This window comes from Urocitellus parryii, chromosome 9 (genome assembly GCF_045843805.1).
Source record: "Urocitellus parryii isolate mUroPar1 chromosome 9, mUroPar1.hap1, whole genome shotgun sequence".
Taxonomy (NCBI): Eukaryota; Metazoa; Chordata; class Mammalia; order Rodentia; family Sciuridae; genus Urocitellus; species Urocitellus parryii.
Window position 1 is genome coordinate 142,602,273 of NC_135539.1, and position 220,456 is coordinate 142,822,728.

The following is a 220,456-nucleotide window of genomic DNA, read 5'->3' on the forward strand; positions in this document are numbered from 1 at the left end:
TAGGTTCCTCAAAAATCTAAAATTTATCATATGATCCAGCTATACCACTCCTTGGTATTTATCCAAAAGAATTAAAGTCAGCATATTTTAAAGACACATGCATACCTATGTTTATTGCAGCACAATTCACAATAGTCAAATTATGATAGCCCTGAGTGCACATTAACAGAGAATGGGTAAAGAAAATGTGGTACATAACATACAATAGACATTTATTCAGTGATAAAAGAGGACAAAATCTATCACATGCAGGAAAATGGATGGAACTGGAAACCATAATTTGGAGCAAAATAAGTCACCTGGAGAGAGAAGTACTGTATGTTTTCTCTCATATGTGGAAGTGAGGGAACAGAGAAACAGAGAAAAGAAGGGACTCTATGAAATGAGACCAGTAGGGTAGAGGAAGGGGATAAGGCTGAGGGAGGTATTAGGGTGTGAAGATCAATTTTTTTGTGTGTGTGCACAAATATGCCACAATGAAACCCACCATTCTGTATAATGAACACACACACATACACACACACACTCTCACACATTAGCCCCTTCACCCTTAGTATTTTTGTAAGCCTCTTTTGTAGCCTCCAAAATTACCATAAAAATGATTGAAACCTCTTCACTCTGTCTCCCAGGTATTATTTTTATGTAAGGTTTAGAAATTTTTTTCTGTAAAGAACAAACCATCAAGGGTCTACAAGTCCTACTGCATCTACTCTACTGTTGTTCAAAACCAGCTTAGGCAATAGCAGATGAATGGGTATGGGGTGACATTTGACTCATGGATTTAGTTTGTCTGCAGTAGTGCACCCAAATGAAACATTTTCTTACAGAATGATGAATAATATAAGAAGAATAATTTTGGGCCTCAAAGACAGGTAGAAAATCTTTTTGAGTCTTTTAGCATAAACATTGTGTTTGCCTGGATATTACCCTGTACTCTAAACATACCTACACGGTTCGCTTTCGTACCCTGAGATATTTATTAAGAAATGATAATCTGAAGTCCAGAACATAAAATATCTTTGTAGATATATGATATGTAAAGAGGAAGTGACATTACCTTGTATTATAAGAACCCAACTCCCAAATAAAAATGACTCTTGGACAATAAGCATGCCTCCAACATATGGAATATTAAAGGACAATAAGTTCTCCCTGGCAGTGATTGCAGCAATTGAAAGTTACATTTTCGTATCTAGTATAGGGATGAAATCGTCCAATATTTTTCTTTGCAGCAAGTAATGTGGTTGGTGAAGACTGAGAAAATAGATTATCAGATGAGTTTTCTGTACAGGTGACTGGATCCAAAATGCGTAGAACCTAAGGAAAACGAGAGGTAATATTAGACGTATGTAGTATGAACTATAAAAGCCTTTCATTTCACTGATGTATGACTACTTATGAAGTTCCAGTTCACTAATATGGAATTCTTATAAAAATCACATCTGAAGGATGAATTTGAGAACTTATCCCCCAGCAACCATACATTTAACAAAAATTCCTAGTTATTATTAATTACACTGTTACATGTTTTTTAAGAATGATAAAATTAATGCTCTTTTATGAATACTGACAGAAAAAAACAGAAAATGAGCTTACATCAATTCTACCTTGTGATGTCAATTTTTATCTTTAAGTAAATGGTGTTCACTATATCTTCTTTAATCTTTCATTCAACTACTTAAAATCAAGATTTTGCTTTTCATTCTTTTATCAAATGCTATTTTGCAGTATGATTAGTTTTTATTTGTAAAATAAATGGCTTTTCATTTCTCTTTTTCCAACTTACATGCAATAGTTTGTGTTAACAATCATGTTTTCATTTCTTGGGTTCCATAATACTATCACTCTCCCTATTCTTCACTCTGACTTTTCCTATTTAGTCTCCTTTACTGATAATCAAAGCAGGAACTTTTGGATTGAAAATATTTCTCTAACATGTTTATAAGGATAAAGATAACACGTCTGGCTCACAGCTCTTCTATCTCTTGTTCATATTCTCCCAATAATCGTCACATGATGAGTATGAGTTATGTTTCAAAGTAGGTAGGCAATGCAATTGGAAGGAAATTGTGAAAGCAACCAAAGAAAAGTCCTTCTCTCTGGAGGGCTTATTCAAGGGAGCTTACAAGAATTGCTGAAGAGGCCCATTTCCCTGCTCTGATGTTGTCCAGAAGATTGTTTTATCCTTCTAAGTTACCACCACACCCACACCAGCGCTACTTTAAGAATATCCCAGCATCACTTAAAAGCCATCATTCTATTTTAGGACCTCTATTTTTCAAATAAACTGTGCTTTTCCAATTTAGTTTTCGAGATCTTTCCATTTTACGCAACCTAGTTAAATATAAGATAACATGCAAAGAAGAGAGGCTTAAAGTTACTTATAAATTTGGAGGAGAAAATAAAGTTTCCAAATACCCTATATATGTTGTTACATTATGGATCTTTAGAGAGAAACAAAATGCTTAAGAAATTCAACAGGAGACTGAGACATCAGAATGGATAGAAATGCTTCTGGATGTTAGGCTAAAAGTGACAAGGATTGATTTTTAAGCATTGTCCCTTTCAAAGATCATGCTATACATGGTGTGGAAGATGGGAAAAGGAGGTGGCATTAGGGCAGACAAGGGAAAAAGACAGAAAGGTAAATCAGTGCAATTATCTGATTAAAAAATAAAGGCAACTGGCCCCTCTCCACTATGGAGGGATGTGCCTTTATTTGTCAGCTCTGACAAATAAACTCTCGTGTGTATCTCTAGGGGTGGGGGGAATGGCAACTTGAGGTAATGGGGCTGAAAGGTTCAAGAAATCCTAAGGAAGAAGTGTTATCAGTTTTGTTAAATGGGAAAATGTGATGGGATAAAAGACTAAGAGAACAAGGGAATCTTGATCAAGCCCTGAGAATTCCCAATATTCTGAAATAGAATGGTCAGATAAAAGAAAACATAGGAAATTGTAGCATAGGAAAAAAACAAGGGAAGAAAGTACTTTAAAAAAGAGGGAATGGTCCATTACTCCAAAAGTTCCTGGTAGCAACCAAGTATGCATTGACATAATTTCCCAAAAAATAGTAGAAAAGAGGAAACAATGTTTTTGATAAAGGTGATAAGTATAGTTCTAGGCACTGATTCATTCAGTAAATAGTTGAGTCCCTACTATGTACAACAGATTCCACACCTTGAGGAAACAAAGACATATTCCCTACCCCTTAAGCAGCTCATGGTTTGGGATAAGGAAGGAGAATCAAACAAATATAAGCTAATGAAGAGCTAGTGCAATGGAAGCCTGCAGAATGCACATCTAGACTTGCCGGTGAGACTTAGAGAAAACTGACTCATCCAGGTGGTGCAGAGGCTGGACAACAGGTCAGGTGCTGGGAAGCAGTCTAGGGAGATGGGAACACAAGGGTAAGTATGTGGAATGAGAAATGGTCAACACTGCTAGAATGTGAAGTGCAGAGTGGTAGGGGAACCTGTGAAATGATCTGTGAGAAGGAGGGATAAAAAAAGATTACAAAAATTCTTCTCTACTATATGAAAAATTTAGATTCAATAATGAGGCAGATAGGGAGCTGTATGATTATTGTATTGGCATTTAAAAAACAACCCTCTGGGAAAGTAGCTCAAGATGGCCTGGAGGCAGGTTTAAAAAAAAAAAAAGCCAGGGATACTGACACAGTCGAGGGTGTAAGTCAGGAGCTGGAACTTGGGAGCAGGGCAGGTGTAGGGGTGTGTGTCTGTGTGTGTCTGTGTGTGTGTGTGTGTGTGTGTAAATCAGAAGGAACTAAGAAGATGGTAAAATTAACAGGAGCCTGAAGGAAAAAAATAAAAATCACGGCTACCATTAGTTGAGAGATTACTGTATGTCAGAAACTGTTATGGCCTTTAAATGCATTGTTTTATGGAATCCTGAAAATACCATATACAATAGGAACAGTCACTAAGATATGGAATATAGGAAAGAGGTTATTTTTCTTCTTTTTAGGGGGGTATACAAATGCAAAAGCTAGGAGAAAAGAGGTTGTTCCGTTTTTAACTGTCTGTATAATGAGCAGAAATGTGCAGATGTAGAGAACGTCTATAAAGAAGAGCTCAGAAAGAGTAATGTCACAGAAGTCAAGAGAGATTGAAGGAAAAAAAATGCTTGATTGGATAAAATATGATCACAAAATAAGCATTCATGACCTGTGTAAGAGTACTTTTTAAGTACAGTGAGGCTGGGAGTCTTCAACACTTTGAAGTGGATGGCTTGCAAGGACAAACAGGCTGTGAAGGGAGGTGATGAGGCCATACCCAGGGCCTACTGAGAGAGACTTGTCTTTTAGATGGATGACACCTGGGCATATTCTTAACTGAAAAGGAAAGAGTCAACAGAGAGAGAAGGGATAACTGTTCATGGATCTGATGTGCCTAGAGAGCGACTATGCTTGGGGCAGAGGGGGAATACCTTTCCCTCGGAAAGAAATGAGTATAATGCTGGTCATCATACATGTAGGCTTCCAGACATCAACTGGGACTCTGGGGCAGTTTTCTGCCCATACTCTCTCCTTCTTCTGTGAATCAGGAACCAAAGTCATCTGGTGAATGTGAGGTAGTGGTCTGATGGGTACTGAAACAAAGAAGGCAAACAGCCAAACTGACAAAAGACTGGGTTCTGAGTATACCTGGGGAGGACAAGGGAACAAGGCCCTTGAAAATGAAGTCTAGGGAAGCCAGAGAAGGAAGAGAAGTTGGGGCTGTGAGCCGATAAGATGAAAAAAATGTAGCTATCAAGAGAATAAAAATAATGATGTGATCAAGAAACAGGTAGTAAAAATGGAAGAATCAGAGTTAGAAAGAAATTGGAGTCACAGATCAGAGAGAAAGATGTTAAAGATTTTAATAATGGAAGAATTCTAGTGAATAACAAGATCTAACATGGGGACCTGGAGTTGGGTACTAAAGTTGTAAGGTAAACTTTGCTGTCACCCAGAACTGTAAGATCATAGTATTTGATAGGTCACCTGCATGGGTGCTGAATTCATCCAGAACTGTAGGTACTTGGTCTACATTATTTGAATCTGTATTATTCAGCACTTTCCCAGCTTTTATGTGGGAATTACATAATTTCTTAGATCAGAAGTAACCTACTTAACTCACTAATGATTACTAAATTAAAAAACTGGACCCTCTTTCAAAACAATTACATTTTTTTTTCTCCTCAAAATACAGCAGTTATGGTAGGGAAAATTAAAGCTCAGAGGAGAAAATTGTCTCCATGATCACAAGCTCATTAGTATGAAAATCAGGCTTAGATCCCGTACTTCCCAACTCCCAATGCCAAGTACTCCCATTATAACATGTTGCTTTTCAGTAAGGGTATAGGTAAAATTCCAGAGATCATAATAGAAATTCCACAGATCATGAAACTATTTTACCTTTTCAGCCATTTTTTCAGCTGGGGAGCTGCAGAATTCAACTGTTGATGGTATCTTTTTCTGACTGCCAATGCCAACATTCCCCAGAAGATGAGAATTTAATGCTTTTGCTAAATTGTGATTTGTTAATGCAAGTTCTGCTGTGCTCTGAGGTTGTGCACTGGGGGAGTAAGTCTGCTCTCTTCCCCACTGTAAGGAGACCAAGAGCTCCTCCAAAAATCTGCATAAGATACACATGAACTCTGAACATTAGTGAGAAGACAATATATAAAAATCCATAATAATAAATAAGTGAGAAACATATTTCTGAAATCATACATTGTCTTTCTCCTGTATCTTTCTCTCTCCAAGTTCAATAAACCAGGAAGTCTGGTCAAATAAATTAACAACAAAAAGCATCTGTCAATCTGAAAATCACTCAAAAAATAGTACATTTTTAGTTATTATACTTTAGTACAGGAGCTACTGATTTGTGCATCTATGGGTTTTCTTTTTTGGTGAGTTTACACTGATTTTGAATGCTAAACCAACCTACAATACCTGAGCTTAACCCTAGTTTGTCATAATGTACAAATCTTTTTCTATACTATTGCATTTGATTCACTAAATCTCTGTTAAGGATTTTTACATCTATGTTCCTTAGAGGTATTGGTCTATAGTCTATAGTTTTTTTTGTTATGTCTTTGGTTTTCGTATTAAGATAATGGTAGTCTCATAAAATGAGTTAGAAATTTTTCCTTTTTCCTTTACACTTGAAAGAATTTGTGTAAACTTTCTTTCTTAGATGTTTACTAGTATTTACTAGTGAATCCAATTAGACCCAGAATTTCCCTTATTTCCTTACTAGATGGTTTTTAACTACAAATGCATACCTAGTAGATTAGGACTATTTAGGTAATATATTTTTTCTTTTCTTTTTTTTTTTTTGCAGTTCTGGGGATCAATATATATATGTTTTAGAGTTACCTTTAATAGTCTATTTCATCTACATTACTGAATTTATTGACATAGAGTTGTAATCATCGTCTTTTATGATTTTTTTTTTCATGTCTATATAACCTGCAGGGTCATTCCTAACATTTAATGTGAATCTTCTCTTTTTACCATAATTAAACTTGCTAGAGGTTTCTTAAGTTTTTCTTTTTTTGAATATTTATTCTTGAAGTTTTATGTGGACACAATATCTTTATTTTACATTTACGTGGTGCTGAGGATGGAATCCAGTGCCTCGTGCATGCTAGGCAAGCATTCTACCACTGAGCCACAACCTCAGCGCCCATAAGTTTATCTTTTCAAAGAACTAACATTTGGCTTTTAAATGCACTTTAGCTTTCATCCTTATTGTATTCTTTCTTCTGCTTACTTTGGGTTTAATTTTTTGAGGGAGATGAGACCTTTCTTCTTTTCCAAAATAAGCATTTAAGGCTATGCATTTTCCTCTAAACACTACATTAGCTGCCTCCCACGAATTTTGATATTTTGATATAGTAGGCTTTGTCCTTTTAATCACACATACAATTTACTCTTTGACACTTACTGATTCTGTTAATAATTCAATTATATATAGTGGCAAGGAGCTTATTTTTAAGTTAGGCTTTGTTGTTTTTTTTTTAAAGACTACCAACTTGAGTAGTTCTGGATATGGATTTGAAAACAAACTCTAATCCTATAGAAAGTCTTCAAAAAGATTACCTTCCATTGGAAAGACAGGTATATTCCTTGACTTCTAACAAGAGTTATATTAAACTACAAAACTACCATCCAAATCAGCTTTTAATTCCATATGTTTTTTTCTATTACTGGTATAAATAATCATTTCCCTAATTAAGAACAGGTGAAGAAGCATGTCTATATTTTCGGTCTCCTACCTCCCAAGACATCTGTTTTAAAATGCTACTTAAAGTATATGTTCAGTAAGTTATCAAATGTAAACACATTAAAAAAAAAAAAAACCTTTCATGGCAACAAAAACTTCAGGAGAAACTAGAAGAGTTCAGTATGTAAACAAGCTTCGTACTTCTTGGTAGCTATCATTTCTTGACGAAACTGCTCCCGTTCACTCAGGAGATCTTGTATAGCACTTTGTGCATCACGATTGTGACGCTGTAAAACTGCTCTGGAGCTGGTTAACTCATCTGCCATTACCCTGGAACAGATTAAAATTTCACATTCAAATTCTCTGATAATAAAACTGTAAAGAAAAATTAACATACTGCTTTGTAACTGGCATTTTCAAAAACAAAAAACAATTTAACATAGTCAAGCTGTCTTGTTTTAAAATTTTCACTAAAAAAATTTAAAAATGTTTATGAGCTTAGAGCTCATTAAAGGGATTCAGTCAAAATATTTGTAAAATGACAAAGGAAACACTTAATTTTTCTATACAATAACTTTTGAATTTACCCCAATCTTATTCCAGATTAATCATATTTGAAAAATAAATAAAACATTTTTAAATACAGAAAAATTTAAAGAGGAAGAAATGAGCTTTTTTTTTAATTACTCAATTATAATTTGCCCTTAGAAAAATACAGAAAAATAAAAAGGTTTCTATAAGATGAAAACTAAGTCTTTCCTCTGGCCTAGCATGACCATCCTTCTTTTATATGTAACATAAAAGTTTCTTACACATTTTTACCAAAAATCATGTATACTTCAACATAAAAGTATGTGTTAAAAATAAACAGTTTAAAAAATGGGATTATTTAATACAAAGTTACCATACCTTGCTTTTTTAACTTACTAATTTTGGAGCTTTTTCCACATGAGCACATGTAACACTATCTTATTCCCAGTTTTCTATTTTTGCGGCACTGGGGATCGAAACCAGGGCTTTGCACATGCACTGAGCTATAACCCTAGCCTTTTTTAAAGTTTTACTTTTGAGACTTGAGTTTCGCTAAGTTGTCCAGGCTGGCCTCAACTTGTGATCCTACTGCCATAGCCTCCTGAGTGGTTTGATTATTGGCCCAACTCATTTCCTCCAGTTTTGAAGAACCAACTTCATGTTTTCTAGTGATTGTAAATACTACATTTTATTTGACCAACTCTACTGATGAAACTGAAGCAAATTTTAAAGTATAGTTTCAGCTGAAAATTTAACACTAAAATTTAAAGTTTCAGACCATACTTATTACTGAATTCCTTAAAAGGAAAACAATTTTGACATTAATAGGTTAAATCAATAAAATATCAATAATTTTTATTGTCTTTAGAATGTGATCATAGGTGTTGATCAGGATGTTAAGAAAGTTACATACTGCAATAATCTGTATGACATATGCATGATTTGCCTCTTAAACTGTTTAATAAGAACTATGTTTCAATTTAAGTCAATACTAATAAAATCATTTCTTCAAATAGCATACTATACTAGCACAACTAGAAAACAAATAAATGAAGAACTTTAAGAGAACAATCAAGTACTAGAAAGTATGAGAGATGTTAGTATGTGAAAAAATATGTGGTTCTTAAAGTATAACGTGGAAACCTTTGGGTGTTCTGTGAAAATTTTCTAGATGATTCATTAAATCAGTAATTGTTAAACATATAAAGTCCTTTTCTAAGCATTAGAAATACAGAGATGAATAACATCAGATCTTGTCCCCAGTAACTCAAAGTTGACAGGGATAAACAAAGAGTCAATAGATATATAGCAGAGTTTCCCAAACAGTCTAGATACCTAGATTCGGACCTGGTTTATTACCTGTTAGACAGTAGCCTCATGAAGTATGCCATAAAAATGTTGTAATTTTTTTTTTACTTATGATGGAAAGAAAAAGGTTGGGAAGCTCTCTTATATAGACAAAAGAACTATGAGAACAGGACATGGGCAGTGTCCTCTTAGGCAGTGGGAACAATATTAGAGTTCTCCAGATAGAAGGTGGAAAAAAAATGTAGTTTTGTCTTTTTAGTTTTAATATTTACCAGATATCTGAATTTACAGGTTTGTTTTGATCTTAAACCCTGCAAGAGAAGCAATTTCCAGACTGAGGAAGGATCCTTCTATTATTTTCCCATTCAGGGAGATTGTGTGAAAGCCACATATTAAATGATGTATGAAGTACCATCTCAGAAATTTTTGTACTATAATCTACTTTCTTGTATTATGGTTTGAAAACCTGATAACAAAAACTAGTAAATGAAATACTATTTAGAATAGAAAATACCTGCTTGCGAGAAATTTACTACGCCACACATCACATTGTATGGACATACGTTCTAACTGTTCGGAGAGTTGAGCTGTGTTTCGACCTAGGGCTTCATTTTCTAAAATAAGCTGATTCTTTTCACGGGCTAGACGTTCAAAGTGATACTGAAGATCATCCCCCACAGAAGCCACCAACAACTTTTTTAACTCACGATTTACCTAGAAGAACATAACAAATACAATAAGCTCAAAGAAATGTCAGATTTTTTTTTTTTGAGAGAGAGAGAGAGAGAGAGAGAGAGAGAATTTTTTAATATTTATTTTTCAGGTTTTGGTGGACACAACATCTTTGATTTTTATGTGGTACTGAGGATCAAACCCAGCGACCCGTGCATGCCAGGCGAACGTGCTACCGCTTGAGCCACATCCCCAGCCCACAGACTTTTTAATATAACAAAATTAAAACAAATAAACAACCTATGTTTAAAATGTTTTAAAAAATTGATATTATATATTAACATGCATAATGTATACAGCATTATCTCTATCTTTACATGTAGATAATGTGGTTATAAACTGAGCCTCTATAATAAAGTACAACTCAGCATGAAAATAAACTGCTTCCAGTCAACATAAAGGAAATGCAATCAGAAAATTAAACTAATACATTTTGCCCCAAAATGTGAGAGTATATTTTATGTGGATTTTACTTCAACATTTATAAGTTTATCTTTTTGTGTCTTAAAACTTTTAAGAGTTTAAGAAAAAGGAAGTAATATAGGATGTCAATAAGCATAATCTTTACATTGCTATTGAAAAAAGCAAAACAATTAAAACAAATGTCCAATAGGTATTGGTGCAGCCATTGAAGAACACTATTACCAATAATAATTAGAACGTTGTGACAAGGAAAATAATGACTGAAAAAATGTGGGTTACAAGACAAAATAAATTCAATATGTGTAGTTTTGAAGCCATATCTCGATAGTGTAGTTTATGGGTGGTACCATTTTCATTGTTTTTCTCTCTAGTGTAAAAAATGTTTATTATTTACCAGATATCTGAGTTCAGTTTTGATGTGGTCTTAAACACTGCAGGAGTGATTCTGAAGGAGAGGTTCCTTATATCAACCATTTCTCTACTTCAGGAGACTGTAGGACCATCAATAAGAGAAAGAGCTGTATATTCAATAATATATGAATTACTCTGACAAACTTTGTCAGATATCTTAATACTAAGAACTAATAAGAATGTACTACTTTTATACTTAGAAATTGGTTAAAGACATATTTAAAATATATTATTACCAGGTGTGGTAGTGCATGCCTGTAATCCCAGCGACTCAGGAGACTGAGGCAGGAGAACTACAAGTTCCAGGTCTGCCTCAGAAATTCAGCATGGCCCCTAAGCAACTTAGTGACACCCTTTCTTAAAATAAAAAATGAAAAAGGGCTGGGAGTGTGGCTCAGTGGGGATATGACTCAGTCCCCTCCCCCAAAATTTATAATATATAGTTTGTGTTTATATAGTAAATATATTATTAAATATATTATGTGTGTTTAAATTACACTTACACGTTTATGTGTATTATTAAATACATTAATATAGTTGGACAAGAATCATTATGGTGTCAAAAGACTAGTATCTGGCAAAAAAGACACAGTCCAATAGAGAAACAAGGGAGAGTTAAGGCAATTTTACTAAGATGTAAAGATCACAGCAACACCATCAAGCACTATAGATTGATTTGGTCACTCTTTGGTTTGGCACTTTATAACTGTAACCTACCTTTACAAACTACTTTTATAAGCACCTCACATATCCATCTTTGACTAGGCTTAGTATAAGTTCCCAATAACAACTCTCTAGAAGCCCTCAGAAAGTATGAGAAATATAAGAGGAAAAATTTTAAAGAAATGATAACCTATGATAAATGACATTTCCACGAAGAAACGTAGTTTCCTATCCAGGCTTAGAAGGTCCAGGTGTAAAAAGTTGCCCCCCATTCAAGTGATTCAGGCCAATCTTACCTCTGTTTGTACTCGGAGCTGGTTTGAAAGACCTTCTTTGTCTTGTAGTAACCTTCTTTCAGAGTTCTTGAGCTTTTCCAATACAGTCTTCACCTCCGAGAGTTCCTTTCTAGGTTCTATAACTCCTTCAGGCTGACCATGAAATTCTCCTCTATGATATCCTAGAGATTTAACCTTTCCATTTTTGTTGGGGATATCATGAGTTATAGCAGTTTTGGGAACACGTATTCTTATAGCTTCTACCTCCACTGCCTTTTCAGAAAGAATCTTTCCCAGCTGAAGAACTCCTGGGTTCTCTGAAGGAGCTGCTTTCTTGCGTGGACTCTGAAGGATATGATGCTTTATGGACTGGACTCCAGAGGTGGTTTCAATAGATGTAGGTGGCTCTTCTGTTTCCATTCCATCTCCTGCTCCTCGGATTGGGGTTGAAGTAAGGGTGACTAAGAAAGGAGAAACAAAACTCGAATTACTAGAAAGAAATGCTAAGGAAATGCCAAGACTGCTTTTTTTTTACATTCAAACTTACTGGCACTACAAAAAAAATTTTTTTTAAAAAGGAAAACATTCAGAGTAAAAAGTAATTTTCCAAACAACCATTTGTCAAGGAACAGAGTTTTCCAGGCTCAAACTGTCTAAGTGCATCTCTCAGAAGAAGATGCAAGACAACTGGAATCACAACATTTGATTTGGACTTCTTCTTAACATGATCCTAGGTCAATATTTTTTTTTTTTTTTGGTGCTGGGGATCTAGATAAATAATTTAATTCTCCATTAATCTCTACATCCTGATATGCAAAATGGAAATTAAGAAAGATATTATAAGGTGTAGTAAGAAAGAACGTAATAAGATCAAGTGCTTGGCACATGGTAGACGATAATTTTAGTTAAATATAAAATAAGTATCAGCTTTACATGTACACATTTACAAACCATTTATGTACCTCAAAACAAATTCAAGTTTTTTTGTGACCTCCTGGCAAAGAATGCTTTTGCACAAGGGTAAAGAAAAACATGTTAAACTGGAGAACTGATTAGGCAAAGCCTGAGTCATATTTTTAAACCTAAGGGTTTAAGTGTTGCTTACAGAAGTTGAAACATTGTACTGTCAGATTAAACTTCTATAGAACTCACTTTCACCATACCATATTCAAATTATTTTACTGGTGTTCTGTTTCTTCCAGTGGCTGTCAACTTATTTTTAGGTATACTATATTCCCCATGAAGTACTTGTACACAATACTCAATACACACATGAGTAATAACAAATTTATGACGAAAAAGATATGAATGAGAATGTGGAAAGGGTAGAGGACAAGCACACAGGTCAGCAACGATGATCATAATAATGAACTCTGATGATTATAGGTAGCGAACATGGTGCTGAGTGCCTTATAGAGTTCAGACATTCTGAGGCAGTGCTGACCACTTCATTGGGAAGAAGTACTATCTAATTTAGGAGAAAGGATATTCACGTAAAAAGACAAAATGAGTATTGGAAATATAGATCATTGGTAGTGCCTGTGCTTAACATCCATGAGGCCCTGGATTAATTCCTTATTACCACAAAAAGGAAATAAAAAAGATAAAATGTATTAAAGGGTAGGGGCTAAGTGAAAGAGTGCTTGCCTAGCATGTGTGAGGCCCTGGGTTCAATACTCAGCACCACATAAAAATAAACAAATAAATAAAATAAAGGTATTGTGTCCAACTACAACTAAAAAATAAATATTTTTAAAAAATGTATTACAGGGTAATGTATAGTGAGATGCAATAAAGGTATATTTTGATAGAAATTTTATTTCTACAAAAACATTAAAGTCAATCATGAATTACTGATTGCTCTTTAGTGACTTCATTACTGTTTAGCCAAATCTCATATTCGTGTGTGTATAAATTATGTAAATAACATATAGTAATGTTATATATTCAATATATAAATAATAACTAATATAAATAATGTAATCTCCTAAGACAAAGACCTGAAACAGAATTCTTAGTAAGAAAAAAAATCACAAGTATGTCCTTAGTTTTGATTATTACTAAATAAAATATCTTACTATATCAAATATAAATCACACTTCACTGTAACCATACTCATTGAGTTTGGTAAGAGCAATAATAAGGTCTTACTAAAATTAAACATCTTTGGAGTTTCTGATGTCCAAAGCCACATTGAGAGAGAGATAATTTGTGAACATTCCAAACTGAAGCAGACTGTCCTGTCACCCTCTTTCTTAGAATTACGGCCCTGAAATGGAGTTCTCTGGCCAAAGCACCATAAAAAAGGTAAGCATTCTTGGGGCAATGTTAAGAAAGTTCAAAAGTTACCTGCCAAGGTGTTTTAAGCAAAGGAAATATCTAACCAGAAAAACTTCCTGAGGTTTCTTTGTTAGGTCTACTTTTACTGAACTCAGTTTTCTTCCTCTTCCAAACTTCACTACACAGATACAAAAACTACTAAACAGAACAGATTATCTTCACACACAATCACACATCTTTGGTTCCTATTACTATTTTTAAAATATACATTACTAAAGATATTAACAAGAATAAATTTACCTATGTTATCATCACTATAAAATACTTATTATTTCAAACTACTTTGGTATTTTTATAATCATAATAAATCGTAATCATAATAAATTTTATAAGTTTAACATTATTTTTCTGTTTTGCTATAATCTTCATATTTTTCATTTTATGGCTATAATATAGGGCTTCATGTTTATATTAGAATTCACTTATTATATTGTTGGATATTTGCTTTTATCAATTTTTCACTATAATAAATAGTGTTATTATATAATGGTTTAGTGAACATTTTCATGCCTCAACCTCTCGACTTCTGGATTCTTTCTTCTTTCTTGAGACAACCTATCACTATATTATGAGGGTTAGCCCTGAACTTCTGAGTTCAACCAATTCTCCTGCCTGACCCTACCACACGGCTAGGATTATAGGAATGCACCACCATAACTGACTTGTACTTATTTCTTTCAAATAAATTACCAATAATGGGTCTGGTGAAGATCTGTATTGCCAAACTGTCTTCCAAAATCAATCTATAATCTATTAGTCTATTCCTTATGTTCTTATTTAGTTTTACTTTTTTGACATGCTCAATCCTATGATTTAATACAATTCTTAAAAGTAAATAAGAACACATGTGAAGTGTTTAGAATGGTGTTTGGTACAATAAGCACTCATTAAATATTAGGGCCTACTGTGATCATCATTATTCTTCTTTAAATAAATTCCTGACAAACTTTGGGGTCTTAGGAATTTCATGTTACATTAGAGGGGAGGGAGAAAGAAATCTGGGATGGACTTAATGTGCTCTATTCATAAAATATGTACACAAGAATAAAATAGTGCCAATTCAATATGAAATTTAAAACATGCTGCAGCTTATTAGCACTCACTAGAATATCCACTGAACTACTTTAAAAATAAAAAACTATTCTCATGTTCTTAAAATCTGGTTTTGTCTTAACTTTACTTAATGTGAATTTTATTTTATTAATAAGACATTCTGGCATTCGAGAACTTAGAATCAACTATTTATTAAGGATTAATAAAAACAATAAGAAAAAGATTACGAGAGCCATGGCACTCAGGCCCACTGAGGATGAAGATATGACAAGCAGGTGTGATACTTTGACCACAGGTGAATAGGATTTCTATGCAAGTCAGAACAGTTTTTTTTTGGCGGTACCAGGGATTGAACTCAGGGGCACACAACCAGTGAGCCACATCCCCAACCCTATTTTGTATTTTATTTAGAGACAGGGTTTCACTGAGTTGCTTAGCATCTCATTTTTGCTGAGTCTGGCTTTGAACTCATGATCCTTCTGCCTCAGCCTCCCAAGCCGAAGGGATCACAGGTGTGTGCCACTGCGCCTGGCTAAATTTATTCTTAACTTTATTTGAATTGTTCTACTCACTCAAGGTTTATGAATATCAAGGTTGTGCTACATTATCACATGGCAGCTCTGTCTCACAACTGATTCTAGCTAACATGCAAGGGCAAGCTGGCAATGAGAGCCAGGGCTTGACATTTTCTCATCTGGTAGCTTACAGTTCATAATTCTATTTTCCCTGTGACATACACAGATACCTTTATTACATATGTACTGGTACAATCTAAGGCACATTCATGAGCAATTACCTTCTCTCAAGACCCTATGGTACCACCTCCATAATTATGAGTGATGTTTGAGTAAAGCAAAACACCATCCCTTACTTTTCTGCACTCTTTGAGGGGAATCAACAAGACAGACCACCACTATGGTACTCACCAACACTACCTCCACCTGTGAACACTTACCATCGAACTAAATCATATCTAAAGTTCATGCCTCACTCTTATTGCCTCACTCTTTTTGGTGAAATATAAGGACATAAGAAATAAGGTTGCTAGTCTAACATTCTAGAGTAGAGGTTGGCAATATTTTTTGTAAAGGGCCAGAGAATAAATATTTCAGGCTTTGTGAATTAGGAAGTAAAAGCAAGGATTCTAGTTAGGTATGTAACACAAAAGAGAAAAAGCAATGATTACTGATGAAATTCAAACTATAATGATTATGGAATAGAGTTGGTACTATAGATTTAATTATGAAAACAGCATAATTAAATTTTACTTAGGATAACATCTGATTTATGTGGAACTCAAAGTTACTGTTCCCTATCAGTCTGATCACAACCATTTTCAAGGAGGCCCAAGAGCCACATTTGCCAATCCTTGCTCCAGAATATTTAGACAAAAAGTATGATTTTACAATTTGTCATTGAACAAATACTGTCATTTATTCATAACATTGTGAATCTACAGAGAAAGATAGTCAATCAATCAAGAAAAAAAAAAACACAACAAACAAATAAACAAACAAAAAAAGTCAGCAGGGAGAGAAGGAACACCAGACTGCATCAAAATTTAAGTCCCCTCTGCCATCAGACCCTGAGTCAGAATAATGTAAAAGTCCCCATTGCTATGTATTGTTTAAACTTGGATAAATCACTCAACTACACCCTCTTCCCATCCCCTGGAGCTTTCAGAAAAGGGAAATACTACAGTATTTTAGGATAATTTGTTTCTCTTGCAGACTAAACTATTGAAAGCTTCTTAGGGTAGAAATGTTTCCTATTTTTTATATCACTAGCTATAGAAATGGTGCTTGGCACGGAGACAATGAGTAAGTGCTAATGAAGCTTATCAATCTTTTACACACATCTGGAAGATTTCAGGTGTATGTTCAATAACTAATTCCTTTAAAAAGTGCTTATGTTTTTCCTTTACGCTGAACCATTAATTCCTAACTCAGTTACAGTCTGACAGAGTTTTCCTTTAGAAAAGCTCTAGCAGCAATGATGTATCACTCTAATGATGTCAGTATTGCTCATATGTCTTCCGAGAGGAAGTTCTAGTATGATACCAAACAACAAATGATCAAGAACATAACCATGTTTCTCACCTGAGGCAGGTACAGGATATGCAGACAACTGACAAGGTCAAACCTAAGTACCTAAGTCTTCTCAGGCCATGCAATACAAGTAACTTTTGTTCACTGTTAGCATTATATTAAGTAGGAATAGCACTAGTAGTTGGATTGTCTTCCTTATTAGATAATTAAGATCAAATGAAATAAAGTATATGAAAGTGCTGTTTTATAACTCTAATCCTCATTACAAATAACAATAAAAATAACAGTTTCAGAGGCACTCCAATAACAAGCTTTTAATCACTAATCATAATTTTTGCTAAATGCCATGCTAGTTGTTTTCACATTAGTTATCATTTTAATTGCTTTTATTTCCTATTTATTCCCAGTTTATTACTTTGATTAGTCTTTGATTTACTTATTCTAATACTTTTAAGCTGTTTTAGTGACTTGTGAAAAGAACAGTTGTTGCATCTAGCTATATTAAATTCAATTAAGTACTTATTAGTGTGACCTTTCTTTGTTGTTTCCTGAACATATCTGAATCCTTTTTTTCTTTTATTTTCTTAAATTGTTTTCAGTTGTCAATGTACCTTTATTTTATTTATATGTGGTGCTGAGAATCAAACCCAGTGCCTCACACATGCTAGGCAAGTGCTGAACCACTAAGCTACTACATCCCTTTTTAAAGACTGAAATAAATAGAGTTTGCTACTGGAAATATGCTTCCTGAAAAGTTTGCTTCTAGAAAACTACTTCCTATCTCTTATTAAAGGCTCTGGCAGGAAGAACTTGACTCTATTCCCAAAATGAGCTGGGTCAGGAGTTTACTTTGGGCCATGTCAAGATTGTTGTCTATATCTAACAAAAAAATAATTGTTGTCTATAAAATTCTAAATCTCAAGAGGAGAGATCTGAGCTACTGATAAATTTGGAAGTTGTTCTTACAGATAATTAATCATAGAAGCTCTGAGAGTAGAAGAGAAAGAGAGCTGAAAAACACTGATATTTAAAACATAAACCAGAGAGGAGTCTGAAAAATAGAGAAGATACTGCTACAGCAGCAATATCCAAAATAATTTTGGCAATGATAGAAATATCACTAGTTACCAGCCACATTTGGTTACTAAGTACTTGGAGGCTGTGATGGTTTAGATATAAGCTATCTCCCAAATGCTCATGTGTGAGACAATGCAAGAAAGTTTAGTAGTGAAATGATTGAGACTTTTAACCTAATCAGAGAAATCCCTTGATAGGAATTGAGTAGTAACTTTAAACAGGTAGCACGTGGCTGGAGGAGGTAGGTCATTGGGGGTGTGCCTTTGGGGTATATATTTCTGTCCCTGGAGAATACAGCTATCTCTTTCTTTCTTTTTCTCTGCTTCCTGGTTCCATGTTATAACCTGTTTTCCTCTGCCACACCTTCCACCATGATGTGCTTTCTCACCTCTAGGCGACAGCAATGGGGTCAGCTATCTACGAACTGAGACCTCAATTGTTCTGGTCACGTCTTTTGGTACAGCAGGAAAAAAAAAAAAAAAAAAGCTGACTAAAACAGTTGTAGCTAATATGACTGAGAACTAAATGTTGATTTTTTTAAAATATTAATTTAAATTCAAATAGTCACATGTGGTTACTGTGTTGGGCAGTAAAGAGCAGACTGACAACACTGTGGTAGCTTGGAAGTCATGGAAAGAAAGAATTTCAAAAGGTAGGGAATGGGGCCGAGTTTGTGGCTCAGTGGCAGTGCGCTTGCCTTGCACATGTGAGGCACTGGGTTTGATCCTCAGCACCACATAAAAATAAATAAGCAAAATAAAAATATTAAAAAAGGTAGGGAATGATTAAGAATATTACAAGCAAAGCAAGACTACAAGCTGACTAATGAACACGGCAAGTGCTATAGGTAGAACTGTATCCCCCAAATACTTATGCTGAAGTCCTAACCTCAGTACCTCAGAATGAGGCCTTATTTGGAAAAAGGATCATGCAAATATAGTTAAGATGAAATCATACAGGAGTAGGGTGGGTCACTTATCCAATATGACTGCTGCCCTTATAAAAGGGGAAAGTTGGATACAGAAAAATGCACACGGAGAGAACACCACATAAACAGAGGATGGAAAAGCCAAGGAGCACCAAAGAGTGTCAGCAAACCCCAAGGAGAGGAACCCAGATCTTTTCCTAATGCCTACTCAGAGTGTAGCCTTGCTGGTATACTTTATTTTTGTTTATTTAAATCCTGATCTTCTAGTGGATAGGTAATACATTGTTCAAGTCAGTTTTGTTACACTAAACTTTTAAAAGTAAGTAATCATCCAACAAATACCACCTAATGATGTTAAGGTTTATCTGAAGTACTGAAATATAAAAGTTGAATTAATAATTAAACATGAAGAGATCTGAAACAGAAATGATTCCCAAGGAATCTATGAGATTTACTCAACTGGCTGAAACATTCCTTCATATCATAAATTTCACGTCTTAAAAACAGGTATCATCAAAGTAAGGACACTTACCTTTAGTTTCTAAACTTTTAAGAGTAGTCATATTTTTTTCTTTAATGAAAATGTATTTCAAGACTTCCACTGGGAAAAAAACCTAAAAACGTATACACAGAAGAGAGTTAATATCATATAAACACAGTTGATAAGTGCCTGTAGTTAAAAATGTGTATTTTAATTACTTCTGCTTTTAGAACTCATGCACTTAGGGAAATATTCTTCACATTCCCTTCTCACAGGTGATAAAAAAATTCGGCATAGTTTACTTGTAGATGCCGTTTTACCATCCTCACCAGTACAGTCTAAACTGCCAGAGGTGTGTCTTGAATTTTGGAAACGCTTAAGTTACTGCAAGAGCTTTTACACCACTGATAGGACAACAGGAATTTTAAAATACTTATTCCCCTAGGAGACACAAAGCGCATCCGTTTACACGTTTAAGAAGCAACGAAAGTACTACTCAAGATAATTCAGTTTGCCCCTTTTTGGTAAGACAGTCAAAATGGTGCAGTTCCTAAGGGCAAAGATGCACACCGCGCCTCCAGCCACGTCCGCACAGGCCCCGGGACTACCCTGGGCTCGCGGGGCCCTCAACGCGGCAGACTGCAGGCTCGATGACAGCCGGCGTGGCCACGCCAGGTCACCGGCGGGACTCGACGCCAAGCAGCGCGGAGGCCCCTGACCGGCTTCCCAACTGGGCGGGCTCGTTCTCGCCGGCCGCCTCTGGACGCAGGAGACCCGCAACCGCAGGCCGGCCCGGGAGGTCGACCCCCGTTCCTCCCGCGACCGAGAACCCCGCGCCCTCCCATAGTTACCTAAGCAGGCTCAGGAACTTGCCCCGAGACCCTTCTTTCCCGACTCCGGGCGGCCCCACGTCACAGGCCGTGGGCTCCGCGTCACCGGCTCGCTCGACCGGCTCCCCTCCCACCTGACGCGACCCGGGCCTTCCGTACTCCGGGGCGCCCCGCCCGCCACTTCCGGTTACTCAGGGTTTCGTTTCCGGAAGGCTTTTCCAAAGAGAAAGACAATACTCTGTGGTGCGCTTAAATTCGAGAGACATTGAAAATACAGTGTAACACCTCTGTAAGCGAGAAGTGCACAGGAGCATATTTAAAAGTAAACCATGGCAATATATGGAGCCTAGCCGCTTACTAGCTTGAACTTCCGGGTCACCTGTCAATCGAACGGAAGTGCGGACGGAGGAAAGAAGAAGGCGCGTTCGTTGCCCTGGCGACACCTGAAGGGGCAGGCCCACCCGCTGCTTGGGCGGAACTGAGGTCTCGGTGCTTCTAGCGCGGGGCCCGGATGGGCGGGGCTCTGTCGCCGGAGTAACCGGTTGGCGGCCTCGGTGATGCTGTGTTCCTGTCGCCACGGCCGGTTTTCGTCCTGAGATCCTGTAGCCATGGTGAGTGCAGGGAAGCCAGAAGGATGGCTCCAGGGTCGCGTTTGGCAGCGTCCCCAGCCGGCCCGGCACCTTCGCCCCGCGGGCTGTGCCCCGAATCCGACCGCGGCCTTACGCAGGGTCTCGACTACTGCTGCGCGCAGTGAAGGGCGAGGGGAGGCGCTCCCAGCAGGGCGCCGGTGCCAGGGCTTTCCGCACCCGGTGAGCTGCGTGACTCTGACGGCCCCTAGATGCAGCTTGCGCTCCCGTGTGGCGTGGCTCTCAGGCCAGGAAGGCCCCCCCAATGGGTGCACGTGCCCGTCACTCTCCTGGTCAGCCCACCACCTTCTAGGTGTGTCTAGGAATCATTTGGAAAGCTCCTGAGAATGAACAGGAATGGGGTTCCTGTGTGCATTTAAAATATATATATTCTAATTTGTTACACATAACAGAATGCATTTCAATTCATTGTTCACAATTACAGCACAACTTGTTATTTCTCTGGTTGTACACAAAGTAGAGTCGCACCAAAAGTGCAGTCGAATATGTACCTATGGTAATGATGTCCATCTCATTCTACCATCTTTCCTGCCACCTTTGGTTTTCTGGATTGGCTTTCTTTGCTTAGCATGATATTCTCCAACTCCATCCATTTTCCTGCAAATGCCATAATTTTTATTCTGTTTTGTATACACCACAGTTTCTAAATCCATTCATCTATTAAAGGGCATCTAAGTTGCTTCCATAGTTTAGCTGTGAATTGAGCTGCTATGAACATTGATGTGGCTGTGTTACTATAGTATGCTGTTTTGAAGTCTTTAGGGTATAAATTGAGGAGTGGGATAACTGGGTCAAATGGTGGTTCCATTCCCAGTTTTCTGAGGAATCTCCACACTGCTTTCCAGATTGGTTACACCAATTTGCAATTCTACCAGCAATCTAAGAGTGTGCCTTTTTCCTCAAATCTTTGTCAACACTTATTGTTGCTTGTATTCTTGTTAACTGCCATTCCGACTAGGGTGAGATGAAATCTTAGAGTAGTTTTCATTTGCATTTCTCTAATTACTGGAGATGTTGAACATTTTTTTCATATATTTGTTCATCGATTGTATTTCTTCTGAGAAGTGTCTGTTCGGCTGCTTGGCCCATTTATTAATTTTTTTTTTTAGTGTTAAGTTTTTTGAGTTCTTTATATATCCTGGAGATAATGCTGTGACATACATGAGGCAAAAATTTGCTCCCAAAATGTGGACTCTCTCTTCACCTCTTTATTTCTTTTACCAAGAAGAAGCTTTTTAGTTTGAATCCATCCCATTTATTGTTTCTTGATTTTATTTCTTGTGCTTTAGGAGTCTTGTTAAGGAAGTTGGGGCCTAATCCGATATGATGAGGATTTAGGATCTACTGTTTCTTGTATTAGGCATAGGGTTTCTGGTCTAATACCTGGGTTCTTGATCCACTTTGAGTTGAGTTTTGTGCAGGTAAGAGATAGGATGTTTAGTTTCATTTTGCTGCATATGGATTTCCAGTTCTCCCAGCACTATTTGTTGAAGAGGCTGTCTTTTCTCCAAGGCATGTTTTTGGTGCCTTTGCCTAGTATGAGATAACTGTATTCATATAAGTTTGTCTCTGTGTCTTCTGTTCTATACCATTGTTCTACATGTCTGCTTTGGTGCCAATACCATGCTTTGCAGTATAGTTTAAGGTGTGGTGTTGTGATGCTTCCTGCTTCACTTTTCTTGCTAAGGATTCTTTTGGCTATTCTGGGTCTCTTATTTTTCCAAATGAATTTCATGATTGTTTTTTCTGCTTCTACAAGGAATGATGTTGGAATTTTAATTGGAATCACATTGACTCTGTTCAGCGCTTTGGGTAATATGGGCATTTTGACAATAATGATTCTGCCTATCTAAGAGCATGGGAGATCTTTCCAACTTCTAAGGTCTTCTTCAATTTCTTTCTTTAATGTTCTGTAGTTTTCATTGTAAAAGTCTTTCACTTCTTTTGATAGATTGATTCCCAAGTGTTTTTTTTTTTTTTTTTGAGGCTACTGTGAATGGGGTAGTTTTCCTAATTTCTCTTTCAGAAGATTCATCATTGGTATATAGAAATGCATTTGATTTTATGTCCTGCTACTTTGCTGAATTCATTTATTAATTCTAGAAGTTTTGTGGTGAGGTTTTTTTTTGGATCCTCCAAATGTGGAATCATGTCATCAGCAAATAGTTTGAGTTTTTCTTGTACCGTTTGTATCCTATTAATTTGTCTAATTGTTCTGGCTAGAGTTTCAAAGACTGTATTGAATAAAAGTGGTAAAAGAGGGCATCCCTGTCTTGTTCCTATTTTTGGAGGGAATGCTTCCAATTTTTCTCCATTTAGGATGATGTTGGCCTTGGGTTTAGCATAGATTGCTTTTACAATGTTGAGGTATGTTCCTACTATCCTTTGTTTTTCTAGTGTTTTGAACATAAAAGAGTGCTGTATTTTGTCAGATGCTTTCTCTGAATCAATTGTTATAATCATATGATTCTTATCTTTAAATCTACTGATGTGATGGATTATGTTTATTGATTTCTGTACATTGAACCAACCTTGCATCCCTGGAATGAACCCCACTTGATCATGGTGCACTATTTTTCAAATATGTTTTACTGGGTTCTGACCAATGACCTGCCCTGAAATCAATCTGTGGTGGATAGCCGTATTAAAAAGAAGAGGTAAGTGAGAATGGTGTCACTCAGTGCAATCCCATTAAATTGGGAGGCAGGAAGATTGCAAGTATGAGGCCAGCCGGGGCAGCTTAGGGAGACTTGTCTCAAAATAAAATAAAATAATAAAGACTGGTGATATAGCTCAGTGGTATGGTACCCATGAGGTCAACTCCAGTAATGTGAAAACAAGAAAAACAAAAACCAAAGCAAAACAAAATCTGACATAAAATAGAAATAGCATATTTATTGACATGTAGTATGGGTAACTTTCATGAACTTTTTTTTATTTCACACACACACACACACACACACACAGAGTGTGTCTATTGGGTTATGATGTAAAAGATATTTCTTACTGTGAATCATGATCCATGAAATTCAAGATAAAGTCTACTTTATCTTGAATAATATATGTTTTAAAAGGCAAAATATTTGAAATATCAAGGCACACAGGTTCATCTTATTCTTGTTTTTACCAAGTGATGGTGCTCTTATTGTGTCATAGGAAAAACTTTGAATTTAATGAAAGCCTAAAATTGGTTAGAGTAAAATTTTCAAGTTTCTTTCTGCATCCAGATCTCTCTTCTGTATCATTTGCAATCAGTCCTTTCTGAGAAAGAGTGGGCCTTTTGAGAAGAGGAGACAGCTGTCCTTCTCTGTGTGCAGCCTTGCCACTGGCATCTGTAGCAAGGCTCATAGTTTTCCTGTGAGCTGCTGATGATGGAGGTTTCTTGCTCTGCTGGTTTCTTGTGGCTTCTGGCCACTGTAATTTAATTAAATGATCAGCTTCAACCTGCTTCTGGTTTGTTATAGATGTGGCTTCCAGCATCAGATTTAGGCTCTGGTCACAAATTCTAGGACCACCTTTGTCTTGTGAAACAGGCAACTATAGTATGCCTTTCATATATATTAGATAATATAAAGAATATCTAGTGTTAGAATCACTAGTATTAGAGTCCTCAATTTTTTTATGCTTAAAGATAGTAAAGAAAGCAATTCTTTTTTTTTATTTTATTTTTATTTATTTTTATTTTTATTTTTTTAATTTTTATTGGTTGTTCACAACATTACAAAGCTCTAAAGAAAGCAATTCTAAGACCCATTTGACTAACAAGAAATGTTATGTAGTTTCTAAAATATAGCATTTATTTGGATACTGTTATTTCACATGAACTGTTAATATAGAAGGACTTTAAATATTATCAGCCATATTCCATAAAAGTTAGTCTAAACCTTTGAAGTACAAAAGCTGTTTTAACAGACCTTCCAAAGGCAGTTTCATGATTATTAAATAAAGAATAGGATTTTATTCCATGAATGTGTTTTCAGTTTCTAATGTTATTTATAAAATTTCTTCTAAATAGCTTTCTGTTTTTGTCTTCAGCATCTCTTTCGTGTCCATTCAGAATTCTTTTGATACTTGAACTATTAATTTGGAAGAATTGCAGTTCTAAAGTTCCAAATTTATTGAAACTGAATTAGAAAGCATACAGCTTAAATTACAAATTTAAAACTTAAAAAATTAATTTTCTGCATGTATTTTATTAAGAGTAAAGTCCTAAGTCTATTGTATTCTTTAATAAAACCAGTAGTCTTCATAAAACTGAATAGCATATGATCAATATAACGCCCTAATAAGCTCTTTATTTTTTTCTTTCCTTTTTCTACATGGTCATCATGTTTTCTGTGGGGATTCTCACCTAGTACTTTTCTTGATGGTGCTTTAGCATATGCCTTTTTGTTTCTCATTCTTTTCTTATTCACCAATTAATCCTAAGTTTAAAAGGATATGGAGTGTTTTTCATTCTAGGTATTGGTAGCTATACATTGATTAGTAAGACAGTACACAGTGGCCCATATTTCATGGAGTTTATAGTGAAAAACAGATACTGGAAAATAAATTATAAAGCGTAAGTTGGGTTGCAAAAGAAAAATTACATGAGGAGGTGGAAATAGAGTGATCTGACCTAACATGGGGGTGGTCAGGGAAAGCCTCCTTGATGATATAACATTTCATATTCCTTTTTTCATTAGTTAAGGAGAAAAACCAATGTATGTGAATAAATAAATGAAGGAGGCCCCTTCATATAGTATAAGGCCCCTTCATATAGTGATAAGCATTCTGAGGAAAATTAAACCAAATAGTGCCACAGTGGCTGGTGCCAAGAACAAGTAGCTTTGCTGATGTAGTCAGAGGCAATTTTTAAGCTGAGATGTCAATGATAACAAAGGAGCTTGCTGGGTATGCTGGTGTGTGCCTGTAATACCAACTGTTCTGCTCAGGCAGGAGGACCCCAAGTTCGAAGCCAGTCTGGGCATCTTAGTGAGAGACCCTGCCCCAAAATAAAAGTGGAAAAAAAATAAAATAAAAAAGGCTGGGGGTATAACACAGTTGTAGAACCCTTAAAAAATAAAAGAGTTTGCCAGGTGAGAATGTAAAACATTCCATCACAAGCAGAGGCAGTGGTGAGTACAGAGGTACACTGCAAAAGCCAGAAGAAGAGAGCACTGCAGTGGAGATCTGAGGGGTTCAGCCAGAATACTAAGGTTTATGAGACTTGGGGAGGATTTTGACTTTTATTCTAAGTGTAGTATTCTCATACATTTTCCCATCTCAAATTTTTTATTTTCCTTGGATCTGCCTTTAAATTGTAGTCAAATTAGTTTGGCCTAACAGTGTCATTTTTTTTCTATCTATAACATTTGTGATTTTATAAACTTTGGAACATATTTTTCTGTCTTTGAATATCAAAGACTCCCAAATTCTCCCTTTTCAATTGCTGTTTCATAATATAATTGCCCTTTCTGACCTTTTCTCTTTTCATAAGATAGGTTGTGGTGAACCTGCATATTCCAGGTGGGTGTACATCCAAGTTTCTACATGGTCATCATGTTTTCTGTGGGGATTCTCACCTAGTACCTTTTTTGATGGTGCTTTAGCATATGATTATTATTCTCTAGAAATATCTCCAGCCCTTGAAATGAACTCTGTATTCACTTTTCTGCACAAACCATCTAAACTACTTAATTTCCAAAAGCCATTGATATTTTAAGGTTTTCTGTTAATTAGATATGAAAAACAGTAGCTATTAAAATGTACTGCTCAATTCATGCCTATTTTCTGGTACAAGACACTTTGCCTAATTAAGTTGCTGTTGTTATCTCTGATGACTCATCTTGTGTGTTGTGCCTTCATATTTCTTCATTCTTTAAAATGTGTCTCCATGTGTGTGTGTGGAATGGCTCTAGGGCTGTCCAATATAGCTAAATTTATGCCTTGTTTTCCATCACTCCAACATCTGCAAGTTAAGTATATATGCTGTATGTTTTATGTGTTTTATACATATATATATAATTAAATAAATTTATTATATTGTAGAAATATAGGAAGATATTTTGCCACTTTTGTAGATTTGGAAATATAAAAGTGAAAAAAATCTCTTCTATAATATCACAACCAAACACAATCACTATTAATAGTTTGGTGAAATATCTCAGTCACATGTACATATACATGTGTATTTTCCACTTACTATATCTTGTACATTTTTCCAGATTTATTTTAAGAAGTACATTTTATTCTTTCATTTACTCTGATTTTAACCAATCCATTTATTGATTAGTTCTGTTAATACCATAAATAGCACTTTTTATACATGTCCATAGTCATTTTCTTAGTATAAATTAGAAAGATAATACCTGGGTGAAGGTCCATGTGCCTTTCTACGGATTTGATACATATTGACAAATTACTAACAGATGTTTTTACCAGATTTTGCTGTGCTAACATTGTGCTATGGTGCTACCTTCTGCTAAACTCTAAACTGGTATTTCTATATGTTGTATACATATATATAACAATAGATTTGACCTTTAAATAAAAATGCCACTCACTTTTCAGAATATTGAGAATATGTTAAATTATTATATGCTGCATTGATGAAAGACATTGTAAATACTTACCTATAGTATTTCTCTCATAAATTGTTAAAATTAAAAGTTTATTGTGTATATATACCGAAGCAGCTAAAGCTGCCTTTCTTTAAACATTACTCATAGGTAACATGTAATCCCCTCTTGTCTGCCTATTTGAAGAAGCAGCCTGTTGAGGCACGAAGGACCTTGTATAGAGCTAGTAATCTAAATTTTCATTCTTTATTCTAGTTCTGCTGCAGTATTTGTGAGCTGTGCATTGTATGATCTTCACATTCATTTTCTCCTCCATAAAATCAAATAATACTTTTTAGGGTATTCTGTGAGTATCAAATAAGGTAATGCATATGAAAATAATTTATAAACTACACTGTACTATACATATAAAATGTTATTTACATATGAACTAGATTTCTACATAATGAGAAGTTAGTTGAGGAAAATGGAAGGACATTAAAATCCAAAACAAGTCTCAGAAATAAATATCTGAGGTTAGTAGTAGTATTAATAAGTTTTGTGGCTATAGAAAAATTAACTTTTATATATTAAATTCCCTTTTTCTCAATTTTTCTTATAGATTTATTTTTCTAATGGAAGCAATACAAGGCCAGAGAAAAGGTAGGGTAGGAGGAAAGATGGCCAGTTTTCAGTATCTCTCATACAACTTTTGGGTAATAGGGCAGCTAAACATGCCTGGTTTGTACTTAGTGGATATTAACATTTAAGACCCATGAATTTTTACTCAACTTAAATGGATTAGTTGGAAACTTTCACTTTTATTGCAGTTAGTCTTGAGATTTTGTTATTCAGTTATTTAATTGTGAAAGTACAGTAAGGCCATTCAGACCCAGTCTGTTTCTTCTTACTAAGGTTCAGGAATATGGCTGTGGAAAAACTAAAAATTTCTCCACCTAGGGGCAAGTACAGTTCTATCATTTATGTCAGTCATCTTGATTTTAAAGTAACATTGAATTTTATTGCACATAACCAAAATTTTAAAAAGCGAATATTTGTATTTCTTAGACATATAATATTTTTTTGTAATTAAAAAATTTAAGTTTTATATTCAAAGGGAGAATGGCTTCTATAATAACATGACCACTTTTTTTTCCTAGCATTTCCGCTTTCAAACTAGGAATGGCCTTTTGACTTTTTTCTTATCTTCCAGTTCCCTTCACACATAGATCAAGGCATACACAGGAACACCAAGTTAAATTTGAAGTGTTAAGCAAGGACAGAATATAGTGGAAGCTGTCCTCTGGCTCTCAAGAGGAAGGACTCCGCAGTGTGTGGAAGAGAGGGCTCTTTCAGAGGAGGTTTTGCTCCTGCTCTCCTGTATAATCCTAGGTTGGCTCTTGGAGACTCTCAGTAATGCTTTGCTTCAAAGACTACCTAAATTCTTATGAATACAAACAAAAAATCTGTAACCTGGAAAGAGGTTTAAATCAAAAGAGAATTTTGGAGAATGTACAAGGAGCTTGATGAAGTGAATCCAAGTTAAAAAAGTAAAAGTTCCTTTTACACACAACATATTAAACTTTTTTTAAAGTCACAAGGAATATACTCATAAAATAATTTGATAGGATTTAAAAATCATTGTTTTTAGTAATTTAAAATGCTTTTATGTAATTTACTAGAAATTTCATAAAAATTACCTGTCAGAAAGCAAGTGAAGAGAATTCAGCAAATGTCCCTCATCTGTGAGAACTGTTTGAAACCTGATTAATTTCATCAGTGGCTAAAAAGCAAAGCTTTAAACTTACTTGAGGCTGACTGGAGGAAATGATCAAGAAAGATTTTTCAAGAAAGGTTTTCTCTATACAAAGGATTATAGAGAAATGAAATTGTTGACCTGCTATATGCCATCTTTTCATTAAAACTTTTAAGCTACTGTAATGGAGGTCATATGTTAAAACCAAAAAAAACCTTACTAGCTTATAAATCAGAACAAGAAAGCTATTTTTCTTAGTATTACCTATCAAATGCTGAGTGTGTAATAATTTATTACACATGTTCTCTTCATGTCAGGAAACAATCTCGGTTTTTAAAAACAACTAGGTTATACTGCTAGCCCTGGATTTGAGCTTCTTTAGCCTAGAATTTGCATTCTTTCTGGTCTACCACAGTCCAGGTCAAGATGCTTGAAAGTTTTAAATTTCTTAGGAGTAGTTCTCTTCTGCATTTATGTAGATATAGAATTAAAGAGCTTTAACTTTCTTGTTGAAAATATCGATGAAAACATCGAGGATATGAATGATATAAAACTTTTAAAAAGGCATAATTTATATTGTGGTACTTGGCTTATTTAATATATAAGTATAGGGTTAGAATGGTTGTAAAATGGGTGTGTACCAGGATATGTTGACATCCATATTGAACGTTAGGTGGCGCTCCTCCATCACTGGACACATTGTTTAGGATAAGATATCCTGTATGGATTTTATTAGTTGCATATTAATTGTAATCATATCGATGTGACATTCAGATGTCATTCATCTAGATATCACAGAAGTGCACAGTACCACAGATTATTTCTCATAAAATCAAAGACTCGCTTTTTCCTCTCATATTGGAAAATTGTAGTTTAAATGATAAAAAGATTGGCCTTTGGAATTAAGCTTGAAAATGGTATATTTGGAATCTTTTACTGTACCACAATATCCTTTAACTAATTAAAAGACTCGAACAGTAGGTTATAAAACAAAAATACTGAGTCACATGTGATAATATAGGCAAACATACTGCAAAAAGAAGAAATGACTACCTAATACGATTTCTTCAGAGGATGCTGACTTCTAACATTTGCTGATGTAGACATGGCTTTGACCACTGTTACAGAGGTACATTCATGCTTGTAGCCTCTTGAATCTGCATCAGTTGACTATATACACAATATGTTCTCTAAGGGAAAATATTCAAAAAGTTTTCATTTCTTTTTTCATGAGGCTAATGGATCTGCAAATTGTAGCTAGTGCTAAATAATAATAATTTGTTATGCATGCAAATTCACATGTATATTTAGCATCTACAGCATTTGGTATATGAAATAGGGAAAAAATGGAACCAGTCTGATTTATATAGAAGTTCCCTTCTCTCTCTCTGCATCTAGGGCCATTACAAACTATATATACAGCATTTAAAAAAATATCTTATTTAGTAGTTTAAAATGCTCTTATGTAATTCACTTGGTGTCAGAAAGCAGGTGAAGAGAATTCACCAAATGTTTCTCATTACAAAGGCTGTTTGAAACCTGATTAGTAGCTAAAAAGCAAAGCTTTGTACAACTAGGTGTGAGCATAGGCTTACTTATTCCATGTTTTTCTAACCAATGGAAATAAAATGTTCTGAGGAAGGCACATTTTCTGTTTGAACAAAAGTAGAGCAGCTAAAAAGCAGCCTTCTCAAATTTCTTAGCAATGACACTGGTTCGCCTTGCAATTGGCTCTTTTCCTAGATGAAAAAAGGAATATGAGAGAACATTTCAGGGTCCATCTACAACAAAGTAGGCTTAGAGCCTCCATAGTGGAGGCCACACCCTCTGTGTCTGCCCTTCTTACTCCACCTTCAGGTCATACTGGCCTGTTGTTTCTTGGTTTCTTGAACTCACCAAACCCCATCTCCTCCCCCATCAAAATTTTTATGCAATTTTTCTGCCAGGGATATTTTTCACCTAGGTTTCTACGTGACTGGTTTTCTCTGACATCTCATGGAGATGGCCTTAATTATCCATTCTCATTGAAGGAGGACTCCCTAGCTCTCTGTACGTAATTATCAACATGTTTATTTATCATATTGTCTTTATAATCCTTATTATTCTGGGATTATGTTGTTTTTTACATTCTTTGAGGAGACAGAAAATTAGTAAGTAAGCTTAATGTCATCAGGGCCTCATCAGTTTTGATTATCCTAAGAGTCTGTTGTCGTGTGTGGCAAAAAGAAGGCATGAATTAATGAATAAATTTGCCTTTAAGGCATGGCCGCTTTTTCATTTGATAACTGGTGGATTAATTCTGCTTTTAAAATTTACTCATTTAACAAATATTCAATGACATCTACTATGTCATATACATATACCTAGTCCCTTCAGATGTATCCTTAAACAATACATTCTACTGGTAGAGATATGTAATAAAAACATTATAACATACATGATATTTGAAGGGTTAAATGCTATAGGGAAAAAATGCCAATAAATGTTGGCAGTGCTGCTAGCTGTGGTGAGGATAATTTAAAGGAAGGTAACCAGGGTCAGTCTTTAAAATGATAGTGAAATGTGCACACACCAACAGCTTCCCCCAATTGCTTCTTTTCCAGCGAGCACACAAGCATAGGATTTATTAAAGAATAAGAACAGAACTCTCATGGGCAAGAAATACTGATAACAAACTTTGCTCCCTCGGAGTGCATGCGGCTGGAGGTTTATATAACTCTTGGGTCACTGCTCTTGGTCCAAACTTACACCAGTTAGGGCTTGGAAGATGTACTAATGCCATTGGTCCAAACTCTTATTAATTAGCATTAACATACTAACCCTGTCGGTCAACTCTTGGAGTCCCAACTTCCATGCAGTCTACCCCACTTCCAATTTCTCCACGCAGGTCAGGAGGCAGTAGTTTGGGTCCTTGGATGCTCTAGGCTCTCAGGTTTTGGGCTGCAGCACCTCATGGAGCGGGCTTCTGTGGCGGGCGATTGTCCAGTGCTCAGCTGGCTGCTGAGGGGTGACAGGTCGACAGTCCTTGGCTCCCTGCACCTCAGGCCCGCTGCACAGTGCTTGCTGTTGGAGCTCCAGCCCACCCGGCCATCCACAGGGAACAGTTGGCTTGCTGCGCCCCTTGGCAGTCAGGAAGCTGTGTCCAAAGAATTCCATCTTCTTTGGTTAGTTTCCTGATTTATGCACATACTGTGGAAATATTTATTTCTTTTGGCATTTTTTCACTCTTTAGGTAAAATTCAGCAGGAAGTAAGTTGAAGGTGCATGTGTTAAGTGTCAGTTGGTGAAACACATGAGTCTGTGTTGTCTATTGCAGCATCACCTCTTTTCTGTAAAGAAATGACAGTGCAATCTAAGATTCTGTCTTGAAATGGCCTTTTTAAAAAGAAATTAATATCTTGGGAATATGTGGAATTCTCATGGGAGAAGACATTTTCCTTAAACTCTCTATATTTTTAAGGCTAAAAATGACTGCAAGTTTGAGGATTCCCCCCACCCCCACCCCCACCCCTGTGCTGGGGTAGAACCCAGGCTTTGACTTAATTTTGATTTAGTTCTTAAAGGATTTAAATGAAATAAGATAGAATAATTAGCTAAGCTTAATAATTCTTCTTCCTTTTCCTCCTTTGTCTTTATTACTGAGAAATGCTAAGCTGGAGTTGGCAAATGAGATTCTCCACTTGAAAGGTGTTTTACTTGAGCTCCCCTTCTGTTTCCTTTTACAAGGTAGAATTAGGAGGAAGGAATAACCTTCTGAGAACAATCTACCCAGGCTCAGAACTGGTTCTGGTCGCACTAAGATAAAGTTAATATTTGACACATTTCAATGTAGGAAAATACCTGGGGTCTTTGATAAAAAGCCCTAGAAGAAGACCCCTTGTAGAGGACAAACAAACAGGTTATTGCTTAAAATATAGCCTGTGGTAATGGGAAAGTATAAACCTTTTGGTAGTTGGTATTTTCTATTGTACTTATCATGGTGGCATCTAAGTAAAGTAATAGGAATTGCTATGCTTAGTTGCCTACTATGTCTGGTAATACATTTTTAATGATTTACTATGTTCTCGGAATGCTCAAGACAAAATGAAGTTTGTTCTTTGGAAACCACTTTTCACTACCCTTACTGGAAGCAGCTGGCTTGAGGCAGCAAGTTCTCAGATGCTGCCAGTTTCTGTTACAGCTGTATGTCATCCAGGGCGATTGTAAGTACATGGAGACTTGGACTAAATTTTAGAAACCTGTTGAACTATTACCTTTGTCGTCTACACAGTTTACTTCAGAATGTCTATGAAGTCCCTCGGAAGCAGATAATTGTCTTACAATTGGTCAAGACCAGTAACTGACTCTTAAACATACAACTTTGGAAAAATCAGATTTCTAATTAGTTCAAGAATTTTCCCATGATACAGTATATAAGTCTTAGTATGATTCATGCAAAGGAGCATGTATGTATGAGCAAAAATGTTTTGTTGCCTACTGTGAAGTAATCTTTCCTAAAATAGAGCATTATAAAATGCAGTGTACTTTATCAGTGCATTGTTAGAGTTGCAAGTTTGGCACGTGCGGCCTGATTTTTGTTGTTGTCATCACTTTTTAAGATCTTATTTGCTTTCATAGAAGATTTAGTTAAAAGGACTTGGTTGCCATTTCTGGAGATCTAGTAAACAGTGCTGTATGTAGGCTACGTACTTCTACTGCCCTGAAAGGCCTCTTTTCACTACTTTTGAGCAGAGTCATTAAGAACATGAGATCTGGGATCAAACTGACTGGATTCACCTGTTTTTTAAGCTGGGTACTCTTGAGCAAGTTTCACTCTGATAACAAACTTTGCTCCCTCAGAGTGCATGCGGCTGGGGTTTTATATAGCTCTTGGGTCACTGCTCTTGGTCCAAATTTACACCAGTTAGGGCTTGGAAGATGTACTAATGCCATTGGTCCAAACTCATGTTAATTAGCATTAACATACTAACCCTGTCACATTTAGGGATTTAACCTAGGGGCACTTTACCATTGAGCCACATTCCCAGCCCTTTTTTATTTTTTTATTTTGAGAGGCTCTCACTAAGTTGCTTAGGGTCTTGATAAATTGTTGAAGCTGGCCTCAGACTTGTGATCCTCCTGCCTCAGCCTCCTGAGTTGCTGGGATTACAGGTGTTTGCCATCATGCCTGGCTTTGGACAAGTTTTTAACTTACCTGAACCTTCATCATTATAACATCTCCCCCCATAATGTGGTTTAGATAACATACATAAGTGTTCACAACAGGGTTTAGCACATAGCAGGTGCCCAATACAAAGTACTAGTTCTTGACCATTACCATTACTTTTCTTGTGATATTGGATTGTAATGAGTTGTTTACATGTTTGAGCTTTATGTTACTGACCTGTTAAAGTTGGGGATTGTTTCTAGAATTCACAGACTCTACCCAGAACTAGGCACAAGAAAAGCAGTTAACTACTTTTGGAATGAGTGAGTGCATGAGTGGAGAACCTGATCAGATGTGGTCTGTGTTTGAACTACAGAAGGTAAAGCTGACATTGAGCTCTTATGGTGAGCACAAATGGGCAGACTTAGTTTTTGGACTATTTTAGTCTCATATTCCTATCAGAAAATAAATAGAATATCTTTTTATTTCTTCTACCTCCATAAATATGTGCTTAGTTATAATTTGTATACAACTATATTTATATACTGCATACATTGTAAACCATATATAATAAAAGCAATCTAGTGGGCTAAGATGAAAAAATAGTAATATAAATACTGATATTTTCTTCCTGACCCTTGGGGGGGGGGTCCACTACTTCAGAGACTTGGTATATAAAAAGGTCTTTTAGTCAGACTTGGGTTTAAGTCCTGGTTCTGGCAACTGATGTGGGTACTTAACCTGCTTATACTTCAGTTTCTTATTTTGGAAAATAATAAACTATTGAGGTTATTACAAGTTATGCTTTTGGGACATAATAAAGGTAACTGTTAGATGTTACACTACAACTACTACTAATAGAGTTACTATTATTATTATTATGTCTTTTGAAAATATTTTCTTTTGGGAATTTTTCATGAAGTTACTAATTTTTGTCAATTTTAATATTTTTTTAATATTTTTTATATTTCTAAATCATCACTTTTGTACTTTCAACTCAAATTTTTTGTCTCAGAGCCCCCAATATTACTATAAAATTGTTAGAAAATTTGCCTTCACACAGGGCCAAACATAAGAAGCTGTGACTTCAAAATCTATACAGTATAACTGTAATATCATCATTTTTGGAAAGAGCCTCTATTGTCGTATTCACTTTGGCTTGAAACCTTTAATGAATCTTTAATGAATCTCTCTCCTACCCATATCTTTTTTCTGTCATTGGATAATTACTGCTTACTTAAAAAGCCTCTTTTTTGACTGAATTTAAACAGCTAGTCTCCTCCTTTTAGATTTCTCCATCCATCTGTCCACTCATAATATTGGACAACATTTATTGAACACCTAGTTTGCCAGATATTTTTCTAGACCTTAGGGGTATTTTCTCTGCCCATAAGAACTATGTCCATGTTAAGATGAATATTATTTAAGTATTAGCTTCATGATCAGTTTCTTTCCTTAGAATGTTCACTGATTCAGGGATTCACCATTTCCATTGTTTTTAAAATTTAAACCTGTCTTTTTATCAAGCATGCTGTGTTTTTACTTAGCTCCATCCTCTTGGGTTTTCAGTAACACCCATGCTTATTTCCAGTTTGCTTTCCTGTGGCTTTCTTCATGATGATTGTATAGATTCCTCTGCTTCAAACGCCCACACAGCCCATCTCTATGTTTATGTTGTATTTTTGTTGTTGTTTCTTACATATTGGTCTTCATTTGTCCATTTGGAATGTGTGCAAAGCCCCTCAAGATCAGGATTGTTATTTTTACCTGTGTATATGGCTCTCTTCTCTCCCAAGACCCAGGGTCAAGTCTAGGAGGCTGCTTATTCTAGCCCTTATCAATTCTGTCTGTACAGCCTGCTAAAGATCCTCCCAAGTAAAGGGGAGCCACACTATCAGCGAATTTTAAAGGCTTCTTTGTTATATTATTGAAACAGGAAATCCAATGTTGAAATTTTAGTAATAATCGGAAAGGAGAAGTAGGCTACTGTCCTTGTGGCACAAAGCTCCTCTTCTCTCCCTGATCCCTGGTGTTCGTAGAGGTTGGGGGAAGGTACCCCAGTTGCTGTACTAGACAAATGGCCTAGTAGGAGCTTGGGAAGTATTATTTTGCTTGTTCATTGATTAAATGTATGCTTGTTTGAATAAAAATAATATGATTTGGCTGATACACATCAAAACAACTTGAAACATATTAGTGACAAGCAAGTGAGTAACATCCTAAATTAGTAGATGTGCAAGATAAAGCTTTTAAGAAGTGTAAGCGTAGTGGTAAGATACAGAAATAATAAAACCTGAAAACTTAAAAATCTTTTAGCAACAGATAAATAGGCATGTAAAAAACTTGTGTTAGGTGTTGTGTAAGTAATTTTCAGCTGCAGTTAGTTCTTAGATGAGTCTGAGATTAAAGTGTTGAACAGATGTTGACTGAGTGCCAAGTTGGGGAAGGTACTTTGGGAGATATAAATATGAATGGCTTTTATTTTGTGTTCTGAGAAACTACAGTTGTAAAAGGTAAGCTATGTATATGAACAACTATAAATATGCTTCCAAAGGTTCCGGTCAATGCAGGGAGGTTTCAGAGCATTGAAAAAAAAAATGTCTTTAATTTGTGAGGCTCCTGAGCAATTTTCTCGAGCAGCTAAAGTTTGAACTGTGTTTTGACAAAAAGATATATAAGGATTTTAAGGGAACTGAGAGTTTAGAAGAACTACAGGGAGAGGATATATGGTATGTCATTGATCCAGGTCTGGAACATTAAGACTTTATTTCAGCATGTTCAAAACTGAGACATGATACTTTTTTGGTATGTTACTAGGAAAACTAAAGAGCCAGTTATTTACTATCATTTTAGAGTCTTTGCCTGCACTCATTTTAACTCTTCATACAGAAAGAGCCATCCAGTTCTTCCTAGGATGTGTCAGTAGATAAGAACTAGTTCCTTTTTTTTTTCTTTCCCTTCTCAAGTAGCAGTATGTATTCTAAGGGTTTTCTTTTGAGATTGTTTTCTTTTAAATGGTAGTCTTATATAAAAAATGGGTATCAACATACATCTTCACAATGGAAAGCAGAGAATATCCTTGTTACTAATGACACCAGGGCAACTACTGTACTACTACTACTGCTACTAGTACTTCTCTCCCCTGCATTTGTTCTCTAATAACACCCACCATTTATTGAGCAGGCTCTCCATATGCTGAGCACAATATTAAATAGCGTACTCATTTAACTCTAATGATAGGCCTGTAGAGTAGTGAGGTCTAGAAAGGTTAAGTAATTTGTCAGAGGTCAGACAGCTACCTTGGACCACACGAGCCTGAGTGGAACTACAGCATGGGCATTTGACTTCTGCATGATATTGACGCCAGTCCAGTTAGAAGGTTCACTATATCCTGAGTGAGTGGTTTTTATTTTGGTAAATCTTAGACATTTTCTTCTTCTCCTTTTCTTCGTTTTTCTTAGCTTTTGCTCAATAAATAAAGGATTCAACTAAGGATATTTTAGTTTGTATCAAAATTAAACACTTCAGAACTTGGAAGAGTAAGAGAGTAAAGTAGAGCATTGGACTAAGATGAACTATATAAATGTTCTTACAGTTGTTTAGACCTTAAATGTTTCTTTGTGTTAAGTAATAAAAGTACATGGAGCTTATTTGCTGCTATCTAGTAATGAGGAATACTGGGTATTTTAAAAATCCAACGAAGATTTGAACTTGTATTAGTTTGTAGAAGATGGCTGAATTGTGACATGCCATGGGAAATGAGAGATGCTGCAGAGATTCATTCTCAATACTTGGGCAAATGGGAAAATATAAGGAGAAAGCTTGCAGCAATTTTTGTGTTTTATAAAAAATAATCTACTATGGACTTCATTGCTTGATGAAGAAAATCAAAACTTCTAAGTAGCATTGAGTTATGACTCATGGGTTCAAATAATATATGAAAATGAATATTCAAATGATGTACATTTGAACTAATATTGTTGGCTAGAGTATAACTGCTAATCTCAGTGAAATGTCATCTTGGTTCTGTAATTGGACCATGTTTTAGGTAAGTAATTTCAGTAAAAGGGTTTTTTTTTGCTCCAATTTTCTATGAGAATCTTAACTCTGTTCCACATAGTTCCCACCTAGTAGCACCATAGGCTATTTCCTTGTATGTTTACAAGAGAAGTAGTGTCTTCGTCTGGGCTCATAAACAATGGAAGTTCATTTCTCGTGGTTCTGGAGGCTGCAAAATCCATGATCTAGTGTCTGGTGAAGGCCCATTCCCTTCTTCTTGCTTTGAGATTAGAAAAGGAATAGGATTTTCAGTGTTTCCTGCTCTCCCCTAGGCTTATTACTACCAAGAAAAAAGAAATTACTTGGAAATATTTCTTGACTAAAAGTTTACTTTACTTCTGATCCATTAAATGGAGATTCAGATAATTTATTTGAAAAGAATTCCATGCTTTATTTTGATATCAGAGAAGCCTTGATCTGAAATAACTTCTTATCTGTACATATTGATTCTTTTTAAAAATAAAATGTAAATCATTTTTGCTTTGCCTCTGGAATTGGCAGGTTCTTCCGATTCTACTCTTATTAACATTCCTATAATCCTTAGGTTCCTGCATGGTTGTAGAAATCTAACCACATAATTATTTATGAAAGTTAGAGTAGCTAAATGATATTATATTAGCTCCTTTGGACAAATAAGTGCCTAATAAGTGTAATGTCTAAATAGACTTTTAAAATTAATGTGAATGCTTTGTTATTATTTTGATATATTTGAATAATTATGTTATTATAACATCTTTGCTTTCTGACAGAAGCCAAAGCTCAGCATTTAATTTCTTAACATCTGTACTTTGCGACAGTAATTTTGTGTTGATTAATGTAGATATTAGAATTCTAAAAATAATGGTATTACAAAATTTAAGAAAAAAATTGTTACTCAGTTTTTTAGTAAAAACAGATCTATTACTGTATGAGCTCTCTAAAAGGCAGGAATTTGAATTTACTCTCATTCCTTTAAAACAATTTACTTATTACAGATTAACTATATTCATATCAAAATATATGCATATATATGCTACATATATGTGTATATATGTAAAAATATATATAAAGTAAATATATTCAGCAGTTTTGCTTTCATAAATATAATTTTAGTTACATTTCTCTTTTGTGGCCTATCACAAAAGGCCTATCATTCCCTTTTCCTTTGTATTGATTTTTTTTTTTGCAAAGATCTTTAAAAACTACCTAGACTAGCTGTAGCAGAGGCTGTGGCATTATGAATCAAGGTTGCTCTTCTTGGGTGTCAGAACAGGGTCAGTGATGGAGGTGTGTGTGTACAGTGCAGCTTGAGAGTCCTAGGGGTACTTCAAAGACAGCATCACTACTGTGGGAGACTTGGGCAATGAAAACCCTAAGTGCTTCATGTACCCCAAGTCATTTAGTTCCCACAGCTACCCTACAAGGAAAGTACAAGTACATCTCCTCTGCAGATGGAGAAACAGATTTGGAGAGGTTAACTGCTGTGTCTAACATCACAAATCCCAAGGGTCTGTCTGACTCTAGAACTGTGATCTTCAACATTCTGAAGTAGTCTCCACCTGACCAGAGAAAACTGTTTATATCTTCCCAATTCTGTAAACGCATTTCAGGGCCGTGCCACTTGCTGCCAATAAATGATGGCACACTCTTTGTGGTCAGCAATACTGGCTGGCAGTGCCAGCAGTTTCAAGTGGTAGTTTTTGATTACCTTATCATCATCAGGAGTGGAATGGTTTATGATCAGTAACATTGAAATGTGTAAGGCCAAAGTACAATTATAGTTGGTGGCACAGCTTAGCAAATTTGCTTTTGAACTGAAAGATTGGATTGGTGTTTGTTCTTTTTTGTGGTGCTGGGGATTGAACCAGGGCCTTATGCATGAGAGGCAAGCACTCTACGGACTGAGCTTTATCCTCTGCCCCTGTTCTTTCTTTTTTTAAAAGTACATGCACATAGGAAAGACTATTAGTTTATTTTGATTCATTATAGAGCCGAGTCTTCCCTTCAAAAAGTGGCAAGGAGAGGCATAGTGGGATTCAGTTCTTCCAAAGCTTGGTTGTCCTTCAAATACTGTTTCACCTGAGATTCCAGCATAGTTGAAGTTTCTTCAAAATTACCTATTTTATCTTACAACTTGTGTGACTTTACATTCTTTTCAATAATATATATGTGTATGTAATAATGTAAAAATGTTTATATTACGTACATTAAGTAATTCTGGTGTTCTAGGAAGCTTTTCTTTTCTCTTTCTCACTGTCTACAAATATAGTCAATTCAAGACTTTTGGATATATTAATTTATATGGTGTAGTTTAAGTGGTTAAAAAAGTGAAGATAATTTTAAAAATAGGTTGCTTTGGAGAAAGTTAAAAGATTTAGCCATTATCACTCATTTAGTTCTTTTTTTTTTTTATTGGTCGTTCATAACATTACATAGTTCTTAATACATCATTTAGTTCTTATCATTATTATATTATTATGTCAGCTTTCCAGCAATATCTCTATTAAATAGGATAATGAACAGTTGGAGGAATATCTATTAAAATCTTGTCAAAGAGGGCAGTATCAAAATTGGGGTAGAGCAGTCATTCAAAATGAACTTAGCTAAGTTATCGTTGACTCTAGGTATAAACGCTTATAAATTTCACTGGTGTACTCATACGTGATAGGAAATTTTAGTTACATTTTTAAAATAAAAAGACTATAATTTAATATAAAGGTAGGAAATAACATGGGTTTTAGTTAGTAATAGTGTATCAATTCTATTCATTAATTGTGACAAATGTACTTTACAAGTGTATGATGTTTGTAATAGGGAAAACTGGGTGTGGCACATACTGTAACTCTTTGTTCTGATCAGTAACATTGAACACACTGTAAGTCTAAAATTGTTCTAAAATAAAAGCCTATTTTTAAAAACTGAGAAATGCTATAAACATAGGAAAATTGAAGGGTAGTATCCACATTTATTGCGTTCACTTACTTTGTGATCTAGGCACTAGGAATTCCATGGTAAGCAGAGGTGGACATGACTCCTTGTGCTTATGCACCTTACATTTTCATTGGAGAGGTAATTTTAAGCTACAGGCAAGGATACAGACCTAAACAAATGAAAATTCTTGACATGGTGACAGAGACTGAATTCAATATTACTATTATAGCTCAAAACAGTGAACTTGGCTCAGCTTAGTGAGTCAATATAGGTGTTTCTGAGGAAAGATGTTTGAATTGAGTCTGGAGGATAAAATAGAAACTAGGCAAAAGTAAAGGAGGAGGAAGAGATTCTAGGCAAAACCCATTAAGTAAGAAGAATTTGATCTATTTTAGGAATTTAAAGGTGGCCTTTAAGCTGGAACCCTGTAAGAGAGGGGAGGAGAAGCTTTCTAGTGGAGTTGTGTGGGTCTTTTAAATATAGAATCATGGTGTTGGCAAATAATGATAGCTTAAACTCTTCTTTTCCTATTCATATCACTTTAATTTTTTTTAATGTCTAAAAATTTGTTCTGGCTATAATTTCAAGGACTATGTTAAATAGAAGTGGTGAAAAAGGGCATCCCTGTCTTATTCCAGTTTTTAGAGGGAATTCCTTCAGTTTTTCTCCATTTAGAATGATGTGGCATTTCTAGTGTTTTGAGCATGAATGGATACTGAATTTTGTCAAATTCTTTTCCTGCATCTACTGTGATATCATGTGATGCTTGTCTTAAAGTCTATTAATGGACTGAATTATGTTTATTGATGGTGAACTAAACTTGCATCCCTGGGATGAACTCCAGTTGATCATGGTGCACTATCTTTTTAATGTTTTTGAATTCGGTTTGCCAGTATTTATTAAGAATTTCTTCATCTATGTCCATCATAGATATTGGGCTGAAGTTTTCTTTCCTTAATGTATCTTTGGCTTTGGTATCAGGGTGATACTAGCTTCATAGAATGAGTTTGGAAGGGTGCTTTCCTTTCCATTTCATGGAATAATTTGAGGAAAATTTGTGTAAGTTCTTTTTTGAAGGTCTGTTAGAACTTGGCTGGGAATCTGTCTGCTCCTGGGCTTTTCTTTGTTGATAGGTTTTTGATGGAATCTTCAGTTTCATTGCTTGAAATTGATCTATTTAAATTTTCTATGTCCTCCTGATTGAATTTGAGTAGGTCATATGTTTCTACAAATGTGTTGATGTCTTCAAGATTTTCTACTAGAGTATAAATTTTCAAAATAGTTTCTGATTATCATCTGTATTTTAATAGTATCTGCCATGATATTTCCTTTTACATTATGAATTTTAGTAATTTGAGTTATCTGCCTTTCTCTTCACTAGCTTGGCTAAGGGTTTATCAACTTTATTTTTTCAAAGAACCAACTTTTGTTTCATGAATATTTTTTGTTTGTTTCAATTTCATTGATTTCAGTTCTGATTTTAATTAATGCCTATCTTCTACTTTGGGTTTTGATTTGTTGTTCTTTTTCTAGGGCTTTGAGATGCAATGTCAGGTCATTTATTTGTTGACTTTTTATTCTTTTAATGAATGAGTTCAATGCACTGAACTTTCCTCTTAGTACTGCCTTCATAGTGTCCCATAGATTTTGATATGTTGCATCTCTATTCTCATTTACCTCTAAGTATTTTTTTAAAATTTCATTCCTGATTTCTTCTTTATTCACTGGTTACTCAATAGCATATTACTTAAGTCTCCAGATATTAGAGTAGCTTCTATTTTTTATTTTATGTTGATTTCTATTTTCATTCCATTATGATTTGGTAGAATTCAAGGTATTATGTTTGCTTTTTCTATTTGCTAAGAGTTGCTTTGTGGCATAAGATATGGTCTTAGAGAAGGATCTGTGTGCTATTGAGAACAAAGTGTTTTCAGTATATATGTCTGTTAAGTCTAAATTATTGAATTTTTTAGTTTTATACTTTCTTTCTTTAGTTTTTGTTTGCAGAGTCTATCTAATGGTGAGAGAGGTGTATTAAAGTCACCCAGTATTATCGAGTTGTGGTCTATTTGATTCTAGAATTTGAGAAAGGATTGTTTGATGTACGTAATTGCTCCATTGTTTGGGACAGAAATATTTATGATTGTTGTGTTTTGTTGATATAATTCCCAAAGACAGCGTGAAATGTCCTTTGTTCCTTCTGATTAACTTTGGTTTGAAGTCCAGTTTATTTGATATGAGGATAGAAACCCCTGCTTGTTTATGAGATTTATGTAACTGATATTTTCCCCCCATTCTTTTACTTTTAATCTGTGGATGTCTTAGCCTATGAGTTGTGTCTCTTGGAGACAGCATATTGTTGGGTCTTGTTTTTTTAATCCAGTCTGCCATTCTATATCTTTTGATTGATAAGTTTGGGCCATTTATAGTCAATATTATTACTGATAAACAACTTTTATTCCCTCTCATTTTATTTCTGATTTTTAATTTGAATTAGTTTCTCCTTTGCTTGACTATTCTTCTAGTATATTTCCTCCCTTTGCTGGTTTTCACTTTTATTTTTCATTTCTTCATGAAATATTTTATTGAGTATGCTTTGTAGTGCAGACTTTTTGGTTGTGAGTTCTTTTAAATTTTGTTTATCATGGAAGGTTTTTATTTCATCAATTCTGAAGCTTAATTTTGCTGGGTACAGTATTCTTGGCTGGCACCCATTTTTCTTCAGAGTTTGTTATATATTATTCTAAAGACTCCTAGCTTAGAGGGTCTGGGTTGAAAATCTGCTGTGATCTGGATTTGTTTCCCTCTAAATATGACCTGTAGTTTTTCTCTGGCAGCCTTAAAATTCTCTCCTTATTCTATACATTAGGCATTTTCATAATAATATGTATCTTGGTGTGGGTTTGTTGGAATTTTATTTATTTGGGGTCCAGCAAACCTTCTGTATCTGATTTTCCATTTCATTCTTTATGCTTGGGAGATATTCTGCTATTATTTCATTGAAAAGATTGTACATTCCTTTGGTTTATATCTCTGAGCTTTCATCTATTCCAATAACCTTAAAATTGGTCTTTACATGTTATCTTATATTTCTTGTTCTGTTCATGGTCTCTAAACATCTTTTCTCTATAGTCAACTTTATTTTCAAAATTATATATTTTGTCTTCATTACCTAAAACTCTGTCTTCAAAGTAGTCTAGGCTGTGGGTTATGCTTTCCATTGAATTTTTAATTTGGTTTATTAATTACTTCATTTTGAGAATTTTTTATTTTTTATCTTTATCTCTTTATTGAAGAGATCTTCCACTTCCTGTATTTTCTATCTGATTTGACTCCTTACACTGTCCTTTACCGTGAAGATTAGCTTAACTATATACATTCTAAACTCCTTCTCTGACATTTCCTGCACCATGGTATTGATGGATTCTCTTATTGAAGTATCTTGGTTTTGTTTGGGTAATTTGTTCCCTTGTTTTGTCATGTTCTTTATGTGTCTACCCATCTAATAGTGTGGATCTGAGGCAGTAGAGTTTCTAACATGTGGTTTTATACAGTATCTGAAGGTTTTCAGTACTTCACCATTTGGGGGAAACAAATAATAACAACCAATGCAAGCAATAAACAGTATTAAACCAAATAGCTCCTGCTATGACATCTACAATATTAAATGTCACAATAAACAGAAATGATATGATCAGTTATTGCCTACGTAAAAAAGAGTAAGTTTGCAAAAGTGTTTATAGTTTTGAATGGTGGACAGGGAGAGAACAGAAGTGATGTAGGATGTGATGATTATGGGAGAGGAGAGAAGACAGAAGTAAATAAATAATTAAAGGAAGAGTGAAAGAGAACAGTAGAGATATCCATGCACCATTAAGGTTATAATTAAACAGAAAAAAAGAAAGGAAAATAAAATTTAAAAAATCTCAATGAAAAGTTAAAGAATTGTTTCCAGTGGAGTTCAGTAGATTCTCAGCTTCCCTTTTCAGCAGTGGGCCATTTTTAAAAATCTTGTTGAGTAAGTCTGGTTATAGATGAAGGAATTGGCTACTTTTTCAATATAATATCAAAGCTTTTTCTTTGTAGAGAGGTGGTGTTGTGAAAGTCTAGGTCCAAACTCCAAAAGTCATTCTCAAGAGCTTAAAAGTTTTGAAAGCTCCTGGAAATAGTTATTGTCTATCTTTTCTTTTGGTGTTTATTTATCCGATTTATTTGACTCCTCTTTAGAGTTGCAAGTTCTCCCTGCACCACACAATTAGAATTCAAAGGATTTTAGAATACCACTGCTCTCTACTTTTTTCTTTTATGATAAAAAATAATTGTTTATATTGTTTTGCCTGATGTTATGACAAAATTAGAACAATTAATGCCCACAATGAAAAGAGTTTCAAAGGGGCCACTTCTTGGCAACTTGGTCTTTTGGGAGAGTGACTAATATGGTTCATCTTTGGTTTAGGCCCTTAAATCAATACTCTCTTTAATAGTGACTTTTACATAATTTTCTACATGTAGTGCTATTTAATGGGACAAAGCCTGGGTTTTGTTAAAATCTGTAGCACTAAGGTTTGAATTTTGTTGTGTAACCTTAATCCATTATTCAAATTTTCTGAATTGACTATTCATGTCTGTAAAATTGGGATATTATCTATATTATCAGTTTGAGAACAAAATCATATAATGATATAATGAACCTGGCACTTACTAGGTGCTCCAAAAATTGTTAAATTATTATTGTTATTGTCAAGATCAAGGTTATCATTTATTTCTTAAAATTTGAATGACTTTCCTATTACTGATTCATTAAATATTCTGAAAAGTACTTTCCAGTGTGAGGAGTAAGAGGAAGGAAAGATATTATAACAGAAGAGAGGATAAAAAGTATCAGGGAACATTCCTGATTTGTTGTTGTTTTTGGGAACTGCTTGTTCACTGATGTGCATTGGAGTTTAATGATGGGAGAACAGGTTAACAACTGATCTAGAAGATACTTTCTTTGCTTTCATAAGTTGAAGAACATTGTCAATGCCTCACATCCTCTATATTCTTATTGACATGTATTCAAATTATACTTATTTTATATCCTTATAAGACATTATTGTTATTTAGTGTAATCATTTATTTATATTTACCCACATAGTTATTTTCCCATATTCTTAATTTCTTCAACTCTTGTAATCAACTGGTGACATTTTCTTTCTTCCTTTAGAACCTCTTTTAGAGGGGGGCTGGGGTTGTGGCTCAGTGGTAGAGTGCTTGTCTAGCACGTGTGAGGCACTGGGTTCGATTCTCAGCACCACATATAAATAAATAAATAAAGGTTCATCAACAACTAAAAACATCTTTAAAAAAATAGAACCTCTTTTAGACTTTCTTTTAATGTAGGTACATTGGTTATGGATTTTCTTAGATTCTGTTTTATCTAGAAATGACTTTTTATTTCATCTTTAGTTTTTGAAGGATATTTTTGCTAGTTACAGAATGATATATTGGCAGTTATTTTTAGAATTTCCACTTAGAAAATGGATTCTGGCTTCTTAGTGAAATTCTCCATTCTGACATGTGTTTTCTACACCTGTCATTGTTATTCTAAAGCCTTTGTTGGATAGATATAGGTATTCACAGGACTCTTTCTATTGCCTGTTCTTTTTTTTTTTTTTTTTCCTTTTCCCTCTTGGTCTTATTTGGGGGTGTGTCTGGTCTGGTAGTTTATCACTGGAGGCTGGTCTTTAGGAATGAAAGGTTGTGAAGTTTTTGAGACACAGGGGTGTGGGATGGGGAAATAGTACCTCAGTGTGGTCAGGGGATAAGCATTGAGTGAACACAAAATTCTTTTTCAGACTTTGTAAGGGTTAGTTTACCTCTAGTTTACCCATGCTCCTAAGGGGTGAGTTTCTTGGAGGCACAACAAACTGTTAGAGTGTTTACCAGGGGTCTTCTCTTTGGTTAGTTTAAACTCTTTATTTAGTTTAAACTCTTTAACTTTTCTTTCCTCATCACTGTGAGATTACAAAAAGCTCTGCTGGCTTGAGTTTACTATTCCATGCTCCCTTTTTCTCCAGAGTCTTTGCTCTTAAATCTCGGCTGCTTTGAAAGGCCCACATGTGGGTTTAGTGTCCTTATCCCCGTGAAATTGCTAGATGTTCTGCCGGCTCCTCTACCTCCTGGCAGGAGCCCTCTGCCAGCTTCTTAGAGTCCTCAGGGTTAAAGCAACACAAAGATGGGCTCCCTGAAGTGAGCTTCCTGACTCCTGGATCTTGGTGCCTCCTACCTTGGCTGCCTTGGAAACTCTCCAGCATCTTCAGTACCCACTTTTCTAGTTGTTCTCAGAAAGTAGCATTGGTTTGCTATAAAGATGCTTCGTTCCTTAATTTATTTTCTTTGTATTAAAACCTTTTCTGGATAGTGTGTTGTGCAAAATTCTGCCACCTAACTCAGAAAAAACCCTCTGTGGACTGCACAGCAGGGAGTTCCTTGAGACTTCCTTGCTGTTCTTCAGTCAGATTTGTGTTGTGATCCCTCAGATCCCCCAGGCTTCCCTGTCCCTCTCACAGTGATCAACAAGTTTGGTGGCAAGGCTACTTGGGGAGATGGAATGACCAAGTTTTCATTTGCTATATTGGTTTTTCAAATGCATCATCATTTTTTCCATTTTATAATTTTATTTATTTTAGAGAGAGATTTAAATTGTGTTTGAGTAAATATTTTACTATGGATTTTAAAAAATAAACAACAAATATTTAAAGTTTTAATTAAAAGGAAAGTGCAATGATAAAATATAGTGAAACCTAAACTGAAACAACCTGAATTGTTAGAATAAATATGAAAAACTCCATGAAGAAAAACTTTTGCAAATGTGATAATGTGTCATAAATTAAAAAAAAATAATTAAAAAATGTGATAATGTGTCTTGGGCTGAGGTTGTGGCTCAATGGTACAGCACTTGTCTAGCATGCGTGAGGCACTGGGTTTGATCCCCAGCACTACATAAAAATAAACAAATAAAGGTATTGTGTCCATCTACAACATATATATATATATGTGTGTGTGTGTGTGTGTGTGTGTATACACATATACACAACATGTATATATCCATCTACTATATATATATATATATATATATATATATATATATATATGTAAATGTGATAATGTGTCTTATTTTACATTTGTTTTGATTAATAAGCATTGGATATTGTGGTTTTTTTGGATAATTGTGGAAAAAATAAAAGTGTCTTAAAAACTGCTCATTTGCATTATAGTTTATGAATCTAATAGAAAAAATAAGAACCCAGCTAGATCATCAAATGGCAAATCCAAAATTAGCAACAAAACTCTTCAATTCCCTTCTTTCTTTTTTTTTTTGTGCTGCATTTTATTTTTTTAATTTGTTTTAATTAGTTACACATGACAGTACAATGATCTTGACATATCATACATTTGAATCAGATGGGGTATAATTTCTCATTTTTCTGAGTGTACAGGTTGCAAAATCATATTGGTCATACAGTCACGTATCCCTTCTTTCTTATGCAGCTACTTGCTTATTATAATGAAAGACCTTTGGAGCTGGACTATTTTTACTAACATACACAGTGGGAAATCCTTCATAATAGTCAGGGAAAAGGGGCCAGTCTCTGACTTGCTTTAAAATTTTATTCTCTGTATTAATCTTCAGATTGTACCTCTTAGACCTCCAACTGTAGGAAGCTTAAGTGACCAAAGGTACCAATGGTTATGCTCTGAAGTGCACTGCTGCTTCTGAGCTTTGGATCTGTCCCTGGGGCTGCTCCCAGCCAGTGACACAGAGGAGCAAGGATACTAGAACTGCCCCCTCCCTGGGACTTGGAACACTCCTCTAACAGATAGCTGACTGGAGCACTCCCAGGTGAACTTGCTGAAACCCTCCTAGACTGCACAGCAGGGAGTTCCTTGAGACTTCCTTGCTGTTGTCCAGTCAGATTTGTGTTGTGATCTGTCAGGTCCCCCAGGCTTTCTGTCCCTCTCACAGGAATTTCCTTTAATAAAATGCATGTTCAGCCTGTCTTGGCTTCTGTTTCTCAGAGGTTCTGGACTAACACATTCTCTTATATTTCTATAAAAAGATACTGTTGTAAAATTATCAAGGAGAGAAACAATGTTTACTATGATTTTAATTACAACAGTATTCTAGTATTCCTAAATTCTTAAGTTTAGGAAAGTTAAAACATCCTGTAATTGAATCTCTCGATTTTTTTCTCATATTAGTTTACTGTTAATTTGTATAAGCTTGCTTTCAGAAGGACTTGAATTGTTACAGTAGTTGGATTAGGAACTCATGCTCTAAAAAATGTTAATTTACTTAGGGTGATTGGATGGTTGGTCATGAAGCCTATTGAAAGTTCATAATTCATCTTTAAAATATCTAAGGTATCCAGTGAGAAATTAGCAGGAAATATTTCTGAGGGCATGATATTTTGTTAGGAAGGAGAATAGTTCAGTATGATAGTAGCAGATTGGTTTGTTGCAAATATTTGGAAATTCTCACTTTCATTTTATATGACAAGTGCTTATGTTTTATGTTACAGTGCTAAAATTCTTTTGTTTTTCTTTCCAGAATCATAGTGAGAGATACGTTTTCATTGCAGAGTGGTATGATCCAAATGCTTCACTTCTTCGTCGTTATGAGCTTTTGTTTTACCCAGGGGATGGATCTGTTGAAATGGTAAATGAACCTTTCTTTACTTGAATGTAGGCAAAGCAGGTGAACGTGAGACAGGAAGAGGAATAGAGTTACCTTTTATATAGTTGCTTTAAAAAAATATACTTCTGTGTGTATAAATTCTTTTTTTATTCATTATAATACTGATACAAGAAGATAACTTTGTGCCTGTATTTTGTTTGTGTGTGTTGCTGGGAATCAACCTCAGGGCCTCATGCATGCTAGGCAATACTCCCCCATTCCGTGCTTTTACATATATTTTTTTCTTTTTAAAAAAAATTGTTTAGATGGAAAGTTTGGGTTGCACTCAAGTCCAGGGAGAGAACACCAGGACTTCTGTTTTTTGTTTTTTGTTTTTTTTGATCTGTCACATTTACCAAGGCATCCAAGTCAGAAAAGCCACTAGGCAGTAGTAATATGATTCTGGAGGGAGGAAAGATCTGAGATAGATCTGATTGTTAAGAATTTAATGCTTTACAAGTGGATCAGATCACCCAGAGGTGATGAAAGGAGAAGAAGAGTGGGACAGACAGAGGGCAGATACTGATCAAGGTAAGTTATACATAGGAGCTCATCATCATGAATCCCGTTCTTCTGTACAGTTATCATGCAGAGATGGTGCAGCCTATAATCCCAGCAACTCCAGAGTCTGTGCCAGGAGAATCTCAGATTCAAGGCAACTTAGTGAGATCCTGTCTCAAAATAAATAAAAAATAACAAGTGGCTCTGTGGGAGCCAGCGTGTTCCATGCCTATATTTTTCATATAAAAAATTGGAATATTTTTATCAGAAAACTTAAGTAGAATTATTCATGTTTTGGATTAAGCAATAACTGATAAGTATAGATAAAGGTATCATGGTCACAAATATCATCACTAAAAGTTGTAATCTCTGCAAAAAGTCAAATTGAAGAGGATCGAGGGCCCTTTTTTACCATTTCATTGTCCCTTTAAGAAGTAGGTCTATTTGGTATTAAGAATGTATATGCAAGAAAATAGAAATTTGGGCATGTTGGGCTTCCATGGGATTTCATAGGACTAATTTGTTGAAATAATTTGGCCATAAACAAATCTTTGTTTAAGAATGATATATGTGTAATAAGACACTTTTATGTTATTACTAGGTTGGATTAGGAAGTACAGAATTTATAATATACAAAATTGGGATTTGGGTTGGGTATGGTGGTGCATGTCTGTAATCCCAGTGACTTGGGAGCCTGAGGCAGGAGGATTGCGAGTTCAAAGTTAGCCTTACCAAAAGCGAGGTGCTAAGAAACTCAGTGAGACCCCATCTCTAAATAGAAAATAGGGCTGAGGATGTGGGTCAGAGGTCAAGTACCCCTGAGTTCAATCCCCAGAACCCTCCACCTCAAAAAAAATTGTGATTTATGTTTGCAGCAAAAAATAACCTTTTTAAAAAACATTTTTTAAATACCTTCATTTTATTTATTTTTTATTTATTTTCATGTGGTACTAAGTATTGAACCTAGCGCCTCGCATGTGCCAGGCGAGCGCTCTACCACTGAGCTACAACCCCAGCCCCCAAGAACCTATCTTTTAATATTCTAGAAGTAAGAATTATTTCTACCTCATGATAAGGTTAACATTCTTTATTGATAATTATAATTTTGTTGTATTATTGTTTTTGGTTCTAGCATGATGTGAAGAATCATCGTACGTTTTTAAAGCGGACCAAATATGATGACCTGCGCTTAGAAGATTTATTTATAGGCAACAAAGTAAATATCTTTTCTCGACAACTAGTATTAATTGACTATGGTGATCAATATACAGCTCGTCAACTGGGCAGTAGGAAAGAAAAGTAAGAAAATTATTATATAACCTTCTTTTTCATTCAAAACAGTATGCATGAGGCTTGGTACCATATTTCCTGTTTCTATTGTGTTTTCACAATGTGGAGATTTTTCAGTGAGCCAGTTAAATGTTATGACATTTTTAGAATATTTTGGAGTAGATTCTGTGATTTAGTGTTCAATTAGAATAACAGAGTGATATCCGTAGTCTTAGGCAGTGATTATTTTCTGGGGAAAAAAAGACAAAGTTTTAATATGCCCATCATTTTTCATAACATGCATCTCACTTGGAATTAAGAATATTTTGATATACAAAATCTTGGTTTTAGGAAAAACATGACTTATGGGAGGAAAGAGAAGCATTAAGTGTTAAAAGCTCAATGCGGGGCTGGGGATGTGGCTCAAGCGGTAGCGCACTCACCTGGCATGTGCGGGGCCCTGGGTTTGATCCTCAGCATCACATAAAAATAAAATAAGATGTTGTGTCCACTGAAAACTAAAAAATAAATATTAAAAAATTCTCTCTCTCTCTTTTAAAAAAAAAAAAAAGTTCAATGGGAACTCCAAAGCAAGTAAAGTAGTGGGATTGCAAGGAAGGCTTTGTGGAGGTGTTTGGGCTCCATGATGAAAGATGGATTGAATTTTTACCAGATAGATGAAGTGGGGTGGAGTCCTGGCTAAATGGAGGAGCATAAGCAGGGGTAGAAGGCAAGAAATTGTACATCTTATACTGGGAGAAGCCTGTGGCTCTGCCTGGATAATGTGGTGGTTCAATTTTTGTGAATGTTTATTTTGTAAGATAGCAATCTAAGTTAGGAACAGTAGGTGTGAAGAACAAAGAAGGAATGTGCAAGCCAGGCACGGTGGCACATGTCTGTAATCCCAGTGGCTCAGGAGGCTAAGGCTTGAGGATCAAGAGTTCAAAGCCAGTCTCCGCAAGAGCGAGGCTCTAAGCGACTCAATGAGACCCTGTCTCTACATTAAAAAATACAAAATACAGCTGGGGATGTGGCTCAGTAGTCAAGTGGCCCCGAGTTCAATCCCCAGTACCTCCACCTCTACCCCCAAAAAAGAAGGAATGTGCATGGTTAAAGAAATGGAGTGACAGTGATGGGAGCATGCAGTGGCTGCTAATTGTTATATATGGCACAGTCTTGAATGATTTGCATTCATCTGATTTAGCCCCACGACATCATCTCCACTTGTAGACTGGGAAGTTGATGCTTAGTGATCTTAGGTAGCTTGGTGAAGTTCACAGTAGAAACCAGATTTAAGCCCAAAGTCAGTCTGAATCAGGAATGTCAGGATTCAACCAGAGGAACATGGGTAGGACCTGGAAGATAGTTGCTTTATGCTGTCTTAGTTCATTTTTGTGTCTCCTTTGGCACTTAGCACATCTCCTTACACATTGCAGACACCTGAACTGTGTTAAGTAAATGAATTAATAAAGAACAAGATAAAATTTATCCATTCTTTTTCTATTTCCTTCCTGTTTTTAAATTGTGACCTCCTTTGATCTAGTTGACAAGGAAGTTCTTGTTTAGGTTGTCACTAATGTTGTTTATTCTTGAGCTTTATTCACAGAAATAACATGTCCAATAAATATCTGAGCAATTAAAGAAAGACTTTGAGTGTTGTAAAAAGGAAAAAAAAACAAGAGAGAAAGAAATCATATTCAGGCATTGTGGTACAGGGAAACTAGTTTGCCTTTCTTATTCACAGATGTATCCCTAAGGACTGTTGTGGTGATACCTACAATGCTAAATTATTTATAGGATATATCCCACAAAAATTATGAATAATCACATTATTGAAAATAGCTGCTGTGTCAGGAGGATGTTTCCAGCTGGCGGCCATTCCTGCTTCCTCTCTTCATCACTCCCATAGCATGTTGCTTGTGTGGTCAGCTTCCTGCTACATACCTTAGATAAATCAGCCTGTAAAGAGGAAAGGTTTCAGCTTTTGGCCAATTGGCCTCATGGCTTTAGGCCTGTGGTGGCACAGCACATCGCCGTGAGAGCAATCCGAAAAGAAGGCCATTCTCCTCAGGGTTGGGAAGAAAAGAGAGGAAGAGGAAGGGCCTGCGGTCCTACTATAGTCTTTGAGGACTCGCCTCCACTGACCTCAAGCCCTCCCACTAGGTCTTTCTTAAAGGTTCCCAGTTGTGCCGCAGGTGGGGAATGTTGGCAGACCCTTATCCAAACGATGTACAGAAGCAGCAGTCCAGTGTCCTCCACATGCATCTCTTCAGTCTTCTTTTTGTTTATCAAAGCTATATTTGTCATTCTGATTTTCCTCAGTTTTGGTTTAGAAGACATAGAACAGTTTGGAACTATAGCTAAAAAGCTGGCTTTATAGGAAATAAGAACTTTTGATATTGTGTGTCTTCTGAATATTGGTTTCATTGTTACCATAATGACAGTTTAATTTTCAGCTTCTACTTCTGAGTTGCAACTTTTAGAGACTAGAATTAAATATATTTGAAATGAAGTTTTAATTCTTTGGATATCTTTCTTGGCTTTGAGTTCTATGACTTATATTTTATATTATTTGGAGAGGTTTTTTTTTGCATTTGTGGTGTGACTGTTGGGGTAATTAAAAATAGGGATCAGGGGCTGGGGATGTGGCTCAAGCGGTAGCACGATCACCTGGCATGCGTGCTGCCCGGGTTCGATCCTCAGCACCACATACAAACAAAGATGTTGTACCTGCCGATAACTAAATAATAAATATTAAAAAAAATAGGGATCAATGGTAGAAGTATATGCATGAAAAGCTCCAAAAATCATCAAAGTATTTTTATTATATATTTTACTGATTTAAATTGATTCACCACTTTTTTCTTCTGATTCTTTCCTAACTGCCTGTGGGTAGCAAATACAGCAATCTTTTGGGTGGTTTAAATTAATTTCCAAATCCAAGAGTTTCAAAAATATATTGTTTTATTTCAATGGCATAAAAGTAGGCATGTGGAAAAACATGTATACCTCTCAGGGTCCCAGAGAAACATCTTCTACATAATAATTATAATTGAGTCTAATTTTCAGTTTAGTATAAACATCAAGGAAAAGTTAATGAGCTAACTGCATACCCAGCACCTTTCTTCCTGGAGTAAACCTGTAGAGAGGGGGATGGGTGAAGTTGCTCTCCACGGAGCCCATTAGCTAATTGTGAAGCAATGATCCAAATAATTCAGTATAATTAAATTTAGCTCACAGATTATCCTCAAGTTTTCAGTTCCCTTTGAAGAAATCTGACATTTGATTCACATTTCTATTGTCTTTCATAAACACTTTATCACATGGATAAAGGTTATTAGCCCAATTATTTGAATTCATACCATTATTTTGCTTTTGCTATGATCATAGCAAAAACAAAATAATGGTATGAATTCTTTTGTTCTCATGGAGATGTACTGATATGATTCATTGCCCTGAAATGAAATGTGGGTAAATAGCAAGCTGTATTTAAGATGAGACCATTGCTCTCCAAGGGTTTAAGAGCACTTTTCTTGAAGGCAGGGTGACTGACCCAAATTACCTTTTGAATTTTTTAACACAGCCCAAGAATTCCAAGTATTTGTTTAGCCTAAATATGCCTTATAGATAACACTTTTAAAGTTATTGAAATAGTACTTTATTTTTAAGACTTACATCGTTTAAGAATACTTATGGATGAACATACATTATCTGGTATTGGAATTTGATTCATTTTTTTACATTTTTTATATTTGGAGATTTGCAAATGTCATCAGATATATATTTGAATAAAATTTATGGAAACAATGTCATCAAATCTTGGCTATTTAAACTTTGAACTAGCCTTGGGGTTCAGGTATTTTATATGTAAGCAGGATTATAGTATTGGGATATAATGGTGTATGAAGGAATTAAAAGACATTGAAATGAATAAATGCTAAAAATGGACCTCTTTCCTTCCCTCATCCCAACTGGAGCAGTGAAGTGTAGAATAATGTAGAAAGCATCCCTTTCTCTCCCCTGGCTGCTGTTGCCCTGTGTGCCTCTTGCTTTCACCTCTGCTTTTCTGGCTATTTCTTTGTCAGTCTGACGTCTTCTTAAAAGAGGGTGCTAAAATATAGAGCTGGTATTCCCCAGGTTTCTGTCTGAGGACCTTTTTTCCTCATCTGTGCACCCTTTGAGGGGATTCTGTGTATACCTGCCTGGTTTCTGTTCTTGACTAAAAGGCTCAGGGGTCACTCCGGATAAACTGGGCTAACTGGGATGCACAAAATAACCACACAAGAGGCGGAAATACCTTTTTCTTTGGGGTCGCTGTGACGGTTGGCTCCTCTGACCTTAAGGGTCCTCAGAGAGAGAGAGAGAGAGAGAGAGAGAGAGAGAGAGAGAGAGAGAGAGACACATACACACGCGCGCACACACACACGCACACACATGCATGCATGCATGCACGCACAGGCAGACCCCTTTTATTGAGGAGAAGCTATTCAAATGAGGCAAGGCGTCAGGTTTCAGGGGGCTGAGTCTATCTTCATGATGTCCACTGTCAGCAGGTTGACTGACACCTGGGTAGGCCACACCCAAGGGCACAGTAAGATAAGGGGACACACAAAAGGTGTTTCCATGGAACATTCTATCCCAAACAGGGTAAGGGGTTATATTACAGAGGAACAGGTGAGCATAGCTCCACCCACGGGGCTGTAGCAAGACACACCCATGCATGAGACACCTTCCCTGGAACCCAAGAAGGGTGGGGAAAGCTCTGTCACATTTCTGCGACTGAGCTCCTCAGCATCCAGCCAGGGAGTGTGACTCAGTCACATGCAAGGTTGATCTTCCACATATACCCATGACTTCAACTGTATGTTGCTTTCCAAGATTATATTATCAGCCCAGCTGCAAAACCAAATATTATAAATTTTTTTGTGTCTTTTCATGTGGACTTCACATAGATACTTAAACAAATTCAAAATTGAATTAATTCTCTTTTATTGAGAAACCTCCTTTTGAACCTCCTAAGCTTCATATTCACTTAATCACAGTCTTGGAATAATAGGGATTCCTTGTCCTATTTGTATTTTAACCCAACATCCAGAAGGGAACCGAACTTTACCCATATACTTACCTCCTTTGGAAATCTCTTATTTCTCTTCTTTTCCTCCTTCACATTAAATACCTTGTACCTTAAATCATCTTTTTATCATCTTTTGAACTCTGTTAGTCTCCACTTTTCCCTTCAAATTATTAACTGATTGAGGATAGGTAAATTCAGTACATGAAGTATTTGTAGGTTTCTCTGTTCGTGTTGTTTCTTTTGGTTCTCTCTCTGTTGTTCTTTTCCTGTGTGTGACTGTATGTGTGGTTATCTTTATGATGATGGCTGCTGTTTGTGTGCAGGGGGTGTTGTGTATGTGTGCACTGTCTATATATTAAATAGTGGAGGTACAGAAATAAGAGAATTTTCTCCCTGAGAAGAATTGTCTTGCTTCTGCCTATTTCCTGTAGGCATTAGCAATCTGACCATTATCCAGGTTCAGAAATTAAGTTCTGAAGTGCCTATGTGATGTGAACATGTGCTTTTGGTTTACATTCATATTATAGCTATGGGTCCCAAATTATTTTAGGGAGGATAACCTATTGGATTCCATTCCCCTCTCCTAGTAATGTAGTATAGATTAAAGTTGAAATTTGTCATACAAATACTGGCAAGTCAAAAGCTGCTTTCATTCTCACTTTCCTGGCACCCTATTTTTTTTTTTAAAAATTGCCCTCGTAATTACTTACTAACTAGTTAATTCATCTTTACTTTGAAAAAAATGTTTAAAAAGTATCTTACCCACTGTTTTAAAAAAGGGTTTTTTTTCTAGTTGTAGATGGTTATAGTACTTTTATTTTATTTATTTGTCTTTATGTGGTGCTGAGGATTGAACCCAGGGCCTCACACATGCTAGGCAAGTGCTCTGAGCCACAACCCCAGCCCTTCACTTTTTTGTTTTAGTTTTTCAGTATAGGGATTGCTCTGAGTAACTTTGTCATTGTTGCCAATCCAAAGCCTTAGCTATATTTAAGCAGCATTATAGTATTGGGATATATATAATAGTGTATGAATGAATTAAAAAACATTGAAATTAATAAATGATAAATGAATTTAGTCCATATCACAGGCTGCCTTATGATAGGATGTTTTCCTTTATTCACGAGGGAAGCACACACTTTACGCTCACAAAGAAAACATAAAATAAACCATAAATTTAGACTTCGCTTGCCAGGTCTGGTGGTGCATGCCTATAATCCCAGTGACTCAGGAGACTGAGGCAGGAGGATCACGAGTTCAAAGTCAGCCTCAGCAATTTACCAAGGCCCTAAGAAACTTGGTGAGACCCAGTCTTAAAATGAAAAATAAAAAGGGCTGGGGATGTGGCTCAATAGTTAAGCGCCCCTGGGTTCAATCCCTGTTACCAAAAATAAATAAATAAACAAACAAACAAACAAATAAAATGTAGAAAAGATGCTGGGAGAGGTCCACCCCTGTAATCCTAGGTGAGTTGGTAAAAGTCTGAGGCCTCCTTGGTGGCATCTGAAGAGACCAGCCAAAGGGCAGTAAAGGCTGAAGATAAGGCTAAGGACTTTATTATAAAAGGAGCATCCCAAAGAAGACTGAATTCTCAGTCCCAGCAAGGTTCTGTTGGTTTTAGACTTTTTAATTTTTTTATCTGTGATGCTGTGAATCAAACCAGGGCCTTGCATATGTTAGACAAGTGCTCCACCACTGAGCTACTTCCCCAGGCCAGTTTTAGATTCATGCTGCTTCTTGTTCACAGAAATTGATGACTTTTAAGTGAAAGAACTTTGATTGTGCATAGGGGAGGAAGCGGGGAGAAGAGGCATGGGGGTAGGAAAGATGGTGGAATGAGATGGACATTATTACCCTAGGTACATGTATGACTGCACATGTGGCACAACTACATCGTGTACAACCAGAGAAATGAAAAGTTGTGCTGCAGTTGTGTACAATGAATCAAAATGCATTCTGTTGTATGTATCTAATTAAAATAAACTAATTAAATAATTTTAAAAAATTTAAAAAAGAAATTGATGACTGTTATTATCTTATATTTTAAGAGTTAGGGTTTATGAAATATTCGAGTTTAATGCAATTTTTAGGTTAGGTTGGCTTATAACGGTTAAATAAGGTGAAATAAAAAGCAAAGACTTTATTTTTTTGGTACCAGGGATTGAACCCAGAGGTGCTTTACCACTGAGCCATATCCCCAGCCTTTATGTTATGTTCTTTTTGTTGATAAAAATAGCTTACTATGAAAACTGTTCTCCTGTATGGATTCCTTGAATTAATGCCAATATTGTCAGAACAATGAAGTGGAAGTAGCAGCAATTCTTTATCATGTAGATTGAGTTATTGCAACTGATCAGGTTTTTATCTTATACTTGCAAATGTTATTCTTGCAGATTTGGTGATGGTGCACCTATTTAATAATAGTAACACTATTTATTGTGGGTAAAGAGTACAGACCTAGGAGTCTTTTGAGCTGTGTGTTTTGTCCTGAAGATGAAACTAATCATTTGTGTGACTTTTCCGTATTACCTCTTTAGGCCTAGTTTCCTCATCAGTAAAGTAACATTGAGATTATGTCCATCTCCAAAATTCTGTTAATTCATAGACTTCAGAGAGTACATTGCTCTGTTTTATGCTCTTGGAAGGAAGCATAAAAGTTGGCATGGTGCTTGCTATTTGTATACATCGTTGGGTGAGAGGACATTGGGCTCTTTGTGCATCACTCATTATATGAATAAAGAGTCGGAAGAAGAATTTATAATTATTTTTATGTGGAGCTGAGGATCGAACCCGGGTCCCACCCGTGCTAGGCGAGTGTTCTACCGCTGAGCCACAATCCCAGCCCAGTCTGGGATGATTGTTAAGGAAACTACCACTCCTTGGGTGTTTTTTAAAAAAACCTGAAAAACTGTGTTTATTTTCAAATTTATTCCTTATTTATTTATTTACAGAACATTAGCCCTGATTAAACCAGATGCAGTAACAAAGGCTGGAGAAATAATTGAAATAATAAACAAAGCTGGATTTACTATAACTAAACTTAAAATGATGATGCTTTCCAGGTAATTTTTTTAAATCATTCTCAGTTATATAATGTCTGATTTCATTTGTTAAAAAAACTTACCTATCTTTCCTTCCATTGTCTAAAATTTAAAGAAAACTCTTCACTGAATGACAGAGTAGAATAGTAATTTTATCAGAATGAGAAAAATAAAACAGGTTATCAGATGCATAAATAATCATTTGAACTCTAAACAACTGGGAGTTGTCAGACAGTTCTTATGTAATGCTCTATTGTCTTCCACAGCCCTGTCTGCTTCTGTGACATTAATGGTTGATAGTTACAGTATGTTCTTAATACATAAGAATGACATACTGTATGTAAGTGATAGAAGAGGAAATGAATGTGATTATTATAGGTTTTCAATATTGATAAATTTGGAAGTATTTGTATTTATCTCTTCTAAGTATATATAATGGGTAAATATGTCTGCTTACTACTGGGAAAGCAATCCAATGTATCTAACCAGACATTTTCTAAGTAATTTGATGAAAATAAAACTTATCTACTTAGCTTTATCAAAAAATAAAGTAACTCCAATCCCATGATAAAATGGTGTTTCTCCCTTGGGAATGGCAAGAAAAATATTCACAATGTCCAAGTAAAGAACAGAGAAATGGGACAACTTCTCCAAAGAAACTGAAAAACCACTGGGAAAAAGCGCAGTATCTTTCTATGACATTGGACACTTGTTTTTTTGTTTTTTTAAATTTTCATACCCAGTAGGCAAAACAAAGACAGAAATATTCCAGAGGATGTAGAAGGGAGGTGGGGCATCTCTCGGGGCAGAGTTCCGTTTCCCTGGGGTCATATTCTCATTGGCTGAATGTGACACAGAAGGGGCCTGTGAGTGGCAGTTAGGCAGAGCTGGCTCCAGTATTCTGTAATTCCATCAGTCCTTTTCTTTGGTTTTGGTGCCTTCTTTTTCCTTCAAAAAATCATTGGTTCCTGAATTTCTATTCCGTGGGTCACTTGCATTTTCATCTCTGAAAACAGGGACAACAGGAAACAGTGAACATTCAACCCATCTTCAATAGGTGTGATCCTGGAAATGCTGACAAAGTGCCCTTAGTTTTACCTCAACAGTGACATGTTTAAATTTGAAAGTTTTCTCCTATATGAAATCTCCCTGTTTCCATGTTATGTAGAGGCAGAGGCTTACACTTTAGAGCAGTGTCTATGGCCAGATTGCTTGCAGCTATGGCACTTTCTATGCATGTGACTCTGAACATTCTACCTCGGTACTTGTTTTTTCATCTGAAGAATGAGGATCATGATAGTATGTATAGCTTAACGTGCTACAAGGGCTACATGCATTTAATGTGTCTACCTCCAGTGTTTTCATAGCATGGTGTCAAATGTCCCATGATAGGGATGCTGCTTGTTTATCACAAAAGCCTTGTAGCACATAAAAAAAAAAAAACAACACTTTAGGAACACCACATAGTATAAATTTGTAGAGTTTTTTTGGAAACTTGAAATTTGTTAATTCCATCTGTGCATTATAAAACTCTTCAGCCTTCGGAATGCCACAAATGTGAGCCCTTCTAATTATTGTCTACACAAATATTTGTTCCTTTGTTGCTGTGTATTCCCTTTTCCCTTAGTCAGATGATCATTATCTGTTATCAGACCCTTTATACTGGTCCTTCTGGAAGCCAAGTTTCATTGTAAACAAACATTCTTGTGTCCACAGTGTCATAATAGAGAGCTTCCAAGTCGCCCTTTCACCTTTCCTTTAGTTGGAATCTGACTCTTCTCCAAGGGCTTCCATTTCCTGTTAGCCCTTTTGTGTAGGCTGTTCACTCTTGAATATTCCTGTGTCATAGGGTCATGATGTAGCATCAATACTTTATCTCCCTCTGAAAATCTCCACGCTTTCACAGAACAGCTCCTTCTTGGAAGGCCATGCCATACATTGTCCTCATTTACATTCTTCAGGTCACAAACCCCACATTTATTCAGTATTTGGACATTTGGCTTGTAATCTTTGTCTCTGTTGGTAGGGATGACTTCAAGATTTCTGTGAGTGATCATCAAGGTGGTTGGATTTCCCCATCTCAATGACTGCCACCATCTTTTCAGTGACCTACTTCCATGGCTACATCTTTTTCTTAAAGCATGTCCTGTGCATATCCTTTTCTCTGTACTTTCCCTGGGTAGTCCCATCCATGTTCATGTCCATGTCCATGTCCATGTCCATGTCCATATAATCACCTGCTACTTATTTATAGGTGAAATGCAGGTATATCTCTAGCTCTGACTTTTCTCTATTACCATCAATCTGAAAATGATCCTGGATTCAACCTGATTACCCCCCATTTCTCACATCTACCTGATATTTAAGTCTTCTTACTTCTGATTTCTATACATCTTTGAGAGCCTTTCCTTCCTTACAATTCCCATTGCAGCTTAGCATAGGATCCTGTTCAACTTGTAAAAGCATTTAAATATGTTACTGGCCAATTTGCCTACTTCTAAAGTTAATGTTCTTTAATGACTCTTGATAGGTTACTCCTTACCCAAGATTGCTTCCTTCTACTCTGGATATTGCCAATAGAGTGAGGCTTATCAGTAGAATGGAAATCTGAGCACATCTCCATCCTCTTAAACCTACAGTGGTTTCCCATTGTCTGCTGGAGAAAACAGACTAGCTCTTTGGGGGAGTACATAACACCCTTATTCATCTGACTTAACCTATTTTAGTAGGCTCACCTCTTGCCACTTCTTAGGTTTCAATTACTTCAATATGCCTTGGCTCTTACCTTAGTGCCGTGATATCACTTAGCAGTGCGTTTATCAGAATAGATAATATGGTTAAGTGACACATGACAGTATGCCTTTTTCTTTCTTTATTTTTTATGACAAGGGTATCAAGGATAGGAAGGGAATTACAAAGTTACAGTGCTATTCTTTTTTTAAAAAAATTTTATTGGTTTTTGTTATATATATATATGACAATAGAGTATAGTTGACATATTATACATATATGGAGTGTAACTTCCCATTCTTGTAGTTAATTGCACATGACGTAGAGTTTCACCAGTCATGTATTATATATGAACATAGGAAAGTTCTGTCTGATTCACTCAATTGTCTTTCTTATTCCCATCCCTTATCCCTTGCCTTCATTCCCCTTTGTCTAATCCAATGGACTTCTATTCTTACCTACTCTCGCTGCCCCCTACTTATTGTGTGTTAGAATCCACATATCCTACAGAATATTGGACCTTTAGTTTTTTGAAATTGGCTTATTTCACTTAGCATGATAGTCTCCAGTTCCATCCATTTACCAGTATAATATCATTCTTTGTGGCTGAGTAGTTCCATTGTGTATATATACCATATTTTCTTTATCCATTCCTCTGTTGAAGGGCACCTAGGTTGATTCCATAGCTTAGCTACAGTGAATTGAGCTGCTATAAACATTTATGTTGCTGCATCACTGTAGTATGCTGATTTTAAGTCCTTCGGGTATATACAAATGAGTGGGAAAACTGGGTCAAATGGTGGTTCCATTCCAAGATTTCTGAGGAATCTCCATACTGCTTTCCAGAGTGGTTGTACAAATTTGCAGTCCCACCAGCAATGTATGAGTGTGCCTTTTCCCGTACATCCTTGCCAACATTTATTGTTACTTGTACTCTTAATAATCACCATGGAATCACAGTGTAGCTTTAATTTGCTTTTCTCTAATTGCTAGAGTTGTTAAATAATTTTTCATATATTTGTTGGTCATTCGTATTTCTTCTTCTGTAAAGTGCCTGGTCAGTTCCTTTGCCCATTCATCAATTGGGTTATTTGCTTTTTTTGGTGTGAAGCAGCAGGCAGATCAGAAGAACTAACAAAGGGTTGGGTGGTGAAGATGCTAAACCCTTTCTGTCATTTTATGATGAAAAAGCTTTCTGGTGCCCTCTTGAATTATTGCCTCTCATCTGTTATTCACTATAACAGATGAAGTGATGTGGTCTCTATTGAAAAGTAACACATCAAAAAATACCTCATTGGCCTATTACAAAATGAATTTGCACATATATGTTATGTCAGTTCTACACACACATACTCAAATACTCCCTCTGGCTGTGGAGACATTATAAAAATATACTACACAAGTACAGAGAATAACAATACATGAGGAGGGGGAAAAAACTCACATGTTTCCAGAGCCCACTACATGCCCACTACATGACTAAATTATTTATTCCACAACAATATATTGTACTAGATATGACCACCTTCATTTTACATATGAGAAGAACAAGTTTAGCATGGTGAGGTCAAAGAACAATTAGGGAAAGATAGGAAGATCTGAACCCAAGTCTCTGATTGCTTATGCTCTTTCTACCACTAACTGAAAACAACAGCAAAAATCTAGACAGTAAAGAGTTCATAAAAATGTGACATGCATATATCATACAGCTGCTTAAAATGGGATAAAATTGATATCTGAAAAACTCACACAAGAAGTAAATCAGAAGAAGCAGTAGAAGAGTACTAAAATGGTGAATTCCAAACCTTTCAACACACACACAAGCTTAACTACCACCAGGGAAAAGAACAACCACTATCTTTACTATAAGTGAAAAGGACTCCCTTGAGTCTTTTTCTCTTCCAGCATCTAAAACTGAAGCCAGAATGAGAGTGTGTGAATTTCCTCCTTATTCTTATCTAATTCCTCCCTTGTACAGCTTAGAAGGAGATAGATATTAGCAAGTGCATCACCATCTATAAGAGTTTTATATTGGTTTTATGAAGAAACTCACCATTATTTCACAAGGATTTGTAAATTAATTTTTATTGGTTCTTCTTAATCTTCTTTAAAAATCCTGTCACATCAAAGGCACCATAAACATACATCAGAGAAAAGATAGCCTCTTCAACAAATGGTGCCAGGAAAAGTAGAAATTTATATGGAGCAGAATAAAATTTAACCCCTCTCTCTTACTCTGCCCCAAACTCAACTCAAAGTGGATCAAGGACCTTGGCATCAACCAGAGACCCTGTGTCTACTAGAAGAAAAAGTGGGCCCAACTCTCTATCATGTCAGCTTAGAAACCGACTTCTGCAACAAGACTCCTAAAGTAAAGAAGTAAAATAAAAAATCAATAACTGCGATGATATCAAACTAAAAAGCTTCTTCACAGCCTTCAGATTGTATGCTGGTTAGGATGCCAGTCTATCAGCTTGCCTTAATAGTGTGATGGGGTCCCTAACTTAGCTGAGGAACCTGGACAAGTTGTCTTTGATTTCAGCTTCATCCCAACCTGAGTAGTACCTCTTGTATTCATTTTAATTTTACATCTTAACATAGAAATGCCTCATGCTTGCAAAATATTTAAAAGGAGGGGAATTTAACAGACTGTTTGGTAAAACATCATTAATTAATTCACACACTGAGATATATATATTTAGAGGTTTTCATCTTTTTTAAAGATAAGCTAAAATAATAGTTTTCTTACATAATTCTCAACTGTTGTCATTTTGATTATTTTATAGGAAAGAAGCAACTGATTTTCATGTAGACCACCAGTCAAGGCCGTTTTATAAGTAGGTATTTAATTTGAGACTAGTGGTTCATAATGGAGAATATCTTGGAAAACTAAAGTTATACATGTATGGGTATGGGAGAGTTCTACTAGGGATTGAACCCAGGGGTGCTCTGCCACTTGAGTTATGTTCCCCAACTCTTTTGCTTATTTTTATTTATTTATTTATTTACTTATTTATTTTTAAATAGATGGACACAATACCTGTATTTTGCTTATTTATTTATTCATTTTTATGTGATGCTGAGGCTTAAACCCAGTGCCTCACATGTGCTAGGCAAGCACTCAACCACTGAGCTACACCCCTAGCACTTATTTTTTTATTTTGAGACAGGATCTCATTTAGTTGCTCAATCTGGCCTTGAACTTGCAATCTTCCTGCCTCACTCAGCCTCCCTAGTTGCTCGAATTACAGGCATATACCTCTGTACCTGGCAAGAATCATATTTTATAATTTAAAATTTTGTTTCATGAGAATAAGCTGTCAAAAGGACCAAAATTACATCTTGACAACTGCACAGAGTTCTTTTCTAAGAATTATTTTCTTTTATTAGATAACAATTTTTTGTCTCAGGCCAGGCATAGTGGTACACATCTGTAATCTCAGCTACTTGGGACGTTGAGACTGGAGGATTGCAAGTTCAAGACCAGCCTGGACATCTTAGAGAGACCTTGTCTTAAAATTAAAAAGGACTGGGGATACAGCTTGGTGATATAGTGCTTGCGTAGCATGTGGGAGGACCTGGGTTTAATCCCAGTACCATAAAAAAAGAATTCTATGTGTTCATCATTAAATAGCTGAAACTTTAATCTGAAGGAGATGATTTAAGTTACGAGAAGCATAGCTTTCTTGAGTGAGTTAAAAATGTAGTAACGATTATATTGATGGATATTTTTGTTGTGCTTTTAAAGTCTCTTACTGTGGTCGTCTTGTATGTATAAAATATTCATAGAACCCTTATTTTTGAACTTAAATAATTTGATATATATTTTATTTCTTGAAAAATGGCAACTAATATATGTTAGAAACAATCTGTATCCTGAACATTTGCTATATAATTAAGTTTAAGTGAAAATGGTACACAATTATTGACATACAAAGGAATGCTTACATTTCTAATAAGGATAAATGTTATTTTACTCAAACTGCTACAACAGACATGCCATTTGGTATCCTACACAGAGTAGTATTTTTAAAGCTTTTTACAAGAAAATTACTGTTACAGATTTTAAAAAATATTTTTATTGGTACATATTAATTATACCAAAGAGTGGATTTCATTGTGGCATATTTGTACATGTATTTAACCTAATTTGATCAATTTCACTCCCTAGTACCACCCTTTGCCCTCTCCTGCTCCTTCCTCCTGACTCTCATGCTGTACCCTATGGTCCCCCTTCTATCTTCATGAGACCCTTTTTTCTTTAAATTCCACATGTGAGAGAGAACATGAGACTCTTATCTTTCTGATTTTAGCTTATTTTACTTAATATAATTCTCTCTGGCTCTGTCCATTTTCCTGCAAATGTCATGATTTCATTCTTTATGGCTGATAAAAACTCCATTGTGTGTGTGTGTGTGTGTGTGTGTATGTGTGTGTGTGTGTGTGTATGTGTATGTGTGTGTGTACATACCACATTTTATTTATCCATTAATCTATCAATAGACACCTAAGATGGTTCCATAATTTGGCAATTGTGATTGCTATAAACATGGCAGTGTATGTATTTCTAAAGTTTCTAACTCTTTTCTTACAGATTATTTTAAATCAAGCCTTATAAAATTTTCCCAAGTCTTGTTTTCTAGCAGATTTGTAGAAATTATTCTTATAGGTTCTTTTATTTCACTTTGTATCAGTGGATTACAAATCCTAGTTTAATGTCTTATATGTAATTAATATGCAGTAAAGTTTATTAAATGAATGAATTAACTAGTTGCCTAGTATTGGGAAATATGTAATTAAAGAATATCAGCAGTAACTAGATGTCATTTCATGAAGCAATATCTTATGATATACTGTTCTCTATGTTATTACATGATAAACTCATATTCTTAGAATTCTGCATTAACAGGACTTTAGATCATCAATATCTTGTGGGAGAAATCTTATAGTATATATTCTGATATGCAGTAGGGTATCATCAAATGCTTATTGAATGGATAAACATGGGTGTGCTACCTCTATTTGGGCTCCTTAGATCTAATGGTTGGTTTGCAGGGGTTTTGGGGGGTAGGTAAGGGCTAGAAAAGTATGTGCTAGTGGGTCCCATGGTCTTCTTAGAGTAGAGGGTGACTATCACTTCATACATGCTATTTCTTATGAATAGTCTTTAAAATGAATTGGAGTGGTGAAGTACTGAGGGAGTTAGACGGGTAACATGGGAGTGTATGTACCTCTAAATTAGACAGGTTACATGGTACGTGAAGGAAGGAATTGTGTAAAACAGTCCTAAGTTAATAGGCACAAGGACTGTTACTCTCTGTTCCTCCCTCACAGTCCTGTTCTCTCTCTGATTTGGATGAGAGAGAAACATGGGCTCACCCTAAAAGCATGCTTCTGTCTGCTTACCGCAGTAGCGAGGATACTTACTCCTTTCACAGTTAACCTTGTCACTGCTGTGTTTGTACATGTGGAAGTGGAAATATAAAATGCGTTACTTTTTTTATTCCCTGGGGGATGGTGATTCATTACTAGATTTTTAATCAAGAACCTCTGTGTATGCTTTAATAATTTAATATAGGAAACTCATAGCTTTTGTATAATAAATATATATTTCTTGAAGACCCATTGACACCCTTTTTCTTTATCACTAAACCAAGTCAATGTTTATTTATAGAGAGTTCTTCATCACTCTTTTTGAATTCTGATAGTTCTGTGTACACACACACACACACACAGAGTCAATGAAATGGTCTTAATCCAATAAAAGTGATTTTTTTTTTTTGCTAACACTAATTGATATGACATTACTACTATATTGATTTTTAGTGAATTGGGCTATTTCAAGACACTTAGTTTATGAAAACCTTATTCTGCTCATATAAAGCTCATTACTCCCAACAATAGTTCTGAGATTGTAATATTCTTGTCTGTGTTGAAATATTCAGATTTCAATATATCTATGTGGTTAAGAGAGAAGTCTTAAGTTGGCAAAAGCAAACCAATCTTTTCCCTGTTTTATAGTGAGATGATCCAGTTTATTACAAGTGGTCCTGTTATTGCTATGGAGCTTTTAAGAGATGATGCAATATGTGAATGGAAAAGACTGCTTGGACCTGCAAACTCTGGGGTGGCTCGTACAGATGCTCCTGGAAGCATTAGAGCCCTTTTTGGAACAGATGGCATAAGAAATGCAGCTCATGGCCCAGATTCTTTTGCTTCTGCTGCCAGAGTAAGGTTTTAAAAAATATTTTAATGGTTAGTTTTGTGAAATGTTTTATATCAAAGTAAAGCATGTCTGCCATTGGTGATTCAGGATGGCTGTATACAGCTGATCTGGTACTGAGAACAGCTTTGACATTGGGTCAAAAGATGTGTCAGTGATGTTTCCTTTGTGAACTGGTGGCCTGGTCATTCTCAAGATGATGCAATTAAGACTTGTGTTTCTTATTCTAAAGACTTAAATTACTGAGGCTCACAGTGTTAGATCTCTTGGATTCATGTAAGAATACTAATTCATGGGAAGTAGATATTCAAAAAGAAGGTAGCATTTGATTCAGCCTTTCTTTGATTAAGACCCAACAGTAGGAATCAAGGACAAATACTGTGGCTGGAAAATGCAGCATGTATGAAGAAATAAGAACCACAGCTCTTAACAACAAATCGAAAACATATATGTGGCCCCAGCAGCTTCCCCTTGACCTTGAGCTCCTGTTAGAAACTGTCTATAATTTTTTTTCTTTTACTGTCATGTTTCATGTTTCATTATTTTCTGTTTCTTAGCTGCCTTTGACCACTCATTGGAAGCAGCCATTCCAGTTTGGCTTTGTCCCCACTATTCCACAGAAACTGCCTTGACTGAGATAACCAGTGTCCTCTTAATTTAAAAATCCAAGGAAAAATTGTGCATCTCTTACCTTAAACATTATCTCTCTGCTATATTTGACACATTTGAGGGTCTCCTTTTGAATACTCACCCTATTTTAATTTTTAGTTATATCTCACTGTTGATGTTTTTCATACCTTGTAGACCATGATCCTTGTCTTGTTAATTGGTTTTTCTTCCTTCACTTTCTTGTCTTTTTAGGTATTAGAATTATTCATGCTTCTTTCCCTGGTTTGTTTTTAATCTAGCTTTAATTTTTAGTCTTCTGGACTATAAAATAAGGCAAGAGTTGCACCTGCATCATGGAGTTCTGAGGATTAATGAACTTACTTAAGCCTTTAGCATAGGGCCTCAAACATAATATTTAATGAGAGATAATAACCTTTGTAATTATTATTAATATTTAACTTTTATGGTGCTCCTCAAATCTATATCTATATATTCTACTGGACATAATGCCATTATGTAGTCAGGTACCACATGACAGTGTTTATGTCAGTGATAAGTCACATATCTAACCGTTGTCCTATAATATTATATTGCTATCTTCGTTGATGTAAATACACTCTGTGATGTTCACACAGGGATGAAGTCACTTAATGAACATTTTTCAGAATGTATTTATCCTGTCATTTAGCAATGTATGACTGTACAAAAACCAAGAGTAGTTTTGATATGCTTGAAATAGCCAGTCAGAAAAGGTAATGTTAAAAGAAGTCACCATTCCTATGGTAAAAACTATGTCATAGCTTTAATAAGTTGAACAAGAGAGATGAGAACAAATCTTTATGGAAAATTATGAATAAAAGACTTGAAGATATATACTGTTCATAGTTGGAAAGAGTCAGTTTCATTGAGATATCAGTTCTCTCCAGGTTGATCCTATAACTTCAGCATGAATTCAGTCAAAATGCTAGCACAGATTTTCATGAAGTTTAGCAAAATGTTTGGAAGAAACAAGGGCCCAAAACAGTTGAGACAATTTTGAAAAGGAAGAAGAAGGTATGGTAATGATAAGGTAGGACTTCATAAAACTGGGGTAGTAGCAGTAAAAACAGTGTAGTACTAGCATGGGAGTAGACAAGAATATTGATGTAACAGTCTAGAATGCTTAAGAAATTACCTACATGTCATGGAAATTTAATATCATTATGAATCAAGGGGCAAGGGTTAGATCTATTAGTTGTAAGTTTTGCTAGATAATTTTATATGGAAAAAATATAAACTAATTGCTTAAGTCACTACATAGGGGTTCTCTTTAAACCTTCAGACTCACATCTAAGTGATCCATTCAAAACTGAACTGACCATAATTCACCAAATTATTTCTTTAGTATTCTGTATATTACTAGCGAAGACATATAGTACTCGTAGTCTTTCTTCTACCTTCTGCATCCTCCAGATTCAATCAATTAAAAAGTCTAATAGGTTTCCTTCTAAACATTTTCTTCTTTTTTAAAAAAATATTTATTTTTTAGTTTTAGGTGGACACAATCTTTTATTTTATTTTTATGTGGTGCTGAGGTTTGAACCCAGTGCCTCATGCATGCTAAACGAGTGTTCTACCACTGAGCCACAACCCCAGCCCCTAAACATTTTCTTGAATTGTCCCCTCTCTCTCCATTCCCTCCATGGCTCTACTGTTTCTGACATGGTTTTCTGTTACAGCCTGGTTTATACTTTTTTCATTCAAATACATCTTCTACATAGATTTCAGAGTAAACTCTCTTAAAATCCTTATGTTTCCATTGTCATGACTGCTGAAAACATTCCAGAGTCCTCCCAGAGTCAAGTTTGAGCTCCTTAGTACGTTTACCATGCCTTTGAGTGATACCTCTCCTTGTCCCTTCTCCAGCCTTGCATCTTGCCTCTCTGTCAGACCCGCTGACAATCTGTAATTCCTGGTACAGCAGAGATACTTAAGAAAGACACACACACACACACACACACACACACACACACACACACACACACACATTCAGTAGAAAATGAGCACTGTCTTTACTTTTTTCTCTCCTTCTTTTATACAGCATTGTTAATTAAAACAAGAGGAAAGAAAAAACATCCTTTTGGCAGCTTAATCCTTACAAACATGGATAAACATTCTCAGGAAAACTTTGTTTATGGTCACAGTGCTCCATATTTCTTATCAATTAACTTGTGGTTAGTTATTCCCAGGCAACACACACACACACACACACACACACACACACACACACATATAAATTTTACACTTGGCAAAACATTCTTTTATCTTCTTAAGACAGCAACAAGGACACAATTCAAAGAGTTCATACTTTCTCACAGAACTCCTTGTTTTGCTAAGTACAGCAAAAAACTATTTGTGTGCATGAGCACACACCTCTCCCTGCGTGTACCCCGGTGTTCTTGCTCAGTTGATATGCTCACTCTGCCACCTTGCCTTGGAATTCCATCTCTCCTTATACCTGAGTAATTTTTACTTGTCCTTTAAAATTCAACTCAGAGTTCTTTAGCATTATGGGTACAAATTCTTCATCCAGATTCATGATTTGCAAATATTTTCTCATGGGGCATGTGATTTACATCTTCCATCTCTTCAACAGTGTCATTGGATAAAAAGCTTTTACTCTTGAAGTTCTGCCCTTCATGAAGTGTACTCTTTCATTGTGGTTTTGTTGTATAACTAGCAAACTGTTGCCTCACCAAGGATCACAGATTTCTCTCCTTTGTTCTGGAACATTTAGTTTCAGGTTTTACATTCAGCTCTGTGGTCCATTTAGAGTTATTTTACATATGCAGTAAGGTATGACCAAAACCTATTGTTCCATATCTGGGTATCTGGTGTTCCAGTGTCATTTGTTGAAGATGGTTCTTCCCCCACTTCACTGCCTTGCACCTTTGTTGACTGTATGTGTAAGGATCTACTTCTGGACTCTCTTCTCTGTTGTTTATCCATTAGTCTCTCTGTTCCAATTTCATACTTATTTTAGCAATCACAATTAAAATTCAGCAATAGATTTGAGTAGGCACTTCATCAAAGAAGATAGATGAGTGGTAAATAAGCACACAAAAAAGAGAGCATCGTTAGACATTAGAGAGATGTTGATTAGAACCACAGACTGACCATAGCAAGAGATAAGGATGAAGAAAAACTAAAAGTTACACTGCTGTTTGTAATTAGAAGACATACAACCACTTTAGAAGAGAGTTTAGGAATTTCCCAGAAAAGTAACCTATATATATACCCTATGACACAACCATTCCACCTTGAAGTGTTTAGTTAAGAGAAATGAAAGAAAATGCCAATGCAAAAAAGGCTTGGGCATGAATATTTATAATAGCTTCATTCTCACACCATACTACCTGTTGCTTTTGTCACCTCATTTTATGGTTGCAGAAACTGAGACTCAGGGAGCTTAATTACCATGCCCACATGAGGACTCAAGCCCAGACACTGGCTCCCGAGCCCCTGTGCTTAGCTACCATTCTCTACCAGGCGTGCTGGAAGCAGGCACCTGATTTTCTTCAAGTGTTATGGACTTTTAGAATGCGACTTAAAAAGTATGGGAAAGAAAATTTGTCATTAACAATCCTTCAGCAAAGTTTTGAAGAGATTACCTACTTATGGCACATTCCTTCCAGCTCATACCTTTGATCATGTGTATAGTTTACACACTAAACATCATCTTACATTGTTTTAATTGCAGCAAGGACACAGTTTTTTTTTTTCCATTTGCTATTATAACATTTTAGATGACTTCATATTTCATTAATGTTTTGAGTTATTTTCTGAGGAAAGATTTGTCATTTAGGAGAGTGGGTAAGAGAAAAATTGAATTTACTAAACTATTTAAAATTACCAAGTACAGGTAAAAAGTTTCAAAAAACTTTTAACTGGAAATCATTTAGCAATATTTTATTGTTATAACTAAGATATTAATGTAGGTTTGTCGAATGTTTTAGTGACGTTACCATGGGATCTTATTAGGGTGAAAATTCGAAGAAGTGCAACTATATATTTTATGATTTGATTAAAAATTATATGCTTAAACTTTATCAAATTGAATCTGAGTTTGTTCAAGTTACATTTTTTTTTCCCTTTTTATGTTAGATAATTTAGGGAAACATAGTGCCTAAGAATGATAGCAAAAACTCTTGTAAGGAGAGGAGTTTTATACAAAATATTTAGCCCCTCAAATCACAAAAGAATATGGACCTTCTTTAGTGACTTTACATTTGTTCTGTGAAGACTTTGAATTGGTCGCCATAACAGTGGCCCACTAAAAATATTCTTGCAAATGTTAGTTGGATTACTAGGTGGGATGGACATAACTAGCTGCACAGGTAAAAAGAGAAAGTACAACATAAAGCCATAAGATAGAATTGTTCACTTTTACAAAGAAGTGAAATACATATGTATACACATACACATATGTGCAAAATCTGTATACTCTTTGTCTTAAATATTTGCTCATCATATGTGAGTATTTGGGAAGCTAACAACCATTTTTAAAAATTGAACAAGAAAATAAATTAGAATTAATTTGAGTTGAAATAATTGGCCAACTTATCAAGTTGTTAAGTAATTTGTTAAACTAAATAAAATAATGTAGCATTGCTTTTCACTTTTGGAACTAGATATGATAGAAAAAGTTCAGGGCTTTGGAGTCATAATGACATGGATTTGAATCTTGACTTTGCCACTTGTTAACTTTTAAGGCCTTGTTACTCAAGATGAGCCTCATTTTTCTTCTTTGTTTTGTGGGGCTATATTTATTTTACTTGGCAAATGCAGAGCTTATAAGTTTCTGAATTTCTTCCATTCCAAAAGTATTTATTGAGGGCTACTAGTGAATAAAGTTAAGTGCCTGCCTTGAGTTTCTCTCACTTCTGATGGGGAGTGTCAGATAATAAACAAGTCAATAGACATAGCATTTGGGGTGGTAAGTGCTTTGATGGAAATAAAGAGAAAGGGAACCGAAAGACTAGGTGGAAAAAGACTATGTTGAGTAAGGATGTGGAGTGCTAGCTAATGCAGGAAATCCTCACAGTCTCTAATTTGAGAGAGATATGAAGGAAATGGAGGAGAAAACCATGAAATTATCTGGGGAAGGGACACTTTAGGAAGAAAGACAACAATAAATGCAAAAGTTTTGAGATGGGAACATATCTGCTGTGTTCGAAGAACTATGCGGGGGCAAGGCTAATGATGCCACGGCAGGAACAAAAGTGGTCAAAATGGCTAGAGGTTAGGTAAGAGGTGCAGATCATATGAGCCTTGTAGGATGTCTAGGACACTAGACTTCACTCTGAATGAGATGGGAGGGCATGGAGACACTGTGTTGAAGAAGGGCAAGATCTGGATTTCATTCTGCTTAGAGTATTAAGAAGAAAGCAGGCAGGGTGGGGATAAGGATGTTGTGGGGAACATTAGGAGCTTACTGGGAGGGCTAGTGGAGGTGGTTCAGTTCTTGATATATGTTAAAGGATTTCCAGATAAGATTGTATAGGTGGGTGAGAAAAGGGGGAGGTGTCAGGGATCAATATTTTTTCTTTTCCTGTATATGTACTTGGGAACAGGGAAAACAGTGTGGCAGAAAAAGAACAGATTGGAGTGAAAGCATGAACTCTGTTTTGGACATTTTGAAGATGAAAGTCTGTTAAATGGTATTTCCAGTTACGAGTGTGGAGTTTAGGGAGGAGGTTGGGTTGGAAGTAGAAATTGGGAGCCAAGAGATGACAGATGGCATTTAAAGTTGTAGGAGTCAATGAGATCACCAGGAGAATGACTGTAGATCGAAGACAGACTGTTCCCTGGAACTCTACCACATGTAGAGATCAAAGAGAATCCATCAAAGGAGACTGAGAGAAGTAACCTTTGAGGTAGGAAGCATTCCAGGATTTGGGAAGGATCAACTGTTGGGTCAAAAGGGTCAGTTCTGAAAATTAACCTGCAGACTTGGTAACATGGATGTGGTGAGAGATTTCCATGAGCAATTTTGGTGAAATAAAAATCTGATTGATTGAGGGTTTAAGAGAGACTGGAGTAAAGCCATCTCTTCTAAGTTTTGTGGTGAAGATAGCAGAGAAGTGGGAGCTTTGGAAAACACACACACTTTCTCTTTTACAGCTCTCCCATGCTTTCTTGTCCCACCAGTTCCACTTTATTCCTCCAGTGATTACCTGCCAGGCCCCTTGAGGTATTTCAGTTCTTATTTGTACCATAGGGTTCTCTGATATTGTGTGATCCAAAGATCTTGTGCAGGACAAAAAGTGGTAATTGATAATGTTATTGATCCAGAAGAGTGGCAGAGGCAGCAATATGATAAAGAGGAACTCAGTGTCTAAGGAACAGAATATTTTTTTATTTTAATGTGTTGTATGTGTTTCTATCAGCTGTGTTTCTAAGCTGTCTCACCACTGGAACAGCTCAAGCCTGTATACTGTTTGAATACGTCCTCTTACTCTTTTTATTAAAAAAAAAAAATCATTAGAATGGCATATCTTGTGATCTTTCAATTTTGAGTTCAGTTTAAAAAGTGAATTTTTTTTTGAGCCATGCATTCTTTTAGTTACTTTGGTGCCTACAAAGATATGCAAATTAGTTCCAGTCTTAAAATTTATAATTTGTAGAGGCAAATCACAACTTTGAGGTAGAACAGATGCCCCAGTCAGGGGCTTCAGGAAAAGCCTCCTAGAAGAAATGGTATTTAAAGTGGCCCTTTCTGTATTACTAGGGTCTTGGAGCTTGATAGGGAATAGTGAAAATAATAGTAACAAAACTTATAGGCAGGAAAGCATCTAAGTAATTAAAAGACCTAATTAATGTACCATCTGTGTGGCTAACTCAGAATCCTGGGTTGTCATTTTAACAAATCTTGTACAAAGCAAATAAGACAGCCTGAATTGGGCTTTAAAACATGGTTCACTTCATTTGACTTATGCTAGAACTATCCTAAATTAGTTTTAACCAACTGTAGTTCTCAGATTCCTGAATGTTAATCTCTATTTCTATAAAGATTTCCTTGTTTTTAATTTTATTTTACATATTTTAATGAAAATTAAAATTAGATCTGTGTCTTATGAACTATGCTTTTGGGAAAATAAGAACTTCACAATTATTACTTGCAATATCCAAAATTTAAGACCTTGTCAGTTATAATCAGAAACAAAATGATCCCTAATCTATGCTTTACTACTTCTTTATATGTTCTTTTGATAATAAGCTTTGAACAGGGTTAAGTTAATCAGTTACTGTTTATAAAACTCACATTTAGAAACTTGGAAACAAAGAATTTATATTATGAAACTTTGAAAGTAATTGCTTAATCTACCCCCACCCAGAAATATCCTGTAAGTTAGAGAGAAGAGGTCCTATGGGTCACAGTCTTTTCTCTGTCTTTAGGAAATGGAGTTATTTTTCCCTTCAAGTGGAGGTTGTGGGCCAGCAAACACTGCAAAGTTTACCAGTTGTACCTGTTGTATCATTAAGCCCCATGCTGTCAGTGAAGGTAAGTGTTCCCTTGAATACAGTAGCTTCAGTATATTTTGGTAATAGAACAGTTTGTTTCACTAATATTTTTCTTCCTGTATTTTACGTGATGAAATTAAAGTATCATTTTAATATTTCAATTTACTTTTTCTTTGAAGGTATGTAAATAGTGATGACAGGTTATAAGGGGAAATCTGTCCAAATCTGTCTTTATCTTTGTACATTTTTAGAAGGTGTTTCTTGAGTTGCTGATCATGGTCCTGCTCACTCCTGTTAATAGGTCTTGATTCCTTGACTTAATTTTCCTTCTGTCTTTCCAATCACTTAACTGTGATTCACAGAATTTACTTAAATAGCACTCCTAATGTTTAATTTAAAACAATGTCTACCATAACTGTATCATAGTCTTCCTAAGACAGGTGGAGAAACTGCCTTCACTTCTCAGTACCTAAAAAAGCTTCTTGAGAAATATGTGTGTCTTTGTTGTGTGTGTGCACCCATGTATATATATGTACATATATGTGTATATGCTGTGAGAATGGAAAGGTTCTTTTCTTTTAATCTCAATTCCTTCATCTGTTTATTTTAATCTGTTGCATGTGTTTCTATCAGCTATCCCAGATTTTTTTTTGGAAGTGAGCTGGGGAATAATTAAAAAAATCATCCTTATTAAATTAGAGTATGTAAATAACATACAGAATTGAATGATTTTTTTCCATTTTGTTTTCTAAGCATCAAAGTGATTTATGTAATTTAAAAAGTGGAAAATAAAAAATAAAGAATATATAAAATTTAACTTTTCTGTCATCTATAGGTGGTCATTATTAGTATTTTAATGCATTTCCTTCAAATCCTTTTCTTCTGTATTGTGTGTGTGTATACAGGGGTACATCGAGACACATGAATGTAATTGTTAATATGGTGGAAATGTAGATCGATAGGCTGTTGCTTTAATTTTTGTGGGCAATTTTTACCTTAAGTCTATGAATATTTTAATTTGTTTATTTAATATGAACAATTAAATATAAATATGGATGTAGTATACTATTTGAATACTTAGGTTGTTCCTACTTTTTTAATATTAAAAATAAAATTTTGTAGAATGTATTTGTACATAAATATTTGCTCTTTCTAATCCTTTCCTCTGGCTAGTTTCCTACAAGTAGAAATGTTGGTTGAAAAGATATAAACCTTAAAATCTTGTTGCATAATTAATAGTTTATTAATTATTTAGGCAATACTTAAATAATTTATAGATTTTGAGGAGTATAATTATATGGAACTAACATCTATGATGGCTAACACATTTATGGAGAACTTACCGCATGTGCCAGGTAGCAGACGGGGTGTGACCTTTTTCATTTTCTTTAATTGTCAGAGCAAATATGTCAAGTTGGTGAATTTATTATTATTTTTCCAAGAAGAACAGTGAGATTCTGTGATGACATTTTCCCTAACTGGAATAGGGAAGCCAGGTTGACAACACTAGCTGCATTTTTTTTTAGGTTTTTTTTTTTTTTTTTAGCATTCGTATTCTTTCCTCTATGATGTAGCATCCCAATATCAGCAAAAGCAAAGTTGATAGCATTTTTTAAAGGAAGTGATAGCAATACAAATGTCTAATAATCCATGAAAAAGTCCTGGAATCTCAAGTTGTACCCATTTTTCGTATCTATGGAGTAGTATGTGTATGTGTATATATTTATATATTAACATACATACGTGCGTATACACATACACATGCAACTTGTTACACTCATTTTTCTTACCTAGGGAGAGGTATGGATATCTGTATGTATTTGTGTATTTACATATATACACGAATATGTTTATTCACACACACAAACCTTATTACACTAATATTTCTTAGATGTGTGTGTGTGTATATATATATATATATATATGCAAATAAGTGTGTATTTCATGTGTGTATATATGTGTGTATATACTTATATACAAACACATTTCTCTAGGTAAGGAAAATTAATGCAACATAAATAAGATCTCAATTTTTATATTCAAATGTGCATTTTATTTGTAAATTATTTCTGAAGAAGTCTGATTTTATTTTTTCCCTTTTTATTTAATTATTTATACATGACAAATGCATTTATGCATTTTGATATATCGTATATAGTGGGATATAATTCTCATTTTTCTGAGAATACATGTTATAGAAACATTGGTCATGCAGTCACATATATACTTAAAGTAATAATGTCTGTTTTGTTCTGTCTTTCCTATCCCCACATTCCCTCCTTTCCTCTCCCTTCACTTCCCTCTATCTAATCTAAGGTATCTATTCTTCTCTAGTGTCCACCCCCCCCTTATTGTGAATTAGTATCTGCATATTAGAGAAAGCATTGGGCCTTTGGTTTTTTGGATTGGCTTATTCACTTTGCATGATATTCTCCAACTCCATCCATTTACTGGCAAATGCCATAATTACATTCTTCTTTAAAGTTGAGTAATATTCCATTGAATATATGTACCACATTTTCTTCATCCATTCATCTATTGAAGGACACCTAGGTTGAATCCATAGTTTAGCTATTGTGAATTGAGCTACTATAAATATTGACGTGGCTGCATGCTGATTTTTAAGTCCTTTGGATATACACTAAGGGGGGGATAGCTGGGTCAAATGGTGATTCCATTCCAGTTTTCTGAGGAATCTCCATACTGCTTTCCATAGTGGTTGCACCAATTTGCAGTCCCATCAGCAATGTATGAGTCTACCTTTTTCTCCACATTCTTGCTAACATTTATTGTTGCCTATATTATTAATGATTGTCATTCTGACAGGAGTGAGATAAAATCTTAGTTTAGTTTTGATTTGCATTTCTGTAATTGCTGGAGATGTTGAACACTTTTTCATATATTTGTTGATTGGTTATATTTCTTCTTTGGTGAAGTGTCCAGTTCCTTAGCCCATTTATTGACTGGGTTGTTGTTTTTTTGGTGTTAAGTTTTTTGGGTTCTTTATATATCCTAGAGATTAATGGTTTATCAGAGGTGCATGTGGTAAAGATTTTCTCCCAATCTGTAGGCTCTCTCCTCACATTACTGATTATTTCTTTTGCTGAGAAGAAGCTTTTTAATTTGAATCCATCCCATTTATTGATCCTTGATTTTATGCTGAGGGCCATTGCCAAGAAGGAATGATGCATCCATATTTCTTTGCCAGCGTACCCCATGTTTAATGGACTTGCCTTGGAAATTTGCTGTGACCTTGCATGTGTGTTTGAGAAAGGTGACCCTGCTCAAAGACCAGGGCGGATCTGGGTTTTGAAATGATCAGGTTTGAGGAAATTTCCCGCTCCTAGAGTTTAAGGCGTTTCCGGTTTAAGACAAGTTTAGGGCGTTCCCGGTCTGAGACAATAGGGTTTTAGGGAAGTTGGAGGTTGAAGATTATTGCTGCTGGGATTAGGGTGTTCCTGCTGCTTGTTCCCGTTGAGTTCTCGTGAGATTCAAATGGGATTTGGAAAAAAGCCTCGTGGAGTAGGAAGGGGGCAGCAGAACGGATTTTCCCCAGAACGTGTTTGTAGAGGGCCAGTGTGAGTTCGGGAATAAAGAATTGCTGTTTGAATCTACAAGGTGTGTGGTGGCTCGTGATTCTGTGCCAAGCCGAGACTTTGCCAATTTTACTTCTTGTACTTTAGGGGTCTTCTTTAGGTCAGATCCTAGGCCTCATTTCCCTCTAAGAATTTTTTATTTTATCCTTGATTTCTTCTACTATCCATTCATCATTCAATAGAGTACTTTTTACTTTATCGTTGATTTCTAATTTCATTCCATTGTGATCTGATAGAATGCAGGTTATTCTCTCTGGTTTTTTTTTTTTGTATTTACTAAGAGTTGCTTTGTGGCTTATGATATGGTCTATATTTTAGAGAAGGAGTCATATGCTGCTGAGAAGAAAGTATATTCACTTATTGATGTATGAAATATTCTATATATGTCTGTTAAGTCTAAATTATTGATTGTATTTTTTAGTTGTATAGTTTCTTTATTTAGTTTTTGTTTGGAAGATCTGTCCCTCAGTGAGAGAGGGTTGTAAAAGCCACTCGGTATTATTGTATTGTGGTCTATTTGATTCTTAAAATTGAGAAGGGTTTGTTTGATGTGTGCAGATGCTCCATTGTATCAGGCATAAATATTTATAGTTGTTATGTCTTGTTGCTGTATGGTTCCCTTAAGTATGAAATGTTCTTCTTTGTCTCTTCTGATCAACTTTGGCTTGAAGCCTGCTTTATCTGAAATGAGGATGGAAACCCCTGCTTGATTAGACAGTCCATGTGAGTGATATGTTTTTCCCATCCTTTCACCTTCAGCCTGTGGATGTCTTTGCCCATGGAGTGAGCCTCTTGATGACAACCTATTGTTGGGCCTTGCTTTTTAATCCCATCTACCAGTATGTCTTTTGATTGATGAGTTTAGGTCATTAACATTCAAGGTTATTATTGAGATATGATTTGTATTCCCTGTCATTTTGACTTATTTATGATTTTCAATTTAACTTATTTCTCCTTTGGTTGAATATTTTTTTAATGTAGATTCTCACTTCTCTGGTTTTCACTTTTTTTTTTCACTTCATCCTCATGGATTATTTTGTTGAGAATGTTTTGTAGTGCAGGATTTCTGGTTGTGAATTCTTTTAATTTTTGTTTATCATGGAAAGTTTTAATTTAATCTTCAAATCTGAAACTTAATTTTTCTGGATATAAAATTCTTAGTTGGCATCCATTTTCTTTCAGAGCTTGAAATATATTATTCCAGTACCTCCTAGCTTTGAGAGTCTGGGTTTAGAAATCCATTGAGATCTGAATTGAATTTCCCCTATAAGAAATTTTAATTTTATATTTTTCTCTTACAGCCTTTCAGATTTTATCTTTATTCTCTGTGTTAGTCATTCTCATTATAATGAGTCTTGGTATGGGTCTGCTATCATTTTGTACATTTGGGGTCCTGTAAGCCTCTTATATTTGATTTTTCCATTCCATTCCTTAGGTTTGGGAAATTTTCTGCTATTATATCATTGAAAAGATCGTGCATTCCTTTGGTTTGCATCTCTGCCCCTTTATCTATTCCAATAACTCTTAAATTTGGTCTTTTCATGTTATCCCACAATTTTTGGATGTTCTGTTCATGGTTTCTTATCATCTTCTCTGCATGGTCAACTCTGTTTTCAAGATTATATATTTGTCTTCATAGTCTGAGGTTCTGTCTTCCAAGTGGCCTACTCTTTGGTGATGCTTTCTATTGAATTTGTAATCTGGTTTATTGATTCCTTCATTTCGAAGATTTCTGCTTGTTTTTTTCCCCACAATCTCTATTCTTTATTGAAGTGATCTTTCACTTCCTGTATTTTTTATTTGATTTCACTCCTTGAACTGTCCTTTAATTAACAGATCAATTTAACTGTACATTCTGAACTCCTTCGTGGACTTCTTTGCTTCTGCTGGTGTTATCAGTGGCTTCTGTTGTTGAAGCCTGTTGGTTTGTTTGGGGCACTTTATTTCATTGTTTTTTCATGTTGTTCGAGTGTTTCCCCATCTAGAAATATGGATCTAAGGCAGCACAGATTCTACCCTGTAGACCTATAGTGCCCCTGAAGGTTTCAAGCACCTTGCCTTTAATGGTGTGAGCCAATATCAACAACACCCAGAAACAATGTATAGCCTTAAACCTAATAGCTTCCACTAAGGCATCTACTGCTTTCTTGCATTAAACCAAAATGATGAGTTCAATAGCTATTTATAGTATAGACAGAAAATTTACTGAAATGATTCACAATTTCAGATGGTGGATGAAAGAACAGAAGTAGCATAGTAGGTGATGTTCGCAAGGGAGGAAGATAGAAGCAAAGATTCACAGGAAAAGTGGAGGAGGAGCTAACAGATTGGCCAGTGGTTGGAAAAAAGTTGGAAAGAGAATCCAAGAAAACAGACAAGTGATAGGAAGAATACAAAGAGAAAAAAATTAAAGATATAAAAATACAACAAAAATGCAAAACACCATTCATATATCATTGTCCTTCATACACTGAGGCATAGAAAACTCCCTGATCTAAATATGGTAGAGATGTTAGTGAATAGAAAAATAAAATAGATCTCTGTGGAAAGTTGAACTGTCTTCTTCAGCATTCAAAAGTTTCTCAGCCCTATCTCTGACATCTCATGGGATCTCCAGGCCCAGATCTGCCCTTGCAGACCCAGTCACTATCCCACCCATCTGGGCTTCAGATACCTCAGGCTCAGCCACATTGCAGTCCCAAGATGTCAGTGCTGCCCCTACTTGCAGAGAGACCACCAGGGATACACTCTCTCAAAGGAGCAACCCCGAGATGCAGCAGCAAGATAGAGCCTCCAGCACTCCATCAGGAAGACCCCAGACGCCCCCACACTGGACCTGCAAGTCCAGTCCAGAGTCCCCAGACAGATGCTGTTGTGGTGTTAAACCTGCTGGCACCCTGGCCCCAGGCCCTGGTCTGCACCCCAAGATGGGTGCGGCCACATGCAACCAAACCTGGAGTCTCCCCACAACAGTCCTCCAGGCGGTGGTGGCACGGTAGTGGCTATGGTTGGTGCAGCAGGTGGCGGGTCAGCGGCAGCTGTACTGAAACAGCTTTTGCAGTGGAGGTTGCAGGAGCAACTGCAGCTCTGGGGGCAGTGTCACCCAGGCGATCTATGCAGGGCAGTGGCGGTATGCATCGGAGCAGCCGTGCCTGTGGTAGCAGCAGCACCCAGAAAGAAGACCTCCAGGCGAACTCAGGGTGGCAGCTACCATATCAGAGGCAGCAGGGATGGTGGAAGCGATGTAGGTGGCAGCCAATTGGAGAAGGCACCTTCGGCTTTCAGCAGCAGCCGTGACCTCAGAGGTAGCCTTGGAGGTAGACAGAGAAAAGACCTCCGGGCATGGCAGTGGCATCTGCAAGATCTCAATTTTTAACATAGTGTACATACATATATGTCTACAACCATAACACACACACTTGACTATGGTGAGACAGTTGCTCATTTAAAGTCCTTACCTTTAAAAAATTCTTATTTGCCTGAAAAAAGTGACTTATATTCAAAAGAAATTAAAATGTCAGAATCTAAAAAAAAATTCTTATCATTGGCATCTTAATATGTTTTATTAAGTTGGATTTTTATCTGATTTAATTTTTTCTAAGGAAAAATGTGATGCATGGCAATAGACTGACATAAAACTAGAATTAAAATAAATGCTAGCTATTTATCTTAATACAGATAAATAAAATTGAAATTAAAATTGAAATGTATAATGAAAGATTATGTAAAATTGAGAAATTTTGTATATCATTTTTATATTTTTGCTTGTTTAAATCATTTTTCATGAGAACTTTCTTTAAAGATTATATGTGTTCCCCCACACCCAGTGCTGGGGATCGAACCTAGAACTTTCCACATGCTAGGCAAGCCCTCTACCACTGAGTTATCCTCCTTCCATTTTTATGTTTGATATCCAACATAAGGTTATATAAAGGAAAAGACATTTTGGCAAAATCTATTCATATGTTAGAATGAACTTTGACATTTTAACTCTTTTGATATTCTAAACTTGAATTTCAGGGACTCTTTTAAAGAAATGTGTAATTAACCAATTTTATTGCTTACTGTAGTAAGGACACAACCCTGATGGAGTCTTAGGAGATTCTGCAAAGGAGAAGGTCCTGGGTAAACACTGCAGTTTTGAGGTCTACCCCTAAGAAGCTTAGGGCTGGCTTTTCAGTGCAGTGATCTGATTGAGAGTGGGCAGAGTTCATGAGATTGTATTTTAGGGTTAGTGATTCAAGGGTCTTAACTATGTCTTTTAAATACGCAGTTGTTTGGTAAATGAGTTGTTTGCTTAGTTGAGGGAAAATTGTGAATAGGGGATTGTTTGAGTAGTCTGTTGTTGGGGTAAATGAATTAGGGGAAGTTCCTGAAGGAAACAATGAAGTTATTTACTTATTTAATCCTTATTTTTCTAGGCAAGAATTTCTTGGCGTAGATAGTCATGTGTATATAGACAGCCTTAATGCTTAGCTCTATTCTTTTTTTTTTAATTTTTTTTATTAGTTGCTCAAAACATTATAATGATCTTGACACATCATACATTTGATTCAAATGGGGTACGTAATCTTATTTTTCCACGTGTACAGATTAGTTATACAGTCACGTTTATACATAGGGCCATACTAGTGTCTATTGTATTCTGCTACCCTTCCTATCCCCCACTCCCCTTCCCTCCCCTCCCCTCCCATCACCTCTTTCTACCCAATCTACTGTGACACGTTTCTCTTTCTTTTTTCTTCCCCCTCACACCATCTTATATGTAATTTTGCGTAACAATGTGGATGCAGTGACTTCACTTCTCACTTCCAAGAGAGTTAGGGAAAAAAGAAAGTTTAGTTTGGGGGATAGATGGTAGGAAAAATAAAGTGTATGGTAGTCAGCTTTCCGTTGCTAAATTGACAAAATAACCTGAGAAAATCAACAGAAAGGAGGACAGATTTATTTTGGCTCATGGTTGCCATCTATATTGTCTTTTGTTTCTATGCCTGCGGTGAGGTAGATCCCTGCACATGGTGGGGAGCTCATGGTGGAGCAAAGCTAGGCTCTTCATGGTGGCCAAGAAACAGGGTGGGGGGACAAAATATACCTTTCAAAGGCATGTCCCCAATGATCTATTTCCTCCAAGTAGGTCCCACCTCCGAAAGTTTCTGTCATCTCTCCAATGTTCATTAACGTAGGAATCCATAAATGGGTTAATCCATTAGTGAGGTCAGAGCTTTCATGATCACATTGCCTCTCAAAGGCCCCAGTGTATTGAGTACCAAGTCTTCAACACATGAACTTTTGGGGTACATTTACAATCCAAACAATAACAGTGCATGTGAGGCATTTGCAGTCTTTTTATGTATGCAGGTTGAAATACATATTGCCATGTTGGGAGTCAGGTTGAAAGGGAAGAAAAATAAGATGAATGTTCTTGTGGTTTTTTTTTTACATTTTTAATTTTAAAAATATGCAACATCTTTATTTTTATGTCCTTATTAATTATGAAGTTAATTCCATCCATAAAATGAAATTTTGCTATTGCTCTCTTATCAGGCTATCTAGGTTTGAATTCTTGTTGTATCATTTCCTGATTTGTTAGATGAGAGCTATAGTATGTTTCAAGAAGTAACTATGACACTGTAGGTAGAACAATACCCTGCTCTTAGGTAAGGCTTTATCAATGTTAGACATTGATACTCTTCTACTACTACTGTTGCTACTAGTTTCATTATCTTTTAATTTTTAAGTGAAATTGAATAGTTCCTTAGTAAGACAACAGTAGTTTAAAATGCTAGCAAAATACAACATCCACAGGGACAAAAATCCTATTATTAAAGAAAAAATACTTTAATATTTTCCCAAGTTAAAGTCTAGGTCTAACTTAAGTTCTGAAGGAGGATTATTGTTTAATTTGGTGAATTTAGTAGCTGTTTTCTGATTGCCTCTTACAATTGGCACTGGGCAGGAGGTGGTAGCCAAATTTGTGAGAGCTGCTTTTGCACACAGAATGGTTATACATTTTAGGCTTTCAAATTATTAGAAGGCTGAAATTTTGTTAGAAATTTTTCTTTCTTCTAACAGATTAATTCATCAAACAACTTTGTTGCATTATTCGTAGCATAGTGACTGAAATGAGTCTGGATGGCTTAAAAGTCTTATCTCAGCCTTTGAGAAACTGTGTAGAACATTCTTATAGGAGTGAATTATATTCTGTATCTCAATGCTGTGTTTTGGTTGTAAAAATTAATTGAATTTTCATGGAGAATACTTTCAAGCAGATTTTTTAAGAGATGGAGAAACTTTGGTGTTGTCTGTATTTAATTAACTATGAAGCAAATCATTTATTAGAATATTATGTAGTTTGTAAATTTTTTGCCACAATTGCCTCTGAAATGCTAATTGAAATAGGACTGGTAGCAGAAAGGTCTTATCTGTCAAGTTTCTCACTTCTTAAAATCAGATTATTCTTACTCAGCCTCTTTTCAAGAGTTTTGATGTGCACCCTAAGGGCAGTTTTGATGCTGTGTGCCGGAGAGCACTAGAAGACACATTCCACCAATGCATCCTCCTAAATTTGGGCTAATTGAGTTGGTTGACTTTTAGTATTAAATTTCCCTCATGTCATTCATGTTCCAGGTAACTGTAAAAGAGGTGTGAATTTTTTTGGTGAGAAGAGATTAAATTTAAGCATTGTAAATCTGTTTCAACAACAACAACAAAAATCATAGAGCTTAGCATGCGTTTTTGAAACATAAAACATTAGGAATAATATCCTATGAACTTCTGAGTTATGGGAGCTTTAAATGAAATTAATGAGTTTTGATTTAGGAGGAATCTCAAGATTCTGCTAATCACTTACTGAAGACTCTCAACTTTCAGAAAGGATAACATTCAGTGGTTCTGAAGAAGTAGATGTGTATTAAGTTTCAAAAACTTCATTTTGAAATATTGAAAGTTTGTTTGCTAATCTGTCTCAACATCTAATAACCTTCAGAGGAAAATGGGTGTCTTGGGATTGTCAGTTGTAATGATTTGGGAGATGGTAGAGGACCCTCAAATCTTGGAAATGGCCTTTTCCAAGTATAGAACAAAAACAGTTTCACTTTTATTACAAATTGCAGCTCATGTTTTTGAAGTGCTAAATACTTCACAAATTTAGAGAATTATTTAATTGTCAAAACAAAGAGAGTAGGTATTACTTGAGACCCATAACAGAGAAGAGGCCTGGGCAGTGAGATGTTAACCTGCGTAAAAGTCACACAGCTTTTGTGGGACAGGGTTGGGATTTGTACCAAAATTATCTTCATTCTATCACATTATATCATTCTGCCCCTGCATGGATTATCCTTTAGAGCTATAATACCATATATCAGGTTTAGTTATTAATCCCTTATAGGTGTGGAATCTAAACAAGGTAACAACCGGAATCCAGAATGACTTAATTCCATAGATGGGGATATTTGCTGTATTCCATTAATTTAAAGATCAATTCAGAAAACAAACTGGTAGGAAATTACATAATAATTAGCATGAAGGGTGATTTTAATTACTAACATCTTACCTAGGTGAAAAATATTCATAGCTTATGGTAAAATTTAGAGAATTACTACTATTCTGGCTGAGTTAAGAGATGAATAATAAGCAAGTTCTTGAGAATTGCAAAGTAGAATACCTCCCTAAAGCTTTCTTAGTTAAGTGGGAATAATACCCCCATACCCCACATCAACCTTGGGCATTGCACCCAGGGACACTTTATCATAGACCTTTCTATTTTATTTTATTTATTTTGAGACAGGGTCTCACTAAGTTTCCAAGGCTGCCCTTGAACTTGCAGTTCTCCTGGCCCAGCTTCCAAAATCATTGGGATTACATACAGGACTGTGCCACTATGCTTGGCAGGAATTAAACTTTTTATTTTGTAAAAGATAATGATTTGACTAAAAGCAGGATTTTTTTTTCCTTCTATTTTCTTTTTTATTTGTGATAGTCTGTTTTTCCTAAGTACAGTCAGCTCTCTATATCTATGGGTTCCATCTCTGTGGAGTCAACCAACTGTAGGTAGAAAATATTTGGAAAAGAATAGCATCTGTGATGGAATGAGATGGGCATCATTACCCTAGGTACATGTGTGACTGCACATATGATGTGACACTACATTGTGTACAACCAGAGAAATGAAAAGTTGTGCTGCAGTTGTGTACAGTGAATAAAAATGCATTCTGCTGTTATATATACCTAATTAGATTTATTTAATTAATTAATTAAAATTAAAATAAATGCACTGAATAAAAAAAGACAAAAAAGAATAGCATCCGTACTGAATAGGTACAGACTTTCCTGTCCGTTCTTCCTGAACAGTATATAGTACAACAACTACGTACACAGTGTTTACTTGTGCTAATTATTATAAATAGTCTAAAGGTGACTTAAAGTGTGGGAAGATGCGTGTGGGTCATATGCAAACGCTGCCATTTCATCCAAAGGATGCTGTTACCCACAGGTGCCCTGGGGTCCGTTCTGCATGGTTCCAAGGGAGACATGTGCGCTTCATGCTTCAGCTCACTGCCCCCTTTCCAGAGCTACCCAGACCCTCAGGCTCCAGTTCTCCTCACTTGGTCCATTCTCAGAACCTTTTCATTCATCCTTTGATGCCCAGAATGTGCATCTTTCTTTCTACTCTCAAAATGTGATTTCCTTAGGAATACTAGCCAGACACCTCCCACCCAGTATGGTAAGCGTCCAGACATCAGAAAATGTGGTCTCTAGGACTATGGGTTTTTTTATGATTTGTTTATGATTTATTGATCTCCTTTATCAACTTAGTACGTGATTAGGTAAGCATATGGCAGAGAAAACCTGCTCAGTTCATGGCAGCCAGGAAGCAGAGAGAGCATGAGAAACCAGATATAAGATATAACCCCCCAGGCATGCCACCAGTGACTTTGCCAATTACCATGCAGTAGTCCATTCAGATAGTCAAATGGACTAATCCACTGATGAGATTTCACCTCTCATCACTGCCTAAAAGCCCTACTCTGAACCTTCTAACATTGGGAACCATGCTTTCAAAGCATGAGCTTTGAGAGACATTTCTAGATCTAAACCATAACACCTTCCCTCCCTCTCTCCCCTCCCCCGACTTCCTTCCTTCCTTCCTTCCTTCCTTCCTTCCTTCCTTCCTTCCTTCCTTCCTTCCTTCCTTCCTTCGGCTGTGGTTTTCAAGCTTTAGTGTGGTACAGAATCACAAAATTATGTTGATGATGCTGGTGTGGGGATTATTCTCATATAATCATTAAGTAATACAATGTATATCCTTAGTTTTCACACTCAGAGTTAATAATGTTATGACTTATAGTATAGAAACTTTTCAGTTGTATGGGTCCACTTACTACCTCTCTATGTAGGCTTATGCTGTACTTTTGATGTGTATTATAAATATGTAGGTTTTGAAATCCACAATTAATGTTGAAGTTTTACTTTAATCAGGCATATAGTTTTTCAAGAAATTAAGAGAAAAAATAATGTATTTTTTTGTACTATCCACATGCTAACCTTTATACCATTATTTTTTCCTGAAGATTCTCTTTTCTTCTCTTTTCCCTAAAGTTGAAATAACTTCCTTTAGCATTTCTTATACTCAGGTTTGCTGGTAACAAATATCTTTGGCTTTCTTTATCTGAAAAGGTCTTTATTTTACTATCATTCTTGGAAGATTTTATAGTGACATAGAATTTCAAGTTGACAGTTTTAAGCTTTTCTTCCTATTAGCACATTTAAAAATTCAACTGTATACTGGTCTGCATTGTTTCTAATAAGAAGTCAGTAGTTGCTGAAATAGTTGTTCCCTATATGTTCTCATCATTGCAACTCTAAACCACCTGCATCCTTCATGCTCTCTCTAACCGTACTGGGATGCAGTCCCATGTCACCAGTTTTCTGTATGGAGTTTATTCAGTCTTTCAGCCATTGGTCAGGTTTCTGCTCTGTAACTGCTTGTATAGCACACCTTGTGTTTCTATCTAAAATTTTAAATTCACTGTTTTTCCTTGACTAATTTGGCTGAATTACTAGTTTTCTTCTTAAAGATGCTAATATTCTCCCAGTCTCTTAGATTTAAGATCTTTCATTTAGTTTTGCGGTGCTGGGGATTGAACTAAGGGCCTTAATTAAGCATGCTAGGCAAGTACTCTACCTCGAAGCTACACCCCAGCACTGGACTCAAAATCCTGAAGTAAATTTTTAACCCTTTTTTCAACTTCACACTCTATGAAGTTCAGTGCTGCTGTTACTTCTTGTTTGAAAAATGGCTTCTATTAACTTCTTTTTGTGTGTGTGTGTATGTGGTGCTGGGGATTGAACCCAGGGCCTTGTGCATGCAAAGGAGGCACTCTACCAATTCAGCTATATCCCCAGCCCTATTCACTTCCTTTTTGACTGCTGCCATCTAAACACTGGAGTCTAAAATAAGAGAAAATATTTTAAAATATGTTGGCTTTTATTATTTTTCCCAGTCAGCGTACTATGAATTCAAAAGTTCCATAGTTTTGATCTGAGGTGTTTTTCAAAAGCTCCTGTGCTGCAGTCTGGCTGGGCACAATTCAGGAGCCACTTGTCAATTTAGAACTACAAATGCCAAACAAAACAGCTCCTCAGGAAATACCTTCAGAGCCCAACTGCCACCACCGGCTTCCCACAAGCCTCTCACCCTCCCCCACTCCTCTTGCTCTTGAGGCCGATTGGCTGGGTCGCATGGGCGGAGCCAAAAAGGTCCCCAATGAACAGCTCCATGGTCTGAAAGGGCGGGGAAACAGCCCAATGAGCCAATCAGTTGGCAGCTAGAAGTTGCTGGGGCCTCTGTGAGCTAATCATCAGCTGGCAGCTGGAAGTTTGCTGGCAGCTGGAAGTTTGCTGGGGCCCCTTCGGCTGTGGCTCTCAACATCTCCCCCTCTCTGTTTAAACAACAAGCATGTGGCTTAGGGACCGTGCCTGCCTTAGGTTGTCCAATAGTACATATGGTCCTTACCCATTATCGGATGAGCTGACCTCAAGGCGTCAGCCTCCTGTCTTAGGTTGGTACCATTGTAATTGGATCTTACCCGTCACTGACTATACAGCCACACCTGTGGATAGGTCTTTGTATCAGCAGGGGGGTGAGGTTCTTTGCCCCACCTCAGTTGGCCCCCAAATTTTAGCTGAACGACCATGACAAGCAGAAGGGAGGAAGATACACCAAGCCAATTGACGGCTCCTTTTGGAAAAATTGTACCACCAATGACATCATCAGCAAAAATACCCCAACACTACCACAAGTTGCTGCACCAACAGATAGTTCACAATGCATACAGGTGAGTTCACAATGCATACAAGTGATTCATAGTCCAGGCAAGTTCTGCAAGCAGTTCAGTGATGGCTCCTTTTGGAAGAATTGTACCACTAATGACACCATCAGCATAAATACCGCAACACTACCACAAGTCGCTGCACCAACAGATAGTTCACAATGCATACAAGTGATACATAGTCCAGGCAAGTTTTGCAAGCAGTTCAGTGATGGCTATTGCAAAAGCTGTAGGTTGGTTTTATTTTTGTCTTCACCGGCATTGGGATGAAGATAGGAATTCTGGCAATAATGGCTAAAGAAAAAATTATATAACATTCCAGAAGGCAATAAAAGAAAACAATTTTCTTCTTTTTTTTTTTTTTTAGAAAACTATTTTCTTAACAATATACCTTGTCTTCAACAGAATTATTAAATATAATGAAAAGGAAAGGTGAAAGTAAACAGATCTGTTAACCTCTTTTTTTGTTCATATATTAAAACAATCCTCAACAGCTGTTTACTCAATTTAAATTAAACCATTTAAATCACGTGGAAAAAAAATATTTGGATCCATTTTTTCATGAGCGCTCATCATATATGATATATGGACATACGTACATTCAAACATATAACACAAAACACAAGTGTGCACACATAATATAATACATACAACACATAACATAATAGTAAAGGCCTTATAACTTTTTACAGGTGAAATCTCCATTGCAATGTTTAAAAACTCTATAGTCAAAAAAATAGAACTGATCAGCAAAACATTAACCTAGGTCTGTATGAGCTCAAAAAACAAAATAGAACTTCATGATATGGGAAAGGGCAATAATAAAATAGATATTGAAAAAAGCATCCTGGTTCTGTCGCAGATGTAAGAATAGCCAAACTGGGCTTTTGGATATCAGTTGTTATGGATTTGAGCCAAATCATCTTCTTTTTGGTCTATAGAAATCGCTTTAGTTAATCTTTCTGGAATCCAAATCGGCTGCTGTTCTCCCTGTGGAAACACATAAACAGACCCCCGACTCCAGACAATTATTGGGTCAGGACCTTTCCATTGTCCTGTTAGAATATCCTTCCAAAGTACCTTGGGCTTATGTACATTTTTTGAACACATATGCCTTTCTGCAGCACTAAGCCCTGATGAATCCAAATTTAAAAAGTTTAGAGTAAAAAGGGTTATTTTAAGTTCATCTTTGGGGAATATATACCCCTTCCCAATTCCTTCTTTTTGCTTTAATAAGTACATTTTAATAGTTTGATGAGCTCTTTCAACTATGCCTTGTCCCTGTGGATTGTATGGGATTCCTGTTATATGAGTAATGCCAAATGTTGAGCAAAATTGTTTAAAAGAGGTAGAAGTATAACCAGGGGCATTATCTGTTTTTAACTGTTTTGGAACGCCCACAGTGGCAAAATTTTGTAAGCAATGAGCTATAACATCTTTAGTTTTTTCTCCGGCATGATGGGAGCCCATCAAAAACCCAGAAGAAGAATCAACTGTAACATGCAAATATTTTAATTTTCTAAACTCTGGCAAGTGTGTGACGTCCATCTGCCAAATATGGTTAGGTATCAATCCTCTAGGATTGACTCCAAGATTAACTTGTGGTAAAAAGGTCACACAATTTTGACATTGTTTTATTATTTGTCTAGCTTGTTCCTTAGTTATTTTAAAACGCTTTTGTAAAGTATTAGCATTGACATGGAACTTTTTATGAAAATTTGTAGCTTCTTCTAGTGTAGAGAAAATATGTATGTCATGTTTAGTTTTATCTGCTAAATCATTGCCCAAACTAAGGGCAACAGGCAATCCTGTATGTGCCCTGATATGTCCTATAAAGAATGGATCTTTTCTGTCCCAGATTAGACTTTGTATAGTGGAAAGCAAAGAGAAAACAGTAGAGGAAGGGGAAATCCTACCAGCATCTTCAAGGGATACTATAGCATTAACTATATACTGACTATTGGAAAATAAATTAAATACAGAATCTTTAAACATCACAGAAGCTTGTAATACTGCATTAAGCTCTACCTTTTGAGCTGATTGTTTGGTTACTAAAAATGTAAAAGTTTGATCAGGGGTAACTACTGCTGCTGTACCATTATTTGACCCATCAGTGAATATATTTGGAGCATTCATGATAGGGGTTTTTCTTGTCATTTTTGGAAAACTACAGGATGCTTAGACCAAAAAGACAACAAAGGATTAGATGGTAAGTGGTTATCAAATGAAACATTAGATTTGCACTTGATTATTGCCCAAGTATTTAACTCATTAGCTAACTCATCAATTTGATTCATAGTATATGGAGTAATAATTTATTGGGAGAAATTCCAAACACTCCCTTTGCTGCTTTTATTCCTTTGAGTATTAATTGTCCTACAGCCTCAGGATACCTAATAAGAATATTTTTAGGAGAATAAGATAAATGTATCCATAATAATGGACCTTCTTGCCAAAATACTCCTGTAGGAATATTTTTTGTTGGTAGTACAATAAATAATAAAGGCAAACTTATATCAATTCTATCCAAATGCATATTTTCCATATATGTTTCAATGATTTTTAATGCCTTTCTTGCTTGAGGCGTTAACATGCTGGGTGAATTTGGATCTGATGGACCTTTTAGGATATCAAATAAAGGTCCCAACTCTCCTGTTGGTATACCTAGATAAGGCCTTATCCAATTTATGTCTCCTAATAACTTTTGAAAGTCATTAAGTGATTTGAGTTGATCTACTCGTATTTGAATTTTTGGTGGACGGACCATGGTTGAGGATAATAGAACTCCTAAATAATTAATTGGAAAATTTAATTGTACTTTATCTATTGCTATCTCTAGATTATAATTTTTTAATAAGTTTGTAAGTGTGGCATAACATTCTAGCAATGTGTTTTTATCTTTGTGTGCTAATAATACATCATCCATATAGTGAAATATTTGTAGTTCAGGATTTTGATTTCTAAGTGGCTGGATTACTTTGTTAACATAAATTTGACACATAGTTGGGCTGTTAGCCATCCCTTGAGGGAGTACTTTCCATTCATATCTCTGATCAGGACCTTCATGATTCAGTGCAGGGATAGTAAATGCAAAACGTGGACTATCCTCAGGATGAATTGGAATTGAAAAAAAACAATCTTTAATATCTATAACTAAAACATACCAGGTTTTTGGTAAAGCAGACAATTGAGGAATCCCCGATTGAGCAGGTCCCATAATAACCATCTCATTATTAATGGCTCTTAAATCTTGCAATAATCTCCATTTACCAGATTTCTTTTTGATGACAAAAATGGGAGTATTATGGGGAGATACAGATTGTATATGTCCTTCTGCTAATTGTTGTTTGACCAGGTCATGGGCTGCTTGTATCTTTTCTTTAGTCAGGGGCCACTGAGGAACCCATACTGGTCTTTCTGATTTCCAAGTAATTTTTATTGTCTCAGTGGCCCTTTCTGAAAATCCAACCCATGTCTGTCCGTTCCTTGATCTATTTGTATTGGTGCTGCTATACCTTGTTCTTGTTTTTCTAATCTTTTTCCTTTCCTAAAAGCTTGTCTAGTCATAATAGTGGGTGCATTTTGGTTGATGTTATTTGTTAATGTCAAACCTAATTGATCTAGGACATCTCGTTCCTATAAATTTATAGGAAGATGATCCAATACATATGGCTGTATAGTTCCTTCACATCCTTCAGGATCCTTCCAATCTAATACCATTGCACTTCTATGGGGATTAGTCGCCACTCCTAGGCTTCAAAGCGTTTGAGTGGCTTGTTGTAATGGCCAATGTTTTGGCCATTCTTGATGAGAGATGATGCTAAGGTCTGCACCTGTATCCAGTAGCCCATTAAATTCATGTCCTTGAATATTTAGTTTTAGCATGGGGCGAGAATCTAAATTTAAAGAAAGCATAGCCCAATCTACACCTGTGGAGCCTAATCCCTTGGAACCTTTTTCTGCAGAACGACTGGAAAATTTATCATGTAGGCTGGGTATTATTAGTAACTGGCTATTCTATCTCCTGGTGAAATTACTGATAAATCCTTTGGAGAACTGGCTATAATTTTTATTTCACCCTCATAACCGGGATCAATTACCCCAGGACTTATCATAAGTCCTTTTAGAGTAGAAGAGCTGTGTCCCAATTGTAAGCCTACTGTTCCTTTGGGAAGAGGTCCTTTTACCCCTGTGGGAATGATTTGAACTCCCATCTCTGGAATTAGTACTGATCTGGCGGAGGCGCAGATGTCCAACCCTGCGCTCCCTCTGGTTTGTCTGATGAGGGATCTGATGGACAATGTGTCCTGGGCACTACCCTGATGGGGTTGCTGGGTTCCTCCAGTGCTCCGTATATTTGTGGTTTGGGGCCCCAGAGCATTGGGCCCCCCTGTCCATTTTTTTGGCAATGGAGCCCGATGCCTTTCTCCACGATATCGTGGATAAACACCTGGTCCTTGTTCGTTTTTTAATAATGGAGTACCCTCTATGGTGGTTTGAGAATGGCATTCATTAGCCCAATGTCTCCCTCTACGGCATTGTGGGCAAATACCCGGTATTCTACTCCTTTGATACCTAGTTTTGTTAAGCCCTCCTCCTATGGGGCAATTCCTTTTAAAATGTCCTGTTTGTTCACAATTGTAGCATGTTCTTGGCCTGGCATCTAAAGCCTGTTTTACTGCAGCTGCCACGATTTGCCCTTGTTCATTAATGTCTCTGGCATCTAAAGCCTGTTTTACTGCAGCTGCCACAACTTGCTCTTGTTCATTAAGGTCTCTACATAATTTAATATATGTGTTTAAATCTTCATGTTTCCATGGTCTAATGACTTCTCTGCACCAACGATTCGCTTGCTCATAAGCCAGTTGTTTTATTAATGGCATTGCTTGTTCTGTATTCCCAAAAACTCTGGTAGCTGTTTGAATAAGCCTATCTACAAATTCAGCGTAAGACTCATTAGCTCCTTGTATTACCTTAGATAATTGACCTTGTAAACGTCTATGTCCTTGTAAAGTCTTCCATGCCCTCACCGCCTCTGCAGCAATTTGTGCGTATTCGCCAGGATCATATGCAATTTGTTGCTGCTGATCCTCCTAAGGTCCCTTGCCTAACAACATATCTAGATTTCTCTGAGGATAACAGCTGCTGCATTTCGCCTAGCCGTCTCCTTGCAAAATTCCTCATTGGCAACCTTCCATAAAGGTATTGACCTCCATTTAGCACAGCTTTACACATATTAGCCCAATCTGCTGGCGTCATGTGCACGTTGTTAATGGATTCGACCAAGCTTACAGTGAAGGGTGCTTGAGGACCGTAGGTTGTTATAGCCTCTTTTAGCTGCTTCACTGTTTTGAAATTTAAAGCACGGTGAATTCGCTGCCCTCCTACCTCAAATACAGGGCATGTTAATATTTGAGATCCTGTCTCAGGATCCCAACTATCAACTGCGTGGGTTGGGGGCCTCCCAGCATATGGAGGTGGCGCTGTTGGTTGGACACTTATGCCCTCTGGTGATAGAAAGGTGTTAGTAGCAGTCTCCTGTAGAGGTGGCGCTGTTGGTTGGACCCTTACGCCCTCTGGTGATAGAAAGGTGTTAGTAGGAGTCCCTGTTGTAACTTTCCCCCTGATGGCTTTTTCTGCTCTAAGCTTTCTTCCTCTATCTGACTAGCTCGAAAGACCTTCTATTTTACTTGAATCTTTTCCTCTTTCTGACTAACTTGAGATACCTTCTCTTTTACTTGAATCAATATGTCTTCTCCTTCCTCTACCTTTGTCTTAACTGAAGGCTTTGAACTAAGCAAACAAGATACCAACGTCCACAATGGCAATGTGCCAACTGGCAGAGTCCCTGGACTTGACTTTTCTATTCTTTTTAAATCTTCACCATGATGGTTCCATTGTGATATATTTAACAACTCCTCCTTAAAAAGCCATGGGATACACTTTTGTGTTGTATCAACGTATGCCCTGACTATTCTTGATTTTACTGAGATGCCTCCTTCCTCTAACAATTTACTTAACACTCTTTCAGTTTGTTTTTTACTAATTTCTGATCCCATATTTCTATTATAATACAACCCAACAAGATAACGCCTAACAAAACTGAGAAAGAGTGAAACAAAATTGGAACAACACAAAATCATTATAATAGCCTCCTGAAATGTCCATCCATCCTTCCTCCCTATCTGTTCCACAGATGTGAGCGGTTTTTCTTCCATCTTACACATCTCCAGGGACAAGCAACTTAAAACAAAAGTGAAGCAAAACAAAAGAAGAATCTTAAAATGGCTACCCATCCTCTCGCCCTGCCCTCAGGGGTGAGCAGTTTACCTTATCACTTACCCTCAGTTGTTCCCCGTACGGGCCACCAAATGTCGCAGTCTGGCTGGGCACAATTCAGGAGCCACTTGTCAAAAGAAACGAACTTTATTTTTAGAACCACACACACCAAACAAAACAGCCCCTCAGGAAATACCTTCAGAGCCCAACTGCCACCACCGGCTTCCCACAAGCCTCTCAACCTCCCCCACTCCTCCTGCTCTGAGGCCGATTGGCTGGGTCACGTGGGCGGAGCCAAAAAAGTCCCCCAATGAGCAGCTCCATGGTCTGAAAGGGCGGGGAAACAGCCCAATGAGCATCACTGCAGAGGAGCCAATCAGTTGGCAGCTAGAAGTTGCTGGGGCCGCTGTGAGGCAATCATCAGCTGGCAGCTGGAAGTTTGCTGGCAGCTGGAAGTTTGCTGGGGCCCCTTCGGCTGTGGCTCTCAACATTCCTGTGTTAATGCAGGAATATCAGATGTAAAATTATTAGATTATGAGCACTATAACCTAATCAGCCAACCCTAGTTTGAATGGACTGAGTGGGTGGTAACTTTAGGCAGGTGGGGCATGGCGGGAGGAGGTGGGTCACTAAGAAGGTGCCCTGGAAGGGTTCACCTTCTGTGGACTCTTTCCTCTCTTTGGTTCCTGGCCACCATGAATGGAGCAGCTTCCCACTGCCATGATGTTCTGCCTCACCTTTGACCCAGAACAGTGGACTCAGCCAACTGTGGATTAAACCTCTGAAACCATGAACTGAAATCACCTTTCCTCTTATAAGTTGTTCTTTCTGGATATTTTGGTCCTGGCAGCAAAAAGCTGACTAACACAAAAGCTTTTACTGTTCCTTATATCCCTTATTCTTTTTTAGTCAGATCAGCTTGCCTGTCACTATTACATTAACAATCTTATAAAAATACTGCTTTATTTTGAATTATACACCTAATATTTTCAGTTACTCCCCATTTCTTTTGGTAATATATCATTTTGGAGAAAAGTCACTCTCATGAATTTTAATGTTGACAAATTAGTCTAATTTTTGATAATGCAAATTAGATATGGCTAAACAGAAAACTAAGCATATAAACTTTTGCACAAATAGATATATAACTAATTTAAAAGTGTATTACAAACTATAAAATGAAGAATGTTTAAGTTAATACCATTATGTAACAAAGGGTATTTATCAACAGTTCAACATGAATACAGTACAGAGGTAGTCATGGGCCTGTTCTCAGTGATGACTCAACTGCTTTTCTGTATTCAGACATCTGAGAACCCTTTGTTTCCACAGCATGCTGTGGTACCATTTGGCCTTCCCTTCCCTTCATTTAAGAAATAGATCCACCTCTGTCTTTTTCTCATCCCTTAGTCTGCTATAATTGAAATGGCACTACTTGGCTACAATAAGGTAGTAACTAAAACACGCATTGAGACACCAGTACTACCTGGTGATCAGGGCTTCTAGGTGAGCATCCAGATGATCAGAATGTGGGGTGAGTGTGTGTGTGTGTGTGTGTGTATGTGTATGTGTGTGTGACAGGGGTGGGGGGCAGGGTGAAAAGGACAAAAAGAGTTTTAGTCAACTTGAAAATAAGAAACTTAGAAGATTGTATAGGAAACAAATAGAATCTTAAAATCATTCCCATGCCCCTAGAGTCCATAGATCCCATTATAGAAATCACTAGTCTGTGAGATAAAGGCCTTATCGCCCTGGCTCAGTCCCCTCCCTTTCCTGCCTTGTCTTTCTTTTCTACATTCTTACTGTGATGATAACATGCCCACACTTGCCTGAATGCTTTCTCTGGCTGTAGAGGCCCATCATCTATACCCTTTAAGGGCCATTCATGCTATTATTTCCTTGAAGTCTCTGCTCACCATTTCAGTGATAATTTAATTTTTTCTCTTCCTTTGAACACATCTTTGGTTTCCTTCTGTATCCAGTATTTTGGCATTTTGGTTTTTTGTAATATAATTTTAAACCATTTGATTTTCATGTTCTATATAGCACTAGACTTTTGGGACCTTAAAGGCAAAATAGTATCTTAAAAATATATTTTTTTGCATAATCCTTAGGACCATTGTTGATATTCTTAAAACATTTTCTTGGGGAATCAAATAATTAAATGAAATGCTAAGTATTACAGATTTAGTTTTGTGGCAAAAATATGTGTTTTCATTATGTAGAATATAAGCAAAACATGTTGATATGGAAAATTTGTATTTCTGAAAAACTAAAAAGCTTTACTTTTTTTTTTTTTTTTTTGCATCTATTTGTTCTTCATTTTCAGGACTGTTGGGAAAGATCCTGATGGCTATTCGAGATGCATGTTTTGAAATCTCAGCTATTCAAATGGTAGGTACTTTGAAGTAAGCCATAACATATTGAGGATTAAAAAAATAATCTTCAATATTTAAAAAATTTTTTAGTTGTTGAAGGACCTTTATTTTATTTACTTATTTATTTGTGGTGCTAAGAATCAAACCCAGTGCTTCACAGATGCTAGGCAAGCACTTTATAACCCCTACCCCTAATCTTTAACATTTTTTAATTGAATGCTCTCTGAGCACTTTTAAACTCAGTGCATTAAAAAAAAATGTTTTCTGAACTCAGTAACCTTATAATAAAAAAGTTTTTTTTTAACGAAAAATTATCAACTAGTTTGTAAAGTCATCAATCAAAACTTGGAAACTAATGAGAAGATGCATAATTATGAAATCTTATCTAGGAGTGTTAAGAAGTCTTAGCCAAAACTTTCTAAAAGTGTTGCTTGTTGATGTATTAAGTGATTATAGGATCTACGCCTACTCTAAAAAATAATAACTATAGGAATTTTAGCTTTAAACATTGACCTAGCTCGAGGCCCACAACCTAGCACAGTGATTGGCCGTAGTACTTAATGAAAATAATAGCAAGACAAAAAGTATTAGTTGAACTTATGATGGAGGCCTGGGAGTGTAGTGGTAAGTGCAGTCTTTGACTTTTGGAACCAGAAAGATCTATTTGTGAATCTGAGTTCAGCCACTTTCTAGGTATGTGACACTGACCACAGGTCAAGCATTCTGTCCCTAGCTTTTCTCATCTGGGTGGTAAAAACATTAATTGTCTGAATGAGTTATTCTGAAAATTAAATTAAATAGCTGTACACAGTACCTTGCAGAGTTTGTAGATCAAATTCCTGAGTATTTAACAGGTTATATCTTCTGTTATTATTGCATTACATTAATAAAAGTTGTGTGAATGTAAGATAAAACACTGATATCAAATAATTCTCTTCCTGTAATAAATGTTGCCTATGATGATAAATCCTTTCAACTTTAAGTATTGTCTCTGTAGGAAGAAATTTCTCAGTAATCTTTAATGTTGGCAACAATGGAGAAACAATGTAAGGGGGAAAATAAAATGAAAATTCAGAGGCAGTTTTTAAAATATTAGGGTTTTAGTTCTTGAGATCTGAAGTGTAAAGTTTTACTACTAGCTACCTTTAAGTCCAGCCTGTATAGGAATGACTTGTTATGGACTGACCTTGTAAACATATTCTTATTCATAATGTTATGAAAGGAAGTAGCAAGTCCAGATGATGTTTGTAAGTACTTTGTTAGAAACCTGACTAGGAATTTCTCTGAATTCTTTGGAGAAAAACAATACTGTTTTTCATTCCCTCTACAAAATCTTTCTTATACCTCTGATCTATCAACAAATAATATTACATTGCACAAGTTCTTTTTTATCAAGAATGAGGTTTTATTCAGATAGGTATAGGGTAGCAGATAAGAACACGACCAGTGGGATCAGACTGCTGGGAGCAGAATGGCAATCTGGGAAGGGTTCATTGCTCTTCTGACTCTTAGTAGCCTTATCTTATCTAGCTGTGCCATAAAATTGTGAGAAGTAAATTAGATAATGCATGACATATTAAGTACTCAAAGGTTATAAATTAATAGCACATTTTTACAAAAGAGGAAATTATTCAAGATTCACATTTTGACGGAGAATATCATGCTAAGTGAAATGAGCCCAACTCAGAAACTCAAAGATCAAGTGTTTTCTTTCATTTTTGAAAAGGAGGAGGGAAGGATAGGCTAACATAAAGAACTAATCAAATATAAATTAATAGACACATGAAAAGAAGTCTAATAGAGTAGAGGAAGGAGAATGGGAGAGGGGAGGAAGGATAGGAGGGAAAAGGGAAAGGATCAGGAACTGAAATCAATTTCCATGCATGTATGGATTACTCAGGATGAACCCGACTACTATGAATAACGATAAAGCTCTAATTAAAGAAAAAAAGTATGAATGTTATCTCTGATAGCAGCAGTGCTGGACCTTGGGGGAAAAGAGTAAGGATTGAAGAGGGATCAGTGGAGGGGAGGTAGAGGAGGCAGGGTGGGGGAGTGCTGAACTGGTACAGGTCGAGCCCCTTGCTTTTGTGATTATGTCAGGTTGTTTCCTGTGTTGTGTACAACCAAAAGCAATTAAAAACAAATAAATAAAAACAAATTTAAAAGGAAACAAAAAAAATTACATTTTGAAGTAAAGAATATATCTAAGGGATAATATATGGTGAGTGCCAAGAATGGCTCATTTATTTTTCTTTGGTTGGTGGGCTTACAGTTTTATTTTATTTTTTAATATAGTTCAATATGGATCGTGTTAATGTTGAAGAATTCTATGAAGTTTATAAAGGTGTAGTGACAGAGTATAATGTAAGTATTGAAGTGAATTTAAAGCAAAACCATTTGGATGTCTCAAATCTTGGGGATCTCAGTATAATTTAAAATCCTTGAAAGTATTTCTTAAATTATGATTTGCAAACTATACATAATATTCAAAATATATCAGGGACTCAAGCAACAACTCTGTAGTTAGAAAATAAAACACCTAAATTAAAAATGGACAAAGAATCTGAACAGATATTTCTCAGAAGAAGAAATGTGACTGGCCAACAGATGTATGAAAAAATGTAACATTTCTGATCATCAAGGAAATGCAAATCAAAAGCTGCAATGAGATATCGCCTCCTGTTTGCTACAATGGCTATTATCGAAAAGATTAATGATAACAAACCCGTTTAGTTAAAAATGCTGAAGAAACTAGGGAGAGAAGGAATTTACCTCAACATTATAAAGGCTATAGATGACAAGCCCAAGGCCATTATCATACTGAACAAAGAAAAACTGAAACCATTTCATCTAAAATCAGGAACAAAACAAGGATCTCTCCTCTCACCACTCCTGTGCAATATAGTTCTTGAAATTGTATCCAGAGTAGTCAGGTAAGAGAAGGAAATTGTAGTGTTAAAAAAAGGAAAATAAGTCAAACTACCTCTGTTTGCTAATGATATGGTCCTATATCTATAAGACTTCTAGTTCAGCAAAGTAGCAGGATACAAGATCAAAATTTAAAAAAAAAATAGCTTTTCTATATGACCCAGCTATCCAAAATTAAAAAAAAATAGCTTTTCTATTCCAATAATTAATCTACTGAGGAAAAAAAATCAGGAGAACAATTTAATTTATAGTATCCTAAAAATATAAAATAATTGGGAATAAGTCTAAGGAGGTGAAAGGCCTCCAATGAAAATTATAGAACATTGAAGAGAGAAATTGAAGAAGACCTTAGAAGATGGAAAGACCTCTCATGTTTGTGGATACATAGAATTAATATTGTTAAAATGGCCATAATACCAAAAGCAATACAGACTCAATATAATCACTATCAAAATACCAATGACATTCTTCATAGAATTAGAAAAAAGTAGTCCTAAATTCATCTGGAAGAATAAAAGACTCAGAATAGCCAAAACAATATCAAGCAATGAGAGATGCTAGAGGCATCACAATATCTGTTCTCAAATAATACTACACAACTATAAAAAACAGCATAGTATTGGCATAAAAAACAGACATGAAGACAATGGAATAGGGTAGAAGAGACAGATACGAACCCATACAGATACAGTCATCTGGTACTTGACAAAGGTGCCAAAAACATATATAGGAGAAAAGAAACCCTTTTTAACAAACGGTGCTAGGGAAGTTGGATACCATATGTAGAAGAATTAAATTAGATTCCTATCTCTCACCATGCACAAAAGTCAACTCCTAGTAGATCAAAGACCTAAGAATTCAATCAGGAGCACTGTAACTTCTAAAAAAAAAAAATAAATAAAGTAGGCTCAATACTCTGACATATTTGCACAGGCATTGACTTCCTTAATAAGACTCCAAAGCTAAAGAAATAAAACCAGATTCAACAGATAGGATGGCACAGCAAATGAAATAAGAGCATGAAGGGAAAGCCTATAGAATGGGGAAAAATCTTTGCCAGTTACTTTTCTAACAGGGGATTAATATTCAGAATATATAGAGAACTCAAAAAACTTAACACCAAAACCCCAAATAACACAATCAGTAAATGGGCAAATGAACTAAACAGATATTTCTCAGAAGAAGAAGTACAAATGGCCCACAGATATATTTTAAAAATGTTCAATGTCTTTAGCCATCAGGGAAATGCAAACCAAAACTACACTGAGATTTCATCTCACTCCACAGTCATCAAGAATAAAAATAACAATAAATGCTGACAAGGATGTGAGGGGAAAGATACACATTGTTGGTGGGACTACAGCTTAGTCCAATTACTTTGGAAAGTAGTAGGGATATTCCTCAAAGACTAGGAATGGTGATATGACCCAGCTATCCAACAACTTGACATAAATCCAAAGAACTAAAGTCTGCATACTGTAGGACACAGGTACATCAATGTTTATAGCAGCTCAGTTCTCAATAGCTAATCTGTGGAACCAACCTAGATGCCCTTCAATAGATGAATGGATAAAAAAAAAAAACCTGTGGTATTTATACACAATGGAATATTACTCAGCATTAAAGGGGAATAAAATTATGGCATTTGCATCATAAACCCTCCAGTATCATCAAAATGTCTCACATGGCCTGCATGGTCTGACCTCCTCTCATTTCCCTCCTGGGTCTCTCTCAGTTCCTGATACTTTTGATCTTCATATATCCACACTGTTGTTCTGCCCCCATCTCATGTTTGTTTCCCTTTTACCTGCAGTATACTGAGGGGGAGGGAAGATTCACTGGGTGTTCCAGATTTGTGAGGCCACCCCTGATTGTGTATTTCATGTGCTGTTTCATGTGCAGAATTGAAGTGCTAATCAGTGTACCTGTGTTTCCCTCCTTGTGCTGCTGTGCTAGTACATTTTACTTCTTACAGTACACTTTTAATATTTTTTGCTTAAAATAATTATCTTCTTAAGCAACTAAAAAAAAAAGACAATGTGTTTATATTCACCCATATGTTTAGTAGAGTTTTGTGTAGATCTCCATTTTTGTCTGGCATTTTTTCCCTTCTTCCTGAAGAACTTCCTTTACATTTCTTATAGTAAAAGGCTATTGGTGGTGAATTCTCCCAGCTCTTCTTTTTCTGGAAAAGTCTTTATTTTTCTTTGTTTTTGAGAATTTAGATTGACAGATGTGCTGCTGTTTATTTTCATGCTTGCTTTTGAACAGTTTCTGTTCCCTGTCTTCAGATTCATTGTTCGTTGGCAGTGTCTTATCCTAGTCACCCCATCCAGTGCTTTTTGTTTGTTTTTGTTTTAATAACATTTGCAGTGGGGCAACTGTGTGTCTTACTTTATTGTTTCCCTTCTCCTGAGGGCTGTGGTCTATGGTGCCTGTCATCCAGAATCTGAAAACTGTTGTTTCATATATTGTGTCTAGTTTCTAGAAATTTAAGATGGGAAAATAAATCTGGCCCCTGTTATTCCTTGTTGCTGGAATGCATTATGATTTTTAAAAGCTTCTTCAGGAGAAACATTTTGTTTTTATATGTTAATTTGTCAGCATTGGGTTCAAGGAGATAGGAACTACCAGTGTGTTTGATACAGATAGGAAAAGAAGCCAAAGGTAACTTTTAACTCTGAAGGATTAGTGGAATAGTGGCACAATTAAAAGAGAAGGGGTAAAATATCATCAAATTGTATTGATTCTTTTATATTATACATCATAGGAGATGGTGACAGAATTGTATTCTGGCCCTTGCGTAGCAATGGAGATTCAACAGAATAATTCTACGAAGACATTTCGAGAATTCTGTGGACCTGCAGATCCTGTGAGTTGTAATTATTAATCTAGTTTGTATTATTTATTCACTTAATATTTAAACAGATTTGCTATTTTTTATTTATTCTTTTAAAAATAATTTAAAAGTGAATGTATACCAACATCTTTACTCAATAGTATTTTGAATAATAACATGGTGTAATGTTCCAAGAAAAATAATTTTTACTAGCCTTGAGACAATATAGAATATATAGAAGCATTTATTCTGGCACTTTTTTATTGTTTCTTTTTGCTAAATTGTCCAAGTACATTTTGCAAACTTTATAATGAAGCGAAAGGTATTATCCTTTGACATAGGAAAGACATAAATAGAGCTCTAAATGTGAAGAATATCAATATGGTGACATCATCTGAGATCCATAAGTAAATATGAGCAATGGAACTTGTCACTTGTCAAAGATCTCAGAGTACACATATGAAGAACTCTTAGACTTGCAGAGAAACAAACAGGTTAAGGACCAAAATATTGATGTTCAGATAAAATTCAAATGTCAAAGTGTTACATAGTAAAGGAGCAATTCCTGTGCCTTGGAGGTAATTAGACTTTGTTAGAGAGGAGAGATGTAAATAGGGATTTCAAAGACAAATTGAGGGACAAAGAGAATGGGGAAAATGCTAATGCATGCACAAAGAAAGCAATGAAGAAATTTGCAAATTTTCTATGCTGCGTAGCAGTGATATATCCCTGGCTTCAATGGGAAATGAATACCTGAAACACAAGGAAATATATTTTCTTAAATAGAGGAAATAAGGTAGAGAGTACTAGTAGGTCTGATTGTGGAATGGGTAGCTTTATAAGCCACAATAGGAATGTAGATTCTGCATAATTTGAATCCTATATGGTAGGAAATAGGAATTAACTGTATGTATGTAGCTCAGTTTTGCGCATACTAAATTATTCCTTTGATGTAACAGGAGACTAGATGGGAAGAGGTTAAAGACAGAGGCTCTAGAAGTGGAAAGGAGCAGATCTGATGGCATCAGTAGAGCAAGTCATCAGGGTCTCCTTCGAGTCTTCTTGAGGAGAAAGGAGAGTAGATATAAATAACGCATTGAGTGGGAATGTGTGGCAGTTATGCCTGATTCTTTTGTGAGAACTTTGGAGAAAACAGTGGTGACGCTATTTACTGAGCGCTAATCTTAAGATAGAAAGGGATACTTTTTGGCTTGAAGAGAAAGCTGAACTCAGTTGTTGCATTCTTCTCATTTTTAATTTATCTTTAATACATGGTGGGTATTCATTTTTAAGATTAAAAAATGTGAGAGAACAGCTAACCAAACAAATAGGAATAAATTAAAGAAATGAAAAGTAGAACAAAAAAGGAGTTTTTGTTCATTCTTTCAGTCTCTCATTTGTTCAGTAAATACTGTGGAACCTGTTCAGGTGTTTGTAAATATAAAGATAGAAACTTCAAGAACTGACAGCCTGCAAATGAACTGGCAATGTCTTGGCTGGGCACAGAATCACGAGCCACTCACAGCTTTGTAGATTCAAACAGCAATTCTTTATTCCCGAACTCACACCGGCCCTGTACAAACACGTTCAGGGGAAATCTCCGTTCTGCCACACAATTCACGTCCCAAATCTTTCTCAATTCCACGAGAACTCAGCGGGAACTCAGGCAGCAGGAATGCCCTATTCCCAGCAGCAATAAACTTAAACCTGGAACTTCTCTAAAACCACATTGTCTAAAACCACATTGTCTTAAACCAAGAATGACTTAAACTTGTCTTAAACCGGGAATGCCCTAAACCCAAGGAGCGGGATACTTCCTCAAACCTGCAGGATACACCTTAAACCTGGATCCACCCTCGTCCTTGAGCAGGGTCATCTTTCTCAAACACACATGCAAGGTCACAGCGGATTTCCAAGGCAAGTCCATTTAACATGGGGTACGCTGGCAAGGAAATTTCGATGCGTCATTCCTACTTGGCAATGGCCCTCAGCAATGAACAACCTTTCTAGTGGCTAGTTTTATGCACTGTGTCACTTGCATTGTTTGCAGGTGTTATGGGAACTTGAATTATAGCACTTAGCTCAGCCCAAGGATGGGCAACAAGGGTTGGGGAAACTTCTTGAGGAGAATGACATCTGAGCTGAATTGTGAGGAGTGAGTGAAACATAACTTGGTGTTACTGGGGAGGATCACAGTGTCGCTTTTGGGCTATAGCAGGCTCCTGACTGTTGCTGAAGCTGAAGTAAAGGCAGGGAACGCCAGGATGGCTTTGCTGGGGAGGAGGTGGTGAGTGACGCGGTATGATCATAGACTCTGAAAAGAAAAACATGCTGACTCTCTTAGGATATTTATTCAATGAACATATACTGAGTGAATATTATGTGCTAGGTACCACAGTTGGTGCAGAACAGAGATAACTAAAACAAAGTGTTGTTCCTTATGGATCATAATATCATGATAGCTTAATTTGGAAACTTTCAGGCCATTAATCTTGCCTCATTAAACATGGCTGGAATTACTGTACTGTGGGTTTTCGTTTTTGTTCTTTCACTTTTGTTGTTTATGAGCCTCACATGGAATTATAGAAAGTCACATCTTACATATTAAATTAGCTCAAAATTTTAAAACCACAGGGGTTTTAAAATTTTGAGCTAATTTAATATGTAAAATGTTAATAGTGGTTTTCTTTGGGAAGTGGAATTATAGTAATGTGTTAGTTTTATTTTCATGTATTTTACAAATTTTCTTTAAAGCACGTGTTTTACTTTTATAGTAAGAGAAAATAATTTTTACTTTATCATAAACCTGAAAGTCAACAGACTTTTAAATGCAGAGGCATCTACCTGTTAGAACTGACTCTCCTTTTGAGTCTCGGAGTGCTGAATTACATGCTGTTTCTAAATACAGATTAGGCTGTCAGACGGGACCACACACATTTGATGGGGTTTCCAGGACACAAGAAGCACAGTGGTAGTAGTTACAAACCATGCTTCCAGAACAGTGAGATGTCCCTTTCTCTGTGGCTCAGACTTCTTTGTTTTATCTAGTTCTCACCGCTTCCTTTTCCCCTTTCCCCTCACTTCTCCAACAAATAAGTATCGAAAGCTTTCTACATGCTAGTCGTTGTGCCAGATGCTAACTGGGTTTATATTTGTTGGAAAAAATTTTAGTCTTAACTCTAGCAAAAGACAGAATTGATAATTAACAAGAATTTCACTTTAAATTTGCATGTATGCCAACCTGTTCATGTAGTATTCATCTTAAAATAATTTAGAAATTCATTCTTCATTACCTGCAATTCCCATATCTAAAGAAAGATATTGTTACAATACATGTAAATATAATTATTACTTGGAGGACTGCCAGGTACATAATGGTCATGCAATTAATGCTAGATGAATTAGTGAATAGACTGTTTTTATGTATACCTAACATCTGGTACTCGCTCATTGGTTAAAATGTATGTGACCTACCAAAATGGGTCCTTTTCTTTATTCTTTTATAAGATTTAGACCTATTTTATAATTTGATTCAGCCTAACAGAAACCAGTAAGTAACTTTGTAACTTACAAGTTGCCGATTGACCTCATTGCATCATTGAAGCCTTTGCTGTTGGCAGATTTTTCTTCCTTGTGGTCTTATAGTTTTGTTCATGAACTCATTGTTTATGAATAAAATTTCTTCGGGTCTCTCTAGACGTTCTAGAAGCAGTATCCAAACAGAATCGTTCACAAGACAGCTCATTAGGGAAGCAGGGGATAGGGGATAATTGATCATAAATTTATATTTTACTATCCAAAGTGAGAATTTTTAATAAAATATAATGTTTAAATAAGAATACATTTATATATCTATTAAAGTATATACATATTTTGATTTATTCACTTATTTTACTAATAGGGATACTTGAAAACATTTGGAGGCCAATGGAAAATATATCAATATTTTTTTACAATTAGAGATGTATTCACTCAGCACACCATCCCCACATGCAGAAAATAAGTCCACCTGGGCAGAATTCCAGATTTGATTCTTGAAAGGTTTTGATTGCACTTGCTGAAGAATTTTCATGTTGAGTACAGTAGCAGTTTTCATGCTGAGCCATTAGGAAACTCAGAATCACCAAAGAAGTAGTAAATTATCTGGAAGAATTGTACAGATTACATTTGCTCTTGGACTGGTAGATCTGTTAAGCCAAAATAATTTAATGTACTGTATTGGTCAGCTTTCTGCTATTATGATGAAATACCTGAGGCAATTAATTTTTTTTAAGAGAGAGAGAGAATTTTTTAATATTTATTTTTCAGTTTTTGGTGGATACAACATTTTTATTTAATTTTTTTATGTAGTGCTGAGGATCGAACCCAGCGCCCCACACATGCCAGGTGAGCATACTACCGCTTGAGCCACATCCCCAGCCCCCTGAGGCAATTAATTTATAAAGGATTTTTTTAGCTCCCAGTTCTGTAGGTTCCAGTCCATGATCAGTGGCCTAATCACTTTGGGCAGCTGGTGAGCTAACTGGATGGCAATGGTGGAGAGTAGGGGTCAGAGCTTACAGCTCAAATCACAAGCTAGGAAGCAGAGAGATACTGGATGGGTCAGCACTCCTCAATCCCCTTTGAGGGCACCACTCCAATGACTGAAAGACTTCCCACTAGGCCTCACCTCTTAAAGGTCCACAGTATCTACCAGTAGTGCCTGGGAGCCGCCCCCTTTAACACTGGGACCTTTGGAGGACTCTTCATATTCACACCATAGCACGTGAGCATACTTTGTTTCATGAAAAATCTATTCCTAAAACATATTATGTAAACCACATCATATAAAATGTAAAGGATCTTATTTAAAGGAATCTAAAAATTTTTGTAATATGAATATCCACCTTCATCTGCCCTTATACTTTGAAAACCTTTACCCTATCACAAGATTGAACTGAGTCAAATGTTTTCATGTACAAAAAGTGGCTTTACAAATTTTGATTAAATTTTCATTCATTTGATTGTCAAAGTGGTATTTTTATCTGTTACTTAGTAGACTTTACCAATTTTTTAAAAAAAATGTAGAATTAGTACAATATTTTGAAAATGTAAAGTTTTCTTTACAAAGTGTATGGGGAATTGTATCAACTTGGAAGAGAAATATTTGGGAGCTGGTGTCTGTTGTTTCTGTCATCTACATTACTAATAGATGGTCATGTACTTTATTTACTGAAGATTTTGAAACCCTGATCATATTCTTTATTTTCATCCAAGTTTCTCCCATCAACTTGGACAAAATAGGATTCCTTTTGTCATTGATTTGTAATCGTTCTACGTCTCACATTTCTCCTATAACCATGCTCTTGTTGATGAACATCCAAAGAGAGAGAGAGAGAGAGCCACCTTTGCAGACTGAACCCTGAGATAGTAGTACTTGCCTTATTTCCTGGTTCTCTGGGTCTCCTGATCCCCTGCACCTTGCACCTGTGACTTGGCTAAACCTCCATTCTTTGGAGTCCCGGTCCTTCCCTTACTGACAATATTCCCACTTTATGACTTCTCTTTGCTCCACCCAGACGTCACTGTTGTCCCTATCATACTCTTTATGGCATTCTCCTCATTTTTCCTACTTGTGTCCTTTGGCCACACCCTGACAATTCCACCTTAGATCAGTTCAGCCACCTACCTAGTACGTTCCTGTGTATGGACTGGAAGTGTCTACGTGACCACATTTACCTGCTCATTCAAGTCACACTGATATAAGTTATATCTCCAATCACAGCTGAGCCAAGACTGCCATCTTCAAGCCTTTATTTTATAAAAAATTCTTCTATTTTTCTCTTTCTACTAATTCTCATTTTAGTTCATTTTACTTGATACTTTTACAATGACTTCATCCTTTTCTCCACCCAAATGGCATTATCTCTTTATAGAGAAAAAGTTAGCTAATCTTGTAACTCTCTTTCTTTACATGTAGTTTTTCTATTTCTGAATTCACTTTCTCACTCTAGTTCTAGAGATATGAATTTTCCTTCTCTTTCAAAATTTTCCACCTATTATTTATTCTTTCCTTCTTATCTTTCAGACTTTATTTTGTCTTCTGTATTTTGATTTTTAAAATAATTTTTGTGGTTATAAAAGTAACATGGACATTATAGAAAAGTTAGAAATTGATTAATGTTTAATAAAGAAAATGCGGGCTATTATTCCCATCAGCCTGAGTTACTAATTTTTTAAATTAATTGGGATCAGACAGTGTATACTGATTTAAAGAGCATAACACTACAGATACTGAGATTTTCATGTGGCCTTAAATATTTTTCAAAAATGTGAAGACATATTTTGTGGATTTTAGTTTTATATTATCTTATGATAAAAAATAATTTGAGAGTTTCCTTATAATTAATCGTTATGTAATTTTTGATAAATATAACCAGATTGTATCTGACACCAACTCTCAGGTTATCTGCGATCAGGGTAGGCTGAGGCCAGCTCCTAGTGCAAAAGGCCCTGCTGCATTCTCTGCAGAGGGATTTCTTTCTCTCCTAGTTACTTCGTGTCCTTGAGAAGACTGGAAGCAGGCTGCTGGCATTGGGGTAGAGTTTAAAAAATTTAAATACAAAGTTTCAAGTATCTTAATGGCCAATTCTAGTATTTATTTTCAAGAAGAGTTTTGTGGAGAAATACAGGTATGTGTTATTTGAGGCACGGAGGCTCTAGAAGAATAGGTTGGACGGGATTAAAAACAACAACAAAAAAAGCACCCTGAAAGTATAGCTAAACTGTTTGCACGAGAAATAATAGGAGTTTGGAAATAAAAGGGAAGGCGCCGCAGAGGCTGAAGCCTAGGAGAAGAGACCATGGTCAGAGACTGGGTGAGTGAGAAGATTTTTCAGAACAGAATTTCTAAAACCTAAGTCTGAGGCATTTGAGTTTCTGGGGTGTGTATCCTCTTTGTCTTCTCAAACTTCAGTAAATCTGGTTTGATGTGGAGCTTTGCTTTGGGTGGTGGTGGTGTGTGTAGAAGAGGAAACTGCAGGGCTGTAGCCCATTCATTGGGCATGGAGGGAGAGTGGCAGGTACTTAAGAGCAGCAGAGTGTAGCTCTGAGCTGGCTGAGCAGAGGTGAGCACTGAAGCTGCCACCAGCACCAGGTGGCATGTCACAGCAGAAGGCAGCAAACACTCTTTTCATGTTCCTTGGCTTTTTCTTATCAGGTGACTCATCTTTCTCCTGATATATTTAACTCTGAGACCAAAGGAATGCGATGGGAGAAGGGAAGCAAATAAAATAGACCTTATAGCTGGAGTAATTTGGGGCCAGCACTGTCCGAATACAATGCGTGTATTACACTTACACGTATTGCATCTGTAATGCAGTACGTTGAAATTTTTTAGTAATTACATTAAAACAGAAGTAGATAATGTTAACAATATATCTTATTTAATTCAATATATCCAAAATATAATAAGGAATATAATAATATCAAAATCATTAATGGGATATTGTACATTCTGGTACTTTATACTAAGTCTTTGGAATTTATCACACATCTTATGTTCAGAGCATTTCTCAATCTAAACTGCCACGTGTCAAGTGCTTAATAGCCACGTTTGGCTATCATATTGTACAAGTCGAGCTTAGGAACATAGAAGCCCTCTTCATAGTCAGAGATTATCGAAGTGCTACATTTGGGTTTGTTATCAGACAAAAATAATAATAATAATAATAATATTGCTTAGTTCCACCAACAGTGCAAGTGTTCCTTTTTCTCCACATCCTCTTCATCATTTATTATTTGTATTCTTGATGATTGCCATTCTGACTGTTGTAAGATGAAATCTTAGTGTAGTTTTGATTTGCATTTTTCATACTTGCTAATGATGATGGACATTTTTTAATATATTTGTTGACCATTTTTATTTATTCTTTAAGAAGTGTCTGTTTAATTCATTTTCCTATTTATTAATTGGGTTATGTTTTTAGAGATCCCTATCTCTATTTTTAAGTTTTTTGAGAATCCTCCATATATTTTTTCATCTTAGGCTGCCCGAATTTTTATCTCCACTGGTATTCTCTTTTCTTCACACTTGTTAACTCTTATCTTTTTATAACTATCTTAACAGATGTGAGATGATGTCTCATTGTGGTTTCAATTTGCTTTTCTCTGATAATTAGTGATGTTGAGAATATTTTCATGTACTTGTTTTTAAAAGAGATTATTTGAGCTTTTTGCTATTGTATATATTCCTTAGCTACTTTGGATGTTTATCTGCCGGGTTTCTGTTCTCGCGACTAAAAGGCTCAGGTTTACTCCAGTTGAACTGGGCTAACTGGGCTGCACGAAATAACCACACAAGAGACACAAATACCTTTTTCTTTGGGGTCGCTGTGATCCTCCTCTGACCTTAAGGGTCCGCAGGAAGAGAGAGTGAGCGAGAGCATGCGCTGACCCCTTTTATTGAGGAGAAGCTACTCAAATGAGGCAAGGGGTCAGGTCAGGGGGCTGAGTCTGTCTTCATGATGTCCACTGTCAGCAGGTTGACTGACACCTGGGTAGGCCACACCCAAGGGCACAGTAAGAGAAGGGGACACACACAAGGTACTTCCATGGAAGATTCTATCCTAAACAGGGCAAGGGGTTATATTACAAAGGAACAGGTGAGCGTAGCTCCACCCACGGGGCTGTAACAAGACATACCCATGCACAAGACACAGACCCTCAAACCCAAGAAGGGTGGGGAAAGCTCTGCCACATGTCTGTGACTGAGCGCCTCAGCACCCAGCCGGGAGTGTGACTCAGTCACGTGCAAGGTTGGTCTCCCACATTTATCCTTCATCAGATTTATGGTTTGCAAGTATTTTCTATCTTTCCAGAGATTACCTTTCCATTTTGTGAATTGCTCCTTTGTTGTGCAGAATGATCAGTTTTTGTTTTGTTGTTGTCCCATTGGTTTATTTGTGTTGTTGTGACGTGTGCTTTTGGTGTTATGCCCCCCCCAAAAAAAATCATTGTCATAGACAAATGTGAAGGAATTTTCTCTCTGTTTTCTTCTAGGAGTTTTATGGTTTTTGTTTTTAAGTTTAATTCTTTAATCCATTTTGAGTTAACTTTTGTGAGTGTGTAAGATAGGGACCTGATTTCATTCTTTGCATATGGAAACACCTTTAATTGAAGAGACTGTCCTTTTCCTATTATGTGCTCTTGGCCTCACATCACATGTGAGTTGACCATATATGTCTGGGTTTATTTCTGGGCTCTTGACTTTGTTCCATGGATCTGTGTGTCTGTTTTTAATACCAACGTGATAGTATTTTGATTACTATTAGTTTGCAATGTAGTGTGAAATCAGGAAGTGTGACGCTTTTATGTTTGTTCTTTTCAAAGATTGCTTTTCCATTTGGAATCTTTTGTGGTTCCATATGAATTTGAGGATTTTTTTAATATAAAAATAGATTTAGGAATTTTATATTTATTTTTAGGGGGAAATATAAGCAAATTTGTGGATTGCTTTGGTTAATATGAACATTTTAGCTATATTAATCCCTCTGATCCATGAATTTGGGGTATCATTTATTTCTTATTTAATATTTTTCATCAATGTCTAATAGTTTTCAGTATACTGATCTTTTACTTCCTTGTTTAAATTTATCACTAAATATTTTATTATTTTTACTCTATTGTAAATGGTTTCTTCATTTCTTTTTCAGTGTATAGAAACACAATTGATTTGTGTATGTTAATTTTATATTCTGCAATGTTATTGAATTTATTAACATCAAACAGTTTTGGTCTTTAGTGTTTCTGTATATAAAATCATATTGTCTCCAATCAGAAACAATGATAGTTATGTTCTGAGAAGCCACCACGAATTGATGAATATTGAACTGTTGATCCTAAGAGGAATATAATAAGAGGTTCCTGTGAGCCTGTGGTCACAACATATGCATTAATGAGGTGACCAGACACAGTCTTATTTTATGAGGGTTTCTGTTTGAAGATAACTTATTCAGTCTGTACTGTTGGTTCCGTAACACTGAACTCGTGACCAGCACCACTGCGACTTGGACTTCAATAGTGCTCAGATTGTTCATATTTCCTCCATGAGGCACATGGCAGCATCCTCGAACCTGGGACTTTAGACAGCACTTTAGCTCTGTGCTTGGGTCCATTGCAATAGTGAATCACCAACAAAAATGAAGAGAGAGAGAGGGAGAAGGAAGGGGTGAAATGTGATGCTAAATAGTGTGCAAAAAGTGTTAACAAGTGAGAGCTCAAACAACAAAGGCAGAGTGTTACCTTGTTCAGCCTCTACTAGGAACTTGCCCTCTGGTGACTCAAATTTTTGCTGCTCTGCACACATCTTCCAATCACAATAAATGTGTTTTTAGTTTTGACTTTGGGCTATGAATAAATTTTAGTTAGAAGGTAAATATGCAAAATGAGTCTACAAATAATGAGAATTGGCTATAGTCTTTACATTTTAAAAAATGAGTTTAAATGACTTTTATAAGGAAAAATAAATAGCAATGCCTGCTTAATAAAATGTCTGTCTAAAGAAAAAATTTTCTCCCAAAAAGTAGGTGGTTCTAAGGGATTTAATACAACTAATTTGAAAAACAAAACAAAACAAAATATAGACTGGAAAATACTTATGTTTTAGGGTTATTATTTTTCTTGGATTTCTTTTAATTTGGTGTTAAATAACTTCTTCAAAACTTATCAAAAATAATAACTCTTTTGTGAGCCTAGAAAGATGAAACAATGTGACCTAAAAGTTGATTAATAGAAAATCAGTTAACATAAAGCTACTGAATACAACATTAATATTTTTCTATGAAAATTGAAACTTTATTACTGGGAAGCATTTTCCTGAGAAGGCAGAAAATGTAATGCAGATTCACATGTCAGTTTACTGCCATTTCACATATTTTTCTGTAATATATGGTGTACGCAACTAAATTTAATAAAACCGTTTTTCTCTTTTTTGGGTTGTTTTAGCCATTAAATATTGTAGTGGGAATTTTGATCCCAGAATTTCTTCCCCTTCCCTTCTTTCTTTTTGTAAATTATATGTGTGTGTGTATGTGTGTGTGTATATATATATATATATACATATATATATAATTTTATTTATTACATATGTATGTCATTTTATAGCAACATGCAGTTCCTGTTTTGCTTTTTGAGTGTACTGTTTTCTATTGGAAGACACATGTATTTAGATACTAAGAATATTTCCTAGAGCATCTGAAATTACCACAGAAGTATCTAAACAAGCTTAGAATACAGTCTTCTTTAGATGAATACCAAATATTCTAGTTCCCAGGGGCCCCAGAGCTTCTATTACTGAATTGTGTTGTCACTTGTTGTTTGTTGTCACCCCACTCAGGAAGCAAGCATTCAGATACTGTCCAGGTTGACCCATGCATTTCTAGAATGAAGACCTCAGCCTTAAGCAACCAACAATAATTAAAACAACACCAACAATGCTTTATATGTCCAGGCATGGCTTCTAGGATAATGGAGAATACTAAAAAGACTCATTTGTGATTAAAACTTCCAAAGACTCCCAATGGCATAGACTTGGGGTAAGCTAGAAATAAGTTTCATTATAAGGGATTTGTGCCTTTTGCCTCTGTTTTGTTGGATTGGGATTTATTCTATTTCATTAAACTAAAATTATTAAATACATTGTGGGTATGGGATCCTCAAAAGTGATTGTAATAGACTTTGTTTGGCTTAGCCATGTGGAATTTTTAATCTAGTGAGAATATGATCATTAAACAAATGATTACAAATATGTCTGTATTATAACAACATGTTGAGTGCTTTAAAGAAGTAGGATAATTGTGTCAGAGCTTATAACAGAGGTTCTAGCTTAATTGAGATGAAGGGATTCCTGAAAGATTCTCAATTATTCTGAATCCTGAGATAGAGAACACCCAGGTATGGAAGTCCTAAATCTTAGAAAAACCTAGTACATTCTAGGAATTCAAAACGAATTTTGGCTCTAGCTGAAGGTGCAGAGGAGAGTAGCCTTTCATGCAGTTGAAGAGATCATTAAAACCAGAGGATGAAAGCCACATTAACTAGTTTGTATTTTCTTCAAGTGCAGTGGAAATGCCATGGAAAAGTTTAAATGGGGAATTGATATGATAAAATTTGTATTTTAGAAGAGCACTATGACTGTGTGGAAAATTGATTGGAAGAGAGTAAAGTAATTCTGACTAGAGATGATGGGACCCTGGGCTTAGATGGTGACAGTGGAGCTTTCAACATGTATTTCATAAACAAGGCTGGCAGAAGTTGATAATTTGGATGAGGTCATGTGTAACTAGGTAGTATATCTACCATAGATGAAGAAATTCCTGATAGAAATGACTACTATATTTTCAAACAGATACAGCAGCTGATTAAAACACCAAAGCCTGTTTAACTTTAATCGTTATTTAAAAGTTTTTCCTGGCTACGGATTTAAAATTTAGGTACATATAAATAGCTTTTACTCTCGAAAGTAGGAAAGAGAAATGGAAATATGCATTCCATCTTAAGTTTAGACTCTAACTACCTATCAGCTTTTAGTAAATATGGAATTCCTTGGTCTTTGAAGAGTTCTTTAGTGTGTCTGTTTTGTTTTGTTTTTCTTCTTCCTCTTCTCCTTCTTCCTCCTCCTCTCCTCGCCCACACCTCCTCTTTTGGTACCAGGAACACTTAAGTACTAAGCCACATCCCCAGCTCCAACTCCTTTTAAATTTTGAGACAGGGCCTCACTAGTTTGCTGGCCTCTAACCAATCCTTCAGCTTCAGCCTGCTCTGAGTCACTGGGATTACAGATGTTCACCACCACATCTGACTTTCTTTCTTTCTTTCTTTCTTTCTTTCTTTCTTTCTTTCTTTCTTTCTTTCTTTCTTTCTTTCTTTCTTTAAAGAGAGAGAGAGAGAGAGAATTTTTTAATATTTATTTATTTTTTAGTTTTTTCTGCAGATACAACATTTTCGTTTGTATGTGGTACTGAGGATCGAACCCGGGCCGTACGCATGCCAGGCGCGCTACCGCTTGAGCCACATCCCCAGCCCTGTTTTTTTCTTAAAATAGTGACTTGGCAATAATAAGATTTTACTCAGCTCCTTCAATGTTAATTTTGTAGGTTTTTTTAACTTATTTTTTTTAATGCCATATTCCACTCTGCTGTAACCAGCAAGTGTTACTTCTTGTTAGTTCTACTTTGGAGATTCAGAAGTGGGTGGCATTAGTTGATCTGAAAACAGATTGTCTATTAAAACATGTTTTTGAAAACCTTACTGGATTGAAATTCAACTACTATATTTTTCAAACCAGTAAGTCTTGAGTGTCTTTCTGTTACTTTACTCTCTCCTGTAAGTGTGATCCAGGCATATACAGGTTACATTTAGAAACTATCTTGGATTACTCTGAGTTTTGATCATCAAGTCTTCCATTTAAATAATATAATTGGCAGCTAGGAAATGTGACATTTTGCTAAGGTGTCACACTTAATACTGCAAAACATGCAAATGAAATGTTAATTTAATCATTAAATACCATAGTATCTCTAGTTTCAGAATCACAGAAATGGTTAGGAAAGAATTGATCTTCCTTTTTCTTCAATCAGATTTCACCTTTGTTGTTTAAGTATAACAACGTATGTAAACTTTCACTGAGAAAGTTTCCTTTTTTATCCTTTCTTACTGCTTTTTACTCTTAGAAACGTATCTCAAGGTTTCTAAAAGTCTCTTACATGTTGCAGAGGTAATATGCACAGTAGACCAGGTCCAAAACAGTTGTTTTCATGTCTCTGATTTATTCATTCATTTAGCCAGCCAGCCCACCCACTAGCTCACCAACCACTAACCAACCAACCATTTACTGACCTTCAGAATGCCTGGTATTCTTAGGTACTATCAATGAAAAGATGAACAATCCTTTTTTCCTGAGCCAGAGGAATTTATTTCCAAAAGGAAAGAATTAAGTAGTCCTTAATTGTAATAAAGTCTTACAATTGCTGTGATATATATGTGAATTAAAAGGGAAAAAAATAGGATCAGATAAGTCTGAGAAATGCTCGGGCACGTGCAGTTATGTATGACTCTTTACTGCAAGAATCTAGAGCATTTTAATGCTGACATGCATTGTAAATCTCCACAAAGGTCCTCTAGTATGAGATATTTTCCAATTTCTTGCCAAATAGTAAAGATGACAACCAGGATAAGAGGAAATTCCTAACTATAATTTTTGCTAAGCTGCCTGCAGAGACCTTGAAGAGATCATAAAGAACGTTTAAACATAGCTTTTACTTTTTAGGGAAAAGATAAAGATAAGCAGGGCTACATAAATCTATACTTCAACATTTTAACTTCTTTGCTTCAGCATCTTTGTGTCCATACCCTCCCTCCCCCTGCAGAGGGTGTTCCACTGATGCAGGGATTTCTCTGCTTTCCTGCCTTGGATTTTCTCATCAATATTAGAGACTTACTCATCCTGGTACACTAAAACTCATAAATACTTGAGTTTTTACGCCTAGTCTCTAACTATAAAATGAAAAGTATTGTCTAAAGTTAAAGGAATTTAGAAAAATATTTTTTTTTCTTCTCCCTTCTGCTGCTGAGAAAATGGAAGTCCAGTCAATTTTGATTTGCTTCCCTTTAAAGGAAATCCTGAAACTTATCCCAGAGCAGATATTCTTATGCTGGTGTCTATAGACTATTAAGGTTTGGAGAATAGGACTTAGAGAGTCTGTGAACTTGGGTGAAAAGAGGATCCTGTATTTGTTTTACTAAAATCAACCGAAGATCAGAATTCCCATGAATATAAGCAGCAAACCACTATAGTAGCTATACCTTTACTTTGCAACCAGTGGAAATTGCATATATTTTCATATTGCATCACAGTGTTATCTCACTCATGGCTATTTTTAAATTATAGGAGTCATTAGATCAGCTACTAGACCTTATTAAACAATTCTTGATTTAATTTCCTTTGCAAATCTATGTATTTTAAGCATTTAAAAACATTGCCCTGAGTAAGGTTCATGGGCTTCATCAGACTGCCAAAAGAGATCCTTGGGACAAGACAAAGTTACGAATCCTTGTCCTGGAGAAAGACAACTGGAGGTCAAGTAAGGATCCCTGTAGTTAGACAATGTCATAGTAGCCCAGGGCAGCTTTTTCCTTTTTAGTCCTCTCCTAGCATTAATCTCCCGTACCATCTCTGTTCCAAGCCTCTGAGAAACCCCTCCTAAGAATTGTAGCCCATTTTTCTAAGTCATTCTTCTAACATTTGCTTCAGTATTTTGTGGGAACCAGTTACATCCTAAGAACTATTCTAGATACAGTGGTGAACAGAACAAACAATAAACCTTGCCCTCATGGGAGTAACATTCTATTAGAGGGAAATAGACCATGAACAGAATAAAAATGTAAAATAAGCAGTGTGTCTAATGATGGTATGTGCTGTGGGGAAAACAAAGCTGGAGAGGCAAATCAAGTTTTGCAGGAAGAGGAGGGATTTCAATTTTAAATAGAATGGACCTGGAAGGCTGCACTGAAAGGTCATATTGACACAGACTTGAAGGTGAGGATGAGTCGCTCAGAGCAGTCCAGGTAGAGAGAGCAGCAGGTGCCACCGCTGGAATGCACCAGGTGACTAAGAAGCCGGAGTTGCTGGAGTGGATGTGAGCAGAGCAGCCTGAGGAAGGAAGACCAGGTAGTGCATCCTACGCTACTGAGAGGACTTTGGCTCTTACTCTGAGTAAGATGGAGGCCACCAGAGGACCAACGTTATCCAAAAGGTTGAACAGTCTCTCTGGCTTCTCTTTGGAGAAATGAAGCAGACCTAGAGCAGGAGCAGATAAGCAATGAGTGCCAGTGTTGACATGTGCCTCCCAGTGTGGCTCTAGAACCAGGCTGCTGGAGACTCTTCATCTGTTTCCTCACCAATAAAATGGGGAAAAGGTAAGCCTGGTGAGAGGATTAAAGCAGCTTGTAGGGTCACTTGTTCACTAGCTGTTAATCTTCCTTGCTTTGTTCAGAATGCCTTGGAGATGCAAGCTGTGAGGTACCGCATAGCTCTTTGGTAGCTGGTATGGGAAGACTGAATGAATTTTGGGGAACCTTATTCCTGCATGTTGCTTTCAGGTGAGAAGTTAAGTAAACTAGGAATCATTCAGTGTTTGAATCACTCAGTGTTCCCTTTGGAACCTTGCTGTCTCCATGCGTGTATGTGTTGGTGGTATTGAAGCTAAAATCACATGAGGTTAGGGGAAACTATTGACACTGATTCTGATGATAGGAAGTTGGGAATTAATAACTGAATAAAAGAATTGAAAATGTGCTTATAATAATTATTGTTTTTTAAGTGAACTGTATTGTTGTTTGTTTAGTTACTCAAAAAAACAATACATGCACACCATTATGCTAAATTAACTATTAGTGTGATAGTAAATAATAAATTTATTTTCATAGTTTTCCTACTTTGGTCATATAGAGTAATTTTATAGTTGTTCAGAAAATTAGATGGCAACTGCTTTGTGAGATCCTGGCCATGCTTGTTTTGCAAACTTTAAGAAGGAAAAGATATTTTCATCATCTATAAAGGTGGCAAACTTGTTCAAGGAACTCTCATGTCAAATTTACGAGCTTCAATAAACATAGAATTCAAAATCGAATAAAAATTGAGATCTAACAGTAGTCAAGGCATTGCTAGATATTGCTGGAAATCTGTAAGAAAGAAAAGAGAAGTTCACAGATGATGGTAAAATAAACCAAAGAGTGAGATGCATACTCCTTAAAGTGGGACATGGAGTGTAAGCATAATTTTCAAAGAAAGGAGCATTTACGTTTCCTTGGAGTAAGTGCAAAGGCTTCAAGGAGAATGTGACCTCCGAAGGAGGTGAACCTTGAAGAATGGATAGAATTTCTATAACTAAAATGGGGATCTGCATTTTCAAGGTGAGGGATAATGAAACATAGGCATAGGGTGGCAAGATGGAGTAACTTAGTGTGAAGCATCAGGTGGAATATAACAGTAGATAATAAGGTTAGACAGCTTTTAGGATCAGAATGAATTCTAGGCAAACACGAAAAACCAGTGAAGGTTACTGAAAAAGCAGTACTGTTATATGACCAACATAGAGTTATGCAGCAGTATATAAGATTAATTGAAAGTTTAGGAGGAGAGGTTGCTATTGAGTCCTTTTAGAAATTTAAGACTGGTTGCAAAGGGAAAAACAAATTTTATAGGCTTTATTTAACCTCTCTTAAGCCTTACAGTTAGTATTTGCAATAAATGAAATGAAATGAAAACTCTTACATATGGTATGAAATCAGCAAGTACTGGGTAATTCTTAGCCATTCTGTTGATGATGATGTTATTCTCTCCAAATTTACAACCTCCGTTTTCCTTTCAAAATACTTTTCCTTCACCCACTTTTTAAACTGTGATATTCCCTAAAATTCTATTTTCAACTGTTTTATTTTTTTCTATATGTTGTTCTTTGGTTATATCCATTTCTATAGCTGTAATAGCAACCAAAATGCTAATAACTCTTAAATCTGGGTTTCCAATTTGGAAATATCTCCTTACCACAAGACCCTTGTCACTGACTCCTGGCATCTCTACAGAACAACACTATAGACCTCTCAAATTCAGGCAGATCTCCTCTTTCCTTGCAACCTCCTTCTTACCTCCAAAATACCATCCAGCGTCAGCTAAGCCAGGAGCCTAGAGAAGTCTGTCTGAACTCTTGCCTTTGCCCACCCTCCATTATAGCCAGGCAAGTCCTGCACGTTACCTTCTCAGACGCTCATAAATATTCCTTTCTGACCATCTCCAGTATCTATATCTTAATAAGTTACATTTGTATGTCATAACCATGTAATTAGTCTCCTTACCTTCCTTCAGTAGTACCTCCTCTGATCTGGCAACCACACTGCTGCCTGAGTAATCATTCTGAAATGTAAATCTGGTAAGTTATATCCCTAGTTCCAAGATCTACTTAGTAGTTAAAACTCCTTAGCAAAGCAGACAAAGTTCTACATGACATTGCCCTTTCATATTATGTAGCAGTACAATATAATGGGGTCACTGTTTGAAAATGAAGATTGAATTATCATTTAGGTATGGTGAGTCCAATAGATCAGGAGACGATTGCCATTGAAAAGATAATTATGGTTTTTGCTATGGTTTAAATATGGATAGTGTTCCCAGAAGTCACCAGGGGCGTGGTAGTGGGAGGTGTATGCACCTTTAAGAGGTGAGACCTCTGGAAGTTCCCTAGATGATCTAGGGTATGCTCTCACATGGAATGGTGGGACCCAGGTCTCTGACTGTCTCTGCATCTTGGCTCATGGTATGAGCACTTTGCTCTGCTGCTCTGCCATGCTCTCCTTCCATCATGTGCTATCCTTACCAGAGGCCCAAGCCAGTGATGCTGCCAGCCTTGGATTTGAAATTCCATATCCATGAGACAAAATAAGATCTCTCACTCCACAAGTAGCCTGGGTCAGGAATTTTGTTGTAGTGGCATAAGTCTTGACTAAGAGCATTCCTAAGAAGGGAGGGCATACCATGCTGTGCAGGGCCATGAGGGGAAGCTAGAGCAGAAAGCAGAGGAATGGGGAGAAAATGTGTAAAAGAGCTTTTATTGTGGTCTCTGTGGGAAGGACCCAGTGAGGCAGGGCAAGCAGACTGAGGACTGGCTAGTTTGAAACTTTTCTACATGCTCTGGGTTGTAGGACCTGTACCGTGTTTCCAAGTACCTGACCCTGGGGTGATTAAGACAAAGTATATTGATGGGGGTGTGAGTCTTGATAGAGAAGGTAGAGGTGGGTGGGTTCTGGATTGAATGACAGCTTCACAGGTGAATCCTGTACTTCTCTAGGAACTGGCTGGCCTTGGGAGAGGCATGCTCCACAGAGTCAGTAAGGCTCCGGATGGCAAAACTGGGAAATATGGTCCATGAGTTATTTCTTACAGATGATAAGAACTGTGAAGTGTAGAAAGGTGTTCAAGACCCTAGTGGGTTCTTCACCCAGCTGAGACCAAGCCCCACCTCTACCATATCAGTGGTTTTCCTCCTGGCCAAAACTTAATTTTTTTTGTCTGTGAAATTGTAATAATGTATTCTGTGAGATGTTGTCATAAAGAACAAATAAGATTATGTAAACTCTCTGGTGAATATTTAATAAATATTAGCTAATATTATTATCATCACTGATATAAGAGAGGTTAAGATGCTTAAAGTATGACCCTGGCCAAATTTCAAGGGTGCAGTAGCATTATCTGTGAGAAATAAAGAATAGACACATGTAGCTTTAAGTGCTTGTAAGTATTATTTTTGTCATGTTCGATGTATTTCAAAGTCAGCTTTATAATTACCTAGGAAAGTATCTTGTGAATTAATTCTTTCAGAGAGGTTTTTGAAAAAGGAAAGTAAGAAAATCTGTGTGTGAACTTTGCAAGATATAAATGTGTGATTTTTTTTTTTTGAGAGAGAGAGAGAGAGAAATTTTTTAATATTTATTTTTCAGTTTTCGGCGGACACAACATCTTTGTATGTGGTGCTGAGGATCGAACCCAGGCCGCACGCATGCCAGGCGAGCACGCTACCACTTGAGCCACATCCCCAGCCCAAATGTGTGATTTTTTAATGGTTTTATTGAGATATAGTTCACATGCCAGTACAATTCAACCATTTATTAAAAACATATCCACTCATTATTATATAGTAATCACAGACAATTTTAGAGTATTCTCATCACCTCAAACCCTATACCTTTAGATATCATCTTCTTAATGCCACCCTATCTTCAGCCCTTGGTAACCACTAATTTACTTTCTTTCTCTGTAGATTCCACTCTTTTGGAAATTTTATATAAATGGAATCAGAATAGGTGATATTTTGTAACTGATTTCTTTCATACAGCATAATATTTCAAGGTTTATCCACATTTTAGCATATATATGGTATTAAATTTCTTTAATGGCTGAATAATATTCCATTTTATAGATATTCCACATTTTGTTTTCTCAAATGATGGACATTAGAATTGTTTTTGCCTTTTTTTATTACCATGAATGATGCTCCTGTGAATATTATGTACAAGTTTTTGTGGAACAAGTATTTTCAGTTCTCTTGGGTGAATTCTTAGAAGTGATATTCCTGGGTCATATGGTAACTCTGTGTAGCTGTTTGAAGAGATGCCAGACTATTGTTTTCCAAAGTGGTTATACCATTTTGCCATTAGCAGTGTTTGAGGATCCTAGTTTCTCTGTAGCCTTTTAAGTATTTGTCATTATCTGTCTTTTTGCTTTTAGCCATCCCAAATAGATCTGAAGAAATACTGTGGTTTTGATTTGCATTTCCTTGTTGAATGATGATGTCAGACATCTTGTGCTTACTGTCCATTTGTATGCATTTGTGTATCTTCCTTGGAAAAATATCTATTCAGTTCCTTTGCCCAGCTTTTTAATTGGGTCATTTGTCTTTTTTTACTGCTGACTTATAAGAGCTCTTTAAATATTCCAAGTACAAGTCCCTTATCAGTTACATAATTTTCAAATACTTTTCCCATTCTGAGAATTGTCTTTTCACTTTCTTGTTGGTGTCCTTTGAAATGCACACATTTTCAGTGTTGAAGAAGTCTGATTTATCTATTTGTTGTTGCTGTTTGTGTTTTAATGTTATATTCTATAGAAATGTCACATCCATAGGAATCCTTTGCCAAATCTAAGTTCATGAACATATTACTGATACGTTGTTTTCTAAGAGTTTTGTAGTTTTTGTTTTTACTTTTAGGTCTTTGATGCATTTGAATTAATTGTTGTATATGGCGTGAGGGAAGGACTAAACTTTTTTCTTAAGTATATGGCTCTCCATATGCTAAACAATGTCCTAATATCATTTGTTGAAAATTTTTTTCTCTTCCCCATTGAATTGGCTTGGTAACATTGTGGAAAATTATTTGAAGCAGATATATAGGTGGTTATTGGACTGTCGATTCTATTCCATTGATCTCTATGTCTGTCCTTGTGCCAGATATTCATTCGACTTTAGGCATTTTATCACCTTTATCTTTCTTTTAAAAAATGTTGACATTCAAGAAGATAATTTTTTTTCATTTTTAAGTAATATATAATTTTTTAGTTATGGTGAATCTAATTAGATGTCAGAAAATTGAGTCATCTAGAATTATTATATACTTAAATATTAGTATGAATTCTAGCTATTACATAAACCTGAACATTTTCTAAAAATTAATAGTTTTATTTTGATAAATAAAATATTTTTCCAAAGTTCTTTCTTGATTCATAAAACAATTAAATGTACAGCACTTCATTTGGCCCTAATAATAGTTTGGCGAGCTATAGGTACTTTTTGATCTCACTGTTACCCCGAGTTACCTGGGAGGAAGCTGAAGCGTGAAAGCATGCAGGGACCTGTTCAGCTTGCAGCAAGTCTGCACACGCTTCCTAACAAATAAGTCAGGTAGCTCTGTGGAGAGTAAGGAGGCAAATGGGAGCCAGGGACAAGGAAGCTGGCTGCAGGCTGGCAGTGAGTGCTCTACGGCCCACAGCCAGAAGCTGGAGCTGTGCTAGGAGTGAACACTCTTCTCTGACAGCAAGAGAGGTTAAGTGTCACAGGAAGGCTGCAACAGCAGCCTAGCATGTCAGAGGCTCTAGGCTCAGTCTCCCCACCCTGATGGCAAAAATCGTGGAGATGGCCTATAGTAGTATAGAGATGGAAGGAAGATATTTTTAAAACTTCTTGAGACCTTTGGAAAGTACCACTTGTGAACAAGAAGGTGCCTGGGACTTTCCAAGCCTATCTGGACACCAGTGCCAGGCTTGAGTCAGGATCAGTTGCTGTTGGCATGACCAGGATGGAGCCAGGCTGTTCCCAGAATATTGCTCGGAAGACATCTTGTTTACATTTCTGTGGGACACTCCTGCCACTTGCCAGGAGAGGGGGAGGGACTTTGGGCCCTTAAATGTGACCATGCAGACCTGTGCCACCTTTTCACCTTATGTGTTATTTTTTGTTTAGTGACAAAACAACCATTACTTCAAATATAATGAAAACTTCAACTTACAGTACATACAATTTAGGAATTGACTATTCATATTATGAAGGAAGACTGTAGTTTCCAAAACAAATTCCTTTCAGAAGTACTTTAAAAAGTTGTTTTCCCACAACTAAATAAAACCTAACTTTAACACATTTAATGTAAAAAGTGAAATATATGTTGGGGAAAAGCCTGCCCTGGTTTGCAGAAGGTTACACCTCTCAGAATAAACCAGTGTGATCTCTTGAGGTTCCTCACTCCATGGTCTTTGGAAACTTCGGTATCTGATCATCATTTCTGTTTTTAAGTAACCATAACTAAGTGGTTCATAAATAGTTTCTCTCAGCCCTGAGACCCCACCCAGAGCTCTAGGTATGTAAAATTTATAAAACTGTGGAGTATAAACGTATGCAGGAGAGGGTTGAGGATACTGTCATCCCTTTTTTATTATATTCCATGTACTGTCTTTCCTTTAAGAGTCCACCAGCTGCCCCAAACTTGTGTCAGCCTTTGGCTTCCTTCAAATTCCTGTGCCCTTAATATCTCTGCCTTTCATCTGGAAGTTGGCATATGCTCCTTCTATAGTTATCTTTCATGTGTGTTCCACACTTTCTGGTCAAGAAACTATACCTGAGTTCTAGCTTTTTTGTTTCTCCAATATCAGAAAAATGTTCAGACACAGTGTTTCTCAAACTTTACATGCATCAGAAACACCTTGGGATCTTGTTGAACTGAAGGTTGTGATTCCCTTCGACTAATGGGCCCTGAAACTCTGCATTCATGACAAACTCCCAGGTGATGTGAGGAAGTTGGTCCATAGGCCAACTTTTGAGTGGCAAGTCTCTGGTAGCCTTTTAGCAAATTTCTGATAGTGATACTATTTGTTGAAAAACTGATAAAAGATTTAAATTTTGTTAAATGCTTCATTTTTCTGTAATATGCAAACAGCACTAAAAAGTGAAGTTTAATTCAGTCTGTATGAATTATTGAAGGTTTTGGATATCCTTTTTTTCTTAATACTTTTCATCTAATCAGTAGGAATGGATTTCATCTTATCCTTTTAATAGATGCCAGGCTGGATGAAATTATGTTTTAATAACTTCTATTTCTGACTTCATTAGATTCAGACTTAAAAGCAAACACCTTCAGAAGACATTTCCAGCAGCCTGAGTTCTCCAGTCTTCTTTTAACTTTGGCTTTTGTTCAGGACATCTAGCTCTGAGGAGCAGCAGCTTTCCCACTAAATCCCCGTGTCCACGAGGGTCACATTGCAGAGTCAAGACGTAGGCATAAGTAGTTCTTCCTCCATCACTGCAGTTTCACTTTGAATAGTTTCATTACTCATGGTCAGCAGTGGTCCAAAAACATCAAATGAAAAATTCCATAAATAAGTAATATGCTTTAGGTAAATTTTATTGTAGTGGACTGTTATAATCATTCCTTTTTATTGTTACCAATCTCTTACTGTGCCATAGGTTGCTATGTAAAAATGTAGTCTACATAGGGCTTGGTACTATCCATCATTTCAGGCATCCGCTCGGGTCTTGGAACCTATTTCTTACAGATAAGGGGAAACTGTGAGACTATGATATATATACCGATATACCTTATAAAAATCTTCCTAGTAGTTTAATAGACTTCGACTTAAATTATTTCATGGCCTCTTTGGAGTTTTCTCTGGGTAACTGCTTGTGCTGGTTCCTAAGTGCATTAACATCTGAACGTGCTGCTTCCTGTGCGGAGAGCGCTGGAGAGCAGCAGCAGCTTGGTGTGCCGTGGAGTGCGCTGCATCGTCTTTGTGTCTTGTCACATGTGAGACTTTGGGTTGTACAGGCAGTACATAAAGAGCTCACACATGAATTTATTTGAGAATGAATGGCTGTTAGCCAAAACAAGAATTTATCTCTCAAATTTTTTGCTCTCATGTGAAAAATCTCATTTGGTAAACATACTACACTCTTGAGGCAAGCCAACCAAAAAGAATACAGGAAAAGGAAACTGGTTAACTTTCTCTGTTAGTCTCAGAAGTACTTGGGCTAATAAATTTTGATAGTCTTGGGCTGAGGTTGTGGCTCAATGGTAGCACGCTTGCCTAGCATGCATGACACACTAGGTTCGATTCTCAGCACCACATATAAATAAAATCAACAACTAAAAAATACATATATATATGTATGTATGTATGTATTATATATATATAAATAAAAATTTGATAATCTATTTGTTGTATTCAAATCTCTTTATTGTGTTCTAAAAGTAGAATCCAGTATACAGATGATTATGTTTTAATAGCTAAATTATGTAAGCCCATGTTCCACTGAGCCTGTGTACCACTGAGCCCGTGTACCACACACTGTCTTTAAAGTAGGACTCGCTGTGACATAGCTTATTAAATACATAGTGAAAATGGTCTTACAGTGGTTTAGTTAGCTTTATAAAAGTAACTATTTCAAAAATTGAAATGCTGAATACATAAAATGGACGTTTCGTGATTTTTAAACATTCACTGTATGTACCTGCAACAGAAGTATTGGTAGTTACCTATTACTCCAATCGTTAAATAACTGTTAACATGAATGATTGTATCATGAGTCCACTCCATACAAGAGGATACATAAATTAAAATGAATGTGGAAATCAGGACAAAGAGTAAATGAGAATCCAAATGATAAAATGCACGCCACATTATGGTGGGGGAAGAGAGCATAACATGATTCAGTTTTTAGACTTCCATGCAGTCAGATGATAAGACTGATGGTGTCCACGAGGTAAACAAATGAGTAGCTTACAAAAAGCCCCATTTTTCCTTATACCTGAGAGAAAATTCCTTCATGGATCTCTTAAGAACACACTAAAGTGATTGAGCATGTACTGTCCTGCATAATGACTAGTTTCTTAGACTGCTCCTTATAAGAAGCCAATAGTGTCACCCCAGTGTGTTGGCAATTGTAGAAAAAGTCAAAATAATCCTACCCCATGGTTTTTGCAGTATAGGAGTAGAATTCTAAAAGAAATGATGTGTTTGTTTTATTTCCTTTAAGAAATCTTCTATACATAATTTTTCTCTAAATCAAGGTTTTGACTAGTGTTAAATGGCAGTGAGTTCAAGGTTAAATGCCCTGGAAAGTAGCTGCAGTATGGTTATTGTGTGTCTCCATACAAGCACAGAGAGGCACCTGCTAGCCAAGCCACATGTGCTTCTTTCTCTCTCTTATTTTGGTATTAAGGATTGAACTCAGGGTGCTTAATCATTGAACCATATCCCTAGCCCTTTTAATTTTTTCTTTTGAGACAGTATCTGGCAAAGTTGCTTAGGGCTTCACTAAGTTGCTGAGGCTGGCTTTGAACTTGCAATCCTCCTACCTCAGCCTCCCAAGTTGCTGGATTCAACACTCTGCCCGGCTCCAGGTGTGCTTCTTGTGGAGACCGAGTATAGTATGAACATTCAGTTGAAAGGACAGACCTCTCACTGAAGTGAAATGTGCCCAGGCAAGACCTGGATGGTTTCAGGGAACTTGCATACAAGTGACTGAACAACCAAATTCTAAAGCTTTATAACTTAGGTCATGACTATCTGGTTTTGGCCTTAAATTTAAAAAGAAACAGGTATGATCAGATGTTTATTTCTGCCATAAGATAAAATACACACATTCAAACAAAGCAAAACAAAAATAGTAAAATACTTATAGAACTCGTGTCCTATAGGTTATTTTCTTATGTATTTTCCAACATGTACTTGTTACAAAATGTACCTTTGGGCATTAAAAATGAATTAATTTATTATATAGGATATAGCATCAAAATTTTTTAAATAAGTAAAAAATAATGTAGGTTACTAGGAAGCCTGTGCCCAGACAGAGCTGCAACATGGTGTCTAGAGCCTGTGGCTCTGTTTTGTTATTTGCATGAGTCTCAGGTTTCCACCCTATCCGGTGAAGTACCGTCTAAAAGCAACAGTTAGAGAAGTGGTCACAGTTCTTTCCTCATGCAGGAGAAATCTTCTGATTTTATTGAGATTCCCCTGTGTAAATTCTGGTCATGGTCCTGTGCTGCCTAGAGTTCATCTTTACCCTTCTTGCAATTCAGTTTTTCAGTGTATTTGGTACATTTTAACCTTTTGTATAGTTTAGAAATATGTATATTTCATAAATCATGATGCATAGTTTCTGATTTCTTTAGAAAATGGAATGCCTAGAGAAGATTTAGTCCAATGCAGGCATCATATATTAAAAACCTCCTTGTGTGAGATGCCCTGATGCTGTAAGAGATGCTAAGATAAATACAGCACATCCCTGTTTCCAGTGGATTGATCAGCTCTCGGAAGAGATTCCCAGGTTTTTACATGCTTATCCAATGTTAATTGAGCACCTGTCACATACTGGGCCATGTTCTCAGTATTCCAGATACAGCAGAGAATAACACAGATATTATCCATGCTCTCACACAAACCGACAACACAGTTGCAGTTACCACAAAAGCCACAGTACTTGAAAGGCCCATTGTAGCACAGAGCTGTTAACTGCAGCTGGGGCTGGAGGTCATTTCTGAGTGCTTGGAGTTTTATTGACCAGAGAAGAGGGGGAAACATGCAGGAAGGAATCACATGAACACAGTATGGTGAAATGTATCGCTAAGCCTCTCCACCTCCTAGAGTTTGACAAGGATTTCAGGTGTCAAAAGAATTTAAAGGTCTCAGTGCAAGTCATTTTTTCTTTTATGTTCATAGGCTTTTTTTCACTTCTAATTTTAAAGCATAAATCGCACAGAAATGCCTGAGGAAATACAAGTAAAAGGCAGGATTGAGAAGTTCCTTATTTAAGATGCTTTGCCTGTTTAGATGTTGGAAAGGGGAGCCATCAGCAGTGTTTGAGTCAGGGAGAAGCTGTATCAGTCTGACTCCTCTCTCATCTTGTTGAACTGAAGCAGTAGCTGGGAAGAGGGGAGAGATGTTGGCAGACCAAGAGGACCCTGTGAAACCTGGGGTGGGTACCTGGAGGTGCTGCCTGCTGCTCCTGCACACCTGGCATCTATCTCTGGGACAGCTCTGGTTGCACTGCAAGGGCTTTGGGGGAGTGTGTTGCGGCTGGTGGCACCAGCTTGCAGGGCACAGTGGTTAGTATTGTGTCCCTCCATGTTCTGCCGTGGTGGGAGTAATTGTCCTGGGAAAACAGGAAAACAGTACAAATCCAATCCTTACTGTTGTATTTTTACAGTTTGTTGTTAAACAATCCTCATACACACTGGCTATTGGTTTACCTGACTTCTTGTAAGAGTGTGATCTCTTTGAATAAAATCACCATCTTATTAGTTTTCATTTCCTTATCTCTAGGACCAGTATCTCATATATTTAAGTATCAATAAATAACTAGTGAATACATGGAGGGACAGATTAACAAATGAGCTAAATTAGGTGATGACCCAGTACTCCCAATTAGGTGTAGGTGTTGAATGAAGCCATTGGAAATAGTCCTGTGTTATCTAGCCTGAACATTTGAATGATAGTCACGCCATTAGGAATCAAAGAAGAGAAATGGAACTGGTGGGTAATTGGGAGGGAGGAATGGTAGGGAAGGTAATTGGTTTGATGTAGGACATGTTGTGCTTGAGGTGCTAACAGAAGAACAAAATTGTGGTTTGCCAGATTTGTTCCAATTATTATCAAGTGACAGTTTTGAAATTACTTTTCCTGTGGTTTTCCAGAATACTCACCTATAGAGACTAGTTGGAGTTCAAACTTATCATTTATTTTTTAAAAGATTGTTTCATTCCAGTAGTATAACGAAAGTAGAATTTTTATAATGCATTCTGAACACTGCTTTGTCAGGGAGAAGCAAAGATCAGATAATCTAGAAGACAATGAGGAAATGGAATGTTTTTTTAACAGTGTGAATTTGATATTTCAAGATCATATTCACAGTTTACAATTCTGTCTGTTAGGAAGAGAGAATGAATGTGGGAGGAGCATAAATTTACCTTTAGAATGTAATGCCTGAAATTTTTTTTTTTCTTTTTAAAATAGCTATTTATAGGGGCTGGGGTTGTGGCTCAATGGTAGAGCACTCGCCTAGCATGTGCAAGGCCCTGGGTTCAATCCTCAGGGCCACATAAAAATAAATAAATAAAATAAAGGTATTGTATTCATCTACAACTAAAAAATAAATATCAAAAAAATAGTTATTATAATTAATGACCAGAAGAAAAATGTCTTTCTGCATTAAAGATTTAGGCAAGAAAAACAACTACTTACTTCCCGAAGGCAACAACTTTAATCTAAATTATCCAAGTAATGTGATACTCTGATGTATTTAATACTCTCATTAATAGAATAATTCAGTGTATTCTGTATACAAATAAATGAGGTGGATAGATAGATAGGATGCCAAGGAAATATGCTTGATATTGCAACTATCGTGAATAGACTTTATTCTTTCCTTTATAAATGAGGATCATGTCTCAATAGCATACATAAGAATGTGAGTTAATACATTATAGAGGGGTATATATTTTAGGACTAGGCTATAGTAATAGGAAAATCCAACAAATAAGATGAAAGATCACCTACTATAATGTGATCTCTTGTGTTCAGAGTGAATTGGTCCTTTCTGCACTATGAATATTCACCAGAAGATTCAGTGGTTCTTCAGGCAATTCAGATGTGTCTTAATATCCCAACTGGAAAAATAATTCAGAACATGTACTGGTAAGTCCAGTGCTACTCTGATGGATTGCTCTCATCTCACATGTTTGCCAAATGGCATTTTATATCTATGATATAAGCAGTAATATTATCCTCAATCAAGGTCGCAAAGCAAGTCACTTTCAGAGCTGTGGGATTAGTGCTCAGAGTTCTTGATTTCATTCTCAAACAGGTGTGCCCTAGTTTGAGAAAATCTGTTATACAAACTACCAACTCACAAAATAGATGAAGTAATTGGTGATTACTTACATTTCAAAAGACTTCTTTTTAGAACTGCTTAAAACAGACATTTTTGAAGAGTATAATATAGCCAAGGAGCTTAGACTATTTCTAACCAAACCAAGAAGCCTAGTTTCTCTGCTATATCATTAATACAGTAATGCAGTACATAAATTTCATTCATTGTTTCATTCATTCATTCACTCATCTACTAAATCATTCATATTGTTATTCAGTGAATCTTTCATGAGTATGTTGGATATACAAAGACTAAGACTTGTACATATGGCTGTCCTTGAGGCATTTAAAAGAGAGAGACAGATGTGTAAGCAAACAAAGGAAATAAATATTTAATGATACAGACAAGGAAGTAGTCTAAGCAAGATGGAAGAGTGAACTGTAGCAGTAGGGGTAGGCTTGGAAAATGAGGAAAGAATGCTGTGCTAAAGGAATAGAATTCACATGACATAGGCTGGGGTTGGCTTAGAGGTAGAGCACTTGTCTAGCATGTGTGAGGCACTGGGTTCGATTCTCAGCACCACTTATAAATAAATAAAATAAGGTCCATCAACATCTAAAACAAACAAAAGAATCCACATGACATGATAACAGATTGGATGCAGGGCCCCAATAATTGGGGCCAACTTTTGGCCTAGGTTACTTGGTTCAACAGTGGTTTCATTCATGAAGAGAGGGAGTTTAAGAGGAGGAGGTATTGAGGACGTATGGGGTAGAATTAGATTGATTTTGGATGAGTTGAGTAGAAGAATCTAATGGGATGTCCAGGTGAAGTTAAGCAATCACATATTCCAGGCTGGGATTCAGGAAAGAGGACTGGGATTAAAGAATCATCTGAAGGGACTGGGGTTGTGGCTCAGTGGTAGAGCACTTCCTGGCATGTGTGAGGCACTGGGTTTGATTGTCAGCACCTCATATAAATAAATGAATAAAACAAAGGTCCATCAACATCTAAAAAACATATTCACAAAAAAAGAATCATCTGAAGAAGCATGAATAGAAAAGAATGCAGTCATCCATGGAGAGCCAGTAGATATGAAGAGAATAAGGAGTGAACCCTGGGCAGCAAGAAGGTAGAAATACAGGAGCTAAGGAGGAATTGTGGAAGGAGACTGGATTATGTGTCAGGTGGGCTGAGTAAAGATAGCATTTCAGGAATAAATGTTCATAATGTTATATATTGAGTAGAATCACAAATGGAGAGAATATGTGGACTTTTAGGTTGTCAGTGTCATTTGCCAAAGCAATTTAGGTGTGCTATGGGGCAAAACGTTTAAGAGTAAATGGAAGTAGATTTTATTAAGACTTCCAGAAACAGAGGAAAATAGATGGGATAGTAAAGTTGTTTTATTTTAATAACAATAAACACATCTTCACTTATATAGGATGCAAGGAAGAAGCTGTTGGGAAGAAGTTGAAAATATAGGAGAAAGGAAATTACAGTAGAAGAAGTTTCCTGATTTAGAATGGCAAAGAAATGGGAGGGTTATATAGTAAAAGGAAAGGAAGTGGCAAAGAAATGGGAGAGTTATATAGTAAAAGAAAAGGTATATATAGTAAAAAGTACCTTTTCCTTTGGCACTGAAGGGAGTGAGGAGGGTTGTTTCATTCATGTATACATGAATTAGGTGTAGGAATTTCCCCTATAACCAAGTAGTCCTCTAGCCAAAAACTCTTACCTTAGCAAGAGTATGATAGAAGTACCATCAGAAATAGCAATAGGCTATTAAACTGATGTTAATATGGGTTTACCCAATTTATATAACAGAACACATATCATAAAATTTAAGTATATTTGTCCTATAATGGAAACATAAATCTCAGCAGTTAGTGGAACGATCTTGTTATCTTAAAGGCCTTAGTTCAGTGTACAAGACTGAATTGAATGAGGTAATGCCCTAACGTGTTTTAACAATGTCTGGCCACACTGAACAGTGTACACTCGACGGGAGAAACAACTGCTGTCTTACACAAGGCACTTACATTGTACTTGCATTTTTTAAAGGCTATATCATTTCATACAAATCTCACAAATCCCCATATGCTGACAAAGCTGACAATGTTCGTCTTTTACAGATGGTTAACCTGGTTATACTAACAATATATCCAGTACTAATGGAAGAGAATATCCAAAGATCCAACCAGACACCAATATCACTTCAAAAGATTAACTTCTTAAACTGTCCCAGGTTCTCTCTGATTCCCTATAAAATTGCAGTGAGCAGTCAAGATTCTAGACTAAGATTAACGTTTCTAAAACCGTCTAATCTTCCACATTACTGGTGGCAATGCTGTTCAATACAAATAAAATGTGAGCCATTTGAGATTTTAAATTGTGTAATTACAGCTAATTTCTTTTATTATTATTATTATTATTATTATTGGTTGTTCAAAACATTTCAAAGCTCTTGACATATCATATTTCATACATTTGATTCAAGTGGGTTATGAACTCCCATTTTTACCCCGTATACAGATTGCAGAATCACATCGGTTACACATCCATGTTTTTACATATTGCCATACTAGTGACTGTTAGCTAATTTCTACTTAACAGAAAGTTACATGTGAAGCCTGAGGGTTCATAAACCAGATGTTTTAATTATTCCTCAAATACAGTCAATTCATGCAGTATCTAATGCAAATATATTTAGGCTGGGTACAGGAGCACACACCTCATTCCAGCATCTCGGGAGTCTAAGGCAGGAGGACCACAAGTTCAAAACCAGCCTCAGCTAAAGTGAGGCCCTAAGCAACTCAGTGAGACCCTGTCTCTAAATAAAATACAAAATAGGGCTGGGGATATGGGGATGTAGCTCAGTGGTGGAGTGCCCCTGAGTTTAATCCTCAGTACCCAAATCCCCCCCAAAAAGGAAGTTTACTGTGAACTCTCAGCTGGTTCATTCTTCAAACTAGTAAATAAATAATTGAGTTTAATTTTGCAGTTACTCTTTCTAAATCAGAGGCATAGTTCCCTCAGACTTAGCAGAAAATAACCGTTGGATATCTTCCCTCATTTTCTTTCCTTCTCTGATTCCTTCCCTGTGTTTCATTATCATTTTTAGTTGTCACTTAGTCTGCTATTGCTTATCTCCCAGGAATACAGAACTATAGCTGCATGAGTAAGTATGGGGTTGCACATTTGTGTCATCGGAGAGTCCCAGTAATGGCTGGAAACACGTACACTTGCTGTTTTAATTGTGACGACTGCACGTTGGCCTTTGATATTGTTTTATTACCCTGTTGTCTGTGAAATGAAGGCTTGATTAAAACAGGCTTTAGGGTCTTGTCTCAGCTATTTTAATGTGGCCAGGACTGAAGCTGTGATTGCCCTTCTTCATATTTATATACTTATTTCTATCACTACTACTGTGATTGTCCTGTAGTGTATATTTTTCCCTTGTTCTTAAAGCTCCCTGGAATTAGTCTAGTGATGTACTGATATACACACCATGTACCAATCGTTATGTGAAGGTACTCTACACTTGATCACAGAAGTCTCTTTCTTCATAGTTCTAGTATTAGTCAATTTCACAGAGCTCTTCTTAATTTAATTTGCTTCTTAAATAAAAGGTCTTTTTCATTCTTGCATCTCTATCCTATATTGTGAAGAACTGAAACAGAATAGCTTATTATGGAAGCAATTTATCAGTCAGATAAACCTATTATTCAATAAATACTGACATGCAAATACACACAGCTGTAGATAATTAAACCTTCTCTTGGTTTTCTATTTTGCTAATCACCATTCTATTTGGTGCTTTTGATTTTAATTAATTAATTAGTTAGTTATTAATTTGATCTTAGAGGTCATTCTTGAAGCCAGAATTATTCTTCCCACTGCAGGAATACCTGAGATGACTTTCTAGTCCTTATGTGCGTTAAAAGAACCAAGCACTTGATGGAGCTGAGCAGGCAAGGTTGTAGAGGGGATGAATATGGCAGAAATTTTGTGGAGTTTGAAAGGCTCTTGCATTAAGCTTATCCATATTGTTAAGATCTTTATAAAATACAAATCTTTAAAAATACAATTCTTATAGTAATGAACTGGATTTGTATTTTGTGTGATTCCAATAGTCTGTTGATAAAAAGAAATATAATTATTGTTTGTCCTCTGACATAAGTTATAGTAGACTCTACCCTAAGCCACAGAATTAGCCTTATAAGTAAACTGCCTAAAATTTCATTGCCTAAAATTTTCATATATCCATGTGGTTTCCAGGAAAAATCAGCGTTTTCAATGTATAACATGTATTTCATAAATAAAGTAATTCACGTGTTTTGTATAACTTAGTGTTTTTCTTGTTAACACTATACTAACTTTAATCTGTATGTATTTACTAGGAAATTGCCCGGCATTTACGCCCTGGAACCCTTAGAGCAATCTTCGGTAAGACTAAGATCCAAAATGCTGTTCACTGTACTGATCTGCCAGAGGATGGCCTGTTAGAGGTAAGGGAAAGAAAGGTAGACCTTATGTTTATATCACACACTCAGAAATACTCTCAGCAGTTGGCATGTAAGAAACCATTTCATATTCTTCCACTGCACTGTTACTTGGACATCTGATAACTTCAGACTGTAGAAGACAAAACCATAGCTGGGCACAGTGGTGTGCACCTGAGGCGAGAGGATTGCTTGAGCACAGGAGCTCCAGCTCCAGTCCAGTCTGGGCAACATAATGAGACTTCATCTCCTTACAAAAGAAGTCCAAACTAGTGTGGTGTATATAACTGGGCCAGCTTCAAAGAATTAAGTGTTTTTTTTCCTGATTGCTGTATATTATAGTTTAAAATAATTTAATAAGAAACTATAACATAACTGAATCTTATAAAATATAATTTTAAAGCAGGCAATAGTATCTTTATTCTAAGCCATGAAAATATTCCAATGGAATTAAGAACTGCGGTATACAATGTCATAGCATTAAAAGTAATAGCTGCCACTTAGTAACTTTCTATGTGCCAGGCCCTACCATGATAAGTGCTTTTTATGAGTTATTGCTCCTAATTGTCATGGCAACTCTAATAGACTGGTAAAGTTACATCTAGTTTTTCAGGAACACGCAAGTTAGACTCACAAAGATTAAGAAACAGACCCAAATGAAACAGTTAATAAGCAACAGACCCATATTTGGGCTTCTCATCTAGTGGAATAAATTAAGAAATAGTGATAAAAATTCTAAAAAAAAGAAATGTAAAAATTGATCTGATTTGGGGTTAAGAAAGTTGTTTCTAGACCAAAACAAAGAAATTTAAAAAAAAAAAAAAAAGTTTAACAAATTGCCTTTCTCCACTTGATGTATTAAGAACTATGTAATGTTTTGAACGACCAACAATAAAAAAAAAAAAAAATATCATAATGGTAATAATCAACATGATCAAAAAAAAAGTTTAAAAAGTTAATTTTTAATTTATTAGTTGAAAAAAATTTAAGTATCAATAGAAATTAAATGAAATTAAAAGACATACCTCCATGAATCTGTCCACCTCCAGCATGTGTGTTTCTTTTTATGCAAAACGTACTTTTTTTCATGCAAGACACAGGCTTATTCTATTAAATTTATTCCCACCAGTTTTGTTTCTGTTGTATTAGCTTCATCAAGATATTCTGCTATAATCCAAGATGTCATCTACTGAAGTCTTATCTAAACTGAACCTCAATATGAAATTTTGACATACTTGTGAAATAGAAAAATGTAACAAGTTTTGTTTTTAATTACCGAAAGGATTACATGTTTATTTTAAATTCACCTGTTTTATAAATATTCTCTTTTCCTTTTGTTAGTTTAGGGCCTATACATTAGGTTGGAATAGAGACTATGACTCAGTGAAACCAAATATTATTAACCATGAAATTTATACGCCTTGCAAATGTTATCCCAAGTATGCCTGTGGTTTTGTTCATACAATTTAAAATAGATTATTGCTGCCTTCAGTTTATAAAGACATTTACTAAATGACTAATATCTAATATCGCTGCATTGAAGATTTCACTACAAATTATCAACTGTGCAGTCTGAAGAATTAATCAAAAACTGGAAGTTGGTGCTCTAGCAGCCTACTTGCGTATTTTTCTAAAAATTTGTTCTTTTTAGTTATACATGACAGTAGACTGTATTTTGACATATTAATACATCCATGGAGTATAACTTATTCTAATTAGGATCCCATTTTAGTGGTTTTGCATGATGTGGAGTTTCATTGATCATGTATTCATATATGAGCATAGGAAAGTTATGTCCAATTCATTCTATTGTTTTTCCTATTCCCATACCCCTTCCCTTTCCTTCATTCCCCTTTGTTTAATCAGATGAACTTCTTCCACCCCCACCCAATTATGTGTTAGCATCAATATGTCAGAGAGAGCATTCATTCTTTGGTTTGGGAGGACTGGCTTATTTCACTTAGTATGACAGACTCCATCCAGTTCCATCTATATACTGGCAAATGCCTTAATTTCTTTCTTCTTTATGATTTGGTAATATTCCTTTGTGTATATGTATACCACATTTTCTTTTTCAATTCATCTATTTGAAGGATACCTAGGTTAGTTTCATAGCTTTGCTATTGTGAATTGAAGTACTATAAACATTGACGTGGCTGTGTCACTGTAGTATGCCAATTTTTAAGTCCTTTGGGGGTAAACCTAGGAGTGGGAAAACTGGGTCAAATGGTGGTTCCATTCCAGGTTTTCTGAGGAATCTTCTTACTGCTTTCCAGAGTGGTTGGTGCATACTTGATGCACCTTGGATGACTCATCCTGTTATGGATAAAATGGAATAGAGAATGCTGACAGGGCCAGGGATGTGCTATTAGTTAGGAAATAATGATTTGCTGGCTTTATTTGTCTTTAAATAATAATTAATATGAAAGCACTTAAAGGCCAAAAGTCCAAGAGTTATCTGCCCATAGGGCTCCAAAGAGTAGTTCAGGGTGACGCTAAGACCAGCTCCCTTTTCCAGGAAGTACTTGGTTCTCTAGCACTGCTGGTGGTTAAAGGAGCATCGTTTTGGGGTAGAGTGACCTTAACATTTATCACCCAACCCAAGATCCTTTTGAAAGGCAGCTCCTGTGGGACAGGAGGCATAAAGCTGAATGTCACAGGCAGAGTGAATTGCCATCCTGTTCGAACAGCAAGAAGAGACAAAGGAGTCTTACTTCATCTTGCCCTAATGTGATGTTTACTGAGCTGTGTTTGTGTGAATGTATAGAGCTGAAAGTGTAATTTCGGTTTATATTTTTCCATCATCCATTATTTCCCATATGCATTTGTACAGTAGACAGTTTTAGCACTTGTTTCACTTGTCGGCATTGTGACAGCATTTTAAAATCAAACGGGACAATTTCTCTGTTCTCATAGAGTTCACAGTAAGTTGGAAGGTCAAAGGTCTTAGCACGAATATAGAAATCTGATTTCTTTTGATGGCTGCTGGTGGTGACAAAAGTCATTTTTGTAATTATAGGGCAGCACCATGTTTATAACATGAGACATCCTGGAATGTTCTCTCACTGGCTATGTGCTCTGGCACTCTGTGGCAGTAATGCCAAAGCTCTTAAATTTAGGTGTGAAAGCATCAATGGAGAAAATATCCACCTAACTAGTAATGGAGAAATCATGATTCATAGCAAAGAATTTTAAAGTAATACTGCCCACTGCTTGAAAGGCTGCAGTAAAATAGATCTACTCATATTACTGGGACAGCTTAGGGGCAACAGGTATTAAAATCTTGGGGGTATTTCCCACAATTCTACTTTTTACAATCTAACCAAAGGAAGATTATGGCATCCTGACTTCAAAATGGAAAGTTACCTGCACAGATATTCATGGATGACTGCGGCAGATGAGCATTTGTAGTAATTAAAGTTGGAAAAAATATACATGTCTAAAGATAGCTCCTGTACCCCTCCTCTGAGAAACCTTCCATGACGCTTAGAAGGCCCGCTTGTGTGTTTTCAAAGCACTTTGCTTCTCTCTACGGTAATAGTATTGCCAGGAGTCAAAATAGCTCTGTCCTCTTGGGCAAGTAGCTTATCTTGCTGTGCCTATGAAGGTAAATAAGGACAGTGCCTGCCTTATCAGATAGCATAGTGCCTAACAAATAATAACTGCCCAATAAATGATCATGATTAAGTTATTACTGTGCAGTGTCTCTTTGTTCATGTATTTCCACAAGGGATTAAGTACTCATAGGGGAGAGATTCTTTCTTTCCTGGCATGTAAGGAGATTCTTTCTTGCTTTTCAAAAAGTGATTTTGGGAGGAAAAGAGGAAAGAGTTTGATTAAATAAATTATGGTTCCTGCACTCAGTGGAAAATATGTCACATTTTCTAATGATGAAAATATAGACTCTCTACCAGTGGTACCTAACCTTGGTTGCACATTAGAATCACTCAGGCAGTTTTTCAAATACTGATGCTCAGACCCACCCCTCAAAGATTCAAATTTTTTTTTTAAAAAGTTTTCAAACTTCTAGAAAAGTTGCAATTACAATACAAAAAAATAAATGTTTTAAAATGAACATTTGAGAGTCAGTTATCAACCTAATGTCCTATACTTCTGAATACTTTAGGCTATATTTTTTTAACATTAAAAAAAGACCTTTTCAGTCATCTTATAAGTATCTGACTTAGGAGGTCAACATGGGTAGGTACATCACTATCCTAATTCTCAGAGTCCATCCCAGCTTCACCAGTTGTCTCAATCAGGTGCCTCAGTAGCTGGAGCCAGCTCAGCATCATACACTGCAGTTAGTTTTTTCTCTCGTCTCTTTCAGTCTAGAGCAATTTCTCAGTTTTTTCTTGACTTCCATGACCTTGACACTACTGAAAATAACAAACAGGGTTCAAAGTGAATGTGTTCAGTTATGCCTTTGCTTGTCTGCCTTTGCTTGTCAGCCGTTGCTGTTGGCACAGCATAACACTCTGAAGCCACTCCCTCAGCCAAAAGATGCAGCTCACTTTCACACTATGAAAAGTTGTCAGTTTGGTCAATGGCGCTCAGATTTGGAATTTCTGGACCTGGAACATTTCCCAAAACAAACCAAGCAATAAATAACAGTAACAAAGCCACACTGGAGATAGACATAGTGACCAACTCTTAAATTTTGCCAAATGAGGACATTAGGAAAAAAATAATCTCCCATCATCATTTTGTTTTAAAAGGACATTATCACCAATAGCATTTACTTGTAGAATAAGGGCTGTCTCTTCAACTGGACTAATTCAGCTTTCCCCAACAGCTGACTTTATGCTGGGTACGCCCAGGCACAAGGGCTGAAGTGGCCTGCTGCAGGTTCAGCAGAACAGAGTTATGTTTTCTACAGAGAATTTAAAACAGTAATAGAATCCATCAGAAGTTTTTCTGCTTTTCATTATCACCGTGAACAGGCTATCAGAGAGAAAATCCTGTCACCTCCCCAGGCGGAGTGCTCCTGCCATCTCCAGGCTCACCTCTTGCTTTAGATGCCCTGATTTTTCCCAGTTTGCCAGAAGTGGTGAAATGTCATCCTAGGTAGCACCATCCACGGAGTGTTGATCTTGATTTTATTCAAATCTGACATAGCATGTGTATGTCATGTTTCATAGGTCAAAGGGAAATGCAAACTATTTAAAGAAAACTGTACAAATCTAAGTGCACATACATAAAACGTAAGGAACAAAAGTCCTTTCTAGTCATTTAGAGAGGTAGAATCTTCTTGAACTTTTATACCACCCAGGCTCAAATATCAATATTTAAAATTTTTTGACTATGACCAATTGATAAAGGGAGAATATTCTAATTTTCTACCTCAAAGGAAAAAGCCAAATATTTTCCTTCATAATATTAAGCCCTCCAACATAATATTGACTTAAAACTTAATTTTATCTTCTTCAATGATTAAGTTCTAAATTAATTGAAATTTGTGTTTTATTTAAATTTCACTCATTCATTGATAGGAACGTGTAGCCAAGTATTATGGAGTCCTGTCCTCTATAAAGAATGGGGAGTTTGGATGGGAAAATAAGACAAAATGCACATGCAAACTTAAATTGTATTGTCCAGCATGTGGAAGTGTCACCGTGCAGTGAGTGTATGGTGACGTGTCAGAAATAGATATTCAGCATAAGAAGCGATGGAGAGCCATGTGTCTGTGGTCAAAGGGACCAGGAAATGTTCATTAATGAAATGGCACTTGGAAGCAGCCTGGAGGAATAAGGCGATTTTCATACACAGAGAAGAAGAAAACCTGGCAGCTAATGTTGAAGGTTTCTTTCTGATGATAATAATGAACATTAGGATAATAGTGATGATAATAACAGCTTCAGATTCCTCAGTGATACATACCAGGCACTGTGCTACTGTGCTCAAAATCCCTACTGGGTAGCTCCTGTTATTCCTTTTTTATACATAACATGATTGAAGCTCTCATGGCCAGGATCACACTGCAAGTAATGATGAATTTCAAACCCACATCTGCTAAGTCCAAAACATGCTTTTTTTTCTAGAAAATTAGGACCAATAGGACAAAATGGTTTCCATTTGAATGCCAATTCTTAATTTATTCATAAGCTGCTAAAACCACAACTAAACAATTTTTCCATGATGGTTTATAGGAGGTCTGCCATATTAAGGGACATGAGTTTATGGGTATGTACAACACACAGTGGCTGCTATGACTCTAGAAAACAGGAAGCCATCAAAGATACTTGACAGAGCAATGGCCTGATTGCAAACAGAGTTCCCAAAACTTTGCCCATGCATCAGAGTTTAAGGTGAACAGGTAATCGTAGTGACGGGAGCAGATGCTGCAGTCCTTCAGTAAGAAGTCTTGAGGACCATTTAAAAAACACCGCTTCAAGGTATCCATTTCTACTATAAATATAATTCTTGAATAATGCTCATCTCCTCCACTAACTTCTGTGCCCTATGAGAAAAGTGACCTTGAATCTTTTGCTTATTGCTCACCACCCCTTTAGTCCAGAACTATTCAAAGAAATGATAATGATAATAATTATAAGTGCTCACTTTATGCCAGGCACTGGGTTAAGTACTTTGGGAATAGCCAGTGCATTCAAAACTAGATTGTCTGGCTTGAAGTCTGCCACTTCCTAGGTGTTCGAGTAAGTTGATTCAACTCTTGTGCCTTGATTCTCTCATCTTTAAGGTAAGGATAATAATAGTACTTATCTCAAGTGATTGTGGTATGATATAAGTTAGTTGATAATAGGTGAATCAATAAGAACAGGAAGTGTTCAATTAAATTTTGGTTAATGATAATTACTATCATAATAATTAACAATTCTTGGTCTTTTCATTGAAAAATAAACATATTAGGGTCAAAGGAAACACTTTAACTTTTATGGCATGCTTGTCACATGTCAGGCCTGCCAGGCTCTTCCACAAATGTCATCCCAGCTCAGGTTCAACTCTAAGTATAATTACACTGTCAGATTCAGCCTCATACAAAGTACACACAGATCTGGTTTCAAATAATATGTTTTTAGAAGAAATAAAGGAGGCTTTTTATTCTTTTAGTATAGCCTTCAATGATGGAAACACAAGCCACATTCCCTTGCCAACAACCCAGGTGCCAGCCTCCTTGCCACAGTGGGCTGAACTTGCTCTACTTGTATGTTGTTTTCTTCTTTCCAAGCTCTCTTTTTTTCGTAAAACTCTATTTCCTATCACCTGGCAGCAAATTGAATTCATGGATGATTTCCTTAGGCAGCCGAGGTTTGAGAGTAAAAGCCAGCCGAGCTGTCAGGGAGGGAGTGGGAATACATGCTGTGTCTGGAGAAGCAAAACTTCCCATCGCTTGTTAAACACCACAGTCAAAATGTCGTTCTGTCCCTACCACGGAATGCTTATCTCAAGTCTTTCTTGTTTTTGTTTTTTGCTGTACTGAGAATTAGTCTCTGGAACACTCTACCACTGAGCCATACATCCCTAGCCCTTTGTATTTTTCTTATTTTGAGACAGGGTCTCACTGAGTTGTCCAGGTTGGTCTCAAATTTATGGTCCTCCTGCCTCAGACTTCTAAATCACTGGGATTACAGGCATGTGCCACCATGATCAATTCTACATAATTTTCCACAACAGAGAAATTAAAAGGTTAGCAAGAGCACTTGAAATCCAGAGCAGTACCAGCAGTCGTTTATCTGTTAGTTGCAAACTACTCACCAAAATACATCTTTTTGATAAGGATCCAAACAGATTAGTTACTCCTTAGATTCTTGAATTTGAAAATATTTGCAACAAGATTAAGACAAGTATTTTGTAATTGAATGAAGGTGATTAAGAATCATGAAGGGACTCAAAGTCATAAACTATAAAGAAGTTTAAGGACTGTCGTGCCAGATCTATGTAGTCTAAATTTGAGAAGATTATTTCATCCACATATAACCCTCTGCCAGTGGACAGAAATGCATAACCCAAATATTAACCTGAGTTAAATATATTTTACAACTAATAAGTAAATATGCTCCCTAGTGATTTTAGCTGACAGTTCTGAGATTGAAAGAACTTCCACACAGCTCTGGTAGAGCCCGTGGTGAGTATGGCACCTTGTAGAAAGGAATAACTAAGAAGAGGTGCCAGTGTGGTGCATGGATAGGGTGTGGCACTGATCATATCTTAGGAAGGGTGGCACAGTGCCCTAACTCAAGATCTGGTCTCCTTGCCCAACCACCCTGATACACATTAACACTGGGAACCACGGAGGTGCCCTGGGGCTTCCCTCCCTGGCTCTGAAGAAGTGCCCAGGAAGGTGAAAGAACATTCACTGTCCTTGGCTCTGAATTCTTGCCTTGGGTCTTCACACTGCTTCATTTTTTAACCAGTGACTAAGCATTTGCTGAGGTAATAAATAACTCTCAGGTGACTGATTAAATCATTAGAGAAGACATAGAATGGAGAATAAAACATTGACCTAGCCAGACCCACCTTCCTTTTCATTCATAAAATATTAGTGCCTCCCACTTTGATTTCAGAGTGAAAATTGTTAAACTCACTACTGACTGTTCTGTATCTATTAGACAGTAATGGCTATTTCTGTTTTAACCAGAAAAAAATGGGAATAGTGTAACAGAAAGAAAACATAGGCCCAGAGTCTCCTAGAACAAATGTACTGAGAAGGTTTGAAGATTAAGTGTAGCTTTTAAACAAACTTGAAAGAACTTTGGTCTTCAAATGTCAAATGCCCCCACTACCACATAGAAGATAATTCTATGTAGATAGCTACCTGTGAAATAATTGTGAAAGAAATGATAACAGCTGCTGCTCCCTGCTTGCCTATGACTTGAGCATTCTTTTAGCTACGAAGGTAGCATCTCATTGACATCTGCAAAGCGTCTTGTCCACAGCGAAGTCACACTTTCTCTCAATGAAGGAATAAATGGTTCAAACCACCATGGCTGGTAGTTTTAAATCTCATGAGATACATGTTTGATATCATAGGAACTGAATATAGTCATGTTTGTGGAAAAATTTAAGATAGCTCTGCTATAAGATTTATTTGTGTGAATTTCTTTATAGCACCTGCTTATTGCTTTTGTATTTTTAATATACTGTGGCAATATTAACTAGCTTGTACAAAACATTGTCCTAAGTGTTTCATATGCACTAACTTATATTACTCTTTGAGAACCTAATGAAGTACATGTGGTCATCCCATTTACAGATGAATAGCTGATGTACAGAAATGTGAAGCAACTGTCCAAAGTCATTCAGTGGGAAGCTAGCAGAAGAGACTTGAACCCAGGCAGCCTGGCCCAGAACATGCACTGTCTTCTCACTGCCCTCCAAGTACAGTCTCTCGAGTTCATGACAGAATGGGGTGTAGAGTAGAGAAGTTAAGTCAGGGGAAGGTATTATAGGATATGCAACCAGAATATTTGGCCTCCCTCAAATATAACTAGGATGATTGGATATTTACTTCTGTTTTATTCTTATTAATATTTTTGTTCACTAACTCATCTGTTTTAAATGAAAAATACAAAATCAGTTATCCCTCAGTATTTCCTCAGTGATGGACCACTACAGTCTTTGAACTCTCCGAGGCATAAGGAGAGGTTGGGGACCCCCCGGAATCATGAAGGATTCTCCTGTGTCGTTGTGCTCACCTGTCATGGGGGTGCAGTCAGTGTTTGTTGCATGACAGCATGTTCCCATTTGCCATTTCAGTGGCAGCGTGTCATGATTAACACAAACAGAGTGCTTTTACACCTCTTTGTCCCTGTGCCCGTACATGCATCTGTTAAAGCATTTGGTATCTTGAAAATCATTTCTTGTTTCTGTGTTGTTCTCCCTTCAGTAAGATCCTCTGGAGAATAGGGATCATGTCTTATGCTTCTGTCCCGAGGTATTGGCAAAGCACCTTATTATCAGTGACCTGATTGATTATTGACAGATGGAAGGAAGGGAGGAATGGAGCAGGCAGGCGAGAGCCAATGTCTCTGTGTCTCTGTTTTACATGGAGTGACAGTTATTGGCTTTGATTGTTGGAAACTTTTGAAATATACTTAAAGATTTTATTTCTTGGGTTTGATGGTGCTCCCATGGTTTAGCCCCTGGGAAGAGGCCACTGGTCATCAAGCAACATGCACATCCTGTTGTCTCCTGGGCATGCCACTCCATTTTGTTCCATAATTATGTCATCCTCCAAAGGACTTTTCTCTCTTGGTGAGTCATCTATAGTCACTGATGAGCACATTCTTTTCTTCTTAGTGTATACGGATGCCTATGTGAATTACCACAGGTCAAGCAGCATCCACACTGCCTCCCACAGTGTGGACAGAGGCTCAGAAGTCAGCCTCGGAGATTATGGCTGATTCTTTGAAAAGCCACAAACTGACTTGAGACAAATGTGAAGTGTACTGTCCCCCGACCTAACAATATTGAATGCTGTATCTCTCCATTTTACTCTTTCTTGTTCCCCCAGGGCTACTGTACCCTCATATTTCATCACATTTTCTCTCCTATCTCTATGTACTGTGTACTCATGATTGTGTTGGATCCTTTCCAGGAGTTTAAAAAATTCAATTTTCCTATATAATTCTATGGTTTTGCTTTTCAATACAGGTCAACAACATGGGAGACATTCTTGTTTGGTGGCTTTCAATCTGTTTTACTGCCTCTGTCATCTTCTATACAGAACTGTCTACTCCTTCAGCGATATTTCTCATCTCTGCAGGCCCTAGTGGGAGTTGGGGCTAGAATGAGGCTGTATGTGGGCTCTTAGTGGGTGCTTTGAAGAAGTGTTCTTCCAGGGAAGCTGCTGATCACCTGCTTTTCTGTGCCATCACTAAAGACAGCAGATGAATCTGGCCTGAGGGAGGAAGTGCCAGAGTCCGCGGAAACGGGATTCTCATTGGGTTCTCTCCAGGCACGCTGTAAAAGCCTCAGCTCATAGTCGGTTATGTAACGAATGGTAACCCTTCTAATGATCAGTACTGGTCCCTTTTGGTTTCAACCTTGGAGTTGCAAGTAGCTTATTCTGGGTAAAGGAATCACAATCATGCTGGGTTAAAACAAAATAATAATAATAATAATTTTTTTTTGCTTGAAATATCAATGTACATAATTTTCTGTACAAAGTTCTCCCCTTTCCTTGTTACACATTAACTTTCTGGTTACTGTATAATCACCATCTGAAAGCTAAGTTCTGCTGTTTACTAGGCTCAAGGCAAAGAGAACTATAAAATATACCTCAGTAGCACACACCATAGCTTCTGTAAGGTCATTGTCATTGTAGATTTTCTGAGTACTGCCTTCAAATTATTTTAATAAAGAATCTATTGCTCTACTGTTCACAGAAACCCATGGTGATATTGAAAACTTGGACTAATATATTTTTATCCATTTTGTTAGGGGCTAAAAAACTTTATTGTTTGTTCTGTGTTGACAGCCTTTGTTGACACTTAACACAAGTATTAAGTTTACTCTCTCATATGCCAGTTTGTCTTCTCAAAGTTGAGAGATGTTATCTGTACATTCCCTTGGCTCTCCTCACACTGTTCATTTTGGTCCTTCTTAGGTTAACATGTATTTATTGAAGGCCTGTTTGTACCAGTCACTATTTGAGACACTAGGGGTGAATAACACACAGTCCCTACTCTAAAAGAACTTAGTGGTCTCTAGGAAAGATTGTTATTGAAACTGGTAATTTTCACATCAGGGAGTAGGTAGTAGAAGGCTGATCCTCACCAGGTATCACCAGAACCTTGGAACCTGTATAAATACCTCATTTCCTAGCATGAGAATCAGATGAGGCTCCAGGAAGATAGGAGATCTGCTGCACATAATTGAGGACACATTTTTAAAACAAGAAAAAGGAAAGTGATGTTCCAGGCAGAGGGAATAATATGTGTGCTGGAAAGCCTCAGAAGGCTGTGCTGGAAAGCCCCTGGGCTGGGGATGTGACTAGGAGGTAATGTGTTTGCCTCACACACACCAGGCCCTGGGTTCAATTCCCAGCACTGCAAAAGTAAAGAATACCATATTGTCCACAGAATGAAGTAAAGCATTATTCAATATATTCATGTTATAAGAAACTTGATACACATATATCTGTTCAACAGATTAAAGTTCTAGGAAGAATTCTTTGGCCAAATCAAAACCATAAATTCATTCACTGAACACTTAAAACCAGACACTGTGTAGGCTCTGAGGAGACTGGTGAATAAGAGACATACCCGTGTCCAGAGTTCATATTCCAATGAAGAAAGCAGACCTTCATCAGATTGTCACCAAAAGGAATGAGTCTGACTAGTGCCTTGTAGTAAGAGAAGGAACAACGTGATAGGGAACCTGGTGTAGCTGGGGAATGAGGGAGAGTTTCCTGAGCAAGTGACACTTGGACTGAGACCTGGAGAAGTGAGTGTCAGCTGGGAAAGGAGATAAAAGCTCTCCAGCAGAGAGAATGGCGGCTCCTAAAACTGATTGAGGGAAATGTTTCCTTTAGGAAGGGAAGCAAGGAGCACAGGGCAGCGGGGAGGACAGAGTGGGGTGACCCTGAGAGATGGAGGCTAGGCCATCAGTGGGAGAATGGGTGGTGACATGGTCAGGTTCGTATTTTCTAAGAGATATGACTGGCTAATGTGTGGAAATGGACCAAAGAGGGTCAAGTTGGGAAGAATTTTTAAATAACATATTAGTGTAGCAACTGAAAATACAGACATCATGCCTTTTAATTTAGAGCTTGGTATAAGTGTATAAATTGTGTCTGTGCTTTAGCTTCTCTTGTGGAAGATGATGAGGCAGAACGTGTAGTTCTCAGGCTTCCCCACAAGGGAGCTGAGAACTTAACCCTGAGACCTGGGGCAGCAGCTTCAACCCTGAACTGCTCCCTGTGTGGCCCCAGCATGCCAGATGTGAATTAGCATTTTGTAGGTATGCCAGGAGGTGACAGAGGTGGAGAAGCTCTACTGTAACCCCTGTTTTTGCACTAACATTTCTTGATTCTAGGTTTTGAATAACTGAAATCCTAATTCAACCCCCTTGTTTCTATCAATGAGTAAAGCATGACCCAAAGTAGAAAAATGGGTCACTTTTTTTTTTAAGCAAAAAAATTAATTTTATTGAATAGAGGGTTTACAATGATCATAAGAATACTTTAGATTATAACAGCTGAAACATCAATAGCTGATTGGAAGTAAGAGAGGAGGCAGTTTAAATTTTCAACATAAAAAAAAAAATTCTAATTGCTACGCTTCTTGTAAAATTCCCAAAACAAGTTCAAGCCATGTGTACTGTTTAGTGATTTTGTTTAAAAGGGATGAAAAGTGAGAATCAATGTGTATACTGGTTACAACTAATATAACAGCTTGAAAAAATCATGAGACAGAGCATAAATATAATATAAAAAGACAAGATTTTAAAATTGTATTATAGGAATCTTAAGTATTACAAGTGGAAAAGATACATTAAAACCAGCAGTGTGTTACACTAGTTCAAAACAGAACTCATAAGGCAGACCAAAACTGACTCAAGTTAAGGAAATTGGTCTGTTTTTAGGAAGCACATCCAGACAGATACAACCACAAAGAAATGCCAACAGTGACGACTATGTGGTCCCCTCTGTGAGTTGGTGAAGCATCAAAGGTGGAGCAACTGGGTTAACACTTAGGCTTTCTCCAGGGATTTGTAGTATTCCATCAGCACGGTCCAGGCCTTGGGTGCCATGAAGCCTTCAGGAGGCTTCTGGCCTTCTTGGGCAAGTTTGCGCATTCATGTGGCTGGGTATACAAAATCAACCAGTAATCTTGGGTTTTTCTACTATGCCACATGCTATACCCTTTGTAATCAGTGTGATTGATCATTATCAGAGTTCCAAGAGTTTTTTCCCTTTTTTATATAAACAAATACATTTTTGATGACTAATAAATTATTGCTCCATGTTATTAAGCACCTTTTTTTCTAAAATTTGAAGCTTAAAAACTGAGAAACCAATTCCCAGAATAAAACTTCTTACCTTTTCCTGGATAAGTTGAAATAATTGCAAGACTAGCATTTCTAGGTTGCTCCAAAGTTTGCAGAAGTGATGAGTACAGGAAGTTAACTGAGCTTTTAATTACTTTTACTTGGTTTGAACTTGAGCCCAAAGGTAAAAGTTTAAAGTTGAGTTTGGATCTCACTGTGCCAAATTGGCTTCCTATAGCATCCATTAGAAACTAAAGTGAGGGGGAAGTCTAGAAGTATAGCAATTCTGGGCATATGCTTGAGAGTCTGGTTACCTGTGCAATTCCCAGAGTCTCTACCACCAACTTTGTGACTTAAGGAAAATTACCTTTCTTAGACTCATCTTCCCAACTTACAGAATTGAAGTAATTACATTACACAGTAAGAATTAAATAAGGCAACATATATGGAGGACTCTATCATCAGAGTTCAGTGCAGAAGAAAGAAATCACTCTAGCTATTTAAGAAAGGAATTTAATACAAGGATAGTCAGTGAAAGGGCCAGACTGCTTCAGGAACATTGAATGCATCCTTACATTGCTATAACTGTGATCCAGAGCTCTGCAGTTATTCTTGCTTTCACCTCAGCTACAACTGCTGGTATAACTGCCTCTCATAGCCTTGAAAGTGGTATAGAGACCTGGACAGCTGCATCTTCTCTGGGCTTGCTTGCCAACATTCATGGCCAAAGATAGATGGCCTTGGGCCTTTCTCTTCCAGATTTCACACAGTGCATGTTGGTGGAGTCTAATTTGTAGCATGAGCCCTAACTGTAAGGGAAGTCTGGAAAGTGTAGTTTGTTGCTTTGTAGCCACCAAATACAAGGATGATGGAGAGGAAGAGAGATCCAATCTTAGTGTCTGTAGTATCTGCCACAAAGCTAAAGCCTGGGGTCTGGCCTATGGCAAATGGCCAATAAGTGAAAGTTGCTATTTCTTGCTGTTATTGATTTATTAGTAGTAGGAGTATGGATAGTACTTAAGGTCCACACATAATTTATTTTTATTCACCTGAAAATATTAATATGATTCCGTTTTTAGGGGATTCACTAAGGTAACAAATCTAAGTCTTCATCTGCATTTCAAACCCATTATATTTATTTATTCATTTATTTTAGTTGTGGTTGACACAATACCTTCCTTTATTTATTTGTTTGTTTGTTTATATGTGGTGCTGAGGATCAAGCCCAGAGTGTCACATGTGTGAGGCGAGCGCTCTACCACTGAGCCACAACCCCAGCCCCTCAAACCCATTATTTACAATATCTCCCTCCAGCAAGATAGTAATAAGTAGCAAAGCAAATTTCTATGCATTGTTTGATTCAGTTACTACACAAATAATAGGGCTAAATTTAATTCACCCTTTTGCAATAATACATGCCTTATAGCACTGAAGTGTAAATAAATAGTTCATTGGTCTTATATAGATGTCTAGGCACAGGATAAAACTTTATAAAATTATAAACTTTATAAAATTCCCTCTCCCGCCCCATGCAAGTATGTGTATCTTCCAAATGTCCCATTAAACATCCAGAGATTTGTTTGTGTTTAAGGAAGGGAAAGTCTAATCAGCTGTGACTTATGAGAATATGCCATTACTTAGGCAACTAACTGAATGTGCTTAGAAAAGTAGTAGACTTGTCTTTTGAAGGCTGAAGGGTAATGTAATGTGGCTTTCTCCTGTTTTAATTCATGGCATAATTTTTCTCAAATGATCTTTATTTTGTTCTCTATTTTATGTTTGCTAACCAATGAAAATAGAAAGAAGGATATTTATATTCAGAGTCAGTATAAGAAACTATTTTTTTTTAAAAAATTAGAGTCAATAAAACCAAAACATTTTATTCATGTATTTATTAATAAAAATTTCTTGGGAGACCTACTTACCTATTCTCAAAATCCAGGAAACTGTCTAAATTGCTTTTTTTCCCTTTACCTTTTTATTTTAAGAGTCCTTAGGACTAATTATTGAAATAATGAAGGAATGTCTACTGACTAGGAATTGAACAAAAATAAAAATTTTCTTTAAAAGCGAAATTTCTTATTGTATCTGAGTGACAAATTCCTAGAATGTCCTAGTGGTAAAATTCTGATAATATTTAATGGTACACTAATGCAAATCAAATAAATAGATTATAGAAATTACCTTTACTCCTTAGTGACTATATAACAAAATATCACTGAATATTTATACCAGTATTATAAGTTCAAGTCAGATATTTTTAAATAAACCTAATGTATAAAATTTTTCATTTTGAGCCTCAGACTTTCTAAAGTTATCCAAATAAGGATAGTTTTTGTTTGTTTGTTTGTTTTTGGTAACAGGGGTTGAACTCCAGTGCTTAACCACTGAGCCACAACCCCAGCCCTTTTTATTTTTTCTTTTGAGACAGGGTCTCACTAAGTTGCTGAGACTGGCCTTAAACTTGTGATCCTCCTGCCTCAGCCTCCCAAGCTACTGGGATTACAGGCATGTGCCACCATGCCCGGTTTAAATAAGGGCTGTTTTTAAAGAAAGATACAAATAATAGATTTAAAACTTAAAGGAAGTGAAGAATGTTTTTTCTACCCAAGTGATACCTGTCCTTTGGGAATGATAATACATTAATTAACAAGGACTTGGGGTTTCTCTGCCTGGTCACATCTCATGAAGGTGAAGATGTATTGTCCTCTTATGCATGTCCATGAGACCAGCCATGCATGCAAGTGCCATCTTGCTGATCCGTCAGGTATTTTTCCCTAATATATTAAAAAATTAGATTCAGGTTGCCCAAATTAGAAACATTTCTCTATACCAAATTAGTAAATGTAGACAAAAATAACAGGGAGTACCCTGCACTAGTAGATGACTGTATTTTTGTTTTATTATTTTGAATATTAATTCCCCAATTAGAAGCATGGTAGAGTTCCATACTATCCCTGATTGACTCAAAAAACTCCCCCTCTACTACTAACTAAACCTAATATAAAAGAAACAATGTTAGTTAAAGTTATGAAAGAGCACAGGTTAATGGTTTATGACTATAACAACCAGCACAGCTAATTTCAAGTGATACATATTTAATCCCAACTTCATTGTCCTTAAACCTTTGTCTCATGTTTAGCACTAAAATTTAAACCAGAGATAAGTTTCTCTGTCATTGTTGGTCTTCAGTTTTAAAAAGTAAAAAGAGGTTACATTAAAATGCTAAGATTTTTATGGCTTAGTTTTATTTATTAAAGGTTCCATTCTTAGGGCTGAGGGTGTAGCTCAGTGGTAGTGCACTTGCCTAGTGTGCACAAGGCCCTGGATTCCATCCCCAGCACCACAAACAAGTGCAAATAAGCTCCATTCTCTTAGTCTCCCGTCATTTAAATCACAGCTTCAATAAGTGCACCTGGTATACTAAAAGAGGTTATTCTGGAATTCCCTGGATGGAAGATTCAGTGAGATCTTGCCTTATTGACCCCATTGCTTGGTTATGGGACTGAGATCCACTTTGTAATACAGTTGCTGACTGCCTGCTTAATAAAGTCATCTGCTTTTCACTGATTTTTAAGATTTGGGCCCCCATGAAGTGAATCTCACGTACTCAGCTCCTGAGTGCAGCAACAACATGAGAAGCACATTGAGAAGACATCGAGTGGTAAACAGGACTCTTAAAAATATTACCAACAGATAAATAAATGAATTGTGATTTTTTGACCAAAAAGTAAGTAAAGTAAATACATCCAGAGTATTTTAGTCACTCTGACTCACTGTTGAACCACGCCATTTATGAATAACTGTTAACCAAAAGTTGACACTCTCGTAGGAGAAAGCTGGAAAATTTTCTGTGGATGCCAAGGCAAATGAGTCAAGAAGGTGGTGGTTAATTTTATATACAGTTGGAATTCTTACCCCGACCTACTCCCATGCAGTGTTTGTACTTTATGTTAAATGTAACCCTAACATCCTCTTCTCTCAGTAGAATTGACATTCTCACATGAATTAAAAGTGCCAGATTCTGAATAGCTTTCACTGAGTTGATATCACAGATGTCATTTAAAAGAGTCAAGGAAAAGGCCTAATACCAAAGTATTTTCCCTTCTTCTTGATATTCAAAAGAAAGAGGCCCCAAATGACAGTCTGTTGTCTTTCTGCATTTGGTTAAGTATTGTTTTCTTTCGATGATCTATGTCCATGAATGAACTTCTTACCTAACAAACTAAGACTTGGACCTACCTAGATCCCAAATGACGGTCATGTTGCCAGCTCCCCAAATGCCCAGTCCTGTCTTGTCTCCTATTGTTTCTTCTCCCTTTCCTCCTCCTAAATTATTAGTACAGCATTTCTATTCCTTTTGCCACCTTGGACCATCTCCTTTACCTTAATCTTTCTAGGAGTAGCTACATTCATCTGCCAGGACTATCATAACAAATTACCACAGACTGCAGAGTATAAACATTGGAAATTCATGTTCTCACAGTTTGGGGGCTAGAAGTTCAAGATCCAATGTTGGCATGGTTGATTTCTTCTGAGGCCTCTCCTTGGCTAGCCAATGTCTTCACATGGACTTCCCTCTGGATCTGTCTGTGACTTATCTCCTCTTCTTATGACACTAGTCACATTAGATTAAGGCCCACCTAATGACTTCCATTTTAACTTATTTATCTCTATAAAAACTGTCTCTTCAAATATAATCTCATGGTGAGTTACTGAGGCTAGGATGTCAACACATGAACTTTGGAGGACATAATTTAGCCCATAGTGCACCCTGTGATAGATTTCAAGAACTGCTTGCCATCGTGTGGCATCAGGGGACCTGTAGTGGGAGGCAGTCTAGCACCAAAGGTATGTCCCGAGTCTGTGCCTTCAGTTCAGCCTGAAGTTTGTCCTGTGAAACTTCTGGAGGAGAATGAAGTAAGTTACAGAGTGTATATGCCACGTTTTCTTTACCCATTCATCAGTTGATGGACAACTTGGATTGGTTCCATTTCCTGGCTTCTGTGAACAGTGCTGCAGTAAACGTGGGAGTGTAGATGTTTCTTCTCCATACTGATTTCATTTCCTTTGGATCCAGTAGCTGGATTGCTGGATCATGTGGAAGTTCTATTTTTGAGGAACCGCCATACTGTTTTCCATAATGACCATACGGGACTTATGTTCCCACAGTGAGCAAGGGTTTTCTTTTCTGCACTTGTTATCTTTAGTCTCCTTGATAATAGCCGTTAATCATACTAGAGTGATGTGATCTTGTTGAGCTGTCCTTTCTTTATTGTTATTGGTACTGCTCAAATCCAATCACATCATCCTTTGCTGTACCTCTGTAAAGGGCTCCAAAGGGACTTCCAGCTTCCAACAGTTGCTCATTCTTGCTGTTTGTTTGTTTTACTAGAATGTAGCATCCATGAGTTGGATCCTTGCATTTTTTTATTATTAGTTGTGTTCCTAGCATTGAGCCCAGTACCACCCTTATTGGTACTTCTCTGGTCCAGCCACATCATCCCTTTCCTATGCCTCTGTGAAAGCTTCCAAAATGGGCTTCCAACTTCATTTATTTTTCATTTAGTAATGTTTCTTTAATGTCGATAATGTGGCAGACACTGTTCTAGGAACAAAGGATTCAGTGCCATCCTGCAGCCCACTTCCTCCACTTGGCCAAGTGGAAGTGTTTTCATGAAGCAAAAATCAGATTGTATCACTCTTCTCCTTAAGATTTTTGGTGACTTTTAATATACTTAGGATGAACTCAAACTCGTTCCAAGGGAACCTGGCTCTTGTCTCGTCTCGTTCCACTGTCCTGTCTGCACATTTACTGTATTCCCGTCCATCATCATGGATTTTTGTTTATTCTTTGACTTGTTTCATTTTCTCTCTTGGTCACACAGGCTTATTCTCCTCTCGGACTGTTGCTGCCTGCCTGTCTCCATGCCTTGACTATGCTCTCTGGCCTCTTCTGGGTGCTGCTCCTAGTAGTTCAGAGTTCTGTGAACTGAGCATTTCCTTGGAGAGGTCTTTCTTGACTACTCTTGCTTTTTCACAGCACATGGATGTCAAAGCAAAGGCTTTCAAAATGCTCTTCAGAGGATTAATGGCACTTTTTAGGTATTTTTCAAAATATATTTGTTCACTATCACTGTTTTTTTTATTACTATATAAGTGCCAGTGAGCTAGATCTTTGCATGTCTCATTATTATTTGTATTCCCAGTACTTAGTAATGCATTAATACCTAATGTATTAGCACTTAATAAAGTGTTGTGAAGGAAATGCCAATAAAAAAAATCATCTATATTTAATTGATTGGATTTTTGTTTTAGCCCTTGATGTTACTATTCTGAGAAAGTGGTTTAAGAATATAAAACATTAGTTCAAATAAATTACCCAGACTTTTAATGGGGTCAAAGAGGAGTTATACTATTCAAAATAAATATATAAACTAAGAAACAAACTATTCAAAGTGAAACCTTCAAACGAATAAGGCTTTAAACACTTCATGTTTCATGCCAATCCAGAACCTCACAGAACTTTGAGGCTCTTTGTGATGCACTGGTGTTCTTGTCTGGAGCAGGCCCTGTCACACTGCCTCTTCCTGGAGCCACGCTCACTTTTCTTTTATTATAAGATTTGTTCTTAGTTGTTGATAGACCTTTATTTTTTTTATTTATACGCGGTGCTGAGAATTGAACCCAGTGCCTCACATATGCCAGGCAAGTGCGCTCCTTCCCACTGAGTCCCAGCCCTTCACTTTCCTTTTGAACAGGAACATGCTTCCCAAGGTCCTCCCCAGCTCTTGCTGCCTAATTGTTGATGCAAGCTAGCTGTGGTCTATGCTGCCTTGAGTCTGCATCCCTTCCCTTCTGTTCATGATCGTGGGTCTTTCTGATGTATGGGCATGACTGGCAGGAGGCTAATGTGGGCGGTGTGGACATGTAATCACCCAGTTCTTGTAGTCTACTGCCTGAGAGGGAGTGAGCGTCTTCACCCTGGAGGAGTTACAAGTATAAAACGAAGGACATTTCCAGTGGTGAAGTCCCATGCCCTCAATGTCACATAAACTAGGGACAAGAGCATGCTGGTTTTGTGGGCTCACTTGAGCTGTGAGGCTGAATGAGGATGAGGCGGCCGTGGGCGTCTAGCTGGGGATGTGTGAAGGGAGCTGTGACCAGCGCAGAGGCTGCTTTGTTCCACGACAACAGTGGCCAGGGGACAAGTTAAGGGCCTTGTGTCTTTTGGCACTAACTGGCTGGTCATGTCACCAGCAGCTGTTTCCCCAGGCCACTCTCCTCAGGAGCAGTGCCGTTTCCCCTTACCCTGGCCACACAGGAAGCAGCCTGGAGCAGCACTCTGCAGACTCCGCCAGGCTGATTCTTGTCCTAGTAGCAATAAGGAGTGTTTCTAGAATACTCCTTTGCCCATCTTCTAAATAATTATAATTTCTGTTTCCTACTTTTCTCATCTTGAGGCTTTTCTAACTGCAATGTTTATGAAGTGGAGCAACAAGAACCTCACAGAAAATGAATGTCCCACCGGTGGGAGTTTATAAAAGGAACTGCAATGCCTTGGCTTTAACTCCCATCTCCTTTATGAGGCCACTCAGCACTGCTGGCCCCTGGACTGTATTTGGGCTTGGGCCCAAGTTCTTAGGAGCCACCAGGCCACCCAGGATCTCTTTCCTAAGTCACTTTTTATGTTTATGGCACTCATCCTGTGAGCCTGCTCTGATGCCTTTCTTGTACATACCCAAGATGCCCCTTTCTGCCCACATTCCCCTTGCATCTGGGAGACCTTGTCCATTTCCTCAGCATGTGATTCATGTAAAGGTCTCTAAATTACTATTGATACTAGACTGGCAAAAGCCAAATTAAGCCAGAGATGTCATTCTTTGCTTTAGATCAATTCTGATGGTTTCAGATGGGCTTGGTTCCAGCTCTTATTTCTGGGACACCCACTTTGACTCTGTCCAGGGCAGTGATCTGCAACCTAGTTTGCATTACAAGTGTCTGGAGCTGTTTAAAAATGAGTCCTTCAGATGTGCCCAACACCTCATGAACCATATTTTCCAGGGAAGGGGTCCCAGTGTGTGTGTGTGGGGGGGTGGTGAAGGAGGTGTTGTGTGGTGTATGTGTGTATTTTTGTGTATGTGGTGTATTTTTTTGTTTGTTTTACTTTGTTTTGTAAAGCTTCATAGGATGATTCTGATGTGCAGCCAGATTTAAAAATCACTTGTCTGAAATTGGTCATTAAATCTACATTTTCTTTTATTTGGAGCCATTTTTTTAAGGATAGAGTATGTTCTCTGTTAGTCACCTGTCTTCTGGAGGGTCAGCAGATGAGAATGTCCAGCATGGAGTGTCATGTGCACCTGTCACATCCTCTGCTGCCTGGTTCCCACTGAGATGCCCCATCCCATAGCCTGTCAGTGCTGCTGTGGAGCACAGCCCTCCTGGGCTGCTGGTTTCAGAGTGGAAACATGGAGTCTGTGCTTGAGGAAAATGTATTAGTAGTAAATGTGTTGCAGCTTTATCATTGACTCATACACTTATCCACACATTCAACCCAATAAAGTTGACTTTATTATCTTCAATTCTTAGCTTAGCAAATAATCGCAGAGTTTAAAATGACTTGTACTAGAAAATAGTAACAACTGAATCCTTCTGAGTACAAACCAGTCCTCTTTCTGTTCTTTCTAATGATAATATTTTTATTACTTTTTTTAGAGGATTTCAGACTTAAAAGTAAATTGCAAAAATAATGCAGACTTTCCACAAACTCTTAGCTCCTATTCTTCAAATGCTAACATTTACTTTTGTTACTCTTCCTTCTTTCTCTTTGTGCATTTATTGAAAGTATATTACAGACATAATTCACCTTTCTTAATACTTCAATGTATGTCCTTAAAAAGCAGTTTCTTTCATTTCCATAGAACACTGAATAGAAATCATGAAATTAACATCAGTGCAGTACTGTTATCTACATATAGATATTGAAATTTTATCCACAAACAACTTCTGTAGCACAGGAAAACACCTTGTCTGGTCCAGACTCTACTGGAGGAGCCCATGTGGTATGTGGTCCTCTTGTCTCTTACTAGCTTAGTCTGCAGTGTCCTCTCTCTGCCTTTGGGTTCGTGACCCAGTTAGTTTATATCTGTGGCCTTCTGATGGGCAGGAACTGCCCACATCTCAGGGTGTGATGAAGCTGCTCAAACACTTGGCAGACCACAACATTGTTATAACATTTGTGAGCCAAGAAAATATTATATAGGAATTACTATCTGCTTGGCACTATTTTAAATGCCTTCTAGATAATAACTCATCCATTCTTCACAACAACCCTATAAATTAGGGCATTATTATATAAATGTAAAATCTGAAGAACAGAGAAGTCAAGGAATGTATTCAAGGCCATCTAGCCAGGATGGCCAGGGCCCAGAGTCAGACTCCAAGCCAGGCTGTGCCCTTGGTGTAAGGTCTTAACCAGCATAGGTTAAACCTGAGACATTAAACAGAGTCATGTCCTCCAGCAAGTTATTAGCTCAGAAGACCTCAGTCTTATCAACTGCAAAACGGGATTAATTATATGTACTTCGTAAAATAGTTGTAAAGATACACACAGTAATCAGTTAAAAACACTTAATATATGGCAAGAACTCCATTTTAAGGGTAAAATTTTTAAATATTTAAAAATTGTACAAGACTTACAAAGATGTGGTAACTCTCAGATTTTTTTTTAATAAAGGTTTGGCGAGGAGAAAGGAACAGAAGCAATGATCATCTATTCTTCTATTTGTTTATGTTATCATCAATTTCTAATTTCATTCCATTATGATCTGGCAGAATACAAAGTATTATCTCTGGGTTTGTTTTTTGTTTTTTGTTTTTGTTTTTGTTTTGTATTTGCTACGAGTTGCTTTGTGGCCTAAGATATGGGCTATTTTAGAGAAGGATCCGTGTGCAGCTGAGAAGAAAGTGTATGCAGTCATTGATGGATGGAATATTCTATATATGTCTAAATTATTAATGATATTTTTTAGTTCTATAACTTCTTTCTTTAGTTTTTGTTTGGAGGATCTATCCAATGGAGTTGGATGGTAAAGTCACCCAGTATTACTTTGTTGTAGTCTATTTGATTCTTGAGATTGAGAGGGTTTGTTTGATGTATGTAGATGCTCCATTGTTTGGGGCATAAATATTTACAACTGTTATGTCTTGTTGACGTAAGCATTATGAAATGTCCTTCTTTGTTCCTTCTGATTAACTTCGACTTGAAGTCTACTTTATCTGATGAGGATAGAAATCCCTGCTTGTTTACAAGATCCATGTGATATGTTTTTTGCCCATCCTTTTACATTTAGTCAGTAGATGTCTTTGCTGATGAGGTGAGTCTCTAAGAGACAGCACATTGTTGGGACTTGTTTTTTAATCCAGTCTGCCAGTCTGTCTTTTTATTGATGAGTTTAGGCCATTTATATTCAATGTTATCAAGAAACTGTTTTTATGACCTGTCATTTTGATTTATTTCTGGTTTTTAATTTGAATTAGTTTGTCCTTTTTCTGACTATTCTTCTAGTATAGTTCCTCCCTTTGCTGTTTTTTCACTTTTTTTTTTCATTTCTTCTTCATGAAATGTTTATTGAGTATGTTTCATAGTGCTTTCTAATTGTGAATTCTTTTAACTTTCGTTTATCATGGAAGGTTTTTATTTCATCATGAATTCTGAAGCTTAATTTTGCTGGGTTCTTGAATGCATCCATTTTCTTTTAGAGCATGGTATATATTATTCCAAGACCTCCTAGCATTGAGGGTCTGGGTGGAGAAATCAGCTGAGATCCTGATTGGATTCTCTCTAAATGTTACCTGTCGTATTTCTCTGTCAGCCTTTAAAATTCTAACCTTATTTCTATGTTAGGCATTCTCATAATAATGTGCCTTGGCATGGGGTCCTATAAGTCCCCTGTATTTGATTTTCCATTTGATTATTTAGGTTTGGGAAATTTTCTGATAGTATTTCATTGAAAAGATTGTTCATTCCTTTGCTTTGCATCTCGGAGCCTTCATCTATCCTGATAAATCTTAAATTTGGCCTTTTCATATTATCCCATATTTCTTGGAAGTTCTCTTCGTGGTGTCTTAACATCTTTTCTCTGTGGGAGGCCATCCTCACACGTGATTTGAGTTACTTCCCCGGCTGGGTGAGAGGCGCCTAGACACAGCTGTGTTAGAACTTTCCCCACCCTTCTCCAGGTCTGAGGGCTTGTCTGTGCAGAGGCGTGTCCAGCCACTGCCCTGAAGACCCAATCGTCATCCCTGACCTTGGGATGCTGCCCTCCTTAATCTTCATTGGATGGGATTTTCCTCAAAATTTCTTGTTCCCCAATAAAAGTCCACTCCCTGGCATATTCTCTCTCTTGCTATCCTCTTCAGTAAACCTCGCTACCACATTAGGTGGCTGGAGGCTGGAGCTAGGAGGAGCTGTCTGAGCTGGTTTTAAAGGTAATTAGAGTCTTGTTTCTTTAATTTAAAACTCCCTAGCGTTTTCTCACGATTCGAACCTTCTTTCATGAAGCTGGCGCTGGTCCCGGGCTAGATTTCTTCGTGTCAACTTTATTTTCAAGATTATATATTTTGTCTTCATCACCTGAAACTCTGTCTTCAAAGTGATCTAGTTTGTTGGTGATGCTTTCCATTGAATTTTTAACTTGGCTTATTGATTCTGTCATTTCTGGGATTTCTGCTTGATTTTTTTTTTTTTTTTAGAATCTTTATCTCTCTATTAAAGTGATCTTTCACTTCTTGTATTTTCTTTCTGATTGTACTCCTTCCGTCGTCCTTTACCTCGAAGATCAATTTGATTATGTAAATTCCAAACTCCTTCTCTGGCATTTCTTCCACTGTAGTGTCAGTGGATTCTGTTTTTGGAGTATCTTGGTTTGTTTGTTCCCTTACCTTTCCATGTTGTTTGTGGATCTAACAGTATGGATCTGAGGCCATAGGAATTTCTACCCCGAGGACTTATAGTGTCCCTGAAGCTTTATAGTGTCTCAGTACCTCACAACAGCCAATGCAAACAATACACAGTATTAAACCAAATAGTTCCTGCTATGGCATCTGCAATGTTATCACAATAAAGAGAAATGATGTGGTCAGTTATTGCCTACAGTAAAAACAGTGAGTTTGCAAAAGTATATATAATTTTGAATGGTGGATGGGTCAGAACCAAAGTGATATAGGTAGGATATGATGATTATGAGGGAGGAGGAGAGGAGATAGAAGTAAAAAAAAAGTTCAAGAAAGAGTGAAAGAGAAAACAATAGAGACTGGCTGTGAGCAGAAGAAAAGAAAGAGAATCAAGAGAAACAGATAAGTGAGAAAAATATATAAATTAAAATTTCAGAAAATAAAAATAAAAGAATACAAAACAAAACTGAAATATACTAATCAAATATCTAGTTCACACACACACACAAAAACTGATCCATGAAAAATAACTGGCTTCAAAAATGCTAGAAATGAGATAAAAACAAATATGAATAAGTATAAATATCCATGAACCATTCAGATCACAATTAAACAGGAAAAAGAAAGATTAAAAAAATCTCATTGGAAAGTTAAAGAACTGTTTCCACTGGAGTTCAAAAGACTCTGAGCTTCCCTTCTCTGTAGTGTTAGGTGGGGTCGTCTGGAATGGGATGCTTGTTCCACCCTCAGGGTGGGGTTGCTGGAGTGAGAGAGGTAACCCCATAGGTGGTACTCCTGGAGGCAGGGTTTAGGCTTCGGTAGGCTCCAGACTGTTGGCTGAATGCCAGTTGATCTGGAGATTTAAATCAGTGCCCCTCAAGGGCCCAGCCGTTGCTGGTCCATGCTGGAAGACTGCAACCCAGGGATCTCCCCTTGGTTCCACTCAAGTGGTGGAGGAGCCAATTCTTAGTCCACTCTGTCACCTTGCTGAGAAGCTGCCTATCTGCTTTCTTGGTTTCACACCATGGAGCAGCCAGGAAAGCAACCTTCTCCATTATACCATCTTGAAATGCTAGCAGCTCATCTTTTTCATAATTTTCTCTTTAAAAAAAATTTAGTTGTAGATGGGCATAATACTTTTATTTTATTTTTATGTGGTGCTGAAGATTGGACCCAATGCCTCACACATGCTAGGCAAGCGCTCTACTACTGAGCCACAACTCCAGCTCCTCTTTTTTTATTATTAGAGCTTTATGGTGTACATAGTAGTTGATTTCATTCTGACAAACTCATACAGGTACAGAATTTGATTTCAGTGCCTGATAGCCCCCTTTTTCCTCCCATCCCTCTTCCCCTTCCCCTTTCTCCTTCCCCTTCTCTATTAGACCTCCTTTCGCTCCTCTGTTAGTTGGTATTTGATTGATTCTTTATGTCGCCCATCCTTTCTCCCCCTTTCCTTTATTTCACTGTAGCTTCCACATAAGAGAGAAAGCATTTGACCTTTGATCGATCATTCTTAATATTGGATTTTTTTTTTAGGGACTGAAGAGGGACCAGCTACAACTAAAACCCTTTTTAAGGCAGAAGAGGTCAAATAATAACAATCAAGAAATAGTTTTAGAACAAATTATTTTTAAAAGACCTGTGTGTCTTACAGTAAAAAAAGAAGGTACATATTTTCCATAAGGAAAAAGATCAGCCCCATTCTACCCTGGGTTGAGGAATAATTATCTTCCAGCTTTAGAAAGAGTGTTGTTGTCATTGTCATTAGTGGGTGACAGTCAGGAGAACCAAGACATCTTTAAGAGAGTTCATGAGAACACTGGGTCCTCAGGATGAAGGAAATAGGTATATTTCATTTTAATGTCCCATTTTCACTTTGCTTTAAAACATTTCAAATTTGGCCTCTGGACCTATAGATAAGATAAGCAAATGTGAGGGGGACCTTCAGGTCTAAGTTAGCCCCACTTTGTCTTCTAACTCTGTAAGTAGACTTGATCTGCAGCCTCAGGGCTTCTGGCCTCTGGAGCTACCAAAGTATGCAGGAACCAATGTCAGGGTTTGACCACTGCCTCTGGGCCTTTTCATCTAGAGAATCCTAAACTTCCTTCACCTCTTCCTCACTAATGTCCACTTCTGAGTATCTGGGGCTCAAAGTAAGTAATGACTTGGAGATGGAAGACAAAGAGAAGGGAGTCCAGCAAAGATGGAGAAGCATTCAAGGCTCACTTGTGAGCAGCCTGCTGGTGGTCTCCACCTCCCATAGCATCAGCCCTCTCCCTCCCCTGCTTGGGCACCCTGAGGTGCTCTCAGGGTCTCTGCTCTGTTCAGGTCTACCACAGTCAGCCTCACCCTCCTGCTTTCCAGACTTGCCCAACACTCATTTGAATCATTGCTTTTTTAAAAAAAATATTTATTTTTTAGTTATAGGTGGACATAATATCTTTATTTTTATGTGGTGCTGAGGATCGAACCCAGTGCCTCACGCATGCTAGGTGAGCACTCTACCTCTGAGCCACAACCCCAGCCCAAATTATCACTTATTTTTAAAGCAGTCCTTTCAACCACATTTTCCCTTCAGCCAATAGGACAGCCATGCTAAATAGCCCTAGCTTAGAAACTCCTGGCTGTAAGCAGAATTAGTACAGAATAAAAATGTAGGGTCCTTTTTTCAAAATTCATTATGAATTTCAAGGCAGTGACAGAAGAATACAAACCAAACAGGGCTCTTCTAAGCATGTGGCCCTGTGTGACAATACAGATGGGTGGGCCCATGTAGCCCGAGCTGGCTCATAGCCAGCTCTGAGGGACCCGTGTGAGTTGAAAACTCATTCTCTATTGAAAACATGGCTACATGTAAAACTCAGCATCATGTTATTGGGAAATTAACTAAGTGGTTTCTCAGATAAATTCAGATGACAAAACTTATCTGAAAATCTAGTGTAACAGTACAACACACATTTGCTATTGGTGCTGGAACTTCACAATGCGATAGATAAATTACCTCAATGTTTGACCATATTTGTCCTTATTTAAAAACAATAAACAAACAAAACAATTACTTCACAGGTATTTCTGATGCTCAACTAACATGAAGAACTATTTGAAAATAGATGTTACATTCCACCTCCAATATATCTGACTCAGTTGTCTGGGAGGAAGTTAGGGATCAGGAAAGTGAATCCCAGCTTACCATGATGAGATGCCAGTTATTAGGATGTGCAAAGATTCTCTGCTGGACCCAAATGCTCCAGGTTCCCTGGTGGGCAGTGGCAGGATCAATAGGCCCATTTGCCAGTCACTGTACTCAGGGTGAACTTGGGAAATTCTTCTGAAGCTTTTCTTAAGTCTGAGCTTGAATCAATAACAAAATTTACTTGTATTTGAATTCCATTGTTATGTAATTTTTGACATGTCAGTGTAATCATTAGCAAATGCAGAGACTACTGTGTAAGAAACCACAGAGCCAGCGTGGCCAAGGTTGGAAGATATAGGTTCAAGTTCCAGTCCTGCCAATTCCACAAGTTCCCACCTTATGTTACCATTGGGAGGTCCAGTCGAAGTCCAGGTCCTTGGTGTCACCAATGAAGAATTGAGCGAGACACACAGAAGTAACATGGTGCAGATTTCTTGAAGGTGAAGATAGCACTCCATTAGGTAGAACAGAGTTGGTAGAGCGAGAGAGAGGGCCCTAATGTCTGGAAATTAGGGTCTTATATCCTGAACTATGGGGCATTCTCTTCCCTATTCAGACCTGATTGAAGACCTTAGCCCATTTTCTCCCATTGGTTATCCTATGATACCTGATCAGAATATTTTCCCCTCAATGGTCACTTCCATTGGTCATTTTAAAATTTGAACCTATGGTGGGAGTTGTCATGGTGATAAGTCTTCAGTGGCAGGAGTTGTCATGATAATGAGATTTATTGTAAACTGGGACAGGACTCTTTTGTCTTGTCCTCAAGTGGCTTCTTTTTAATACCCTGTCTCCTCCATCTTAATGTCCCTGAACTCCTACCTAACACTACATGGAGAGGTCATGGGACCCAAGTCTCAGGATACTCCAATATAATGAGATGAGATCATCAGCTTCACATAGCTGTTGTGAAGGGGTGGGATTAATGTATAAAATTAGACTGTACTTAAGTAATATAGTGTAGTAAGACATTGTTCTTATTTAAATCTAACAGTGATAGAGAGTATAGAAGCCTTCAAATCAATCTTCAAAGTAGTCAGATATCATACCCATTGGCATATCAATTGTATATGAAGCTAAATTTTGCTGTTTCTCCATCTAATTCATCCTCAAAACTCAAATGTCAATCCCTTGATGAAGTATCTGGTCCCCACTGACAATTATTTCCATTACTCTCATGGCATAGATAATGATTTTATTTGATTGCGGGTTTCCCTCTTTCCAGGCCATGAGCCGTCCGGGAATCAAGTCTCCCCATCTTTCAGTTATCATGGATAGGATGTTCTTGGTATGTTGGTTCAATGGACTAGTAGGAGGGAAAGCAAGTAGGTATAAAGGAGAACAGTTTAGACCGGCTAAGATTTTAATAAGAGTAAAGACAAAGATTTCATGAGAACGCTGCCTCCGCCAGCCAGTTCACAGTCGGTGCTGGAAACATGTAGGTGACTCAGGAGAAATTTGCAGCTGAGAGGAAGGAAGAAAGGCCGGCTGTGGACAAAGGTTTGGTGGTCATGGTGTTCTCTCCTGGTGACAGGCTTTACTCTGTTCTGTACCACAACCCCAGAATGTCTGTTGGCTTGGCACTATGCCCCTGCCACCCACAGGCCCCTCTGCAGAATTGCCAGAGCCTCCCCAAGGCCCCATCCTTGCCCACTGGTCCTGTGGGAACACTGGTTCCTGCGTCCCCTCCCTGCAGGACTTCATCCTCCACCACTTGCTAATTTCATGACCAAGAATTCCTGTAATAAATTATGGGCATTAAGGGGCCTCATTCACAGTTAATGAGAGTTTCATTCACAGGAATGAAATATTTGATCCCTGAAGCACTTAAACCAAAGTCACTTTATCAGTCGTCATTGTGCCTCGTCCTGCCTGGCCTATAAAGGGCAAACTGTAGGGAGGGGAAATATGTGTTCCTTCAAAGAGGTAGGCATTTGTAGGCTGCTTGTAAGACTCCTGATTTTGTGAAATTCAAGTTGATAAAATACTGTGGTGGGGCATGGTGGAAATGATGTTAGTTTTATTAAAATATGGGCCTTTTCCAGGGTATGGGAATCATTTTATATTAAATAAAATAGCTAGATTCTATAGTCAATACCTTAATAAGATACTCAATTCCTCAGAACAGACTGATGCTGAAAATCAATTAAAGAAAAATAGAGAATTAAAGCATGGGCCAAGATCCCTGCCCTGGCCCAACCCTGTTTGTTTCTCATTGAGTCGGATGTGGGTGCTGACTGGAAACATCAGTTGGAAGCATAACGGGCTTTTCTATTTCTTGGTCATCTTTCCTGGTGTGAGGCCCAGAGCACTACAGATAACAAGGTCCCTTTATGTGATTAAAATTGTTTTTGAATGTTCTTTGGGTGGTTTCTCTCTCTATGCGTAAGGTCTGAGTCATGGATTTTCAAGGTAACCTCATTTGGTTCTCCTTCACAAGCCAAATATAGATATGGAGGTGTTACTAATCCTTTAAAAAGCCAGGGGTTTGAGCTATTATTGAGCTTTTAAGGATTCTGATAAGGGGACTTTTGCCTGTGATCACTGATGATGTTTTTACTTCAGAGGTGGATCAGTACCCTTGGAAACAAGTAAGCCTGACAGGGCGCCATTGTTCCAGAATAGTAGAGTTCAAGTTTAATTTTGCTCAAACAGGTACAGAAGTGGAAAACTTTGGCTTCTTTAAATGCTGTGCTTTTAAAAAAGCAAAGGCCTTAATTTCAGCCACTTGCCGAGTTTCAGGAATTTTTACCATATTTAAGTACCATCCAAAGTTTCTTCCTACTATTTTTCTTTAAATTCAATCACTGCTATACTGCCATAAATGGAAACCTAGAATCCAGCTAGATCCATCCCTTCCATGCTTCGGAGCCCAAGGCCATCTCCCTTTATTTGAAAGGGAGATTCACCTGGGCATGCACACTGTGCTGCCAAGAGAACCCCTTCTCCCTCTCTTCATTTAACTGTTTCAGTGCTTTGGATTCCACATGGCTGTCACACTCCTTTGAGAAACACAGCCTGTAGAAAGCTTATTCTCTTTCTATTCTGTGTGAGGAACTAAGTGTTTTGATTGTTGGGACTTGCATAGAACCTCGTTCTTGAATGGGATAAAAATACCCTAAGGAAGGGAGGGGGCACCCTCCCTACACTCGAGGATTGTCTCATCTACTGAGGGTAGAAATATACTGATAACACAGAAAAAGAAAACATTTAGAAGCAAGAAAGCCAGAACAAGCAAGGACGCAACATTCGAGTGTCAGCTGCAGGAGTCGTGGTTTGCTGACCTAGTCTTGGTGGACAGCAGTGCTTGGCACAGTGGCGAGGGGGGTGGGGGTGTGCTCTCAGATCTGTTGAGTCCAAGAATGCAGACTCTGTGCCCAAGTCTCCTAGCTACGGTAGGAACCTGCAGATCGTGGTGGGAAATGGGATTGCACAGTCTGGGTGGGTCACAGGAAGTGAACTTTGAGAGAAGAGGTGGGCACAGAGCTGGTGTGGGCACGCACGCACACAGACACGTGCACACAGTGCACAAGGCACCCAGGGTTGTATCCTCTGAGGTCAAGACCTTTGAATAGCTTCAGAAGTGCAAATTTCCCTCCCATTTGAAGAAATCCTCCCTTTCCTTAGACTTAAAGGCCCTTTCCTTGTCATTCATAAACAACATGAATTTAAGATTTATTTACACCCTGGGAAGTGAAGCGAGCTGACGCCCTACAAGACACATGCAGGGATTCTGAGCATCTGGTACTAGTCTGCATCACAGTTTGCTGCTGAAAACACATCAGAGTCTCAGGTCGTGTTTTTAAAGAATAAATAGAAAACAAATCAACAGGGTTAGAAGTGTAGAGCAGTAGGCAGGGCTGAACTGTTGCTGGTGTGTTTGCAATTCCCATCACAGGACTTGGAAGAGGAACTTGGGTACGGCTCACACCAAACTCCTCTCTCAGGCCTGGCCTAAGGCAGGAGGGATCTGCTTGAGCTGTCTGCACAGGCTTTGTGAAAGGTTTCAATTTTCAGAAATCTGATGCCATAATTTTCATTTGGGTGTTTTCCACTGGTTACATGATAAGAAATTGTCAGCTCAGTGAAGCTTGGAAAACATTTTTCAGAAAGCGGAGTCTTATTTTCTCTTAGACTAAAGCTAATTGTTTAATAGGAGTAAATAAGGACTTAGGCCAGGTTCTGAACCAGAAAGCACGGTATGAACCTTTTAAACTTACTGAACTACCAACTTTACTATATATATTTTTTTTTCTTTTTTCTTTTTTTAAATGGATGTTTATTTAGTGGAACACTAGCTGGAAATAAAATTTCAATTTTTCTAAACCGAGTGAAAGTAGCACAGCAAAATATTTCTGAAACTGAACTTCAAATCAATGGTTTATTGATTCCCTGCCTCATATTAACTTCAGGGGCTCTTTGGAAGGCGGTGCTTTGGCATCTTTGTGCAGGTGAAAAAGGCCAAACTTCTGTGAGGACTAATGAAAGAGTGTGTCTGTCTTCCAGGTGCAGTACTTCTTCAAGATCCTGGATAACTAACAGTTCAGAAAGTATGGAAGCCCGACTGGGGCATTTGGACGAGAGTGATCACGCATGTGAGGAATGGGTTCATTCTTTTATTGTCCGTTGTTTTAACCTGACTGATACAAGATCAACAAGAGCACTGTACTCCTGGCAATTATTACATATGTTAGAACATGGATCTGCACTGTAGACAACATTTAACACCAGTCTATGGGGTACTGCATTGCTTTTTATAAAGTTCAAAATAAAGATTTATTTTCAAACAAGTGACTTTGGTTTATTTCATACATTACACTTTTTCTTGCAGAAAAAAATAAAATTGTACAACTGCATAAATATAAAATCCTTCCACCATGAAAATGGTTAAAACATTCATAAAGACACAGCACCAGCATGTGATGCCTCCAGAGAAAGAAAAAGAAAAAAAAAAGAAAAGAAGAAAATGCACAAGCAAATGAGCCCTGCCCTTTGGCAGAGCGGTACAGGCCTGGGTCTCAGACAGCTTCAGAGCTCGCTGGAGGACAAGGCAAGAGAGGTCAAGATGGCGTTCGCTATGAAGCACAGCACAACCCTTCACCTTCTTGTGTTTTTCTGTAGTGTCATGTAAAATGTAAAGGGCAGTTCCCCATGACAGCCCACCCCCAGCCCCAGGGAAAAAAAATCAAGACCTAACATCACAGGAAAAGACTATGGAGTGTGTTAAAAATGCTCACTGATGTGCCATTATCCTTGAAAGAGCCAAACTGAGAAAAAAAAAGTACCATGCCAGTTTTATTCCCATTGAATATTTACACCTTGGACAGTAACCTTGCTCACATAAAGTAGAAAACAGATATGATAAAACATGGCTTGAAAAATGACCAGAGTATGCACCTACAGTACTGTACACTAAATAAAATACACAAGGCAGCAACACTCAGGGGCCAGAAACACTGCTACTACAGGTCAGTCACGGAATCATAATTTACAGTAAAAATGGGCACGTCCCAAGGCTCAATTTTTATTTTTCTTTTGTCATTTACAGTAGAATAAATATTTTGTTGCTATTGCTACACTTTAAATTTACATTCTAACCTATTAAATGCAGAAAGCTAGTGTAAAGCATATAGATTAAGTGTAGGTCCCATACGTATGACAGTTTGTTCAAGACTAGTAGGTTTTGTTTTGTATCTTTTTTAACTTATTAAATGGCTAGTGGGAAAGATTTGTGCTTGTGATCAGCTCTTAACTTCAATTTTTACATCAAAGCGTCCCTGAAAACGGTCTTTCTCACTGTACCCAATGTTCTCCCCATATGCCTTACACTCAATGCGAATCTCAGTGTCCAAGGTGAGGTTGGTGAACTGCACGGCCAACAGGGGCTGCAGGTACCTGGGCTGCAGGAGCTTGCCGTAGTAGGGATAATACTGCAGAGGAAAGCCAGCGTAGCCGCCCAGGCCAAAATACTCCACGTTCCCGATTTTATCCTTATCTTCGTCTCGCTAAAAACCAGAGTGAAAGGAGAGCTGAATGGTTCACGTCACGGATCTCCACTTTACAAATGAGATTCTCAACCCCACCAAACAGTGTGCAGACTTCTGCTAGAGGGAAACCAACCATCCCCCACACGTCTAGCTCAGACCTGGCTCAGAAGAATGGAACACAAAGCAGGAGAAGACACTGGTGGGGGGTCTGATGCCACAGGAAGAACGGATATTCAGTGTAATCCATAGGGGCCTTGAGAGACTGTCACAAAAGGAGCTACTCTCATTGTGCAAATGGGGAAACCAAGGTAAATACCAAGTAAGTAGTTCTCAAAGCCTGCACAGTCTCCTGGAAATGAGAGGTCAACAGTGAAAAATGTCCTGGCCTTGTCCCACCAATACTACTCCCAGTGACACTGTCTCCAAAGGTGTATCTATTTCTCTCTGATTTCTTACACCCGTTTCTTTTCTTGGTGCCAACATAAAACAAATTTAAAAATAATTCGAAATTTTATTACTACTAATAAAAGGGAATTCCCTTTTATTCTAAACATCCTAAAATTCTATCTCTAAACAATTCATCAGGTATCTAGCCAGACAATGGGATGTCTGTTACTTTAATCTTTAAAATTTTTTAAAGAGAAGCCCATACTACCAATTGTTAGGTGACACTATTCACTGAAGAAGAAAAAATAAAAGATGGTCCCACATTTTAAACAGAGAGAAGCACTTCTACATTCAGAAGAAAATTACTGAACACAGTGCCAGATTTCAGAAATGAAATGAGCGTGTTCACGTCACTCAGTACTGCCATTGGTTTCTGTCAGAACAGAAAACCGCTCATACAGAAGGGACAGTTCTGTACATCAGTAAGGAATTAATGACATGATGCTATTCTTTGTTGTGGAAGTTAAGTTCTCAATTCTATAAACCAGTATTCCAATGGACTAAATTCAGTTATCTGAATTTCTTATACCAATGGAGAAAAGCACACATGGTTTTATTCTTGTTGTACTTTTCTGTCCTTGTGGGAAGTTTACCCAGTATAATTACAACTCCAATTCCTGAGACTGACATTCAAAAGCAATGTTTCTTGTTTCCTATATTAAAATGTTACCTCTAACTAAAAACAATCTCATCCACCCCTTCCCTGACCCATCCCCACCACCCTCGAGTGACCCACGGGTCCTTACTTTGCCAGTGCACTGAACAGGCAGCACATTTGGATTATACTTCATCACTGGGTAACTCTCCAGGGACTCGTTCTTGGGAGGCTAAAAATAAAACCCACTTTGGTCAGTAAGAATTTTTTTTTTTAATTTCTAAAATATAAAACTGGTTTGCAGGCCAAATAAATATGTATTGTCACAATAAGTCAAGTGAAATAATAAAACACATCAGGATAGTAAAATGAATGACCCCTCCTGACCAATCTCGGAAAAGTCTCGAGTTTGTTGAAATGAAAGTGAACTAACTGCCCAAGTCCTGTGAGCCCAGGATCAGGCTGTAATGCAGCCAGTGCTGAATGGAACTTCAACAATGGCTGACTGCACCCGTCACTGGAGGACAGGGAAACATAAGAGCCAACCCAAAAACAATGCTCACGGTTTGCCAGGACACGGGAAAGGTGACTGACACTTGTTTTCACACAGCCTGGGCTTTCCTCTGTGCCACAGAAAACAAGACCTCTGCAAGCAAGCTTTCCTTTTCCACGCTCATCCCCAGGGCTGGGGAGGCTGCCACCAAAGGAGTGCTCCCTACTAACTCGTTAACAAAGTCTGGTATGTCAAACAGCTGGAGAGCACTCTACCCCCAAACAAAGGGGTGCTGGGAAGGGGTGCAGCCTGATGGTGCTGCCACAGTGAACCTCTAGAGCTTCCAAGCTATATCGATGGCCTGACTGCTCCTCAGGAAAGTGTGATGAGCACACTGCTGAAGACAGTCACCTGCTTGCTTCTAGTCTGATTAAAGTCAGACAGAATAGATGGTTCTGTACACGAGTAAGGAATCAACAACATGATGCTACTCTTTGTTGTGGAAGTTAAGAAAATGATCATCTAGATTAGAGTCTTTTGAAACTTCCTGCCAGCAATATATTTATCTGTAAAAAATGGGATAAAATGCTTATTGATCAGAGAAGATACCAGAATCTACTCTCAGAAGCTGAGGAAACAGGCACACCAAGTGAGATGCTGGAGTCCTGCCACCACTAACAAAGGTGATCCTGACAGCATCAGGGCAGGGCCCTGGAGGGAGTGATAAGTCAGGGGGCGATGTACGACCAAGCAGAGATCGGACATGCTGGGTATGACAGGGGTGGGGGGTGCTCCTCCCTGATAGGCACTCCAGCCAGGGGGACGGATCACAGCAAGCCCAGCTTTGCCTCTGCAAGCACCACTCGATGTCTTGAGGACTCCACAGAGATGAGCTGTGGTCACCTGTGGCCACACCACACCAATGCCTTTCATTGCTAACTAGCAATGATCCTAGAGCACTGCCTAGCAATGTGAACTATTATGGTCCCCACCACTCTTCTTCTGTCATATCTTTGTATAAGTGAAAAGAAGATCAAAATTCTGTGACAAAACACACTAATGCCTGCAGGAGCTCCGCCAGCCAGCCAGCCAGCCGCTCAGCCACGTCTGTCTCTGGTGGCAATAAGAGAGCTTTGGTGCATCCTTCAGTTAATAAAACTTCTCATCTCCACGCTGATTTTCTTTTGAAAATATTATTCATGGGTAGCAAGCACTGTGGGAATAAACTAACAGCATTCAGTAGGAGATTACTGAACAAAAGGGCAGATTTCAGAAATGAAATGAGCGTGTTCACGTCACTCAGTACTGCAGTCACTTCTGTCAGAGCTGGAAACGGGTCAAGTAGGCAACGCTCATGACAGGAGGGACACCTGCTAGAAACCACTTAGAAGTGAGAGGACAGCCCTGTTTCATTCATAACCTGGGGAAGAGAATAAAATAACTGACTTTATAAAAGCAGAGATGACACAAATAACTTTTTTCTTTCTTTTTAAAGAATTAATATATTAATATATTCTCACAAAATGGTGAGATAAACATTTATCAAATGTTTGTAAGTAATGTTTACCCATTACAGCTGCAGGAAGCCAACAGAATGGTTATAAAAGTCTGATTTAGGTGGGGTTTATTTGTTTTTTGCAATGAAGTCATCATTCAGGGAAAAAAATCATTTTTTCATATTATGAAACAATAAATTCTTTGAAAACTCTTGTGGTTCCAGGAAGACCCAAACCAGAAATATGACTGCATATCCAGGAGATCTTTTAACTTAAAAATATCTTTTTCCACTTTTTTTTTTTTAAAGAGTTTTCATGTATAGAAGCTGTAATCGGGATACTTAGCAGAAATATTAAGAAAAGGGCTACAGGGCTCACTTCAAAATCTGGCTTTGCCACTCAATTTCTGTAACTAGAAAATGAGATTCACACTTTCACTTCAGGAATTTCCGGGCAGATACAAAACTTTTTGGTGTAGCTCTATGATTAGGGTTTCAACTGAATATATTTTAAAACCCCCTTACTTTGGTTATCTTTTCACATCAATTAAGTCTTTACCTCAATTCCATAATTTAATATATCCCCACTTGCCTTTGGCTTGAAGCCCAGAACTCGGTTGAGCTTTATGATGATGCAGGGCTTGCCGTCTTTGTAGCCGTAAGTGTCATCCTCGAGTCCAGAGCAATTTCCCAGCCATTCAAGTCGGAATCTACAGACCTTTCGCTCTCCTCGTTCATGGTTATATTCTCCTCGTTCTTTGGGTTCGCTGGGAACACCTAAAAAACAAACATCATTTTGATATTATACCAGCAATTCCCTAAGCACCACGGAAAAAGGAGGAGAACCTTGTTCCCAGTCTCAATTTCCTGTTCTAAGGCGGTGCTCCTCTTCATATCATGCATAGCCAGTAGAGCAGAGATCTCCAGCAGCCTTCTCTCCTTTCACCAAGCCTAAGAAGATGTGCTACCAAAGGTGAGAGCTGGCACTAGGCTCACTGCAAAGCCTCATGGCACCTGTGCTTGATGATCAGCCCCTATCTGCTCTCTGGCAGTATTTCCCTGCCTCTAAATCTAGGATTACGCAGCTATTTTAGAAGACAGAAAGGAAACCGGAGCATCCTTCACGAGCAGTGTCGTTCATACAGGTCAACGTTGGTTTAGCTCAATAGCAGGGACGTTACAAGACAAAAGAATTGTCACTCATTTTTGGAACTGATAGTTTTCAGTCAGAATTTCCTAGTTTGGGGTCAGAATTATCCCTAATTAGCATGTTAAATAGTAAAAGGAAAGAGCTCATCTCCTCATCCGTAGTGCTCAGCTGCCTAAGATGCATTTCACTACTGATCCCAAATAGGATCTATAAGTGTACCCTGACCACAGTCCCTCCTTCGTCCATCAGTGGGTCCTAACTCACTACACCAAACAGTCATGGTGGCCAGACAAGGCCCTGTGCTCTCTTCAGTAAGTAGAACTTTCGGGGAAGATTTGGAGAACACAACTACACATCTCTGTGGACACAAGAATTAAAACTGTCATTGTCGTCTTTGGATCTCTATCATAAAAGGCAGTGGTGTCTAGGAGTAGGTTTAAAGAACATCTTTCAGATGCAGGAAATAGTAATATTTCAAGTTACACTGTCTCTTCCGTTGCAGCCTCCAGTTTAAAAAAAAAGAAAAAGCATCTTCTCAATATGGCAAGAGTTTAGTTTCTAATTATTTCAGAAGTATTCCTCAACCAGAAAGTAAAGAATAGAAATGGGAAATTAGAATTAGCGAGAAAGAAAACCAACCACAAACATCTACAGTGAATCTACTTACTGCCACAGTCTTCAAAAATCATGTCGTCCTTCTGGGCCGCGTCTTTGTACTTCTCCAGGAACCTCATCATGTTCAGCATGTAGGCCTCATAACTCTTGGGATCGTTAGGGCGAAAGGAAATTTCAGTCTTTTGGAGCTGAGGAATCTGTGTTAATCCTGGACCAGGTGGAGAGTCAGAAAGAGACAGGTTCCTCGTGAGAAGCCAAGGTAATGGAAAACTGACTTTCCCTGAACATGTACACTTGCCACCCACACCTGGCTAAAAGCAGTGGGTTGAATTTTTGCCTCCCTGGGAAATTGCTTCTCTGGCACTTAGATTAAGTACCTCAGTGTAATAATGAGGAGTAATATCACATATCAAGCAACTTCCTGCCTGTCGCTCCACAGTAGGCACCATGTACACTTTATGAATGACAACACCAGTTGCACCTAAAGGCTACGCAGTAGTTGGCTTGAGATCACAGCACGTGGGACCAGAATTCCAACCCAGGTGTGCAGTGCTCCAAAGCCTGCTTTTCCTCTAGGACCCTTGGGTGCACATTTTAGCTAGTAAGGTGCGAAACAAAGCTGTGAGCACCAAGGTCTTCTGTACATTCCAACTCCACATCGACACTGCTCCGCAGGCTCTTATGAGCTCATATGGATCTTTTAACCTGAACTGGGGTTTCTGGGGTATATGTGCAATTACCAACCCAGGTCTGAGCACATCAGTACCAGGCAAGGAAAAATTTGAAGTCTGTGTGCCTAGGGTTTGCACACTCTGTGCCTCCCACCATGCCTGGCAGGTCAGCAGAGCACCCACATCATTCCCCCAAATACTGGTGAAACACGCGGCCTCACAGGCACCACACCATGCCCACCCATTCAAAGCACAAAATGTTTCAAGAATCTTTTAATGAACATGAATACGTCCTGAAGAATCCTAGTTTGCTGCTCTTGGAAACTCAAATCTACAAGTGGCAATAGAGACACAGATGTGAAGACAGTGACATCATCAAAGTGGAGGTGGTGACTGCAGTAATTAAAACCTAGCAGCACCATCCGCAGGGCTTGAGAACCAGGCTTCAGCAGCCATGGCACCAAATGGCTGTAATTTCTTTTTAGTGACTAAGGATGGCTCCGAATTTCACAAGTGGCTCCGTGGTGAGGGGGCTCTGTGAGCACACCTTTCCAAGGACACGACGTCCTAGGAGACTGGAAGAGCTGCAACGGAGAGAAGGATCTTGAGGGTGAAGATCTGGGCAGAAGAGAGCCCAAGGCCAAGACTTCAGAAGTGACATAAGAACCATGGCGAGAAGGATGAGGTGGGATCTGAAGAACATGGGAGAACAGCTATGACGGGGACGGAAGGGAGTCCCAGGGGAGGAGCAGCGTCTGCTCAGGAAAGCTCTTCTTTTTACAATGAAGAAGTTCACCATAATTGAACCTTTTGTTGGTATAGATCCTAAGCGACCTCTCTACGTTAAATTAGGAAACTGCACTGTGATCATGCACAGTGCAAAGAACCGTGCACTTAGGATGACAGGTACCTGCAACAGTAAAGCCACCAGAGGGGTCCCCTACACCAATACAAAGCAGTGCAGCAAGCAGGCTCCCTGTGGAATGGGGAAAGCAGCTGGGGAGGGTCATTCCTGGCTTGAGTCAAGCTGACTCACCTGGGCCTGGGGGACCGGCAGGGCAACCCCAACCAGAGGCTCACTAGAACTCAGGAATGTGCAGTGTTCCTAGAATAGCCCTAGAACAGGTCTAGAGAAAACAGACACACCTGAGAGGCTATGGAAGAGACAGAGGCAAGTGCCTTGGCATCTGTCAGGCTGAAATGTCCTTCCACAAGACCTGTGTGCCAGGGCCAAGCAGCACTGCAGACGCAGGAAGAGGAGGCAGCAATGGCCAGCCAACGGGGTGACACGAAGGTAAGGTAAGGAGGCCCAAAGTCTGAACCAGAGGAGCTCCCTGGGGAGGGAGGAGGCAAGAACTGCAGCCGGCTCACAGAAGAAACAGTGTGACCAGTGACAAAGATGCACCCTGTGGCCCAGCAGCAGTGGCTGATGTAGCAAAAACCAAATTGCTTACAAAATGTAAGCAAGATCAGCATGAAATGTGGAATGTCTCACTCAATAGATGCAAAGAGGAGAGGGGGCCTGGAAGGCCCCACGAGAGTGAACGTGGGGGAACTGACTGCAAAGCCCTGTCCTGTCTTGGCCACTTCCACTGCCCACCCAGGGGTCTGCCTCTCATGTGCTGGTTGCCTCTGTATTCTCTCTTTCAGGGGCCAAAGTGCCATTTCCTTGATATGTGTCTGAACAGTGAGGCTACTTCCCAGATTCTCCCACAGAAAAAAAAGGACATGAAGCAGGTGGGATTGTGCAGGAGCTTCCCTCGCTCACCATGCCACGCCCAGGTCTCCAGAATGAAGAGACCAGGTGACCTGTCAGACCCCAAAGTCAGCTCCCCTCAGTCAGTATGAGTGTGTTTTTCAGGAGCCTTAAAGCTGGGGTCTACACTGAGTTTGTGTTTACCCAGACACCTGTGCCAGCCTTTCCTATTAACAAGCACCTCTGTTAGCCATCACCTGAGGTCTGATTTGGGAAATGGTATTCTATGCAGTGACAGCACTGGCCCAGAGTGCTGCACAATTTGGCTCATATCTCCCTAGGAGAGGCAAATGGGAAATAGAGAAAACATACAGTGGTCTCACACCGATTTATACCTGGAAGCTCAACTCCTTCTGTAAGCACAGCTCATGGCCCAGGCGCATGGAGTCTGCATGTTACCACAGGAAAGAATGCAGACTGAGGCTGACTTGGAGAATCTTGAGTGCACTCTCTACCGAGAAGCATCAAAAACTGACCAATCCAAAATACAGGGGCTGAAATGGTCAGTTAAGCACTGAGTCTTAGGACCCCTACAACCTGCCCAGATGATCAGATTGTAGGGGTATCTTGTCCTTTCCATTTTAAGTGATAGAAGTCTTTGGCAGAAGGAGCTAAGGAATGACAGCAAAGTCCCAGGAAGCTCAGCCAGGCTTACTCTCTTCTGTAAGGTCAAGGATTGTCCTGAGGGGTCTCAGAAGGTGGTGACCAACATAAGCCTTAGTGCTCATCCTTTTAAGATACCCAACTTCTCATTCAAATGTTTCCAGAAAAGATGTACAAATAATTTGGGTTTAGGTCACCCAGCTCCTGCAGCCACACGCTCACTAGGAACACGTGTACTACCTGCACACACAAGCAGTCAGGAGGCCAACCCAGCTCGGGGCCTTGCCTTGGCTCTTCTGCAGATCTGCTTTTTTTTTTTTTTTTTTTTTTTTTTGGCCTCCTGTCTTTTCAGCTGTGTAGCATGGGATTTTCTCACCCTAGAAACTACCAGAAGTAAGTCCCCTGGACTATTCTGACCTGGACAGTCTCAATTAGGAGACTTCTCTGATGAGATCTCCAAACCCTGAGGGAAATTCCTCTTCTCAAAAGCAATTTCTCTAAAGCAATCAGATACTCGTAAGATTAGGTAAAGGACTTTTGAAATGATCCAAACCTGCCATATCATTTACTCCACTTTTATCAGACCACTGACAAGAAATAGAAAGAAACAGGACTGGACTTGGCAACTTTATTATTTGCAGTCCACATTCAAATTCCCCAGCTGTAATGCTTCCCAAGGACGCACAAGTCCCACCTATGGACTGGAATTCTCACCTGTTGTCTTCGCACTAGATGGGACACTTTAGGCCTATCCCTTCTCCATTGCTCGTTCCTTAAAGATATAGTAATACTGAGAACAATGATGACCTTTGTTTGCAGTTAACTCGCAGAAGCCAGAGATAGCAGAACACCCAATCACTGGTTTGTGGTTTCAAATTATAGCCCAGAAGACAGACGTGTAAGCCTTTGCTTCCCCCGTACCTGAACGAATTTACCAGTTAACGTTAAACTGGCTGAGCTCTTCACGCTGCACCACTCTGGACCATAGGAGCATTTGCCTTCAGCTACACACCACTGTTTAATCAAGTCCCCTGAAAGGACTGAAATAGTAATGTGAGTGGGTGAAACTTTAATATTTGGTTCTCAATGAGTAGTTCAACTTTGCAAAAGATATGGATTTTTTAAAAAACAGCCCTGCAGCTCCATACTTTCTTTTTGGAGATATACTCCAGAGTCACTTCCATACCCCTCCCAGGCACCAAGTCTGCCCATATCATGCGAAACAAAGAAGGAATGCATTCCTCACCAATGTTCCAGTGGGTGTCCCCAGCAAACGGAGACAAACGATGGGGAGAGGGGGAAAGGTAGCCAGGTGCTGTGCCACACCCCTTGAACCCCAGTGGCTTAGGAGGCTGAGGCAGGAGTTTCGAAAATTTGACACCAGCACTGGTGACTTAGCAACCAGGCTGGGGAGGCAGCTCAGTGGTAGAGTACCCCTGGGTTCAATCCCAGTGCCACAGAGGGAGACACAAAAGAGCTTTTCCATTAAGAAGTATTTTGTTTCCAGTTAAGTTTATAATGTGGCAAGGTTATAATTTCTCTACTTGTGAGTCTGAAGTATTTAAACTAGAATGTAGCCATTTTAACCTTGTAGCAGTTAGCTCAAACAAATCCCAAAGCACAGCTGCTGGTAACTGTCATTTAATACATCTGATGAATCACTAGCCAAGTACTCTAAATAGGTATCATTTTCCACAGAAACCTCCAAGAGGCTACCATATGACTAAGCGGGCCCAGGAAGCAGAGAGATGCTTTTAAATGTAACCACACATACAATGCATCCTTATCACAGTCTCCTATGCATTCCAAGTTGGAAAGTGATTTCCAACTAAAAAAAATAACTGTGGGGTGCTGTGTGACTTTACACACCCAGCCTTAAATGGCAGCACTCAGTAGGAACTAAGATATTTCTAGATTGTTTCTTATTTTTATTTCACATTATAGCTGTGTGGTCCTAGTTCAGTTTACCTAACAGAATACAAAGGGCACAGGAAAAAGGCCACTCGGTGTTCTCCTCGGTGTTCTCTGGAAACTAGTTGACTTTGACTCTCCTTGGGCCTCAGGGTCAGCCCATGACTCAGGGTGGGATCAGCCAGGAATAAGCCTTCTGCCTGCAGACAGGGGTATTTCTAAGCTCCTCCTAGACACCCAGTCTTCTGTAAGGTCCCGGATGAGCGGCTCAGTTGCTCCCTACGGTCTACTGAGGTGCTCAACAGCCCCGGGTGGGCAGAAATCTTTCCTCTGCCTAAGCCAAATGCTACACATTGGCTGAAGGCCTTCTCCAATCAAGAACTACCCTTCATCACCAGTCTTTTCCCTTCAGTTGTATATTAATTTTTTAGGCAAGCAGAGAAAAAAGTATTTAGTTGGAATGATTTTTAAAAGCAGATACAATTCCACAGGAGCATTATGTCTGACATTGTGTACAGCTCATATTTGTGACTGTTCCCAGGACAAGAAAGAGAAAAAAGGACAAAACCTAGCATTTTATACTAATGATGCTTTTTTGTTCAAGGTCAAAGAACAAGAACACATGGTATATTTGACTTGTCTAAATATAAAACATAATACTAAGTAACTAACATCCTGAAGGACACTGCATTATGTACGTGACATCCGGTGAGGCCTATCCAGGCATGTGTGTGGGAAAAGACATGCTTTCCTGTTTGAAGCCACTGGATAATACATCCAGTTCATTTCCCAGCTTCTCTCCAGTCCTTCAGCATTGAGTGAGCCCACAGTCCTCAGTTCCTAGGGCAGACCACTGAACCAACTGTCCCACCTAAAGGTCTGAGGCCAACACTCTTCCACTACCACCTTCCACGCTGCAGCCCTGCTTGGATTAGTGCCATCAAAAATCCCTAAGTGAAGCTTCAGGCTCCAGCGCTGTCTTCTGCCAGCACTCACCCCCACAGGCTGGTACCTGGTCCTACTTGTCAGCGGTCTCGGCTGTACTTACTCATCTTCAAATGAGTTCAGAGGGGGACCCATTTTTCTGCAACTCTAAGAAGATTTTTAGATTAATCATTAGGCTTCTGCACACCCAAGAGTTGACTTACAAGCTGTAGCCTTAGCTTTAGAAAGAAATAGCTACATAAGTAGGTAAGTTGTCGAAGGTAGAGTTCCTGGCCGTGAGCCTTTTACCAAACCACAGGCTGGGTAGTAACTTCTAGAAACCATCATCAATGCCACCTCATCCAATCTCCAGGGACAGGCTGCAGGATCATGTGGGGGCAGGAAGGGAGGAGAGGGAAAGCAAGAGCAGTTGATCTGCATATGTATTAGAGGAGAGATTATAAACCAACAGATTCTAGTTAGAGCAGAAAAAAAAAAGAGTAGAAAAACACCTTATCACACTCTGAAATAACAATTCCTTCAAAGTCTAAGGAGACCAGATAGTTCTAATTTCCCCTTGGAAATCTTAGGTGAGAGAAATAATACAGTGTGATATAGCTTGAAAACAAAAAATAAGTTTTTCTGAGACTGACATAACGACGTCTCAGGAATTCTACTTAAGCATGCTAAGATTTCACTGTGACCGCTTCTACCCTAATGGCTTTTCAGATTAGATGTCTTCCTTTCACAAACAAGATGAAATCGACATTGCTGATAGTGCACCGTGGTCTGCAGGTCTGCATCCTCCCTCCTCTCCTGCCCCATTCTGATACCAACAAGCCAAGAATATGACTCTTGCAAAAGGAGTTCTGTCAGCAGGGAGCCATCTTTATAAAGAGCAAAACAAAAGGTCACCCACAACCTGAAGAGGAAGAACAGGAGGGTACATTCACACCTACTCCAGGAAGCAAGCCACCTGGGAACCTCCCTGTACCCAGGATTGACACATAGTGACCTTCAGTTCATTGCGCAGTAGCAAAGCCAAGTGACCTTGGTGGGGGAAGGGTAGTAGTGGGTAGGAAAGAGAGACCTTTCTATTATACCAGCGTTAGGAGTAGCAGGGCCAGCAGGGTCAACAGGACAGGGCTTGGTGCGCATGAGTGTGTGGGTGAAACTGGGTGTCTGTGCACGTGTGTGCTCAGCCTTCTCTGCACAGCTAAGAAGAGCACCCATCCCCAGACCCAAATGCATTAGCAGACTGAGGGAGACGCTGTGATCACTATGGCAGGGCACTCCTGAGCGATCCACCTGTGGACGGGAGGGTGGCAGCTGTGCAGGTGTCGGTGGGTAAAAGAAGGCTGCAGAGCCACTGCAAAGTCAGATTCTCTCCAATCCTTTAAAAATGATTTTTATATACATTTTTTCTTTTCTTTTTTTGGTACTGGGAATTGAACTGGGGCACTCAACCACTGAGCCACATTGCCAGCCCTTTTTATTTTATGAGACAGGGCCTCACTAAATTGCTGAAGCTGGTTTTGAACTTGTCACTTCCTGCCTTGCCTCCAGAGTCACTGGGATTTAAGGCGTGCGCCACCATGCCCAGCTAAAACGTGTTTCTTAATCCAGCGCCTTCCAAACTCCTTAGAGAAAGCTAAGGTTCTACTGACTCCCTGAAAATTTAAGTGAGCAAAGAAATCCCTGCCATATCACAACTTACAGCTTGGGCAAGCTCCTGAGAAAAGCAGCCATCACAGCCACACGTTCCCTGACACCAGTAAGTGTACCTCCATAAATTACTAGTTGCCTTACGTATATCACCTCATTATTCACACAGGGTATTGCTCCCATTTTACAGATGAGAAAACTGAGGCTTACTGAGCTAGAAAGTATTTGAGTGGTGGGGATATCTGGCTCCAACTGCTGTTCCTTCTTAGGTCACAGTGACCATGGACCTATGTACAATGGGGCTTAGGATTTCAGGGGGCTGCTTTGGTATTTAGGATAGGCAACGTGAACTTACCAATCATCAACCATTTTTGAGCTACAAAAATAGCAACATAGTATGTCTCAACATCTCAGCTGAGACTATAGCCTTATGCCTTCCAGGGGGAGTATGCAGTTCTGTTCAATATCCCACATTGGTGAGACCTTTTAAGGAATGTCACAAGCATAAACAGCCATCATTGCTTAGGGCCAAGAAACTGGATATGTTACCCATTTTTCCTGAAACTTCACTTGCATTTTGTAGTGTAGTCTTTTCTCTGTGATTTGCATGTTTGGCCTATCAGTGTGTCCAGTGTTACAGACACAGAGACCCACCAGCACTGCACAATTGTCACTGCTTAATTTGGCCACCACCACACATGCTATTTGGAAGAGATCTAATTACAAGGTATCCCAGTGTGGAGAGGGCACTCGACACCCAGTTGGGACAAGTCTGTTTTCATGCCTCACATTCAGCAGATAACAGCATTAGCTCATCCTTGAAGCCTTTCCCACTTCCTAGGTACATCTGACTTAAGAGTTTTCTCTCTTTAACCATTACAAAAATGGAGGTTTAGAGACATGAAATTGAAGCCAAAAAAAATTGTCAGGATATTCTTCCACATATTTGTTCAGTCTACACATTTAAGGAATTGCTGTCACCTCTCCAAAATACAAATTTTTAAAATCTTTTCTGAATGGTACCAAGAGGAGAGTCCAGTAAGAGTCCCTTAGACATGCAGGGCCTTCAGTGACCCTTCGAAGGCGGCACTTCTTGGCAGCCAGTGCTCCGCAGCCCTCCTTGAAGGTTACCATTATTTTCAAATAAATGTCACGTCCCTTGTAGAGATACAGGAAAACCCCACAGGGCAAGTGGGCAGGAGAACTTGGTCTAGACTCTCCTGATAAGGACATGGGTAAGGAAAAGGAGAGAGAAATAAGTTACTAAGACAAAGAACAGGAGACAACAGGGGAAATGGAGACCCAAGACTTTCCTGGGACTCAGACCAAAGGACAAGAACACATATTTCCCAGATGAGCAACCAACACTGCTTTGGAGAAGTGAGGGTTTGTCAGTGCATCCAACTGCTGTAGGCACACTAAATATAGGTACCAGGAACATGTCTTTTAGGCGGGGTGCTGGAAGGAAGAGGGAGGCAGGCATGGAGACAGCAGGCTGGAAGAGACTGAGCACCTCACATGGTCAAGTCAAGGTCATTTGCAAATCCTCACAAGGTCAGATGTTCTGGTTATTTGTTTTCGAAGGTGAAATTTCCTTTTTTAGCATAGAGCATGGAGAAAACTGTTTATCAAAGACTCCAAAATCTATATAGTCAAGGAATTTTTTTTTTTAATCTGGGAAATAAAAGAAACTGCTTGGCTTTGTGGTCATCTTTGACTTCAAGTTCAAGAATGATTATAAAATAGCATCATTGTGATTGAAGAATAAATAGCCTGTAAGGAGCAAAACCACAATAAAAGATGTACACAAATTTATGTCATTAATGCCATTGTAAGAATTCTAACAGGAGAGGGCATGAAGAGGCACCGTGCTTTGCTAGCACAGACGCCCTGTGAACCACGTCTATTTAAGACCTGCAGTTTCTCTGCACATTGGAAAGTCTGCTTGAGCCCTTCCTAGAGGCACGCCTGCAGCAGGACAGGTTAAGCGTTGTACAGACTCACCTAACGTGCTTTTCCATCTCCCACCTAGCTTCATCTGGAAACACTCAAGGCTTTCTACAAAGTGGGGGACCATATGACTTAGCACCATAGGACAACATGTGCCACCACCACATTCCAAAGGTCTTCTTTCCCACACCAGGGAGGTGGACTGACAAGCCTGCGATGGGCAGCAGCACCTGATCTGGGCAGCTCAGTGCCATGCAGACAGCCTCAAGATTGTCACCTACATTGAGTGTTAGTAAGCCCTTGCCCGGGGAAAACAAGGACGACAAGTCTTCACCACCCCCCAGAGCAACCTCAAGGTCATTTATATGCGAGAACCCGGAAGTTGTACAATGCCGCTTCTCTCTCTAGGTCCTGGGGACAGTGAGTTTTTGAAAGAGCGACACCGTAAATTCATGTTTACTGCTGCTTACTGCCTTGTCCTGTCAGCCTCTGGCGTGGAGGCAGTGGGCCATCTATGGTGTGCAGTGACTGGTGTGGACACAGCTCAGCCTTACTAGCAGCACCCAGATCACACCAGGGGACTCATGTGACAGTCTGCAGTTTCTGTTACAATCTTTTGTTCACTTAAGCTGTTAGAGCTAATGGAGACAGTTAATTAAACTACAAAAAGGGCCCACAAAGCCAGTAAATAAAGCTCATTAAACAAATAGGCATAAATATTAAGAAGTGAAAATGACTTTCCTCAAGGTCAAACTGAAGTCAGTAGCAGGACAGACTGGACCCCTGAAGTCACTGCTCTTCCCTGTGAGTAGATGACCCATTTCAGGGCTTCAAATCATCCCTAAAATAAGTTAGCTTTTTAAAACAGGAGCTGAAGTGCTTTTTCTAAAGGCTTTATCAGAATCATAGCCCCTCAAGAAAGAAAAAAGCATGTGTTAGAGCTGGGAAGGCCCCAAAAGGACCCCACTAACCAAGCCCTTGAGGGTCAGGCATGGGAGACAGGCCCGTCAGGCCGACTTGTGCATGGCGGCACAGGACTGGCCAGAGGCAGGCTGGGTGCCGGAGGACTCTTCACCCTCACGCCTGGGCCGTGGAAAGACATCGCCACCCCCGCAGCCCTGCCTGCAGCTCTGCTGCAGCAGAGAGGAGCTCCTGTTTTTTTTCTTTCCAGGCCTGGTGGAACAGTGTCTTACAGAATAATGTTCAAAGGGTTTTTTGAAAAAAACAGATCCTAGTTGTGCGGGTTTACCTGGTGGGGCCACCCGGTCCTGGTACGTGGGCTTAAATTCACTGATGGTGAGCAGCATCACTTGGATGGTTCCAATGAAGATGCCGGCCAGGCAGCCATAGAATATCACGTAGAACAGAAGAATCTTAACTGCAGGGAGAACAGAGGGACACAAAAGGCTGTGATGGAGTCATGGCTCAGAACCAAAGCCTAACGCTCCTGGATGAGAGCAGCTTCCTTCCCGGCTCCCCTCCAGCCTGCTTCTCCAAAGCTGCCTTTTCCAACACTGGTGGAAGAGGAAGCTTATTCTCTGTTTAGAGGTTTTGGAGGTAGAGGAATGCTCAATTACAACCAAGATTCTGATGGGAAGTAATTTCATTCCCAAAGGAAAAAATATCATGAAGATCACCAATAAAAATCTAGCACTAAATTTGCATGCTTATGCAATGCATTTAAAATATGACAGTATGCTCCCGTGGAGATACACTTTCTTTCCTTACTTATCCCCTGACACTGAACATGACAATCCAGGCTCCTGCTCTTCCAAACACTCGACACCTGAATATGCTGCAAGGAGGCTGAGCCAGCAATGCTCTCCTCTTCACTGCCTCTCCACCTTTGGTGTGTGTCACTGACTGAACACATGGTCTTTCTTTGAGGGGGACAAGACAAGGGAAAAAAGCAAACAATGGGAATCCTACAGTAAAAACGGCCAGCACATTTTTATTTCATCTTCTGACACCAGAGCAATGACTGACTCGAAGAGCTCCATTTTCTTTTTCTCATAGTTAACGGGATACCAGAAGGAAGGCTGAACTTGCTGCCAAAGAAGAAAAAGGGGAAAAAAATAAAACCACATGAAGCCCACAGATGAGAACAAGGCTATCAGTTACTGGTTTACAAGGATTATCTCCCCGATTAGCCGCATGGTAACAGGCTGTACCGGGCATCGCAGGGCAGTCCTTTGCCAGCCAACCACTCCATGCGAATGCAGCAGTGAGAACAAATGCACTGCAAGGTTATCAAGTCAGAGACATGCCTGACAGAGTCGCCCCGGCTACTTCTAACAAGGTCCAGATCTCATGCATAACATGGAGGGTCCTTGGGAACAAAACACAGAACAAAAGTGTTATTGAGAACAAGTGCACAGGGTGGGAGGGGCCGGGGGAGGGGACATGGAGGGTGGGAATCAGCCATGTGGCCCTCTCCATGCATTTAAAACTTTCCCATCAGGAAGAAAAAGTCCAGGCAATCCCACTACAGAGCTATTAAAGCAAGGAAAACACATACAAAACCAAGCGGAAACGTTTAATCATAACCTTTACTCTCCTCTTCCAAAAAAAAAAAGAACAAGAAAACTAGGAAAAGACACAGCATAGACAAGGAAGAGGGCAGAGGCTGCATAAGGCAGAACCACAGCCGCCAGTGGCGCCCTCCCTCCCAGCAGGACAAGGGTTAAGCGCTGCCTTCTGTATCCAAGCAGTAGTAGGCAAATGGCAAGGCTGTGACGTCAAGAGATCTGGAAAAATTTTCCAGTGAATGCCCCTAAGAGGTGCAAGAGTTGGTCTGTCAGCCAGAGCTCTCAGCTTGCTTCAGATTCTTCCCCATTTCACTACCCTCCCGATCCCACCTTGAATTCCTTAGCTCAATCATATCTGCCTCTTCTGACTGCTCATCCCTGGACTCCAGATCCCCCATTCTGACACAGAGCAAAGTATGTGCCCCAGGTTACAATTTAAAATACAAATAGAGCCACTCAGAGGGCACACTGATCCAACTCATTCTGCCCACAGGACACCTCAAGAGAGGTGTGGAACTGTCCTCTTTCTGCTCTGAGATGTTACTTAGCAAAACCTGCTTAGTTACTGCTCTAAGGCCACTTGGTTAGAAGGGAGCATGTGGGCCCGGCAGGGTCTATGCCATGAGCTCACCCAGACACAGGTCATCAGGGGACTGCTTAAAAAAAAAAAAAAAGGTTTGCTAAGCCCTGCCAACCAGCTGGGGTGGCACCGTGGGGTTAAGGGATACAGGTATTTTTCCCTTTTAAGCAATTTGCCTTTCTTTTTTAAAGAACAAGTAATAATAGAGGATTTTAGTTAGGGGGAAAAAACTGTGTCCCTCAAAAAGTTACAGGCAGATGAAAAAAAGGCACAGGACCAGTTCTACAAATAAAAACCCACTAATGCCTCCATTAACCCAGCTAAAAGGTGGAAAGCACAAGGTGATTTGCATGCTGTGATTTCTCCAGCAGGTGACAGGCTCGAGTCTCCTGCGTCCATCTTGGTGAAAATCTACCTATAAGCAAAACTGAGCCAAGGGCATCCTGCCCTCGTCCCAAGGGCATCCATGTTGGGCCCGGAGCTGGAAAGGGGCATTTTCTCTGCACAAGACTGCAATTGCTGTCACTTTCCCTGCCTAACAGAGGCTCTGTCCTTTCTTATAGTGCAAGAAAAGAGCTAACCTTTTTGCAAAACAAAAATTAGACTTTTAGCCCAGCACCTGCACCTTCGGAAGGAAAGACGTGACTGTCTGCATTCACACATCAGTGTACTCACACCTTGCTGGGTGGATTATCAAGACACAAATATTCTCTCTCTCTCTCTCTCTTTCTCTCTCTCTCTCTCTCTCTCTCTCACACACACACACACACACACACACTCATTCTCTCTCTCTCTCTCTCTCTCTCATGGTGGTGCTACCATATTAAATGTCGGCTTAAAGAAATAGCTATTCCATACTGCCTTACCCTCTAAAGCATATATTATTCTAAGAAGCATGGAAAAATATATTTATGAAGAAGAAAATATACTAAAGGGCAAATTTCACAATATGCCTGGAGTCAGTGCAGTCCCTGGCCCTGTGATGGACAGCTGGTGAGACTACCAGAGAGAGGTTGCAGTTAGCCTGGGGAGGAGACCGCCCTCCGCAGTGCACCTCCCAGGCCTCAAGTTGCGAGGAGTTGCTAGGAGATGACCCTGGCTGGGAGCTGTTCACCCTAACACACTGCATGGTTCTTCAGGATTTCCCTTCCACATTAAAAAAAAAAAAAAAAAAAAAAAAACACACATTTATGCCTGAGACACTACAACGATAAGCCCAGTGAAGAACAGTCTCCACAAAATAAACTAAAATATAAAAGGAAATAAGAAGCCATTACTTCAGTGAGCTGCATTTTGCATGGCTCAGGAACACCTGTGCTTCCCTGTTCTTCAGAATGAGGTTTCACCTTGACTAACCTTGAAGTATGATGCATTTTTAACCCTTCACTTTCAGTCAAGGCAGACTCACTGAAGGCTGTATTCTTTTTTCTTTACAAAAATCATATACTCCAGATTCTTCCATTTCAAAATGTCAGCCAAGTACTATTTCCCTGACTCATTCTCCTGCAGATTCCCACAGATCCTCCCGAACGAGCACTGCAACAGCCCCTTTCAGGGCTGCCTTAGTGACTGCAGTGGTGTGCAGAGGTGTTTGTGGTGGAGATGATGATGATGATGAAGACACCAGAGAAGGAAAAGGGGGCAGTGATGCTGCGGGGGGGGGGGGGGGGGGGGGGTCCTCCCTCCCTTCTGCAGTCACGACTCATACACGGACCTACAACTCTGCCCTTCAAAATGACCTTTCTAAAAAATTGACAGCCTTTGGGTGCAGAGAGGCAAAAACAAGTAAGGTATCTAATTTTCAATGGCTGGGGAAGGGGGTCCATCCAATGAAGCAACAGGCTGCACAAAATCCTGTAAGATGAGCTGTTTCTCCATTTGTGCCATGCATTTCTTACATTGACCCTTTACTGTAACCAAACCCAAGCTGCTGGTCTGCATCTGTCTGTACAGACCCTAAAAATCCCAGACTTTGCTATCTTTCCAGTCAAGGCTTAGACGCTCCTGACATGCAGATTACTGGGCCATTTCTGGCCTGTGATGACTCTGGGAGAGGTCACCGGGGAAAACCAGGGCTATGATCATGAAATACTGCAGTATGGATGGATTCTTCTTCCCCTCTCCATTCCCCTTCTTCCTAAGCATATATTTGGTCTAGAAAAAAAGGATGCTACAACATACAACTTCACCTGCATTAGATGCGATTACATCATGATTTTCCTCTCAAACCCAAATCTCGTTTTCTTAAGGACTTGGGCTATGGCTCCGGGGAGAGGCATAGCCAGTCTCCCGGAGCCTGACCATTCCCAGGAGGGAATGGCTCAAGCGATATCGGTAAGATGCACTGCAAATTACCAAGACAAGATCGCGACATGTACATGTAACCCTCTGCCTAGTCGGGACTCCGCATTTCTCACAGGATGACAAGCCCAGGCTGGCGTGATGAGAGGAGCACCTCCTACCCGATGCCTCTCCACCCTGGCCAGCACGGTGGGTGCGGAACTGTCCGCAGGGCCTGCGCAGGGGACGCGCCGCCCAGGAAAGACAAGGAGCTGAGGACGCGAGCTACAGACCCCGTACTTACACCAACTGCCACCGGTCCTGCCCAGAAACTCCTTCTTCTCCGAGTTCCAGATGAATTTCTTCCAGCTGCCCTCTTCCTTGGCTTTTCCGCGGGCCATGGTGGCGGGTCAGCCGCGCCGGGAGGCTGCGGATGGGTGACTGCGGCGTGCGCCCTGGTGTCCGCTCCGGCTGCCGCTCGGCGACCGGGCCCGGCTCTCCGCAGGCTCGACGCGCCGCTGCCGCTGCGGCTCTCTGAGTGCTAGACGCGCGGTGGAGGAGCGGAGGCAGGAGCGGGAGGAGGGGAGGCGGCGGGGGCGGAGGAGGAGGGTGGGACGCGCGGCTGGGCGGCTCCGAGCCCGCACCTATGGGGGGCGCGCACCGCCCGCCGGCTCTCCGGTCCGCCACACACTCCTCTCGCCCTTGGGGGCGCAGGGGCTTCACGAACCCGGTTGCCGCTCCCTCTGCCACTGGGGACGAGAGGGACCCCCGCCTCCTATGACCTCTGCAGAGACAGTCAGGGGCAGGCGGAAGCTAATGGAAAGGGCGCACCGGCGGACTGCGGGACCGGCAGTAGCGCGCCGGCCACGAGCCGAGGAATTGGCTGCGGCGCACGCCCTACCTTTACTATATACCGCGCCTCCGCGGCCTGGGGCCCCGCCCACTGGCGGCCCGAGTGGCCAATCGTGGCGCGGAGAGGCGGGGCCTGAGTCTCGAAGGGGCGGGCGCCGGGCTGGCACAAAGGAGCAAGAAGGGGCCGGCTGGGGAGCGGGGGCGCGGAGAAAGGCGGAGGGAGCGGGAGGAGGGCTCCTGCGGCCGCGCAGCCCCCTCCCGGCTCCTGGCTGGGTGCTCACCGCTTTAGGTGGTGGAATAACCTGCACCTGAGTCGCTTGGAACCCGAAGGGTGCCGGGAACCCCGGGCCCACTGTGGTGACCCAGCCCTTCCTCCCGCCTGCTCTCGGTCTCCCCTAACTGTAGGTCCACCTCTCGTAGGCCCTGGCTGTGTGGGGGAAGGTCACTCCGGGACGCCCGTGACTCTGCCCAGCTCCGCCTCGCCTGCCTCTCAGCTCTTGCACCTGCCGCCCCCTCGCGCTCCCTACCACTGCGGTCGCAGTTCCGGCCCGTCCCTCTCCTTCCAGGCCAACCCAGCCGGTAGCCCCAGTTCCTTACTCCTAGGCTGTGCTTCTTGTGGGCGGCCTGAACCACCTCGAGCAGGACAATTGCCAAACCCACTCAGGGCGGTAGCCTGGAGTGATTCGTCCTATCGAAACCGGTTGTGGCTCAGGCCATCCTAGACCCCGGGGGACAATGTCTGCACGTGACCCGGCCACCCAGGACTCTCCTCCTGCACGTGACCCGGCCACCCAGGACTCTCCTCGCCAGGTCGGTGGCTGGTATTCTAATTGGCATGCTTTCACTCCCCCTTAGGGGCGCCCCTTGGGGGTACCGACCTCTTTGCTGAGCTGTAAAATTTTGAAGCCAAAGTGTATTTGGGAAAACCCAGGTCAAATGGCAGAGTGTTGCAGAGCAGCCCTGGGCATGGAGTACCCCTTCCCATCCTGTATCTGCAGCTGCTAAAAAGCCAAACTCGTGTTTCCATTCCCCTCCACTGAGCCTCTGAGCAGCTTCACACATCATTCTCAGGGCAGTGACACAGCAGAAAAATGAGGGATGCTTCTGCAGTCACTGCAGAGAAGCCCCATCCCAAGAGAGAAGCATGGCCCATCCTGGAAAAGGGGACTTCCCAGCCCCATATCAAGGATTTACCCAATACAGAGATGTTTGTTCAGGCCACCCAAGGTTGTCCCCAAGGTCGACCTTGCAGGCCTCTGGACAAGCTTGACAAAATGAGCTCTTTCTCACTCATCTTTCTCAAGGCCCACTTGGAAGACCTGAGCAAACTTGAAAATTCCTGAAATTCAGGGGAGAAGCATCCACCTACTCATACAGCCCCAGAGGGGCTGCTGGGGGGGGGGGGGGCTCTGTCAAGGGTGACTGAGAATGGCCTGTTGGGAAAGGAAGCCATCCCCTACTTTGCCTCTGCAGTGTTTATGTTGGCAAAGCCCCAAGTTGTGGTTGGTGGTAGGAGAACTAGAGTAAGAGGCTGCACCTGCAGATGTGGTGCCCCTGGTCCCCCTCCAGGCAGGAGTTACCTCATAGAGGAGTTTCCAGCAGAACAGGTCGCTGTGAAGGGCATGTGTTTGTTGAGTGTCCACTATAGGAAGAGGGAGTAAACCCTGTGGGCAGAACCAGCAAGAAAGGGTGAATGAGGGAAGGTGGTGTGGGAAGGAGGGAGGTGATTGACCCCCCCACTCCAGGAGAAGCTTGTGGTAAAACAAAGTATGTATGAGAGGTTCACAGTGATCAATTCTTCATCACGATCCCTTTTTTTCCTTACATAGAAAGTGCCCTACCTTAGCTCTCCAGGGCTGAAGTCTGATGCTGTGTCTGGCAAAGACAGGCTTCTTGGCTTTCTCTCCCGTCCTTGACCTACTGTCTTCTTCTGGCAGATATCTCCCCTCTTAATTTTTGATTCCCTGGCTTTGCTTTCTCTCCCTCCGTGCATGAAACTCTCCCCAGGTTTTGACGGAGCCCTGAGAGTCAGGCCTGCAGAGCCAGTGCAGCATACCATTCTAAACCACTGTCCGCTTGGCTTCCTAGAAACCTCCATGTTTCCACCCCAGCCGGGTATTACTGCTGGCGAGCATGATCTCAGCCCTGTGGGAAGCAGAGACCTCTCAGTGGCTCACCTCCAACTCCACCTGGCTGGCCACTGTATCTGGAATTGTCCCACCCATCCAACCTCCTCACCACATGGTACCCTCTGGGGAAGAGCCAAACAGCCTGTGTCCGCATTCCAGCTCCAGTGTGTGCTAGCTGTGTGACCTTGGGCAAATCATTTGTTCTCTTTAGGGCTGTCCCCTCAGTGGTAAAACTGAAGTGATACATGGTAGCAAGGATGAAATGGGAAACGTGGGAAAGTGCTAAGCACAGTGCCTGGTCCATAACAAGAGCTATTAAGTAGCTAGCTTAGTTATAATTCCCTGTTTCCACTTGACCTTGTCTAACCTTGGGGCTGTTGCAATGAATTTACCACCTCTCTGATACTTACCCTCCTGCCAGGATTCTGGAGTTCCCATCAAGCTAGTAGAAGGTCACCCTGACAATTCCCCACCCTCCATGCCACCTTTCCCCTTGCTTCACAACGTGCTTCCTGTTCTGTGACCTCTCTAACTCCAGTAATGAATAACTCAAGCACATAATGTCCCTTTGGGCTGTACTGGGCTGGGCTTTTGTTCCAAGGCCCCTTCTGTGAAGGGTGCTGTGGCAGCAGGTTGAAAGCAAAAATTGTGTGGTTCTCAGGAGAAAGGGGTGCCTCTGGCAGGTGGGGTGTGTAGCTGGGTGTGGAGGGAGGTGTAGGTCCTAGGAGCTAAGAAGCTGTTTAGAGTTTGTGAAGTGCAGTGTTTCTCTGCAGAACAAAGGAGGAGAAAATTCAGTTTAAAGGCTCAGGATATTTTTCTGTGCAGGCTAGGGAAGAGATGGTTCTGGAGTCCTGTGATTGGCTCTCCCCAAGGTTAATGCTGTGTGTGGGTGGATGGAGGAGAGGCAGGAAGCAGAAATGGCAGCAGAGAGTAGAAGGGGGTTATGGACCTCTGTCCAAGTGAGGATGATAGGTTCTAACACAGAAAACAACCAGAAACTATTGTGGTTGAAACAGAACCTCTTGGAGGCAGAGCCAGGGTCCAGTGGATGAAAGCAGGACAAGGCAGTCCTGTTAGTAGCAAGACAACCAGTCAGAAATGGGACTGGGAGAAGAGACAGGACAAGTCATTCCCAGTATAAGGTCCCAGGAAGGCTAAAATTAGGGTGCAAAAGAGAGGGTGCAACTTGGCAGTCTGCGTGAGAGAGACCCAGACCTGACAAACAGATCTCCCAAGCTGTTGGCTCTCTGACCCCCTTGACCCCTCAGGGCCCCACTGCCACACACAATGCAGTTGCTCTACAGAGAGCTGCAGAGGGGCGGGCTGCCAATCCCACGCTCACACGTGCTCACACACAGTGGGGTGCTTTTCAGCCAGCCTGGAGTATTTTAAGTACGGAGTGAGGGGAGGGGGGATGTGTGGCACGGTGACTCATCCTGGCAGCAGCAACTGTGTGCAGTGCAGAGGAAAAATGCTCAATGGCGGGCTCTGTTGGCAATGGGAAGCAGCCGGAGTGGGCAGCCCTGCGATGCAGAGCTTGGGAAAGGCTGCAGTCTGGTCACCATGGCAGGGGCGTGGGTGGACGCCTGGGTAACACCTGACTCAAGGCTGGGCAGAGTGCTCCAACCATCCATCACAGAAGGAGGCCTGACTGCTCCACAGGGCATCACTCTGCTTCAGAATGGACCCTCGTGTTCAGTGGAAAAGCAAATCATTCTCCAAACTGGTTTTGGTCTCCTAGAGAAACCAGAGACCCTGGATGGGGACAAATAGAATTATTCCTTTGCTGCTTTCATCTGAGGCCATTCTGGCACTTTCCTATGTCTCTGGGTCTGGAGTTGAAACCTTGTCCTATGTGAGGACATAGCGTGAAAATAATGAAAAGCAACCTTTTTACCTTACCCACTAGTATGTTGGACTCTTCCTACCTAACGGGTTATCTCGGCTGCCAGGTCCTGACTGGCAGTCTTCCTCAAGTTGCTCTCTGATGAACTGTTTCTTTTTTCTTTTTTCTTTTTCTCTTTTCATATTGAGGATTGAACCCAGGGGTGCTCAACCACTGAGCCACATCCCCAGCCCTTTTTAATATTTTATTTAGAGACAGGGTCTCACTGAGTTGCTAAGTGCCTTGCTAAGTTGCTGAGACTGGCTTTGAACTTGCAACTCTCCTGCCTCAGCCTCCTGAGCTGAGGGATTACAGGTGTACACCACTGTGCCTAGCTGCTGGGCTGTTTCTTAACAGGGATGTCCACAAACCATGTGTAGTGAGACCTGCCAGAATTCCTCTCCACCCCCGTGAAGTACGTGAAGTACGGATGGACACATGGAGAGTGCTTGTTACTTTGTTTGTTTTAGGAGGACCACTGAGGAGCATTGTCTCTGTAAGAAATCATGACTCCCTCAAATGATTGCCATTTGGCAGGACTAGGGCCCCAGGGAAGTGGTGCCAGATCACTGTTACAGCTTTCAGAGCCAGCTCACCTGCTCCTTGTGCTCCGCTAACGCAGGGAACCAACCAGTGCATTCTGTCAAGTTCCAAGACTGGGTGTGTAGTTCAGCTCCATCCCCAGCACTGGGGAGGCTGAGGCTGAGGCTAAAGATCATCTGAGGTCAGCCTGGACAACAATGAAAGACCCCCATCTCCAAAAGTTAATGAACAAAAGTTCCTTTTCAGAATTTTCCACTTTCTTAAAAGGCAACCATTGAGCACTTTTCTGAGAACTAATCTCACTAAGGGTAGATCCACTACCGCATTACCCTGGCAGATAGGAATTGTTATCAGGAAACCTGCCTGGATCTCAGCTGGCCAAAATTCAGCCATCCACCCACATGAGAAATAAGCAAACCAAGCCATGTAGAAGGGGAAAACAAAATGTATGCAGTTTGAACCAACAGGGAGAAGCAGCTAGCTTGTTTCTCCACTGGTCCTATAGAAGGATCACAATCTACAGAAACAGAGGCCAGGAGGTGTGCATATGTAGATGTATTTAGGCTGGGGCATAAGAGAAACCAGGAGCTCTGTTTCAGCATGGTCTCATCAGCCCCAGGAAGGATAGATGACATTGGGATGGGGGTGGATTTTTATAAGCCCCTTTCTGCAGGAAATTTGAAGTCTTCTAGAGATGAAAGGTATGCCTATTTTATGGTCTGCTTCATCTTCAACTTCTTGCTGAAGCGATAGCTGAAGGCCAGGAGGAGTCATTGTGGATAACTCCTGTTTTAGTGCTGAAGATAATGGCAGAGGGCCTCGAGCTCAGGCTCCCATCTGCTGGGTCTGTGTAGCTAGCCAGCTAGTCTCCAGTCGAATGCCTCCAGGGGCTGTGTCCTCCCCACCTGGCAGCAGGACATCCTGTTGTTGGGAAACTCGCAGTAGCTCCTCATAACTTCTGACGGGTCCCTGTTCTCAGCTTTGGAGGACAAGATGCGAGTCTGCTGCGTGTTCAACACAGCAGCCCTGCATGTATTGAGAACATCTCTTCTGCTTCCCTAGTTTCTACTTTCAAGAGTAGAAGCTCTCCCGTTTCTCCGGACCTGGTGAGGTGGCATCTGACTCCCTCCTGGCCCTTTCTGCCTTCCTCTGCATAATTTCTTACCTGTTGGTGTCCTTTTTCAAGCAGGGACTCTGGTTCTGAGGAGCACAGAGGCTAGGGAACCTATACTTTACGGGTGATGCTACCCTTTTTCTCGGTTACTATTATACTAAAGCTATGCTTCATGTTTTCTTGAGCCAAGACCTCTCTTAACTCTGAAGTCAGGTAAGTGTTTTAGAAAAAGATCTTGCACTTGCAAAAACAGACACACCCTCTCTCAAAATCTAATTCAAGTACAATGGATACACATGGAACACCCAGGCAGGGGACACCAATCCCTGGACTCCAGGACAGGTGACTGGGAATGCTCCTGTTTCAGGCACTGTCCTGGAGGTGGTGTGGGCCAGGGTCTGGAGGTCACGTTTTCTAACTTCTGTAGCCTTCAATCCCTAAAGCAACTCAGCTGCATGCTGAATTCCCGAATTTGTCCTCTCTTCTGACCAGCTTCCTCACTCCCCACAGTGCTACCTTGCTAGCTGCAGTTCTCAGGGCCTTCCTTGCCCACCATCTTGCAGCTGCAGACCCACTGCTAACTGGCAAAGCTTGCTTTGCTTTTAGTCTGGATTCCAGGCAGAGAGAGTCAGATCAGCACAGTTCATGTCTTCCTAGCAGGTCATAGGTTGCTGGGAAACCAAAGCCCTTAATGCCTTGGCCTGGGCTCCTCCCTGCAGTGTGGCCAGGATGTGGAGGGAGCCAGGCAGGATCAAATGGCTGCTGAGCCATTGGCTGGCCCTGGAGCAGACAGCACTTACTCAGGTGAGCGGCTCCACAGGTAGGGGCAGACAGAGAGGAGAACCTTTAAACCTCATGAGATATGTCGGTTTTCTTCTTTCCGGAGCACTGTACCTTTCCATATCATCCTGGAAATATAGCATTTAGTTTGTAGGGATTAAACCAAAGGGAAGTAATGAAAAATGATTGTTTTATTTTTCTTTGGGGAGGAGCTGGGAGAAAGGAAAATGCAAACTAATTTGCATAAACTGGATTACAATTTTATTTATACTCATCTCTCTACAGAGTCACGAGGAGGGTTTTATTCTCTTGAGGAGCAAATCCTTTAGGCAAACCGGTTGTATCCTAGGCAGCCAACAGTGTCATTTTTGCATTAATAAATGATGGCATGCAGTGTTACCCCGCTGGAAGCTGCTTCCACTGAAATGCATCCTGCAAACCTGCTGTCCTGTCCATTTATTCAGTGCCGCACAACCCACCTAGGTTCTCAGCTTCTGGGTTCTAAAAGCCAGTTCTGTGCCTTTACTCACGGGGTGCCACCAGGGGACAATGCCCAGGGAAATAAGTGGGTGGCCAGGAGATAGCACCACTGGGTCCTGGATCCCCAGGAGTTCTTGCTTCATTTAAACCTCCATCATCTCCTTAGAAGCTACAATGATGCATAATAGCTGCATTATCAGACTTTTCCTGTAAGTCAGGTTCTATGCCAAGTACTTAATATGGATGACCTTTTATTTTCTATTAATGTTTTTACAACTTAAGGAGGTAACTCCTATTATTATCATTGTCATTTACAAAAGAAGCAAATAACTCCTACAGATTAAGTCCCTAAAGAGAGAAGAAGGAAGGCCACATTCAGACCAAGGCCATCTGGCTCAAGGCCCTAGTTTCAGAACCATTCGGTCTAACTGTGTCCTCAGGAGGAAGCTAGACCCATGGAAAGGGCAAGCATAGCTCAGGGCACCAAATGGGTGCTACCATGCAAAGCCTGTCTGCTTTTTAGGTTAAAAGCTCTCCAAGGAAACAGGGCTTACAGTTTAAAAATCCTTTCTTGGACTTATGCCCTCATCCATCAATCATTCACCGATTACTCGCTGTGTGTGCAGCATTGCTGTGGAGACTCGGAGAACAACAAAGGCCGGTTAAGATAGCACCTGGACTTTCAGCAGTGAAGTCTGGGGAGGAGGAGGGCCACTCGGGAATGAGCAAGCAGCAATGCTGGGGGTAAAGATTATTCCACAATAGAGACCACAAACCTGAGGTGCCACGGGAGCTTAGAGAATGCGGACACCCTCGTGCAGGAGGTGGGCCCTGAACAGGACAGTGACAGACCAGGAGGAGCAGAGAGGAAGGAGCATTCCTCCTGGTTACTGAGGAGCGGTATGGTGAGCTGGCCGCAGAGAATCCAGGTGCTTCAGCAGCTCCTTCTTGCTGGTGGGGTCAGCCTGACCCTTGCCAGGGGTGCTGGGAGAGCACACAGAGGGGACATGCTCCCTCCTGAGCTTGGGGAGACTTCCCGAAGTTGATGGCACTTGGTCGAGGGAGAGGCAGCCTCTAGAACAAGGGCAGGGCAGGCAGCAGGAAGCATGTGCAGACTCAGGGACGGGGGCTGTTTCATTGGGTAGATGGGGACAAAGTTTATTTGGTTTTTTAATTTAAAAAGATGACGCCTTCAGGGTGGGGTCCAGACGGCCCCCTCTGAAGGAAGAACTAGAGTGAAGCAGATCAGAGTTCCTCAGGAAACTCCAATATCACCCAGAGCCCCCACTCACAGGGCAGGATGCAAAGGTACTCAGCTCCTCTGAGACAGAACCCGGCCTGCCTCCCGGCGGCTCCACTCCCTTGCAGAGCTGGGTGACACTGGGCTCTGGGCCACCAACCAACAGGAAAGTCAGAGGCAGCACATCCTTCCGGTTTGCACCCCCTGTAGCGTCTGTGTTGTGTTTGCTGAAGGAAATGTTGACACACTCAGAAAGTAGCCTTTCACCTGCAGCTGTCTTGGGATATCTGACACTAGCGAGGCTCCTGGTTTCTTAGCTTCCACGGGAATCTGGATGTGCAGGGAAGCGCTGGTCCTGGAGGCGACTTTTCTCAATGGCAGAACACGGCGCTGAGGGAGGAGCATGTCTCTCTGCCCACAGCGAAAGACAAGATGCTCCTCTCCATCTCTCCAGTGTGAAGCCAAGTGATCTGTCCTCCCAGACCAACTGGGAGCTGACTAAGTAACTTTCTGGAGCTTACCTGGTAACCAAACCTTCATGGTATTATTGCCGCATTGTAGAATGTGTTGTAAGCTCCGATAAGTAATATCTAGATGGACATTTTTTTTCATCCTAATAATAATAATATACTTTAACTGGCAGATTGGCATGGGCATTAAGTAAGGCTGATCAGGCTTGAGCTTAGAAACTATCAGATTTCTAAGAAGGCTATTTTTTCAGATGAGAAAAATGGAACACCAGTGTGGGAAAATGGTGAGTTGGTGGTAGGACTGGCTTCAAATGGAGGCCTCTTGCCCCCTGGGTCATGTTCCGTTCCTATCAAGACTCAGCTTGGATCATCCTGAAGAAGCAGTCACAAATGAAGGTAGAGGATAGCATTCCTATATCTGAGGGATGCCCCCACTCCAGCCTCAAGAAAAATCTTCACTGTGACCCTCCATTAAAAAGAATAAAGAAAGAGAAAAGAAAAGAGAGGAAAATCTCCATGGAAGTTAAAAAAAAAAATGAGGATAGTTTTGACTAGGAGTAATGGAAACCCAAAATAACAGGGATTTCCGCAGCATAGGATATTGTTTCCCTCCTTCTTACATGTTCAGAAGTAGGTGGTCCATGTCGGGGCGATGACTTTATTCTGTTAAGTACTCAGGGAGCCAGACCCCTTCCAGCCTCCCCTTCTACCATTCCTCCTACGTGGCCCAGATGGTCCCTGGGGTGCCAACCGTCCCATCCAGGCCGGAGGGAAAGACAAAGGGGAAAGCCACCGGCACAATTGCCCTCTACAGAAATATCCATCCTAGAAATGGCCCCAGGACACTCTGTTCCCATCTCACTGCTCAGAACCTGGCCTCCCTTAGATATAGGGAAGCCGAGGAAGAGTTTTTATTCTGGGTACCATGTGCCCAGCTCAAACTAAGAGGTTCTGCTGTTGTCTTTGCCACGGGAGGAGGAGAGTTGGCACATAGGACTTACTATTGTCCAGGACTTTTCAAATACAAATCCTGGGAGGGAATCCTTATCTAACACTTTATTCTTCAATGAGATCAAATCGCCTTCTTTTGTGTTAAGAAAAACAATCCATTTTAAGAGTAAACCATTAGAGGAGTCCAGGCCACTGGCGTCTCGGGAGGTAGCTCTGGAAGCACTGGGGAGCAGATCTGGAACAGATCCTAAGAAGTGTGTGGAAAACAGGTGCAGGAGAGGCAGGCACCGCCGGGGCTTGGTCTTTTGGCAAGGGTGGCCCTGTGGATGTCCTGTCCCCCACCTTCTCTGCTTCCCAGGGTGATGGTGGCTCCAAACTCTGCCAACCTCTCTGGGGGCCTGTGGGATGCAGACAGCTGTGGCCCATTCCTAGCGTGGGTAGTGGTGACACAAAATGTGTGATTTCCTCAGGCCCAGATGCCCTCTGCAGCCTCAGTTTTGGCTTGATGACTTGACACCTGGTCTCAGTGCAGTTCACTTTTAGTTGTGAATTAAGAGCTACTTTTAGCAAATCCATGTCTTCACTTGCACCAGCCTTCCCGAAGGCTGGAATGTCAGGGTGACATTTGGAAGTCGGCCTGAGTTGACTAACATTGGAGTCCCCATTACGGAAGACACTGGGTAACTCTGGCTACTCCAAACTCCCTCTGGCCACAAGGCCTTCGCATGGGCCATTCCCTCGTAGTCTGTAAGGTCCGTCTCTCTCCTCTTGGCTGGATGATCCCTACTAAGCCTTCAGAGGAAATGTCCTCAGGAAATGTCCTCAGGAACTAGGGAAAATGCGTGAGCCTGAGGTCTTCTGGACACTGTGCGATTCTGCTCTGTGCCATGCGTTGCAGACGGGCTTCTTCAAGTGTGATTACTGACGTACACTTTCATGTCGTGAGAAGAGACTCTCCATGTCTCTTCTGTGTCTTAGCACAGTGAAGGGTAAATATTCTGCAGGTGGTAATTTAGTTAAATGGATGAAGTGGTTCCCCTGCACCTGTGTCTCCAATCCTAATGGAATCACATAGTGTCTCAATATACCAACCACCAGCTGTCGCTCAAATGTACCTGGTTAACTTGCTTGGATGCGGATTCCTGGTATTTATCCTGTCCTACTGAACCAGATTATCAGGATAGGGCTCAGGAATCTGCAAGGGAACAAGCCTCCCAGGTAATTGTTAACCTTAATATTTGAGACGTGCCACTGTAGGGCGTGTGAGGAATTTGGGGAGTCAGGACAGCAACATCATTAAAAGCCCCAAGCTGAGTGTAGGAATGAGCCTTCTGGATGAGACTATTATGGAAGAGCTACCTCAGTGTTCTTAAATTAGAAAGAAGCATACAATACTATTTTACTCTTTGAGATTTGAAAAACGCCAGGGAAAATTTGGAGACAGCTGTTTACGGAGTTTAGGAAGTCAAGGTTATGTGAAAATAGAGCAGTGTTCACAGTGTGTTCGCGATGGCAGCTTTGCCCAGAGGTTTGAGAGAGAGAAACAGAGACTTGACTGTTACCAGTTACTTGTTCTCTCTCCTTGCCCCACCAAGCCCTCATCCCCACATAGACCCGTGACATAATGCTGAGTCCTCCGCAGTACCTCAAGTCTGATTTCAAGGCTCCAAGCTAATCAGGCATGTAATCTCCTGTTAACACTGTCCAAACCAGGGAGTTGGCCAACTTTAATCTTTGATTTCTTAAAAAAAAAAAAAAATACAACAACAAAAGCAAACAGCAGAGCATCCTGTGTGCTGAAGTTGAGATGCTCTAAAGGAGCCATTTAACTGCAAAGGGCAGGAAAGCCCAGAGCAAGAGTATTTTAGCAAAATCTTGAAAAATGACTGTCATTTCTTTTTCTTTTTTAAATAAGTCACTGTATTGTCTCACTAAATACCCAACTCCTGTTATTAACAGCTCCACTGAAAACAAACGATCTGGGAGCATGAATAAAGATAAAAGTACACCCCTGCAAACCTCAAAACATGAGAACCCAGGGGTACAAGTCCAGGACCTGGAGTAATTTGTCCAGCTGTGCTTCTAGGTGAGCCTCTTGCCAGTGTGGACCACGTCTCCCCTCTGAATTCTCCACAGTGACCAACACAGTGCCTGGAGCACAGGAGGTTCAGGATGTTGCTTGAACAAATGATGGCAGGAGGGAGGCGCCTCTAGTTTTAACCTGCTGGTTGCATGTAAGGTTGCTGTTTAGAGTAAACTTCTGAACCCCAGAGGTTCAGAACAGCAACCTGCCTGGCCAGGGGGTTCAGAAAATAGTATGAGCAGGAGTTACAAACTACTCCCTCCTGGTAGGCCATGATCTCCCAACCCAGCCCTTGGGTTCTTACAGATACCAGCCCCAACCCTTCAGGGATCTTTTCAGGTCATGGGAATGAAGAATCCTTTTTCTAAGAAAAAAGAATTTTGCTGACAAAATGTAGGGCATTCCAGCTAGAAGTCCCTTCCCAGTTAGGCAAATGTATTTCACCGTGGTGCTGTGGGAGGTGCGCGGGTGGAGACTGAGCATCTAGGTCTGGGAGAGTTACTTAACTCTCAGGCTTCCTGTTCTCATTGTGGAACTGGACACAATCATGACTCTATGTGATTGTCTCTGTGGAAACCTGAGGCCATTAATGTAAAGGGCTTAGGACTTAATAGAAGCTCAATAAATGACAGATTTTGCACTTGAATCAAAGCTTCGTGAGATCTGATATTTTTGTCCGCTTTGTCCCTCCTGGCACTCAAGTCTGACTCAAAATAAGCACTTAGAATATTTGTTAAATAAATTATGAATTTGACTACTTGCTGCATGACAGAGTGGATGTGCATCCCTGTCCTTTGAATATATTTAAATAGTATGGCGCTGAGTGCTGCCATTAGCATCTGGCTGTAAGACTGAGCCACACCAGTGACAGTGGTGTGCTTTCTGAATATCATGTGGCAGTGGCAGGAGGCACATGCTCTGTGTCAGTAGATCTCAAAGCATAGTCCCCAGACCAGCAGTACCAGCAGCCTGAGAACTTGTTAGAAATGTAAATTGCAGGCCCGGCTCCTGACCTGCTGAATCTGAAATTCTTGGTGTGGAGGCAGGAATCCATTTCCAAGTCCTTCATTTGATGCAGATGTGCATGCGAGTTTGAGGGCTGGCACCCTGGCATGTATAAAAGGCTCCTGTGCTGTAGTTAGAAATGATCTCAGCATCCGATGTCCAAGAATAGATGACTTGCCCCTACAGAAGGTGATCCACTGGGAATTTTAGAATATGATGCTTATAGAATTAATGTCTTCCGGGTGGAGGATTTTCAGGAACCTCAACCAAGCAACAGATGGTGAGTTCAAATGCTTCAGTGTCTTGTGGTGGGCAGCCACTACTAGAAGCGCTCCCTGTACTGCTGTTTTGCCAGGGTGCCCCGTTCACCCAGTGGTGGCAGCGTGGATGAGGTGGGCCCTGACTCAAGGGAAAGTCCATCTCTAGACTGGCCCGCAATTCTTTTAAGATACAAGCCAGTGTAGCAGAGACCCAAACTACAGTGGCTCAAGGAGCACATCAGGCAGCCTAGAGGGGAAGGGTCGATGTGACATCCTCAAGGTCCTTGGTCTTCCCCTCCGTCACTCTCACACCCCCTCGGAGCTGCCCCGTCTTGCATGTGGGAGCCAAGAGCACATCTGTGTTCTATCCTACTAAGCACTTCAAACACAGGAAGCTCGTCGTCTTTATCTGATAGTAAAACTAAGTTTCGGGGGAGAATGGGTTCTCTTGGAGTCCAACAATAAGGCTGGGGCAGAATAGGGTTGGCTCTTGATTAATTACTGATTCATTCATGGTGGTCCTCATTCCCCCTTCTCCTCTGTCCACTGATAAGAATATGATTGAGACGGGCCATACACCATTTCTTTTGCCAAGGTATTAATAAAATTCCTAGTATTAATAATTCCTGGTATTAATAAAAGAGTCTTTATTTAAATGTATTAAAGCTGATTTTTGGGGGGTGAGGGTACCAGGGATTGAACTCAGGGGCACTTGACCTCTGAGCCACACCCCAGCCCTATTTTGTATTTTATTTAGAGGCAGGATCTCACTGAGTTGCTTAGAGCCTCACTTTTAAAAATTTTTAAATTTCAATATGTTATACAACAGAATGCATTACAATTCATATTACACAATTTTTCATATCTCTGGTTATACACAAAGTAAAGTCACATCCTTTGTGTCTTCATACATATACTTAGGGTCAGGGTCATGATGACCATCGCATTCCACCGTCTTTCCTACTGCTATGCTGCTATCCCCTCTCCCTTCCACTCCCTCCCCTTTCCCCTTTGCCTTATCTAGAATCCTCTCACCCTTACCCCCCCACACAGCATATTATGAATCAGCATCCTTAAATCAAATAAATCATTCACATTTGGTTTTTTGGGATTGGCTAATTTCATTTAGCATTATATTCTTCGGCTCAATCCATTTGCCCGAAAATTCCATGATTTTATTCTCTTTTAATGCTGAGTAATATTCCATTGTGTATTTATGCCACATTTTTTTATCCATTCATCTACTGAAGGACATCTAGGTTGGTTCCACAGTTTAACTATTGTGAATTGTGCTGCTATAAACATTGATGTGGCTGTGTCCCTATAGTATGCTGTTTTTAAGTCCTTTAGGTATAGACTGAGGAGTAGGGTAGCTGAGTCAAATGGTGGTTCCAATCCCAGTTTTCCAAGGATTCTCCACACTGATTTCCATATTCATTGCATCAATTTGCAGTCCCACCAGCAGTATATGAGTGTGCCTTTTTCCCCACATCCTCGAGAACTCTTATTGTTTATATACTTGATAACTGCCATTCTAATTGGAGTGAGATGAAATCTTAGAGTAGTTTTGATTTGCATTTCTCTAATTGCTAGATTAGAGATGCTGAACATTTTTTCCTATATTTGTTGATTGATTGTATATCCTCTTCTGAAAAGTGTCTGTTCAGTTCCTTTGCCCATTTATTGATTGGCTTATTTGTCTTTTTGGTGTTACGATTTTTGAGTTCTTTATATATTCTAGAGATTAGTGCTTTGACGTGTGTGGTAAGAATTTGTTCCCAATTAGTAGGCTCTCTATTCACCTCACAGATTGTTTTGTAAAAGCTATCTATGCTAAGCCCCAGGCCAACATCATTCTATATGAAGAAAAATTGAAAGCATTCCCTCTAAAAACTGGAACAAGACAAGGATGTCCTCTTTCACCATTACTTGAAACACTGGCCAGATCTATTAGATGAGAAAAATTAAAGGGATGTGGATAGGTAAAGAAGAACTCAAATTAGCACTATTTGCTGATGATATAATTCTATACCTAGAAGACCCAAAAAATTCCACCAGAAAACTTCTAGAACTAGTTAATGAATTCAGCAAAGTAGCAGGATACAAAATCAACACCCATAAATCAAAGGCATTTCTGTACATCAGTGACAAATCCTCTGAAAGGGAAACAAGGAAAACTACCCCATTTATAATCGTCTCATAAAAAAATACTTGGGAATCAACTTAACAAAAGAGGTAAAAGATCTCTACAGTGAAAACTAAAGAACACTAAAGAAAGAAATTGAAGAAGACCTTAGAATATGGAAAGATCTACCTAGCTCTTGGATAGGCAGAATTAATATTGTCAAAATGACCACACTACCGAAAGCACTATGCAGATTTAATGCAATTCAATCAAAATCCCAATGACATTCCTCATAGAAATAAAAAAAGCAGTCATGAAATTCATCTGGAAAAATAAGAGACCCAGAAAGTTAAAGCAATCCTTAGCAAGAAGAGTGAAGCAGGTGGCGTTACCAGAACTTAAAACTATACTACAGAGCAATAGTGACAAAACAGCCTGGTATTGGCACCAAAACAGACTGGTAGACCAAAGGTACAGAATAGAGGACACAGAGATTAACCCACATAATTACAGTTATCTTACATTGGACAATAGTGCCAAAAACGTACAATGGAGAAAAGATAGTCTCTTCAATAAATGGTGCTGGGAAAATTGGAAATCCATATACAACAAAATGAAATTAAACCCATATCTTTCACCATGCACAAAATTCAACTCCAAGTGGATCAAGGACCTAGGAATTAAACCAGAGACACTGTGTCTAATAGGAGAAAAGTAGGCCCAAATCTTCATCATGTCAGATTAAGCCCCAACTTCCTTAACAAGACTCCTATAGCGCAAGAATTAATATCAAGAATCAATTAAGTGGGATGGATTCAAACTAAAAAGCTTCTTCTCAGCAATAGAGCCTCACGTTTGCTGAAGATAGCATTGAATTCATGATATTCCTGCCTCAGCCTCCTGAGCTGCAGGAATTACAGGCATATGCCACTGCGCCTATCACTGAAGTGGATTTTACCACAGCTTTAAACACCGACAAAGCTTGATCAAGTTTTCGTTCCCTCCTATTAGTTACTAGTGACCTGGGAAAATTAATCTTCAATCTTTTCCAAGTGGAAATATTCATTCCTTTCCAGTTCATTTGAGGATTAAAAGTGTATGGCAGTGCCTGGCACACAATGGCATGGCCTGATGAGGAGCCCAGTCCCCACCCCTTCTTCCCGCCTTCTGTAAGGCCCACGGTGAGCAGAACAACATGGAATTGCAGTGGTCCCACTGTCTTACTGGAAATTGTGCGTTATCAAGGCATAGCCCGTGGAAGTGTGACCAACCAGAGACAAAGCCAAGAAACGCAGGATGGATTAGACCTCGCCAGGTGCGGGGAGGATGGAGGCCAAACGTTGACTTTATTTTAAAAAAATATTTACAAAATCCGATTGGGGTTTTTCTTGTGATTCCCCTTAGTTTATCATAACCCTTCACTAAACGCACCCATGATCACCCGTCTTCATGGAGCAGCTTTGCCTGGTCTCTGCTGTGGCTCTAGACTTTGGTGTCTTGAGGGGTGGACTCTGTTCCTTTGCCAAAGAACCCTAAGAGGTCAGAGCTGAGAGGGACTTTAGAAGTCATGTGGCCTGACCTTCTCACCTTGTGACTGAAGACACCTTCCTTTCTCTTGCTTGGTCTGCATCATGCCTTGTATACAGTGGGGGATTAATACATAGTGATCAAACAAACTGATGTCCTCGATATTCTTTTTTATGTCCTTTACATTCTTGATCATTTTCCTTCCTCCTCCTCCTCCTCTCTGTGGGCAAGGATGCAGAAACAATTTGAAACTCTGAGCACAATTGTCCTGTGTTTGATGCTGGCATTAACTGCTCCATGGGGGTCACTTGTTGATATGAGCTTTTTCCTCCTGAAATGACCTTTATTTACTACAGTTCACATTTAGCCTAGAACAAGAATCCAGTGTATTCGAGTCATTGTATGAACGTTCCTGGTCCTTCCGTTGTCATATTAGACCTATATGATACCCCAAACAGCTTGTATGAATACTGTCGCTGTGACCTCCTGCACCACAACTGGGAGCCACCAGGCCAAGTTCACCTGTGCCCTTGGCTTCACGAGGATGCAACCTCGGCAGCTGGGCAGGGGCCTCAGCTTAAAAGGACCTAGGCATGGTCCGGTAAGGAATATGATCAAGATGGGCCTTACACCATTTGTTTTTGCCAGGGTGTGACTTTCCTGGTATTCATAGAAGAGTCTTTACCTAAATGAATTGAAGCTGATTGTTTTTGGGGGTGGGTGGGTATGAGGGATTGAACTCAGGGGCACTCTACCACTGAGCCACATCCCCAGCCTATTTTGTATTTTGTTTAGAGACAGGTCTCACTGAGTGCCTTGCTTTTGTGAGGCTGGCTTTGAACTCAGGATATTCCTGCCTTAGGCTCCTGAGCCGCTCAGATGTCATCCTCTGGAAATTTAAATGATTGTTTAGCCGTGCCCTGTGTTTTCATTTTGCACTGAATCCTGCACATCCCGCAGCAGGTCCTTCCTGGTCCCTCAAGTGCTTGAGTATCTCCTGTCCCTTCACATCTTCCGACCCCCCTTTCTGATGGCAGCAAATCACATGCCCCCGTCTCAGTGAGACTGGAACAGCAGCCTGGACTTCAGAATAAACAAGCAAGTGTGCTCTTCAAAATAGATGGCTCTTCATGTGCATGGCAAGCCAAGGCAAGGGGACCAACATGTGTCAGTCACCTACTGGAGCCCACCAGAAGCGATGGATTTCCGTGTAGATCCTGCTCAGCCGTCACCACAACCTGGGAGATAGTGCAGTTCAGGAAGTTCAGTGACTCTGGACTGTCCAGTATCAAGCTTTAGGCTCTCTGGGGACCACCTGAAACCAGCATGGGAGTGGCCCATGCCCTTCAGCTGACAGTGTGGGGAAGCAGACCAGCCGCGGGGGGGCCCCAGTGTGCTCTGGGGTCTCCAGTCCAGACCAGCCTGCTGCACAGGTGGTGCCCAGCACCTGTCCCCGCAGGACAGAAGAGGACAGCAGGTATTCATTCAGTTACTCACCAACCGCCACATGGCATCTGCTGGGCACCAGGAGGCATCTGCCCTGTGGGATGAGACAAGAGTGGGAAAGGCCTCACTCTGCTCTCCAGAGGCCACAGACCAAGAGACGGGAGCAGACGCTTCATCTGCTCCACCCCAGCACTGGGGCATTCTGCGCTCTGCAGTCGGCAGTCAGGACTGGGAGCAAAGGCAGGAAATGGGTAGAAGAAACCACAGGTTGGCGGCTGGGTGGAGTGGCTGCGAGTTAATTAAACCTGCAATAATTCACATCATTGGTTTAACAGCTAGCTCCAGCCAAGCCGCACCATCCTCTACCTTAGTAAAGAAGCGTACTTTGTGGAAAGTGACAAGAAGAGGAGTTGAGTATCAAAACAGTTCTGTCCTGGGTCCTCGCCCGCTGCCTGGTTGCAGAGCTTGGAAGGGCCATTGATTGTTTAACTGCCAGCGGGGCAGGGAGGCCAGAGTTATGCTCAGCAGAGGCAGGAACAGAGCACGGTTCTGTGTGTTTCCATGGCAACAGTGATAACAGCTTATATTTATAGACCTTCTATCTCCAAGGAGCTCAAAGCACTTTACAGACATGTTATCTCTCTTCTATAGGAGACCCGGTGGGGGGGAGTGAGGGAGAGGGAGAGAGAGATGTGTGGAGAGAGGGAGAGGGAGGGAAGGAGGGACTGAAGGACATGGTGTACTATTAGGCACATTTCACAGATGGTGCAGAGTGGGGAAGTCAATGACCCAAGGTGGCACGGTAAGCCAGCGACAGATGGTCGGTTGGATGGACCTAGAAGCTCATATAACTCCTGGAGCCCTTTCTGCTGGCCTTGGGCAGATGTCAGGCTTAGCTGCTGTCTCCCAGGCCCCTAGTTCTGTTCAGTGTCATCTGGGTGATCAGGTAACTCTGGGGACATCAAAGGCAGACTGGCTGTGCTCTTGTTGATAGGAAACACAGGGACAGCTCTTCCATAGAGTCTTGGGGGTAATGTCTGGACGGCCATCAGGGAAGGCCAGATTGTATTCCCGGGGAGGAGAGGCCCAGGTGCCCTGAGAGCCTACAGAGAAAGTGGTGCACCATGTGCAGAGGGTCCCCATGCTCGGTGGGGTGGAAAGGTCCTTAAAGGGACCCCATTTCATGGTGTCTCGGGCCCTCAGAGGGAATGCTTCCCGGGTACTTCTGATGGAAGGTTATAGCCTAAGAAACTGAGAAAGCATTTTGTAAATCTCAGATCTACTCCTTCCTGCAGGACACACTTTGCATGAGGAGAGCCTGCGGAGGGAGGCTCTGCCCAGGTGTCGGAGTGGTCTCCCTTCCCTGCCTGGAGGAGGGCAGTCCTCGTTCTGCTTTAGTCCACCTGTGCCTAGTCCCCACTGCTCACCCTCACAGACCTTTGATTCCCCTCTGGCCACCACCTCACTCCCCATTTAGGCTTTGGAAAAGGGAACTATTTTCTCTTTTTAAAAAGAGTCAGGATGTGCAGAGCGTTCTGTGAGCACAGCCAGAAGTCCCCATGGCAACGCGGAGACACAGAGTCCTTCCTCCTGGTCCTCAGTGGGCTCTGTGAGCACAGTGCTGTTCCTGCAGCCATGAGCTCAGGCCTGAGCCAAAGATGAGCTCTTTTCTGGCCTTGCCCTGGGTAGGCTTTGGAGACTAAGGGGTGGTGGTTTGGGAGATGACCCTCAGGAAAAGTTAAAAGGTTTGATCTGTGAATAGACTTCTGATTCCCAAAGCAAGGCCTGGAGGCTCTGTCCAGAGAGTAGGGCTCTCTCGCCTTCCCAGGTGGGCCACAGCCACACTGCCTTTCTTTCCGCCCTCCTCCCCCCAACCTTGGGCTCCAGGAGAGGAAGAGGCCTGTCTTGTCTGCTTCTCTTCTGCAAACGAGCAGACCCATGTCCAAGTGTGACGGATTCCTCCAGAGCACAGGAAACCACCCACCACCAGTGCTATCAGTAGACACAGTAAGAAAACTGGGATGTGTGGAAGGACGTAAATGCCCACTCATTTCAGAAGTACGTGGTATGCTTCGATGCGGAAATGGCCCAGAGGACTCTTCTGATGAGAATTCCTAAGAGCAGCCCGGGAAACTGCTTGTCTGAAAGGGCCCATGTTCCCACAGGTCACTGGGGCTGACAGGTGGGGGGGTTCATTCTTTCTTTCTTTTTGATCTATTTTTAAAAATTTATTCTAATTAGTTATACATGATAATAGAATGCATTTTGACACATCATATATAAATGGAGTGTAACTTCTCATTCTTCTGGCTGTACACGACATAGAATTATACCAGTTGTGTAATCATATATGCACATAGGGTAATAGCATCCAATCCATTCGACTGTCCTTCCTGCCCAGATACCCCCTCCCCTCCCTTCACTCCCCTCTGTCTAATCCAGAGTACCTCTATTTTCCCCTAGTCTCCCCCCACCTTACTATGAATTAGTATCTGTATATCAGAGAAGACATTCAGCCTTTGGTTCTTTGGGATTGGCTTATTTTGCTTAGCATGATATTCTCCGGTTCCATCCATTTACTTGCAAATGCCATAATCTCACTCTTCTTTAGGGCTGAGTAATATTCTATTGTGTATATATATATCATATCTTCTTTATCCATTCATCTTTATCCAAACTATGGTTGTTTCCATAGTTTAGCTCTTATGAGTTGAGCTGCTATAAACATTGATGTGGCTGCATCACTGTAGTATTCTGATTTTAAGTCTTTGGGGTATAAACTGAGGAGTAGGATAACTGGGTCAAATGGTGGTTCCATTCCAAGTTTTCTGAGGAATCTCCTTACTGCTTTCCAGATTGGTTGCACCAATTTGCAGACTCACCTTTATTCCCACACCCTCACCAACATTTATTGTTGCTTGTACTGGATAATTGCCATTCTGATTGTAATGAGATGAAATCTCAGTGTAGATTTTTTGTGGGTCAGGGTATTAGGGATTGAACACAGGGGTGCTTAATCACTGAGCCACATCCCCAGCCCTTTTAAAAATATTTTATTTAAAGATAGGGTCTCACTAAGTTGCTAAGTGCCTTGATAAATTGCTGAGACTGGCTTTGAACTCGCAATCCTTCTCAGCCTCTTGAGCCACTGAGATTATAGGCATGCACCACTGTGCCTGGCTCAGTGTAGTTTTGATTTGCATTTCTCTAATTGCTAGAGAAGTCAAACAGTTTTTCATATATTTGCTGGTTGATTATATTTCTTCTTCTGTGAAGTGTCTGTTCATTTCCTTAGGCCATTTTTTGATTGGGTTATTTGTATTTTTTTGGGGGGGGGGTTAAGTTTTTTGAGTTCTTTATCTGTCCTGGAGATTAACCCTCTGAGGTGCATGTGGTAACAATTTTCTCCCATTCTATAGGCTGTCTATTCATATTATTGATTGTTTCCTTTGCTGAAAAGAAGCTTTTTAGTTTGATTCCATCCCATTTATTGATTCTTGGTTTTACTTCTTGTGCTTTAGGGGTCTTGTTAAAGAAGTCAGTTCCTAAGCCAACATGGTGAAGATTTGGGCCTACTTTTTCTTCTATTAGGAGCAGGGTCTCTGTTCTAACAGTGCCTAAGTTCTTGATCTATTTTGAGTTGAGTTTTGTGCAGGTGAGAGAGAGGTATTTAATTTCATTTTGCTACCTGTGGATTTCCAGTTTTCCCAGCATCATTTGTTGAAGAGGCTCTCTTTTCTCCAGTGTATATTTCTGGTTCCTTTGTCTAGTAGGAGATAGCTGTGTTTATGTGGGTGTGTCCCTGTGTCTTCTGTTCTGTTCCATGGGTCTGCATGTCTGTTTTGGTGCCAAAACCATGCCGTTTTTGTTGCTATGGCTCTGAAGTATAATTTAAGGTCTGGTCCTGTGATGCCTCCTGCTAAGAATTGCTTTGGCTATTCTGGATCTCTTATTTTCCCAAATGAATTTCATGATTGCCTTTCCTATTTCTATGAAGAATGTCACTGGTATTTTAATAGGAATTGCATTAAACTATATAACGCTTTGGGTAGTACGGTCATTTTTGACAATGCTGATTCTGGCAGGGAGTTTCTGACTTGGGCTCCTACCAAGGGCCAGTGGCTTCCAATACCATTGCATATAACCAAGGTCCTGATTACGGCCATGAGGTTCTGTACCTGAAGTCTGCACTCCCAATCATCTGGGGAGACTTTTTTTCATTAATTGATTTAAACATTTTCTATTATTATTATTAGACCTTTATAGTTACATATAGCAGTTGGATTCACCCCGACAAATTCATACATGCATGGAAATTGACACTGGTTCATAATCCCTGCCCCCTTTTTCTCACATCCTCCATCCCCTCTCTTGGGGAGACCTTTAAAGATTCTGATGCCCAGATCCCACCCTGGCCCAGCTCAGTCAGATTCTCTGCAAGAGAGCTAAGCCTCTGGATCTCTTTTCATGAGAGTACACTTGACAGACGAGAAATCATCCATACTTAAAGCATACAGTTTGGTAAGTCTGATATGTGAAAATGCCCACTTCCAGACGGTGAGCATGCCCGTCTCCCCTCTGCCTGAACCCCTTGTTTCCATGTTTCCTTGTGCCCCCTTGTCATCCTGCCCCTCACCTTCAAGCAGCCAGTGATCTGCTTTCTGTCACTGTAGGTCAGCCTGCGTGTTCTAGGGTTTTATATCAATGCAATCAGAGGCTATGTTCTCGACTTTTAAAACCTGACTTCTTTCCCTTGCTGTGGTTATTTGAGATCCTCCATGTTGTCGCATAGATCACAGGGATTTTCTTTCAAGCTCACCTTCCCCTCCCCTGCTGCTGGGCTGAGAGCACCAGCCGAGCCTACACTCTGGGATGCTGATGTGCTCCAGATGCCACCAGCATCTGGTTCAAGAAGGTTCTGAGCTGCTCTGGAGGCTGGTGTGTGTGGACCTTAGGGTGGCCGTGGTTGGCCAGGTCACGCCCCCTGTGGGTTCACTACACGGAGGGGGCAGCTTCTTAGGGTCTCAGCCTCTCCCCTCCCCTGTTGTCCCTGTCTCCAACACTACCTCTACCTCTCGGGGGTCACAACGCTCCTTGCCCAGGAGTCTGGGAGTGGCCAGGGGGCCAGGCAGCTGAGGAGCACCTGCCTCAGGAGCACCTGCCCTTCCTCCCCGGACTCCACCCCCAGCCTTTGCATGGCCTTCTCCAGGCCAGGCTTTCTGCCCTGGTCACTGGCGTCCGCAGAGCTGGCATGAGCCAGGTTCTCAGCTCCCTGCTGTTTCCTTGCCAAAAATACATCTGCAACTGGAATTCCATGTGGAAAGTATTTGACAAATAGAATTTCTTGGGAGAATATTTTACTTTCCCTTATCAAAGTATAGTGTGCTGAGGGCTTGGCCGCACCCGCCAATTAAGCGATGGAGATCTTAACGGATGACTCTCGGCCCTTGGTGGTGTCCCAGTCCCTTAATTTGAACACCTTTAGAACTAGTAAAGACTCCAAACCAACAACATGCGAAGTGCACATGAGCGTTTAAGATTCTGACTCCAGGAACTTCTTACTTCCTTTGTGGGAGGAAAAGTCCAGAGTTGATTCTTGGTGTCAGCTACTTTCTAACAACTCTCAGCCCCTGTGGAGTCATTTGAAAAGTTTGCTCTCAAAGAACTACTCAAATCTTTAGAAGGCAAGCAGGAGATATGTGTCATATTATAGCAAGAACTTTTGATAAGGAATTTAAGGTGGATTTTTTGGGTCTCATTTTTATTTTGAAAAGCTGTGTAGGAAGCGTTTATTGTTTTGTTTTGGTACTAGAGATTGAACCCAGGGATGCTCAACCACTGGGCTGTATCTCCAGCCTTTTTGTTTTTTATTTTGAGTAAGGATCTTGCTAAGTTGCTGAGCCTGGCCTTGAACTTTGGATCCTCCTTCCTTAGCCTTCTAAGTCACTGGGATTACAGGCAGGTGCTATCATGCCTGGTGGAAGTGCACTATTTTAACAATGTCCTATTTGATAGAAGATATCTATGTATCCTTATTTATCCTCTATCTCACATAACTGATGTTATGATTGGGCTAGTAAAAACAATGATCTTCCTCTGAAAATATTTATTAAACCTACAGAATAAAGAAGACCTTGTCTGTACCTTGATTTATAAATTAAACTGCAGGACATCTTAACAACAATAACAAAACAAATCTAAAAACCAAACTTTCTTTAAAAAGACTGTTGGAATGAGCAAGTAAATTGTGACGGATAACTTAAAAAATAGGTGAGATTTATTGGTCGATTCATTGCTGACGGACATTGACCTCTTTATAGACTTACATTTTAACTTTTATATGAATATGTTGAGGGCAAGGTACAGAATCCAAGTGTGTCATGGGATCCTGGCACTCTGGAACAGGACCAGTTCTGAGAGACTTTGAATTCTAGTTGTTAAATGCTGACGTTGAGCAAAGTATGAAAAGAAAACTAAGTGGCTCTCAGGTTTTGGAAAACGGGGGAAATTATACTTGCTAATCTGGTGGGTTCCTCATAGTTTCAATATTCTAGATTTTGTAAGTACAAATTCATTCAGGCATTTAAAATAGAAACTTCTCAGGGAAATAATAACTCTGCAATTAGTGTGTGCTGCTACCAGGTGAGGTGATACTGTGTCCATGGGTCACGTGCTCCAAGTGGTATTCTCAAGCCATGCCTGTAGTGTATCTGAAATTTATATTATACTTCTATGTTTAATCCCCTCTGAAACAAATATTTGTTTAAATGTTAAGCTCAGCCATTATCATGTGCTCACTGACCAGAGTCGCGATCTGATTTTATCGATTTTCTCAGGCTGCTTGAGAATGCCATTCGTGTATTGATCTGTGTGTGCTTGTTGGCCTGGCGTCTCAGGCTGGGCACTGGTGACAGTAATGGGGCACATTTCTGATTCCACGACTGTGAAACAAA

The 220,456-nt window shown here is 38.9% G+C and overlaps 3 protein-coding genes across 4 annotated transcripts; 1 reads left to right on the plus strand and 2 right to left on the minus strand.

Moving 5' to 3' along the window:
- Positions 1-202: 202 nt before the first annotated feature.
- Blzf1 (basic leucine zipper nuclear factor 1) lies at positions 203-20,498 on the minus strand. Its single transcript, XM_026405258.2, has 7 exons — positions 20,352-20,498; positions 19,554-19,634; positions 11,597-12,036; positions 9,586-9,785; positions 7,434-7,562; positions 5,417-5,636; positions 203-1,317 (listed from the first exon to the last, which is right to left on the minus strand). The coding sequence occupies exons 2-7, from the start codon at positions 19,582-19,584 to the stop codon at positions 1,132-1,134; spliced, it is 1,206 nt and encodes a 401-aa protein (XP_026261043.2). The 5' UTR covers positions 19,585-19,634; positions 20,352-20,498; the 3' UTR covers positions 203-1,131.
- A 252-nt stretch (positions 20,499-20,750) lies between these two features.
- Positions 20,751-173,930, plus strand: Nme7 (NME/NM23 family member 7). 2 transcript variants are annotated; one of them, XM_026405216.2, is made up of 12 exons: positions 20,751-20,943; positions 49,983-50,090; positions 51,742-51,908; positions 59,904-60,014; positions 65,510-65,560; positions 68,745-68,952; positions 76,993-77,098; positions 100,593-100,657; positions 102,940-103,008; positions 106,343-106,444; positions 139,755-139,862; positions 173,470-173,930. In XM_026405216.2, the coding sequence occupies exons 1-12, from the start codon at positions 20,941-20,943 to the stop codon at positions 173,500-173,502; spliced, it is 1,131 nt and encodes a 376-aa protein (XP_026261001.1). In that variant the 5' UTR covers positions 20,751-20,940; the 3' UTR covers positions 173,503-173,930. The 2 variants fall into 2 exon arrangements, with proteins under 2 accessions (XP_026261001.1, XP_026261002.1); XM_026405217.2 differs by lacking the exon at positions 59,904-60,014.
- Atp1b1 (ATPase Na+/K+ transporting subunit beta 1) lies at positions 173,564-195,511 on the minus strand. Its single transcript, XM_026405218.2, has 6 exons — positions 194,918-195,511; positions 190,475-190,603; positions 179,798-179,953; positions 178,573-178,757; positions 176,144-176,224; positions 173,564-174,968 (listed from the first exon to the last, which is right to left on the minus strand). The coding sequence occupies exons 1-6, from the start codon at positions 195,012-195,014 to the stop codon at positions 174,705-174,707; spliced, it is 912 nt and encodes a 303-aa protein (XP_026261003.1). The 5' UTR covers positions 195,015-195,511; the 3' UTR covers positions 173,564-174,704.
- Between the last annotated feature and the right edge of the window lie 24,945 nt (positions 195,512-220,456).

Excerpts from the sequence above, each read along its gene's own strand:
- Blzf1 (XM_026405258.2), bottom strand. The coding sequence starts at position 19,584 with ATGACTACTCTTAAAAGTTTAGAAACTAAAG. Across the intron at positions 9,786-11,596 it reads AGCTCCGAGTACAAACAGAG|GTAAATCGTGAGTTAAAAAA; the intron begins GTAAGATTGGCC and ends ATGTTCTTCTAG. Across the intron at positions 7,563-9,585 it reads AGTAAATTTCTCGCAAGCAG|GGTAATGGCAGATGAGTTAA; the intron begins GTATTTTCTATT and ends AATCTGTTCCAG.
- Nme7 (XM_026405216.2), top strand. Across the intron at positions 51,909-59,903 it reads CTGGGCAGTAGGAAAGAAAA|AACATTAGCCCTGATTAAAC; the intron begins GTAAGAAAATTA and ends ATTTATTTACAG. Across the intron at positions 103,009-106,342 it reads GTGTAGTGACAGAGTATAAT|GAGATGGTGACAGAATTGTA; the intron begins GTAAGTATTGAA and ends TATACATCATAG.
- Atp1b1 (XM_026405218.2), bottom strand. The coding sequence starts at position 195,014 with ATGGCCCGCGGAAAAGCCAAGGAAGAGGGCAGCTGGAAGAAATTCATC. Across the intron at positions 190,604-194,917 it reads CAGGACCGGTGGCAGTTGGT|TTAAGATTCTTCTGTTCTAC; the intron begins GTAAGTACGGGG and ends TTCTCCCTGCAG. Across the intron at positions 174,969-176,143 it reads CTGTTCAGTGCACTGGCAAA|CGAGACGAAGATAAGGATAA; the intron begins GTAAGGACCCGT and ends TCTGGTTTTTAG.